This window comes from Drosophila subobscura, chromosome U (assembly GCF_008121235.1).
Source record: "Drosophila subobscura isolate 14011-0131.10 chromosome U, UCBerk_Dsub_1.0, whole genome shotgun sequence".
NCBI classification, from domain to species: domain Eukaryota; kingdom Metazoa; phylum Arthropoda; class Insecta; order Diptera; family Drosophilidae; genus Drosophila; species Drosophila subobscura.
Window position 1 is genome coordinate 16,328,331 of NC_048534.1, and position 223,348 is coordinate 16,551,678.

The 223,348-nt window shown below is 46.9% G+C and overlaps 12 protein-coding genes, 4 long non-coding RNA genes and 1 pseudogene across 33 annotated transcripts; 12 read left to right on the forward strand and 5 right to left on the reverse strand.

Moving 5' to 3' along the window:
- The first annotated feature begins 22,406 nt into the window (after window positions 1–22,406).
- Window positions 22,407–23,210, forward strand: LOC117900782. The gene has a single exon (XM_034811263.1). It carries the CDS (start codon window positions 22,443–22,445, stop codon window positions 23,109–23,111), a length of 669 nt encoding a protein of 222 aa, XP_034667154.1. The 5' UTR covers window positions 22,407–22,442; the 3' UTR covers window positions 23,112–23,210.
- Window positions 23,211–52,046: 28,836 nt separating this feature from the next.
- LOC117902504 lies at window positions 52,047–53,068 on the reverse strand. Its single transcript, XM_034813932.1, is given in 2 exon segments — window positions 52,047–52,457; window positions 52,460–53,068. Coding segments are annotated over 2 exon segments (990 nt in total). The 5' UTR covers window positions 53,054–53,068; the 3' UTR covers window positions 52,047–52,061.
- Window positions 53,069–55,887: 2,819 nt separating this feature from the next.
- LOC117902496 (zinc finger protein 239-like) lies at window positions 55,888–57,334 on the forward strand. 2 transcript variants are annotated; one of them, XM_034813921.1, is made up of 3 exons: window positions 55,889–56,037; window positions 56,094–56,527; window positions 57,179–57,334. In XM_034813921.1, the coding sequence occupies exons 2-3, from the start codon at window positions 56,098–56,100 to the stop codon at window positions 57,274–57,276; spliced, it is 528 nt and encodes a 175-aa protein (XP_034669812.1). In that variant the 5' UTR covers window positions 55,889–56,037; window positions 56,094–56,097; the 3' UTR covers window positions 57,277–57,334. The 2 variants fall into 2 exon arrangements, with proteins under 2 accessions (XP_034669811.1, XP_034669812.1); XM_034813920.1 differs by having other exon boundaries at window positions 55,888–56,037; window positions 56,094–57,334.
- Window positions 57,335–57,629: 295 nt separating this feature from the next.
- Window positions 57,630–60,499, forward strand: LOC117902494 (polyphosphoinositide phosphatase). The gene is made up of 3 exons (XM_034813918.1): window positions 57,630–57,787; window positions 57,845–59,468; window positions 59,524–60,499. The coding sequence occupies exons 1-3, from the start codon at window positions 57,707–57,709 to the stop codon at window positions 60,393–60,395; spliced, it is 2,577 nt and encodes an 858-aa protein (XP_034669809.1). The 5' UTR covers window positions 57,630–57,706; the 3' UTR covers window positions 60,396–60,499.
- A 1,069-nt stretch (window positions 60,500–61,568) lies between these two features.
- LOC117902495 (zinc finger protein 239-like) lies at window positions 61,569–65,195 on the forward strand. The gene is made up of 4 exons (XM_034813919.1): window positions 61,569–61,638; window positions 61,698–62,335; window positions 62,675–62,808; window positions 64,651–65,195. The coding sequence occupies exons 2-4, from the start codon at window positions 61,702–61,704 to the stop codon at window positions 64,930–64,932; spliced, it is 1,050 nt and encodes a 349-aa protein (XP_034669810.1). The 5' UTR covers window positions 61,569–61,638; window positions 61,698–61,701; the 3' UTR covers window positions 64,933–65,195.
- Window positions 63,756–66,996, reverse strand: LOC117902502 (ADP-ribose glycohydrolase OARD1-like). 2 transcript variants are annotated; one of them, XM_034813931.1, is made up of 3 exons: window positions 66,764–66,996; window positions 66,525–66,699; window positions 63,756–64,043 (listed from the first exon to the last, which is right to left on the reverse strand). In XM_034813931.1, the coding sequence occupies exons 1-3, from the start codon at window positions 66,883–66,885 to the stop codon at window positions 63,981–63,983; spliced, it is 360 nt and encodes a 119-aa protein (XP_034669822.1). In that variant the 5' UTR covers window positions 66,886–66,996; the 3' UTR covers window positions 63,756–63,980. The 2 variants fall into 2 exon arrangements, with proteins under 2 accessions (XP_034669822.1, XP_034669821.1); XM_034813930.1 differs by lacking the exon at window positions 63,756–64,043 and adding an exon at window positions 65,208–65,425 and having other exon boundaries at window positions 66,764–66,995.
- A 194-nt stretch (window positions 66,997–67,190) lies between these two features.
- Window positions 67,191–67,651, forward strand: LOC117902503 (annotated as a pseudogene).
- Window positions 67,652–68,844: 1,193 nt separating this feature from the next.
- LOC117902501 (ADP-ribose glycohydrolase OARD1-like) lies at window positions 68,845–69,627 on the reverse strand. The gene is made up of 3 exons (XM_034813929.1): window positions 69,409–69,627; window positions 69,170–69,344; window positions 68,845–69,104 (listed from the first exon to the last, which is right to left on the reverse strand). The coding sequence occupies exons 1-3, from the start codon at window positions 69,528–69,530 to the stop codon at window positions 68,949–68,951; spliced, it is 453 nt and encodes a 150-aa protein (XP_034669820.1). The 5' UTR covers window positions 69,531–69,627; the 3' UTR covers window positions 68,845–68,948.
- Window positions 69,628–69,734: 107 nt separating this feature from the next.
- On the forward strand, window positions 69,735–70,575 carry LOC117902505. Of its 2 annotated transcripts, none has more exons than XR_004649401.1 (2): window positions 69,735–70,266; window positions 70,346–70,575. It is a non-coding gene; the product is annotated as an uncharacterized LOC117902505 (long non-coding RNA). The 2 variants fall into 2 exon arrangements; XR_004649400.1 differs by having other exon boundaries at window positions 70,170–70,270.
- A 733-nt stretch (window positions 70,576–71,308) lies between these two features.
- On the forward strand, window positions 71,309–72,347 carry LOC117902508. Of its 3 annotated transcripts, XR_004649406.1 has the most exons (3): window positions 71,394–71,408; window positions 71,464–71,620; window positions 71,692–72,347. It is a non-coding gene; the product is annotated as an uncharacterized LOC117902508 (long non-coding RNA). The 3 variants fall into 3 exon arrangements; XR_004649404.1 differs by having other exon boundaries at window positions 71,309–71,620; XR_004649405.1 differs by having other exon boundaries at window positions 71,309–71,617.
- Window positions 72,348–72,751: 404 nt separating this feature from the next.
- LOC117902509 lies at window positions 72,752–73,594 on the forward strand. Of its 2 annotated transcripts, none has more exons than XR_004649407.1 (2): window positions 72,752–72,861; window positions 72,936–73,594. It is a non-coding gene; the product is annotated as an uncharacterized LOC117902509 (long non-coding RNA). The 2 variants fall into 2 exon arrangements; XR_004649408.1 differs by having other exon boundaries at window positions 72,753–72,864.
- Window positions 73,595–73,930: 336 nt separating this feature from the next.
- LOC117902506 lies at window positions 73,931–74,820 on the forward strand. 2 transcript variants are annotated; one of them, XR_004649402.1, is made up of 2 exons: window positions 73,931–74,088; window positions 74,163–74,820. It is a non-coding gene; the product is annotated as an uncharacterized LOC117902506 (long non-coding RNA). The 2 variants fall into 2 exon arrangements; XR_004649403.1 differs by having other exon boundaries at window positions 73,938–74,091.
- A 339-nt stretch (window positions 74,821–75,159) lies between these two features.
- LOC117902500 (zinc finger protein 675-like) lies at window positions 75,160–76,047 on the forward strand. Of its 2 annotated transcripts, none has more exons than XM_034813927.1 (2): window positions 75,160–75,314; window positions 75,389–76,047. In XM_034813927.1, the coding sequence occupies exons 1-2, from the start codon at window positions 75,235–75,237 to the stop codon at window positions 75,978–75,980; spliced, it is 672 nt and encodes a 223-aa protein (XP_034669818.1). In that variant the 5' UTR covers window positions 75,160–75,234; the 3' UTR covers window positions 75,981–76,047. The 2 variants fall into 2 exon arrangements, with proteins under 2 accessions (XP_034669818.1, XP_034669817.1); XM_034813926.1 differs by having other exon boundaries at window positions 75,169–75,317.
- A 341-nt stretch (window positions 76,048–76,388) lies between these two features.
- LOC117902497 (zinc finger protein 180-like) lies at window positions 76,389–79,881 on the forward strand. Of its 3 annotated transcripts, none has more exons than XM_034813924.1 (3): window positions 76,389–76,546; window positions 76,621–76,717; window positions 78,533–79,881. In XM_034813924.1, exons 1-3 carry the CDS (start codon window positions 76,467–76,469, stop codon window positions 79,517–79,519), a joined length of 1,164 nt encoding a protein of 387 aa, XP_034669815.1. In that variant the 5' UTR covers window positions 76,389–76,466; the 3' UTR covers window positions 79,520–79,881. The 3 variants fall into 3 exon arrangements, with proteins under 3 accessions (XP_034669815.1, XP_034669813.1, XP_034669816.1); XM_034813922.1 differs by having other exon boundaries at window positions 76,396–76,549; XM_034813925.1 differs by lacking the exons at window positions 76,389–76,546; window positions 76,621–76,717 and adding an exon at window positions 78,246–78,373 and having other exon boundaries at window positions 78,436–79,881.
- Window positions 79,882–80,488: 607 nt separating this feature from the next.
- Window positions 80,489–87,384, reverse strand: LOC117902349 (sodium- and chloride-dependent GABA transporter ine). 2 transcript variants are annotated; one of them, XM_034813659.1, is made up of 9 exons: window positions 86,460–87,384; window positions 85,783–86,074; window positions 84,324–84,502; window positions 83,585–83,719; window positions 82,389–82,518; window positions 82,240–82,332; window positions 81,225–82,176; window positions 80,977–81,153; window positions 80,489–80,908 (listed from the first exon to the last, which is right to left on the reverse strand). In XM_034813659.1, the coding sequence occupies exons 1-9, from the start codon at window positions 87,100–87,102 to the stop codon at window positions 80,621–80,623; spliced, it is 2,889 nt and encodes a 962-aa protein (XP_034669550.1). In that variant the 5' UTR covers window positions 87,103–87,384; the 3' UTR covers window positions 80,489–80,620. The 2 variants fall into 2 exon arrangements, with proteins under 2 accessions (XP_034669550.1, XP_034669551.1); XM_034813660.1 differs by lacking the exons at window positions 85,783–86,074; window positions 86,460–87,384 and adding an exon at window positions 85,091–85,352.
- A 2,728-nt stretch (window positions 87,385–90,112) lies between these two features.
- Window positions 90,113–206,850, reverse strand: LOC117902348. 7 transcript variants are annotated; one of them, XM_034813657.1, is made up of 72 exons: window positions 206,099–206,850; window positions 187,071–187,129; window positions 183,173–183,401; window positions 182,986–183,087; window positions 182,803–182,919; window positions 175,713–176,219; window positions 175,155–175,502; window positions 167,281–174,564; window positions 166,064–166,372; window positions 164,192–166,000; window positions 164,038–164,130; window positions 159,857–160,654; window positions 144,918–145,061; window positions 144,782–144,859; window positions 144,009–144,644; window positions 143,107–143,328; window positions 142,798–142,980; window positions 142,061–142,546; window positions 139,553–141,997; window positions 138,872–139,492; window positions 138,500–138,817; window positions 137,919–138,242; window positions 137,536–137,853; window positions 137,136–137,468; window positions 136,735–137,061; window positions 136,338–136,655; window positions 135,540–135,863; window positions 135,119–135,442; window positions 134,414–135,043; window positions 133,998–134,336; window positions 133,622–133,930; window positions 132,441–132,767; window positions 130,765–132,357; window positions 127,518–130,709; window positions 125,465–125,791; window positions 125,087–125,404; window positions 124,685–125,026; window positions 124,013–124,618; window positions 123,307–123,954; window positions 122,932–123,249; window positions 121,258–122,862; window positions 120,883–121,194; window positions 120,482–120,820; window positions 120,118–120,426; window positions 119,104–120,054; window positions 118,725–119,036; window positions 118,316–118,660; window positions 117,953–118,252; window positions 116,926–117,879; window positions 116,505–116,822; window positions 116,112–116,444; window positions 115,426–116,052; window positions 114,721–115,368; window positions 114,347–114,658; window positions 113,944–114,282; window positions 112,618–113,877; window positions 112,235–112,549; window positions 110,564–112,171; window positions 109,526–110,500; window positions 108,482–109,453; window positions 106,415–108,406; window positions 102,713–106,354; window positions 101,977–102,645; window positions 100,703–101,368; window positions 99,704–100,633; window positions 97,863–99,560; window positions 97,384–97,584; window positions 97,123–97,317; window positions 96,055–97,059; window positions 92,761–95,988; window positions 92,272–92,697; window positions 90,113–92,202 (listed from the first exon to the last, which is right to left on the reverse strand). In XM_034813657.1, exons 2-72 carry the CDS (start codon window positions 187,122–187,124, stop codon window positions 91,961–91,963), a joined length of 56,028 nt encoding a protein of 18,675 aa, XP_034669548.1. In that variant the 5' UTR covers window positions 187,125–187,129; window positions 206,099–206,850; the 3' UTR covers window positions 90,113–91,960. The 7 variants fall into 7 exon arrangements, with proteins under 7 accessions (XP_034669548.1, XP_034669542.1, XP_034669543.1 ...); XM_034813651.1 differs by lacking the exons at window positions 101,977–102,645; window positions 102,713–106,354; window positions 106,415–108,406 and having other exon boundaries at window positions 206,099–206,846; XM_034813652.1 differs by lacking the exons at window positions 101,977–102,645; window positions 102,713–106,354; window positions 106,415–108,406; ... (1 more) ...; window positions 144,009–144,644; window positions 159,857–160,654 and having other exon boundaries at window positions 206,099–206,845.
- On the forward strand, window positions 176,125–176,681 carry LOC117902350. The gene is made up of 2 exons (XM_034813661.1): window positions 176,125–176,287; window positions 176,359–176,681. The coding sequence occupies exons 1-2, from the start codon at window positions 176,281–176,283 to the stop codon at window positions 176,658–176,660; spliced, it is 309 nt and encodes a 102-aa protein (XP_034669552.1). The 5' UTR covers window positions 176,125–176,280; the 3' UTR covers window positions 176,661–176,681.
- Window positions 206,851–223,348: the final 16,498 nt, after the last annotated feature.

Genomic DNA, 223,348 nt, shown 5'->3' on the forward strand with positions numbered 1-223,348 from the left:
GGGGTGATGTGTGTCTGTGGTGTTTGAGTGTAAGTTTTTGCGGCCAGTGAGTCTTCGCCTTCATCTGGCCCCTAGGCAAGTGGAGCTGCCCCAAGTTAAACAGTTTGGCAAACAAACAGGCTGGCAAAATACACAGACACCCCAAACATACTCGCAGATTTCCCCGAGACAAGGCAAACGAACAACTCAAAGCAGAAGAAGAACAACACCAAAGCTAACACCAACACCAACAGCAACAGCAACACATACCGACAACATCAACAGCAGCAGCCATACTTAAGTAGCGGATACACTGTGCGCTTTTCACCGATGAGTCTTCCCTAACATTTGAAAGGAATAAACGACGCCAACAGTAGAATATCAAACGTACTTTTGCTGCTTAAAAACGCCACTAAAAACCCAAAGACGAACACTGGGTATCTGCACCAGTCCTACAATTGCCAAAGATAAACAGCCAAGAAGGGGAGAGGAAGAACTAGATCGTAAGCAGGAGAAGATGTGCGAAAAAGAAGGAGAGCACAGCTTAAAAGGGCCGCCGTGTGGAAATGGTAAAAGCCGCTGCTTTGAGGCTGCTAATCCTTTGAATCCAATCGGAGACAAGCCAAGCGAAGGTAGCTAAGAAAGTTGGGAGCTAATTGAAACTATTGCTGATAAGTAGAAGGGATAATCAAAATACATATAGTAGATGGAAGGCAAGATACATTTAGGCATGCAACGAATGATGTCCCTTACACTAGGATCTACGAAGCAAGGAAAATAAATTGTGTCACTTGTACCAATCAGCAAACCAAAAGCCACCCTCGCAGTCTCACGAACACTTCAACATTCAGACCCACACACACACAGCCACCCGTAGATTTAGGAACCTCATACACACCACATACACGCACCCATAAGGATCAGACAAGTTTGAACGACAGTAAGCTGATTGTTTTGTTTGGCTTAACATTGAAATGTTGATATAAATTAATTAGTCTCAAAAAGGGCATCCAACTGTGGGCCCAGCCACTGCCGAAATATTTGTGAAGAGCCAACACTTGGCCTTAACACACAGACACATTCCCAAAAAAGTTAAGGACACCCTGTCTAGTTTTTGAAATATTCAAAACTTAAGTTTCTGCTGGAGTGAATTTCTTGGTGACCCATTTCAAAATTAATAGAGCTGAAATTTTCAACAATTTTTGGCTCACTTTTTACTTTTCTCGTATTTAATTGTGTAAAAAGCGATAATAATTTATTTAAATTTATTTAGTGCTGCAATTTGTATTATCTGTATTATCAGATTTAGTTGGTTAGGCTTTGATGTGATGCATTTAGTTTTAAAATTGTTTTACATCACCTGCAAGGGGTGGATTTTTGCCAATTGATAAGAGTAACGAGAAGGGACGTGTGAGACGCTTCTTACGCGTCACAACTTTTATACCCGGCACTCAGTACTACATCTGCACTTTAGCGGTTATTTGTCCAATTTTACATTTTTTCTTCATCTGTCATCTACATCAACAACACTACTCACGCCAACACGCTCCTTTAGCTCGCCACCCTCCCCTAGAAACACACACTGCAGAGTCAGGGCAGAGGCAGCGGCAGTGACGTGTCAGGGGCCAGACCATAAACAGCGCGAAGCAGATTGTGAATGCTGCGGGACGGGGTGGGTTTTGCTACTGCAAATTAATTTCTTCATTGTGGCTATAATAATGATCCAATCGTATCCCAATTTGGTGATCTGATAGATATGGTCATTCCCTACGGAATGGCGTTTTTAGTTTTCTGCTATCTTCAAAATTGTAGATTTGGGAGGTTTTCGCCCTTTTGCGGAGGCGGAAGGGGGCGTGGCTCATTTTTGAAATACACTTGTAACAGTGTGAGCATACAGAAGTCTGGATGCAAAATTTTGTGGCTCTAGCTCTTATAGTCTCTGAGTACTAGGCGCTCATCAGGACGGACAGACGGACAGACGGACAGACGGACAGACAGACAGAGACTCGGCTATTGATGCTGATCAAGAATATATATACTTTATGGGGTCGGAAACGTTTCCTTCTGTGCGTTACATACAACCGTTATGTGCACAAATACAATATACCCTATTTACTCTTCGAGTACCGGGTATAAAAATATGTTAAAAATCAACGCCTTACCTACCAGCACATGAAATTTACTTTTTAAAAGCCATCTCAAACATCTGAAGCTAAATTAAGCGGCCATGCACGTTGACACTGCAACTTCTGTACACCCGAATGAATCAATTCAATCTCAAGCTCGTAAATAATTAAAGCGTAATTTTACTCGTATCCTGCCACAGAAATGTAACAATCGCTGGTAAGAAAACAAAAGGCTTCGCTGTCATCGCTGCCTCTGTCTCTGAACAGTCTGTGTTTGTGTGTCTCCGCGTACTAAATAAACATAATGTGACCCGACAAATGGACCTTAATATATGCAATTAAAATACAAAATTCGGACATGTCCACCCCATCAACACCGGGTCTCGTCTCTCACCGTTTCCGACATTGTGATTATACAATGCGACCCGCACTGCTGTTTGTCCAGTGTGGCCAAATCAATTAAAAATTACGCATACGCTGTGCAAATATTTGGCATTGTCTGCTGCTTATTTGCCAGCACACAGACACACACATGATGTGGACCAGAGCAAAGCGGACAAAATATTTGCCAATTTACCACGGAATACAGTAATAATTAAAGCTGGCCAGTGGATATGGATGGACCATGGGTCATATCAGAGATCCATGGGTGAAACAGTGCCGGGAAAGGCAGCACTTTGATGAGCCATAAATTGTGTCAAGACTGTGTTAATTAAAAGGGAAATTGTTTGCTTGTTTTTGGTTGTTTGCCCAGCTTCGGCTCTCCTCTTTTTTTTTTGGTTCTCCTGCAGGCAAATATTTTGCATTGGCATCAAGTGAAACGAATCTCTTGCTTTTTTGGCTACACAACTTTTCTGTGGCGCTCAAAAGTAAATGCCAGAAAAAATAGATATATGTATAAAACTTTTCGAAACAGCAACAACCGTGAAAGGTGTGCGGGTGTGTGAGTTTGTTTGTTTCCACGAATGTCACAACTTTCTCGTGTCTGACGACTCAAAGTGCAACTGCAACAGCGATTGCAGCACTGTCAGTGGCTCTATCTGCCTAGCTCTCTCTCCAATCTTGTGCCCCACTCTACTTGTCTCGCCTTCATTGCTGACACAAAAGTTTAAAGCAAATATGCAACGGCGCTTGCCAAGCCCGGCTTCGTGGCATGCAGCAAACATCAACAACATTTTGGCTCGTTCGTTTTGCATGCGAAACAAAAAACCCCCAAAAACCCAGCAAGGCTGTTTAGCTTATTAAAGTAGAAGGTTTTGACACCCTTTCAGATCGATAGTTTCCCTGGCAGCTATTCGCCCATAGATGCTCCTCCGCAACTAACTTTTTTATAGTGGCGCAACTCTGTGCGCAGCAAACAGCTTTGTAAAAACATTATCTCCATTGCAAGGGTATAAAATGGAAAAGAAAGAGAATAATCAAAGAAGCGAATGAAAATGGAAATTAGGCAGCGACTGTGGCACGACTGCAGATGCACTGTGGAGCACTCAGCCATACTTGATTGGGGCAAAGGAGTTTTTGGGCAGCGGAGCCGTGAGCTTTCCCCGATTGGATACTTTCGCCTGCTGCTCTTGTTTGTAATTAAATGAACTGTGTGTCTTCAAATGTACTGCACTGTATCAATCATCTATAAATGAATTTCATGCCTTGAAGTCAAATATCTGTATATAAAAGCACGAGCACTCGTATGTAGATCTGCCGCTGTACTTTTGCAGGGTATCTGAATAAAACTGAAAATGAACTTGTGCATTTATCTAGAGGCCAAGTTTGGTTGGACACGAATGTGTGTTTGGGAGGCACAGAAAATGGGTGTCCATGGAGCAGACTCCTACATTTCCAGCGAAAGAATGGCAAAGTCTTGCAATATTTTCCGTAACATTTATAACTCTTTTTTGGCACTTGAAAATGTATGCAATCAAGTTTAGCCCACATGTGTGTGGAAGAGCAGAACCGTTCCATGTTTGCTTTATTTAGATGAGATTTTTCATTAATTTTCAAGCCACAACTTTGGCGGAGTCCAAGCTGGCAGAGAGAAAAGACTTTGAATTCTTTAATTGTGCTGAGGCGATCTAGCAGGTGCTCTCCAGAGTGGATGACTGTCCATTTGGACTGCCAAATAAATCAGCCCAGCACTTGACAGACGCACTGAAGTTACTAATTTAATTTACATTTTTAATTTATTTTTGCGCATGGCTTTTCTTTTTTTTTTGCCGCTTGCTGCTGTCTTTTCTTTGCTGCTTTTTCCGCCGTCAAGTGAATAAGTAATGAATTTACAACTTCTCAAGAATTCTCAAATTAAAAACAATAACACAAATGGGTGTAAGGCAAACACTCTCTGCGAGCACGCAAATATATGTACCTACGTACGCGTACAAATGGCAGAGACTGTGTGGCGCGGGGGACCGAGAAATGAGAGAGAAAATGAAACTGAAATAGAAACAGGTGCTGGGATTTTTGCATATAGATTCAAAGCAAATGACTAATTAAAAATGGTTGTGGGCGTGGCACAGTTAGTCAGCATAAAACATAAAACGGGCGGGGGAAATTGTCAGAATGGCAAAGAGAAAAATGAGCTGGAGAAGAACAGAAAAGCGAAGGACAGCCATGGGGGAATGAGCAGTCTCCTCGCTGAAGGATAGTTTAAGAACAGCAAGCACTTTAAGCATTCACCCCCAAAGTATTTCTGCCGCTGGGGAATGGGGATTCCCACGAATCGAGGTGGCATGCAACCCTGCAAGAGACATCCATGCTCTCCTCTTTCTTCTTCTTGTTGCACAGTCATTGGAGCCTCACCTCCCGCTCTGGTCACTGTCATTTGCACCTCTTACACTTTACACTTGCAAAAATGTCGGCCACAGAGCCCCCTCATGCATATGCAAATTGCATTTGCTCGGTCCTCCTCGGACTCCAAATCTCTGCCTCTCTTTCCCTCGCTTTCCATTCGGTTACTCCACGCACACAGGTTGCACTCCGCACAGGCAGCAGCTGAGATTGAGCCAAAGGTGGTTGGTAGCCTGACTTGATCAATCCAAGTGCTAGGCAATGTGTGTGTCTGTCTGTTTTTTGCTTCTAGTCCTATCTACCTCTGCATCTAGGTGGATTCTCGCTTTCCCTTGCACAAATTGTCCTGATGTGTGTGGCCCAAACAGCCCCATTGAATACGTAAACTTGTCTGTGAGTCGGGTGTCAGCTTCTGTTAGCCGCGAAGATTGCAACTGGGAAGGGACTGAGTGGGATTGAATGGCCAACGTAGGGAATTAGGCCAAATATGTACAGAAGAGAGAGTGCCAAGAATTGGGCGGTGATTGTGGTTCTTTCGTGTGGGGAGCTACCAGACATAAACTTCATAATTGAAACATTATTGAACTTAATCAAACGTACCTTCATTTAGCTCTCCAACACTCACTTCTGCTGCTGCTCAACAAGTCAAAGAAAAGTTGGAACCGGTTTCATAATTGTGCATACGCCATGTTGTGCCATCCACATAACAATTAGTGTGACCAAACCACCCCACATAGCTCTTTCCCTCCCTGCACCACCCGCCCGCTAACAATTTCCTTCCGCCTCTCCAGTCAAATGGGTCACTTGACCTTGCCTTTGCCATTTCGGCGGGTAAAAAAAAAAACCCTTGATACTTGTTTAACAATTTCTGCTGTTTGATTGCAGCAAACTCTGCCAGAAAACAAAGAAATACGAAAGGGGAAAAGGCACAAGTAAAGCAGTGGAAAAAAATCAGAAAGCAGAGCATAAAAATTAACTTTGTTAAAAAAGTACGAGAATTTTCTGCTCAAATGTCCAGCAGGAAAAAGGTTTATGGTAAGAACTCTTAGGTGAGGGGCGTGGCAATGAGCAGGGAGGTGTGGGTTACAGCTCAGAAAAAAGTTACACAGAATGAAAATTAAACGATGCTTAAAATTGCTTTTTCGTCAAAAACTCTTTACTCGCTTGTGACTCGGGTTGGGAGTCCTGGGGGGCTGTATGCGTACTTGAATAGCCTTTCCGTACTTGGCTACCTTCATAACCCCTTCCATCACATTTCTCTCACCTCTCCGCCAGCCTTTTTGGACCAATTCTCAAATCTTAAACCTCAGAGCTTTTTGTTTACAAAATAGCCATTGACCCTTGGAGTTTAAAGCGAATTACATTTGGTTTTCTATTCCACTTTTTTGGTCCCCATTTTTATTTACTTTTGTTGAATTAAATTTTTTAATTAAGCGACAGCAGAAACGATTCACTTTGTGTGTGATATTTCATTGGGACTGGCGACATTAAAATGTTAATGAAGCCGCATTAACATATGACGGTCATAAAAAGGTATTAGCTCGGGCCAAACACATACCCAGATATACGAGTGTATATGTATGAGCTCATGCAGTAAGTGCAGGGAGAAAAGTGAGGGGAGAGAATGAGGGTAAACACACCTGAATTCAACAGGAACTACCCGCTGACCGCTTGATCCGGTCCCTATCCACGAATTGTACTGTCCTGGTCCCTGGTCCCTGGTCCCAACCTTCTTCCTGCTTTCACCTCATGTCGCATAATCCCACACAAACACACACAGAGAGAAGGGCAGAGACAGAGATACCAAACAGAGAAAAAGAGCCACAACGAGAAATGAGAGAGGGGGGAAGTGCGAGCTTAGGACCCGCACACATGCTGACAGGACCCCACTTACAAGGGACGTTCCAGAGTCCTTGCCAAAATGGCATAAAGTTGAAATAAAAGTTGACTGTCTGACTGCGGCTGCCCCTGATGTTTCTGATGCTCCTGATGGTGCTGCTCCTGTTCCGGATATCCCTACCTTGGCATTAGCATATCCATTGGCATTTTGTGTGATGTAGAACGAACCATTTTTGGCTACGCAAATGTCACCACAATAGTTTCCGTTTTGGGTTCTGTTATGCTGCTTTTTTTTTGGTATCTGCGTTGGCAAGGCAACGATCTCGTTCGAGGGAGAGAACAATTTTCCAATGACCAAAACATCTTCGTTAACAATCTCAGGATTATTCGGCAGCTGGACAAAGAAATGTGCTGGCGGTTGTTGAGTGCAATTTAAAACTCGTCTAATTATACGGAATAAACTAGATTTTGTGAGAATAATTACAGGACTCAGGGCAGCATCAAATTTTACAACAATTTAAAAGACCAAAAAGACAAAGCCATAGAAGTAAATTAAGTATTTTCGCAAAGAGAAAAGAAGTGGCAAGCCGAAAGGTGAACATTCTTTGATATTTCAAAACTAGAAATCTTCGTGAAAATCTCCCTCTTTTTCCAGGGTGAAATACTTTGAGTGAATCCCACTCCACTGCTGCCCCACCGCTCTCTGCTTATTTTTACGAGTATATTTCTAGCTGTTCTAGTTTAGCAAGTTAATTTGCGGTTTTTGTTAAGCCAAAAAATGCTTCGCATATTTGTAGCCCGACTCTGGCGGAGAATCAGCGGAGTAGATGGAAGCACCAGAACGGAGCAGAGGGCCGGCAGTAAGAGTAGTGCCAGTGGAAGAAATGCGGTAGTAAAAATTTAGTTTATTTCTCCCTGCCCGTGGCCCCCTTACTCTCCTCTCACATGTATATTTATACGCACATAAATTTGCAGAGCCTCGCTTCGGCGCGGCACTGGCAGAGCTTACATTTTTATGCATGGGAAAATGCCGGGGCCGAAACGTAACGTCGCTAATAAGTTGGCCCACAACGAGAACAAAGCTTTACCATATACCACACCATGCCGCACCAAAGCATTTGCTGGCCACCCCCCCAACCCAAGACCCACTTCCATTCGCATCATTCTTGCACACATTTCACGCATTTTGATATGCAAACAAAATGCACTGAATACAAAAGGCTGGCCAACAACAAAGCGAATGGAAAAGAGGAAAAACTAAAACAACCGAGAGGAAAAACAAAGTCTAAAAAACCGTCGAAATTTGCACGTGAACACAAAGAAGCAATTTAACAAAAAGCAAATGGCAAATAGCACAGCTGCGACCAAAGCGCCGCACCATCCCGAAAAAAGAAAATGGTGCAACAGGAAGGTTTCCATAATGCATATAATACACACGAGTCGGGGACTTTCGTCCTGCTCTACCTCTGCCTCTACCTCTATTTGTGTCCGTGTCTGTGTCTCTCAGTTGTTTATTAAAAGTACAAACAAAAGGCTTTCCCAGGCTACAACAAAAGGCGCTCTGCTTACTCCTCTATACTCGTGTGTTGTTACTTTTCGGTGCAAACTGCATAATTTATAAATGTGTTCCATAGCTGATGGATGGCTAAGTGTAGTTGTAAGACGACTTGCTAATCAGAATACCTGCATGTAGATGAGAACACAGTTGAAGATGCAGAGAGAGAGAGTATGCAAATATTTGGCAACTTGTTAGCAAATGTGACTAGGGAAATGTGATTGTTCTCTCGCAATTTTAGTTCACAAATTCGCGTAGACTTTTGCTCAAGTGTTTGCTTGTCGTCTGAAAGCGTTGATGATTTTTTGTCTTTAAGATGGTAAAGGTTAAGCACCGAGAAAATAAAGCATTCTCAGCGTTTGGCTTAAAAGTGCAAGCATATATGTAAAAATGTTTTGCAATAAACAAGTAAAATCAATTTTCGTTGCTAGAGCAGAAGGCAATCACCGCAACACTCATGCTCCACAAGTAATCCTTTACCCATTACCTCTTTCCCTCTTTCTATCCCATCTACCTTTTTCTGCTACTCCTGAACCATCGACCTTCTACTCCTCCAAAGAGCCCTTAGGGGGTACTTTCACGAACCGTTTGACGGGTCATCGGAGTCACGTTGTAAATGCTGTGGAGGGGTACCTGTGTACCTGTGTACATATGCGACGACGGCATTGGCTCCCTTCGATCAGCTGCTAGGCAGCGCCCAGCACCCATGCACACCTGTTGCCCCGCTTTCCTGCTCACAGAGGCCACTCACGTGCTGTAATCCTCTTCTTGTCATTAGCCCAGCGAGTTCATTGCTGTACAAAATATGTACAAAACCCAACAGCTGAAAGATTCAAATAATACTTGAAATAGAAAAAAAAGACAGCATGTGGCAGAAGCCAAGTGGCACAGAAGCGACGGCAACAAATTAAAAGCCATAAAAGGCATCAAATTATGTGACGCTGCGGAGGGTGGTGCAAGTTGGTGGCAGCCACAGAAAAAAAGGGGGAAGGAAGAGGGGGGCATGGACTGGTAGCAGCCTATTTGTTAACCCCAGCGTGCCGGCAAACAAAGTTTTTCAATTTCAGACGCATAATAAGGGACACAAAAGACACACAGTGAGAAAAAGGGGATAGGAGATAGACGCAGAAGCAGTTGCTCTCTGTGGTCGAGGCTTTTTGCTACCCATTGTAGTATGACATAATAATTAACAGTTAATTGTGGCATGTGGCACCCCGGCGTGGATCAGAAAGTATCGATGGTGTTCCTTTTTCTTCATGACCAACCTCTGATCAAACTTGGCATACCCTTTCAGTACATAGAAAAGGAGGAAGAGCCACCTAGAGACTGCCTGTCGTCTCTGAGGAAAATGAAATTATGAATGTGCGTTTGTTCCAGCAACCGCACCCCAGACACCCACGTAGGATCGACCTCACCTGGTCTGGGCTCCTGTAACCCTCTCTTCACCCACCACCCGTCCATGCGGCTATGCCACCCCCTCTGGTGTGGTGTGTGCTCATTTTTCTGTCAAGGTGTCATAAATGACGCGACGTTGGCGGCATCGCCATCGCATGCGTGTAAGTAAAATAAATGAGGCACGACACAATGCCAACGACAGCGCCAGTGGGGCAGGCAGACAGGTAGAGAAACAATGGGGCAGGTTGGAGGCGACTGCCAAGTGGAACAAAAGCCAAATGAATGACACAAACCACAGGAGCAACAGTGCCCAAAAAAAGGCAGAAAGACATGTACAAAAATAGACCTGAAGATACCCTAGATGAAAAGGAGAAAAGAAATTAAGGTTGAGGTGGAAAACTATAAAGTTTGTCACAGAACTCCAACTAGAACTATATTAATGATGTTTTAACGATGCTCTCCAAAAAAAACACTAGTCTAATTAAGGAAGTGATAGACATGTTGTTGTGGAAATTACCAATGATTGATTAGGGCAGGTGAACACATATTTATAGACACAGATACTCATTGAGCCTTTGATTAATGCGAAACTTTTTATGGAGTTCTTTGGGAATTACTTAGGCAATACACCTGCTATAAATCAGTTAAGGGAAGAGTAAACAGTTCTCCATATACCCACTGCCTTTTGCAGGGTATCAATACCAGGTATTCTGCCAAAAAGGTCATGGCGCACAGCCATTTTATTTATGACATTATTTGCATGCCCTCAAATGAACGGCAAACATTTTTCAAGTCGACAAAAAATAAAATAAGTAAATTTAATTAAAAAGATTTCTGCCTTCTTTTTTTTGGTCCTTGGCGTATTTAAAATGCGCGGATTCTGTGGGCGTGGCGAGGGTTCGTGGCTTCGCAGAGACTTCGAGTAACAATGGAAAATAATGATCTCGATGGCGGGAAAATGCTCAGATGATTTGGCAATGAATTATTACAGTGCGGAGGAGATGTAGCGAATTGTTTAAAAATAAAATTAACATTTTGCATTTTCATAAATTTGTAAAACTATCATCAATATAAAACCATTCCTAGCTTTGGCAAATTCTAAATTGGCATTTGGCATATAAAGCGAAAACTTTCATCCTACTCACAGTACAGTTGATCCCTTGGATTGGCAGCCAAAGATGCTCCAACTCCGATAACAACTTCGACTGTTCGCTTGTAAAACCTCCCCTTGACTCATGCTTCCAACGCTAATGGGCGATACTCGCAACTTTCTGGCAATCCTCAACTGACAATTTCAACTAATTTGCTCAACTGACGTCCAATAAATCTCTGCGCCCAAATCAACTGTACCACGCCTGGCCCCACACCCACTGCATTGGCTCAATCTCATTTGCACGGAGAGACTGTAAGACAGGGTGAGAGGGCAAAGAGCCAGAGGAGAGAGTCAACTACAATAGCACCGTCGACATCGTCACTCCAAAGAAATGTAATTTTATGTAATTGAAACCATTTTCGTGTTAATTAAACTCTTTTTCTTTCCCACTTTGCTTCACTTTGCACTGCTCTGGACTCTGCTCTGTCCTGCTTTGGTTTTGCTCCGGCCATGCTTTCTATCTTCAGGGCCTTGGGAGGCTGATGGAGGTCTTGGTCTTGGCTTACACCATTTTACACTTGCCATTAACGTGGCTGTGCGTCCAAAGTGACAGCCGCAATGAAAACAAAGACGAGTACCAGGGACAGGGACAGGGACTGCGACTAAGAGTGAGAGTGAGACTGCGGGGCCAGGCACAAGACATCGCCGAACGGTTGTCCAGCGGTTGAGTTGGGTCTTTGAAGGGTCCACGGGGACTGCTTCATAGTCATTAAATTGGATTTCCTTTTGAGCATCATTCGGTGGCTCCACCGTTTGAAGGGTTGGACCCACTCCAACGCTGGCTTGCGATGCGGGAGGACTAAATGAGTATTTTGAATAACAAATGTTCTGTGTGCATTACAGTTATTTCTGTTTGTGTTTGCTTTGGCCGGGTCCTCTTTCTATTGTTGGCCCAGCTCCTGGTCCTAGTCCTGTTGCTGTCCTGCTCCTGGGTCTAATGCTCGCTGCGGTTGTTTGGGTTAGTAAGCGTTGAAGCAGTTCTTCGATTGGTGACAAGAGCTTGATTCTAACAAGTGGAAAGTGTGTTTTGTAAAGGAAGACTTGCTAATAGATGGTATATTTTATAGAAGGATTACGCATATCTATTTGCTGTGGATGTGGGGCCTCTAAACTTTTTTTAAATTCATTTTTATACCTTCGATTGAATTCGAGAGAACAACTCAATTGGTATGGGAATCAGCAGTCTCGAAATCTACAATATTTATGGGTTTCCCTCTTAACTTTTTATTTATTAACCTACGATTTATTCCATCGGTGTTTAACGACCTTTTCTCTCATATTTTGCGACTTAAATTCGCAGAATTTTATCCTCCAAAGCTTTGGTCCGGCAATGCACTTTGTCTGACAGTCGAATGAAGCTCTTTTATTCTTTGGCCGAACGTTCCGGGTCGCGGTCCGTCTGCCATTATTGACACATTAATCAAACAATGGCAAGTACTTTCAATTTATTTTCCGCCATCGTTTTAAAGCGTCTCGCTCGATAGAGAGGCAAACAGAACACAGACTTTGCCCGCCATGGCATGGGGAATAGAACTGCAGAATGATTTTGCTGGTGACCCCGACCCGCGCTGACCCCAGCCTATGGCAATGCCCTCTACGGGAACCATAGCTGGTCCTTCATTGCCGATTAGCTATCATTGTAAATATTGACCAACTGACTGGCAGACACGAAACTCAGCATAGAACAAAACAGAACCGGACGCAGTGCATATGACAAATTAGGTTGATTGCTTGGGTCCTCCACTGTCCCCAGACCCTGTCCATGGCTCTATATCTATTCTTGGTGTCTACTCGTATTCCTGATCCAACCACTGCCTTTGGGTGTATTCATGGTTCCTGCCCCTGTCTCTGGCTTTTAATTAAGCCTCGCTCAATGTACTTTTAATTTAATTTGATTCATTTATTTTGATAAGAAAAGCTAGAAGGGGAAAGGAGAGAAGGAATCGCTGAAGCGGTGCCTCAGCATTTTTTGCGATTTGCTTTTGCATATTTTAGCGCTTTCGCATAACTTTAAGCGGCCGCACAGCTGTGAGTGCTAAAATAGCAACAAATGCCACATACTTTTGGCTTAATAGTCATAAATTTGCTTTGTGCCATTTCTTGTGCCTTTGCCCAGCCCAAGCCCCGGGAGCCACCCTCCCCTGCTCCTTCATCCCTCTCCTCCCCTTTGCTCTTTCGGCTGACCTCATTTTGCTGAAGCGTATGCAAAAAAAAACAAAAATATATATGCTGGAAAATTTTCCGCTTTGCTTTTGATTTTATACTTTTACCCCATGGGGTAGCATTATTCTGGTATGGAGCGTGTCCAAGGCTTATATTCTGTAGCTTAATTTGGGGGCAATCGTTTATGGGGGTTTTCACTCAGTTCTGCAATTTATAGACTTAGTTTTGGGAATAATGTAAGTAGCCTTTTCAATAAAAAAAGACAGTTTTAAATTAATAATTACTAAGTAGTAAATTTCAATTAACTTAAGGAATACTTTCTGATTCTGATACTTTCAGGAGCAGTGTAAAATATGTTATGCTGAAAATATTTATGTTTCTTTAGGGTATTCAAACGTTCTCATCTGTAATAATATATTTCCTTGACTTTGTTTACCCTCGGCAAAAATTTAACGCCACATATTTTACACTTGAACATTCATCACATTGCATTGCATTTCAATTTGCATTTTGCCTTGTGCCACAACTTGCTTTCACCCCTTTTCACCCCCACTCCATTCACACACGCCCAACACCCTACACACGGACATGCCTACGTGGAGAGCCTTTATTAGAGAGCAGGCCCAAAACGTAGGCACCTCTTTTTGCATTTATGACCTAATCAGCTATTAAACTACAATTATTTACTCCACGCATACAGAAGCACACACCCACACACACACTCGCAGACAATTGGATGTGGCAGCCATAAATTAAATCATTGCATCCTGACCTCGGGGGCGTGTGTAATTGTTTTTGAATGGACACGCCCACGCCTGAAGTTGTGGTGCTCTGTGCTCGTTCTGGTGTATAGGGGCATAGTTCAACAAGTTTTTTGAATGGAAATTCGTTCAAGTTATCACTTTAATATTGAACGGTTTTGCTGAAAACATTTGAAACAAGTTTGAAGTTGGATGCAATTTCGAAATGGGACAAGGAATTTGCTTTTAGCATTATTTATAAAAGGTAGTACTTCAAAATTTTTATTTTTGTGGTACTATTATGTTTCTCAGTTCATTTTATTTGATGATCAAGGACTTTACTTGTGTTTAACAATAACTCGTTGACAAGTCTATATAGCCAATTGCTAATTAAAGTCAATGAAATTTATATCAAAACTCATCTGTAGTTGGATTCTTATCATAATCTCCTTGTTTGGCTCTGTGTTTGGTCAGGAAATTACTGGTTTTTTTGAAGCTATTCATTTTTGTTGTCATTTAATATGAGTAAGTTTATCCTTGGATTAAAAGTGATTTAATTTCCATTGTTGAATATTTTTTCTCTTCACTTTGCTTTTCCATACTTTAAAATAAACTTTTGCGTTTCGTTGTGTTTTTTTCTCTGTGAAATATTTCTGTTAATTAGGTCACTTTTTGTGAGAAATGAGGAATGCGCTTTTTGCTTTGTTTTTCTGTTAGTCTTTCCATTTTTTCTGTTGCGAAAAATATGTTCATTTCATTAATTTACAATGCTAAAAAAAGTCACTTAATTATGAAAATTAACAATTAATTGGAGGCATATTAAATTGTTTTCACCCTAAGCTCTCTGTTGGAAATAATTGGCATAGCTCTGAAGATCAAGCGACCTGGACGGACACACCGCCCTTCGGAGGATGGCAGATATAAAAAACCATGACTTGAGTTGGGGTAAAATTCCTTAACGCTTTGTCTCCCCATTGGACACTCTCGTGGGCATTTAAATTTTTCGAACCAGCAATAAATTATGCGCTTTATCAGCGATAAAAAGTAAATACAGTTGTTGCTACAAACACGCCTACTGGGACGAGGGTGAGACCTTACGCAGAGCTCAGCCCCTGGTCACCCTATCCACCTAGCACCTCCTAGTGCCACACACACACACACACACCAGTTGGGCCTCTAGGCATCCCCTGTTGGGTCAACTGTCCCTTGGCTTGCGTCTATAAAACAAGTAAGAATGCCTTAGGAGAAGGGCACGACTATGAGGTACCTATTGCACATTATGGTGGTGTTTGTCATAGAAAAATCCAGCAAATAAATATTTAAATTATAAAATTAATTATCAAATATTCAAAGCTATTATTCATTCGATTGCTCTGTAAATTATCGTGTGCTCTTCTGTTAAAATCCGAACAAATTCTACTCTGTGCCTTAAATCCTATTCCATCCATTTTCAACCTACTTTTCCCCTATTTGATCACAGGGTACGAAAAGAAGCGCAACAAGAAACACAACAGTGTGTAAATGAATAATTCAAAGTGTCCTGCAACGGTGTCCTGCGTCGAGGTATGGCATGGGGTGCCATGGGGGGAAGGACAAAGGCATCCAGCGTAGGCTTTTGGGTAATGCGTAAAGCACGCAAAAGATTACACATACCAGCGTCCCGCTTTCTCTCTCTCTCTCTCTCCCTCTCTCTGTCTCTCTGTGGTGGTGGTCTGTGCCTCTCTCTGCGTAAGGATCTCTTTTGGTATGTTCAACTGTGCGTGTGTGTGTCCCTTCTCTTTCTGTGCGTATGCGTATCTGTGTGTGTAGTTAACGCTTTATCTGGGCGACACAAAACCAGGGGGCCACAGCGGCAGCATGCGACAAATATTTAACATTGGCATATTTTTCACACACACACAAACACACGCAGACGGGGAGTCGACACACAAAAGGCCTCCATCCACTCACACCCTCTGCTGTGGAACCTCCCCATTGCCAGCCACCACCCCAAACCCTGGCTTATGCATGTTTTATCTTGCCCACGTGGAATTTGCGTGCGTTTAAACGTTTTCGATAAGGTTTCGCTTTTAACCCGCAGACGAAGCCCCAGCCTCGAAATCACCCCACACACACACAAACCGAAGCCTTGACTTGTTTATGTCTCTGTGTGTGCGTGAGTGTACATGTGTGTGTGCCGTTGTATATGTTGTCTGGCATATTCGTATATGCGTGTTAAGACCTCGGCTGATAAAAATGCCTTTGGTTAAACATTCTCACCCTTTGACCCCTAGGGGGCACGCATACATCGTGCACTCACATTCATTCAACGAAATATTTCACTCGGTTTCGGTGTTGAGAATTAAAGATTTTTTGGCAGATTTCTTTGGCAGTTTATTGGTTTAATTGGCCAAATGGAATCACGGATTTTTCAACTCATTCCTTAGAGATGCTTTAAAATCCTTTGGAAAAGTTTTCTTTTTTTATTTCCATGTAAGAAATGCCCAATATTCCGATCACTCACAAAGGTATTCCACTTAATTATGCCTTTAATCCTTCTTTAACACTTTTAAGTACTCCCATTAATATGCAAAAAAATGCCTGAATTGTTTGCACTTATAAAACATGTATAGAAAAATGTTTCCACCAATTTGTAAGCCCCGAAGAAGCCCATAAAGTTGCTTAAAGCAATTGTTATCGACATGAAGCGTCTGCAGTGGAGGTTCCCAGACCACAATATCCCAACTCATATCGCACATCAGGACTGGGGCTGTGCAACTCTGGTTTCGTGTTATTAAACGCGGATTAAGTGGCAGACCCAAGCGAACCCCGGGCCAGAACCAGAGCCAGCGCAGACCTGATCCGAGCCGACACAGGCCGGCCCGACCAGACTCCGTGGCTTGCATGTGCATAAATTATAATGCGACGCTTCCTGCCAAATACGCCCCTCTTTTCTGAATGGGATTGCCGGCTGCCTCAGCTCCATCTCCATCGCCATCTCCGACTGCAGGCTCTGCTTACTTTTGCATACATACATAGTCCAATTTATCGTTACTTTGTTTGGCACACAATTTTATGCTTAATATGTGTCGGCGGCACTCGCATATGTGGCCCCCGAAGCGTGCTCCGTGCTCCGTGCTCCGAGCTCCGAGCTCCGTGCCTCATATCCGTGTCCGTTTTCTGGCGCTGGAACTCTCCTGGTCCTCGTGGTCACGGATTGTCCTATCGAAGCACATGCAATATTTAAATTGCAGTCATGGCCGCAGCTACTCCATACACATAACCGTATCTCGTACTGCGAGTATATGGTATCTGCCTTCCGTCCATATCGCTGCGCTCCGCTCGTTGGTTCGTTGACATGGCCCACGGCCCTGGCATTGATCGGAGAACAGGGAACAAGAGCTCTGACTGTGCAAAGTCACAGCTGCATAAATTTACCCACAAAACTTTGCATTTATCATAAATGTGTGTGAGTGTGTGACATGTGTGTGTGTGTGTGGAATAGGAAATGTCATCTGCATACAATACTTTCAAAACAAGACGTTGGCTTTTGGGGTTGAATTCCGTACACATGCAGATACTCGCACAGAGAGGGGCAGGGTCTCAGATGTGGTACGTGGATCTTCAAGTGCAAAGAATATTCGGATACTTTCACAGCTGTCTGCTGTCATATTTTTAAGCGGAAACTATTCTCGGTATTTCAGGTGTTTAAATTCGAAAATAGAATGTCCATTCGGTAGATTTTTGATTCTGTGAGAATGATTTTACCATCCAAAAATAGTGAGGAGCGATGCAGGAAAGAAATATAATTCTACTGGCATCTATTCCAAGTATTCTCTGACACCAATCAGAAATCAAATCACATATCGGTAGTAAATCGATCATCAATGACCCTAAGAGACTTTCTCTTAACGATGCTGCACTTAAGTTCAAACTCTTACTCCTTTGGGCCATTAAACGCAGCAGGATATTGCCGACGACTAGCTGGCCAGGCATGCAACTTTCTTCGAAGACTTAAACACAAAAACCATTGCCAAAACACCATAGCAACTATTTACAACTTCAAACCATATTCAACTTCATGTCAAGAGCTAATAGCCAGACACACTTACAATTTCCACTTGAGGCAAGCTCCACTTGAGCAAAAAAGGTAAAAACCAAACATAAATGTTGTAAGAAAAGAATTTAACGTTATATTGAGCTTGCTCGTTCCACTCTTTGGAGAATAAATAACAGTTTAAGCCACGTAATCAACAGTCAAATACACATCTAAGTTTGTCCGATTAGTTGGAAATTATTCACTTAACCGATTGCTGGACCGTTTTCACTCTTCACTTTGGCTGGGAGCCAGGGGGCTCTCGTGGCCTACCAAACACTTCAGTGGCTAAACAATGGATTACTGTTGTTGCAGTTGCATAAATTTCGGGCTAAAAACAACCCAATCCATACCCCAGACCCGACCCGAAACGACCCGAAGCGACCCAGCCCACCCACAGCAATTTCAATTCCTCATCCTCCGTTCGGTTGCATGTCACAAACGCTAAAACAACATGCACTTAAAAAAGCCAGAAACATCTCGTACTCTTCGTCGTACGTACGCGTGCACCCCGCCACCTTCTCCCACCAGCGCCAGCTCTAATGGTCGTTGTTGTTGAGAAAATAAACAAAATGCTTGTTGATATTTTGTGGCAGCCAATGAAGCAAACAACTTTCTGTCTGTCTGTCCGTTCGTTCGTTTGTCTTGTGTGTGTCCATAGCATCCGTTGGCCTGCAGCGGAATCGGACAAAATCAACAATACAGGACTCACAACCGACAAGAGATGGGTTGGAGACACACTCACACACACACACACACACACAGTGCAGAAAGAGACACAGCACGTGCATCGGAGTCTTCTCTCTCTCTGCACTGCTGGGAAACAAAAGCAGCTTCCAGCTGCCGCATAATTGCAAACAAAAACTGAACTGAAAATATGTATGACAATGCGAACCCGAATCCGAATCCGAACCTCTACTGCAACTCGAATTGGAACTGTGCAAAGTGTTATCACATTTCACTTGTAGCCCAGGTCCACCCCAGACAAGCGACCCAACAAGCCACCCATCATCATTGCCTCGCCTCATCAAACTTCGTCGCATGGAAAAGCGGTAGAGAGCGTGCCACTGGAATCCACGCCGAAGTAACAGTCCAATGAGAAATGTCAACCGAACAGGTCGGCGTTCAGGTTGCAATGCAGTGGAAAATCGTTTGGAAGGGACAAATTTTCCGAGGATGCGACCACCTGCACGGTCCACACAGAAAGCGAGCCACTGATTGGGAGTCTAGAGCGGGCTGAGCGCTAATTTGCTGGCGGGGAGAGAATTTATCGACTGTAGAGTCGACACTGATGGCAACGGGAAGCGATAAATCGACGCAAGAAGCAATTTGAAATCGCTTCTTAAAGCATACAAGAAGTGCACAGTTATACTATAGTAGACTGGAGATAGATAGATAACTACTGGTAGTGTTAAAGTTTCCACATCAAAGGTACTCCAACAAATCCATTCGGCAGAATAAGTTGATGGCTTACCCTGTGGTCGTGTGCTACTTTTTCCCCCGTGCTCTGGAACCAATTCCCACCATTGCTGGCGACAGATTTTGGCCGCTTGTTAGTGGCTAACAGTGGCTTCATAAATACACACTCTGTCGGAGCTGGGAGTTGGGTTGGTTTAGCTGGGGCTCAATGTATCGGGAGAGTTGTCACATGCTGCGCTACACCTTCGAACCGCACTGTCGATGGATATTTTTCTGCAGGTTTTCCTTCGGTGCGAGCACGAGTGTCTGGGTGTGTGTGTGTTCTGTCCGCAACAAAGCAACGTTTACAGAATCAACCGCAGGAAGGTACACATCCAGGGAAGGGAGCCGGAGAGAGAGAGAGAGGGGGAGATCCCAACCATATAAATAAACAAAGCTCTGGTGTAGCTCTTTCTGCGTCCCACGTCCTCCGCCTTACGCACTTTGTCGTGGAGTGAAACGAGAAGCAAACTGTCGAAACTGTCAGGATGTCAAATAAGCGACAGTGGGTAGGGAATACGACTACAGAGCCAGAAGAGCTGGGAGAGATCGGGAAACAGAACAACTACAACAACGACAGCAACATCAACCAATACCAGGAGCAGTGGCAGTAGCAGTAGCAGTAGCAGTGGACCACCCTAGGCATATTTATTGGAAATCTGAAACAGCTCGAATGTCCATGTTCAACTCCGCTACACTCCAATCCACAATCCACTTCAGGCCACCCACTTCCACTTCCATTTCCACATCCACAACCACTCCATCCGTGTGTATCCATGTCCGGCAGAAGGCACAAAGAATTTGTTACATGAAATTGTTAACGGGCTGAAGCTGAAGCCTCGACTCTGCGTTTGATGCCTTTTGCTGATATATGGCCAACCTTTGACATCCTTTAAACGAGCAACATGATGCTCTAGATTATGGTCCCCGGGCTCAGGCCAGGCCAGTCCAGGACAGGCCAGGAGATTGCCTGGGTGCCTGTCTCTGGCTCCCATTCCATCTCTCGCCCGCTGCGTGTGTCTCTGGTTGTCTCACTTGGGCGATACGTCAATGTGACAGTTTGATAATTTATTTTGTTCAAATTTTGTTTTTCCTTTCTGCGTGTGTGTGTGTGTGTGTGTGTGTTTGTGCGTGTATGTGGGAAAAGCGCTTAAATAAGTTATCAACGGGCTTTCGGCTTGGGCCATGTAAATGGCAGCACGTAAATGAATGAAATTATTTTGCAACAAATTAAGGCAAATTTATGCGTCAAGACGACAGGGCAGCACCAGGGCCATGGCCACCAGAGATGGGCCACATTTTTTTGGAAAATGGGTGGAAAATTGTTACAGGAAACACAATCCACAGGCAAACAAACAAAAGCGAAAACGGATCGGAACGAAGCGAAACGAAACGAAACGAAACGAAACCAACAACCAACAAACAAACAATGAAACGAAAACGGAACGAAGCGAATTTTCCTTCAGCGAAATCTGAGCGAGGCTTTGTCCCACAAAGTGCTGGCAGCGTGGAGGGAGCACGGGGGGGATCCCCAAGCCCAAGCCTCCTTCAAAATGAAGGCTAACTGGTGGTGGCACCACACACAGCTACAGATACAGCTACAGATATGTTTTTTTTTATTTCTTTGCCTCTCGCCGAATCAAATGTCAATAGAGAGTACATTTCATTCAGCCGGGTGATGCTTTTCCGCCTCCACCCCACTCTTCCTCGTGGCCCTTCCCGGCCAGAAACATCCTCGACCCACCTCCTGCTGGTGTCCCCGCCCCGCATTTCAGCTGTCACAGTGTTTGTTTGCGGATTTGAAGCTTTTTCCTCTTTGCCAACGCGCTTTTTTCCACTCTTCCCTTTCAAGGAGTAGTCCGCTGATCAGAAGTTGAAGGAGATTTAAGATTGCAGCTAAAAATCTACGAGTATCTCTTTCATCTGTAAGAATATCAATAAAAAGAGTTACATCATAAGACTGCATTGTCCCGAGATTTTCTATCTTTTCCTTTATGTTTTTGCATTTCATAAATAATTTCCTTAGATTTGTCAACCCCAGAGCATCTCAACTTCGTCGAGGTGTTCTCGAATCCCTAATCTGCTTTCTGGTTCTGATTCTGGTTTTATTTCCGGGGCATCTCCTTGATGCTCTCCTCTCTCCCGCATCTCTTTTGGTCGAGATGCTCGTGCTTTGGTTTTTATTTGCACGGAAATGTATAATTTTTCCGAGTCAAATGTAAATACTTTTAGCGTATTTTAGTATTTTTGTGGGTTTCATTGGGTGGCTCCTCTCGCTGCTCTCTCCCGCTGTCCATGAGCTCTCGACCAACAACTGGTTTGAGGAGACGGGGCGTGGCGCATGCAAATGACACGCCTGATGCTGCGTAAATAATTTTAGCGCTCTCCGTTGGCATGAAATGCAAAATAAACATTTTATTTCAATGCAGCCTTGCCTTTTCCTTCGACCACGCAGAGATGCCGATGCCGTCTTTGAATGTGGGTCAAATGGTGCCCAAAAAGCGAACTGTTATCCAAGCCAAATGCCAAAATACAGTTTAATTATACATGTACAATATGTAGTAGTTTATATGTACAAGTAAATATGTATGTATATTGGTGTAAAATGGCGCGATTTGGTTGCGGTTACCATTTTGTGGTTGCCACAATGTCACGTTTCAACAGCTCAATTTTGGGTTTTGAAGAAAACTTTCGAATCCAATTAAATGCCATTCCAGATATACATATCTGTAAGCCGAAATCTCGATTGTCGATTTGACAATTTATGCTGGCGCTATTGAAACGCCAGTCGCATATTTATTTGCATCGTTCCATCGGATCGGTGGCTAGACAATGATGCCTGCGGCCCAATAAATAACACTCCTCTGACACAATCGAAATTGGCTGGCAAACAAATTCCTTGGGCCCTCGCTCCTTCGTCGATGTCAACTCCGGGGCAAAGGTCAGACACTTAACCCGCGTTTCGGCGCAGAAATCATGTCCCAAAACGAAACTTGACATCAAATTATGGAATCCCAAATCGTATCCATAATCGAAAACAAAGTTGGCCCTGGGCCAATTCTTTTCAGTGGAAAAACAATCTCAGTCGTCGATCTGTAAACTGATTAACATACATAAAAATTACACTTAAAGTTATTATATTTTGAAAAATAAGAAAAAAACGATCCAATCGCTTACCATGAAGGCGCCGAAGCTTCGAGGCATCCTGAAGAACAACAGCGTTCTAAACCTTCGACCCGTAAAGTCAGCCTCATTTGACGAGATAAGTCTGATGCATACAACGCAGCGTCCGGAAGTTCAAGTCGCAAACCCTCCGAAGCCGGTTGGCACCTCTTTCAATATATCCGTGGCTAGTTTGACGCAAGAGCTGAAGAAGGTATCGGATCGCAATCAATATGATTTCAACATAGACACCGATGAGGATTCGTCTGATGACGAGCATATATTGTCGGAGACACTCCAGGAGCGGGTGCAGCGTCTGGAGTTTGAGCGTCGCCGCTCCATGCACTACACTGAGTTTCAATCGGTGCAGCTGGCACGTCGCCTCATAGCAGAGGAGTTCTCCACCTCAACGGAGTCCATCGAGAGCGAACATTTCTCCGATTTGCTGGTCTCGAGCTGCGAGGCCGAGGAGTGTCTACCCGCTGAAAGCAACTCTGAGGTGCAAAAGAGTATTGAACAAATTCTAGCTGAGAAACTGCACTCCGAAACATCTATGGACCTGGATATAGGGCCAGACGTCGATGTAGAGCCAAGACTCACGCCCTCTCATCCTTGCTATCACCAGCTGGCAGCCAAAAACCCATCACTTCTGGAGCAAGCGCAGCCCAATGTTGATCCAATTTAAAGTGGAATCGAATGTCACACTCGTTCCGAGGAGTTTCTTTGACCATTTGCTGTTCTTTTATCTTTAATTCATCTTTAATTTCTGTCATTTTCCGCGGCTTTTGCGTTATCTTTTCCACATTACCTGAAAATAAGTTGATTAACCAAATAAGAAAGGGGGAAAAATGCAAGAAGTTGCTCCTAAATTCTAATTTTTTATGACTGAAAGCTGGCAGAAATCTACATCAATATAGCAGCACAATGGAGTGTAAAACGTGTAATACTGTGTGTGTGAGTTAATGTATTTGTTGTATGTACACATGTACTTCTTCTTGTTGTTTTCATTTGAATAGACTTCCATATGTTGTTATTGTTGGGCACAACCTACATCCACAAGTTGATTGTTATTAATGTAGTTGTTTCCTCGGCCTAGTCTTAAGCACACAGCAATTGCTGTTGTTGCTATGAGAGAGAAAAACAAAAGCCCTTAGCAAAGGCAGGGAGATCCGTAAAGGCAAGGCAGGTCCATATGTGCATCGATTTTCGTATCAAGATTTAATTCATGTCACAAACATGCATCTATGAAAACTTATTTATAAATTGTAATACGAATTCCAAAAAAAGGGAGAGAATCAAGCCGCCAATTTCAAAGGATTCTTGACCGAAGAGTAATTAAATTTTGATTTTTATTTTCGTTTTATTTTATGGTTTTAACACAGTGTTTGAGCTGAACATGAGCACCTGTGACTGCTGTGCAACGAAAAAATATCGGCACTGAAATGGTCTCCAGTATTATATGACGCTTATTGGGAATTAATTTTTATACATACATATGTACATACATACATACGAGTAAATGACATTCAAGTTGTGTCTTCGTTTTTATTAAAAGTTAACATTCACTTTTGCGGGTACATCACTGCCCTCATTGACAATTATGCCATTTATTTCGCTCATTTTTTGCACACTCATATTATTTTACATGCAAGAGTTCATGCATAGCCAAACATAAATACCACATACATACATACATATTTACATATTTACATATGTATATACATATTTATGTACATAGTTTGCGGTTTATGTGCGGCAATCTTTTCTTTTCTTTTTGCTGCATTTTAATTACAAAAATGTATTTCCACTCACATTGCTTTCCCTTTTATTTGTTATTCGTTTAAATTCCCCTTTTTTATTTCAAACAAAAGACGTGGCTGCTGCTGTGTAATTTTCACCGAGTTCTGCCTGCTGTTCGATGTTTGCGTAAAGCTTAAAAAAACAGAAATAATTGGTTTGGATTCTCTTTCAACCCCATCAAGAATTCCCTACCCACCCATCACATGTGCTTGGGTAACTCCATTTTCACTCTCCACTGGCGTAAAAGTGTGGGGGGAGCAGCTGAGACGCCGACTTTCACTAATTTAGCATTTCTTTCTGCCATAAATGGAAATAAATATCACGTCATACGATCTGCACTGGCTAATGACGACGTTGTTGTCTGAGCAGGATAATGTTAGCCGAAAGAAAACAAATTGTCTAGACATTGCCATGGCGGTTGCTTGAACCCCGGCTGATGCAGTCTCAGCTGTGGTTGTCTCAAGTTCACCCAAAGACGCAATTTCAATCCCTACTTTAGTACATTGTGTGTACGTTTATGACATTTAAATGCCGTTTGCTTTTAGTCCCTACGCTGCTTAATCTTCACGTTTCGTTCTGAAAGTTTCAGCACTCGTTCAGTAAGTCAACGTGTGATGACCTCCCTCACAGATCTACTCCGTTTCATATATTAACCATAACATAACCATAATGATTAGTATTTACGGATCATCTTTTCTTTCTTGTGCTTATATTTTCTTGTATCTCAATAGGCCACTGGGTATCGAATTGTCTTTACCACGTCCACAGCATTCTTCTCTTCATATAAAGTGACTTGTCATGCTGATGAATCAAGTCGAGTGGCTCTCAAGGACCTCTTCCTAATCGTCATAAAAACATTGTGGCCAGTCATTGTGACTTATGTCAACCCGATCAAGTGTGTGTCCTTGTTTTGTGTGTGTTCTGTATGGCAACCAAGAGCGCAAACACAAATCTTCTGTTGTCCTGCAATTGACAACATTTTGGAGAGCCATACGAGTTAATGCATCAGCGTAGGATGATCCTAGTGGACAAAGGGGACTCCTGCAATGGACAATCGTGAAGGTAATTTTGGTAATCGAAATTTCCGGCGATTGATAGTCAAGTTGGTGTGATTTGGGGAGGAATACAAGTGAAGTGCCTTGATTTTGCTTTGTTATATTTGGATGATGCTGTTTGATGACATCCTCCTATGCTATACGATTTGCAAAGATTATCTTAATGCACAAAGGGCAGTGGTTCCTGCTTGATGGTTCTATGGAGTCCAAGCTGTCAAAGTGTTGACCACAGTAATTATCTCGTACTCCTATTCCTTTAAGGACTTACGTGTCGCCAAATTGGCCTGGAGTAAGCCAAAAATTATAGCTCAATGTCGCGCGCAGCCAAGTGCAAAGCCCGAAATTAGTTTACACTTGAACTTTGTCCTGCTCCGTGGCACCTTCACATAGGGAATGGCCAGGTGGCCTCTCCTCCTCCTCCGCTTGTGCGGGGGGTGGTGGTTGAATGTGACACCACGGCTCGGTCCTCCCTCCTTTTGATTTCTTTTTGCTGAAGTTGCAGTCGCATTCGTTTCGTGTTCATGCATAAACAAAATGGCTGCTGCAACAACCGGAAACTGACAGCAAACGACATTTGCGATATGCATCATATGTCTCCCCTCTTTACCCCCCACTCCCACTATCCTGCCACCAGTGCCAATTCCACCCACAGCCGCACCACAGCTCCCGCCTCTGCTCCTGTCACAGTCAACGAGGCAGCTACTTGGCATATTTCTGTCGTGTCATTGTTTCTTGTGCGTCTTTTTTCCAGCTTGCTGCAGCTGCTCCTGGTCCTGGTCCTGTTCCTGTTCCTCCTCCACTGAGTGCGCCATCCTCCTGTCTGTGACGGTTAGCCTTCCAGGTGCAATTATGACGGCGGGCATCGTTGTCTCTCTCTCTCTGTGTGGATGCACGAGGGAGTGGGATGGGGCATGTGGCAGTGTCAGCGACACATAAACATTACATCATCAGGCAACTTTTTGTAACTGTCATGAAATGCCAGCAACAGCAAACAGAGGAATGAGCCAGCAATTCATCAGTCGGAAGATTAAACACTCTCTCGTAGGAAATCTTTTTTCACAGAATAAAATATTTGTATCATTTTTTCTTAGGCAATGATGTTGAATCTTGCTATCCACGTTTGTTGTTGGGTGAATTCCTTTCAAGCTAAATAATCATTGTAAAAACATCTTAAGATAAAAATCGATTGGAGCTGCATCTGTTAGGGCATTTCGAAATGGGCATAGAAAAAGGAACCAAAAAAGCACCGAACAAGCTGAAAACAAATGAATGTTGAATGCTGCAACAAGATGGGAGCACACATACTGGTATCGCTTCTGAGCTACAACTACACAGAACAGAACTACACAGAACTATCAGTGGAATTAAATTAAATCATCAGTAACCTAAGTGTGGATACGATTCAGGTAATTCAATGCAGAATAGCAAAAGATTCTCTGTTTGTATCATCTTCTTATCTTTCGAAGAGCCACGAGGCATTGTTGGTTTTTTTCAGTGTACTACTGGCAAGAGCCACGTTACTGTTGATGCTGTTGCTGCATTTCCGGCTGCTGCTGCTGCTGCCTCTGCTAAGCCGGCGTACTAAATCCGCATGCCCTCTTCCACCTCCCGACCCACCCTGACAGAACTCTAATGAGCTGTGAGTGTGTGAGTGTGTGTGTGTGTGTTTGTGGCGCTGCATTGTTGTTGACGCTTCAGCTGGCATATGACGCTTGTTAGGGAGTTTTTCTCATCGCTGTTGTTCTGCTGCTGTTTCTTTCGCTGCATGTTTTATGTGCGATCCTCCTCGTGGCCGCCGTACTGGGGATGTGCACTGTGCCTGGATGAGATATTTTCATGAGTTTTGACAGTAATGTGTCGCAATGTTTGTCCCAAGCCTGCAGCAGCGCCGTCTAGCGACGGAATGTCAGGCCATTGTCGTCTGTCAAGCCGCCTTGATAGAGATGGAGATAGCACGAGCCAGTGGACATAGACATAGTAAGTGCGAGGCGCAAGACAGAGATGCAGATAGTACGAAGCCAGAGACATAGACAGAGCCAGAAGAGCGCGATGGAACAGAGAGCGGAGCGAGCAAAATAGAGGCACGGCAGCGACATGTTGGAGTCCCGTTGCACTGGCTGCGAGACGAGTGTTTAAGCGTTGATTACACTTTCGTGTTTTGGCGTCGCCTGTCACTTGTCTCTTGTCCCTTGTCCCCGCACAAGTTGTACTCTACTGTACTGTACTGTGCATCCCACCATTGTTCTTGCTGGGAAGTGTGTTGTTCATTTGCCACATCTGTCCGCATTTGCATGTTAGTTCTGCACAACGAGTCTGTTGTCGTACCCGCCATTCCTTGAGCTCCAAGTTATACATATGTATGTATGTACATATGTACATATGTATGTGTGCATCTCTCGTGTTGGATCTCGAATACTATGATTATTAGTTTACACATTCTTCGCTTTTTGTGGTGGCACTCTTAGCTTAGAGGCTCTCTTCTCTAGCCTGAGTTAGCGGTTGGCCAACCGGGCACTGCGATTTGACTGCCCGCCAACGAATTGCTCGACATAAAGTTTTATGGAACTGATAAGCTATAAGCTCTTGGCTTGGCTCGGTCTTAAAACATTTCTTGTCTTTAAATTTATTATTGATTCTTCTTATTATTTCCATAGAATTATTATGTACATATTGACATTTAATTAATATTAATTGCATTACTACCATGCTGTACATAGCTTTTGTTTCTCCAGAACGAAATTGAGTAGCATTAAGTTATAAATGTTTTTTGTGCTCCTTTTTCTGTGCCGAAAAGTTATCGTATTTTATTGTCATAATTCTATTATGAACGTTTATTTTGAACAACAATTTAAACACTTCAGAAGCGTCACAATACGATGCCACATTTTTTGCGATATAAATGTTCTGCATACATATTTATATATACAGCATATTGATTGCACTTGTGTGGGTGTGTATAATTGATATAAATAATTGCATTTTGCTATGTGCAAAATTAAAATGAAATGCCATCATCATTTTTGATGTCATGTCAAATGTTTGAGCATTGAGCATTCAACAGAATCCAGCTAGTACTGAACTGAACTGAACTGAACTCGACTCGACTGACTGACTGGTGGGCCACAAATCTTGCGTCAGCGTCTGGTGTTGATTGCCACAATGGGCATTCTGCACCATGGGGCAAACACTCGACGCACAGCCAGCCCACACGTGGTACGAAAGACAGAGAGTGGGAAACAGTCGTAACAAGCGATATTTCATGTACATGCCATATATCAATGTCACTTTACTTTGGCAAACAGTTTCAGTTAATACACAATCAATGTACCAATGTGTTATCAATAATAAATTGCTGGCGATTTATCAGTCAATGCAACAACAGCACCAGCACCAGCACCAGCTTCAGTGGGAGCAAAAGCAGTAAGAGCCGAAACAACAAATAGTCGCACACTAGCCAAAGTCTCAACTTACTCGGGGAAACGAGTGCGAAACCAATGGAGGAGATAACTGAGAAGATTGCTTGCAATAGCGACCTGAGCGATACCTGCAGTTCGAGCAGTCAGAAACTCAGTGGAGTAATACTAATATCTTGCAGTTATTAATGGATTTGAACAAATGAAATATTTTAAATATGTGCTTATTCTCCCACCACTTCTTTAATGGAAATTGCACCTCATGATCTGATCTACCCGAAATTGTTCATGCTTTAAGCGGTATGCACTGCCGATCCAGCCGAGACATTCGATTCTCGCGGGCGTCGGCCGAGGTGGGGATGTGGAAAGGTTGAGGGAAAGTTTTAAATCTGCCCACCACCGACCCACACACACATACACACAAACCGCTGGCCGTACACAAAAGTCAAACATAAATCGCTCTACCATTCCCGTTCCATTCCGATTCCTTATTCCTCTCTGACTCTCTCTCTCACTCTCTTTCACTATCTCCATCTCTCCCGCTCTGTGTAAAAAATTATAGCTCTCAGTGTGTGTGTGGTGTGTGTGTGTGTGTATTTCCGTCTGGCTGTGTGCGAGTTATGCGCAGCATGCAAAACTATGCACGTGCTCGGTTGAAGTGTATAAATGTGCTGGTCGCCAGGAGCCAGGAGAAAGCGGGGAAGTCCCCCCAATTCCCCTGAGTGCCTGCTCCGACTCCTCGATGCTCTTGCAGCCATGTTCTTTGCCACTGGCCCCGTGGCCCCTGCCTGCTTGCTCTTGGAGCGACAATGCGAGTCATGCGGTGGACTCATATCGGATGACAATTAGGCCCTGGTCATCAATTCCAAGTGCACAAGCGATAAATCTTTGGTAATTTGTATGTGTGTGTGCTCCTTTCCAAAGGGAAAAGGGAAACAGAGCGAACGTATTTATGTGCGTGTGTGTGAGTGAGGTTAAGTGCTGGAATTCTGCTAAATGTGGCCAAGCAAAAAATGGAAATATTCTCTGCAGTTGGCGGTCTAATAAAATGTTTGGAAATTAAAACAGCCGCCGCCCCGCTTAGGCATGAACCCCATTAAGCGTGGAAGTCTTGTCAGATCTGTAAAGAAAATAGATTGCATGCTGGAGGGGCACCATCAATATTACGTGAAGATCGTCTTGCCATTGCTCGTGCTCTTCCTTCTCTAGCCTTCTAAGTGTAAGATGAAAACAGAGAGATGGATTTATGGATATGCGAGTGTTTAGTTTATTTTGAATGCCACAACTCTCCACAGAATTGATGTCAATCTAATTTGGTTCCGTCCAACATTTTGAAAGCATTTTGGAATGCTGTGAATGTTTTATCTGTCTATTTACACACGACCAAGCACACAAGTGATCATTGTGCCGGGCTTTAATTTAAATAATTAATAAATTATAATGCTGGCTGACTGCCTGCTGGCTGGCGGATGTTGGGTTCGTTGCAACCCAAAAGTTTCTCATTAAACAAATATTTTCACAGCAGTTACAATTTACGAGTGTGCTGGCCGAGCTAGACGAAGCAAACACATTCAAAATATACGTACATATATGCAATTTATGTTTCGGGCAAGAAACAGGGGCGGGACGGTCACAAAGGAGAGGCCACGGAGGGTGCGAGGAGAAACTGCAGCAAGTAGTGCAGTGTAAACAGGATTCCGGGGGGCCGAGGACCAGGACGAGGACGAGGCAAGGACATGCCAAAGGACACACACAGAGACACATAATGCAAACATGTGACTTCCGCATGTGGTGCAAACACTTACGCACACTCCAGGAACCTCCACTGTCACCACCCATTCCGTGGGCCATCCTCTGCCTTCCGTAGGCCATCCTCTGCCTTCTGTCAGCTATCGCCCCTCTTTGCAGGCGAACACCCCCGTCTGTCCTTCATTCATAAAGTTTGTCCCATAGTTGTTAACAACTCGAGCAGCAGCCCCGCAGTCTGGGTATCCTTGTGGATGGGATCCCTCCAGCAGCCACTGCTTTTGGTGGGGCTTAACACAGGAAGACGCAGAGGAAGAGAAAGAGGAAGGTACTGGTCTGGGGGTTAAAACAACATAATGTGAAATAACTTATTGCCCTTAAAATGTCATTTATGTCAACGGTAAGATAAGTTACGCATACGCACTGTGGTCCCACACTTCCTGTTCTGGATGCTGTCCCACACCGCTTCTGTGTCCTGTGTCCTGTGTGCTGTGTGCTGTCTGCCTGCCTGGCAGCCTCTGACAACAATTAAAGTCCACAGGAAATGTGACACATTTACTTTTGGTAATATAATATTTTCAATTATTTAGCATAAATGCATTGCACATCGTATAACACACGCACACTCCATCCACACTTTAGTGGCGCCCATTTTGCATGTAATTTAACACATGTTTTGCGTTTTACCATTCGAAATATCCTGCGGCATTTTCCGAAAACTAATTAGCTGCCTTGTTACGCCAACCCCCCGTCCTACGTTTACGCACTCAACAATAACAAGACTTTCAATTTACCATCCCGAAAACGTTGACATTCGTTGCATTCTATGCTGTGGTTTCCATTTTCAATGCATTACGCACACACACCACCGTGTCCGTCCCTGTGTAAAGTGACTCCCCTTTGGTTAGGCATTGATGAGCACAATGAACAATTTCATTCGAGTGAAACTTTTCCACTTGTGCCATCGCATCCACTTTGTTGTGCACTTCACTTGTGCCTCACCTCACTTCACTGAATTCATTCATTTATTCATTCAGGCTGGCAAATTCAACAGTTCAGAACTTTGTTAGCTTCTGTAAATGTAATCATTTGTAAGTCTTTCTAATATTTGTGACAACACTATGAAAAAAAAGTTGCCAAGCTTTTAATGGCTTTAGTTTTCCATATATAAAATGAAAGAAAAGATTGAAACAGGAGTTCCTCTTCCCCGACCTAAGGTATTCCCAAAAGTAGATAATACAGAGAGAATACCTCAGACCAGAACAAATAATTTTTTAACTGCAAGCACTAATTGTACATGTAAATTCTCATCCTACATATGTAGATTACCATCCATTAAAAATGCATTCTCCCAATAAACAAAATGAATTCCAATACACGCCGTCGTAGCCACACCCGAAAGCCTGTCCATTTAGATACTTATCAAACATTTAACCCAAATTCCCAACCTCTGCACACGCACTGTCCCCCTCATTTGAATATTACCAACGCAGAAATTCAACAATTACAAACCCAAACAAAACGCAACCAAAATATACTGTATATGCAACCGAAAACCCAAAAACCCCACAAAAAATATTATAACCAGAACACATTACCAACAATTAGGTGGAAGAGCGGCAGAGGACCTGCCCAAAATGGTGCGGGGGTATGAGAACCGGTGTCTAAACACATGTAAAATACGCAGAGGAAGCGGCATTGATAGAGGCAATTAACAGCTCGACACGCCATATTTCCTATATATGAAAGGAATATTCATGCCACGCTTGAGAGCGGAAAACGATAGGAGCTGTGTAGGAGGATCCAAATACCAACTATGAAATACCCTCTGTGCTGAGGTTTTTGTTGAATAACAAACTGTAATTCTTCATATCTTTATGGCTATAAAACACAATTAAAATACGATTTTTCTTGCAAGTTTTTGCTGTAATAATTCTGTAAAAGGCACTCAGGGATGCCATATGAAATGCCCCTCAATAAAACGGTATCAAAAGAGGAATACAAAAGCAGGTTAAAGAACTGGAGGAGCAGTACAAATACCAACAATTTGGACACATAATTAAAAATACAAAAGCATAAAGAGAGAGGGCAAGTATGAAGGAGTGGGAGGAGCACCACTAATGGCTGTCGATGGCGATTAATTTATTGTTATTGCTTAGGTAAACAAAAGGCGGCAGCAGAATAGAAATTGGTGCCTTGTAAAGGCAGGAATACGAGTGTGTTGGCGAGGGGACGCATATTATTAGTAAACCAAATGCGTAGCCATAAATTACCACTCAGCGACCCTGAGAGAGATGCCCCAATGAATCCTGAGAGCAAAAACTTGGACCACAAAGCAGAAATGTAATGAAAATGCCTCATGTCTGACAGCTCCACCAAAGAGATGTTGCCAGGGGGGTGAGGGGCATAAGGATGAGCCAGGAAGTGGACCTTGAGGTGAAGCTAACCGAACGATGGTCAGACGTGCGTGGCCAAGGCCCAAGATATGCTCACAAATTTGCGCTCTGAATTGATCGTGAGCTCGCATATTTTATTTAAGGCCTTGCCCCACCGATTTCAATCAGCAGCGGAAAGGGCCCCATTCACTTTTCCTTTTGGATTTCTCCTCCTCAATCAGCAATGAAATTATTGCGAGATTGATGAAACCTTGAAGAAGCAACCAGAAGCCATGAGCCCAAGAAAACTTAAGGTAAAGTAAAGTCTGTATTGAGCTCAGAGGTTAAACAATTTGCTAATCTCAAGTTGATTAACAATCTGACAAAGAGTTTTAGTTCCGACAAAGTGAACAATGTTTTCCTGTATAGCATTGAGTCTTTGTTCCACCTCTTTTCCGTTCGGCAAACAATCGAACAATCGACTTAAGAGCTACACTCCGCGGAAGCCCTACACAAAAGTCATATATTTTCTTAGCTTATTTCGATTACTCAGACTAGGGGACAAGGAAAAACTTCGCCAAAGATGGCGGGAGTGTGTGTCCAAGGTGTTTTAATTAATTAGCTTTTTGTTTTTACGTTTCCACTCCAGGGTCTCTGAAGCTCTCAACTTCCCCCTCTGGGTCTTCTCCCTCATTTCGATGGCGTTCTTACGACAATGCGCGACTAATTTGTGTAAATTAAATTTATCGACCAGAAAATGCCACAGCAGCCAAAGCTGGCTCCAAGCTTCTCCATCCCACTACCAGGCACCTCTCACTTAAATTAATCATACCCAGTGGGGTACGGTACGCACTCAGCGAGAGAGAAAGACGGCAACCAACGCAATGCAGCGGAAATTTGGGTCAGTTTCGACGTTGGTTCCGATTTTTTTTTGGTGTTTTTTGGTGTACCCTTGTAGAGGGTACTACTATTTTGATCAGATGTTTAGAGGTCCGTATTTATCCACAGGTTTTGCAGACAAATGTAAGCAGATTGCTGTCAAGACTAGATCATTGTATCTTCTATTTTCATCTTCCATAGAAACGTTGGATCTGCATAAGGGTACACTCTACATAGACTCCAAGAAAACACGACTTTCCTTCTTGTTTTCTGTTGCTGTTCCCATTTCGGCTAGGGCTGCTTTCGATTTCGATTTTGTGTGCTTTAAGCCTACGCAACTGGGTCCAACTGAGGCAGAGATTGCATCTGAAGCTGGGGCTCATCCTCAGTGAGCACCGTGGGGGTATGGAGAAACGCTCTCTCTTCATTCTCCCTCCAACATGTTTGCAACACTTTTTGGCCTTTAATGGTTAGCCCGTAAACAGGCAACGGCCCGAATGTCCTGCCAATTGCCCACTAAAGCTGAGCCTTTTTTTATTCTTACTCGTACCTTATGTCCGCTTGGCCAGCTGCCAGGCAGTAGCCAGTGACCCTCTCCATTGAGAGCCCGCCGCTCGCCCCACAAGACACTCATGCACTTTCATTAAGTTTAATTAAATTCTCACTTTGTAAATGTCAATGCACAAACACATACAGTATGTACATACTACAACACAACACTACGAAAAAAAGGGCTCTCTACAGGGCCATGAAGGTGCGAGTTTTCGGTGAAGGATGCGAATGGTTGGTACTCTAAATGAGAGAGAGAGAGCTGTAAGGACGTTGGAAGTTGATCAAACTATCTGTGAAACTAGCAAAAGAAAATCAAGAGACTTTCAGATATTGGCAGACACTTTAAAACAATGAATTCAAAGAACCTGCAGAGGTATGCATAGTTTAAATATTCCTTGTGATGCCATCTACCATATATGCCCTTGATTCCCTGGAGTTTGCTGCCACAAGCCTGAGCGAATTTATAGCCCTCGAGCATGGCGACAAAAATCTTTCGGCTAGCTGAGGCACAAATAACAACACGTCGTGGATTGTTGCTCTGTTTTTTTTTTTGGAATCTGCTTCATTTTTTGTTCTGTTTTTGGTTCATTTTGCAGACATTGTTGGCTTTTAATTTGCCAACACGCAACGGTAACAAAAGGTAACTGCTTATTATGCAACAAACTTTTCTATTTCTCTGGCATTTTCATTTCTCTTCTTTTTGCTTGGGTCTGGCTTTATTAATTTTTGTGTATTTTTCATGGGAAATTTGTTGAGCGACGCCCAAAGCAGCAGAGTCAAAAATGTTGCCATAAACTTAACCATAAATAATTCAAAATAAACTCCACTTGTATGTGTGTGTGTGTGTGGGAATATTTTCGTGCCAGGATATTAACCCCAATTGCGCTTGGCACTTGTCGGCCTGCCCCAGGCTCTCCCTCTCTCCTTTCTCATTGTTATACACGGTACTTACAAAGTACAAGGGTATATTTACTATGTATTTACTCAGACAATATTTACAAAATGTACCAATCGAATATCCATGTTTGATATTTAATTGTTTATAAGAAACCTTTTCATTTAATAGAATATTAATTTTATTCCATAGATACATTTGTAGATTTATTATCTAACAATGTGCAAAAATTGATTAATAATTTCTCTCGCCTACAAAAGCCCCCAATCAGATAGTATCTAATAGTCGGTATGTTGCCCTTTTTCCTTGTTCCTTTTCTTTTTAAGTGTTTTCCTTAAGCGCCATAATCAGGCGCAACGAGAAAAACGAAAGAAAGAGATAGAAAGGCAGGGGGTGGGGGTTAGAAATAGCGGCATAGAAAACACGCAAATATGCAAATGTATGTGCCACATTCATATGTGTGTGTGTCTGTCAGGGTGTGTGTGTGAGTGGAGTATAAATTTAGAGGAATGTTTGTGCTCAGTCGCTGCTCCTGCTGCTCCTTAAGCCGCTTAGAGGCCGCCATGGGGCTAAGCAAACAACAAGCATCGACTGCTCAGTGCATACCCTTTAGATTCCACTCGATGAGGCAGATCAATTAGCTACAAAAGAAGCTTAAAAATAAACTAAGTTACATGTTGTCTTCTTCATTTCGAAATGGCATAGAAAAGGTAGTTTTAAAAGCATCTACAATAAATAATTGTATGAGATGATGATTTCTTTCTCTTGTTCGCTCCAAGCTCTACCATCGCAGGTATTTATTTTGCATATTGGTAGAGCATCTGCTATGCGACGTCAGTACGATACAATTTCTTATGCTTCTTCCTGCAATGTTGGTTGATGTGCTCTTTTTTCTTGAGAATACGAGTATGTATTGTATTCTGTGTTGTATTTTTGGCCTATGCATGTTTAAAATTTTATGTTTGCCAATGTGTTTGGCATAAATGCGCGCCTCTCTCTGGCTTTTCGAATCCGGCTGTGTGTACGACCGTACTGTTGTCTAGGCAAATGTTTGGCACCATGTGGCATGCGGCAACATGCGTCTTGCATATAAATTTGCAAACGCCTGACATTTTGAACGCAGATTTTTCTATTGGCTGCTGCCTTCTTCTTTTGCTGCATCTGACTCTTTTTCTCTGATGCTTATACTTCTCCGTTGCTTTGCTTCTCTTCTGATTCTTCATCTGCATTTTATTCATTATCGTTATCTTCTTTAATTATTCTACAGCTTCGTCTTCTGCATCGTCTACTTATTTTTTGATGGTTATTCTTTTCTTTCTTAATGTAGCTTCTCTTATTATAGCTATTCTTCTCCTTAATGCTTCTCTTGCTCGTAATTTTATGTTCCTCTTATCCGATTCTTTCCATTTTTCCCATATTTTTTGGCCTTGATTTGCCTTTAAGCGTTTTGTTATTAAAATTTTCTTAATTTATTTTATCGCCGTTTTGATTTCGCACGAATGACTCTGACATTTTACGCAGTACCGCTGCCCTCCAGTCAAACCTTTTCACCACATAATGCCTCAAAACTGTCAACGCATTTTGGCCAGCAAATGCCCGAATTATGATGTCAACTGTGGAGTCACCCACCGACACACGCGCGTGGACTCAGAGGGAGACACGCGTACAAATATCAACCCACTCAGTCGCGCAACCCACACTCATCCATCCTTCCACCCCACACTCAGTCACCCGCTCGCACATTCATTAATCATTACACAAAAGCTGAGAAATTCTCCTCGTGGCCTCAGAGCGAACAAATTTTGTTTCGTATAATTGTCATGCATGTGGCATAAGTATCCCAGAAAGAGACAACCCCAGCGACGGCAACAGCAACAAAAAAATTATATTTCATTTCGTGTTAAATTGCGCATAAATACTTTTATGATGTGTGTGTGTGGGTGCTTAGATTAGAACTAGAGTTCTTGATGAGGCCAGTGACCGACCCGGTTGTAAAGGATTTGGTTTGGGAAGTTCTATCCAAGATTATACATATTTTTCTTGGAAAAACGTAGTACGCATAATACAGCTAGAAAATGGAATTTCTTAGACAATTTGGGGGGTTATTTTATGTTTTTAGCTTTGAGTTTTTATTGCAATGATCAACCAAAATGAGCTTCAGCTCATTTAAGTCACCAATGCAGATTAATAGAGTTTTTATAGCCAACTGACCTCAAAGCTACATTTTTAAATAAAATAGATCTGAGGATATTATTTCCTGCTGCATAAATTGAGAGCAAAATATCTATATACGAATTGCATTGCTGACTATTTGCTTTGCTCAAACAGAGAGCCATAATTGCATGGCTTATTCAAAGTGTTTGCCCTGCCCACAAATCCCGTTGAACGAGAGCTCCAGCAATGAGTCCGCAATCGAGACTGAAATCGTCTGCAGCTCGAATAGCCCCACGAAGAAAAAGTCCCGTTGACGCGCAGCCGCAGCGCAAGCCGGCGCCGCTCCTCTCTCCTCTCTCACGGCTAAGTTGAGTTCTCTCTCGCAAATGCAAAGCTATACCAAAAGCTGAGCGGGACGAACGGCATTGAAACGGTACAGGTGAGAAATTTGCGCTCTTCGAGTTGCATATGCTGGGCGCCACTCTCTCTGACTCTCGTTCTATACGTTCTCTGAGTGATGGCATGGTCGGTTACCAGAGCGTTCCATCGGAATGCCTCAACTTGGATGAATAGACTTTATTTGCAGGCCGATTTCTTCTTTTCGCTCTGTTGCTCTTGCTCGCCGCCCTACTGTTGCTGTTGGCTGCTCCTGTTGTTGCTGCACTCTTCAATAGTCATGTTATCGTTCTTCCTCTGCAATGGTTCTGTTAGTCTTCTGCTACTGCTCTTGTCTCTGCTTTAGCAACTGTCCACTGCCACCGTTTTGGTTCTTCTTTACCTGCTCCCTCTGTACCTTTGCTTTTAGTTCTTCTGCTGGCGCTCTGCCGGTGACCAAGTTGTTGGTCTTTTTTTTTTTTGTGTGGCCTGAGAGGCCCAGAAATATATTCACTTAATGCATGCTCGTGTCCGTTTTGCTTGATGCGCTACGCTCTCAGTTGGCTGCCTGCCCACCTCCGTGGATGCCAGCCTCAACCCCTTTATTTTTTTTTCACCTCCGCCGCCACTGTGTATGTGTGTGTGTTCTCTCCCTGTACCGTTAACGCGTGACTTCGAGTGCCCTTAATGCTGTAAATGAATATTTAATGTTAAAAGCACTTGTCGAAAATGCAGCAGTAACGACGGCGCAATGGCAGAGCCATGCAGCAGCAGGCAGCGCAGCGGTAGTAACAACTGCAGCCAGCCTCGTTTGGTTACCGGAGAGGGATTGCGAAGGCGGCGTAGGGGGATGGTCCGAAAAGGTTTTGGAACAAGGTGGGGAGAGGGCGCAGTGTGCCGCTTCACTTAACGAGCAAGTTGATTTTAAATTGTTTTTGCAATTGGAGCATGCGATTAAATATAAATAGTTGCTGTTCGTTGGACAAACTCTAAAGACCCCCCGTCCATATACAAATTAGAATTAACTTAGACTGGCCGTCTCTGACTCCCTCTGTTTTGTATACCCTTTCAAAAGTGTCTAAGGTTCCGGAGTCCTGAAGATCTCTTTCTCCTCGGCCTCTGGCCAGCAGCTAGCATAAATAATGTTTAGGCTTTCAGTTTTAGACCCATCTTGGGCTGCTCTGTCTCCTACTTTGTCTGCTCCCACTTAACGTTGTCTGAGACAAATGTTTATAAACCGCTTAATTATTCACTTGCCCTTTTCCTCCCCCACCCAGCCTCAGCCCCAATCCATCCTTTCTTTTGTTTGGGGAGTGCGTGAGAGCCGGGTTCTGCTTGTCCCGGTTTGGTGGCACGCAAAACAAATTGACACAAAGGCTCAGATTTTGCGGTGTTAAGTCGAGGCAGCATAAATCACGGAACTCTCGGCCGGCTGGAACTCTTCTTGGTCTGCACAACTTTTGGGGCAACTGCTTAAGCAGTTCTGTGAAATATTTCATAATTTTTGTTGGCTAATGAAAAATTCGTTGAGCGCTGAAAGGGCACTCATTTGATGGGGGCTGATTTAAATGAAGGCAGACGACAATGACAGATCTGGGGATAAATTAGCAAGGGGAAGGTTTAGGAAAAGCGAAGAAAATAACGAGGGGTAAGCGAGTATCCCATTAAATTTATCAGTTAAGAATGGGCTGACGCAGTCCCCGATTTATGTACTGGATATATTCAACTGATTCTTCTCTACTTACATCTACAGTTACATCTTTCATCATTTATGTTTTCCTTATATTGTTGCAAGTTCCCTTCCCTTATTTCGCACCCCTATTCTTATTTTCTTATCCACTTTTTCTGACCACTCCGCCTACCCATGCATGGCATTCGTATCAACACTCCCAGCAGCCACATTATTAAGCCATTCCATTGCATACGTAACAGAGATATCCATTCCCCCGTTCAGACAGATCTCTTCCTTGCCCTACTCTGGCTGTGCATTCCCCCACACTTCCTTCATCTGGAGGTCCTTCACACTACAACGGGGACTCATGCTCGGCTGCAAATTGACCCGATTCGCAATTGTAAATGCAACACGCACGCGGCCAATTGGCAGCATGTCAAGCCAACTCAACTCCACTCGCTCCAACTCGACTCGACTCGGGCTACAATTTATTTGCTACGTACTGGGGATAGAAGGCGACTAAGGAGCCTGCCAGGAAATATTGCAAATAAGGTACGGCAGAGGGTGAGAGTGTCACCCAAATCTGTTTTATACTTCCTTCGGTGAGTGCTGGACCCCAAGACATCGACGCTGTCACTGCCTCACCTGTTGGCTAATGCACTTTGGAGTCATGCCACAGAGTGAGTGAGGATGGTAGGCATCATCCAGTCAGTCATTGTGTGGCAGACTAAATATAAACTGCACTTCAAATGATGGGGCAACTCTGGATCTCTATCCGAGTATGTGTCACTCCTATACATACATATACATATGTGTGTCTGTGCATGTGTCTGTTCGTTCCATTTTGCGCCGCTGTCAACGCAATTGCTGTCATTGCACTTAACGCACTTGCGCCCATTCCGAGGGGTTGGGTTTGGACAGGGAACAGGCGGCATGAGACAGAAAGGGGGACAGGGGGACAGTGGGACTGCACAGCTGAGCATCCCCGTGCAGCAACTGGCTGCAATTATGGTGTCTCAATGCATTTTGTGCGTGGCTTTGTCAGTTAGCCTGGAAGCCTGCCGCTGCATATTTGCAGCAGCGACTACGGCCAGCAAGCGGTAGGTGGCTGATGTGCCAGCTGCTGCCCCGCCTGCAGTCGGGCCGTCGGTTAACGGACGGAACAGTATGGCGGACCAGGAGGCGGCCGGCAGCGGGACAAAAGCGTTTTGCTAGACACAAAAGCTTTGAATGCCCACGGGGCAGCCATTAGCCTAATAACGCCATGCACTAACACATACGAACACACACACATTTATGTATACGGACAGGCAGGACACATCCCATTCACATAGATACCCTCTCCCGCAAACTATGCACAGTCGGATACTCATTAAGCACAGTGGAACAAACCACAAACCTCAGGAACTGAGAGCATCGCAGGGCAGGCAAAACAATGATCCGCTGAACACTCTCATTTTATGATTAAAACTGATTAGCCCAGTGCTTCAGATTAATCTTTATATATATATATGTATATGTATGTATGTATGTCCAAATGGTCGAACCACTGTGCATTAGGGAAGCCGAGTTGAGATGGCGCCAGACCAGCTCCCAACACGATGGCCTAGCCCCATTGTCTCGCACGGGGGTTTTGAGCTGCTGTCACGTGTGGCCCCAACCACAACAGCAGCCACAACACAATAGTTGCAACAAGCTGAGTGAGTGGGAGCGAGAGAGATGGAAAGCGACAGACAGAGAGACAACATGATGAACGTCGCCTCAGCTTCGTTACAATTAACATAAATAATAGCCAAGTGGTCGGTGGTCGCTTGTCGTTGTTCTTCTCTTCCTCCCGGCTTCAGTTGTTTTCGTTGTTTTTGCTGAAAAGTGGAAATATATTTTTCACTTTTCATTTCTAATTATGACGCCGGGGACATGCTCCAAATGCCACAAACAAAATGTTTTGTATTTTGCATATTGTCATGCGGTTCACATGAGTGAAAGGTGCGTTTGAATTTTGTGAAGTAAATACAGCTACAAATATTAATAGGACCCTCGATGGAGCCTATACTTGTGAAGCAGTTGAATGGAATAATTGGTGGGTGGCTCGGGGAAAAGCATACATAATTATTTCTCATTTGGAGAAATAATTCCGGAGGTGTAATAATAATAATAATACTAATTTGCTTTATCATCAATTTAAAGGTACACAAAGGAACTGAACGCATTCCTTAAAGTTCTCCTTTCCTAAAGCCCTTACATATTTTTGTATATTATTTATACCTTGGCAAACGTAGAATGAATTGTGAACACAGAACTGTAAATCAACGCTGAAACCAAACCCCGACAATTAATCACCAAGAGTGATCCCAATGTATCCCAATGCACATATATTATTTATTTACTCAACCAAATTTCGATTTAACTTTGACTTAAAGCCAAAATTGGTTGCCTCAGCCGAAAATTGTTCAACGAAAGTCGCCCAAACATTTCCGTTGCTGTCAAACTCCGTTTGAAGAGCCCCGCAGCAGTCGGGGCTTTACTGCTTTACTCCACCCTTAGTGCTGCTGCTGCTGCTTCCCAAACTCATTCCTCAAAATGTGGCAACGTATGGTGGAAGCATTTTGTGGCATTCCGTTGCTGATGCAGTAACAGCAGCTTACGTGTACGCAGCGTCTGAGGTTTGGCAATAAAATTGCACATTGTTGCCTTAACTTGTTGTTGGTGCTGTGGAAATACCAACCATTGCAAGATTTATATGTTTTAGCCCGCTTAAGTGGTAGTCAGACATTGGTTTTAGGGTCTCTCTCTCTCTCTCTCTCTGCTTCTCTGGTGTCTCTGTGTTTCTCTGGGATAAGACGACTTTATAAGTCTAGACGAGACGGAGTTTCAGTTGGATGTTTGTGTGTGCACCCCGAGAGAAGAGGGTCACTCAGTGCTTGGTGACATTCAAATGCCGAGTAAAATTTCCAGCCATCTGCTGAGATTTATGCGGATGATGTCTCCGTATCAGCCCAGTCCATGGAGTCCAGGGTCAAGCATTGCAGTGGGTGTGCATAGTTTTGGGGGGAGACCAAGCACAAAAAACTTTCTAGCAACATTTCCTACACACACAATTTTCGTGTCTATCTTTTGTTGTTGCTTCGTACTTATATATATTTCTTTTGGCCATATTATTGAGCAAGTTTCCTGGTATTTCGAGCACAACTTATGGTGCAAAAATTGAATTGAATTGGGCACTCAGGCAGCGAGGCCCAGAACCAGGAAGAACACCAAAAGAAGGACCAGGACCATGCTGGAGTTGCTCGTGCCGACTTCCTACGACCCAAAGCGAGAGACAGAGAGAGGAAGTCGCAGACCGTGCAAAACCAAAAGTTTTCTGCTTTTACAGTCAACTTCCTTTCCTCTCTCCCACACACACAGCAATACAACCCAAAATTTGTTTAATTAAAATTTTTGTGTAAAATCTGTAAATTGTTTTCGGTTCGTTTCGTTTCGTTTGGTTTTCTTTTCTTTTTTGCAAAATAGTTTTGACAACACACAAAATTATTGCCACAGAAACTATGAAAATTGTTTAATTATTGCAAAACGGCCATGGAAAAATCTTAACTCAAGGAAATAGTTTTAGAACTACCAACTTACTCAGCAGTGTCTCTGTGTCCACTACGATTTGGGTTCAGGGATAAGGACACCATGGAGAGACTCTCTTTAAAAGTTATTTGAACTTCAAGGGGAAGGCTCTTTCACCCTTGAATCAAACTCCAATTCATCTACCCTGTAATTTGGTTCCCCAACTGTCACATGGCTCAACGTCTGATTGTCTATGCAGCATACCTTAACCATCAATTATTTACTAATGCGCGCATAATATAGTTATATAATTGTGACACGCACTGACGACAGACAGTTTGTTGTTGTTCGCTTTTCCCCCTGCTCTAATGCCACACAAAATTCATCAATTTATCATGCGAAACGATAGGGAGAGGAGCCCGCGATGTGTGTGTGTGTGAGGAAACTATGCGCACAATTCCCCCCCGAAAAAGCGACAACCCACAAAATTATTCAAGTCAATGAACAATTTAATTTATCATTAATATAAAATCCGACAAGAGGGAGAGCCACAGAGAGGGGGTGAAGTGTCGCCCTGGCGTGCTGCCATCGAATGCCACTTGAGCTAATCTCATATATCATCATCCAGGGGATCTGCTAACGAATGACGGTGAAACGGAGCCAAAGCCAAAACCAAACAAGAATGGGATGAGTCCCAGCTTTTAATGCCCTTTAGGACCATTCCCTGTATGAATTCTCAGTTGTGTTTTTTCCCTGCATTGCAAACATCTCTTGAAAATGAGGGGACTCTCCTCTGTTATGGCATAGCCAGACCAAGACTGACTTCAACCTGACCCCGACACTGTGCTCGTCGAACAATTTTTCTAATATGTTTGATTTTACTTTCAAATGGGCGACCTCTGGTGTCCCTGTCGCCCCCGATATCGGTCTGCCGCTGCCTGCCATAATTCTGAACGGACGAAACTTGCTGGCATCAGCAGCAGAGGCATGAGGCAAGACGCAGTTGCAGACAGCAGGGCCAGCCAACAGTGGCAGTGGCACAAGCAGAAGCAGCAGCAGCAGCAGCAGTGTGACCATTAATACTCAATTGGCTGTGCTTCCCGTGTGGATTGTGGTCGTGGTCGTTGTATCCTCCCTCTCTATCTCCATCTATCTCTGTCACGCTCTCTCTCTCTCTCTCTTTCTTTCTTTCTCACACTATCTATTCCAGGGTTTTCTCTACTTGGTCGGCTGCCGTCATCTTTGTCGTCTTGTGCTGACACTTGAATTGAATCGAAATTGGTTATTAGCAATTCTTACGACCGACGACAGAGTGCGGCATGGAGTATACATACATATGTACATATATATATGGCATATATGTACATATGATGGCAGAGAAAGAGAGAGGGCCAGTGAAGGATGTTACTTGCATCACTTGAAAAGCGAATATGTTGAAAAAATCAAGTTGTCCGAGTCGTGTGTAGGTTGTAGTTCTGAAAATGGCAAAGACTCTTTGGTACCCAGTGACCTGTGTAACCTGTAAAATGTTTAATGATTCCGCATTAGATTAGGCATGGAGCAATTTATATCTTTTGTTGAAATATTTATCCTCCAATGGATGGGCACACTCTTTAAATCTGATACCATTTTCCAATTAGTTAACGCTCCTTTCGGTTCGACAATCAATAAATTCTATTGATCTCATTCCACTGATACAAAGTCTAGGTCATGGCATTGATTATCCTTAGCAGAAACCACAAATACCCGCCGGATAAATGTATAACATATATAAAGATTGGAAATATACGAGGACGAATAGATACGCCTGTGTGTGTGTGTGTGTGTGTGCGTGCGTATATCTGATGCGCAATATTTATTTGCCACCTCATTTTTTATGGCCACAAGTTGACAGGAAACGAACAAAGCCTGGGGGCAAGTCAACTTTTGCCAGTTTGATAGCCGGTCCGTGTCAATGCAAACAATGCAGAGCCAAAGCCGGGGAAGCATGAGTACGAGTGCGAGTACGAGTACTCGGATAAACTAGTACAGGAAGCAGGGAACAGAAAGCGGACATATCAATGGTTATTTGGAGGCAAAATGAAATCGTTTTTGTGTGTGCAAGTTGCGTTTCCGTGGAATGGCAGCACAGGCACCAGCACAGGCACCAGCACAGGCACAGTCATGTTTACGATTCGATCGCATTCGCACACGATTTTGAGTTTGATTTGTTTGCAGAAAACTCGGTCGCCACCGGTTCTGCCATGGTCTGGTCTGCTCCGGACTTTTTCGTGTGTGAGAGAGAGAGTGCATTCGCTTGGAATATCTAAGTTTTCCTTCACCCATCCCTTACTAGTTTGAGTATACTAAACTCGTACTCGCACTCGCACTCCCTTCTGGCTCAGTGGTTTCGTTTGCTGCTGATGCTCGCACAAAATCCAGCTCAAAATCGCATGCTTTATGCATAAATAAACAAATCACTGAAATCAAAAATATTGAAAATGACTTCAAAACTCAGCTCAATGTGCATCGATTCGCTGACTTGGACGAGTACGAGTACGAGGACTATGTGTTCACATTCACATTCGTATCCGCATCCGCATCCATATCCATATCCACCATCGACATGGCCATGGATCCGGACATGTGTGTTCTCCGTTTTCGGTTTATTCCACTCGTATTTGTTTCGAGGGTTTTCACTTGCCATTTTGATATTTTTTCGGCATTTTGGCTGGCATAAGATTGAATCGAAGGGAAACGAGAGGAAAGCGAGAAAACTTGTTTGATGGTTTTGCTTAAAGGAAAAAGATTTAACGGGAAAATATAGCTTTAAAAGTGTTTGGAAATTTAATTTAAATTCATTGTTGATGTGTCCTTTACTGCAGTCTTATGAGCACATGGAAGTGTCTCTAGCATGATATTTGATGTGATTGCCAAAGCCAAATGAAGGTTATTGCATCCAGGTCTTTGCCTTTACTGGCACCCTCATGCATATTTATGGGCAGGCCGCAAACGGCCTAAATGAAGTTGGGCCAATCATCATCCAATTATAACTGTAAAATTATACTAATTACAACTTTGAAATTAGAAATATGCAAATCTCAACCTTTGTCGGCTGTGTGTGTGTTTGTTGTGTCTGAGAGCAGAGTTTTGCCTGATTAAAAATGTCATATAACGTGTGTATGTGCCCCTGCCCCATCCCGTTGTGTGTCCATTCCATACGGATCCGTGAGAGAGGTGCATACATTTGCTTAAATTAAATATATTGACACGGACGCCGTGCAAGGCGATGTCTGCCCGACTGCAGATAAGTGAGCAAAGCAAAGTTTTGCCAGCGAAGGCCATCAAAAAGTCGGCGCTGAGAGAGTTCAGCCAAGCGTACAGATATGCGGACACTCCAGGAGGTAGCTGTGCACATATACATATAAATCCATACATAGAGTTAGAGAGAGAGTGTCAAAAAAGAGAGACACGCTCATGAAAGCAAAGCCAAGACCGTAATGCATAAATTATGACGGAGCAAAAGCTCACAAAATGCTAACTATACTCACACACACACACACACACAAATATACGCCCTCCTACGGGCATACGGCATAAAGTTAAAACAAAAACGAGAAGGGACGTGTGAGACGCTTCTTACGCGTCACAACTTTTATACCCGGCACTCAGTACTACATCTGCACTTTAGCGGTTATTTGTCAAATTTTACATTTTTTCTTCATCTGTCATCTACATCAACAACACTGCTCACGCCAACACGCTCCTTTAGCTCGCCACCCTCCCCTATAGGCACACACTGCAGAGTCGCGGCAGAGTCAGCGGCAGAGGCAGCGGCAGAGGCAGAGGCAGTGACGTGTCAGGGGCCAGGCCATAAACAGCGCGAAGCAGAGTGTGAATGCTGCGGGACGGGGTGGGTTTGGCTACTGCAAATTAATTTCTTCATTGTGGCTATAATAATTATCCAATCGGATCCCAATTTGGTGATCTGATAGATATGGTCATTCCCTACGGAATGGCGTTTTTAGTTTTCTGCTATCTTCAAAATTGTAGATTTGGGAGGTTTTCGCCCTTTTGCGGAGGCGGAAGGGGGCGGGGCTCATTTTTGAAATACACTGGTTTCAGTGTGAGCATACAGCAGTCTGGTGCCAAAATTTGGTGGCTCTAGCTCTTATAGTCTCTGAGAACTAGCCGACAAACAAGACGGACGGACGGACAGACGGACAGACGGACAGACGGACAGACAGACATGGCTCAATCGACTCGGCTATTGATGCTGATCAAGAATATATATACTTTATGGGGTCGGAGACGTTTCCTTCTGTGCGTTACATACATTCACTTTGTGCACAAATACAATATACCCTATTTACTCTTCGAGTACCGGGTATAACAAAACAGAAATGATCTCATAAAAATTAAAACAAAATATATGAAAGCAGAACTAAAACAAAAGTAAATAAAACTTGAGAGCAAACGGACAAGATTAAAAATATGCTTCAAAGAATGTTTAAAAGAACAAATTGAATTTTTCATAGTTAAAATATATTTGGTAGTTTTTCATAGCCCCCGTTTTTCCTGGCTCTGAACCAAAGATCCAACTTTAACCCATTGAATGTCAAATGAAGGTAGTAGAAGAATGCCTTGGCGACACTTTGTTGCCCAATTAGCGCACACAATTCTTTCTTTCATTTGATGCATCTCAGATATGCCAAACACGTGTCCTCTTACTGCTGGAAAGTAGTGGAGCGTGGGTCACGTTTCCGGCAAGTAAATTCAATCAATTTGGGACGACGCAAACTAGTGACAATTCTTGCAACCATTCGGACACTCGCCTCGCCTAATTGGTTGCTAATTGTAATGCATTTTGGCCAGCTGCACTCGAAGGTCACCTCTAAGCTGGAAGTGTCTTGGCAAATACTCGCAGTTCGGAACTTGTCAGCCTCAGGCTTGACTTGCCTTGGCTTGGCTTGGATAGTTATTTTCCCTTTCGGCCTGCCAATTTTCATCTACGCATTACTTGATCATTTTCCAATTGACAGCCCACAGCTGTTGCCCAAGGTTTTTCCTGCAGCTCGAGCCACTCCCCTGCTGTCTGTTTTCGAATTGTCAAATTAAAACGGAAAAATGTTGAATTTGATTAGCGAAGCGTTAAAGAAAAGACACGGCCCCACAGAAAAGGAAGAACAGGCAGGCGGGCGTTTGTGGAGAAAAAAGCAAAGGAACGAAACGAAACGGAACGAAACGAAGCAACGAAGAGTACGGGTGAGGCCAAAGATAATGAGTCTGTGTTGAGACATCGTTTAGGCGAAACTTTCCGCGATTCCTCTTTGCTGAACTAACGGTTCCTGCTGCTGGGCCAGGGTTGGATATGTTCAGAAATGGAAAAGAAGAGTTACAAATTTTGCCGCGAATTGGGTAGAGTGGTGTAGCTTGCCTTGCAAAAATATTTGTAAACACATTTTCATATAATGTCGGCTAGTACGCTGCATCCCTGGTCAAATAGTTAGTCAGTCAAGCAAGAGGCAGCTATCATTGGCAGTTACACACTGAGTACAAGGGGCAATGCTGCAGCTGCTATTCCGGCAACGCCCTACACACCAACGCCCACACCCTCTGTAGTCACTCCTTTGGTGGATAATTTCGTAATTATTTAACTTAATGGAAAACAAACTTAATTTTCGTGCAGGAGGAGCACAGCAAAAAAGAATAGCCAAAAACTACAAATATACCGTACAACATTTCAAGTCTACTCTGAGATGGAAAAAGTGTGGGCGAGGGGGTGACAGTGGTAAAGTGGTGCGAGGGAGGGCTGCTATTAAGTCTGCGTGTGTGTGTGGGTGTTTAGTCAAGCAACTGACAAATAGAGACTGGATTGGCGGGTTTATGCCTATCCCGTTTAAAATATTTATCCATTGTTCGGTTTGAAGGACTTGGCTAATTGACAGCACTGAGACGGGAGTGGAAAGCCCACCAAAAATGGTCAGGGCAAAATCCAAGGCAGCGAAAAGTGCATGCCTTGGCAGCGAACTTATTGCGGAAAGTTCAAAGGTTTCCATAATGAAAAGCGAACTGGAAATTGATAATCCCTCTCCAAGCGCCCCTAGCCCCGCGCCGCCACCATTCCACTGCTGCTTCATTCCACCAGGAGTTACTACAGCGGATAAAGTTTTTGTGTGCTGAGGTCGGTACTGTCTGGGATCTCGGTTATTAAGTGCCGCAAAAGTTCCCAGCCCCCAAAAATGATAATTGGGCATTGAGAAGAGAATTTTGCTCTGCCCTGCTCTGCCGCCCATTCCCCTTTACACTATTTCCGACCGTCGAAAGATGCATAATTAACACAAAATAATGATAAAGTTCATGGCGAGCAAGGCTTTTCTTATCTCCGCCCATTCAATTATGTAAGTGTTCCCACCTCCCCAACCGCCAAGCCAAATCCAATCCCAGCGAAACTAGCGCTCAACTTTCTCCAGGGATAGAGCGGGAGAGATTTACAGCAAAACTTGGAGAGATGCATTCTCAAGTGGAGCGATGCTGGGATTGGAGCAAGCTCGGCTCTTTTGGCAGCCACTCGCGGTCCGGCGGTATTGGTCTTCGCCTTGGGCTGCCATCGCGGGGTCATTGGCTAGACAGAGCCCACCAGCGGAAATTGTTTCATAATCAGCTTGGACCAGCTTATGCCGTTTGGAAAATGAGTTCGATGGAGCCAAATCGGATCGGGATGATGCGATACTTATAACCCATCGATCCTTTCGCGCTGCCACTCATCGATAGACTATCATTGTGATTCGATAGTGCGCTTTAATTATATTCCAAATTGCTCAGCGTTACATCTAGTCAAAGTCGCCGCACTCTGAGTCTCTCTCAGTCAAGGTCCTGCGGTGCGTAATGCTTATTAAGGAGTGCTGCCACACACCATGATGCCCCGAACCCACTTGCACTTGCCACTTGCACTATTTTTCATCCATGCACCCCATAACACTCCATCCCATCTCCCTTCCGCGCTCTCCCTCTCCCTGTCTCGCCCTCTCTTTGGGTTCTCCCACTGTTTTGCTATGACGCTTGAGTCAACATTAATTTAAATGAGTTGCCACTTAACTTTTAATTAAAAATTCACTTTTTATTTATTTAGTTGGAAACGGAATGGACTGGCCCCGACCCAAACCTGCCGCCCCACAACCCATTCCCAATCCTGCCTCCCCCTTGCACTTATTCTGCGTCCCTCTGCCACTAACTTTGATTTAAAAAAGTAGCGCCAACTAAAATAAAAAATGTCTAAAAATAAAGCAAAACTAAAAAACGCAAAACAAGCAGTAGGAAAGAGGGGGAGGTGCATTCAGTTTTGCATACGCGCAGTTTCATATAAATTAGAGTTTGTATTATTTTATTCTGCTTGAAATGAGCGCAAATGGTTTTCATTTAATTTAGCTCGCGACTTTAATTGCCATCGACTAAATAAATATTCGCGAAAGAGCAAACAAGTGCAACGATATGTGAAGTGTGGCTGAAGAAAATGCAGAGTTCACGAGGCTCTTGCCAAAGCCTTTTGTGTGTTCCCTTCTGGTATTTGCATTTATTTTCTTCAGAGGATGATAATATCCCCTTACTGGCAGCAATCGAATCTAAGCACAGCCCACAGCTGCTGAGTAATTAATTATGTAAACTCTCCTTTCAATTCTCAGTTAAAGTTAAAGCATTTTGAGCTCGCTCTTGTCATCGATTCAAGGACAACTCGAACTGTGAGCAGCATCTAGTATTCTGATATGGGAGTGTTGAATGCTTTATGCTGGTTCGTAGCCAGTTTATTTGAAGCCAATGTGTTAATTTTGACTGCAAGACATGGCCAATTAATTACAATAGAACTGCTCTCCCCGACACACCCACTTGTACACTCGCACCTGAATGTTCGAAGCATGCTCTGAATGCGTTGTCATGACTGTCAGTCCACACTGTCCACGAATATTAAATGTGTTTGCTGAGGTTTATTGAACTGTTTGCCAAAACTTGTCATGCTGGGAAGGGATAGCAGGCAGGCAGACAGGCATTTGAAGCACTCCAACTGGAATTGATGCATTTACATCCGTTTGTAATTTCCTACTTGTGCATGGAATATACGAGGATATCTCCTACCTGTGCCCACCTCCAACACTGTTCCACCAATGTTATGCAGTCAACCAATTCCAATTCGAATCCTCTGCCAGCTCAATCTGCCAGTTACCTCTCTGTCCATATTTGGGTAGAGCTCTCACTCTCCGCTCCCACCTCAATCCTTGCAGTTGTATTGCTTTAATTTCATCACCATCATCATCGCACTCACTCGTGACCCCGGCTGCATGCACATTTTCCCACCTCCGCCACATCACTTTCCGTGTGTGTGTGTGAATTTCCACAGCTCAGTCAATATTATTGATCAGGCGTCAAATTCTGGTAGGGAGGAAGCTCAGACTCAGACTCTGTTGCACACACAAATTGTGGCAAATTTTCATGGTTGGCCTTTCCCCACCATCCACAGCCCGTGGTTGTCGCAGCTGGAGGCGGATTTGCTTTGGGTTATGTGTGGATATAACCAAAGTATTCGTCCTTAATGGCAGACTTCACAGCAATTAGCTTTCATGCTAGCAGCGGAAATTTCAACGGCCATGGTTATTGATAGAGTTTTATTGGCAGACGGTACTGAGAATTAGCGGGAGAGGGTAATGGGGCAATCTATGTTGAACTTCCGAACAGATGTTATCTGATGAAGTAGTCTATCATTGGGGGGTTCGATACTTGTCTGTGATACAATAACTAACTTACATCCGACTACAATTTGATTTTGGAACTATTGTTTTTTATCCAGTTTTTATCGAATTCGAAATGGTTTCGTTCAGTTAAATTCGAATTTAGCCAAGGGTATTGCGAGCTCGAAATGTGTTCGTTCAGTTTTGGTAGAATTTAGCAAAGAATTAAACCACATTTAAAAATTGCTGGAATTGCGAGTTCGAAATTTGTTCGTTCAGTTTTAGTCCAATTAAGCAAAGAAATAAACCACATTTCGAAATAAGATTCGAACTTCATTTTGCTACAGTGGCGCCCTACTTTGAGAAATTAAAAAATACGGTGCTCCCAGATAAATCGCTGCAGTCGTTGAGTATTACTTATCGATAATATCGATAAGACAAAAAATAATTGCATTATGGACGAAGCGGTCAAATGGCATCTTGCAGGGCATCGACGACCAACACGTCTCCATGGGATGGCGGTCCGTCTCCCTCCCACTGCTCCTGCAAGGACTCGATGTACTCTACAAAGTCGTTGGCCTTGAAGTTGTAGGCCACGTCAGAAACTCCCAGCACGTACTTGTGGTACGGGCACTTGTGATGGTAGACGTATTTGCGTGGATAAGTCAGTGGCAAACGATGCACTTTCATGTGCTCCAAATAACTGTTATGGTCGCCCATGAAGGAATCAGCCGTGGCGACGTAGGACATGGCATCGGTAAGGAGAGTTTCTGTTTTAGGATCCGAGTTGAAGGCAAGCAGCATGGGATCTGCCGAGAAGAGGTGATCCTTGTCCGGGTGTGTAAAGCCATCGCGCAGGGTCCACAGGAAGGCAATTCTGAGTATGCCTTCGCCTGCCGAAACACCATAAAGGCGGCCTTTTCGCGCAGACCATCAGAGGATAGCACCGACAAGCATTTGGGTTCGAGTAGATCAATCTGCAGGTACCTGGCCACCTGGAGTGTGTCCACCGCGTCGGTAGTGCTGGGCAGCTTCTGGAAACGCAACCATTCGTAGGCGCACTCGAAGCCTTTGGCCGGCACCTCACTCTGCGAAAAGGTGAAGCTGGTGTCACGCCAGTCGCGGCTCGCGAACCACACCGAATAGCACTTGATCAGGTTGGGTATGCAGCAGAAACGACGCCCCTCGATATTCACCTGCAATGTGGCCCCTGCGTTGTCTCTCACCTGTTCGGCGAGTACTTCAGAAATCGGCTTTTTGTGCGGCAATGTTCCCACGTAAATCGGGTTGTCAGCCAGGGGCAAGAATTCGAAGAGAGAGCGCAATGGAACCGTCTGCTCTCCCGAGTCCGAGTACTCATCCGGAGAGATCAACCGGCAGTAAGGTCTCGTTTCCTCCTCACTCTTGGTGCCATCAGGAGGCTTCTGCTCCTCCCCCAAGACCGAACTGTTGAGAGTCATCTGCGAGTCGTTGTTCTTTTTGCTCCTATATGCTCCTAATTTAATATGGTTGACTTTTTGGTTTTGTTTTGGAGAGGACTTCCAAGTAGATGACTTATTTCGGCCTTATTTCGGTGTGGTGACTGTTTTAAAATTGTCCATATACATTTTTTGTTTGACTCCATCACTGGATCCAACGACCACCAAGAACAGATGGCTGGGTCGTGGCCATCTGCCCGTCCGCCCCTGAAGGCAAAATCAAGAAGATGCGTTTGGGTGCCTTGGTAGCTGAAAAACATTGTCCCAGCTCCAAGCTCTAGTTGAAAAAACTTGCCGGTCTAAGATAATGTCATTATTAATGTGGAAAACAGTTCGGGGCACAGGTTTTTAATATTAATAAATGAAAATAGACGGCATACAAAGCAACAAGTTGTCAAATACGTAGCATTCCATGACACACTCACGGAACGTTTTGTACTCTTTTTATAGCTTGACCTTTTTAGTTTTAAACTTAATTCGGAAACGTTTATAGTCATGAAACCTAGCCTATCTCGTGGAAAATTGATTGATAAGTCGGATAAAAATATAGTTTTAGGGCTGAAAATCCTAACTAGCTAGTAAAATTAAATAGAACATGAAAATCGTGAAAAATGATTTAAGATTTACGGCAATTTTGAAAATGAGAAGGTATATTTTGGTATATTTTTGAGGGTCGTCAGGTAAATTGTATCGATAAATTCGCAGGAAAGCTGCTCGCGCCTAACAGCTCGATTTATTATGTTTAGTGTCAAAACAAACTAAATCAGACCAAAGAACCATAAATTCTGCATATTTTACAAATTTAGAAAAGCCACACAAGGGTTCGTTGTATTCGTTGCATTCCCGCACTTTATTAAGCGTCCTATATTTCGTTTATTTAAGACTAATTTACTTGCAGGGCAATGAATGAAATATGCAGAGTTTGCATGGGAACGGCTGGAGCATTCACAAACATATTCGACGAGCCACAAAAATGGGACACTTCCATTGCTGACATGATATCGGAGTGTACAGGATACGTGGTGAGGCGAGGCGATTCACTACCAGAAAGCATATGTCCGCCTTGCCTTGAGGATGCAGTGAGTGCATTCATTCTTAAGACCACCTGCGAGCAGAGCCATGAATTAATGGAGGAGCTTAAAGAAGAAGAAATCTGTATCGAAGACGAGGACTGGGAACCTTCAGATTGTGATAGCGAGCAGTCAAACAATATTGAAGCCGATGCAAAGGCTCAAGTTGAGAAGGATGTCGATCTTCTGTTCAAATGTACTCTTTGTCCAAAGAGCTATCCGCTAAAGTCTAATCTAAACAGACACATGAAATTGCATACGGCTGAACGCCCATATCAATGCTCACACTGCTCCAAGTCCTTCTTATATAGGTGCGATCTTGAATTACATAACCGAACTCACACAGGTGTCCGGCCATACCACTGCTCTTTCTGCTCAAGGTCATTTCAACAAAAAGGCCAACTCAGCGATCACCTCCGTACTCACACAAGGGAGCGGTCTTTTAAGTGTTCCCACTGCCCGAAGTGTTATACTTGCTATGAATCTCTCCGTGTTCACTTCCGAACGCACACGGGTGAACGACCCTACCAATGTTCCCAGTGCCCGATGTCTTTTACCCAAAAATCCACTCTTGTTAGACACTTTCATTTGCACACGGATGATCGACCCTACCAATGCTCTCAATGCTCGAAGACTTTTATAACAAAATCGAATCTTGAAATGCACAGCCGTGTGCACACGGTTGAACGACTATATGAATGCTCAGACTGCTCCCAGTCATTTAACACAAAATCGAAGTTGAGCAAACACCTCTGTACGCACACTGTGTGTTGCCCACACTGTTCGAAGACATTTAGGCAAAATGACGAACTCAAAAAACACATCCGCACACATACTGAAGAGCGACCGTTTCAGTGTTCCTTCTGCTCGAAATCATTTAAACAAAAATGCCAAGTAAGCGAACACCTTCGAACTCACACGGGGGAGCGACCATTTAAGTGCGCCCACTGCTCGAAGTGTTTTTCGAACCGTGGATCTCTATGGGTTCACACCCGTAGGCACACGGGTGAACGACCCTATACATGTACCCTCTGCTTGATGTCTTTTGTAACAAAAAATACACTTGAAAGCCACACCCGTACGCATATGGGCGATGGACCCTAGAAGTGCTCCGTTTGCTCCAAGTCTTATCATAACAAATCCAATCTGAGTGAACACATCCGTAAACACACGGAGGAGCGACCCTTTACATGTACCCACTGCTCGAAGACATTTATACATAACCAATCTCTTCTAAAACACATTCGCAGTCACACACAGAATGATAGTTCCAAATAAAACAACATTCAATCACTTCATTGGATCATTTTCGTGTGTTAACTGAAGAAGGTTGGCTTCTGTTTGTTCTGTGCATGCACACAGCTTCAATGATCTTGCTCTCGGTATGGAAACAAGTGAGAAATATGCGCACCTGTTGATATGTTGCCTTATAAAAGGTGATGAGGCTCAGAACCAACATGACACTAGAGAAAGGAAAACGTCAAAGTGGACAACTTGTTGGCAGATCCACTAAAAGTAGTCCTTGTTCCCACCTGTTGCATTAGTACTAGGTTCCAGGCGTTGCTCTTAAGCATAGTCAAAAATCTTCCTTCCATCAGTCCTCGGGGGAATTGCAGTTTTGAAACTTAATTTATTATTTTTCTCCTTCGGTCTTCATGAAAGTAACATACAAGTTAAATAAATATTTATTAAAATATAGACAATATTCAAAACATTGCACCTATTTAATTCGATAACAACTGCCCAGCGATTCCACTCGCGCCTAACAGCACTTTTAGTTTGTTGCTCTTTTCGCGTCTAACAGCTATATTTCTTATGTTTTTGTATCGAAACAAACTAATTCGGGCCAAAAAACCATAAATTCTGCATATTTGGAATTCAGAAAAGCGTCAAAAGGTGGTTCGAGGTTTCTTTTATATATTATCGTTTATTTAATATTAATTTACTTGCAGGGCAATGGACGGAATATGCAGAGTTTGCATGAGAAAGTCTGGAGCATTCACAAGCATATTCGACGAGCCACAAAAATGGGACACTTCCATTGCTGACATGATATCGGAGTGTACAGGATACGTGGTGAGGCGAGGCGATTCACTGCCAGAAAGCATATGTCCGCCTTGCCTTGAGGATGCAGTGAGTGCATTCATTCTTAAGACCACCTGCGAGCAGAGCCATGAATTAATGGAGGAGCTTAAAGAAGAAGAAATCTGTATCGAAGACGAGGACTGGGAACCATCAGATTGTGATAGCGAGCAGTCAAACAATATTGAAGCCGATGCAAAGGCTCAAGTTGAGAAGGATGTCGATCTTCTGTTCAAATGTACTCTTTGTCCAAAGAGCTATCCGCAAAAGTCTAATCTAAACAGACACATGAAATTGCATACGGGTGAACGCCCCTATCAATGCTCACACTGCTCCAAGTCCTTCCAATCTACTTTCATTCTCAAATCACACATCCGTATTCACACAGGTGACCGGCCATATCACTGCTCTTACTGCTCAAAGTCATTTATTCGAAAAGTCCAACTAAGCGAACACCTCCGCTCTCACACGGGGGAGCGACCATACAAGTGTTCTAACTGTTCGAAAGGTTTTTCGAGCTTAAGATCTCTGCGGAATCACATCCGTAGTAATACGGAAGAACAATCGCGATCGAGCCAAGGAAGTCTCCAGCTACACATGCGTTGTCATACGGGTGAACGACCATCCCTATGCCCCATACCCCACTGTGCCATGTCCTTTTCCCAAAATTCCGAGCTCAAAAAACACATCCGCACTCACAGGGGGGAGCGACCATTTAAGTGTTCTTACTGTTCGAAAGGTTTTTCGAGCTCTACATTTCTCCGGAAGCACATTCTTAGTCATACGGAAGAACGATCGCACCAATGCTCCCACTGCTCGCAGAACTTTAAATCAAAAGATGGACTTACAAGACACATCCGTACTCACACGGGGGAGCGACCTTATCCGTGTTCCCAGTGCTCCATGTCCTTTAAGCAACTCGCACATCTTCAAACACACACACGCATCCACACAGGTGAACGACCGTACCAATGCTCTCACTGCTCAAAATCATTTAATCAGAGCATATCACTAAAAATACACATGCGCACTCACACGAAGAGCGATCGTTAAAGTGTCCAAAAATGGCAAAAACTAATATGTATTTCTATAATAAAGATGCATAAGATAATATATTATCGGTTGAACCAAAACAATTTTCCTTTCTCCCACCGTTTACATTGGTACAGACGTTGTCTTGCATGGTAGGAATTCTTTCCTCCGATCAGTACTCCAGTACTTGTGCAATTTAATGTGCAGTTGATCTCTTTCCGTATTCCTGCTCACAACATAAAAGTTAAATTAATATTATTATTAATACAAACTATTGCAATATAACATAAATTATGTCGATAACTAATCGGCATTTCTCGCGCCTAACAGCACGTTTTATTTCTATCATGTTGAGCCTAACAGCGTTTATCATATGTTTTGAGAACAAAACAAACAATTTCAGGGCAAAAAATAATACATTTGTTGAAAAGCGCATCGGATTGCATATAAAATGAACAATGGAAACCCAAATATAGTATTTAGTCCTCTGATCAGTTGCATACAGAAGGTAGTGCTATATGAGACTCGCACAGTAAGTAGTTGCCATATGAAACAAATAACTTTGTTTGTTTAACTCTTCTTGTTCCAGCGTTTGTATTTGGTGGGCAGTAACAACCGCGAGACGAGATTTCGGTTGCTCACAATCGATCGGCTGGCGCACAATCGTTTGAGTATTGAGGAAAATGCCAATGAGTTCAATAATTTGGAAATTAGACGCTTTGTGGCTTCCCTCACGGGCTCGCCCAAGGTGACATCAGCCTATGGAGTGCTGGGCTTTGTCAGATTCCTCGAGGGATACTATCTGATACTTGTGACCAAGAGAAAGTGTTGCGCCTTCATTGGAAACCATTTGGTCTACACCATTAAGGACACTGTTATGGTACGTGTGAACGAAGCGACATCCCAGCGGCCACCACATCCACACGAGGATCGCTACAAGAAAATGTTTCAGAACATCGACCTGCGTAGCAACTTTTATTTCTCATATTCATATGATCTGACACGAACGCTGCAGTATAATGAATCGGCGCCGCGCTTTGTGGGAGCCAAGGTGGACCTGGATCGGGACGAGCCACTACCCGACTGGAACACGCTGACTAACAACGTGGCGCAGATTAATGAGCGTGTGGACTATGCGTTTCGAAGCGATTCCCGCAAGCGTTTTGTATGGAATGCCTATCTGCTGCAACCAATGGAGGGTATAATGCTGAAGGACTGGCTGCTGGAGGTCATCCACGGATTTGTTAGTCAATCGTGCATCAGCATCTTTGGGCGGCATGTGAATGTCTGCCTCATAGCGCGTCGCAGTACGCGCTTTGCGGGAACGCGCTTCCTCAAGCGTGGTGCAAACTTTCAGGGCGATGTAGCCAATGAAGTGGAAACGGAGCAAATTGTAAGCGACGGTCAGCGTCTGTGTGCGTTCACGCAAATGCGTGGATCTATACCATCCCACTGGTCGCAGGACATCAGCAAAATGGTTCCCAAGCCACAGATACAGGTGGTGATCAGTGATCCCTATGCCCAGACTCCCTCGCGGCATTTTGAGCGGCTACTTTTCCACTATGGGGCACCATTAATAATGTTAAACCTGGTTAAGAAACGAGAGCGCCGGAAGCACGAGTCTATCATCTCCAAGGAACTTGAGTACAGCATTCGCTACCTAAATCAGTTTCTTCCGCCGCCACATCGTATGAAGCACATACACTTCGATATGGCCCGTCAGAGCCGACTGAGTGGTGGAAACGTCATGGAGCAGTTGGCCATATACGCGGAAAGTGTGATTCAATTAACGAATATGTTCTTTAAAGCTCGAGGCAGTGATCTCAGCCTGCAGACGGGCATTGTACGCACGAATTGCGTGGACTGCTTGGACCGAACTAACTCGGCTCAGTTTGCCATTGGCAAGTGTGCTCTGGGGCATCAACTGGAGAGATTGGGCTTTCTGAAGTCGGCCAAGCTGGAGTTCGACTCTGACTGTGTAACGATGCTGGAGCATTTGTACGAGGAGCATGGTGATACTCTAGCCTTGCAGTACGGGGGCTCTCAGCTGGTGCATAGGATAAAGACATATCGAAAGACGGCTGCCTGGGGCTCCCAAGGCAACGATGTGATGCAGACCCTCAGTCGCTACTACAGCAACACATTTAGCGACACTGAAAAGCAGCACAGCATCAATCTCTTTCTTGGCATTTACAAGCCTAGCCTCACCAAATGTGAGTACATCATTTAGTTCAGCGACAGATTGAATTGATTTTGTTTTTAATCTAGTGACTCAACCTATATGGGAGCTACAGACCGACTACGATATGCACAATGACTTTGTGCCCAGCACTGATAGCAAACAGATCACCGATTGGGTTCGTCATAAGGTACGGGAGTGCTTGCCATACTCGTGCGCCGATTCGAACAAGCTCGTTAAAGAGCTTTTCCGCGTGCACAGCAATGGCTTGGAGATGATCGATGGCTACTCAAATTACCATCAATCCTTCAAGTGGACTGACCTTAGCGAGCACATTGCCTTTGAGATCAGCCAGCTGGCAATGCGCTTTATGCCCACATTCCGCACCAACTACAGTCCGTTTCAGAGACAGATTCAGACGTCACGAAAAGCTCGTCAAAATCCCTCGATGACTGGTCAAAGTTCCACGGGTTCGACGAACAGCAACTCTTCAAGCTCTAGTGAAGGCGATGACAGCTCCAGCGATGAGGAGCTTAGTGCCAGTTTTGCCGAGAAAGAGTCGAAGCAAACAGAATCGGCTGAGCCGGCCGCTATTACGCTGGCTTCGGTGCTTCCTTCAATGGAACAGGTCTACGGCTGCAGCATTAATCCGCCCTCCAAGCAGAGCATGGCCATTTATAAGAAGTACGTGCAAATGGGAAAACTGTCGAGTGGAGGAACTCGGCCTGCTCAGACATCCGTTGCCCAACGCGACCAGGAACTCGCTAAGATCATGAGGGGCATCACACTGCGGTCGCTGAGCAACTATGGCACAGACTCGTACCTGAGTGTGCGTCCACCGACCGTTGCAACCAAGAGTCAGGATATCTATGGAGAGTATTGTAAAACACCGCGCAACTTCAATGCCGTGCCCAAGTTTGAAGAGTTCGATGTGCTCTATCGATATATACAGAAGCTCTAGAAGCTGCAAATTATTATTGTTTTATCTTCATACGTATGATGTGTATTCCGAAAAGTATTTGTTGATTGTCTACTGATTAAATACGTCAATCAATTCGGCGACATTGCATTGTGTGTGATACAACAAGCCGTCTTATTTGTCTTCGGTCTTCTTGCACACAACAGACAATTGAAAGGAATATTATATATTCTTTTTTTTTTTTTGTTATTTAATCGCTACAGCGAAATTGGTTGGTCGCGGAGATGAGTCCGCATTGACCAGATACTTCAGTTTTGTGTTGAATATTATAAAAAAGTTACTGAAAATTTTGAACTCAAAAAAAGAGTTGTTTGCCGAACGAACACTAGAAATAGAAAGAAAAAGAATCAGAAGAAATTCAAAACATTGCACCTATTTCATTCGATAACACGTTCCTGGCGATTCTCTCGCGCCTAACATCACTTTTCTTTTTTCTCATTTCGCGTCTAACAGCACAATTTGTTATGTTTGGATATCAAAACAAACTGATTCGGGCCAAAGTTAGGGCTGTCAAATATTTTAAAAATATATCAATGATATTTTTTATATTTTAAATATCAAAATGATATTAAATATATCACTGAAAAAATATTGATATATTCGATATTTTGATATTTTTTTGCTTGTATGTATTTGCTGAAATTCGATTCCGCGATGCAGAAATTCATAGTTGCCATATAGAAATCAGACCCTTGCATATTTTTATAGCATCTTTTATTCTTATTTCAGTCTGACAATTGTTTATAACATTACCATAGTTCGTCTTACATATACATATAATACTCTCCTAACTTTTGTTCTTTTTCCTTACCTATCAAAGAAGCATCCAAAACTCTTTTTTTGAGGATTTCAAAAACACCCTTTCTTTGATATGCTTATCAGTCATGCGACTGCGCGTGTCACATACACAAATAATAGCAGTTCTGGTACTTCAGTTTGTGTTGAATATTATAAAAAAGTTACTGACAATTTTGAACTCGAAATGAGTTGTTTGCCGAACGAACACTAGAATTAGAAATGTGTATTTGGTTTGAATAACCAAACGGAAAATATCAAAAAATATCAGCAAAAAACTATCAATATATTGATATTTCAGCAAAAAAAATATCACGATATAAATAAATTTTTTTTTTTGAAAAATATCGATATATTGATGATATATTTTTGACAACCCTAGCCAAAGTGTCGTCAATATTTTGCAAATTCAGTAAAGCGGCAAAAGGTGGTTCGTTGTTTGATTTATATTAGTTGCATTCCCGCACGGTAAGACTCCTTTACTTGCAGGGCAATGAATAAAATATGCAGAGTTTGCATGGGAACGGCTGGAGCATTCACAAACATATTCGACGAGCCACAAAAATGGGACACTTGCGTTGCTGACATGATATCGGAGTGTACAGGATACGTGGTGAGGCGAGGCGATTCACTACCAGAAAGCATATGTCCGCCTTGCCTTGAGGATGCAGTGAGTGCATTCATTCTTAAGACCACCTGCGAGCAGAGCCATGAATTAATGGAGGAGCTTAAAGAAGAAGAAATCTGTATCGAAGACGAGGACTGGGAACCATCAGATTGTGAAAGCGAGCAGTCAAACAATTTTGAAGCCGATGCAAAGGCTCAAGTTGAGAAGGATGTCGATCTTCTGTTTAAATGTACTCTTTGTCCAAAGAGCTTTTCGCAAAAGGGTAATCTAACCAGACACATGAAATTGCATACGGGTGAACGCCCCTATCAATGCTCACACTGCTCCAAGTCCTTCTTATATGGGAACGATCTTGAATCACATAACCGAACTCACACAGGTGACCGGCCATACCACTGCTCTTACTGCTCAAAGTCATTTAAACAAAAAGGCCAACTCAACGGTCACCTCCGTACTCACACGGGGGAGCGACCATTTAAGTGTTCCCACTGTTCGAAGTGTTATACTCGCTCTGAATCTCTCCGTGTTCACATCCGAACGCACACGGGTGAACGACCCTACCAATGTTCCCAGTGCCCGATGTCTTTTACCCAAAAACCTAATTTTGTTAGACACTTTCATTTGCACACGGATGATCGACCCTACCAATGCTCTCAATGCTCGAAGTATTTTATAACAAAATCGGATCTTGATATGCACAGCCATATGCACACGGTTGAACTACTATATGAATGCTCAGACTGCTCCCAGTCATTTAACACAAATTCGAAGTTGAGTAAACACCTCTGTACGCACACCGGTAGTCGTCGTCCGTTTAGTTGCCCACACTGTTCGAAGACATTTAGGCAAAATGACGAACTCAAAAAACACATCCGCACACATACTGGAGAGCGACCATTTAAGTGCGCCCACTGCTCGAAGTGTTTTTCGTTCTCTGGATCTCTATGGGTTCACACCCGTACGCACACGGGTGAACGACCCTATACATGTACCCTCTGCTCGAAGTCTTTTATAACAAAAAATACACTTGAAAGCCACACCCGTACGCATATGGGCGAAGGACCCTACAAGTGCTCCGTTTGCTCCAAGTCTTATTATAACAAATCCAATCTGAGTAACCACATCCGTAAACACACGGAGGAGCGACCCTTTACATGTACCCACTGCTCGAAGACATTTAAACATAGACAATCTCTTCTGAAACACATTCGCAGTCACACACAGAATGATAGTTCCAAATAAAACAACATTCAATCACTTCATTGGATCATTTTCGTGTGTTAACTAAAGAAGGTTGGCTTCTGTTTGTTCTGTGCATGCACACAGCTTCAATGATCTTGCTCTCGGTATGGAAACAAGTGAGAAATATGCGCACCTGTTGATATGTTGCCTTATAAAAGGTGATGAGGCTCAGAACCAACATGACACTAGAGAAAGGAAAACGTCAAAGTGGACAACTTGTTGGCAGATCCACTAAAAGTAGTCCTTGTTCCCACCTGTTGCATTAGTACTAGGTTCCAGGCGTTGCTCTTGAGCATAGTCAAAAACCTTCCTTCCATCAGTCCTCGGGGGAATTGCAGTTTTCAAACTTAATTTATTATTTTTCTCCTTCGGTCTTCATGAAAGTAACATACAAGTTAAATAAATATTTATTAAAATATAGACAATATTCAAAACATTGCACCTATTTAATTCGATAACAACTGCCCAGCGATTCCACTCGCGCCTAACAGCACTTTTAGTTTTTTGCCCTTTTCGCGTCTAACAGCTCTATTTCTTATGTTTTTGTATCGAAACAAACTAATTCGGGCCAAAAAACCATAAATTCTGCATATTTGGAATTCAGAAAAGCGTCAAAAGGTGGTTCGAGGTTTCTTTTATATATTATCGTTTATTTAATATTAATTTACTTGCAGGGCAATGGACGAAATATGCAGAGTTTGCATGGGAAATTCTGGAGCATTCACAAGCATATTCGACGAGCCACAAAAATGGGACACTTCCATTGCTGACATGATATCGGAGTGTACCGGGTACGACGTTAGCCGAGGCGATTTACTATCAGAAAATATATGTCCGCCTTGCCTTGAGGATGCCGTGAGTGCATTCAATCTTAAGACCACCTGCGAGCAGAGCCATAAACTCTATATCCCCGGAATGGAAGAGGGGATGGAAGAGGTCCTCTGTGAAAATCGTGACGACGAGAGCTGGAATGAAAAAGCAGTCGATCTTCTATTTAGTTGTCCCCATTGCTCGAAGCAGTACACGCATAGAAGCAACTTATACAGACACCTCAAATTTCATACCGGTGACCGACCCTACAAGTGCTGCGAGTGCTCAAAGTCGTTTATACAAAAAAGCGAACTGGAAGTACACATCCGTATTCACACGGGCGAGCGACCGTATGAGTGCACACATTGCTCGAAGACCTTTAAGCAGAACTCCCATCTACAAATACACATTCGTACTCACACGCGAGAGCGGCCCCACCAATGCGCCCAATGTTCAAAGTCATTTCAGGAACTGTCCCACTTAAAAGTACACAGCCGAACTCATACGGGAGAGCGACCATATATATGCTCTCACTGCCCCAAGTCTTTCTCCCATGCCGGAACACTCAGGGATCATATCCTTTTGCATACCGGCGAACGACCATTCCAATGTCCACACTGCTCTATGTCTTTCGCCCAGAAATCGGAGCTGCAAGTGCACATTCGATCTCACACGGGAGAGCGACCGTTTAAGTGTTCTCAATGCCCCAAGTCCTTTGCCCGAGCCGCATGTCTCCGGGCTCATATCCGTTTGCACACTGGCGAACGACCCTACCAATGTTCCCACTGCCCAAAGTCCTTTACACAAAAATCCAATCATGATACACACACACGTACTCACACGGTGGACCGAGCCTTCCAATGTTCCTACTGCTCAAAGTCCTTTATGAAAAGTTCCGATCTCCAAGCACACATTTGTACTCACACTGGGGAGCATCCGTACAAGTGCTCCTTCTGCTCAAAGGGATTTATTCACAACTCGTCTCTGAAAAGACACACCCTCACTCATACGGAAGAAGAGCGTTCAAGGGTACCCGATGCTTAAATTCGTTTCTGCATTCCGTCATTCGACGAGCTGACATCCCTAAGAGTCCTGAAGTAAAGTATGGCATGGCACTACGAGCTCTTACACTGCAGATCGAGATCTCTAGGATCTTTGAACTTGCCGACAGAGGTAAGAACGAGCGATGTGGGATCGATCACTACTTCAGGCACAGCACACTTTTCAGCCCAATACGAGTGAATAAGTGCAACTCTTCAAATGGGGGAACAATGCAAATTCACTGACGAAACAACTGAAATGTGTACATACATATGTACATAAAATATGTATTTTATTTAATTTACAACTTACGCAATGTTTTGTTCTTGAACTTTTGACCAAAGCATCAAACATTTTTAGATACATCGGAAGGTTTCGATCTGGGATAGCTCACGTTCGAGCTTCGAACAAGAGCGAATGACTGTAACTAACATATTATGTTATCCGAAAGCTGAACCATTAAAGAAATCCGGCACAGGATGGTATAAAAATGTAGCTAAAAGCAAATGCAAAATTGTATTAAATATAAATATCCAAAATAGTAATCTGATTTTTCGAATCGAAACCTATCTAAATACCATTCTCCCACATTTAGCATTATAACAAGGCCCCAGGAGTTGTTCTTGTGCATAGTTCAAGATCTTCCTACCATCAGTCCTATGGTGGACTGCAGGCGTTCAATTTAATTTGTGGTTTATCTCGTTCGGTGTTCTTGGACACAACATAAAACTTAAATGAATATTATATATTCTTTTTTTTTTTTTTTGATATTTAATCGCTACAGCGCATTGACCAGATACTTCAGTTTTGTGTTGAATATTATATAAAAGTTACTGAACATTTGGAACTCAAACGAGAAGGGACGTGTGAGACGCTTCTTACGCGTCACAACTTTTATACCCGGCACTCAGTACTACATCTGTACATTAGCGGTTATTTGTCAAATTTTAAATTTTTTCTTCATCTGTCATCTACATCTACAACACTTCTCACACCAACACGCTCCTTTAGCTCGCCCCCCTTCCCTAGACCCACACACTGCAGACTCACGGCAGAGGCAGAGCCAGCGGCAGACGGCCAGTGTGCGGCCACTGCGCGAAGCAGAGTGTGAATGAGAGAACTTTCAAAAAACAAATATAAGCTGCGGGACGGGGTGGGTTTAGCCACGTTTTTAGTTTTCTGTTATCTTCAAAATTGTAGATTTGGGAGGTTTTCGCCCTTTTGCGGGGGCGGAAGGGGGCGGGGCTCATTTTTGAAATACACTGGTTTCAGTGTGAGCAGCAGTCTGGTGCCAAAATTTGGTGGCTCTAGCTCTTATAGTCTCTGAGAACTAGCCGACAAACAAGACGGACGGACAGACAGACATGGCTCAATCGACTCGGCTATTGATGCTGATCAAGAATATATATACTTTATGGGGTCGGAAACGATTCCTTCTGTGCGTTACATACAACCGTTATCCGCACAAATACAATATACCCTATTTACTCTTCGAGTACCGGGTATAACAAGTTCAATAGCATCCGACTGGATGCATAGTTGACACAGGGAGGGTGAACAAATTGGGAAGGAAGTTATGCATACTTTTCACATACCATATGCTGCCGCATCGCGGTCAAGGTGCTGTGGAGTAGCTGATAGGTGGGCTTGCCCCAGCTCGTTTGCTTGGTAACGAGATTGTAGATAAAACGCTCCAGATCTTTTAGGATGGCAACGCCACCCGGCTGCACATTCTGCCTCTGCAATGTCAGTAGCTGGCCAAACTTAGTGCTGCGGAAATACATACATACAAATTATAAGTTTTGTGTTCTGCAAAGGAGAACGTAGGACATACCTAAATTTGACAGCGATCCCTTTGCCCATACGCAAGTCGGCGCCCACGCAATGGCACATGGAATAGTCGGCCTTCGCGCTGAACAAGTCCCCGTTCACCTCTTTATAAACAAAACCTGACATTTCTATCAGCTTAATCCAAATTTCTTTCAAGTCGACCTGTGGCTCTGTTTACAAAATTTTAGTTTCATTTGCGCGCAAAAATACGTGCTAACGCTTTGCGGTATATATAAAATGGAAAGGTATATTTCGGTATATTTCTTAGGGTCAGACTGTATATTTTATCGATAGCTCCGCGGTCATACTGTTATGATGTGAACTCTTTTGTTGTGCGCGCTATTTTTCAAATTTTTCAATGTTATCACTTAATAAACATGTCTCTCTTAATAATTTACATACATTTACATACTGTAGACAAAGTCTCGCACTCGCTGGCCCATTGCGTGGGCGCTGACTTGGCCATGGGCGCAGGCATAGCTGTGAAGTTCAAGGAGGTATACGGCAAGGTCGATGAGCTGCGTGCCCAGAAGGCGGCCAGCGGTGATGTGGCTGTGCTCAAGGATAATGATCGCTACATTTACTATCTGGTGACGAAGCCACAAAGCTGGGGAAAACCAACATACGAGTCGCTGCAGTCATCTCTGGAGCAGATGCGCGAACACATGGTGAGTGGCTTGGTGAGCTTGAACTTTTAGATCAATTCTTTGCTTATGCATTTCGAACCTTTTCGCAGCGCAAGAACATCGTTAAGCAGCTGGCCATACCGCGCATCGGTTGCGTATTGAGGGCTTGGAATGGGACAAAGTCAGCGGCGTTCTGGAGTACGTGTTCGGGCAGGAGCAGCTGGAGATTGTCGTCTACAACTTTGTGCCTCCACCAAGCAATTAAGAATCAATTCTAATAAAAGAAGTATACATATACATACATATACCTAACATCAATTGTATTTATTATGGGAATGGGAAATATGTGCAATTGAATCCTTAATCCTTGATGTCCTTGAAGCGAAAGAGATTGAAAAGGATCGGGGAAGTTGTCCTGATTACGAAAAGGTGTGGCACATTCTGATCGGCCCACAAATACAGGAGAAAAGAAATTTTGAAATTGGTCCACTGAAATGGCCGAAAACAGGAAAATTTTCATACAAAGTACCAGGCGAACAGAAGTCAGCAGAAGGTAACTGGTTTCCATGTTTTTTTACTGTGTCAAAATCTGGATGCTATGAAACCGCAATTCATTTTTCAGTCGCCAAGTAACTAAAATTAATTGCGGTTTAATAGCATCCAGCTTTTGACACAGTGAAAAAACATGGAAACTAGTTACCTTCTACTGACTTCTGTTCGCCTGGTACTTGGTCTGAAAATTTTCCAGTTTTCGGCCATTTCAGTGAAGCAATTTCAAAAGTTCACAGTGGCGTCCCAACACAGATCGGCCAATTCTCGAACTACGTTATTTTAGTTCCAGAAATGACCGTCTTCATCGCGTGGGCGCCACTGTGCAAAGAGGTGACTGTCAAAATTCGACAAAAATAACAGGAGAGATTTGTTTTGTTGTTTTCTCCTTTATTTGTAGTCCGTCCAGGATGTGCCACGCCCCTCGTGATCGTCACAATGTCCTGGATCCTTTGCGACCAGTTCGGGTGCAAGGACATTAAGGATAATGCCACTTGCACGTTGTTTTTTCTTTTTAATCTCTACAAGGCTATAGCTCAGCTGTTTCCTGTCGAAAAAGGACATGTCACGCCTCCTCGGGATCGGGAAAATGTCCCGGATCACTTTGGGTGCAAGGACATTAAGGATAATGCCATTTGAATATTGTTTTTCTATATAATCCCCTTCAATGCTATAACTCGGCTGTTTCCTGTCGGATCAGGACATGGCATGCCTCCTGGCGAAGGTACGAGTCTCCTGTATCGCTTGAGTCCATCAAGGACCACAAGGACTGCAGGATATGGCTGTCCTACGCTATTTTGTAATTGGGAACTTTTCAGCCTGAAAGTATGCCATACTTCTGAGAACAAAAGCTGCCCCCAAAAGATACTTCAAAAGTTGTATATAATACCAGACCAACCCAAAAGTATGCTACTCTTTTAATTTTTATTAAAAAATCTTTGCTCTTACATATGTTTACAAACTTACATGTTTAAGTTAACTTACTAGATATTAAACATTTACTATTTACGTTTATTATTTGGCTGCACGGGGAGCATAATTGTATACAACAAGTTCAATAGCATCCGACTGGAAAATCTCGCAGACCATTTCTTTCACTTTCATCCAGGAGAGTCCGTCCAGGCCGCATCCAATGCGAGGCATAGCCAGCTTGTGGACATTGTGGGCAATCTGAAATAGTGGACACAGCGAGGGTGAACAAATTGGGAAGGAAGTTATGCATAGTTTTCACATACCATATGCTGCCGCATCGCGGTCAAGGAGCTGTGGAGTAGCTGATAGGTGGGCTTGCCCCAGCTCGTTTGCTTGGTAACGAGATTGTAGATAAAACGCTCCTGATCCTTTAGGATGGCAACGCCACCCGGCTGGACATTCTGCCTCTGCAATGTCAGTAGCTGGCCAAACTTAGTGCTGCGGAAAGACATACATACAAATTATAAGTTTTGTGTTCTGCAAAGGAGAACGTAGGACATACCTAAATTTGACAGCGATCCCTTTGCCCATACGCAAGTCGGCGCCCACGCAATGGCACATGGAATAGTCGGCCTTCGCGCTGAACAAGTCCCCGTTCACCTCTTTATAAACAAAACCTGACATTTCTATCAGCTTAATCCAAATTTCTTTCAAGTCGACCTGTGGCTCTGTTTACAAAATTTTAGTTTCATTTGCGCGCAAAAATACGTGCTAACGCTTTGCGGTATATATAAAATGGAAAGGTATATTTCGGTATATTTCTTAGGGTCAGACTGTATATTTTATCGATAGCTCCGCGGTCATACTGTTATGATGTGAACTCTTTTGTTGTGCGCGCTATTTTTCAGATTTTTCAATGTTATCACTTAATAAACATGTCTCTCTTAATAATTTACATACATTTACATACTGTAGACAAAGTCTCGCACTCGCTGGCCCATTGCGTGGGCGCTGACTTGGCCATGGGCGCAGGCATAGCTGTGAAGTTCAAGGAGGTCTACGGCAAGGTCGATGAGCTGCGTGCCCAGAAGGCCAGTGGTGATGTGGCTGTGCTCAAGGATAATGATCGCTACATTTACTAACTTTTTCTTTAAATTTTTTTAATTTTTTCGAATGAGAAGCACTGTGGTGAATACGTTACCTATTAGTAATTCTACCATGGTCCTCTCCACAGCTGAATACGTTACCTATTAGTAATTCCACCATGATTGCACGCATAACAGCACTTTTTGTTTCTTTCTCTTTTCGCGCTTAACAGCTCAATTTATTTTGTTTTATGTCAAAACAAACTATTTCGGGCCAAAGAACCATACATTTTTCATATTTGCGAATTCAGAAAAGCGGCACAAGGTGGTTCGTTGTTGGTATTATATTCATTGCTTTCCTAAAATGTATTGCTCGTTCTATATTCCGTTTATTTAATATTCATTTACTTGCAGAGCAATGGACGAAATGTGCAGAGTTTGCAAGGGAACGTCTAAATCATTCACAAACATATTCGACGAGCCACAAAAACGGGACACTTGCATGATAGCTCAGTGCACCGGGTACGAGGTTAGCCGAGGAGATTTACTATCAGAAAATATATGTCCGCCCTGCCTTGAGGAGGCAGTGAGTGCATTCAATCTTAAGACAACCTGTGAGCAGAGCCATAAATTGATGGAGGAGTCTAAAGAAGCAGAAATCTTTTATATTGTGGAATACGAGGACTGGGAACCATCAGATTGCAGAAGCGAGCAGTCAAACAATATTGAGACCGACGGAAAGGCAAAAGGTGGCCCTAAATTCAAATGTCCTCTTTGTCCAAAGAGCTATGTGCATAAAGGTACTCTAAATCAACATATGAAAGTACACACGGGTGGACGACCCTATAAATGCTCCCAGTGCTCAAAGTCCTTCCACTTTAGTTTCCATCTGAGTGAACACATCCTTTCACACACACCCTTTAAATGTAAATACTGTCCACAGTTATTTGAACGAGCCACTTCTCTTAGAAAACACATAAAAATGTCTCACGCGTAGAATGATAGTTACAAAACAAAAACCTATAGACACACATATGTATAAGTAAATGTATTTTCCTATTCAATCTCTGGATGAGTTCACTTTCGTGCGCCAGCTGAAGAACGACTCTTCTAAGTGGCTCTACTTCTTTTCCTCCCAAGTTTACTCTAGCTATTTCTTATTTCTTTGGGTATAAAATATATAATCTAGCATCTAAGATAAAAAATAACCATAACTGCTAAAACAAAAATCCTGCGGTAGAAAAGGTAAATAAATAAGTGTTATTATTTATTATTTTTTTTCGGTATTTAATCCCTTCAGCGAAATTTGATGGTAGCACGACGATGAGTCCGTATTCACCAGGTACTTCAGTTCGATGATAGGGCTGTCGATATTTTATTGACTATCGATGTTTGTTGATGACGCCTTGCATGGTGTTGCATTGCAATCTTCTTATAATTTAAACAATATGATGCTTAGTTGAAAGAGTGGTCGTGTGTAAGAGCCTATATTATTTATTCAGAAAAATTCAAGAAAGTATTTAAATAGATAGCAAATCAATAAGTATCGCGGCTATCATCGCATCTTGCGGATTTTTCGTTTTGCGCCTAACATCTCTATTTCTAATGTTTTGTGTCAAAACAAGCTAATTCGGGCATAAGAACCATAACTTCTGCATGTTTGGAAATTCAGAAAAGCGGCACAAGGTGGTTCGTTGTTTATTTTATATTCATTGCTTTCCTAAACTGTATTACACGTCCTATATTCCGTTTACTTGCAGAGCAATGGACGAAATGTGCAGAGTTTGCAAGGGAACGTCTGAATCATTCACAAACATATTCGACGAGCCACAAAAATGGGACACTTGCATTGCTGACATGATAGCTCAGTGCACCGGGTACGAGGTTAGCCGAGGAGATTTACTATCAGAAAATATATGTCCGCCCTGCCTTGAGGAGGCAGTAAGTGCATTCAATCTTAAGACAACCTGCGAGCAGAGCTATAAATTGATGGAGGAGTCTAAAGGAGTAGAAATCTTTTATATTGTGGAATACGAGGACTGGGAACCTTCAGATTGCAGAAGCGAGCAGTCAAACAATATTGAGACCGACGGAAAGGCAAAAGGTGGCCCTAAATTCAAATGTCCTCTTTGTCCAAAGAGCTTTGCGAAACGGTATCTACCTCAACATGTGAAACTACACACGGGTGGACGACCCTATAAATGCTCCCAGTGCTCAAAGTCCTTCCACTTTAGTTTCCATCTGAGTGAACACATCCTTTCACACACACCCTTTAAATGTAAATACTGCTCACAGTCATATGAACGTGCCACTTCTCTTAGAAAACACATAAAAATGTCTCACGCGTAGAATGATAGTTACAAAACAAAAACCTATGTACACACATATGTTTAAGTAAATGTATTTTCCTATTCAATCTCTGGATGAGTTCACTTTCGTGCGCCAGCTGAAGAACGACTCTTCTAAGTGGCTCTACTTCTTTTCCTCTCAAGTTTACTCTAGCTATTCCTTATTTCTTTGGGTATAAAATATATAATCTAGCATCTAAGATCAAAAAAATAACCATAGCTGCTAAAATAAAAATCCTGCGGTAGAAAAGGTAAATAAATAAGTGTTATTATTTATTCTTTTTTTTCGGTATTTAATCCCTTCAGCGAAATGTGATAGTAGCACGACGATGAGTCCGCATTCACCAGGTACTTCAGTTCGATGATAGGGCTGTCGATATTTTCTTGACTATCGATGGTTGTTGATGACGCCTTGCATGGTGTTGCATCGGCAAGAAAGTATTTAAATAACATCGCATCTTGCGGATTTTTCATTTTTTTGCGCCTAACAGCCCTATTTCTTATGTTTTGTGTCAAAACAAACCATTCGGACCAAAGAACCATAAATTCTGCATATTTGGAAATTGAGGAAAGCGGCACAAGGTGGTTGGTTGTTTGTTTTATATTCATTGCTTTCCCAAACTTTATTGCACTTCCTATATTCCGTTTACTTGCAGGGCAATGGAAGAAACGTGCAGAGTTTGCAAGGGAACGTCTGAATCATTCACAAACATATTCGACGAGCCACAAAAATGGGACACTTGCATTGCTGACATGATAGCTCAGTGCACCGGGTACGAGGTTAGCCGAGGAGATTTACTATCAGAAAATATATGTCCGCCCTGCCTTGAGGAGGCAGTAAGTGCATTCAATCTTAAGACAACCTGCGAGCAGAGCTATAAATTGATGGAGGAGTCTAAAGGAGTAGAAATCTTTTATATTGTGGAATACGAGGACTGGGAACCATCAGATTGCAGAAGCGAGCAGTCAAACAATATTGAGACCGACGGAAAGGCAAAAGGTGGCCCTAAATTCAAATGTCCTCTTTGTCCAAAGAGCTTTGCGAAGAAACGGTATCTAACTCAACATGTGAAACTACACACGGGTGGACGACCCTATAAATGCTCCCAGTGCTCAAAGTCCTTCCACTTTAGTTTCCATCTGAGTGAACACATCCTTTCACACACACCCTTTAAATGTAAATACTGCTCACAGTCATATGAACGTGCCACTTCTCTTAGAAAACACATAAAAATGTCTCACGCGTAGAATGATAGTTACAAAACAAAAACCTATGTACACACATATGTTTAAGTAAATGTATTTTCCTATTCAATCTCTGGATGAGTTCACTTTCGTGCGCCAGCTGAAGAACGACTCTTCTAAGTGGCTCTACTTCTTTTCCTCTCAAGTTTACTCTAGCTATTCCTTATTTCTTTGGGTATAAAATATATAATCTAGCATCTAAGATCAAAAATAACCATAGCTGCTAAAATAAAAATCCTGCGGTAGAAAAGGTAAATAAATAAGTGTTATTATTTATTCTTTTTTTCGGTATTTAATCCCTTCAGCGAAATGTGATAGTAGCACGACGATGAGTCCGCATTCACCAGGTACTTCAGTTCGATGATAGGGCTGTCGATATTTTTCTTGACTATCGATGGTTGTTGATGACGCCTTGCATGGTGTTGCATCGGCTAACATCGCATCTTGCGGATTTTTCATTTTGCGCCTAACAGCCCTATTTCTTATGTTTTGTGTCAAAACAAACCATTCGGACCAAAGAACCATAAATTCTGCATATTTGGAAATTGAGGAAAGCGGCACAAGGTGGTTGGTTGTTTGTTTTATATTCATTGCTTTCCCAAACTTTATTGCACTTCCTATATTCCGTTTACTTGCAGGGCAATGGAAGAAACGTGCAGAGTTTGCAAGGGAACGTCTGAATCATTCACAAACATATTCGACGAGCCACAAAAATGGGACACTTGCATTGCTGACATGATAGCTCAGTGCACCGGGTACGAGGTTAGCCGAGGAGATTTACTATCAGAAAATATATGTCCGCCCTGCCTTGAGGAGGCAGTAAGTGCATTCAATCTTAAGACAACCTGCGAGCAGAGCTATAAATTGATGGAGGAGTCTAAAGGGTAGAAATCTTTTATATTGTGGAATACGAGGACTGGGAACCATCAGATTGCAGAAGCGAGCAGTCAAACAATATTGAGACCGACGGAAAGGCAAAAGGTGGCCCTAAATTCAAATGTCCTCTTTGTCCAAAGAGCTTTGCGAAGAAACGGTATCTAACTCAACATGTGAAACTACACACGGGTGGACGACCCTATAAATGCTCCCAGTGCTCAAAGTCCTTCCACTTTAGTTTCCATCTGAGTGAACACATCCTTTCACACACACCCTTTAAATGTAAATACTGCTCACAGTCATATGAACGTGCCACTTCTCTTAGAAAACACATAAAAATGTCTCACGCGTAGAATGATAGTTACAAAACAAAAACCTATGTACACACATATGTTTAAGTAAATGTATTTTCCTATTCAATCTCTGGATGAGTTCACTTTCGTGCGCCAGCTGAAGAACGACTCTTCTAAGTGGCTCTACTTCTTTTCCTCTCAAGTTTACTCTAGCTATTCCTTATTTCTTTGGGTATAAAATATATAATCTAGCATCTAAGATCAAAAATAACCATAGCTGCTAAAATAAAAATCCTGCGGTAGAAAAGGTAAATAAATAATTGTTATTATTTATTCTTTTTTTTCGGTATTTAATCCCTTCAGCGAAATGTGATAGTAGCACGACGATGAGTCCGCATTCACCAGGTACTTCAGTTCGATGATAGGGCTGTCGATATTTTCTTGACTATCGATGGTTGTTGATGACGCCTTGCATGGTGTTGCATCGGCTAACATCGCATCTTGCGGATTTTTCATTTTGCGCCTAACAGCCCTATTTCTTATGTTTTGTGTCAAAACAAACCATTCGGACCAAAGAACCATAAATTCTGCATATTTGGAAATTGAGGAAAGCGGCACAAGGTGGTTGGTTGTTTGTTTTATATTCATTGCTTTCCCAAACTTTATTGCACTTCCTATATTCCGTTTACTTGCAGGGCAATGGAAGAAACGTGCAGAGTTTGCAAGGGAACGTCTGAATCATTCACAAACATATTCGACGAGCCACAAAAATGGGACACTTGCATTGCTGACATGATAGCTCAGTGCACCGGGTACGAGGTTAGCCGAGGAGATTTACTATCAGAAAATATATGTCCGCCCTGCCTTGAGGAGGCAGTAAGTGCATTCAATCTTAAGACAACCTGCGAGCAGAGCTATAAATTGATGGAGGAGTCTAAAGGAGTAGAAATCTTTTATATTGTGGAATACGAGGACTGGGAACCATCAGATTGCAGAAGCGAGCAGTCAAACAATATTGAGACCGACGGAAAGGCAAAAGGTGGCCCTAAATTCAAATGTCCTCTTTGTCCAAAGAGCTTTGCGAAGAAACGGTATCTAACTCAACATGTGAAACTACACACGGGTGGACGACCCTATAAATGCTCCCAGTGCTCAAAGTCCTTCCACTTTAGTTTCCATCTGAGTGAACACATCCTTTCACACACACCCTTTAAATGTAAATACTGCTCACAGTCATATGAACGTGCCACTTCTCTTAGAAAACACATAAAAATGTCTCACGCGTAGAATGATAGTTACAAAACAAAAACCTATGTACACACATATGTTTAAGTAAATGTATTTTCCTATTCAATCTCTGGATGAGTTCATTTTCGTGCGCCAGCTGAAGAACGACTCTTCTAAGTGGCTCTACTTCTTTTCCTCTCAAGTTTACTCTAGCTATTCCTTATTTCTTTGGGTATAAAATATATAATCTAGCATCTAAGATCAAAAAAAATAACCATAGCTGCTAAAATAAAAATCCTGCGGTAGAAAAGGTAAATAAATAATTGTTATTGTTTTATTTATTTTTTTTCGGTATTTAATCCCTTCAGCGAAATTTGATGGTAGCACGACGATGAGTCCGCATTCACCAGGTACTTCAGTTCGATGATAGGGCTGTCGATATTTTCTTGACTATCGATGGTTGTTGATGACGCCTTGCATGGTGTTGCATCGGCTAACATCGCATCTTGCGGATTTTTCATTTTGCGCCTAACAGCCCTATTTCTTATGTTTTGTGTCAAAACAAACCATTCGGACCAAAGAACCATAAATTCTGCATATTTGGAAATTGAGGAAAGCGGCACAAGGTGGTTGGTTGTTTGTTTTATATTCATTGCTTTCCCAAACTTTATTGCACTTCCTATATTCCGTTTACTTGCAGGGCAATGGAAGAAACGTGCAGAGTTTGCAAGGGAACGTCTGAATCATTCACAAACATATTCGACGAGCCACAAAAATGGGACACTTGCATTGCTGACATGATAGATCAGTGCACCGGGTACGAGGTTAGCCGAGGAGATTTACTATCAGAAAATATATGTCCGCCCTGCCTTGAGGAGGCAGTAAGTGCATTCAAACTTAAGACAACCTGTGAGCAGAGCCATACATTGATGGAGGAGTCTAAAGAAGCAGAAATCTTTTATATTGTGGAATACGAGGACTGGGAACCATCAGATTGCAGGAGCGAGCAGTCAAACAATATTGAGACCGACGCAGATGCAAAAGGTGGCCGTCTGTTCAAATGTCCTCTTTGTCCAAGGAGCTTTGCGCAGAGAAGTCTAAAGAAACATATTGAACTACACACGGGTGGACGACCCTATAAATGCTCCAAGTGCTCACAGTCCTTCCACTTTAGTTTCCATCTGAGTGAACACATGCGTATACACTCGGTGGATCCACCCTTTAAATGTACATACTGCTCAAAGTCATATGAACATTCGAATTCTCTTAGAAAACACATAAAAAAGTCTCACGAGTAGAATGATAGTAGAAGTATAAGTAAATGTACTTTCCTATTCAATCTCTGCATGAGTTCATTTTCGTGCGCCAGCTGAAGAACGACTCTTATAAGTGGCTCTACTTCTTTTCCTCCCAAGTTTACTCTAGCTAGTCCATATTTCTTTGGGTATAAAATATATAATCTAGCATCTAAGAACAAAAATAACTATAGATGCTAAAATAAAAAACCTGCGGTATAAAAGGGTAATAAATAAGTATTATTATTTTTTCAGAACAATGCAAGAAAGTATTTAATTCGATAGCAAATCGATAAGTATCGCGTCTAACTCGCATATTGTGCATTTTTCATTTTGCACCTAACAGCTCTATTTCTTATTTTTTGTGTCAAATCAAACTATATCGGACTAAACCATCAATTCTGCATAATTGCCAATTAAGAAAAGCGGCACAAGGTGGTTCGTTGTTTTTTTTATATTCGTCGCATTCGAATCTAATATTGCTCTTCAAATCGTCGAGTACCGTGGTATATAAACCTCGATTCGGTGCCTTGCCCACTTTTATAATTTGTAATCTGCTAGATTAATTAATCTGATAGATGTCAAGCCGGTCAAGAATTTACTTCTCAAGGCCAAACGGCATTTCATGGAGCCATCGGGTTTGCACATCCGAGCTGTAGGGCCTTTGGGTGTTCTGAAAGAGCCCGCTTGAAGTCCTGCCGATTTAAGAGCTTCTGTAGCATCGACACTACATTTCGGTGATAGATCCTAATTCTTAAGCATCGTTTGGCAGCCTTTGATTGTCTGGCCAGCGTTTGAAACGGTTGCAGCATTTTCCCCATTCACCCCCAAGGGCACAGAACATTTTAAACTATATAAAATTAGTAATATGTTTTTTGTTTATTTTTTTTTTTTTTTGTGGTATTTAATCGCTGGCGCGATATTGGATGGTCGCACGACGATGAGTCCGCATTGACCAGGTACTTCAGTTTGTTTTTTGTTTACAGAGTGTAATGCAATTGGGGGAAACATTCGATAACACAACATATGTTTTTATTCGACCAGATTAGTTTGGCGCTTAACAGCCCATTTCGTGCAATGAAATGTTTCTCTAAAAGAAACAAACCACGCAAAGGAATCATTAAAAATTCAAATCAGAAACACTACATTTCGTTGGATGTGGGTTTGATTCTACTCATTTCACATGTAGATTCCATTCATTAATATTCATTTACTTGTAGGACTATGGAGGAAACATGCAGAGTTTGCATGGCAAGGTCCGTCGCATTCACAAACATTTTCGACGAGCCACAAAAACTGGACATTTGCATTGCAGACATGATATCGGAGTGCACAGGATATGCGGTTAGGCGAGGTGATTTACTATCAGAAAAAATATGTCTGCATTGCCTTGAGGATGCAGTGAGTGCATTCAATCTGAAGAAAACCTGCGAACAGAGCCATAAACACTACTTTACCCTGACTGTGGAGGATAATGTAAAAAACGTAGTCTGGGAACTGTCCGAAAGTGAAAATGCGCGATCGAAGTGTTTCGGAACCGCTGCAAAGATCCATATAAATTTTGCCGCTGAATCGCAGCGACAGCAAAGGCCTTTTCTAGGAGTCTCGACGGCTTCGCTCCACCCTCACATGAACGAACGTACTAACTCAGGACACGGACCACACCAGTCCGAACTCAACGAACACACCTGTATTCCCACTGTGGAGATGCCGCATAAGTGTCCTCACTGCTCAAAATCATTTGGTCGATCCGATAGTCTCCGGATTCATGTCCGGTCGCACACGGGTGAACGACCTTACCAATGTCCTCACTGCTACAGATCTTTTAATAAGGAAGAACCTCTACAAATTCACATTTCTACCCATAAGGGTGATCGACCGTTCAAATGCTCTCTCTGCTCCCAGTCGTTTCACCAAAAATCTCATCTCCGAGAACACAGCCGTCTTCACACTGGCGAACGAACTCACACGTGTTCATACTGCCCAAAGTCTTTTAAAAAAAAATCCAAACTTGATAGACACACTCTTACTCACACAGATGAACGACCTTTCCGATGTGCTCAGTGCTCGAAGTCATTTCAAGAAAAATCGAATCTCCGGGTACACATCCGTTCTCACACAGGAGAGCGTCCTTACCAGTGCATCCACTGCTCCAAGAAATTTAGATACAGAAACAATAGCTACCAGAGACACCTACTTAGTCACACAAGCAATGAAAAGTGGGCGATTCCGGGGCTCAAAATCACATCCGTAAGATCGCTGGAAAATGAAACGATTGCTTCTACTGCATCCCGAAATTCTTAAGATTGTTTTTATACCACTTAAAGTACTCAAAGAGTTGGGTTTATATTAAATTTGTGCTCGATGTAGATTTATGTAACGCACAGAAGAAAACGTTACACATATTCTTTATCAGAATCAATAGCCAAGTCGATATGGCCAAAAATCACGTTACTAAGTACCGGGTATAATAGGAGAAACGCTGATTTAAAAGCGTCTCACAACGTTCCTCCTCGTTGAACATAATATTTGTATAATCAATTATTTCTGATATCACAGTTACTGTGACTTTTACATATTTAACGTACTTTTGTGCGTAGAGTCGAAATATTTTTCGAAGTAAGTAACAAAATGTTGTGAAATGTATTAAGTGTGGCCTTTATACAACAGTTTCAAATGTAAATTCCAATAAAATATAATATATAAGGAAATGAATATTTCATTTGTAAGGTCAATATGAGATTTATTTTGACGACAAAAAATATACATATAAACACATTCAGAGCTGGGAATGGCCGATGTGGTCTGAATTCGTATCTAATTTTGCTGAGCAATGAATAAAATTCATTTTAGAAGCAAATCAAATCAAACTAAAAACTAATTAGATGAGTACCCATACTTGAACTTCCGATAGCACAACATATGTTTTCAATCGATTAGATGGGTTTTGCACTTAACAGCCCATTTCGTGCAACAATCTCAAAACAAAACAAGTCACGCAAAAGAATTATTAGAATTTAAACTCCGATTCTTCATGGGCGCCGCTCTGATTATTTATGTAAGAACCCCTCATTCATTTATTTGAATGTTCATTTAATCAATCTATTTGAACTCGCTTCTATACCCTGGGGGACCCATTTAAAATATGAGGAATATTTTAGTGGATATACATACATATATATGTACATACATACATAGATATAAATACATATACATATGTAGATAGCTAGTCCTCGACCGGTCTTCAGAACCACAGGGTAAACATAAACAGAATGATAGTTGTTCAAGACAATGTCGATAATTTAATTAGCTTTAGTTAATCCTGGAAAGTCGCGTAAATGATTCATTAAAAATAATTCGAAATTGCATTCATTTGAACAGGATACTCGTGCCAAGCGTGGTTTTCTATTTTCCATTCTTCTCATCTGTCGCATTTGGTGGTGGCTCTGAGTGAACCTTGGACTGATATTTGTACTCCGAGTGGGAACCGTGGGGGCCCGTGGTCGAGGCCTGCATAGCATTGTATCCGGACTTTTGTCCCAAATGATGCAGGTGGCTGGTTGTGGGCTTGTACACGGTGGCCAGCTCCTGGGCCAGCATATACTGCTCCTGTTCCGGATAGTCGTGTTCGCAGTGATGTTCGCCACAGATCTTGCACTCATAGATATTGGGTCGCAGCGTGTTCCGGATGCGCTATTGAATGGAATATGCACACTTTAAGTGACGGGCGCTAACAGATAAATGAGAATCAAATCACTTACATCCCAAAAGCTGTCCCCGCTGGTCCGCATGAAGTTGATTATCGCATACCCCGGAATGCAGACCAGTGAGAAAGATGCGAACATCCATCCAATGCCATAGGCCCAGTCCGGATACGTGTATCTGCCATTGTGATATGTTGGCTCGCGGTAGTTGATGAGACTCAGCACCCAAATTGCCTACGAAAAGAGACAAGGCATCAAGACATGAGACATTGTTCTGTTATTTCAATGACAAAAGAATGACATACAAAGAGCAGGCATGGTCCCAGCACAAGCCAACAGGATCTGAGATAGAAAGATGGAGCCTTGCCGGTCATCTGTTTAACATTCTTCGACAATCTTCCGGTGCCGTAGAACCAGGCAATGCCAATCATTTGGCAGAAGGCCAGAAACATAATTGTCACGGAGGCGGCATAGTGGTCCATCAGCTGGAAGTAGTAGATGCCGCCCTGTATGATGTTCGGCATACCGAAGAGGCACGATATAACGCAGACAAAGAGCACAACTATTTCGTGGTAGCCCAGGTGCCGTTTAATCCAACGCGGAAAGCCATCCTGTATCGAGGTGACCACCACTTCGACAATGGCAAACTGAGAGTTCAGGCCCAGGCAGAGCAGCATGAAGAAGAACATAACCGCCCACAGCTGGGCGTACGGCATCTTGGCCATGGCCTGTGGATAAACCACAAATATCATGCCCGGCCCATCGCCAATGACGTCCCGCACATTGGTGTTCTGCTCCAGCGCCAAATTGCCCAAAGTGGAGAAGGCGAATATGCCGACCAGCAGGCTGGTTATCATATTCACAGCACTCACTGCGATCGTGTCGCGGAGTATGTTGTTGTTGTACTTGTTGTAGCTGGCAAAGGAGATCATGGATCCGAAGGTAATGCCCAGCGAATTGAAGTTCTGGGAGGCGGCATTGATCCACACATTGGCATTCTTCAGCTCTGACCACTTTGGGCGGAAGAAGTAGCGCAGTCCCTCGGCCGCCCCATCGAGCGTCACGGCCCGTACCATGAGTATGATGATGAGCACAAACGGAAATGTGGCCGTGAAGTAGCGAACCTTGGCCGACGACTTGATTGACTTCCATGTGGCAAAGTACACCATCAGCCAGGCGCAAATAAGACAAGCGAACAGCTCCCAGCGCATCATTCCGGGATATTCCAGTCCACCGCTAATCTGCAGAACCTTATTTCTGCAGAAAGAGTTATAGAAGAATCTTAGTGGAATTGTCAATTGAGACAATGGATTCAATTACTCAAAGAACTCCTCAGAGGGTGTGCGTGATGTGTCCGGTGCGCTGGCATTGAGTTCCTTGCGTTGCGGCACCCAACAGTCCGGTGTATTCCATCTGAAATGTAAATTTGGTTCAATCTGCTATGGCATTGTCCTGCTTGGCTAACCCACCTGTTGTTGCAGTCAATCCAGGGCATCTCCGTCTTAAATGACGTAAAGAAGTAGTAAATGGAATAACCTATGATGACGCTATAGTATGTGGACATGAGAAACGAGACGACCACACTAGCGAGTCCAGCTCCTGCAATTGTTGAGAAATTGAAGAATAAATTATTAGGATACCTTACACAGACTTGGATGGTGGATAAAATAATTAGTTCTAAAGATAATTTCCACTAAAAGTCATCCATTTTCGGCAACACCTTTGTTTGGGTTGTAATGCCGATTGAATGAGCTGCCATTGTGCTGTGCGAAAAAAGAATTCCTTACTCGTACAGCAGCAAATCCGACCGGTTTCATTTGAAACCACATGTCTAGACTGTAAACCCTAGACCAGAGTGGAATTCATATGCATAATTTGCCGTTCGTTGTGTCCGCCACAGCTACAATTGGATGGATTCCCAGCCACTCGCGAATCTTTGTTAAGTAGTTTTACACATTATTAATATTTATTATCTTGTGACTGCCTTTGGGCCTGCGAGTGGGGGTGTCGGCAACCAACGCTGCTGCTTGTTTCAAAATATTGACAATAATTAAGCGTTTTGTAAAGTTGTTTTCCAGATTTATGACTCTACTGACAACCTCAGCCTTGGGCGCAGTCCGAGTGTGTAGGCGTTAGAACCGGCAGCAGGGAACAGGGAGCCGGGAGTCGGGAGCTTGCTTCCGCGACTCACATTTTCACGCCACTGCCACAATGACAACAATGAATCCGGCTAATTGGTTTCCGTCCGTATGCAAGTGGAGCACACCATGGGGTAACTCAAACATTCATGGGCATGCGAGTACACACATCTATTTTTTGTTACTTTAAACGACCTTGGCAATGGATCTGACCAAGGTAGCTACACTTTCCAGCTTGTCATGGTAGGATGGGTAGCCAGCCCTCACACTCGTTTTTCCATTGTTTTCCTGCCAAATTCATTGCGACGGAAGAACATTTGTGAAACTAGAAACTTTTCACAAATGACGCAATGAATTGTATACACTTTACTCTCTTTTATCTTTTCTTTCGAGTTTGCTCTAAAAATAACAAACATTTAAAGTATCTGCGGTCTAGTGATATCTAATCGGAACTATCAAAATGCATCACCCACGAATCTACACATAGCCTAGGTCTTAATTTCTCTTTCGTTTTATTAATAACTTACCTTTGAACAAAGGACACAGTTGACCCAGGGCCCCAATCGGTCCACGGCCAGTGTACTGGCCCACAGACAGCTCCATGAAAAGCAGCGGAATACTGCATATGAACAATATTATGCAATAGGGCACTAGAAAGACACCTGGAAATAGCAAAAATAGATATGGCTCTCAATGTGCGCACAAATGTGACAGCAGCTAAGTAAATAAATTAAATTAATTATAAATATTTGACACCAACAACTGCAAATTGCATAAGGCCACACGTATCTGTACAAATACCTAAATGTTTCTCCCTACTTTTCCATCATTATCAAGAGATCATCTTGTGCTCATTATACACGTAAATGGGGCAGCAGGTCCGAGTCCGAGTCTGGGTCCGAGACAGAATCCGAGTGACGAAAGTAAATGAAGATGGACGCGGGTCTCCAAGTGACTCGCGTGTTCATACGCCATGGACGGTGGGAGGAAGGAAAGACGTTGTCCAGATGATGACAGTGACCGCTATATTTTAAATTTTAATTTATGGCTTTTAAACGCTGGAGCGGAAATGCCGCTTAAAGCGCAAAATTGTCAAATGCTTTTAGAGCAACTAAAAGTTCTTCTTGTCGCACGAAATCAAAGTAACTATTTGCCTTATCACATGAGCGGCGGCGCTCTTGGAGTGAATTCTTTATGAGTTACGAACACAATCCTAATAGATATTGATCCAAATTGGAATTCTATGTGCAAGTTGATCCCACTTACCACCGCCACTTTTGTAGCACATGTAGGGAAAACGCCAAACATTGCCCAGGCCCACCGAATAACCGATGCAGGCCAAGACAAATTGCATCTTGTTGGCCCAGTGCTGCTGGCGCGGCTTCAGCTGCACAGCGTCGTCGGACATATCCATGTAGCTGTCATCGTCATCGATGCCGAGAGGACTGCAAGAGGCGAGAAGAGTTATTGTAAGTTTCGTGGTGTCATAGGTGCAGCCAGGCGCATCCAATTGATGTCAACCCCTCTCTGATTTAACGAGCACCCAAACAGCAGCCGCGATTAGTTGTTGCGTCAAATGGCTTAATTGCAGTAATCACATGCCCCATGCCACAACGGGGGCTGGCCCCGTGAGGTGTCGCTGGCTGATGTCGAGTGGGGAACTGAATGCCGACTGTGTGCCGCGGTGTCTGATGTGGGTGGCGATGCACCTCTTTTCCCCCTTTTTCAACTTTTTATCGACTGTATAAAGTATTCTGGCCACCACAAATCAGACCAGACATTTAATCTGAATCTAAACAGGGTACAAGTATTCATAAGGGATTGCATTGTATTCCATTGTTCAGATCAGCGCTAAAGAGACTTTAAACATGCCACTTATCCATTTAATATTCGTTCATATTTAATCAGCGCTTATTCGCTAACTCCCAAAGCTAACAAGACGTTTATATAGATCAACATCAAACAGTTTTTGGCATAAGATATGGCCTGATTCGATTCGGGCTTTACGTAATGATCGATCGATCGATTCTTACACTTTGGCCACACGCTGGAAGCGGAAGGTGGATTGCTCCGAGTGCTTCGATGACTGGGCATCGTAGTCCTGACGGTAGGGCATTCTACTACGGATTAACTACGGTACGAATATAAGAACTCTCTATATATTCTCGTATATGGGAGTGTAACTTGATGCTTGATGTCCTTAGTTCACGTTATCCATGCGGCCATCACTGTTGGATTTCACACTGCACACGCCAAAGAAGGACACGGATACGGACTACGGATTACAGACTTCGGATTACGGAACTGGGAGAACTGTGCCGTCTGTGGGCTGACACGTTACTGACTGCTGATCCGTGCACTTGGCCGCCAGATTCCAGCCAGCAATCGCTACAATATATTGGAGCACAATGGAGCATGGTAATTGCTCGAATCAATACAAATATCAATCTATCGATCGCGTTAAGGAACACTGCTTAAAAATAGCTGATGCCCGATGGGGAGGCTGCCTTCGACACGTTTCCAGCGCTATCACATGTCCCCCGATCAGAGATGCCACAATGGTGTTAAAATTCTCTGTTTGCTCCATGGGGCTGTGGCAACATTTGCTTTTTATGCTGAGGTGCCAAATGCTGCCCAAATTTGCCACAAATGTTAGTTCATTTTATCGGCTCCGCTTTGTAATGCTAATGGCCATCTGTATGTGTATTTCTGATAGACAACTTACGGCGGTGTCTGCGGATTGACCATGTCGAACAGCTCGTTGGCGGTGGTCGGCACTCGACGTATGACCAACTTCCGTCCATCTGTGGATCCAATGCCAATGGAGGCGAGGGAGCGCACTGACGTCACATCCGAGTAGATCTGATGGGCGGGCAAATCGTGAAATAGATAGGAACTGCCGCTCAGCGATGCTTGCGGTTGCATGTACAGCGGATTGGGTGCATGCAGCCCAGAATTGGCAACCGCAATGCCACCCACAAGATTACCACTGCTGTCATTCAGGGCAGGCATATAACCTAAAGGTAATTCATACAATTTATTAAATTATCATACAAATATGAGAATACATTTTTAATTATTTTTGCATATTTTTAAAGAGGATTTCCTTTGGGGAAATATTTATTTGTATTAATTCCCATACTTAATAATCGTTTCTAAAGCCTTTTTCAAGTACCTGAGATTAAGTAATTGAAAGGGGATTTAAAAAGTCTTTGCCGACAGCTGGCTGTGCCGAAGCGTGGAGCGCTTCGTCACCAGGTTGAGGGCGGTGGGTGAAGAGGCTGTTTTCGCCAGTCCACTCGCTGCCTCGTTGCTGTCCGCTGTCTTTGCCGTTGATTATTAATTATCAAATATAAGTACTTTGTACTTCAAGTATCGGAATTGAGAGTGTCTGAAACGTACCTGAGGCCACAGAGCGCATGCTGCTGCTGTGGCTGCCGATCCTCGAGCGCAAATCCATGCTTAGCGGCGACATGGCCACCGTGTCACCCGCCATGGTCGTGGTGGTGGTGCAGGTCAGGGTCGCTGGCGTGGGTGAGATGACCGCCGGGCTGTGTGTGTAGTTGGGCAGCTGCTGCTCAACAGCGCCGGGCTCTCCCTCGCAATCTTCCAGGGTGAAGGTCACCGTGGAGGTGGATGTTGCTGCCGCTGGCGGTGGCTGAGCCATCAGCTGCGGCTGCTGTATGACCTCCGAGCTGGGTCGCGATTTGATCGACGTCTGTCGTGGCGGCTGCCTGTGTATGGCCGCCGACATGGCAGCCAACGAGGTGGTTGAGCTGGTCTGACGAAATGGCAGTGGTCCCACGGGGCTTCCCGGCGTCGCAGTCGCTCCGGGCGTGGCCGGTATAATGATGTACTTATGGGCGCGCGAGGAGGGTGTGCGTAAGAGACGGGTCTGTTCGTCGCCTCCATCGCCACAACTCTCGGCGCCACTGTCCGACAGCTGGCTGTGCCGAAGCGTGGAGCGCTTCGTCACCAGGTTGAGGGCGGTGGGTGAGGAGGCTGTTTTCGCCAGTCCACTCGCTGCCTCGTTGCTGTCCGCCATGCTGTTGGTGTTTGGTACAGGGATCTGGTCTGGGATCTTCCCCTGCTGGCTGGTTTGTTGCTGCGCAAAATTCTAGTTTCTGTTCTTGCGTTTGGGGCTTTGTTGTGGGGCTATCATAAAACCATGTTGGACTGCTGCGTCTGCTGATGTTTGCACTGGCTTGCTGGTGCTACTGCTTTCGTATCTATCATTTTAATGCTCACAATGCCGTCGGTGCTGTCCAGCTCTAAATCACAGAGAAAACCCTGAATATAACAATCTTGTTATTGTGGTACTCTGTGGTGTGTTGGGATTAAGCGAATTAAAATAAATCAGTAGCAAACCAGAAAATCACATGGAAGAGTTTTGGATTCGCTTTTAAATTTCACTTATGATATGAGATAACTTTCTTGTAGAAAAACTTTTACTCTATTATTACCTAAAAAGCTTCAAAAACACAACACAAAATGCACATTTTTCGTTGATATTTATCATGACATAACGAAACTTTCTTAGGAATTCACTTGGACCCATATATGTGACTGCATTTGTTCACTTGTGCGGAGAATTTGTATGTACTTTTTATATTTATTTATTCTTATTTGTTTATATAAACAAACAAAAGCGAAAAGCTGAAGTTTTGGCCCATTTTTATTTAATTTTATCACCGTCAGAGATAAACCTTCACACGAGCTCTCCAAACAGCACTCACACAGACAGCTACTAGCACTTGACTTGACAGATACAAATTTGTATCTTATCGGTAGACTGCGCCCCACAGGTAAGAGTATCTACACCCCGCCCCCACACTCTTGGCAGCACCTTTTGTGGCAGCATTTCTTTGTCTGCTTTCATTTCTTGATAGCTTAACCATATCGAGATATTCTCTGCTTTCAGATTGTCGAATTCAAATATATTTTGAAAGTTTCCATGGATTCAAATGAACAGACGATGCGCGTCATAAGCATGCGATGATCTTTTTGATCTGTTGATTTGCTCTACTGACTTTTCGGTATTCAAGGGTCACTGGATTCGAAGAGAATGGCAAAGCTATGCGGCAATTAATAATTACGCATCTTACACGACAATACACTGTACTCGGACTCGTCTGTGTCGCATATCAAGTGTATGACACGCTATGGTGTTTCATTGTAATATCAATGAGCTGGACTGGTCTGGTCTGCTGCCCAAGTTGTATGTAAATTTTCTGACAGAGCACGAGGCACGAATATAAAATGTTTGAACTAAGCTTGGAATTTCAAATACTAAGTAGATTCGGTTTAGGTGGGGTTTCATTTGTACATAACTGCGAGGCGTAAGCCTCTTTAGATATCACTTTTGAAAGCATCTGCTGACTTTGTGGATTTATTTTCAGCATTTGTTTGGATCAATCAATCATTTATGTTACGAGTAGAATATAATGACTTTCTTTGTGGGGGATTCTCAGTGCCAAACTCATGAGAAAACCCCAATAGTGAGAAAAGTTTTGCTAAGAGTTGTTTCGTCTAACAATGGGATACAAATTGTCATCCAATACGTAAGGTTTAATTGGAAATCGTAAACTTTTTATGTATATGAATCTTGTGCATCGTAAAGCAAATGTTCTACGAGTATTCACACTGTCGCTTGTTGGTCTATAAAAAAAATTAGCACTTGGACTTGTTAATGAGAGCTTTGCCCATTCGCCAACTATCAATCGATAGGGCCACATAGCTGGCCATTATACAACTTTTGTTTGTCCAGTTGTCCAAACAGAGAGTGAACAAATGTTTTATTGATCGGTTTGTTGGCAACAAAATATTCAGCACAATCAAAAACACAAAACACCGAACCGAAAGATAATCACACACAATAATTATGATAATCAGAATGATTGCAATTGACAATAATAATGGTAATTTCATTCACTTTGTCAACTCAAATAGAATTCAACTTTGTAGGGATTCACTTTTCTGTAGTTTTATTTATTTATTTGGCCCGTTTGTTGCCTAATTTCCATCATAATACTCGTAATAACATAATCAACACACATTATATGGAATTGTATCAATTACCCGACGACGACGACGACAGTCGCCCGGAATCAAGTTGGCGGCGCGATGTACCCGTAATTTATACTCAATCCGAGTGCCAGTGCTATTGCAATTTTACGAGTACTTTGAAGCTACAAAAGATACCAAAAAATTTCGACGAATTTTGCGGGCCCGGCGTATACGCGCTGAATTGTGGATTTCCCTCCAGACAATGGCCCAGTAAACGTGCCACCACGCGCGCTGTCAAATGTCAACTGATCCCATCCACGTTCGCGAATATCGTTTACACTTTACACGGTGGACGCCGTGGCGGCACCACAATCACTACGATCAGCTCTCTCATTTCCATTCTCTCACCAAATGGTGCTCGTTCTCTTCATGTGTGTGTGGGGGTCTCTCCATTATCAAACAAAGATACTACAACCAGAACAACTGCCAGCCAGCTACCCATAATGGGCATAATGAACTGGGACTGGGACTGGGTCTGGCAGTGGATGTGGGGATTGGGGTAAGCGGGTTAAGCTTGTTCTGCGGCTGCCACTCCACTGTCCTCAAATGCTTATGCATATTAATTTTGATTACGGGTAAACGAGCAAACCAGAAGAAGCTACATAACACAAATTTAATCTCAGAGATACAATTTTTGACACAGATTTGATACTCGAGCAATATAAATGCAATGAAACATTTTGTGATTTATATTTATTTATTTATTTATTAGTTTACAATAAGCAATTACAATTAATTTCGTTTCATCTTTTTTGTCGTTTTAAATACAATTCTTTATAATTACAATTGAACTATTGTGTTCTTTTTACAATAAGGGTTTACTTTCTTTTGAATTTACGATATTTGCTGCCAGTGCAAAAAGTTTTGTCCATTTGGAGCTCATATTTGGAAGCTCTATTCGGATAAAAAGTTATATAGTTGTTCAATTGATTCAAGAAAAATAAAAGTGTTTGGTAATTGTGAACATTTTGGGTTATCATTTGAAATAATTTGTGCACTCGCTTAGGTACATCGAAGTGCGCCCATGTGGTTGTGGAATTAAGAAAATAATTTTATGCCTGGCATGGAACGGGTTTAGTTTTGGGATGGGATCAAAGTTTGGAAACCTATACACAATAATGCGCTACCTAAAATACCATAGAGTTTTGCTGCCTGCGTATTATTTACAATGTCTGTCTCTTTGTGTACGTGTGTCTGAGTGCGAGTTTTTATATATTTTTTTTATGGTATTTCACTATAAAGAAGTGCTCTTCTGTCTCTCAACGCTTCACGTTCGGCTTAAAGTAGTGACTATACATTTTGTTTACGTTTAATAATATTAATTTAAAACTTCATTTGAATAATTTAATTATCCAGGCTGTTCATTCCCCCCTTTATTTCCCTATATTCTAAATGAACTCCCAACAAGTACAGTCACGCTCTATGAACAGGCATCGGAAACTAAAATTCGCTGCATGGTTTCCGGCGCGTCGATAGCCGCGGACTCTACTTGACGGAAACTTTAGTAGTTGGAGGTGTTGAAGGGGCGGAAGGGCGCACTGGTTCGTTGTCTTTTAAAGTACTCTATATACTTGGCTCCCTATGTATTAGTAAGTTTAGTGGAAGTATCTCTTTTGCATTAAAAACAATCACAACAATTTAATATTAATTGACTAAGAAACTACAAAAATAATTGGTTAACCGTAGTAGAGGCTAGTGGTACAGTGAGTACAGTGGTAAGTAGTCGTGGGTGGACAGTGTTCAAAATCAAATCCTCCATTAGTCGTCGTCTTTGCAATTAAAATTAAAACAAACCTAGTATTTCCTATGCATTAAATGGACAGTATGTATCGTTTTTGTGCGCTGTTTGACGCCTCAGTGGCAGTTAAAGGTTATTCATCTCCTTCCTAGAACTCTTTCCGTGTGCCTCGAGCTTAGAGTTTGTGTATCTGAGTGCGTGTGTGTGTGTGTTCAACTCTTGAGCTCTTGTACAATCCATCAAAGACAATCGTTGCCATATTGTCAAGTGGTTATAGCTGGCACAAGCGAAAGGTTCGACGATTTCTTACATACTGCTGAAGAGAGAAAGAGTATTCTGTGGTGCATTGTTCGTCTGTGTTGGAAAATCAAGGCAGTTTTCAATTTTAAAAGGCGAGTTGAGTTCACGTTTAAAGTTACAGGAAGTGTGTGTGTGTGTGTTTGTTTCTGTGCTATAATACAAAGTGTCGTTGGTACTACCCACACCCTAAATATTTATAGGAAGTCTTTAGTCATACGTTAAATACGAGCATACTCGTACTTTTATAACAGAATATTAATATTGATAATCGACTAATGAAGAAGTTGTCGTTAGAGGACGAGAATTCGTTTGTAGCTGCACTCTGTGTACCCCCGCTTCTCCTATTTTGGCAGTTCCTGGATTCGATACTACATATTTATGCTGGAAGCTAAATACTCTGCTACACTACGCAAAATTCTCATATTAGTGGGGAAGTGAGAGAGAACACTAAATGTTAATACAAAATAATAAAATTATTCTCTTAAACTACTATAATTATCTGCATGCATTTTGTTTGCATACATTTCTCGCTTTTTACAATTTCATTTTTCATTTTTCATTCGTTTTACGGCTCACAAATATACTTTTGTTTTTCTTTGATTCACTCTTCACATTTTCATTGAAATATCGTTCGATTTTGTTTTCATTTTGCATAACTTTTTGCACGTGCCTTTCAAATATTCACATTAATTTATAATTCTGTGAAAATATTACCCTTTTTCTCTGGTAGTTTTCTTTTTTTCTTAGCGTCTAAGTTGTTATAGCTAGGTGTGTGTGTTTGTTTAATTCAGTGTAGTGTTTAGGAGATGTAGTCCGGCGTTGGCTCGGGCACAGCGTCGGGATTGGCAAAGAGCGGGTTGGGGAACTCTGGTGGATGTGGCAGTGGGGCAATGGTCTTGGGTCGCCTTCTGTAGGCCATTAGCCAGCAGGAGACGGCCACGGCGACGGCCACAAGAGCCAATAGAGCCGTAATGACCAAAGCAATGATGAGTCCCACCATCGATACGCAAATATCCTCCACTCGCTGTGCCGCCGGTTTGACTAGAGGATGGCAAGAGAAAGGTGAAAGGTTAGTGTTTGTAAATGAGAGTGAGGGGTGCTACTACTCACTGTTGGCATCATTCAGGCCTGGACCGCTGCGCTTCTCGAATGTGAGAATGGCATTCGATGAGATGGTGATCTCCTCGCGCAGCTGACCCTCAACTCCCGAGTTGGTGGCAATGGCAGTCGTGTCGGTCGAGTTGTCAGTTATGGAGCGACGACGACGCCCAAAGGCATTGTAGCCACCACAATTGACGGGCTGACAACGGCCGAAGCAGACGCGTATGTTGCACTGGAATCGTATGTTGTCGCTCGAGGGGAATTTGAAGGCATTGAAGCTGGCCAGCAGACTGTTGGTGTCCGGATTGTATTCCCAGTTGCCAAAGATGCTCGTGTCCGTGGCACAGCCGTTCTCATCTGTGACCAGATACTCGTTCTGGACATTGTCCTCCATGGTCTTTGCAATGCAGGATCGAGCAAAGCCACCATAAATAGCTGTGAAGAGAAGCAAAGGATTACGATACTGTTTAGATATGGTTTTGGTTTTAATTGTCTTACTGGCTGGCTCGACATCCACTTGCAGCTTGAGATTGTCGCCGATTTCGGCCGAATTGATCTCCTCGCCCTCGTTGGTGATGATGCGCATCTGGCAGATGGGCGGCGGTCCGGTGTTGGCAATGGTGCCAGCTGTCGTCAGCATAGAGACGTTGAAGCCCAAGGTGACGTTCTTCTCGCCCGTCTGGTAGACGCACTTGATGTTGTATGCCTGGGCCTTGTAGGTGACAAGTTTGGGATGCTTCTGGATGACCAGAACAAAGCTGGCCACATCCTTCACCGCCTGCATGCCACAGGTGCCGAAGTGCACGCGGAAGATTTCGGTGCGTGGCACCGTCTCTCCATTCAGATTGACGACACGTCGGCAGTCCTCATCCTTGCTGTGGCCCTTCACGTACAGGACGCCATTGAAGCCGGGCTCTGTGATGTGAATCTCCACTTGAACGCCGTCGGCCAGGCAGCTGACGACCATGTCGGGTCTGGGGAAGTCGGTGCGGAAGTTGGTGTGGTTGCAATGCAGCTCCGGATTGCCCGTGTAGCCCGTAATGCACTGGCACTGGGCACGATGGTTGACGGCATTGCAGAAGGCATTCACTCCGCACACCTTGGTCAGGCAGGGATCCTCACAGGTCTTGGTATCCAGATTGCAGTATCTATTATCCGCGCACTGGTCGTTGGTGGTGCACTCTGGTGGCTCCTCCGGCTGGCACTCTCCTCTGGGAGTCAGGCGGTAGCCCAGCTCAATGGGACAGGTGCAGCGTCCACGCTCATCGATGACCATGCCGCGCTCTAGAGCGCACACGCAATGGCCGCTCTCGTCGATGCGGAAGCCTTGCTCCACCTGGCAGGGGGTGCAGTACTCGTAAATGTCCAGAGCGGTGCCCGGTGGGCACACACACTGTCCGTCCACGTCGCGCACGAAGCCCTTTTCGATGACGCAGAGCGATCGCTTGTCGCACTGCACCGCCGCATTGCCGGTGTAGCCCTCGAGGCACTCACAGATCATCGTTCGTACTGGAAGGGTGTCGCGCACGCGGCACTCGGCATTGACGCCGCACGGCTGCGTGGCATTGCAGGGATTGACGCACTCTCCACGCAGACACGCCCTCTGGCTGGGGCAGTCGCCGTCGCTGATGCAGATGGGCGCATGGCGTTCTGTCTCGCAGCCATTGCGTCCGGGCACAGTGCCGGCAGGGCAGGCGCATTGTGGTCGGTGCTGGTACACCTTGCAGACTTCTTCGCGGCCACAGATGGCCGTTGTTGCACAGGGATCGTTGCATTTGCCGTTCACACACGCTCTGTCCGTGGGACACTCGTCGTCGGTGCGGCAGCCCAGTGGTGTGCAGCCCAGACGGGCATTGCCACCATGTCCTGGTGCGCACTCGCACACGGCCCGATGGTTGATGGCCAGACACTGAGCATTCGTGCCGCATTGCTCGCCCTGGCAGGCGGGCACGCAGAGTTGGTTGCGGCAGGCATGGGTGCCGGGGCAGTCCGCATTGATGTTGCACTCGATCTTGGCGCACTCGAACTCGGGATTGCCCTCGTAGCCCTGGCGACACGTGCACACTGGCTTGTGGTCCTTGATGCGACACTCGGCGTTCACGCCGCAGTTGCATGGATCGCGGCAGATGCCATTCAGGCAGGACTTGTCGGCGGCACAGTCTGAGTCCGAGACGCAGCCGCCCACCTTGACGATGCCGGTGGTGGGCTTGCAGCTGCCACTTCCGCTGCTGATGTAGCCATCGGGGCAGATGCAGATCATCGTGCGTACTGGGGACGTGGGCGTCACCTGGCACTGGGCCGGGCGTTGGCAAGGCTCCAGCACGAGGCACGGATCCACGCACTGTTCGTTGATGCAGGCCTGTCGCGAGGGGCAGTCCGTGTCCAGCACGCAGACGGGCTGTGGCTGTGGACGGCAGTCCACGTAGGGATTGCCGACGTGGTCGGACGGACAGCGACAGACGGCCAAGTGGTTCTGTGGGCGGCACTCGGCACGCGGGGCACAGGCATTGTGGTAGACGCAGGGATTGACGCATTGTTCGTTCTGACAGGTCTTGTCCGTGGGGCAATCGTTGTTGCTGCTGCAACCGATGATGCGGCAGCGTTCGTATGGGTTGCCGCGGTATCCGCTGAGGCAGCGGCACTGGGCGTGATTCGACTGGACGAAGCACTCGGCATTGGGTCCGCAGGGATCGTTGATGAGGCAGGGATTGATGCAGTCGCCGTTGATGCAGGCCTTGCCCGAATCGCATTCCCCATCCACGCGGCAGCCGATCGATCGGCAGGCGGCATAGGGATTGCCCTCGAAGCCATCCTGGCAGCTGCAAACGGCACGATGTTGGGTCACCTGGCAGATGGCATTGGTGCCACAGTTGCAGGGATTGCGGCACTGGCGATGGATGCACGCCTCCTGGTCGGGACAATCCTGGTCGCTCTCACAGCCCGGTGGACTGGCCAGCACCAGTTGACGGCACTCGCCACTGGCATCCGGCACCTGGGACTCGGGACACTCGCAGACCATCGTCCGCACCGGTACACTGTCGAGGACACTGCACTGAGCGGTGCGGGCGCAGGGAGAGAGTTCGGTACAAGGGTTCTGGCACTTGGCATCGATGCAGGCCAGACCGCTGGGGCAGTCGCCGTCATCGCGGCACACAGGCTCAACGGGTCGGCGTTCGCAGTAGGCATACGGATTGCCCAGAGGCATTTGCTCCGGACAGCGACAGACGGCACGATGTTGCAGCGCCTGGCAGATGGCATTCTGGGCGCAGGGATTCTGCAGGCCACACGGATCCACACATTGGTTGGAAACACAGGCGAGGTTCGAGGCACAGTCATAGTCCGAGTGGCATTCGAGGCGCAGGCAGCGCACGAACGGATCTCCCTCCAGGCCGGCGGGACAGCGACAATTGGCACGATGATTGCGTCCATAGCATTCGGCATTCAAGGCACACGGATCGACCACCAGGCAGGGATTGATGCACTCGCGATTCAAGCACTGCTTGTCGCCACTGCACTCGTCATCCGACTGGCAGCCAATGGCCACGCAACCAAACTGAGCATTGCCAGAGAATCCTGGCTTGCAGTAGCAGATGGGATGATGGTTCTTGACGGTGCACTCGGCATTCGGTCCGCAGTTGCACGGACTGATGCACTGGGCATTGATGCAGGCCTCTGTCACAGGACAATCGCTGCTGGACTTGCAGCCAACAGTTATCACATCGGAAGCTGTACGGAAGGAAAGATCAGACATTAGAATCGATTGGGTGGGAAATGTTAGAGCTGTGTACGTACGTGGCAGACAGCGTTCCTTGGGATTGCCCGTGTAGCCTGGTGGGCAGCGGCAGATGGCCTTTCTTTGCTGCACATGGCAGTAGGCACCAATGCCGCAGGCATCCGCAGCACATGGACTTACGCACAATTCGTTGCGACAGGTTCTGTCTCTGGGGCAGTCGTCGTCACGCGTACAGCCTGGCTCTGGGCTCTTTGGCAGGCCAATCTCCGTGGAGTAGCACTCGATGCGGGGATTGCCTTGATAACCAGCGGGACAGCTGCACTGAGCATAGTGATCCCGCGAGGTGCACTGGGCATTGGAGCCGCACTTCTCCAGACGGCAGGCGTCCACGCAGTTGCCATTCGAACACACCTCGGGATTGGCACACTCGGAGCTGTGCTGGCAGCCACCGCTGGGCGGAGCAATGGGTCGCCTGATGGCCACACAGTTGCCTGAAGTATCGGTGACCGTGTCGCTGGGACACTTGCAGATCATGGTGCGCAGTGGCAGGGTATCGAGCACGGCACAGGTCTGCTGTGGGCTGCACACATGCGGAGTGGCGCAGGGATCGGCACAGCGTTCGTTGATGCACGCCAGCTTCGAGGGACACTCGGCATCCTGGGTGCACTCCGGCGACTGTGGGGTACGTTGCGGCATATCGCACTGGACAAACGGATTGCCCAGGTATCCCGGACGGCACTCGCACTGCGGCTGATGGCGTCGTCCCACACAGATGGCATTCAGAGCACAAGTCTCCTGCTCGCAGACGGGTCGGCAAACGCGGTTAAGGCGATCGCAGGCCTCGTGATCGGCGCAGTCTTCGTTGTACTGACAGTGGCCGGTTATGCAGGCCACGAAGGGACTGCCCTGAGTGCCGGCCGGACAGCTGCAGACAGCTTGGTGATTCTGTGGCAAGCACTCAGCGCCACTGCCGCAGCGCACTTGTCCATGGGTGCAGGGATTCACGCAGTTCTCGTTCAGACAAGCCTTGTCGTAGGGACAATCAGCATTGATTTTGCACTCAGCTGTGGACAAAATAAAGATTTTATAGATTTTTGGGACTTGTCAAGGGTTGTCTTCCCACTTACGTTTGTAGCATTGGACTTGCGGATCACCGCCCCAACCAGCTGGGCAGTAGCATATGGGACGTGAGTTCTGCACACGACATTCGGCATTGCCGGCACAAGGATTGGCCTCGGCGCATGGGTCCTGGCAACGCTTATTGATGCACGCCGTGGTCGGTGTGCATTCCGAGTCGTGTGTGCAGCCAGCTGTGATTTGTGCTGCAAAAGTATGATAAAAACCATAAAGAGAATGCCATTTAGATGGAGACTTTAATGGCGACTTACGTGGCTGATAGCAGTTGGTAAACGGATCTCCTTGGGTGCCTTGTGGGCAGCTGCAGATGGCACGATGCTGCTGGGCCAGGCACTGGGCGGTACGGGCACATGGTGAGCCATCCAGGCAGGGATTGACACAGTTGCCAGCGCGACAGGCTTCCGTATCCTGGCACTGATCGTGCGATGTGCAGCCAAGGTCCTGAGCGGGTTCTAAAGGGAGGAGAAAATGCAGAAGATTACTTTGGGTTCGCTTTTGGGTAGCGGTTTTTGCCAAGTGCAAGAGTTAAGAGTTATAGAGTGCTCGAAATAATATTTGTACAACTGCAAAGGTGGTGCAATTATGCTCTAAGATTGTGTTTATATTCAGGATATGTTTTCAGCACTTTACACACAACTAAAACTCTGCTGCAATGAGATAAAAGCAAACTCGAAAGTAAAGCAAAAGTAATCAATGATCGATCCGAGTGGAACTGGGACCGATGGCTTACCTTTGCGACATCCAATGTCGGCATCACCCACGTAGCCAGGCTCACAGCGGCACGTCATGGTGCGCAGGGGCAGTGTGTCGACCACATCGCAGATGGCATTCGCTCCGCACGGATGGGTCACGGCGCAAGGGTTCTTGCACTCGCCGGAGAAGCAGGCCAGCTTGCTGGGGCACTCGGCATCCATGGTGCAGCCCTCGGGTTGCACGGGCACCAGGTCACAGCGTATGGCGGGATTGCCACTGAAGCCAGCCGGGCAGCGGCACTGGGCACGATGATTGTCCACACGGCACTGGGCACCGATGCCGCAGTTGCAAGGATCTTCGCACCTCTCGTTGCGGCAGGCCAAATGGAACGAGCACTCGTCGTCGCTGCGGCACTCGGGGCGCTCACAGCGCACCAGAGGATTTCCTCGATATCCATCCGGACAGTGGCAACGCGCGCGATGATTGAAGTCTGCGCGACAGGTGGCTCCTGTGCCGCACTGGGTGAAGCCGCAGGGATCCACACACTTCTCGTTGATGCAGGCCTCCGTGGGTGCGCATTCGGTGTCGGAGCGACAGCCGAGTAGGTAGCAATGCTGCAGAGCGTTGCCCGTGAAGCCCTCGTTGCAGACGCACAGCGGACGATGGAGCTGGACATGGCAGCGAGCTTGCTGAGCGCAGAGATTCGACTGCTCGCAGGGATTGCGACACACCTGATTGATGCAGGCCTTGTCGTTGGTGCACTCCGCATCGCTGACACACTCCGGCTTCGGCTGCTCCAGCTGTGGGGGTATTTGCCGCAGGCACTGGGCATAGGGCGAGCCGTAGAAGTCGGGGGGACAGCTGCAGACGGCCTTGTGATTGATGGCACGGCAGATGGCATTCAAGCCGCAAGCCTGCAGGCAGGGATCGCGGCACTTTTGGTTGACACAAGCGCGATCGCGGGAGCAGTCCTCGTTGATCACGCACTCGGGATAGCTGCAGGTGGCAGCGCCATTGTGGACACGGCAGATGCCATTGCTGCGGCACGGTGACGGGTTGCAAGGATCCACTGGCTCCGCTTGGCGAGGTGCCTCGCACTGGACGAACGGATTGCCCACCATGTTGGCGGGGCAACTGCAGACGGGGCTGTGGTTGATGGTCTGGCACACGGCTCCGTAGCCGCACTCGCCCACGCAGGCATCCACGCACTTGGCATTGATGCAGGCCTTATCCTTGGCACAGTCCGAGCTCAGCGTGCACTCCGGGCGACAGCCCTGGGCCAGCGGATTGCCAAAGAATCCTGGCAAGCACTCACACACAGCCTTCTCGCTCTGCACACGACACACGGAATTGGGTCCACATGGCGACGGGTAGCAGGGATCGGAGACTGGCGGTGGGGCCAGCATTCGCGTGCACTGCACAAAGGCATTGCCCGTGTAGCCAGCCGGGCAGGAGCAGATGGGTATGTGGTTGTTCATGTTGCACATGGCCTCCAGGCCGCAAACTCCCGGGCAGGGATCCACGCACTTGTTGCGCACACAGGCCCTGTTCGCGGGACACTCGGAGTTGCCCACGCACTCGGGGCGGCAGCCCTCGTAGGGATTACCAATGTACTCCTGTTGGCTGCACTCGCACACATAGCTCTGGCCGGACACGCGGCAGTTGGCATTGGTGCCGCAGGGCGATGGATAGCAAGGGTTCTTCGGTGTCGTTGGTGGCTCTTGCAATGGTGGTTCTGCAAAGGGTTGGAAATTGTGGAAAAATTATGATTAAATGGAGTCCTACAAGTGGAGTTCCCTGCCTGAATACAATATGCAAACTTGTTTCGGGGTCTAGGGGATTGGTGGGTAATGGGCAGTGGGAGAATCTTATTCTTACTTTGACACAGGCGGAAGGGGTCCCCGGTCATGCCGCTGGGGCACTGACAGTTGGGCGTATGCAGCCGGACCACGCATTGGGCGTTCTGGCCACAGCTGCCGGGACAGGGATCGGTGCAACGTTGATTGATGCACGCCAGGGTATTGGGACACTCGTCGTTGCTGACACACTCGGGTCGGCAGTTCGGGGGCGTGCCCTGGAACTCTGGCAGGCAGCGGCACTGCGCCTGACCCTTCTCATTGCTGCACTGGGAGTTGGGGCCGCAGGGCGATGGGTAGCAGGGATCGCGCACAGCATTGCTTTCGGGTTTGCGCACAATCAGCAGATGACACTGGGAGTAGGCATTGCCGGTGTATCCGGCACTGCACTCGCAGTGGGCTCTGTGCTGCACCGCCTGGCAGACGGCATTGAGGCCACACTTGCCAGGACAGGGATCCACGCACTTCTGGTTGATGCACTCGTGCACCTGGGAGCAGTCGGAGCTGGCGTAGCACTCTGGTCGGCAGTTGGGCGGCTGACCGAAGTAGCCCGCCAGGCAGGAGCAGATGGCCACGTCGTTTCTCTCCAGGCATTGGGCGTTGGCTCCGCACGGTGATGGCTGGCAGGGATTTGGCGGACGCGCTGGGGGTTCATCGCGCAGCGGGGAGCAGGAGACAAAGGCATTGCCCGTCATCCGCTCGGGACAGTGGCACATTGCAATGTGGTTGACGGCGTCGCAGAGGGCATTCGGTGCACAGTTTCCGGGACAGGGATCCACGCACTTTTGCCGCACACACGCCCGGTTCCTCGGGCAGTCCGAGTTCAGGACGCATTCGGGCCGGCAGCCGGTGTACGGATCACCCTGATATTCGGGCAGACACGAGCACTGGCCATCGCGGCACTGGGCATTGGCGCCGCAGGGTGACGGCTGGCAGGGATCGGAGATGGGAGCTGTAAGATAGGTTTGGCCGGGATTAGAAGAGGACACTTGGGGGGCTGTGTTCTGGTGGTCTGGCATACTCGTCGGAGGAGGGGTTGGTGGCACAATCCGGCAGCTGGTGAATGGATCTCCGGTATAGCCACTGGGACATGAGCAGCTCGGTGTATGATTGATCACGTTGCAGAGTGCATCGAAGCCACAGGAGCCGGGACAGGGATCGCGGCACTTCTCGTTGATGCACGCCTGGTTGCTGGGACACTCCGCATTGATGGTGCACTCGGGCCGGCAGTTGGGCGCAGCGCCCACATAATTGGGCAGGCAGCTGCAGCTGGCTCCTCCGTTCACCGCGCGACACTGGGCATAGGGTCCGCAGGGCGAGGGATAGCAGGGATCACGAGGAGTGTCCTCTGACTTTGCTGGATTCGGTGGTGGGGGATTAGGCAGACAGCGGGTCAAGGCATCGCCCGTGAATCCGGGCAGACACGAGCAGAGCGGGCTGTGATTCCTCACATGACACTGGGCATTCAGACCGCAGGCGCTGGGACAGGGATCCTGGCACTTCTGATTGATGCACGCCTTGTCCGCTGGGCACTCGGCACTGATCACACACTCGGGACGGCAGGCGGGCGGCGTGCCTACAAATTCGGGCAGACAGGAGCATATAGCCTGGCCCTGGGACTCGCGACACTGGGCATTGGCACCGCACGGCGATGGCTGGCAAGGATTCACGTATTCCGGTGGCGTGGCTATATAAGGATTTGAGAATATGAGGAGTGTTTAGCATTCGTACAAATCACATGGCCATGGCGAAGCGATTAGCGTTAAGCGATTAAAAAGGCAACCAAAAGCGTATAAAGTATCCGTATAAAAAGCTAGCATATTGTCACAATGTCAGCAAAGGGCAGGGGACAGTCCTTCAAGCAGAACAATTACTAAACAAATTGTCATGCACGGGACATGTTGTTGATTTTGATTACCCCTTGAAAGGGTAACTGAGTAAAGGGATAGCATTTTCGATGAGAGATTCGATGGATTTAGGGGTTTAACGATGATAAGGAAGTGACTGAATAGAGAGAAGACGGAGAAGGCGTAAGACTGAGGCTTGAGCACTGCGTTGTTGTTTAGAGCGAGAGAGTGGAAGTCGCAATAAGATCACGACTATATAGAGGTAGCTTATTCAATGAGAGACTGGGATGGATTTAGGGATTTAACGATGATGCTTAAGATTACAAGGAGTTGAGTACGAGGACAAGGTAGGCATAAGACGGAGCATTGAGTACTGCATTGTTGTTTAGAGCAAGAGGAAGGAGGCGCATTAGGATTAGGGCGGCGATTCTTAGAGTTCGTTTCTTACGTTCATGCTGTAGCCGATGACATGCGAGATAGGGATTGCCAATGTAACCCCCATGGCACTCGCAGACAGGGCTGTGGTTTATGGCCAGACAATGGGCATTGGGGCCGCAGGCACCGGGACAGGGATCGCGACACTTCTCGCCGAGGCACGCTCGGTCGCTACTGCAATCCGAGTTCACTGTGCACTCGGGGCGACAGATCTCATAGGGATTGCCGTAATAATCGGGCAGGCACTGGCACACACTAATGTCATGGTGGGGCCGACAAATGGCATTGATGCCGCAGGGACTGGGCTGGCAGGGCACAGGCTTAGGCACAGCCACATCCCTCACGGGAGGCTCGGGACGTGCACAAATGCTGTAGGCATTGCCCACATAGCCCTCGGGGCAGTAGCAGACGGGACTGTGAGCCACCACACGACAGAGTGCCAGTTGGCCGCAGCTGCCGGGGCAGGGATCGCTGCACTTGTAATTGCGGCACGCCTTGTCGGCGGGGCAGTCAGCGCTGCTCACGCACTCTGGCCGACAGTGGGGTGGTGTGCCCCTGGAGTACTCGGGCAGACACGAGCAGCGGGCAGAGCCGCCTGGCGTGGCCTGACATTCAGAGTGGGGACCACAAGGCGAGGGCAGACATGGGTTTACTTCATCGCGAGGAGGTGGTGGTGGCAAAACTGAAAGAGCAAGACGTGGGATCAGAATGGTGTTTGGGTTTTGGGCTTACAAGATTCTCCGGCATACCTATGGGCTGACACGAGAGCAAGGGGTTACCCGTGAGATGGGGCGGACACAGACAGCGGGGACTGTGGCTCTGCACGTGGCAGATGGCACGAATGCCGCATGCCCCTGGGCAGGGATCGCGACACTTGAGATTCAGGCAATATTTGTCCAGAGCACAATCGGAGTTCGAGGTGCACTCGGGACGACAAGCGGGTGGAGTGCCCATGTATCCCGGGAGACAGTAGCATATCGCCTGCTCATGATAGGCACGGCAATTGGCATTGGGTCCGCATGGCGAAGGTCTGCAGGGATCGATTGGTGTACGCTGTGGTATCACAGCGGGTAATGTCGTTGGTGGTGGCTCTATTGTGGCTGGAATGGGATCGCAGCGCACAAAGGCATCTCCTTGCATTCGCTCCGGGCATGAGCAGGTCGCCAAATGGTTGTAGACATGGCAGAGGGCGTTCAGGCCACATGTTCCTGGACAGGGATCCTGGCACTTCTGATTGATGCACGCCTTGTCTCGCGCACACTCCGTGTTCAGGACACACTCTGGTCGACAGCCAAAGTAGGGATCGCCGCGATACTCCGGTAGGCAGCTGCATTTGCCATCATGACACACCGCATTGGGTCCGCATATTGAAGGATAGCATGGATCCTTCTGTACGATGGGTTCACGCTGTATCGGTGGTGGTTGGCAGGAGACGAATGGATCTCCCGTGTATCCGGATCGACAGAAGCAATTGGGCACATGTTCATGCACTCGACACACTGCCTCGTAGCCGCATGATCCCGGGCAGGGATCCCGACACTTCTCATTGATGCACGCCAGCGCTGAGGGGCAGTCCGATTGGACCACACATTCCGGCCGGCAGTTGGGCGGAGTTCCACTGTAGTTGGGCAAACACACGCAGGCGGCCGCTCCGAAGCGATTGTGGCATTGCGAGTACGGTCCGCAGGGCGATGGATAGCATGGATTAAACTCAAAGACGGGTCTCGCCACGTCATAGTTGGGGCGACGCGTGGGTACTGGCTGTGCCACGGATGGTATATTGATTATTCCAGGTGTGGGTTGTGGTCGCTGAATCTCATAATTGATATCGTACACAGGCTGTTGAGGTGCCGTGGGAGAAGGTTGTGGCACTGACGGAATGTTTACCACTCCGGGAGTTGGTACATAAACCGGCGGTGATGGATGTGATGGAATATTGACCACACCAGGTGTTGGTGATGGCACTGGTTGTGGTACAGAAGGCACATTTATCACTCCTGGCACAGGATTTGGTTGAGGTACTGGATAGCTAACATCATGGGTTGGTGGATTCTGCGGTGGATACGTTGGCTGCGGTACCGAAGGAATGTTGACCACTCCTGGAGTTGGTACATAGCTGGGTGGAGTTGGCTGTGATGGAATATTGATCACTCCAGGCACAGGGTGTGGTGCGGGAGTTGGTTGTGGCACAGAAGGCACATTTATCACTCCTGGCACAGGATTTGGTTGAGGTACTGGATAGCTAACGTCATGGGTTGGTGGATTCTGTGGTGGATACGTTGGCTGTGGTACCGAAGGAATGTTGACCACTCCTGGAGTTGGTACATAGCTCGGTGATGACGGTTGTGTTGGAACATTGATCACTCCAGGCACAGGATGTGGTGCGGGAGTTGGTTGTGGCACAGATGGCACGTTTATAACTCCAGGTACAGGAATTGGCTGTGGTGTTGGATAGCTAACATCATGGATTAGTGGATTCTGTGGTGGATACGTGGGTTGTTGCACTGACGGAATGTTTACCACTCCGGGAGTTGGTACATAGCTCGGTGGTGTTGGTTGAGACGGAATATTGACCACTCCAGGCACAGGGTGCGGTGCGGGAGTTGGTTGTGGCACAGAAGGCACATTTATGACTCCTGGCACAGGATTTGGTTGAGGTACTGGATAGCTAACGTCATGGATTGGTGGATTCCGTGGTGGATACGTTGGCTGTGGTCCCGAAGGAATGTTTACTACGCCCGGTTGGGGTTGAGGTTGTGGCTGCGGAGTTGGAGCTGGAACATAGATTGGCTGCTGTGCCACCGGGTAAACTGGTCGAGGAGGTGAGGGTATATTGATGACACCTGGTATCGATGGAGGCGGTGGATAGTACACGTCGTATATGGCAGGACGCTGCACAATCGGCGGCTGAGGTGTGGGATACACTGGTTGGTGTACGGTTGGAATATTGATCACTCCCGGCTGAGGTGCAGGTGTTACTGGGTTCAGTGGTGTGGGTATAAACACTGGACGTTGCGAAACGGGTGGCAAAGGCTGCGGTACAGATGGGATATTAACAATTCCAGGACTCTGTGGCACCGGAGTGTGTGGCGTGGGATAGTTTACATCGTAAACTGGCGGCTGAGGTGTAGGGTACACTGGCTGCGGCACAGAAGGTATATTATACACTCCTGGCTGTGGTGCAGGTGATGGCTGAGGTACAGAGGGAATATTAATGATTCCTGGCTGTGGTACAGGTGTCGGTTGCGGCACGGAAGGAATGTTATACACTCCAGGATGTGGTGCAGGTGTCGGCTGAGGTACAGAAGGAATATTAACAACTCCTGGCTGTGGAGCAGGTGTCGGCTGAGATACTGAAGGAATATTAATAACTCCTGGCTGTGGTGCAGGTATCGGCTGCGGCACGGAAGGAATGTTCACTATTCCGGGTGCAGGAGGTTGATGTTGCGGCACTGAAGGAATATTTACAATTCCTGGTGCCTGATGAGTCGGTGTGTGTGGCGTTGGATAGTTCACATCGTAAACCGGTGGTTGTGGTGATGGATACACTGGATGTGGCACAGAGGGCACATTCACTATTCCAGGCTGAGGCGCAGGTGTTGGGTTTGTCGGTGATGGGATAAACACTGGACGTTGGGGAACTGCAGGCACAGGCTGTGGCACGGATGGAATATTAACTATTCCTCCCGGTTGTTGTGGAATCGTAGATGGATAGTTTACATCGTAGACCGGCGGTTGAGGTGAGGGATACGAAGGCCGCGGTACTGCAGGTATATTTACAACTCCAGGTTGCTGTTGGATTGGCGTTTGAGGTGAAGGATACGCCGGGACGTTGACAACTCCTGGTTGCTGAGGATATTGTGGGCTTGGTGGATGGTTGGGAATATTTACAATTCCAGGCTGCTGTTGTTGGATGTACACCAATCCTGGGATTGACACGGGATAGGGTGGCGATGGGGTGTCGTATATCTGTTGGGGTCTTTCCGCTGTCGGGGCTGTAGGGAAATGTGGAGTAGGAGTGGCCAGAGGAGTGGAATGGTTAGGCGTGGAACCGTTTGCACTGTCAGGGAGTATATTCTTACGTCTTGTGGGTATCTCGTAGCAGTGGCTGAAGGGATCACCGGTATATGAGGCGATGCAGTAGCAGATGGGACTGTGATAGTGAACCCGACACTGGGCATTCAAGCCGCAGATTCCTGGACAGGGATCAACACACTTGAGATGGACACACGCCCTATCAAGGGCACACTCTGAGTTCAAAGTACACTCGGGTCGACACTGGGGCGGAGTTCCATAGAAATCGGGCAGACAGGAGCAAACAGCTTGGTCATTCGATGGCTGACACCTGGCATTGGGTCCACAGGGCGAGGGATCACATGGGGTTAGGGGTGCTGAGGCGGACGAAAGGATTAGATTGGGATTCGATGGGGAGTTGCATAACGGATGCTTACATTCCTGGACAACTGGCAGTGGGGCACAGTGGGCCAGAGGATTACCCGTGTAGCCCCTGAAGCACTGGCAATGGGGTAAATGATCCAGCACGTGGCATTCGGCGTTGAGGCCGCATGTGCCGGGGCACGGGTCGCGACACTTTTGCTGCACGCACGCCCTGTCCGAAGCACAATCTGAATTGAGGATGCACTCCGGCCGGCAGGCGTCGTACGGATTGCCGTAGTAGTCCGGCAAACATACGCAGGAGGCAACGCCTCTCTGCTGACTGCATCGAGCATTGGCCCCGCAGGGATTCGGCTCGCACGGATTGCGTATGGGCTGATCATGTTGCAGTACTTCTATGGCCGTTGTGGGTATCACGGGGGATTCGTAGGACGGAAGACGTGCTGGAGGCAGACACGAGTTAAACGGATTGCCCACCAGCCCCGGGGCACAGACACAGTTCGGTTGGTGGTTGTACGTCCGGCAGATGGCATTGTAGCCGCAGAGGCCGGGACAGGGATCCTGGCACTTCCAATTGATGCACGCCCTGTCGCCGGGACACTCGCTGTTGGCAATGCACTCGGGACGGCAGTGGGGCGGCACTCCCAGATACTCGGGCAGGCAACGGCAGATGGCATTGAGGCCATCCTCATTGCTGCACTGCGAGTGGGGGCCACAGGGCGAGGGCTGGCAGGGATCGATGGGTTCCCGTTGAACAGGAGCTCTACGAATCACCTGGCACTGAGAGTACGGACTGCCCGTGTAGCCTGCCGGGCAAACGCATTGCGGACTGTGGTTGATCACATGGCACTCGGCCAGATAGCCACAGGCTCCGGGACAAGGATCGCGGCACTTTTGATTCACGCACGAGAGGCTCGGCGGACACTCGGAGTCGCTTACACACTCCGGCCGACAGACAGGTGGACTGCCGTAATAGCCGGGCAGGCAGGTGCATTCCGCCTGGGAGCCAATCTCGCGACACTGCCCATGGGCGCCACAAGGCGACGGCTGGCAGGGATGCAGCTGAATGGGTGTATCCAGCTGCCTAATGGGCTGGCAAAGCACGAAAGGATTTCCCTGCTGCCCATCCGGACAGTGACACAGGGCCACATGATTTTGGACACGGCAGTGGGCTCCAGAGCCACACGTTCCCGGACACGGATCCACGCAACGATTGCGAATGCAGGCCTTATCCCAGGCACATTCTGTGCTCAGCACGCACTCGGGACGACAGCCGGCATAGGGATCCCCTTGGTAGAGTGGCAGACAGCTGCAGATGCCATTCGAGCACTGAGCATTGGGACCACAGGGCGAGGGATGGCAGGGATCATCTTCAGCAATAATGGGAGCCACTGGAGACGGAGCTGGCGCTGGGTAGCAGCGGAAGAAGGGATCTCCAAGATATCCTTGTGGACAGGAGCAGCTGGGCACATGATTGAGCACCGCACACTGGGCGTACAGACCACAGGCACCGGGACAGGGATCGCGGCACTTCTGGTTGATGCACGCCCGATGGCTGGGACAGTCAGAGTTGAGGGTGCACTCGGGTCGGCAGTGGGGCGGAGTGCCGTAGTAGGAGTCCAGACAGGTGCAAACACCTTGTCCGTACTGCTCGCGGCACTGGGCATACTGTCCGCAGGGTGAGGGCACACAGGGATCTACAGGGGGAGGAGACGACTGGCGAATGGGTTGCTGGGGCGGAGGCAGCGGAAGGCAACGCATGAAGGCGTCGCCGGTGTAGCCAGGCGGACATGAGCACAGGGCTCGATGTTGATGCGCCTGACAAATGGCATTCTGGCCACAGGCACCGGGACATGGATCTGCGCAATGTCTGGCCACGCAGGCTCTATCATGGGCACACTCGGGATTGGTGGTGCATTCGGGTCGACAGGCAGGCGGAGAACCATAGTAATCGGGCAGGCAGCGACAGACAGCCTGTCCCTGGGCTACGCTGCACTCAGAGTTGGGGCCACACGGCGAGGGCTGACAGGGATCAACAGGTTCGATTGCTGGAGGGGTGCAGAAGGGTGCAAAAGTGTTGGTTGGTTGTGGGTTAGTTGGGCAAGTGTGGGGGGATTTCTTACGTTCTGCCTGTGTAGGCACCAACTGGCAATGGGTGTAGGGATCCCCTCTGTAGCCGGGATAGCAGCTACAGCTGGGTATGTGATTGACGACCTGGCATTGTGCGTTCGGGGCACAACTGCCGGGACAGGGATCGCGACAATGTTGATTCAAGCAGGCCAAATGGCCAGAACAGTCCGAATTGAGAACACACTCGGGTCGGCATCCCTCGTACGGATTTCCATAGGTCTCTGGCAGGCACTGGCATGACGCAGCTCCTCCTTGTTGTCTGCAAATGGCATTGTTGCCGCAGGGATTCTGTGCACATGGATTGATCTGATCTCTTTCGATCTGTGGTCGTGGACGGCAGGCCGTGTAGGGATCTCCAATGTAGTCGCCGATGCAGATGCACGATGGCACATGGCTGACGACCTGGCAGCTGGCTGCTTGGCCGCACAAACCAGGACATGGATCGCGGCACTTCTGTTGGATGCATGCCAATTGGTTGGCGCACTCTGAAGATGTTATACACTCGGGCCGACAGTTGGGCGGTGATCCTACGTAGCCTTCGAGGCACTTGCAAATGGCTTGATCGCCTTGTTCCGTGCACTGAGCATTCGATCCACATGGTGATGGATAACAGGGATTCACATGGACTGGTTCTCGCTGCACAATCACTGGTGGAATTCGCTGGCAGAGGGAGAAGGCATTGCCTGTATATCCTGCGGGACAACTGCAGTGTGGGACATGTCGGATGACCTGGCAGTTGGCAAATTGTCCGCAGGCACCGGGGCAGGGATCGCGACACTGTTGATTGAGGCACGCCAAGTGGGGGGCACAGTCCGAGTTGATGGTGCACTCGGGTCGACATTTGGGCGGTACTCCAAAGTATCCTGACAGACAGGAGCACACAGCCTGCTGGTTGGCCACGCGACACTGGGCATTCGATCCACAGGGCGATGGCTGGCAGGGATTCAGGGGCTCCACGGGTGCAGCTAAACAACATACGGGGAAGGATACATTAGCTGGAGGGGTTGCTTTACCGAGGAATTGACAGGGAAACCTACATTGAGTGGTTGTACACTGGGTGAAGGCGTTGCCAGATGTTCCGGCTGGACAGTGGCAGATGGGAATGTGGTTGCGCACCTCACAAACGGCGCCCACACCACAGGCACCCGGACAGGGATCCACGCATTTGTTGCGCTGACAGGCCCTGTCCCGGGCACACTCTGTATTCAGGACACACTCTGGGCGACAGCCCACATAGGGATTTCCATCGAACTCTGCCAGACAGCTGCACTGTCCCCCGGCACTGCAAACGGCATTGGAGCCGCAGGGCGAGGGATTGCAGGCGTCGCGGAGCACAGGAATCGGAGCTGGAGGAGGTTGGGGTCGGCAGCTGACAAAGGGATTGCCCTGATAGCCAGGTGGACAGCTACAGATGGGCGTGTGATTGATGACGTTGCATTGGGCCAGCAGGCCACAGGAGCCGGGACAGGGATCGCGGCACTTCTCGCTGATGCACGCCAAGTGCGAGGCGCAGTCGGGATTGATGACACACTCTGGCTGGCACTGGGGCGGCACACCAAAGTATCCTGGCAGACAGGAGCACACGGCCTGCTGGTTGCCCTGATCTCTGCACTGGCCAAAGGTGCCGCACGGAGAGGGGACACAGGGGTCGCGGTAGGTATCCTTGGGAGGAGGAGCATCATAGCTAATGGCGGGTCGAATCTTCTGACAGCCACTGAAGGCATCGCCAGTGTAGCCGGGCAGACAACTGCAGTGGGGACTGTGGTTGAGGACACGGCATTGGGCATTGCTGCCGCAGATTCCGGGGCAGGGATCCACGCAATGGTGCTGCACGCATGCCCTGGTCAGGTCGCACTCGCTGGAGATGGTACACTCGGGTCTACACGCGGGCGGAGATCCAATAAACTCTGGCAGGCACTTGCAAATGGCTTGACCATTCGCCTCACGACACTGGGCATTGGGTCCACATGGTGAGGGCTGGCAGGGACGGGAGGCAATGGGTTCGGGCAGGGCTGCAGAGAGGAGGAGGAAATCTTGGGGTAAGTATGCCAAAGAGACATTAAGAAGGGTCTTACGATCGCGCAGAAGACTGCAATAGGTGTAGGGATTTCCCTGGTAGCCCGCCAAGCACTGGCATTGCGGCAGATGATGTCGCACTTGGCACAGGGCATTGGAGCCGCATGTGCCGGGACAGGGATCGCGGCAATGCTGATTGACACACGCCAAATGGCTGGGACAGTCCGTATTGAGAACACACTCGGGACGACAGCCTTCGTACGGATTTCCATAGGTCTCGGGCAGGCACTGACATGCGCCAGCTCCGTTTCGTTCACTGCAAATGGCATTGGCGCCACAGGGACTCGGCACACACGGATTGAGTGGCGTCTCTGGCACATCCTGCACCACTTGACAGCCATCAAAGGGATTGCCATTATATCCACCGAGACACGTGCACATGGGCGTATGGTTGATCACATAACACTCGGCATTCAAGCCACAGACTCCGGGGCAGGGATCGCGGCACTTTTCGTTGCGGCATGCCAGATTGGTGGGACAATCGGAGTTGGAGACGCATTCCGGTCGGCAGTCGGGTGGTGTGCCCACAAATCCAGTGAGGCAGCTGCATTGGGCAGTGGTTCCTTGGGCGCGACACTCTGCGTTGGCGCCACACGGCGATGGTTGACAGGGATCCAGCAGAGGAGGATCCTGCCTGACAGGCGGCAGTTGGCGGTGGCATGCCACAAATGGATTGCCCGTAAACGATTGGATGCAGTGACAGTTGGGACTGTGATTGATCACACGACACTCGGCATTCAGGCCACAGGAGCCGGGACAGGGATCGCGACACTTCTGCTGCAGACACGCCAAATGCAGCGGACATTCCCCATTGCTGACGCACTCTGGACGGCACGATGGTGGTGTACCCACAAATTGCGGCAGGCACGAACACACGGCCTGTCCGTTGACACGTCGACATTGGGCATTGGGTCCGCAAGGTGAGGGCTGGCAGGGATCGACTATGATGGGAGGAGGATCCTGTGCTGGCGGCAGTGGTCGGCACTGGGAGAAGGCATTGCCCGTCATTCCCGGTGGACAGTGGCACATGGCCACGTGTCGGTGAACCTCACAGATGGCATTGGAACCGCAAGTGCCGGGACATGGATCGATGCACTTGTTCCGCACGCACGCCTTGTCCCAGTCGCATTCCGTACTCAGGATGCACTCGGGTCGACAGCCAATCAAGGGATTTCCAATGAATTCTGGCAGACAGCTGCAGCTTCCCTGCCGACAGATGGCATTGGCGCCACACGAGATCGAGGCGCAGGGATCGCTGGTGTCCTGTGGTGGTGGATCGCGTGGCCGAGCGTGACACGAGGTGAATGGATTTCCAATCATGCCTGGTGCACACTGACACGTGGGATTATGGCTGATCACCGTGCAGAGGGCATTGAAGCCACAGGCGCCCGGGCAGGGATCGCGACAATGCTGCTGTTGGCATGCCAGATGCGAGGGACAATCCTCGGCGATGGTGCACTCGGGCCGGCAGTTGGGCGGAGTGCCATAGTACGAGGGCAGGCAGGTGCAAGTGGCGCTGCCTTGGCTGTCCCTGCACTCGGCATACTGGCTGCAGGGCGACGGTACACAGGGATCGCGATAGACATCCAAAAGCGTGGGACTGGGTGCTAAAAAAGGGATTGGTGGGATAAAGTAACAGATTCTCTTCTGCTTTGGGATTCTTCTCTTACGTGGCAGGGGCAGGCATCGGGTGAAGGCATCGCCCGTGAAACCGGGACGACAGCTACAGATCGGGGCATGCTGGAAGACACGACACTCGGCATTGGAGCCGCAAACTCCGGGACAGGGATCGGCACACTTTTGATTGAGGCAGGCCTTGTCACGCGGACACTCGCCACTCGAGACGCATTCGGGTCGACAGTTCGGCGGCGCCCCCACATATTCCGGTAGACACGAGCAGATGGCCTGCTCGTTGTTCTCACGGCACTGGGAGTTGGGGCCACAGGGAGTGGGCTGGCAGGGATTCACATACTCCTTGAGGATAGCTAAGGGACGGCAGTGGGTTAAGGGTTGTCAGGGTTGGGACACACACACGTCAGAATCTTCAACTCACGTTTCTCTGGCAGACGACAGTAGCTGTAGGGATCGCCCAGGAATCCACTGAGACAATGACAGGTGGGCAGGTGATTGATGACGCGACAGGCGGCATTCAAAGCACAAACCCCGGGACATGGATCGCGGCACTTCAACTGATTGCAGGACTTATCCGCAGGACAGTCGCTGTCGGCTAGACACTCGGGACGACAGGCCTCGTAGGGATTGCCATAGTATTCGGGCAGGCATTGGCAGGAGCCGGCACTGCCCTCGTGGCGACACACAGCATTGGCTCCACAGGGATTCGGGGAGCATGGCTGGACATATTCGATCTGTTGAATGATTTGCGGCTGGTGGCAGGCGGTGAATGGATCACCCGTGTAGCCGGGCAGGCAATGGCACATGGCGGCATGGCTGATCACATGGCATTGGGCATTGGTGCCACAAACGCCGGGACACGGATCGCTGCAGTGCTGATTGATGCACGCCCTATCGAAGCTGCACTCTGAATTGGTCACACACTCGGGCCGGCAGTTGGGCGGCGTTCCAATGTAGCTGGAAAGACAGCTGCACTGTGCCTGATCTCCCACAGCACGGCACTGGGCATAGGGTCCGCAAGGAGAGGGTTGACATGGGTTCCTGGGCTCCTCATCGCGACGCACTGGCTCCGGGAAGCAGCCCGTGAAGGGATTGCCATTGTGCTGGGGCGGACAGCTGCAGATTGGTGCATGATTGACCACATGACAGAGGGCGTTGAAGCCGCAGGTTCCGGGACAGGGATCGATGCAGTGCTGCCGCTGGCAGGCCAGTCTCGGCAGACAATCCGAATTGTGGGTGCACTCGGGTCGGCAATTGGGTGGCGTACCCACATAATCCTCGATGCAGGAGCAAACGGCATTGTTGTTGAACACGCGGCAACGGCTGCTGGGTCCGCACGGTGATGGGGCACAAGGATCGGGAGGCGTTAGTGCCACTTGTGGAATCTCGCACTGAATGAAGGCATTGCCCGTCATCTGTTCAGGACAGCGGCACATGGCAATGTGATTGATTGTCTCGCATATGGCGTTGGGGGCACAGGTGCCCGGGCAGGGATCCACACACTTGTGGCGCACACAGGCTCGATCTCTGGAACAGTCGGCATTCAGGACACACTCTGGACGGCAGCCCCTGTATGGATCTCCCTGATAGTCGCCAATGCACGAACACTGACCATTCGAGCACAGAGCATTGGCTCCACAGGGCGAGGGCTGGCAGGGATCATCAAGGGCAATGGGTTTGGCTGCAGATAGGTTTGAGGTTGAGAGATTGAAAGGTTGAGAGACAGTAGGATTTTCGTTTCTCTTACGTGGTGGTGGTGGTTCGGGGTAACAATTGGTGAATGGATCTCCCACAAATCGAGGGGGACACTGACAGCTTGGCACATGGTTACGCGTGGTGCAGAGGGCGTTGTAGGCACAGGAGCCGGGACAGGGATCCACACAGCGTTGATTGATGCACGCCTGGCTGGACAGGCATTCGGAGCTCTGTGTACACTCGGGTCGACAGTTGGGCGGCTGACCAAAGTAGTTGGGGAAACAACTGCAAATGGCCTGACCCTGGGACTGTCTGCACTGGGCATTGGCACCGCAGGGCGATGGCTGGCAGGGATCTCTCACAATGTCGTAGAGGATTTGCGGTGTGGGAGCTAATCGAATGGGAATGGGATGTTAAAGATCTTCACGGGACACACTCTTTGGGAAGGGACTTACGAGGCACTGGATAGCAACGGGTGAATGGATCTCCCGTGTAGCCCGGCTGACAGGAACACAGAGGGGCATGGTTTATGCCACGACAAATGGCATTGCTGCCACATGCATTCGGACAGGGATCCACACACTTGTGGCTCACACATGCTCTGTCCAGACTGCACTCCGAAGAGACCGTACACTCGGGACGACAGCCAGGCGGAGTGCCCACATACTCGGGCAGACAGGAGCAGGTGGCGAGATCATTCAGCTCACGGCACTGGGAGTTGGGGCCACAGGGAGAGGGCTGGCAGGGATTTACATACTCCCGCAGGGCTGCAAGAAAACGGAAATGGGAGCTCTAGAGAGGGATACATGGACTCAAGATGTCTGCTTACGTTTGGGCTCAATGCTGCAATAGCTATAAGGATCTCCCACATAACCGTTCAGGCAGTTGCAGGTGGGCAAATGATTGCGGACATAGCACTCGGCATTCTGGCCACACACTCCAGGACAGGGATCGAGGCACTTCTGATTCACACAGGCACGGTTCGAGGCACAATCAGAGTCGAGGACACACTCGGGGCGGCAGGATTCGTAGGGATTGCCGTAGTATTCGGGCAAACACTGACAGGAGCCGACTCCATTCTGTTGCCGGCACTCGGCAAAGGTGCCACAGGGACTCGGGTTACAAGGCTGCAGCACCTCCACGGGGTCACGTACAATAATGGGTTCACAGCGGATAAATGGATCACCGCTGTAGCCCGTCTCGCAGTAGCACATGGCACTGTGGCTGATGACGCGACAGATGGCAGATGTGCCACAGAGCCCAGGACAGGGATCTCTGCAGCGATTGTTTACACAAACTTGGACGGAGCTGCACTCAGAGTTGGACACACATTCGGGCCGACAGTTGGGCGGAGTGCCAAAGAAGTTGGCCAGGCAGGAGCAGGATGGTGTCTCACCCACGGGTCGACACTCGCTGTTGGGTCCACAGGGGGATGGTTGGCAGGGATCACGAGGCGCAACATCCCTCAAAGGTTCAACTGTACATGGAATCATTAGGTGAGACTGGGGTAGACTGGGATTTGGGATAGACTTACAGATCATGTGACACTGAACAAAGGGATTGCCCGTGTAGCCAGGCCGGCAGCTGCAGAAGGGACTGTGGCTGACGGCGCGGCACTGGGCATTGGCGCCACAAGCTCCGGGACAGGGATCGACACAACGCTGGTTCTGGCAAGCCAAATGGGGGGCACAATCGTAGTTGCTGCTGCACTCGGGTCGGCACGAGGGTGGCACGCCAAAGTAGTTGGGCAGACAGCTGCAGATGGCCTGACCATTCCGTTCGCGACACTCGGCATAGCTGCCGCAGGGCGATGGGCTACAGGGATTGCGATAGACCTCAACGGCATCGCGTACTGGACTGCACAGGGAGAAGGCATTGCCCGTCATTCCCGGGGGACAATGGCACATGGCTATGTGGCTCTGAACTTCACAGATGGCATTGGCCCCGCATGTGCCCGGACAGGGATCCGTGCACTTTTGATGGATGCAGGCCAGATGCCTGGGACACTCGGAACTCAGCACACACTCGGGTCGGCAGGAGACATAGGGATCACCCAGATAATCGGCCACACAGTGGCACTGTCCCTCGCCCGAACAAATGGCATTGCTGCCGCAGGGACTGGGATTGCAGGGATCACGGGGCTCGTCGTAGGTTGGAGGGGCTGTGTAGGGTTCGGATTTACAGAGAGTTCTGAAAAGGTTAAGGTCAAGAAGGTCTTACGTGGAGCTGGGTGGCAGGCGAGGAAGGCGTCTCCTACATAGCCCTGCAGGCACAGGCAGCTGGGCACATGATTGGTCACCCGACACTCGGTCTGCTGGCCACAGGCGCCGGGACAAGGGTCACGACACCTTTGCTGGATGCACGCCAAATGGCTGGGACACTCTGCATTGATGGAGCACTCGGGTCGGCAGTGGGGGGGAGTGCCAAAGTAGTTCGGCAAACAGGAGCACACAGCCTGCTGCTGCTGGTTGCGGCAGGCAGAGTACAGGCCACAGGGTGAGGGAGCACAGGGATCGCGGTAGGGGGCCACATCTCTCAGGGGAGGTGGAGGAACTGTCAAGGGTCGTAGAGGATTAACACCACACTTCATCATATTTCTCGATGATTTCTTACGCTCTGGTCGGGGCAGGCAGCGCACGAAGGGATCGCCCATCAGCGCGGGGGGACACCTGCAGATGGGACTATGGTTGCGCACCTCACAGATCGCTTGATGGCCACACACACCAGGACAGGGATCAGCACACTTGTAGCTGATGCACGCCTTGGTGGCGGGACACTCAGAGCTGGAGGTACACTGGGGACGGCAGTTGGGCGGGGCTCCTTCGAACTCGGGGGCACAGGAGCAGACGGCCTGTTCGTTTACCACACGACAAATGGCATTGGAGCCACAGGGCGATGGCTGACAGGGATTCACATAGTCGTGGACAATAGCTAGTTGTTTGGGTTAGGATACAAAATACGCTTGGAATTAGTAACTAACCAACTACGGCCAACAATTTAGTACAACTACTAGTGATAATTGGAACTAGCTTACGTTCTGGCGGTTGATTGCAATAGCGATACGGATCTCCTATAAATCCGGGGAAGCAGCTGCAGAGGGGCGTATGATTCACGACATTACACTCGGCATTCTGGCCACAGCTGCCGGGGCAGGGATCGCGGCACTTTTGCTGCTGGCACGCTCTGTTCGCGGGACAATCTGAGTTGAGTACGCACTCTGGGCGACAGCCCTCGTAGGGATTTCCAAAGTATTCCGGCAGACACTGACAAGCGCCGGCTCCGTTGCGTTGTATGCACTCGGCGTTCGAGCCACAGGGCGAGGGATGGCACGGATTGATGATCTCCACATCGTGGACAATCGGTTGGCACTGGGTGAAGGGATCACCGGTGAGGCCCGCATCACAGATGCACATGGCAGTGTGGGATACAACGCGACAAATGGCACTGAGACCGCACAGACCGGGGCAGGGATCGCGACACTTTTGATTGATGCAAGCACGATTCGATGGACACTCGGAGTTGGTCACACATTCCGGCTTACAGTATGGCGGAGAGCCCACAAATTCTGGCAGACAGGAGCACGATGGTGTGTCCCCAACGGCGCGACATTCGGCATTTGGTCCGCAGGGAGATGGACGGCAGGGATCACGTGGAATTATTTCCTCTCTCTGTGGAGGTTCAACGATCTGCTGGCAGCCCACAAATGGATTGCCCGTATAGTGGGGCAGACACGTGCAGAAGGGATTGTGATTGACGACACTGCACTGGGCATTCCTGCCACAGGCACCAGGACACGGATCCACGCACTTTTGATTCACACACGCCTGGATTGACACACACTCGGCGTTCGAGGTGCACTCTGGGCGACAGATCGGAGGGGTTCCAATGTATCCTGGCACACAGGAGCATACCGCCTGACCATTCGCCTCACGGCACTGAGAATTGGGGCCACAGGGCGAGGGGTGACAAGGCTGGACAATGGCTGGTGCTGTGGAAAGGGCAGGGGGAAAATTGTTGGAATCGTTCGAAGAATTTGCAGGAATTCAATTCTGGGTTCTTACGTGGCACAGGTTGGCACTGGATAAACGCATTGCCAGCATAACCCTCAGGGCAGGTGCACATCGGGACATGATTGAGGACCGTACAAATGGCATTGGGGGCACAGGTGCCCGGGCAGGGATCGAAGCACTTGTGGCGCGCACAGGCCAGATCTCGGGAGCAGTCCAAACTGGTGATGCACTCGGGGCGACAGCCGCTGTAGGGATCACCATGGTATTCCGCTATGCACGTACAAACGCCAGCGTTGCACAGAGCATTCGCTCCGCAGGGTGATGGCTGGCAGGGATCCTCTAGCTCCACAACTAAAGACAAATCGATCTTTAAAGAATTTCTGAATGGTTGAACAGGGGACTTCAGAGTCTTACTTTGCGGCGGTGGTGGTTGGGGCTGACAGTGGGTAAATGGATCACCCGTGTATCCCGGTGGGCACGTGCAGCTGGGCGTATGATTGATCACATTGCAAGTGGCGCCAAGGCCACAGGAGCCGGGACAGGGATCGCGACACTTTTCATTGATGCAAGCCTCACGACTGAGGCACTCTGCATTGATGCGACACTCTGGACGGCAGTTGGGTGGGGCACCCAGGTAACCAAACGAACAGGAACAGGCAGGAGCATCGCCATTCGCACGACACTCGGCATATGGGCCACAGGGCGAGGGCACACAGGGATCGACAGGTGTCTTTTGCACTGGCGGAGCCACGGGCACAGCTTCGGTGAAATTATGAGATTAAAACACTGCTATTGTGGCACTCCTTTCCGTTCGTCTACTTACGAGGCTTGGGGACACAGCGATAGAAGGCATCGCCCGTGTAACCGGCGCGACATGTGCAAATGGGACTGTGATTCACCACACGACAGGTGGCCTGTTCTCCGCAGGTATTGGGGCAGGGATCGATACACTTCTGGCCCACGCAGGCCTTGTCCGACGAGCACTCTGATGAGATGGTGCACTCGGGTCGGCAGACGGGAGGAGCACCCACATATTCGGGCAGACAGGAGCACACGGCCTGTTCGTTGGATTCACGACACTGGGAATTGGGGCCACAGGGCGAGGGCTGGCAGGGATTCACATACTCCTTGATGGCTACAAAAGTTAGGACATGGATTGTAGAGATTCATTTCCAAGTGGGATTTTATGTCTGATGTCTTACGTTGACGTTCGGGTAGGCACTGGCGGTAGGGATCACCGGAGTAGCCCGTGATGCAGCTGCAGCTGGGCACGTGGTTGAGAACATTGCAGATGGCATTCTGGCCGCAGGTTCCCGGGCAGGGATCCTCGCACTTTTGCTGCTGACAAGCTCTGTTCGAGGGACAATCCGAGTTGAGGACACATTCCGGGCGGCAGCCCTCGTAGGGATTTCCAAAGTATTCCGGTAGACACTGACAAGAGCCAGCATCCTGGCGCGAAGTGCATCTGGCATTGACGCCACAAGGGCTAGGATTGCATGGGTCCAATCGATCCAATTGCTGGATTCTCTTCTCCGTGCACTGGGTGAACGGATCACCCTCCAAGCCCTCGGGACAGATGCAGCTGGGTGTGTGTGAGAGCACACGACACTCAGCCAAGAGGCCACACAGACCGGGACATGGATCGCGGCACTTCTGCTGGATGCACGCCTGATTTGTGGGACACTCGGAGCTGGTAACGCACTCGGGCCGACAATTGGGCGGCGTTCCAATGTACTCGGGTAGACAAGTGCACGATGGCGTCTCATTGATCTCCCGGCACTGGGCATATGCGCCGCAGGGCGAAGGCAGGCATGGCTGACGCGGTGGTGGCACTGGCGGCTCAATGATCGGCTGGCAACTGACAAACGGATTGCCCGTGTGGCGGTCCAGGCAGCGACAGAACGGACTGTGATTGGTCACATGGCACTGGGCACTGCGGCCGCAAACGCCCGGACAGGGATCGCTGCATTTCTGGTTCAAACAGGCCAGGTTCAGGGGACATTCCGCGTTGCTGGTGCACTCCGGACGACAGAAGGGTGGACTGCCAATGAAGGGCTCGATGCAGGAGCAAATGGCCTGCTGGTTGGCCACGCGACACTGAGAATTGGGTCCGCAGGGTGAGGGCTGGCAGGGATTCTCAGCGACATCGAGCTCTGTAATATCCAAGCACTTTATAGGGACTCCAAAGGGGCAGTTGGTTGATGGTTTGGGCTTACTTGGAACTGGGCTACACTGTATGAAGGCATTGCCCTGCATTTCCGCAGGACAACGACAATTGGGAATGTGATTCAGGACCTCGCATATCGCATTTGTTCCACAAATACCGGGACAGGGATCCACACACTTGTGACGGACACATGCCCGACTACGATCGCATTCTGTGTGCAGGACACACTCGGGACGACAGCCGGTGTAGGGATCGCCATGGTATTCCGGCAGACACGAGCAGACGCCATTGTTGCAGTGACTGTTGGAGCCACAGGGCGAGGGATAGCAGGGATCTTGAGGTGGCAGTGGATCTTGAACTGGGATTTTGAAAAGAATTAAGAAATGATTTCCAATTCGGGACACGGGGCTTACTTTTCTGCGGTGGCTCGGGATTACAAACGCTGAATGGATCACCGATATAACCCAAAAGACAGCTACAGATTGGAGTGTGATTAATCACATTGCACTGGGTGTTGAGGCCACAGGAGCCGGGACAGGGATCGCGACACTTTTCATTAATGCACGACTGATGGCTGGGACATTCTGCATTGATGGAGCACTCGGGTCGGCAGTTGGGTGGCGTTCCCAAGAACTGGGGCAGGCAAGAGCACGAGGGTGTGCCATAGACATCGCGACACTGGGAATTGGCACCACACGGCGAGGGAACACACGGATCAAGGGGTTCTCTCTCTACAGGCACCTCAGGGGGAGCTGAAAATGGTTGTTTGATAGGACATTTTTCCATGGTATTTGAAATTTTCTCTGTCTCTTACGGGGCTGACGGTAGCAGCGGGTGAACGGATCTCCGGTGAATCCAATCAGACAGCTACAGATGGGATTGTGATTGCGTACGCGACACTCGGCCTGCTGGCCGCACACTCCGGGACACGGATCTACGCATTTGCGATTCACACACGCCTTATCGGCGGCACATTCAGAGCTGCTGGTGCACTCCGGACGACAGGCCGGGGGACTGCCAATGAACTCGGGAAGACAGGAGCACACAGCTTGATCGTTGATCTCGCGGCAACGCGAATTGGGGCCACAGGGTGACGGCTGGCAGGGATTCACATAGATGGGTACAGCTAAAAGAAGTCACACGACGGTCAGAGAGGATCATTTGGGGACAGAGGACAGGATAATCTTACGTGGTTCGTTCTCTACGAGGCGACATTGAGTGTACGGGTCTCCAGTGTAACCAATCAGACAATTGCATGTGGCCAGATGATTGACCACCTGGCACTCGGCACTCTGGCCGCACACTCCGGGACAGGGATCGCGACACTTTTGATTCACGCACGCTCTGTTCGAGGGACAGTCTGAGTTGATAACACATTCGGGCCGACAGCCATCGTAGGGATTGCCAAAGTATTCCGGCAGACAGGTGCAGGAGCCAGCTCCACCGCGCTCCTCGCACTTGGCATTGACTCCGCAAGGACTGGGATTGCAGGGCTGCAGCACCTCCACGGGCGCATCTCGGACAGGGTTACACTGGCTGAATGGATCTCCAGTGAAGCCGCTCTCGCACAGGCACATGGCCGTGTGGCTGAACACCCGACAGTTGGCATTCTGTCCGCACAATCCAGGACAGGGATCAACGCATTTCTGGTTGATGCAGGCCCTGTTGGTGGGGCACTCGGAGCTGGATATGCACTCGGGCTTGCAGTTGGGCGGAGCTCCAACGAACTCTGGCAGGCAGGAGCAGGATGGAGAGTCTCCAGAGACGCGACACTCAGAGTTGGCGCCGCAGGGCGAGGGCTGACAAGGGTTCTGTGGTCGATCATCGCGTTGTGGCAGCTGCTGGCAGCTGACGAACGGATTGCCGGACATGCCCGTGGGGCAGCTGCAGAAGGGACTGTGGTTGACAACGTTGCACAAAGCATTGAAGCCGCAGGTGCCCGGACAGGGATCACGGCACTTCAAATTCTGACACGACTGATCCGCTGGACAGTCCGAGTTGGTGACACACTCCGGTCGGCACTGGGGCGGACTGCCCACATAATCTCTCAGGCAGGAGCAGACTGCAGTGTTCTGCACTACGCGACACTGACTGTTGGGTCCGCATGGCGTTGGCTGGCATGGATTCTGTTGAATGATTGGCGCAGCCTGCACGGGACGGCACTCGAAGAATGCATTGCCGGACATCCGATCGGGACAGCGACAGATGGGTATGTGATTGGTCACTTCGCAAAGGGCGTTCACGCCACAGGTGCCTGGACATGGATCTATGCACTTGTTGCGCACGCACGCCCGATCTCTGGGACAGTCCGTGTTCAGCACGCACTCGGGGCGACAGGAGACATAGGGATCTCCCTGATATTCGGGTATACACGAGCACTGGCCATTGCGGCACACGGCATTCGAGCCGCAGGGCGTGGGATTGCATGGATCGTCGCTGACTGGTGGCGGGGATGTGGGTTCTGGTGGCTTGGGGTTGCATCTGGTGAACGGATTTCCGATATAACCATCGATACAGGCGCAGAGCGGCGTATGATTAATGACACTGCAGACAGCATCCAGGCCGCAAGCCCCTGGACAGGGATCGCGACACTTTTGGTTGATGCACGCTCTATTGGCGGGACACTCGGCGTTGATGGTGCACTCGGGGCGGCAGTTGGGCGCTTGGCCCATGAAGCTTGGCAGACAGGAGCACGCAGGCACTCCATTGATGTTGCGGCACTCAGAATTAGGGCCACAGGGCGTGGGCAAGCAGGGATCTCGCAGTGGTTCTTGGATCCTTTCGGGCGGTGGCGCTGTTTGATCGGGACAGATTCTTCGTTCAGTTGACATTCTTCTACAGAATTGGGTGGGCATAAACTTACGTGGAATGGGGAAGCAACGCGTAAAGGCGTCGCCAGTGAAGCCGCTGAGGCAACTGCAGATGGGACTGTGGTTACGCACTCGACACACGGCATTGTTGCCGCAAGTGTCGCCGGTGCATGGATCCACGCACTTCTGGTTAACGCATGCCTGATGGCTGGGACACTCTGAGGAGATGGTGCACTCGGGCCGGCAGGCGGGTGGAGTTCCCACAAACAGTGGCAGACACGAGCAAACTGCCTGCTCATTGGCCACACGACACTGAGAGTTGGGGCCGCAGGGCGAGGGCTGGCAGGGATTCACGTATTCGTTTTGTATTGCTAAAAGTGGGAATGGATGAGTGGATGAGGGAAGTAGAGTGGACAGATGTGTCTTACGCTCTTGCATTCGCGTGCACTGGCGGTAGGGATCCCCCAGATATCCGGTGAGACAGTTGCAGGTCGGCAAATGGTTAACCACCTGGCACTGGGCATTCAGACCGCATGTTCCGGGACAGGGATCCTGGCATTTCAGCTGCTGGCACGCCCTGTTGGAGGGACAGTCCGAGTCGAGCATGCACTCTGGCCGACAGCCGGCATAGGGATCTCCAAAGTATTCGGGCAGACACTGGCAGGAGCCAGCGCCATTTCGATCGCGGCACACGGCATTCGGTCCACAGGGACTGGGGCTGCACGGAGTGCGTATCTCAATATCGCGAATGATCTCGGGACTGCACTGCACGAAGGGATCCCCGGTGAAGCCCTGCTGGCAGATGCACTGCACCGCATGGCTCACCACACGACACTCGGCATTGAGGCCACAGCGTCCGGGACAGGGATCGACGCACTTCTGGTTGACACACGCCAACTGGCTGGTGCAGTCCGAGCTCGTTACACACTCTGGCCGACAGTTCGGTGGCCGTCCAATGTAGTTCTCTAGACAGGAACAGGCAGGGGCTTCTTGGCCAACGGGGCGGCATTGGGAGTAGGGGCCGCAAGGCGATGGGCGACAGGGTTCGACTGGGACAAGATCACGTACGGGTTCAACTGGGAAGGAAAAATGTTAGGGGCAACAATCTTTTGGGGCTTTCTTCCTTTTGCTTACTTTGTGGCTGACAACGGATGAAGGGATTGCCCGTGAAGCGTTCGGGACAGGTACAGAAGGGACTGTGGCTGACCACAGCACAATTGGCACCCACTCCACAGGTTCCAGGGCATGGATCGCCGCAACGCTGGTTCAGACACGCCTGCGAGGGGGCACACTCGGAGTTTGAGGTGCATTCAGGACGACAGGATGGCGGTGCTCCTATATAGTTGGACAGACAGGAGCAGACCGCTTGCTGGTTGACTTCGCGGCACTGAGAGTTTGGTCCACACGGTGATGGACGACAGGGATTTATTTCCACAATTGCTTGCTGAACGGGCGAGCAACGTATAAAGGCACTGCCAGCGGTGCCATCCGGACAACGACACATCGGAATGTGATTTATGACATCGCAAATGGCATTCTCGCCACACGTTCCCGGACAGGGATTGTGGCATTTGCTGCGCAGACACGCCTTGTCCCTGGGACAGTCAGAGTTGAGAACACATTCTGGACGACAGCCGGAGTAGGGATCGCCATGGAATTCGGCCAAACAGCTGCAGACACCGTTGGAGCACTGTGCATTGGGACCACACGGCGAGGGGTTGCACGGATCCACATATTCACCTAGATATGAGGGGATTTACCAGTTAGGGAGGGGACTCGGCATCAGGAAACTACGAATTGGCTTACTTTGAACTGGTTCGGGTGGCGACAGACGACAACTGCTGAACGGATCACCAGTATAGCCGACGGGGCAGACGCAAATTGGTGTATGGTTCACCACATTGCATTCAGCATCGTAGCCACAGGAACCGGGACACGGATCAATACATTTTTCACGGATGCAAGCCAAATTCGAGGCACACTCGGCGCTGATGGTGCATTCCGGACGACAGTTGGGCGGTGCGCCCAGGAACTCGGGCAGACAGGAGCAGGAGGGCACACCCTGCACATTGCGACACTGACTGTTCAAGCCGCAAGGCGATGGCATGCAGGGATCACGATCAACACGTTGAATCACAGGCGGTGGGGCTAAAGGAGTTCTGTTAAATATCTCTGTTTTTGGGTAGGAGGGGTTTGTATTGGTCTTACGTGGCAGAGCATAACAACGGGTAAAGGAATCACCGGTGAAACCTTGACGACACTGACAGAGTGGACCATGATTGCGCACCCGGCACTCGGCATTGATGCCGCATGTTCCAGGGCAGGGATCCTGACAGCGCTGACTTATGCACGCCTTGTCCGTGGCACACTCGCTGCTGAGCACGCATTCGGGACGGCAGTTGGGCGGCAGACCGATGTACAGCTCGAGACAGGAGCAGACGGCCTGGCCGTTGAGTTCGCGGCACTGAGAGTTGGGGCCACACGGCGAGGGGCGACAGGGTTGTGTGGGTTCGGCCAGACGGATAGCTAGAAAGGGGACAGGTGGTGACAATCTCTGGATGGATCACAGTTGGGTGGGTATCTTACGTTGCGCTGGCTCCACATGGCAGTAGCGGTAGGGATCACCTATGTTTCCGATGCGGCATGTACAGGTGGGCAGATGATTCGTGACGCTGCAGTCAGCATTTGTGCCACAGGTACCGGGGCAGGGATCGCGACATTTCTGCTGCTGGCAGGCCTTGTTCGTGGGACAGTCAGAGTTTCGGATGCATTCGGGGCGGCAGGACTGGTAGGGATCGCCAAAGTAATCTGGCAGGCACTGGCACGAACCGATTCCATTGCGTTCGCGGCACACAGCATTCGAGCCGCAGGGATTGGGTTCGCAGGGCGTCACCTGTTCATTGACAATGCGCTCTGTTTTTGTTTTTGTGTGTGTGTGTAGGTGGGAAAAGTGATTGGGTGGTAGAGACGGAGAAACGGAGGTCAGAGAATTGAGATTAATTATTCTTCAGTGGATCTCGGGTTTAGTAGAGAACAAAACACACACACCTGGCGTTTGCTTTTGCGGCTCTGATTAATCCAATTGTGGTTATGACTATAGTACGAGTTAGGTGTCGGTTGGCATTATACTTTGCATCAGTTAACGAAATTTGCAATTTAAATTGCATTTCAAGTGCTCCGCTAATTTAGTTTTGTTATACGCTGTGCGCTGCATGTGCTCGGCGATATTTACCGCTTTACTTAGTGTGGTTAAACGCTGTGCGCTGCGTGGCTGTGTGCGGTGGCAGTTTAAGTGTTGTGTAAGTGCGGTGGTTGTGCCATTGCAATGGCTTTACATTATTTGTTTATTTTTTTGGCGTGTCGTAAGTAAAACAAGTGTCTATTGCAGGGGTTATATCCTTGGATTTATTGATTTCTTTGGTTAAACTACAGTTTTATGTTATACATTTTAATACTCAAATTTTCTAGACTAGAATTTGGTTTAGATCTTTGGCGTGGCGTAGATTTTGTTTTTTTTTTTTGTAGGAGGGGTCAACAACGCAGTACTCAATTTGGTGTAATTGTTGGGTTAGGTTTCAATTTGTGTTGTTTTTGGGGAAGTAAGCAAGTGGAGAGAGACATGGTCTATTGGTGGGCCAAATAACGAATTAGGTAAAAGCATTTCAACGGATTTGTTTCCCTCCCAAAAAAATATGCGGTGTCGACAACAATCATCAAGGGGTTAAAAGGCAAGATTCAAGGCGGGTGTTTTTTGGTGGGGGTGAGAGGAGGCATAAGAGTACTGTTTGGTTTCGGTTTTTGGGTAAGGAAGCAAAAGGCGTGACAAGTTTGCATATTGTATATTCAGGCGTTAGGGGCAAAAGCAAATAAATATAAAATCAATATTACAAATTTAAAAACTAATTAAAACCTTTGATTACCCCAGCATACAGACACTTTCAGCGTCACGTTCACTCCGACAGTTCGTACAGACTGCGTGCTCGTTGAAATTTGCATTTTGCGTATCGAAGTGAGAATGTGTAGACTCTTGTGTACAAAAAACTTCATTTTGCAATGCATTGTGCCAGTAAGTGCGGTAATCATAGATTTTAATGAATATATGTATGTAATTTGTGTGCTGCCTAAGTAGCGTATTAGAACAAGTAACGCGTGTAGTGTGGAGAGAGAACACGTAGAGGTCTGCATGAATGTGGATCAGTGTATTCATTTTTGTGTTCCAAGTTGGAGTTAACTCTTTGCAGACCCCAAGTGATATTAAGTGCAAACAAATAGTGCCTTTAAGTGTATGGAATTCGGCAATTGCATCGGTTGCCATTGCAGTTTTGTGTTTGTAAAAATACTTCATTTATTCTAATACGCCAAGATAGAATGTGAAACTAAAAGTTTAAGGGATTTTACGAGGGGCTCATGTCGGGGATTTTCTAAGAGTTTCACATTCAATGTGGGACCTTCCAGGGCGTAAACAAATGCTTGCAGTGTGCATATAAGCTCTAGATCTTCAATAGATCTCAATTTTAGAGCGCATGTTGTACTGGGCGCCCAGTAAGCAGCAAACCAAAACCACAAATATAAAAGCTGGTTTACGCCCCGGCCTAGCTACTAAATATTTGTAAAAGATAAATGAAAACGGGGGTCCTACCTTGTTCCTTTTGACAGCCGGTGAACGGATCTCCTGTGTAGCCCACATCGCATGTGCAGATGGGTTGATGATTCGCCACATTGCAGCGGGCATTGAAGCCGCAGGCATTCACGCAGGGATCGGCACACTTCTGGCGTATGCAAGCCTTCGTCGGTGGACATTCCGGATTGATGGAGCACTCCGGCCGGCAGCTGGGCGGCGTACCAATGAAGGTGGCTGCGCACGAGCAGGCCGCATTGCCATTGAGCACCTTGCACTCCGAATTAGGTCCGCAGGGTGATGGTTGGCATGGTTCTGTGGGCGTTGGTGGCTTGCGTTCTTCCTGGAAGCAGCGCGTGAATGGATCTCCGGTGTAGCCAGAGTTGCAGGAGCACGATGGATTGTGGTTGATCACTTGGCAGCGTGCGAACTGGCCGCAGGCGCCGGGACATGGATCGACACACTTCCTTTGCACACAGGCCGTTTGCAGGGAGCACTCGGAGCTGACGATGCACTCAGGTTTGCAGGCAGGTGGGGAGCCCAGCATTCCTTGTTGGCAGGCACACACCGGCCCTTGGGCCGACACATGACACAAGCTGTTGGGACCGCACGGGTTCGGCTGGCATGGGTCCTTGGCCACGGGCGTTTCCAGGCGGCAGTGCACGAACGGATCACCCGTGTAGCCCTGCAGGCAGCTGCAGATTGGAATGTGATTGGATACATCGCACTGCGAGTTCTGGCCACACACTCCGGGACATGGATCCACGCACTTCTTGTTCAAACAGGCCTTGACGGGGGCGCAGTCGGTGCTCAGTGTACACTCCGGACGACAGCCCGTGTAGGGATCGCCCTGGTAGTCTCTCAGGCAGGTGCATGTGCCCTGGTTGCATTCCGCATTGGCTCCACATGGTTGCAGGTCGCAGGGATCCTGTGGCTCGTTCAGTGGCGGCCTTGTGACCGTCTCAATGATCTCCACGCACTGGACAAACGGATCGCCGGTGAATCCACCGCGGCAGGTACATATAGCCAGATGGTTCTGGATGCGACACTCGGAGTTGATGCCGCAGGAGCCGTCGCAGGGATCGCGACACTTCTCGGCAATACAGGCACGATTCGACGAGCAGTCTGTGTTCACAATGCACTCGGGACGGCAGTTGGGTGGCGCTCCAATGTAGTTGGGCAGGCAGGAGCATGAGGCCTGCTCGTCACGCACGCGACACTCCGAGTAGAGGCCGCAGGGCGAGGGCTGGCAGGGTGTCTTTGAGACAGGAACATCCTTGGGTCCGGCAATAGCTGGCGCTGGATAACAGCGAGCGAATGGATCGCCCGTCAAATCAGAGGGGCAGCTACAGATGGGATTGTGGTTGATCACCTCGCACTTGGCATTGATGCCGCACGTCTTGGCACAGGGATTGGCGCAGCGGAATTTGTGGCAAGCCTTGTTCGGCTGACACTCGGCATTCACCGTGCACTCGGGCTTGCAGTTGGGTGGAGCTCCAATGAAGTTCTCCAGGCAGGAACAGACGGCCAGTCCGTTGGCAATGCGGCACTTGCTGTTCGCGCCACAGGGCGAGGGAATGCATGGATCGGCGACGGGTGGTGGCGTTGAAGGTTCCACTCGGCGACAGTTGGCGAACGGATCGCCCGTGTGGCCATCGAGGCACACACAATTTGGCACATGATTCACGGCATAGCATTGGGCATTCAGGCCACAGATGCCCGGGCAGGGATCCTGGCACTTGTTCCTTATGCACGCCTTGTCCGTCGTACAGTCGGAGCTGAGCACGCACTCGGGTCGGCAGCCCTCGTAGGGATTGCCTTGGTATTCGTCGATGCACTTGCATGCAGCAGCTCCGTTCCGTTCGATGCACTCGGCATTGGCGCCACAAGGCGAGGGTTGGCATGGCTTGATCGGCTCCTCCTGCTGCGGCACACACTGGACAAACGCGTTGCCAGCATATCCCACGGGGCAGGAGCACGAGACCGTGTGTCCGATGACGCGGCATTCGGCATTGGTGCCGCACGAGCCGGGGCAGGGATCACGGCACTTGTTGTTGATGCACGCCTGCGTCGAGGCACAATCAGGATTAATGATGCACTCGGGCCGGCAGTTGGGCGGCGAGCCGAAGAACTCTGGCTGGCACTGGCACACGGGTCCACGCTCGTCGGGCTTGCATATGGAGTTGGGTCCGCAAGGCGAGGGCACACAGGGATCTCTTGGCGCTTCCTTAACATCTGGCGGTGGTGCCACAGCAATCTCTGTGCACTGCTTGAAGGGATCACCAGTTCGGCCAGGCGGGCAGCCACAGATGGGGCTGTGATTAATGACCTCACAGCGTGCCTCCAGGCCACAAGCAGCGGCGCATGGATCCACGCACTTCTTGTTGACACACGCCTGTAGGGCGGAGCATTCGCTGGAGACAACGCACTCGGGACGGCATTGAGGCGGCGCCCCAATGTATCCTTCCAGGCAAGAGCAAACGGCATGGCCATTGACATCGCGGCACTGGCTGTTTGATCCGCACGGGGACGGAGCACAGGCCTGGGGCTTGGGTGTATCTTCGATGGGCTTCACGCGGCAATTGGTGAACGGATCGCCTTCGTAGCCTTGCAGACACGAGCACACGGGTATGTGGTTCATCACCTCGCAAACGGCATTGTTGCCACAGATACCGGGGCAGGGATCCACACACTTGTTCCGCATGCAGGCCTTGTCTCGCGAGCAGTCCGCCGATAGCGTACACTCGGGTCGACAGCCCTCGTAGGCGTTTCCTTGATAGTTATTCTGGCAACGGCACTCTCCGGCAAAGCAGTCGGCATTCGGGCCACAAGGACTCGGATTGCATGGATCGTTCTTGACAGGCGGCGGTGTCTTGCCTTCTGGTTTCTCTGTGCAACGCACAAACGGATCGCCCTCGTAGCCCTCGATGCAGTTACAAATTGGCAGATGGTTCAGAACATGGCACTTGGCCTCGAAGCCGCAGGAGCCAGAGCACGGATCGCCGCACTTTTGATTGATGCACGCCTCCGTGGGACCACATTCAGAGTTGAGGACACATTCCGGTCGGCACCGCGGTGGTGCGCCAATAAAGTTCGGCAGGCAGGAGCAGGCCGGACTATTGCCAACAATCTGGCACTTGGCATTGGGACCGCAAGGCGAGGGCACACAAGATGCCGCTGGTGGCTCTGGTGTCGTCACATCGTGTGTTATGGCTGTAGAACAAGAAACAGTTAGCATTTCTCTTTCACTTATTTGTCATATACTCACGTATCCTGGTGCACTGTACGAAGGGATCGCCGGTCATGCCGCGAGGGCATGTGCAGATGGGGCTGTGGTTCTTGGTGCTGCAAATGGCACGAATGCCGCAGGTGTGCAGACATGGATCCACACACTTCTTGTTCACACAAGCCCGCTCTGGGGCACACTCTGCACTGACTATGCACTCGGGGCGGCAGTTGGGTGGCTGATTGACGAAGCCTGACTGGCAGGAGCACACGGCCTGGTTGTTGATGCTGCGACAGTTGCTGTTGGGGCCGCAGGGCGAGGGATTGCACGGGTTGAGCGGTGGCCGTGGGGTAACTGGGACTGGCTTGCAGCTGAAGAACGGATCTCCACTGTAGCCTGGTGGGCAGTTGCAGGTGGGCACATGGTTATCGACCGTACAGAGAGCGTACTCTCCGCACATATTATCACATGGATCGATGCACTTGAAGCGTACACACGCCTGGGCGGCCGTGCACTCATCGTTGATCTCGCACTCGCGTCGGCAGCCACGCTGGGCATCGTAGGCATTGCCCTCGAAGCCCTCATGGCAGTAGCAGGCGCCGGCCCCGTTGCGTTCGCGGCACTCGGCATGGGGGCCGCATGGTGACGGTTCGCATGGCGATGTGGGCGCTTCTGTGGGCAGGAGCAGGGGTATCAGCTGGCAGCCAAAGAGCGGCTCACCCTCGTAGCCATCGGCACAGGAGCAGACGGCATTGTGTTGCACCACCTGACAGACGGCATTGCTGCCGCAAGAGCCAGGGCACGGGTCTACGCAGCGTTCCTGCTGGCAGGACAGATGATTCTGGCACTCGTCGTTGTTGGTACACTCTGGCCGGCAGTTGGGTGGACGTCCAATGTAATTGGCATTGCAGGAGCAGGCCGCTTGGTTTCCGATCTCACGGCAAATGGAGTTAGGGCCGCAGGGCGAGGGCACACATGGGTTATCCGTGCTCTTGCCATCTTCGCTGGGTGAACAGCCGCTGATGGGATCGCCGGTCATGCCGGGCACACAGCTGCAGATTGGATTGTGGTTCACCACCTGGCACTTGGCATTGTTGCCGCAGGATCCGCGACACGGATCGGCACACTTTTGGTTGATGCACGCGCGATTCTGGGGGCACTCCGAGCTGACGACACATTCCGGCTTGCAGCTGGGCGGCGCTCCAATGTAGCCTTCCAGGCATGAACACACCGCATGGCTGTTCGTGTCCAGGCACTGGCTGTAGGGTCCGCAGGGCGAGGGCTGGCATGGGTTCTCCGGTCGTCGTGTGACAACTTCAATCGGTTCGCACGAACGATGCGGATCTCCAGTGTACCCTTCGAAGCAGTTGCAGTTGGGACCATGATTTAGGACACGGCACTCGGCATTAATGCCGCACGCACCGGGACAAGGATCTTGACACTTGCTGTTGATGCAGGCACGGGAGCGATCGCAGTCATCGTTCTGTACACATTCCGGTCGGCAGCCACTGTACGGATCGCCAAAGTATTCTGGCAGACAGGTGCAGGAGCCAGCGCTGTTGCGCTCCCGACACACGGCATTAGCACCGCACGGACTGGGATTGCAGGGATTACGTGGCGCCTCCGTTGGGGTAACTATACAGGAAAGAAAATAATGGAAAAGTCGGGGAGTGAGTGGAGGAGAACAAGGTATACGTTGGCATGCAATTGATATATACTTTGCTGTACAACAGCACAGCCGGAGAACGGATCGCCGGTGTAACCAGGCACGCATTCGCATGTTGGACGATGCTTGATCACCTGGCACAGAGAGTTCTGGCCACAAGCTCCGACACACGGATCTGCGCAACGCTGATTGACACACGCGAGATTCGCCGGACAGTCGGCACTACTCATGCACTCGGGCCGACAGTTTGGCGGCCGTCCGAGGTAGTCCGGCAGACAGGAGCATGCAGGCGAACCGCGCACATCAATGCATTTCGAGTTGGCTCCGCACGGTGAGGGTACACAGGGATTACCGGTCTTTTCGGTTATTGTGGGCTCCACTACACATAGCCAATAGCCAATAGCCATAGTCAATATATCCATGCCATAAACACACAATTTACACATAACAATTACATAGGTAGTCGGATAGATCGGAGATAGATTGGAGTTGGAGTTTGAGTTGGATGGATAGTAGTTTACATAGTGTACATAAAATCACAAAAACATAAAATAGAGAAATAGAAAAAAATCAAACATTAAAGTAAAGAGTGTATAATACATGCAATAGGAAGGAAGGGAGTATCGGGGCACACGGTTGCCATGCACAAGAGAGAGGGGTATCCATTATAATACCATTTTAGGGGACATTAATATAAGTATGTATGTATATGTCGGAATATAATTATTGACAGGTTTACCGTCAGAGTTCACGCTTTCGTTGTTCTTCACTTTCTTTGTCGCATCGAGAACCCTCCCTCTCACTGTCTGCAGCTTGTAGCTCTCTCTCAACTAATCTCTCTCTCTACCCAAGCAGCTTGCTTGTCTCCTTAAATTCGTTAGCTCAAACACTAACACCATCACAGCAGAGCAATGAGACAAACAGTGGACAAGACGGTGCGTGCATGGCGATGCAGTAAACGGTAAACGATGCAAACGGTAAAGTGCAAAGAAGACAATGAAAGGGAACACTGCAGGCAATTTCGTAGTGAATCACTGCAAACAATATTAAGATCCGACATATGTACATATGTACATATGTACATACATATACTTAAAGATTATAGAACACAACAAGTGAGACAGCAAAATATAGATGGCAACCGTGATTAAGGCAGTGCAAGCCAATTGGTTGAATTTGATATCCTCCAATTGGCTTGCACCTCCTTCGAATGGGACTTCTAGACATGCTTACACAATATTTTCGTGCATCGATTGAAGGGATCGCCGGTGTAGCCTGGGGCACAGGAGCATGCAGGATAGTGGTTAATGACCTGGCAACGCGCCTCAATGCCGCATGTGCCCGGACACGGGTCCACACACTTTTGATTCTGACAGTTGAGATCTTGGGCACAATCGGAGCTTATGATACACTCGGGCCGACAATTGGGGGCAGAGCCAACGAGTCCGGGCTGGCAAGAGCACACGGCATGGTTATTGATCTCCCGACACTGGCTGTACGGACCGCAGGGCGAGGGTCTACAGGGATTCACATCGGCCAGGGCTGGGGGAATGGGTTTTAGTTGGGATTAAGTCTTTGTTTCATTTAGCATTTCTGCAGGTACACCTACGTGGTGGTGGGAGTTGGGGTATTTCACGGCATGCACTCGAGGGATTTCCAGTGTATCCGGCCAGACAGGAGCAGCTGGGCAAGTGATTGGACACACGACACTCGGCGTTCAGGCCACAAACACCTGGACAAGGGTCCACGCATTTCTGGTTGACGCACGACTTGTCGCGTGAGCAATCACTGTTCACCACGCACTCGGGTCGACAGCCACTGTACGGATCGCCAAAGTACTCTGGCAGACACGTACAGGAGCCGGCGCCATTGCGTTCACGGCATTCGGCATTGGGGCCGCAGGGCGAGGGTTGGCAGGGTGTCAGGCGCTCATCGGGTTCGGGCAAGGCTGCAGGTCACAGACGAAACGAGATTAGGTCGAATATCAAACGGGAGGGAAAGGAAGCTTCGAAGTGACGCGCTTACGTTGCGGATTGCAGCCAGCGAATGGATCGCCAGTGTAGCCATTGTCGCAGGAGCAGATGGGCGAGTGGCCAACGACACTGCAGTAGGCATTGAAGCCGCACGAGCCCGGACACGGGTCTATGCAGCGCTCATTGATGCACGCCAGATTGGCAGGACACTCGGAATTGAGAGTACACTCTGGACGGCAGTTGGGGGCACGGCCCACGAAGTTGGGCAGACAGGAACAGACGCCAGTCTCGCCCACCACGCGACATTGGGAGTTGCGACCGCAGGGACTGGGCACGCAGGGACTCTCATTGGACTTGGGCTGTTCCGGTTCTTGTTGCCGTGGGGCGCATCGCACAAACGGATCACCAGTGAAGCCACTGGGGCACGAGCAGATGGGATTGTGGTTCGTCACCTTGCAAATGGCCTCGTGGCCGCAGGTTCCGGGACAGGGGTCTACACAGCGCAGGTTCACGCAAGCTCTGTCTTGGGAGCACTCGGAACTGACCGAGCACTCTGGTCGACAAGCGGGCGGAGTGCCCACATAGTTGGTCGTGCACGAGCAGACCGCATGTCCGTTCACCTCGCGGCACTGGCTGTAAGGGCCGCATGGCGACGGGCGACATGGCTGGACAGGCGGGGCCACTAAAATTCAACGGGAAATAAAACGCATTGAACCGAGGTGTTTCAGGAGATCGTGAGACAAAAGATTGACCCTACATTTTGGTATTTCCCGGCAGTACTGTGATGGATTGCCCGTGTATCCGGAGGGGCAGCTGCAGCTGGGCGCGTGGTTAATCACATGGCACTCGGCGGAGACACCGCACACGCCGGGGCAGGGATCGCGGCACTTGTTGTTGAGGCAGGCGCGATTCTTCGAACAGTCGCTGTTCAGGACACACTCCGGCCGGCATTCGGTGTACGGATCGCCACTGTATTCGGGCAGGCAGGAACAGGAGCCAACGCCGTTGCGCTCGTTGCACACCGCATTGGCGCCGCAGGGACTGGGATTGCAGGGCTGTGCCACCTCGGGCGTTACGATAACTAAATGAATGAAGTGGGGAAAGGGTGGCGGTTTAGCAATGCAGGGCAATGACATTGGCGTTGCGTCAAACACTCTTTGACTTGTTTTGACCCTTACTTTGTGGACTACACTCGGAGAATGGATCGCCCGCATAGCCTTCGAGGCAGCGGCAGATCGGTCTATGATTATTTACAAGACATGTGGTCTGACTGCCGCAGGTACCCACGCAGGGATCCCGGCACCGCAGATTGATGCATGCCATGTTGCCGGCACACTCCGAGTCTGAGGTGCACTCAGGTCGGCAATTTGGCGCCCTACCCACATAATGTTGCAAGCATGAGCAGACGGCCTGCTCATTAGCCGCCGACACCCGACACTGAGAGTTTGGCCCACAGGGCGATGGAACGCATGGCTCGACACGATCATGGACGATGGGGCGTTCTAAATGTAACATCACACCACGACACCAGGACACCACAAATATGATAACAGCATGCACAAAGATAAGCCATACAAAATAGAGTACATATAAAAGAGATAATAAAGTAAAGATATTGTATAAATATAGGGAGGATGATGACAAGCATGGAATGAAATGGAGAAAGTACTAGGGGGGCACTTCCATTGATAAGCGATGATGAGAGATCATTTCGGTTTGTATACCCTTGCAGATGCATTTACGAAAATAATGTGCCCTATCAGAGGCAGTTGTGGAAGAAAAAATGACATAGAAATGCAAGTAGTTGTGAGCTAGATCGGATCCAAGCTGCAAACTGGATAGTTTCGGGACTGTCGGACCATCGGATAAACATACCATATAGTCTTCAAAAAGTACTCTCTCATTTCTCTCAATCTGCAAAGGTATTCGAACCTTCGGCTTGCCGAAACTAGTCGAGTTTTGCCTTCGATTCTTACTTTCTTGTGGGAAACAGCGCACGAATGGATCACCGCTGAAGCCGGGACTGCAGGAGCAGATGGGATTATGGTTAACGACACGGCAGAGCGCATTGTTGCCACAGGTGCCCGGGCAGGGATCTTTGCACCGTTCATTCAAACACGACTTGTCCTGTGCACACTCCGAGCTGCTCATGCACTCGGGTCGGCAGTTGGGCGGAGAGCCAATGTAGTTGGGTACACAGGAGCACACCGCATGGCCATTGACCGGGCGACAGTTGCTGTAGAGGCCGCAGGGCGAGGGTTGGCATGGATTTTCGGGTACTATGGGATCGGGATCTAGATCGGGCAGGAGGGCGGTAAATGGCGACAATTAATAGGGTTTCACGTGGGGGCCTAACTTTTGGGTGGGTCTTACAGCGTGGCGTCTCGGGCACCAGGTGACAGCCGACAATGGGGTTTCCCGTGTAGCCGGGCAGACATTCACAGTTGGGCGCATGATTGAAGACAGCACAGAGGGCGCTATGACCGCACATTCCGGGACAGGGATCGACGCATCTCTGATTGACGCAGGCACGCGACTTTGGACAGTCCGAATTGATGACGCACTCGGGGCGACACTCAGTGTACGGATCCCCAAAGTATTCGGGCAGACATTTGCAGGCAGCAGCGCGATTTCGCTCCTCGCACAAGGCATTCAAACCGCAAGGACTGGGACGACATGGTTGAGAGACCTCAACGGGCGCTATGTTGGCACAGAAATGAAGGGGTTTGAGTATTTTGGACAACTGCTGAGAGTATTTCCCTAGAAGGACCTACTTTCTAAGATCTTGTAGCAGCCGGAGAAGGGATCGCCGCTGAACCCAGGCTCGCACATGCACACGGGTGCATGCTGGCTGACGTGACAGAGGGCATTGTTGCCGCAGGAACCGATGCACGGGTCGGCACAACGCGCATTCATGCAGGCCATCCGGGCGGGGCACTCCGAATTGATGCTACACTCTGGCCGGCAGGCCGGCGGACGTCCAATGTAGTTGGCCACGCAGGAGCACACGGCTCCGGTGCTGGCCACCTGGCACTGAGAGTTGGGGCCGCAGGGCGATGGCACGCAGGGATTCAATGGCACAATGGGGTCTGGTATTGGTGCTGGTTCTACAAACATACGACATTTCAGTTGGAGACGCTATCCAGGGGAGTAATTGTTTGAGGGGAAACCTACTTCTTTCGGGCAGACACTGGTGGAACGGATCTCCAGTGTAGCCATCGATGCAGCTACAAATGGGAGAGTGATTCGTGCAGCGACAACGCGCATTGTAGCCACAGGTGCCGGGACAGGGATCGCGGCAACGTTGATTGATACACGCCCTATCCGAGGGACATTCCCCACTGGTGCGGCACTCTGGCTTGCAGTTGGGCGGAACACCAAGGTAGTCCGGCAGGCAAGCGCAGACGGGATGATCGCCAGCCACGTGGCAAGTGCTAAACAAGCCACAGGGCGATGGTCTACAAGGGTCTTTGGGCAAGGGCAGGTACATATCTAAGAAGAGGATGGGCATAAAATATTTAGAGATGACTCTTTGGGACATTCTTGGTCGGGCATACTTGAGGGACGTTCGACGCAGGCACGTTGTGGATTGCCCGTGAAACCGGGCTCACAGCTACAGACCGCCTGGTGATGGGCCACTCGACAGATGGCATTGAAGCCACAGGCATTTTCGCACGGATCGCGACACTTCATATTGAGGCAGGCCCGGCTCGCGGGGCAGTCACTGTTCTGCACGCACTCGGGGCGGCAATTAATGTATGGATCACCGAAATAATTCTGGATGCAGCTGCAGGAACCGGCACCGTTGCGTTCGCGACAAATGGCATTCGCACCACATGGGGATGGGTGACATGGATCGGTGGGTTGGTCCAGGACCACGACTATCATAGCAAGCAAGGATAGGAATGGATATAGATATAGATACAGGATATGGATACAAACACAATAGACTTAAAGCTAAAATGGATGCTACAAAATGTACACAATAAACAATACAAAGAACATGCATAAATAAATGAAAATGAAAACCAAAAGCCATTTACGTCTAGAGCACCACTGAAAGGAACATGTAACATTACGAGCAAACATCCTGCGCTCTTGGAAAGGATAGCAAATACTCTGGAAAATGTGTACTCACTCTCTCGCATATTGCAACCGGTGTACGGGTCGCCCTCGAAGCCCTCAATGCAACCGCACTTGGGCTGATGGTTCTGTGTGGAGCACTGGGCATTAAAGCCACAGATTCCAATGCAAGGATCCTCGCATCTTTGTCGAATGCAAGCGCGATTCGATGGACAATCTTCATTAATAACGCACTCGGGTCGGCAGCTCGGTGGAGCACCGAACATGCCCTGAGCACAGGAGCACTCAGCGCGATTATTCACATTCCGGCAATTGGCATTGGGTCCGCATGGACTGGGCAGGCAGGGATCCACATTGCGTGGAGGTTCAGATGCTACAAAATGCAAAATTAGACATGAAGCTTGACTCAGGCTTAGATTGGACTTACGCTTGGGCACACATTGCTCGAAGGGATCGCCTATGTAGTCGTTGGGACAGGAGCATATCGGATTGTGGTTTTTCACTTGACACTTGGCATTGAAGCCGCAGGTTTCGGCACAAGGATCGGCACACTTCTGGTTGATGCATGCCAAATGCTGCGAGCACTCCGAGCTGACGACGCACTCGGGTCGGCACTGGGGCGGGGCACCAAAGTACCCTACCTGGCAGCTGCATGTGGGATGGCCTTCCACCGTACGGCAGATGCTGTTGGGTCCACAGGGATTTGGCTCACAGACGCTCACAGGTCCCACGGGCATACGCTTGCAGCCCACGAACGGATCGCCCTCGTGGCCACGTGAACAGATGCAGGATGGCAAGTGGTTAACCACCGCACACTCGGCATTGGGTCCACACGCACCGGTGCAGGGATTGCGACAGTGCTGCTTGATGCACGCCAGCGATGAGGGGCATTCCGAGCTGTAGATACATTCGGGACGGCAGCCAGTGCTGTACGGATCGCCAAAGTACGGCTCTATGCAGCTACAGCGAGCTGCATTATTGTGTGGGGTGCACACAGCGTTCTCAGCACAAGGATTGGGATAGCAGGGTCCAAAGTCATCACCGGATTCTGTGTGGATAAGAATTATAAATACAGAATCCATCATAAACTGATTGTGCTACGACTTACTCTCTTCCTTTGTCTGGGAGCAGCCGATGAAGGCATCTCCCTCGTAGCCCTGGTCGCAGCTGCAGTGAGCAGAGTGCGCGATGACCGTGCAGCGGGCATTGTGTCCACAGACATTGGCGCACGGGTTCTGGCACTTCTCATGGATGCAGGCCTTGTCCGAGGGACACTCGCTGCTCAGGGTACACTCTGGACGGCAATAGGGCGGGCTGCCGATGTAGTTGGCCACACACGAGCACACGGGGCGGTTCTGTTTGATCTGGCAGATGGAGTTGGGTCCACAGGGCGAGGGCACGCACGGATTCTTTGGCAGATCAACCTCACGTCCCGGCTCGGGTATGGGCGAGCAGGCAACGAACGGATCTCCCTCGAACTTTTGCTCGCAAGAGCAAATTGGATTGTGATTGAGAACCTCGCAGCGCGCTCCGACACCGCAGATACCTGGACAGGGATCTGCGCATCTCTGATTCAGACAAGCCTGGTTGGGGGCACACTCGGAGCTGACGACGCACTCGGGCTGGCAGACGGGCGGTGCACCCTTGAAGTTGGGCAGGCAGGAGCAGGCGGCATATCCCTCGGAGGTGGCCAGACAGCGTGAATTGGGACCGCAGGGCGATGGTTCGCAAGGATGAGGCCGCACAATGGGCGTTGAATCGGGTGGCAGATAGTAGGGGTTGCAGGAAATGGATGCATCTCCACTGTAACCCTCGGAACAGATGCACACTGGGGCATGGTTTACCACACGGCATACGGCGTTGATGCCACACACGCCGGCACAGGCCTCTACACACTTGGAGTTCATGCAGGCCTTGTCCGCAGGGCAGTCGCTATTGAGTACGCACTCTGGGCGACAGCCGATATGTGGATCACCAAAGTATCCCTTACGGCAGACGCAGGCGAGGCCACCGGGGGCACGCTTGCACTCAGCATTGGCACCGCACTGCAGCTTCGCGCAGCTTGGCGCTGGTGTTGGCACAATTGCCGATTGAATGGTGCACTGTTCGTAGGGATTTCCATAGAGTCCTGCGGGACAGGAACACACCGGATTATGCTCATACACATTGCACGCGGCATTGCGACCGCAAGAACCGGGGCAGGGATCGAGGCAACGCTGACCCAAACAGGCACGATCGAAGGGGCAGTCTGAGTTGGCCACGCATTCCGGTCGGCAGCGGGGATTCTGCTGGGCATTGGGTCCAAAGCAGGGATCACACAATGCCACACCATCGCCATAGACCGAGCAAACGTCGCGTGGTCCACAGGGTGATGGCGCACACGGGTCACGGGAAACGTTCTTCAAAATGCCAATCGGCACGCACTGCAGGAAGGCATCGCCGGCGAATCCGTCCAAGCAATGGCACACTGGCGTATGCTGGCGGACATTGCAAATGGCATTGATACCGCAAATGGCACCCGCACAGGGATCCACGCACTTGTGGTTGATGCACGACAAGGTTTCGCCGCAGTCCGAGTTGATGTCACATTCCGGCTGGCAACCCGACTCTGGGTCTCCCAGGTAGCCGGGAATGCAGGAGCAAACGGCGCGATTGTTGAGCAACTTGCACTCGCTATTAACGCCACAGGGACTGGGCACACACGGATTGGTCTTCGGATGGTCCAGGGCATAGCAACGGACTCCTGGGTTGCCAGTCAAGCCAGCATTGCACGAGCACACGGGATGGTGCTCCTCAACGCGGCAGTTGGCTCCATGGCCGCAAGCTCCGGGGCAGGGATCGTAGCAACGGAAGCCCATGCAGGCCTTGCTGTGTGGACAATCGGCATCCACCTGACACTCATAGCCGTGACAGCCCACAAGAGATGTTGGGTCCCCTGAGAGACCTTCGGGGCACACGCAGGCGGTCTGTCCATCGCCGGCCACAACGCAATTGGCATTGGGGCCGCATGGATTAGGGTCGCAGACGGTACGACTTGGCTCGCGGCATCCTTGGTAGGCATCGCCGACATATCCAGAGCGACAGTAGCATTCCTCACGATTGCCGGCCACATAGCAGTCGGCATTCCGGCCACAAGGACCTGGCTGACATAGCTCAACCGACACCGCGGGCTTCTCGCACAGCCTGAAGGGATTTCCAATCTTGTTGTCTGGACAGTAGCACACTGGCTGACGCGACGAGTCGCAGATGGCACCAGTGCCACAGGGACTGGGATCGCATGGGTTGATCGGCTCCACACAGCCCCGAATGGTGTTGGGACTTTCCACGTAGCCCGGCAGGCAGGTGCACTTGGAGAAGCCGTTGCTCAGCACAGAGCACTGTGTGTTGGGGCCGCATGGCGACGGTTCGCATGGGTTCGATGGAAGCTCGCAGGCTATCGACGGTGGCTGACCCTCGTATTCGGGCAGGCAGAAGCAGATGGGTTGACCATCAACGCGACGACATCCAGAGTTGGGTCCGCATGGATTCGGTGTGCATTCATCGCCTTCCGGGACTGATTGAACAAGATTAATTAGTTTTTTGTAGATTTGTGGATAATACTTAAAGGAATACTTACTGCAATTCTTGAATGGATTTCCCGTGAGTCCCTTGGGACAATAACAAATTGGATTGCCGTTGTCCAGTTCGCACAGGGCACTGAGGCCACAGGGATTGGGATCACAGGGATTCTGCGGTGGACTGCAGCCCACCTGGGGATTTCCATTATATCCAGGCGGGCACTTGCACACCCCACGATGGTTGATCACATCGCAGAGGGCAAAAGCTCCGCACTGGCAGGGCGATGCACACTTTCCATTGATGCAGGCCTGACTAGAATCGCACTCGGTGTCGGCACGACATCCCTGCAGCGGCGAACACTGCACATAGGCATTGCCCAGGAAGCCGGGCAGGCAGCGACAATCGGTGCCGTGGTTGACGGGTACGCACTCGGCATTCTCGCCACAGGAATCCTCTTGGCAGGGATTGATGCAGCGACGATTGAGGCGATCGCAAAGCTTCGTCGGTGGACAGTCCTCGTTGTATTGGCAGACATGGGTGCGTGCTATTGTTTTGGGTTACGATTACGGGTGCGAGATTCAGGTTGTACGATTTGTGGGTGTATTTATAGTTGAGGTGTCGGGACGGTACAAGTTTTATACATGGTGTATACATGGTGTACGGGTATTTGTACAGTGTTTATGAAAGAGAGAGCATTTGGGAAACGAAACGATGTGTAAGATTAGCAAAGGACTCGTTGGAGGACAACAGAAATGTGCCATATACTGTGTGTTATAGCTCTTTAGCGATACTAACCTGGCTGACAGCCGACACGTCCATTGCCCTGGAAACCATCGCCACAACTGCAGTCCGCAGCATGGTTGGTGTTGATGCAAATGGCATTCGTGGCACAGGGATCATGGACATCGCATGGATGCTGGCATCTCTGATTAATGCAAGCCTCCGTGACACCGCAGTCGGTATTTTCTGTGCATTCAACTGGAAGGTGAATAAATTGTATTAAAATATGTCAAACATAAATATACTTGTATAGCATTTATCCCTCGTTTAGTTTTTCCCATTTTCTGAATTATTTTGTATTGATTAATTTGATTAGTGCCTTACTTGAGGTTTCGGTGGGCACACACTTGACCATTGGATTGCCCTCATGTCCCTGCGGACAGGTGCATATGGGTCGATGACTCTTAGCCGTACACTTGGCACTTGCGGCGCATATCTTGGCAAATTCGCACGGATCCTGGCACAGACCCATATAACAGGCCTCGCTCTCAATGCAATCGTTGTTCGATTGGCAGGGCTCTGGTGTTTTCGGTGAACCCGGTGGCTCTACTTGTTAGAAAGGATTTAGTGAGTTAACGTCGTTAAACATTTGATGATTGTTTTAAAAATGGTATTAAATGATGGCAATAATATGTACAGGGGCTATGGCTAAAGTATGTACAATTTTTACAAAATTATTTGGTAAAATTCCAGATCACAAAAACAAGCCCTATACATAAGTATTTATAAATGAAGATTTGTATGTACAATAGAGGCGCTCTTGCCACTTTGGGATCTTTTTTTGAACATTAATTGATTAGGAACAGTGTCGAAGAGTGATTTCTGTGTTAGAGATCTGCAAGAATACACTCAAAATCCGAAACGTTCTTCGAAATTATAAGATATAAATGAGTGTGTAAAGAGGAAGACATTCGCATTACTCGACAACCACAGTTCAAACGTCTTTTAATGACACAAACTGACATTTGAATTAGATATATCTCAAATAAAACGTATAAACGAAGTTCAATGGGTGCAAAAAATGGATTCAATTCATTTGAATGGTTGCTTATTTTTGGTATTTAAATATTATTTGTAAATTCATTCGAGCTGTAATTCCCTACTCATTAAACTTGAGCGTAAAAACTCCCGTTGGGTGAACTCTTGCAGACCTTTAGGGTGTGTGCTGGGAATAGAGATCCCAAAGTGGCTTGCATTTCACTTATAAAAATGGTAAATAAATATACCTTTCTTACGGCAATTGCCCAGCTTACAGTGCTCGTTAGAGGCACAGTTAGTATCTACTGTACATGGGTTAATTAATGAGATGTCAGTGGTGGTGGTGCCGTTGTTTCCCGCCAGAGGGACAATTATTGTGCTGTACATCTCCGTTGTGGTGCCATCAGTGGTTGGCAGCTCGATCGGCCAGTTCGTTGTCGTGTCGGGCACCTCATTGGATGTATCCAGACGCGTTGTCTTCATCTTTGGCGTTGTTGTGGTGCGCCGATCACTGTAGCTATCTTCACCACCCAACTTGGTCGTTGCCACCGATGGCCTTGCCGTCGGCGTATCGGTTATATTGTTCTCACCATCACGGTACCGCCTAGTGGCATCCGTATGGGAAGTTGTGCTTTCGGTGTCTGGTGTTTTACTCTTACTGGTTGTTTGGTTAGTAGCGCTTGTGGTTGCTGTGCTCGATTCAGTGCTAGTGGAGGTAGTGGTGGTGGTGGTCGGTGTTGGTTTTTTGACACCTGTGTTTGGGTTAGCAGTTGTAGTGGTTGTGGTTGTTGTTTTGGTTGTAGTTGTAGTTGTTCTTGGTGTTGGTGTTGGTCTCTTGGTTGTTCTTTGTTTCTTGGTAGTACTAGTAGTTATTGTTACATTAGCTAAGGAGAGAGACGGGTATTTACACGGGTAACCGGGAGGTTATTTTATATTAGACATGTATGTACACATTGTATTTACACGTTTAGTGTTAAGTATTTAGTATTAATTAACTAGGACTTTGGCGAAGAGGACTTACCCTTGATACAAGCACCAGTGGTGGGATCGCAATTGGCACCCGGCGGACAGTGCTCACAGCCAGGAGTGCGACCCATTTCTGCATTACGCATTCAAATTAAGAAATGTTTTGGTTTTGCTAAGAGAAAGACACGTACCTGCAGAGCAGAAAGGCTGATGGTTGAGAACACGACAATCTTCGGTACGGCTGCACGGATTACTGTAGGTACAGGGATCCACGCAGAGCGCATTGATGCACGCCTGCTGGGTGGGGCACTCATCACTTGATGCGCAACCGATTTCTGTTGGTGCCAGAGATTAATTCGATTAGTTGGGCTCGTCTAGAAACAACTTATAGTTCGGCACACACGTGCATTAATATATTGGTCGTTAAACTTTAAGTCATTCCTTTTTGGTCAAGAATCCTGTTCGGTAGGTAGTTTCTCTTTCAATTAATTCATTTCAATGCAGTTAGTATTAGAATTCTTCTATTTTCAATATTGGTTCTTTAGTCTCAATAATTGTTGCCACATTAAATACTAGCAGGCATTATCCATTAGTTAAATATTTTAGTTGTAAGCTGTTGCTTCAAACAACATATACACATGCAAAAGCATTAGGGGGTTAGTGCATTTTGTAAACTACTATTTAATACAATATCCATTTTAATACTACGGGTTTTTAGGGTTATAAATTAGTAATCCATCTACCACCACATGCAGCTAATACAGTCGGATACACTTACGGTACATGATAATGTTCAACTAAAACGAGTATATGTACTAAATACAACAGAAGTCAACACAGATATAAAAAACACACAACAAATTGAAGAGGTGTCGAAACGCCGAGAGAGAACATGCGAGTGGAAATCATAATTCCAAAACATAACGATAAACATTCAAGATGATGACAAAGGTATTTGGATTTGATTTGATGAGATTTGCAGCAGGTTGCAGCAGGCAGCAGGATGACAAGCAGGCAACTAAAACATGAACGAGCAAACATTGCAAACATTGAAAGGACATGCAAACGACTGAACGCTAAATGGTGAGAAGAACTCCAATGTATTGGCATTCAAAGGCCAGTTCGAACTATCTCAGGTGTTCTATTGTAGCTGTTGGTGAAGAAGATTGATTGGTTGGTGGGTGGGTTGGTGGATTGATTCGGTGCAAAAACGTTGATCGAAGGACAGCCAGAAGAGAAGCAGTACGAGCAATAATAAGAAGGGAGTGGAGACAAATGTGAAGAAAGAAGTAGCGCATGATAACCGCAAAAGGCACAAAGAACACAGGGGGGAATTGCGAGGAATAATAACACAAATGGTAGCATGCACGTGCCCCCACAAATCGGATGGCTGCTCATACATGAACATATATATAGGATTATATGCCACAAGTAGAGGGGGATAATGGCTGGAAATCCAAGAGAAGAGATAGATTGAAGTAGGCTACTACGATTTGCCAGTTATGTGTATTGGCGTTGAAAGTAGTCGGCGCCACAATACCGCAACCCTGTGGTTCCTTGCACTTCATTCAATTTATGATTCGATATCAAGACTTACAACTTATATACACAACTTTAGTTACCTGCTTTCATAGAGCAATCGGGTCTATTTACATCAGCGGCGGTATCACAAAAGCACATTGTGGTGTGGTTCAATGTACGACAGACAGCCAAATTTTGCACAGGGCAAACATTTTTATAGTACTCACAAGGTGTTATGCATATGCCAGCCACACAGGTCTCATCGTCGGAACAGTCATCGTCGGTCAAACAACTAATTGCCGGAGTAACAGTTCCAAATCTATCAGTGGCATTTGGCATACCATCCAACGAACTTGGCGTTACTACCGATATAGGAGCGGGCTCTGTTTCCTTTGATGCAGAGGGGATGGTGGAAGGTCTAACCGATGCTTCTGTGGTGTAATCGGTCATTTGGGTACTATCTTGAGGAAGGGACATGGTTGTTGCAGAAGCAGTGGTTGAAATGGTACTTTCCCTGGAAATCGGTATTACAGTTGGTACAGTCATTGAAGTTCCTTCTGTGGTATAATCGGTCGTTCCCGATCTGGTGGTGCCTTGAGGAATGCCTTTGGTAGTTTCAGAAGCCAGCGGACTAATAGTTGCTTCCCTAGAGATCGGAACCATAGTTGGTACAGTCCTAGAAGCTCCTTCAGTGGTATAATCGGTCATTCCCATTCGGGTGGTGTCTTGGGGAATAGCTGTGGTAGTTTCAGAAACCATTGAACTGATGGTTGTTTCCCTAGAGATCGGTACTACAGTTGGTACAGTCCTATGAGCTCCTTCAGTGGTATAATAGGTAATTCCCGTTCTGGTGGTGTCTTGGGGAATGCCTGTAGAAGATTCAGAAGCCAGAGGACTAATGGTTGTTTCCCTAGAGATAGGAACCATAGTTGGTACAGTCCTAGGAGCTCCTTCTGTGGTATAATCGGTCATTCCCGTTCTGGTGGTCTCTTGGGGAATGCCTGTAGAAGATTCAGAAGCCAGTGGACTAATGGTTGTTTCCCTAGTGATCGGAACCATAGTTGGTACAGTCCTAGGAGCTCCTTCAGTGGTATAATCGGTCATTCCCGTTGTGGTGGTGTCTTGGGGAATGGCTGTGGTAGTTTCAGAAAACATTGAACTGATGGTTGTTTCCCTAGAGATCGGTACTAAGGTTGGTACAGTCCTAGGAGCTCCTTCAGTGGTATAATCGGTCATTCCCATTCTAGTGGTGTCTTGAGGAATTCCTGTAGAAGATTCGGAAGCCAGTGGACTAATGGTTGTTTCCCTAGTGATCGGTACTACAGTTGGTACAGTCCTAGGTGCTCCTTCAGTGGTATAATCGGTTATTCCCGTTCTGGTGGTGTCTTGGGGAATAGCTGTGGTAGTTTCAGAAACCATTGAACTGATGGTTGTTTCCCTAGAGATCGGTACTAGAGTTGGTACAGTCCTGGGAGCTGCTTCAGTGGTATAATCGGTTATTCCCGTTCTGGTGGTGTCTTGGGGAATAGCTGTGGTAGTTTCAGAAGCCAGTGGACTAATGGTTGTTTCCCTAGAGATCGGAACCATAGTTGGTACAGTCCTAGGAGCTCCTTCAGTGGTATAATCGGTAATTCCCGATCTGGTGGTGTCTTGGGGAATGGCTGTGGTAGTTTCAGAAGCCAGTGGACTAATGGTTGTTTCCCTAGAGATCGGAACCATAGTTGGTACAGTCCTAGGAGCTCCTTCAGTGGTATAATCGGTCATTCCCATTCGGGTGGTGTCTTGGGGAATAGCTGTGGTAGTTTCAGAAGCCTGTGGACTAATAGTTGTTTCCCTAGAGATCGGAACCATAGTTGGTACAGTCCTAGGAGCTCCTTCAGTGGTATAATCGGTAATTCCCGTTCTGGTGGTGTCTTGGGGAATGGCTGTGGTAGTTTCAGAAGCCTGTGGACTAATGGTTGTTTCCCTAGAGATCGGAACCATAGTTGGTACAGTCCTAGGAGCTCCTTCAGTGGTATAATCGGTAATTCCCGTTCTGGTGGTGTCTTGGGAAATGGCTGTGGTAGTTTCAGAAGCCAGTGGACTAATGGTTGTTTCCCTAGAGATCGGAACCATAGTTGGTACAGTCCTAGGAGCTCCTTCAGTGGTATAATCGGTCATTCCCATTCGGGTGGTGTCTTGGGGAATAGCTGTGGTAGTTTCAGAAGCCTGTGGACTAATGGTTGTTTCCCTAGAGATCAGAACCATAGTTGGTACAGTCCTAGGAGCTCCTTCAGTGGTATAATCGGTAATTCCCGTTCTGGTGGTGTCTTGGGGAATGGCTGTGGTAGTTTCAGAAGCCTGTGGACTAATGGTTGTTTCCCTAGAAATCGGTACTACAGTTGGTACAGTCCTAGGAGCTCCTTCAGTGGTATAATCGGTCATTCCCATTCTAGTGGTGTCTTGAGGAATTCCTGTAGAAGATTCGGAAGCCAGTGGACTAATGGTTGTTTCCCTAGAGATAGGAACCATAGTTGGTACAGTCCTAGGAGCTCCTTCAGTGGTATAATCGGCTATTCCCGTTCTGGTGGTGTCTTGGGGAATAGCTGTGGTAGTTTCAGAAGCCAGTGGACTAATGGTTGTTTCCCTAGAAATCGGAACCATAGTTGGTACAGTCCTAGAAGCTCCTTCAGTGGTATAATCGGTAATTCCCGTTCTGGTGGTGTCTTGGGGAATGGCTGTGGTAGTTTCAGAAGCCAGAGGACTAATGGTTGTTTCAATAGAGATCGGAACCATAGTTGGTACAGTCCTAGGAGCTCCTTCAGTGGTAGAATCGGTCATTCCCGTTCTGGTGGTGTCTTGGGGAATAGCTGTGGTAGTTTCAGAAACCATTGAACTGATGGTTGTTTCCCTAGAGATCGGTACTAGAGTTGGTACAGTCCTAGGAGCTTTTTCAGTGGTATAATCGGTCATTCCCATTCGGGTGGTGTCTTGGGGAATAGCTGTGGTAGTTTCAGAAACCAGTGGACTAATGGTTGTTTCCCTAGAAATCGGAACCATAGTTGGTACAGTCCTAGGAGCTCCTTCAGTGGTATAATCGGTCATTCCCATTCGGGAGGTGTCTTGGGGAATAGCTGTGGTAGTTTCAGAAGCCAGAGGACTAATGGTTGTTTCCCTAGAGATCGGAACCATAGTTGGTACAGTTCTAGGAGCTCCTTCAGTGGTAGAATCGGTCATTCCCGTTCTGGTGGTGTCTTGGGGAATAGCTGTGGTAGTTTCAGAAACCATTGAACTGATGGTTGTTTCCCTAGAGATCGGTACTAGAGTTGGTACAGTCCTAGGAGCTTTTTCAGTGGTATAATCGGTCATTCCCATTCGGGTGGTGTCTTGGGGAATAGCTGTGGTAGTTTCGGAAACCATTGAACTAATGGTTGTTTCCCTAGATATCGGTACAACAGTTGGTACAGTCTTAAGAGCTCCTTCAGTGGTATAATCGGTCATTCCCATTCTAGTGGTGTCTTGGGGAATGCCTGCAGAAGATTCAGAAGCCAGTGGACTAATGGTTGTTTCCCTAGACATCGGTACTACAGTTGGTACAGTCCTAGGAGCTCCTTCAGTGGTAGAATCGGTCATTCCCGTTCTGGTGGTGTCTTGGGGAATAGCTGTGGTAGTTTCAGAAGCCAGTGGACTAATGGTTGTTTCCCCAGAGATCGGAACCATAGTTGGTACAGTCCTAGAAGCTCCTTCAGTGGTATAATCGGTAATTCCCGTTCTGGTGGTGTCTTGGGGAATGGCTGTGGTAGTTTCAGAAGCCTGTGGACTAATGGTTGTTTCCCTGGTATAATAATCGGTCATTCCCATTAGGGTGGTGTCTTGGGGAATAGCTGTGGTAGTTTCGGAAACCATTGAACTAATGGTTGTTTCCCTAGAGATCGGTACTACAGTTGGTACAGTCCTAGGAGCTCCTTCAGTGGTAGAATCGGTCATTCCCGTTCTGGTGGTGTCTTGGGGAATAGCTGTGGTAGTTTCAGAAACCATTGAACTGATGGTTGTTTCCCTAGAGATCGGTACTAGAGTTGGTACAGTCCTAGGAGCTTTTTCAGTGGTATAATCGGTCATTCCCATTCGGGTGGTGTCTTGGGGAATAGCTGTGGTAGTTTCGGAAACCATTGAACTAATGGTTGTTTCCCTAGATATCGGTACTACAGTTGGTACAGTCTTAAGAGCTCCTTCAGTGGTATAATCGGTCATTCCCATTCTAGTGGTGTCTTGGGGAATGCCTGTAGAAGATTCAGAAGCCAGTGGACTAATGGGTGTTTCCCTAGACATCGGTACTACAGTTGGTACAGTCCTAGGAGCTCCTTCAGTGGTAGAATCGGTCATTCCCGTTCTGGTGGTGTCTTGGGGAATAGCTGTGGTAGTTTCAGAAGCCAGTGGACTAATGGTTGTTTCCCCAGAGATCGGAACCATAGTTGGTACAGTCCTAGGAGCTTCTTCAGTGGTATAATCGGTAATTCCCGTTCTGGTGGTGTCTTGGGGAATGGCTGTGGTAGTTTCAGAAGCCAGAGGACTAATGGTTGTTCCCCTAGAGATAGGAACCATAGTTGGGACAGTCCTAGCAGCTCCTTCAGTGGTATAATCGGTCATTCCCATTCGGGTGGTGTCTTGGGGAATAGCTGTGGTAGTTACAGAAACCGTTGAACTGATGGTTGTTTCCCTAGAGATCGGAACCATAGTTGGTACAGTCCTAGGAGCTCCTTCAGTGGTATAATCGGTCATTCCCGGCCTGGTGGTGTCTTGGGGAATAGCTGTGGTAGTTTCAGACGCCAGTGGACTAATGGTTGTTTCCATAGAGATAGGAACCATAGTTGGTACCGTCCTAGGAGCTCCTTCAGTGGTATAATCGGTAATTCCCATTCGGGTGGTGTCTTGGGGAATAGCTGTGGTAGTTTCAGAAGCCAGTGGACTAATGGGTGTTTCCCTAGACATCGGTACTACAGTTGGTACAGTCCTAGGAGCTCCTTCAGTGGTATAATCGGTCATTCCCATTCTAGTGGTGTCTTGAGAAATTCCTGTAGAAGATTCAGAAGCCAGTGGACTAATGGTTGTTCCCCTAGAGATAGGAACCATAGTTGGTACAGTCCTAGCAGCTCCTTCAGTGGTATAATCGGTCATTCCCATTCGGGTGGTGTCTTGGGGAATAGCTGTGGTAGTTTCAGAAGCCAGTGGACTAATGGTTGTTTCCCTAGACATCGGTACTACAGTTGGTACAGTCCTAGGAGCTCCTTCAGTGGTATAATCGGTCATTCCCATTCTAGTGGTGTCTTGAGAAATTCCAGTAGAAGATTCAGAAGCCAGTGGACTAATGGTTGTTTCCCTAGACATAGGAACCATAGATGGTACAGTCCTAGGAGCTCCTTCAGTGGTATAATCGGTAATTCCCGTTCTGGTGGTCTCTTGGGGAATGGCTGTGGTAGTTTCAGAAACCATTGAACTGATGGTTGTTTCCCTAGAGATCGGTACTACAGTTGGTACAGTCCTAGGAGCTCCTTCAGTGGTATAATCGGTCATTCCCAATCTAGTGGTGTCTTGGGGAATGCCAGTAGAAGATTCAGAAACCATTGAACTGATGGTTGTTTCCCTAGAGATAGGAACCATAGTTGGTACAGTCCTAGGAGCTCCTTCAGTGGTATAATCGGTCATTCCCATTCGGGTGGTGTCTTGGGGAATAGCTGTGGAAGTTAAAGAAACCGTTGAAGTGATAGTTGTTTCCCTAGAGATCGGAACCATAGTTGGTACAGTCCTAGGAGCTCCTTCAGTGGTATAATCGGTCATTCCCGGCCTGGTGGTGTCTTGGGGAATAGCTGTGGTAGTTTCAGACGCCAGTGGACTAATGCTTGTTTCCCTAGAGATAGGAACCATAGTTGGTACAGTCCTAGGAGCTCCTTCAGTGGTAGAATCGGTAATTCCCGTTCTGGTGGTCTCTTGGGGAATGGCTGTGGTAGTTTCAGCAACCATTGAACTGATGGTTGTTTCCCTAGAGATCGGAACCATAGTTGGTACAGTCCTAGGAGCTCCTTCAGTGGTATAATCGGTCATTCCCAATTTAGTGGTGTCTTGGGGAATGCCTGTAGAAGATTCAGAAACCATTGAACTGATGGTTGTTTCCCTAGAGATAGGAACCATAGTTGGTACAGTCCTAGGAGCTCCTTCAGTGGTATAATCGGTCATTCCTATTCGGGTGGTAGCTTGGGGAATGGCTGTGGTAGTTTCAGAAGCCAGTGGACTAATGGGTGTTTCCCTAGAGATAGGAACCATAGTTGGTACTGTCCTAGGAGCTCCTTCAGTGGTATAATCGGTCATTCCCATTCGGGTAGTGTCTTGGGGAATGCCTGTAGAAGATTCAGAAGCCAGAGGACTAATGGTTGTTTCCCTAGAGATAGGAACCATAGTTGGTACAGTCCTAGGAGCTCCTTCAGTGGTATAATCGGTCATTCCCGGTCTGGTGGTGTCTTGGGGAATAGCTGTGGTAGTTTCAGAAGCCAGAGGACTAATGGTTGTTTCTCTAGAGATAGGAACCATAGTTGGAACAGTCCTAGGAGCTCCTTCAGTGGTATAATCGGTCATTCCCGTTCTGGTGGTCTCTTGGGGAATGGCTGTGGTAGTTTCAGAAACCATTGAACTGATGGTTGTTTCCCTAGAGATCGGAACCATAGTTGGTACAGTCCTAGGAGCTCCTTCAGTGGTATAATCGGTCATTCCCATTCTAGTGGTGTCTTGGGGAATGCCTGTAGAAGATTCAGAAACCATTGAACTGATGGTTGTTTCCCTAGAGATAGGAACCATAGTTGGTACAGTCCTAGGAGCTCCTTCCGTGGTATAATCGGTCATTCCTATTCGGGTGGTGGCTTGGGGAATGGCTGTGGTAGTTTCAGAAGGCAGTGGACTAATGGTTGATTCCCTAGAGATAGGAACCATAGATGGTACAGTCCTAGTAGCTCCTTCAGTGGTATAGTCGGTCATTCCCATTCGGGTAGTGTCTTGGGGAATGCCTGTAGAAGATTCAGAAGCCAGAGGACTAATGGTTGTTTCCCTAGAGATCGGTACTACAGTTGGTACAGTCCTAGGTGCTCCTTCAGTGGTATTATCGGTCATTCCCATTCGGGTGGTGTCTTGGGGAATAGCTGTGGTAGTTTCAGAAGCCAGTGGACTGATGGTTGTTTCCCTAGAGATAGGAACCATAGTTGGTACAGTCCTAGGAGCTCCTTCGGTGGTATAATCGGTCATTCCCATTCTAGTGGTGTCTTGAGGAATGCCTTTAGAAGATTCAGAAGCCAGTGGACTAATGGTTGTTTCCCTAGAGATCGGTACTACAGTTGGTACAGTCCTAGGTGCTCCTTCAGTGGTATTATCGGTCATTCCCATTCGGGTGGTGTCTTGGGGAATAGCTGTGGTAGTTTCAGAAGAAAGTGGACTGATGGTTGTTTCCCTAGAGATAGGAACCATAGTTGGTACAGTCCTAGGAGCTCCTTCAGTGGTATAATCGGTCATTCCCATTCGGGTGGTGTCTTGGAGAATAGCTGTGGTAGTTTCAGAAGCCAGTGGACTAATGGTTGTTTCCCTAGACATCGGTACTACAGTTGGTACAGTCCTAGGAGATCCTTCAGTGGTATAATCGGTCATTCCCATTCGGGTGGTGTCTTGGAGAATAGCTGTGGTAGTTTCAGAAGCCAGTGGACTAATGGTTGTTTCCCTAGAAATCGGTACTACAGTTGGTACAGTCCTAGGAGCTCCTTCAGTGGTATAATCGGTCATTCCCATTCTAGTGGTGTCTTGGGGAATGGCTGTGGTAGTTTCAAAAAGCCAGTGGACTAATCTTTGTTTCCCTAGAGATAGGAACCATAGTTGGTACAGTCCTAGGAGCTCCTTCAGTGGTATAATCGGTCATTCCCATTCGGGTGGTGTCTTGGAGAATAGCTGTGGTAGGTTCAGAAGCCAGTGGACTAATGGTTGTTTCCCTAGAAATCGGTACTACAGTTGGTACAGTCCTAGGAGCTCCTTCAGTGGTATAATCGGTCATTCCCATTCTAGTGGTGTCTTGGGGAATGGCTGTGGTAGTTTCAAAAGCCAGTGGACTAATCTTTGTTTCCCTAGAGATAGGAACCATAGTTGGTACAGTCCTAGGAGCTCCTTCAGTGGTATAATCGGTCATTCCCATTCGGGTGGTGTCTTGGAGAATAGCTGTGGTAGTTTCAGAAGCCAGTGGACTAATGGTTGTTTCCCTAGAAATCGGTACTACAGTCCTAGGAGCTCCTTCAGTGGTATAGTCGGTCATTCCCATTCGGGTGGTGTCTTGGGGAATAGCTGTGGTAGTTTCAGAAGCCAGTGGACTGATGGTTGTTTCCCTAGAGATAGGAACCATAGTTGGTACAGTCCTAGGAGCTCCTTCAGTGGTATAATCGGTCATTCCCATTCGGGTGGTGTCTTGGAGAATAGCTGTGGTAGTTTCAGAAGCCAGTGGACTAATGGTTGTTTCCCTAGAAATCGGTACTACAGTTGGTACAGTCCTAGGAGCTCCTTCAGTGGTATAATCGGTCATTCCCATTCTAGTGGTGTCTTGGGGAATGGCTGTGGTAGTTTCAGAAGCCAGTGGACTAATGTTTGTTTCCCTAGAGATAGGAACCATAGTTGGTACAGTCCTAGGAGCTCCTTCAGTGGTATAATCGGTCATTCCCATTCGGGTGGTGTCTTGGGGAATAGCTGTGGTAGTTTCAGAAGCCAGCGGACTAATGGTTGTTTCCCTAGAAATCGGTACTACAGTTGGTACAGTCCTAGGAGCTCCTTCAGTGGTATAATCGGTCATTCCCATTCTAGTGGTGTCTTGGGGAATGCCTGTAGAAGATTCAGATGCCATTGAACTGATGGTTGTTTCCCTAGAGATAGGAACCATAGTTGGTACAGTTCTAGGTGCTCCTTCAGTGGTATAATCGGTCATTCCCATTCGGGTAGTGTCTTGGGGAATGCCTGTAGAAGATTCAGAAGCCAGAGGACTAATGGTTGTTTCCCTAGAGATAGGAACCATAGTTGGTACAGTCCTAGGAGATCCTTCTGTGGTATAATCGGTAATTCCGTTATGGTGGTGTCTTGGGGAATAGCTGTGGTAGTTTCAGACGCCAGTGGACTAATGGTTGTTTCCCTAGACATCGGTACTACAGTTGGTACAGTCCTAGCAGCTCCTTCAGTGGTATAATCGGTCATTCCCATTCTAGTGGTGTCTTGGGGAATGCCTGTAGAAGATTCAGAAGCCAGAGGACTAATGGTTGTTTCCCTAGAGATAGGAACCATAGTTGGTACTGTCCTAGGAGCTCCTTCTGTGGTATAATCGGTAATTCCCGTTTTGGTGGTGTCTTGGGGAATAGCTGTGGTAGTTTCAGACGCCAGTGGACTAATGGTTGTTTCCCTAGACATCGGTACTACAGTTGGTACAGTCCTAGGAGCTCCTTCAGTGGTAGAATCGGTCATTCCCGTTCTGGTGGTGTCTTGGGGAATAGCTGTGGTAGTTTCAGAAGCCAGTGGATTAATGGTTGTTTCCCTAGAAATCGGTACTACAGTTGGTACAGTCCTAGGAGCCCCTTCAGTGGTATAATCGGTCATTCCCATTCGGGTGGTGTCTTGGGGAATAGCTGTGGTAGTTTCAGAAGCCAGCGGACTAATGGTTGTTTCCCTAGAAATCGGTACTACAGTTGGTACAGTCCTAGGAGCTCCTTCAGTGGTATAATCGGTCATTCCCATTCTAGTGGTGTCTTGGGGAATGCCTGTAGAAGATTCAGATGCCATTGAACTGATGGTTGTTTCCCTAGAGATAGGAACCATAGTTGGTACAGTTCTAGGTGCTCCTTCAGTGGTATAATCGGTCATTCCCATTCGGGTAGTGTCTTGGGGAATGCCTGTAGAAGATTCAGAAGCCAGAGGACTAATGGTTGTTTCCCTAGAGATAGGAACCATAGTTGGTACAGTCCTAGGAGATCCTTCTGTGGTATAATCGGTAATTCCCGTTATGGTGGTGTCTTGGGGAATAGCTGTGGTAGTTTCAGACGCCAGTGGACTAATGGTTGTTTCCCTAGACATCGGTACTACAGTTGGTACAGTCCTAGCAGCTCCTTCAGTGGTATAATCGGTCATTCCCATTCTAGTGGTGTCTTGGGGAATGCCTGTAGAAGATTCAGAAGCCAGAGGACTAATGGTTGTTTCCCTAGAGATAGGAACCATAGTTGGTACTGTCCTAGGAGCTCCTTCTGTGGTATAATCGGTAATTCCCGTTTTGGTGGTGTCTTGGGGAATAGCTGTGGTAGTTTCAGACGCCAGTGGACTAATTGTTGTTTCCCTAGACATCGGTACTACAGTTGGTACAGTCCTAGGAGCTCCTTCAGTGGTAGAATCGGTCATTCCCGTTCTGGTGGTGTCTTGGGGAATAGCTGTGGTAGTTTCAGAAGCCAGTGGACTAATGGTTGTTTCCCTAGAAATCGGTACTACAGTTGGTACAGTCCTAGGAGCTCCTTCAGTGGTAGAATCGGTCATTCCCGTTCTGGTGGTGTCTTGGGGAATAGCTGTGGTAGTTTCAGAAGCCAGTGGACTAATGGTTGTTTCCCTAGACATCGGTACTACAGTTGGTACAGTCCTAGCAGCTCCTTCAGTGGTATAATCGGTCATTCCCATTCTAGTGGTGTCTTGGGGAATGCCTGTAGAAGATTCAGAAGCCAGAGGACTAATGGTTGTTTCCCTAGAGATAGGAACCATAGTTGGTACAGTCCTAGGAGCTCCTTCAGTGGTATAATCGGTAATTCCCGTTATGGTGGTGTCTTGGGGAATAGCTGTGGTAGTTTCAGACGCCAGTGGACTAATGGTTGTTTCCCGAGACATCGGTACTACAGTTGGTACAGTCCTAGCAGCTCCTTCAGTGGTATAATCGGTCATTCCCATTCTAGTGGTGTCTTGGGGAATGCCTGTAGAAGATTCAGAAGCCAGAGGACTAATGGTTGTTTCCCTAGAAATCGGTACTACAGTTGGTACAGTCCTAGGAGCTCCTTCAGTGGTAGAATCGGTCATTCCCGTTCTGGTGGTGTCTTGGGGAATAGCTGTGGTAGTTTCAGAAGCCAGTGGACTAATGGTTGTTTCCCTAGAAATCGGTACTACAGTTGGTACAGTCTTAAGAGCTCCTTCAGTGGTATAATCGGTCATTCCCATTCTAGTGGTGTCTTGGGGAATGCCTGTAGAAGATTCAGAAGCCAGTGGACTAATGGTTGTTTCCCTAGAGATAGGAACCATAGTTGGTACAGTCCTAGGAGCTCCTTCAGTGGTATAATCGGTAATTCCCGTTATGGTGGTGTCTTGGGGAATAGCTGTGGTAGTTTCAGACGCCAGTGGACTAATGGTTGTTTCCCTAGACATCGGTACTACAGTTGGTACAGTCCTAGGAGCTCCTTCAGTGGTAGAATCGGTCATTCCCGTTCTGGTGGTGTCTTGGGGAATAGCTGTGGTAGTTTCAGAAGCCAGTGGACTAATGGTTGTTTCCCTAGAAATCGGTACTACAGTTGGTACAGTCCTAGGAGCCCCTTCAGTGGTATAATCGGTAATTCCCGTTCTGGTGGTGTCTTGGGGAATGCCTGTAGAAGATTCAGAAGCCAGTGGACTAATGGTTGTTTCCCTAGACATTGGTCCTACAGTTGGTACAGTCCTAGGAGCTCCTTCAGTGGTGTAGTCATTCATTTCCATTCGGGTAGTGTCTTGTGGAAGGAATGTTGTTGCTTCAGGAGCAGGAATTGGCATGTTAGTTTTCTTAGAAAGGGGTGTAAGTGTCGATCCATCGATTTGTACTACAGGAGGTACAGTTTGCATTCGTATATCTATGGGAATCGTTACTGATTCAGATTTCGTAGAGGTTTCAAAATAAATTGATTCCGTTACTGTTGGAGCTGTGCTAGTGGGTTGTTCAGTGAATAGTTGTCTCGTTGTATTTGTTTCTGGGACTTTGGTTGTCTGATCTTCAGCTATGGATGCACCGGGAGGGGTTGGTGTTGTGGCAAAATCGAGGTGCTTGGTAGTTTTGTAGGATTCCGTTGTGGTGTTATAAGACACTGTTGTTTCGTCCTCAGCTTCTATATCGGTATAACGAGTTCGCATTTCTGTTTGATTTGCCAGCTGCATAACAGTGTACTTTACACTGACTGGCTCCGTTGTTGTTTCGATAGGTTCGTCTGTCACTTTAGTCGGTATGCAGTTCGTGGTAGTAGTGGTGTTCGTCGAGGTCTTGGGGCATATGCATGTGGTAACCTTATGAGCTAGAGTGACGCACTTTATCGCGTCCACACAGAATGTGTGGCAGAGATCGAAACATTGACCAGACGATCCACATTGTTGCGCTTCACTGCAATCTTCGTGGGAGGTACAGTTGCCACCTGGCATATCTGTTTGGTTTTTGGTTTTTTTTTGTTTAGATAATTTTGGGTTTTTGAGTGGAGTATTTTGTACATAATTCAAAATAAAAGTATAAGATTTAAAAATAAAATACGTTAAAATATATACAAATTTTTACCATATTTATAAAAAGAGGAATAGAGGGTGTATAGCTACAACAATAAAGAAGTAGGTGCACTATATATATACAGACGGGTACGAGGGGTAAGGTACCTAGAAAAATACTCATTGAATTTTCAGTCTACTAAATTCTCTTGCATACAACTGCAAAACTGTGGGGAAATTCCGAAAGCTTTAACAACTATTATACGGTTAATCAAATTTCAAATTAGAAACAATCTTCTTTACTATTAGTTAGCTACATATTGGGTTGGTTTTTGTTTGTTTGTTTGGTTGTTTGTTTTTTATTTTCACCATTAGTAGTACATTTGTTACCGTTTATAATAGAATCATAGGTTAAGATTTTCATAGTATTCAAGAGGCATTTTGATTAAATTGATTAATTTCACGGTGAGCATGAGCGTGTGTGAATGTTCAGAAGAGTTTTGCTTGTATTTATTGTGTCTTCATGTTACTATTGTTTTGTATTTGGATAGATCAGATCTATGGATCTATACTTTGTTCAAGGTTTTTCTTGGATTATGGTGCATTAGCTTCGGCACAGGTGCTAGAGGCGCAAAGCGTTTAACTTGGGGGATGTTATAGTCGCTAGACACGAGAGTACTGGCCCACACTTTCGGCTTGTAACTAAGCTTTCTGTTTCTATGGGCCATATCGATAAGCATAAGCTTTATACGATTACAGGCGGTAGTTAGTTTCTCAGTCCTATGTACATTTACACACAAAAATCTCTCGAGAAACAGATTGACGAGTTGTGAAACTTTTAGATAGGAATATTAAGTCAATTTATTTCGTCGGATAAATCGGGTACATTTTTGTGTTTCTTGTGAGGGGACAGACAATAAGACAGAGAGAGCTAGGCAAAAACGTGAGAGCGTGTGTGAGAGACAGTGTGAGAGAAAGAGAGTGGTAGGTGGTAGAGAGAAGAAGGCGGGAAACAGAGATACAATATTCGAGAGACAGAAAGACATAAGGCACTCTCTTGCGGCATGGAGCCAAAGAGTGGTTGGTGAGAGAGAGTACGTTTGTGCTTTACCTTTTTGACATCCATATTTGGCATCGGCTATAAATCCAGGTGGGCAGAATTTACATATCGGCTTGTGATCCTCGACAATGCATGGCGAGTTGGGGGCGCATGTTGCAAACTTGCACGGATCGACGCACTGCAATTTGCGGCAAGCGAGGCCGGCCGGACAGCCGGCATCACGCAGGCAAATTGATATCGAGGGCTGACAGTCTCGCATGCAGATGCACACTGGCTTGTGGTTCTGTACCTCGCAGGACTTATTCTCGGCACAGATCGGTGCCCGGCCCAAAGGCACAATACATGGGTTCCGGCATTTGCCATCCGTGCAGGCCATATTCGAGGCACAGTCATCATCACGATAGCATTCCCGCTTATCCGGTGCACACGTCAGCTCTCCGTACTCGTTGACTATGAATCCCGATTTGCAAATGCAAACAGGTTGGTGGCGTCGTGTCTCGCACTTTTTGTTGCTCTCGCAAATGAAGAGGGGATTATTGCATGGATCTGTGCACTGGCCGTACTGGCCGCACTGCAATGTCTCCGGACATTCGTTGTCACTGGAGCATGGTATCTGCTCCTTGGTCTTGGCATCCATGTCATCGGTGAGACAATTGGGATCGGGCTTGCACTCGACCTCGGGCCGGCCGATGTGACAGCTTGGACAGGAGCAGCGCGGACGATGCAGAACAGTTTTGCATAGCGCATTCGAGCCGCACGCGCCACGCATTGTACAAGGATCGCTGCAGTGTCCTTGGAGGCATGATTTTTCACTGGGACAATCCGTATCTGAGTAGCATTGTTCGGTGTCTATAACATAACATACAGCAGGCGGGAAGAACGAGAGAGAGATAGACAGGAGTTGTTTTTTTTTGGTTGGTTTTTAAATGTTAATCGTTGGTGGTTTCGTGGGTGCATTCATCTTTTCGGTGGCATAAACGCGATACGCTACTAAATAGATATATCTAAATATATCTTCATTCCGAGGGAAACACACAGAAGTACGGAAGTGCGACATCGAAGGGGCATTGAGTCAAAGGTTTTTGGGGGGTAGACAGAGCCTGATAGAAGATTCAGGGCTTGCTTTTTGCATGGAACAAAAGTGTTTGGGTGGAGGGGTGCTGTAGGCTCTGGGAGGTAAAACTTATAGCTAAATGTTTCTAATAAACAAAAAGGGAAAAATCTTAAACGAGACAATATATAAACAGTATAATCAAGTTATATTTTTGTTGGTTTGTTTTGATTTTGACTTCTTTTTTTTTTTGCTGGAGTGTTTATTGTGTGCTTTTGTTTTGGTGGTGGTTGGGTGGTGTTGGGGTTTTGTGTTTTGGGTCGGTATTTGTGGTTTGGTTTGTGGTGTTCGATTAAGTGTCAGTGGGATTTGTTGTGGACTCATTTTGGGGTTTTTTGGTGGGTGGGGTTTTGTGCATGGGATTTAGTTAAAATAAAGTAAAATTTTAGAGTGGGGAGTTGGGAATTTGTCAACGAACTGTGTTCAGAAACGGTGTGCATAAAGAAATTATAAGGAAACGAAAACTAAAGAATGTTAAATAATGGATTTCCTTATCCAAAATTTAGTGCAGCAAAAAGTTTCTTTCAGATTTCATTTGGTTGTCTTATTCAAATTGTAGAACTGTGAAGGGAACATCTCACAATAACTCGGGTTTTATAGTATCTAGTATTTAGTATTGTATCTTAAAGCAAGCCAATTTCTGGGCTGCTTTCTGGGTTTCGTCGTATGAAATTGATAGTATTGGAGGCAGCGTACAAGTGAGCGAGTAGCAGGCGTAGGTAGCAGTGAGAACATGTGAGCAATAGTTACAATCCTTGATGATGATTTTAACGAGCTAGCATATAGAGCAGGAGATATACCCAATTTGATGCTGATCAATGATATATATATCTGAAGATTAATGCGAATTCGAGCTAATACATATTGATTTGTTGTATGTTGTTGTTGTTGTTTTGTTTTCTTTTTTGTTGGGACTTTGTTCAGTAATGGCAAAAATTACACGACATCCAACACATGCGCTCTGCCCTCACGAGAGACACGTTATTGGCGATTGGTTTTGGTGAGTGAGTGATTGATTGATTGATTCAGATTCAAAGAAAATAGAGAGCGAAAGATTAGCTTTATAGGAACAGAGGAAGGCTTTAGTAGGAGTACAGGAAATAGTAGTTGAAAAATCGATGGGTAAGAATAAATACAATTTGGAAAACGTACGTTAGGTATACTTTGGAAACTAGTTTTCAAACTCTCATTCCCCGTGTGTTATTCATTATTCACAGTATTTTGTTGTTGTTTAAATTTCGATTATATTTACAGATTGGATATTTCGGGTTTGATTTTTTTGTTTGGTTAGTTTTGGCCACTTAGATGCGGTCTATCAACAATATGTACATATGTACAAAGTTTTTCTGTATATACAACTTAATCGCTAGTCAAATGTACCAAAAAACAATATTGAAAGGTTAGTTAAATTTAGTTACATTTTAAATTTAATTCGGGCTGGGTTTTTATTTGTTTGTTGTTTATTGTAAAAGAATTTGCAACCAATAGAGTGTGTGGTAGGATAGTCAGCAGCAGGAGCTTTCTTAATATGTACTTTTGTAAGGAGTTTTGTGTTTTTTGTACAAAATAGTAGATCATTTCGGTTATATGTATTTTGTTGACTTGCTTTAGGGATGCATTGAAAATAGTAGTAGTTGTTTTATTGTATTGTTGTTGTAGTTGCTGTTGTTGTTGATGTTGCTTTATGGTTTGCTATGGATTCTATACAATCACTGAATTGTAATGGATCTTAAATTGATTTACTATTGTATGTTCCTCTCAATTGGTTTCAAATTTCAAGCATATGTTGTGTGAACTATGTGTGAGAATTGTCCCGTCCACAGTTCCCAATCTGAGACTTTATGTTCATTTAAGAAATGTACGAAAAGGGTCTTTCTTTTAAGCAAAATATAGGGACACGACAGAGCGGTGGATAGGGCAGGGTACAATAGGTGGGCGGTGGACAGAGCGGAATCGGTAGGAAGGAAGGATAGGATTATTTGGGATTATGGATTTCGATCATCATTTTATCAAGTATCAAGGATGTGTTGAGGATTGTTGTCTATTATGTGTTGTACTTTTTTTAAATTTTAGTTTCATTTTGATTCGTTTTAGATTTAATACTGGGCTACGTATCGCTATCGCGGCGTTTCTTATTTTGTTTTTATTTGGTTAAATAGGGCGTAGGATGAACCAACTTGTTGTCTACTGAATCTGTGCGAGAATATGGATGCCGCAGAGAGCTGATTTTGCCAATACAGATGGTTATTTAAAAGCCAATTTGTATGTGGTAACTAAACGAATTCCAATGAGAGTTGAGCAGCTCTATGAAAGCCGGAATGAAAAATGAGAACGAACGCAAGCTAGAAGCTTTTTTTTTTGTTTGTATGAGAGAAAGAGCCAACTCTTTTTCTTTGTTTTGTTTTCAGATTAGTATGATTTTAAATTTACTTAAAGGCTAGACTTAAAAAATGCTGCATATAGTATTATATTTTGTGTTTCAAAAATGAATTTAGGCACAGATTGGGTAACCGCGATAGCGACAGCAACAATCCACGAATTTCCATATGCTGTTTTGATGGATGGTTGTATTCTAAATTAAAGAATATGCACTTAATAAAACTATAACTACCTCTTTGGTCTTTGTTTTGGTGTTTTGCTATTTGGGGAATTGTAGGAATTGTTTCTTGTGTAGGTGGTGGTTGTGTGGTTCTGTTTTTGAGCGTGCTGGGGGTTGGAATTATACGTATGTATACCTGGCTTTTCGCACATGTGTATAGGTTGGTTGTTAAGAAATATAAATACTCTAGTAATTACGTTTTAGATTTTGGCACACACACACTACACTGAATTTATCTAGGCAGCCGGAGGAGGCTGTGTTTGAATTAGTGGAATTAGCTAATTAGCATTTGGGTTGTTTGTGTTTTGAGGTTGAAACAACTCGCATCTATGGCTAATAAAAACCAATAAAAATTATAACAACAAACTCAATTTCAATTGGTTACTAACAGACCTCCAGTTATTATGTTTTTGCTTGGTAAAAAAGAACGGCAACGGAACGCTGGTTAACATGATTAGGCACTATTCTGTACTCTAAGGACTATAAAACACACGAAAATTGTATAAATGGAGGGCCACTTACCCTGCTGGCACACATAGTCATAGCCATGGCGCACACAGTCTCCCACATCGCAGCCGAGAGTGCGGCAGTCCTGCTGCGGCGGTGTCAAATAACCTAACGCAACGAACATAATCATTAGCTATTATTTTGTAAAGAGTTTCGATTTCTGGTTTACATTGCACATAGGCATCGCCATTGGGGAAGTCCTCCGGGCAGTAGCACTCGGCTTGGTCGTTGCCAACTACATGGCAGGCAGCATTCAAGCCGCATGGATGATCATGGCAGGCATTCACTAGAGGTCCCTCGCAGAGGCATCCCTTGTTGGCATCCCCGATGCAGCCATCCATGCAGGCGCACTCATAGCCGCCGGGCACTTCGGTACACTTGGAGTTGACGCCACACGGGCTGTTGGAGCAGCCGCCATCCAGGGGCTGGCATTCACTGGCGGGATTGCCAAAGAAGTCGGGTGGGCAGGAGCATTGGGCCTGGCGATTAACCACACGGCATTGAGCATTGGTGCCACAGGCACCGTACTCCAGGCATGGATTGCGGCACTTGCCGCCATCGCATCGCTTGCTGCTGTCGCAGTCCGCGTCCTGGCGGCACTCAAACTGCACGCACTCCTTGCTGGGTTCTCCCTCGTAGCCATCGGGGCAGTAGCACAGCATTCTATGTTCGGAAACGGTGCACAGGGCATTGCGACCACAGGCCTTGTCGTCGGCACATGGGTCCGTGCACTTGCCGCGCACGCAGCTCTGGTCGGCGGCACAGTCACTGTTGGACTTGCAGCCGGCAATGCAGGCTCCTCGCTCGCACAACTGTCCCACGGTGCACTGTCGCTTGGGTCCGCACTTGTTGCGGCACTTGCCGCGCGCGCATTGCTGTCCGCAGGCACAGTCCTCTGTTCGGGAGCACTTGGTGGCGCAGTAGGCTCCGTTCTCGTCGCATTCGCATCCAGGATGGCAGCGTTCCGCTGGCAGTTGGCAGCCGGTGAGGCCGTCGCCAATGAAGGAGGCCGGACACTGGCACTGAACGCCATGATTCACCACCAGACAGTCGGCACACTGGCCGCACTGACCGGGGCTGCGGCATGGATTCTGGCACTTTTTGTTCACGCAGGCTTCGTCGGTGGCACAGCTCAGGTCGTTGCGGCAACCGGTTTGACAGACACGATTCTCACAGATCTGGCCCTGGGAACAGGCTTCGTCCGTGTTGCAGACGGTGCGGCAGGTTCCGCGCATACAGCGCTCGTCCGATAGACAGTTCTGATCGTTGCGGCACTTGCCCTGACAGCTTCCGGCGTAGCACAACTGGTTGTTCTGGCAGTCCTCGTTGCGTCCGCAGGCGATGCGCGGCACCTTGCAGGCCACGTTGGCCTTGCCGCTAAGTCCCTCCGGGCAAGTACACTGTTTGCGGTGGTCAATAGTCTGGCAGAGGGCATTCGTTCCACAGGCGGTGGGGTCCGCGCATGGATCCACGCACTGTTGGGCAATGCACGAGAGTTCGGATGGGCAGCCCTGGTCGGAGCGACAGCCGGGCACGCAGTTGAGTCCCAGACACAGTTCGCCGTGGGCGCACTCGTTGTCGTGGCGACAGAGTGGCTTGCAGACGCCCTGCTGGCACCGCTCGTTGGTCAGGCAGCCGGCATCGTCGGCGCACAAGGGGCGGCACACAGACTCGAAGCAGGCCAGTCCATTGCCGCAGTCACGATTCTCGCGGCACTCGAGCGGTGGGGCACGCACACAGCCCACCTGGGGCGTGGGATTGGGCACCATGCTCTCCAAGCAGCTGCATGTGGCCCGATGATTGGACACCGAGCAGGCGGCATTGGGCCCGCAGGGACTCTCCACACAGGGATTCACACACTTATCGTTGCGGCAGGACTCCGAGGCACTGCAGTCATCATCCACATGGCAGCCGTAGACGCACTTGTTGTGCAGGCACACATGCCCCAAGAAGCAATCGTTATCCACGCGGCAGGTCACTAAAATCGAACAACAGATACAAATTAAGGCATGAAAATCAGGTGAGATGGAAGGTAACTTACGCATGCAATTGCCCTTCAAGCATTTCTCATTGGAGGCACACTCTAGATCGTTGTTGCACGCAGGAAGGCACATGAAGTCGCGGCAGGTGTAGCCAGGCGAGCAGTCACCATCGCAGGCCACTGGCACCCGGACACATTCCTTCGACGAGTCTCCGGTGAAGCCCTCCGGGCAGTGGCACTGTTTCAGGTGATTCAACATCACGCATTCGGCATTCTGGCCACAAGCCTGGGGCTGGACACATGGATTGAAGCATTGGCCGCCCTGGCAAACCTCCGACGGCCCACACTCGGTGTCCAGCACGCAGGCAGCTATATTTATAGGGGAAATCAAAGATACAATTAATTGACTTGCATTCCATAAGAAGTTGAATTCCCGTCTCTTGCAACGTTCGTGTTCGGCTTGTGTTGTCGTTTGTGTGTAATTTGTAGTTAAGTTTTGTTTTCTTTTGCATCTAGTCTAAGAGTTAGAGTTAGCGTTTGATTTAATGCGTGGGCATCGAAGCCAGTCCAAGGTTTTTGTAGTAAGTATCTAGTAGTTATAGTAGTTTCTTGACTTGTTGTGACACACTTGAGGGTTTGCAAATTATTTAAAATCATATATTTGTTAGGGGAATTATTTAAGCTTTTGTAAGGTTAATGCTAACATGTTTGCTTCGAGAATCCCCTATTTCAATATGATTTTCAACTAAGAATCAAAACTATGGATTTTAAATTATTGTAAAACTTGAACATCATTTTTCCTAGACTTTTCTATTGGCTGTTTAGTCTAGAATTCATAGATTGTGGCACAGCCTAATGAAATTCTCCATTATCGAATTTACTTTAATTTCACATGAACTTTCGCAACATTCGCGATTGGCCCCAGATGTTATCGAGCTGGGGCAATTTGTGTGATCGATTTGTGTGTGGTACTTACAGATAGAAAACTTTACCTAATATTTATGTAAACTTTTCTCTAGACTGAACGTTCTACTCTATAAAAATTAGTAATGATAATAAACCTTCATTGAATGTCACAACAACTCTGGTATAGATTTCTGTGCTAGTTTTTTTGGTAAGTAAGTGAGTAAGTAAGTACTAAGAAGAGAGGTAAAAAGACTTTTCTCGTTCAGGTACACCAAATGCAATTGTATTTTTTGCAGTAGAGTTTTGCAGTCGGAAGGTGGTAGAGTCGGTGGTGGGGCTTTTGCAGGCAGAGGTGCGTGGGGAGTACTTACGTTTGCAGACGCTATCCGAGCAGTAGGTGTTTGTGGGACAGTCGCCGGTGACCTGACAGGGAACGGGCAATGGCTTACAGCCGGCCACCCGGTCAGCGGGTTGGCCGTCATAGCCCATACGGCATGCACAGTGTGCGATGTGGCCCTTCGGAACACATTCCGCGTTGGGGCCACACTGCAGCTGGGCGCACACATCGTGGCACTTGGCCACGCCGTTAGTTTTGGTACATGCAGCATGCGGGGGACAGTCCTCGTCGGTTTCGCACTCTACGGAGCTGCGACAGCCCTCGTTATAAGGGTCACCAACGAGGCCGGGGGGACAGCTACACTTATAGGAGCCGCGCGAGTTCCGGCAACGGGCACCGGGTCCGCACGGAGCATCCCGACAAAAGTCAATGACATCGCAACGCACGCGGGGGTCGCCACTGAAGCCGGGCTGGCAGTGGCACACCTGCTGATGGTGTTCCGTGGTGCAGAGAGCATTCTCCCCGCAGGGCTGGCCAATAAGGCAGGCGATCTTGCACATGTGATTATCGCAGCTCTTGTCGTTCGAGCAGTCCTCATCGCTGCTGCACTCGATCTTGCGGCAGCCCGACTTGGCATCCCCAAAGAATCCATCCTTGCAAATACAATCCGGAGAATGAGAGCGAGCCACACACTCAGCATTGCGGCCACAGGCGGCACGGCCCAGGCAAACAGGCTCACAGCGCGCTCGTCCGTAGGCATCCATAAGGCATGTCTCGTCCTCGCCACAATCCGTGTTGGCGCCGCACTCCAGCTCCTTGGTGCAAATGTTGTTCGAGCAGAACTGGAACTGGGGACAGGTCGTGTTGGATTTACAGGTGCCCTGGCAGACACCCTGAAGGCACAGCTGCTCCGAGATACAATCGCGATTGGTGCTGCAGAGGGGACTGCAGATGCCATGCGAGCAAATGCTTCCCTGTGCGCACTGTGCATCCTGCTGACAGTATTGCAGTGGCACACATCCCTGTTTGGCATCTCCGGTGCTGCCCGACTCGCAGGCGCAGACTCCAATGTGATTCTGGACCGAACAGAGCGCCTGGGCTCCGCAGGCATTGGGCAGGGAGCAGGGATCAATACATTTGGCATCTAGACAGGCCTTGTCGCCGGAACAGTCGTCGTTGTCTGAGCACTCGATGTGTACGCACTCGACGAGAGGATCGCCGCGTGAATTTGCTGAGCAGGTGCACACGGCTTGGTGGCTCTGGGCCTGACAATTGGCATTGATGCCGCACGCATTCTGTCGTTCGCAGGGACTGCGGCATCGAGAGTTCTGGCAACTGGCTGTGGCGGGACAATCGACATCGCTGAGGCATTCGCTGGGATCGCGGCAGCCGGCCTGCAGGGGATCTCCAATGAGTCCCTCGGGGCACTGGCAGCTGTAGCTTCCCGGCAGATTGTTGCAAAAGGCTGTGCTGTGGCATGGCTGGGATAAACATTCGTTGACATCCTCACAGACTCCACCGCTGACCAGCTGGTATCCCTCGTAGCAGACACAGACGGCCTTGTGATCGGACACCTCGCAGTTTCCTTTGCCGCAGCCGGTTAGGTCGCATGGTTTGATGCAGCGATTCGTCTCCGCATCACAGGCACGATCGCTGGCACAGTCCACATGATCGATGCACTCCACCTTGAAGCAGCCGACTCCTGTATCATTCGGATCACCCAAATATCCAGCGGGACAGCTGCACTGAGCCTCATGTCCCTCGGACTGGCAAAGGGCATTGGATCCGCACACGGTCTGAAGGCACGGATCTGTGCACTTGCCAGAGATGCAGGCCAAGTTGTTGGCACAATCGTCTGGTTGATGGCATTGGCGTCCCTGGGAGCAACCCTGCTTGGTGTAGCCATCGCCGACTGTGCCCTCGGGACACACACAGCGATAGGATCCAGGGACATTCTCGCACCGGGCACTGGCATGGCACGGCTGCTCCGTGCACTCATCGATGTCCGAGCAGCCGAAGGGCGTGCCAATAAATCCGACGGCGCACTTGCACTTTCCGGTGAGGCACAGCTCCGTGGGTGGGCAATCCGCATCAGAGTCGCATCCTGGCTGACAGGTGCGATCCGCATTACAAATCTCTCCGGCCAGACAGTTGTTGCTGGTGTAGCAGACCTTACGGCACACCTGCTGGTAGCAGCGCTCTCCAATCGCGCAGGAGGAGGTCTTGGTGCATGGCAGATTGCACTGGTTGCCGATGCACATGTGTCCGTTGGGGCATTGATTGCTCGCCAAACAGGGGGCGGGTACTCGTACGCAACCCTGTTCGGGCGTGGGATTTCCCTCGAAGCCCTCCGGGCAGCTGCACTGACTGCGATGCTGGGCAATGCTGCACAGGGCATTGGGGCCGCAGCTGTTGCCGGACTGGCAGGGATTGAGGCACTTGTTCTCGATGCAGGACTGGTCTTGTTTGCACTCCTTGTTGCTGCGGCAGCCGATGGTGCAGTGACCCTCAACGCAAGCCAGGCCTTGGCCGCACTGGCTGTGGTCCAGGCAGGCCACCACACAGACGTTGTTCAGGCAGCTCTCGCCGTCGGAGCAGTCCTGCGAGTTGCGGCACGCGATGCGGCACTGGCCATTAAAGCACAGCTCCCCGCCGCAGTCCACGTCGGTTAAGCACTTGGAGGCGCTACGGGCGCATCCGTCCTTGGCCGTGTCGGAGATCGGCTGGAAGCGCAGCGGACAGCTGCAGACAGGCTTTCGGTTAACCACCTTGCAATCGGCATTCGATCCGCAGGCATTATCGCACGGATTCTGGCACCTTCCGCCGGCGCAAATTGTGTTCGCTGGACAATCGGCATCACCATTGGGACACTGTCCATCTGGACGGCAGCCCTCGCTCTTGGGTCCACCCACAAAATGCGGTGGACACTTGCAGATGGGTCCTTCGGGTGTGACCTCACAAATGGCTGAGGAATGGCATGTTCCGGCGGCACAGCCGCTCTGTTTGGTGCATGCCACCTCAGGAAGTGGGTCGGCACGGAAGCCGGGCGGGCATTGGCACACGGCGCGATGATCCTCGGCCAAGCAGATGGCATTCTCGCCACACGACTCCTCGTCGCAGACATCGAAGCAGGTGTGGGTCATCCGATTGCACATTTGGGTGGTGGGACAGTCATGATTGTAGACGCACGGCACGCTCTGGCAGCCGTTGAATGGATCGTACGGATCACCGGCAAACGGTCCGGGCGGACACTGGCACTGTGCCTGATGGTTGTTCGTGATGCACACGGCACGGGGACCGCACTTGACCGATTCACAGGACGGGCGACAACTTAGCGTTTGGGTGGCCTCATCCTTGATGCAGGCCTCCGACTCCTGGCACTCGGCATGGCTGCGGCACTGATGCTTCTGCGCCGGCTGGCAGCCATTTCTATCGTTGGGATTGCCCACAAAACCATTCAGGCAATCGCAACGTCCCTGGTGCTGACGGGCCACACAAATGGCATTGGCCGGACAGGTGAAGGCATCACAGATGGCCACGCACTTCAGCACACCGAGGACATCGGGGCGACAGGCAGAGGCATCCGGACAGTTGGCATCGCTGGTGCAGTCGGGCAGCGATGGTTTCTCACACGAGGAGACCACCGGGTTCCACACGAAGCTCTCGGCACAATTGCAGTTGGCATGTCCGGCTGGATTAATCTTGCACAGCTCGTTCGGTCCGCAGACCACATTCGTGCAGAGATTGATGCACTCCCGAGTGCCATGGGCTGATGATGTCTGGCAGCCGAAGCCGCGCTCGCAGTCTTTGTCCGTCTTGCACTTGTCCTCCAGTTCGGGTATCGTACGTTCCGGCTGGCAGCCAACTTGAAGATTGCTTGGATTGCCAAAGAAACCGTCCGAGCAGATGCACGACGAGCGATGATCGTCGGCCACACAGAGGGCGTTCGGACCGCACTGGATCTTCGAGCAGGCATCCACGCACTTGCGCAGACCTCTGCCCAGCTGGAAGCAGATCTCCGTATGACGACAGTCGGCATCGTTGCCACACTGTCCACGCACGCTGCAACCCTCGCTGAGATCGTGCGGATCGCCGATGTAGCCCATCGGGCAGAGACACTTTCCAGCATCGCAGATGGCACGAGGTCCACACGCCGCCTTGGAGCAGAGATTCTTGCACTGTCCCTTCTGGCAGCTGTAGCCTTCGGGGCACTCCACTCGCTCGTTGCACTGGCACTTGTTGGCATCCTGGCAGAAACGGCTCTCGATCGGTTGGCAGCTGCTGTAGGGATTGCCGGCATGGCCGGACAGACAAAGGCATTCAAAGCCGCCGGCGGTGTTGAGGCAGGCGGCATTAAGGCCGCACGGTTTGTTGGTACATTCGTTCACGTCCTGGCAACCCACATGGGGATTGCCACTGAAGCCCTGCGGACAGAGGCACGTGATGTGATTGCCAACAGCGCGACATTCTGCATTGGGGCCACAGCTATTCGGCTGGCAGACATTCTTGCTCTGGGCACCACAGCCCTCGTAGGGATTGCCATAGGTTCCAGGATTGCAGGCACAACGGCTCTGTCCCAATCCATACTCGCAATGAGCATTGTCTCCACATCCCGGAGAGCACTTGGCCATCTCGATGGGTGGCATGCACAGGAGATCGGGATTGCCGACAAAGTTCGGTTCGCAGACGCACTTTCCATTGTTCTTGTCGCAGGTGGCTCCAATGCCGCAGACGACGCCATCGCAACGCTCCTTGCAGCGTCCATTGATGCAGATCTGACGTTCGTCGCAGGGTCGGGAGGCTGTGCACTGATCCGTGCTGCAGCTGCCGCCTGGGAAGGGATTACCCAGCTGTCCCTGCGGACACTTGCAGGTGGGTCCATCGCTGGTGGGTATGCACAGGGCTCCTTCGCCGCAAATCACATCCTGGCACTGGGAGACGCACTCGCCATCGGCATTCTTGACGAAACCAACGCGACAGCGACACCATCCCGCATGCTGTTCCGTCTCGCAGTAGGCATTCGAACCGCACAGTAGACTGGCGCAGGGACTCAAACAACTGCCATCCAGGCAGGCCAAATTACTCGCGCAATCCTCGTTGCTGAGGCACTTGCTCTTTGGCGTTCCATTCTCAAAGATGCAGCCGCTCTTGTATGGGTCTCCGGTGAAGCCCTTGGGGCAAACACACTGATATCCGCCCTTCTTGTTGACACAGTAGGCGCCATAGGCGCATGGCAGATGGGCGCACTCATCCTCGTCCGTGCAGCCGAGCAGTGGATCGCCCTTGAAGCCCGCCTCGCACATGCATTGCGGGGGATCCGAGGGCGTGCACTTGGCGTTGATGCCGCAGGGGAATCGCTCGCAGGGGCTCTTGCACTTGTTGTTGTCCTGAGGATCGAGGAAGTACGGCGGCGGGCAGACACACTCTCCCGGCTGGATGCACTTCTCGTTGCTGGCGCACTCCTTGTCCGCAGCGCACTTCCTTTGGGCCGGAGCACAGAGTCCGTTGTAGGCATCCCCCAGGTAGCCCTCGGGGCAGTGGCATGTGTAGCCTCCGGCCTGGTTCACGCACTGAGCACCAAAGGCACAGAGCTGGGTGCCGCGCTCCTCGCACTCGTTGACATCCGCACAGGTTCCGTCCGGCTGCGTCTGGTATCCCTTGGGGCAGGCACAGTAGCTCACGCCACCGGCAATGGAGATGCACTCCGCGCCACTGGGGCAGGCCTGGCCGCCACTGGAGCAGCCTGCGAGCACGCAGGCGTTGCCCAGCAGCTTGTACGGCGCTTGGCACTGGCACTCTGGGGTGCTGCAGATCTCGCACATGATGAAGGGGTTGCCGGTGTGGCCCTGCGGGCAGCGGCACTCGTAGCTTCCAGGCAGATTCTTGCACAGAGCATTCAGTCCACAAGCTGGCTTGCCGCGCAGCGCCGAGCACTCGTCTAGGTCCTGGCACTGGCCGTTCTCCGGATTACGCTCGTAGCCCTGTCGGCAGATGCAGACACTGTTTCCGGTGTACGAATCCTGCACGCAGCTCTCGCCAGCAGCACATGGATTAGCGTCGGAGCAGCCTGCACTCTTGGATGTGGCGCAGCCGTCGCGGTAAGCATCGCCAGATGATCCGCCAGGACACTGGCACAGATATCCACCAGCTGTGTTTGTGCAAATGGCCTTCTCCGCACATGGATTGGCCCGACACTCATCGATGTCGTTGCAGCCGCCGGGTAGCGCAGCATTTCCTGTGTATCCGGGTGCACAGAGGCACTGCGCCTGACCATTGGCCAGCATGCACTGGGCATGAGCTCCACAGTCCTGCGTTTCGCACGGATGCCGACAATCGTTTCCTATGTTCGGTTCCGGGCACAGACAACGCTTCGTTTCATCGCAGATGGCATTTCCGGGGCAATTCTCATTGGTCGTGCAGCTCACGATGGGTACGCACCGCACACTGGGATCGGGATCGGCAATGGTGTGCTCGGGGCAGCGACAGGTGTAGCCACCGCCGGGCATATTCACACACTCGGCACCCGAACCGCATTTACTGCCAGTCCGGCACTCGTCCACATCCACGCACTTGCTGTGCGGATCTCCAGAGTATCCAGGCGGACAGGCGCACGAGTAGCCGCCAGCGGTGTTGGAGCAGGTGGCATTCTGGCCACAGCTGCCAAAGGGCCCGTGCAGCACATCGCATTCGTCAATGTCCACACAACCGGCGGCCACATCACTGGGATTGTAGGTCCATCCCTCCTCGCAGACACAGTAGGCCTCGTTCTGGTCCGGTTTGCAGTAGGCATGCGGTCCACAGCGTACATCCTCGCAGGGCTGCTTGCAGGCCATTCTTGGGGGACTGCCCACATATCCAGCCTCACAGTCGCACCGATACGAACCGGGCGTGTTCAGGCACTGGGCATGCTGTCCGCAGGCCTCTGCATGGGTACGACACTCGTCGATGTCCACACAACTGGCGCCAATGGGCTCGAAGCCGTCCAAACAGAAGCACTGGTTCTCAATGCACTCCGCATTGTTGGTGCAATCAAAGTTGCTGCGGCACAGGATGTTCACATCCACCTGCTCGCAGGCCACCTTTGGGTCTGGCTTGCCATCGTAGCCCTGCGGACACTTGCAGTTGTATCCGGGGACAGTGTTTTCGCACTGTGCATGCTGCCCGCAGGGTTTGTCCAGGGCGGCACACTCGTCAATGTCCACACAGCCGCGGAAGGGATCGCCGGTGTAGTCCGGTTTGCAGGTGCACACGAAGCTTCCAATGGTGTCCGTGCAGATGGCATTCTCGCCGCACGGATTGTCCTGACACTCGTTGATGTCTGCATCGATCGCAAGGGGCAAGGTGTTTGGGGGCAAACGCGTGTTTGGTTCATTGGCGGGTTGTGGTGGTGGAGGTTTTGGGGGGATTGGGTTAAATATATTTATAAATTAATTAAATTAGTATTCAAAAACAATACAAAATTGGATGATAGATAGGCGAGGGAGCGTACAGCGTGAAGTGGGGGAGCGGGAGCAGGAACGGGATAAAGATATAGTAGGAAAGGTTTCAAGGAGGAAGCTGTCTGAAAAGCATTGCAACTGCTCGAAAAGCAAAAAAGCTAGGCTTTAAGCTTGCGTAAAAAAAACAGCTTTAAAGGCAAATAGCGGGTGTGGGAAGGGTAGGGAATTTTAGAAGGAAGCGTACCCACAAGGTCTGCAAGTCCATAAGAGTGTTTTATCTCCTCGGATATTTACAAATCACGTGGGTTTGCAATTAGGTCACGGCTTCAGTCTAAGTATTTTTGTTTGGTCTAAGCAGCTGTTGATTCAGTATTTTCTTTGCTATTTACTATTTTTTACCAAAAACTAAAAATACTGAAAGTGTTGCCTTGGGGTCAAAGCAAATCTAAAGCAGGCAATAAATACTAACTCTCGCAATGCAAGTAGCCCTGTCCTTGGAATCCACTCGGGCACAGACATCGATATGAGCCCGGAAAGTTAATGCATTTGGCGTTGGTGCCACACTTGGCCACACCATCCGGCTGGTTGCACTCATCGATGTCCAGGCAGGCTAAGCCCGCGCCCGATGTGACCACCGCCGTCTGTATATCGGCGTCCCCTTGGCCATAGCCCAGTGGCAGGACGTCAACAGGTGGCTCTGCGTTCTGATCGTGCTCGAGGACAAAGCCGAGGGGACAACGACATTGATAGCTACCGCCCATGTTCACGCATTCAGCACCCGAACCGCATGGATTGTTAGTGGCGCATTCATCGACATCTGGTATTATATTTTGGTGTTTTTTTTTTTGGTATTAATGTAGCGTTTTGCGGTGCATTAATGTTGGTATGTTTTGTGTGTGATGCGTTTGTGTGTATGTGTTGGTATTTGTAGGTGCCGCCATTTCAAAAACAAACAAAAGTGCAAAAAACAACCAAAATGGTAAATGTCAAATGATGATTAAGTTGCTAAACTATCTATTACACTCACCCTCGCAGCCATGCATGGGATCCCCGCTGTAGCCATCGGGGCACAGGCAGCGGAAGCTACCATCATTATTCAAACAATTGGCATTGCGGCCGCAGGGAGATCGAGCACACTCGTCCTGGTCCACGCATCCTTGGTCGGCGCGTCCATCGCCGTCGTATCCCACCGGGCAGTCGCAGCGATAACTGCCCGCGAGATTCGTACATATGGCACCGGGTCCGCAGACATTCGGATATGTGCACTCGTCCACGTCCTGACAGTCTTTGTAGGGATCGGTGCCCACAAAGCCTTCGGGACAGGCACAGGTGTAATTGCCTGGCGTATTGATGCACTGGGCATTGGGGGGGCAGGCCTGCGGATTGCGGCACTCGTCCACATCCGTGCAGAGCACTTCACCATCGCCCTCGTACCCATCGTTGCACTTGCACAGGAAGTGCGACGGCAGATTACAGCACTCGGCATTCTCCACGCATCGCGCTGCTATCGCGGGATCTTGGCATTCGTCAATGTCTGCAAGTAAGGGAACAAACGACCGTGCGGACCGTGATTAATCGAAGATGCTACACAATAAATGACAAGTAATTAAAATCCAAACGCAGTACATTATCTTCCACCTTCCAACTTATTTATTGCATGCCTCCCCACGCAGGCGGCGGCACAATCCAAGAGACGTGTTCTAGCTCTGGCTCTACCTCTGGCTCTGAATTCAGGTCTCCTCTACGCATTTTGCCGCTTGAATGCGCGCTTTGCTCGCATTCACAGTCGCCGGGAATCGGACATGGAGTAGCAGCTGTAGCAGTGTTGGCAATGGATGCCATCGAGATTTGCATATTACGCATGACATTTCAGTGTCATTCGCGCTGGTGGAAGCTTCACGATGACAATGTCAAAGCACAGGATGCACCAGTTGCATACATTTTCATATCAATTGGATACGAACACGAATACTAGTTGGAGTGTGTGGTCAATGCTAATAGGACAATGGAATATGAAGTACTCATTTCGAATTTGAAGTAAGTTAGATTATGATTACTACCAAAACTGAGGGCTCTTGCATCTCTTACAGCCTCTGATATCTACACCAAGAAATCATAGAAGTTAAGGCTTTCGGAGAAAGAACAAATCTCATGATTGTAATCTTAATCTATAACATTTCTCAATAAGAATCGATTTCTACATTCACCAGAATTCTCAAATTGCAAAAGGCTCAATCCAATCTAACCTTTCATGTCGGCTGTCTGATTCTTTGGCGGAAGAAGGAGGAGGAGGAGTAGAATGAGCTGTGGAGTAGAGCTTTCTGCTCCAATAGCGCGCAGCGCAGCGCGTCGTATCGAGAATTGAATATGGCCAGCGAGTGAGAGAGAGAGACACGGAGCCAATGAAGCGGCGAATACAGCTGGATTGAACCAGACCGACTACGCGACTGCAGCCGTTCACTGGGACCGCAATCTGGGCCCATTAATCATCAGAGGCCCTGCGATTAAGCAAAAGTTGTACATTTATAGCTAATATGACATAAGTACAAAAGTTGGCAAAAGGCAAAGACAAGGACGAGGACTGCAGATACATAGATAGCAGGGAATGGGTATGGGTACAGTGTGTTTGGGTGCCTTATAATTACAACAACGAGAACGAGTTGGTCGTTCAGTTATAATTACTAGTTTTTAGCTTATAAATTAAGAGGATCATCACTCCTCCGTGTGGCGGGGTACGACCCAAACTGGTCTTTGCTCTTAACAACCAACTGATATGACAGCATTCCATGTTTGTGGCAATTGCAAACTCTGATTACTCAATGTCATCATCCCCGTCGACTACCGAGTAGTCTCCACTGCCATCTGCCATCTACCAACTGCCATACCCATGCTGTGCAGGAGTCCAGAAGTTTTCCAGAAGCAGGAAGCATTCTATGTTCTTCTAAGTTTCAATGTCAGTTTAATTACTTTATGCAATGCGACTGCAAGTCGACAGCAGCAGGTCCCCACGCCATGCCGTTCCTCATCTCGAGACCAGACTCAAAGAGAAACCACGAGACGGGGTCCGAGACAGAGTTAGGCCATTGACCAAAGGCTGTCTAATGAACTTAGCAGCATGCCCCGTTGAGTCTCTACTGCCAGCTCTGATTTTTTTACAGCCTGTTGGTCTCTCTGTTGGACTCCGAGTGTAAATTTAATTTTTGCCTCCTCTCAGATCACACAAAGCTAAGAATGATGTTCACAAATTTGCTAGTTCTCTAGGTTTTCGGGCAGCATGCGTGGGTTCTGGCCACATTTGACCGCTTTAAAAGCAATCAAATAGATGCGTGACTCAATGTGATTAGACCTAACGATCGCCTGAGATGTTGCTGACATAATTCCCCAAGCCATGCTTCTTCTTAGATTTCCTGTCCAGTTCGACTCTCCAAATGCTAACCATAATCGTCAGAACAAGATTTCTTGCAAGTGGCATTTTAAAATGCGGTGATCGGGGTCATTAAATGTACACACAAACACGACAAGGGAAATGCTTAGATGATTATTTTATAAGTATTATATCATGTTCTATCTATACTTTCTATATACTCGCAGAGAATTGGTTAATCTGGTGGTACATTTCCTGTCTGCAAGGAAATCATAGATATATTATTGATTATTTAATTAATGATTTAATTTTAAATTTTATTGCAGATTTTGGCAAAACGGAAGTTATCTCAATAGTCGCCGAGCGTTTTCCCTAACCTTTGATACATTTTTTACCTTCCCCCATGGCGCTGCCGTAATTAAAACTAATTACCAATCAGACTATTGTAAAAATCTACTCTGCAACTAGATTTGAAGTGCAACAACTGATCTAATATGCACATGAGATAAACTGCTCTGTCTGGCTTCTATCTAATAAATTGTGTAATTGTGGACTTAATTAGCATCCAGTGCAATTTGAGTTATGACATTCGTGCCATGATTTTTCCAGTGCATCCGAAAACCACATGCGACTGACTACAGCTACACACATAGAAGAGAGATAAAATTTACGAGCGGACATGACTTTCATGCTCCACTGCCAGGCAATGATTAGCAGCTCGAATAAATCGTAATAAAGCGAATACAAAATAATAAAATTATACTCTGAACTTGAACTCGAGCAAAGCAAAAGGGGAAAAAAAAGAAGAAATCATAATAAAGAAAACCAAAATTAGTTAACAATTTGTTACGCAATTATGCGTCAAGTTTTTCCATAAACTAAGTATATGCTCTAAGATCAAGGTCGAGTGGCAAAGTGATGTCAGCCGGATCTGTGGCTGGGGCTACTACGAGCCAGAGCTAGAGCTGGAGCCATATCCATGGGTGGCTTTTTCTGTTTGGTGGAGACGCCCCTCATTTGTGCGTAAATGTGGCAAATACACGCTCGTATAATTAGGCGTGTCAATGCCGACGCTTAAAGCCATTTTCATGCCTTATCAGCGCGCCGGCTTCGACACGAGAATTAATTGCTGCCATTTTGATATGCAAAAAGTGTAAAGTACCTACAAAAAAAAGACTAAAAATAATAAGAAGCCACCGCCGACATTCGACGACTAGTATGTTCTGCACCAAAAAGAAAAGATATAGCACTCGTATGGTGTAAAAAAAGCCAGCGCTTATCATCTGACGTTGATCTCAAACTGCTGCGTTGCCCAGCCTTAAAGACGACGACGACGACGGATTGAAATCCGCCCTGGAGTTGAAGTTGAGGTTGGTGGCAATCGGGAGACCCGCACAATGAAGGTAGGGGGGGAGGACAGAGTCCCACATTGGAGGCAGTGCCGTTTGCGGCTTTTGAGGACAGGCGGCGGCATTAAGCGCCGACAATGCTACCGCCACAGACCTGGAGCCGTTGCTGGTGCTGCTGCTGCTGCTGGTGATCGCGACTGTGACGGCGTTGCTACGTGGGCACAATCTATTTTATCCGTTTTAATGATCTGCCCCAGTTAGCGAAACGAAAGGGAGCAGCCGCCTGCTTGCCAGTGAACGTGGCGGCCAGAGCAAACGATCGTTCGGCTCGAGCGGATAAATCCAATAGCATAAAGCCGCAGCTTTCGAGGGTTCGAAGCTTTGGATACCGTTTCGGAAAGACTAGAAATTCGAGCGATCTTTCGCATGGAAACTATATGAGACTGCACAGAAAATCCAGTTCCAATTGCATTTATAACTCCCCCGATCTAAGCATCAAAGCTAAATTTGTTTTATTTACGAGATACCATAAGCTATGTACCTTCTCTGCGTCACAAACATCCAGTGAAAATCAGACTACACTCTCCTCCAGGGTATTCTTCACTCTTATTGAATGTGTTTTTTCCTTGTTGTCTTTGGATATACATTTTAGCACTCCACTCGAGAGGCTCTTTCCATTTATTGCACACAGAGTGCTGCCGCGGCTGCAAGACAAATGCATTAGAAGGATCGATAGGCCAGATATAGGTCTCTATCTGTGGCGCGACTTTACGACTGTGTGCGTGTGGATATATCATTTTTCAACAGTCATTGCATAACTGGACTTTTGCGATGCGTTAACGAAGCCAGCGCCGTGCCATCGCCATCGGCATAGCCATTGCTGGGATCGAAGGCATTTGAGTTATGAACATGAAATAATGCGCCATCGAGTCTAAAAACAGGTGTTGCCACCAACTACCGTTAGAGGCATGAAAAAAAAAACCAAACAAATACTAAACAGGAAAACAGGTACATAAATATACTGGTGGCTGGTGACTGGTGACTCTGTGCCTGGTGCCTGCATTCGACGCAAAATGTGTCTCTAAGCCAAAGAGCGTAGAGTAGGTTTGTCAGGCCAAGACCAAGACGACGGCCATGTGATTTGTTGCAAAGTTTATTGGGTGAACTTGATGCAAAACTGGATTTACATAACATTGGGGGACACATTCGGTGCCGCCAGTAGGACACATTTGTGGATTGAATGGTGTCGCACGATAGAGGGGAGTACTACTTCCTTTAACACTTAGAGACGAGGGATCTGGGGTTTAGATTTTAATGGAAGAACTTGGGAGCAGAACAGAGGTGTGCTCAGGGGTGTTGTTTTTAACGGAAGTGTGTAGGAACAGAAGTTAATGACACATTTGTTCGTGGCACACTTTTGATGAATATTTGAGAGACAATTCAAGACCCAAATATCTTCAAGTAATAGTTGAAATGCTACTCAAGCTAAAGTGCGAAATAATAGGAATTAAATGAAGATTAAGGCTTCTTCAAAATTTGCAATTCCGTATTCCCACAGTCAGGAACTGTGATTCACAATTTGTGAGAAAAAAGACTGCTGTTTGACTGTCAAACTATTGTTAAAGTTTGTGAACTTTGGTTGGGCGACTCTTAGGGGAACCTGACTCCCATTTCTTATCGAAACGGGGCGTCACGAAGCTCAAAAGAAAAGAACTGCGCCCTATATTATGCCACTGGTAAAATATTCATAGGGGAAACGCTCAATCTCAATCGCAATCTCAATCTGATAGTCTTAAATAAATTAAACCTCAAATCTATAATTATAAAACCTGACTACTGGCACTACATCAACATTTAATTGTGTGTTTAGGAGCACTCGCTCAGACCCGCTGGGAACGCACTACGTGTGCGTGCCCCTGATGAAGGTGCATCTATTCCACGCACATGTGCAGACCGCTGAAAACTTTCCCAGCATATTTAAAACTAATTCAGATGATTACAGACAATTTGACGTGGTTCTGGATAAGTCCAGAGCTAGAGCAGGGCAAAGCCACAGCAAGAGACGGAGGCCAAGGCCCCTGTCCCCAATGCAACGTGCATCCCAATCATCATCATGATCGCCATGATCATGGGATCATGCATAATATGCGAAAAAGTTTCTATAGAAAAGAATTAGATAATGCCGACTGAAATGACTGAAATGCGATGCTGGCGTTACACATCGCTGGCTCAGAATTTATGCATGCCCACCCGCTTTTACTGAAGAGACGCAGAGTAGCAGCAGCAGCAGCAGCAGTCGTCACATGTAATCTAGAATCTTGGCAACGTCTTCATACTTAGTGGGGTACTGTCAGAGTGTTGGTGCACACATGGTGCTCCCACCTTTCATTCTCTTTCTCTCTCCAGAGTGTTGAAAGTTCTGGCGTGTCCATGTTTGGGGTCAGATTACATGACACTGATTCCTCCACTTCTAACAGACATCTTCTATGTGTAGTAGATGTTGCTTGGCGCGAAAGCATTGCTACAAATGTCTGTGGCTTTTTATTGTTTTGGATTTCTCTCCTTATTCTCTTCTCAACCACAACGATCATCATTATCATCATCATCATCTGAAGAAGCAGCAGCATCATCATTATTATTACTATCATCATCTATAGGAATCGTCTGAGAAGAGAAGAAAGACCCTCTGTACGCTCTTTACACTTTTTCTAGTTATTATTTCTGCTCTTCTTTCTGGCTGTTTTTTGATGGCTTTTTATTAGGTAACATTAGAGGCAGGTCCAATTACGGCAGCCGGTTCTTGCTTAGAGGGAACAGGTGGGCTTGGGCTTTTCGAAGGTTCTTTTTCGGGATCCTGCTGTGAGCATAACTAACAAATGAAATGACTCTACACAGGATCCAGATCAACGTAAACTGATGAAGATATTTCGTAACTCCGATTTTTTCCAGAGCTTAATCTGTACTATTTGCGACGGTGCATGTGCGATCGTTGAGATCGTGTAACCCTGAGTTTGCTGCAACTGCTGCTGCAACCATGTCTAGCGGGGTGGAGGCGGCACTCAAGTGTAATCGCTACACGGTCATTATTATTACCTCGCAGATAAGTATACTCTAATCTCAGAGAGCCCACAGTTCGTGGCGACTGAGAAAAGCTTTCATATTATTGTTTGGCGCGTCTTTTGTTACATTTTCTTTGCCTTTGGAGGCTGGCACTTGAGACTTGCTATTAACCGTTATCCCAAAGTGCTGCCTGGCCTAAAGTCTGGGCCAAGAAACGAGACGACGACGACGGCGACGTTGACGGAAGTACAAAACGGCAACAACAATCATTTGTTGGCTGGACCATCATTATGCCAACAAATACAAAGAAACTGTGGAGCTGTGGACTGGGGGCTGGCACTTACCTTCACAATGAATACCATTGCCACGATAGCCCGGAAAGCAGGTACACGTATAGCTGCCCAATGTGTTTGTGCAATGGGCAAACACATCGCATGGATGCTGTTTGCATTCGTTCTCATCTGAAAAGAGATTTGGTAACGGTTATGTAAAAGGAGAAGAAGCCCCAGACGCCAGAAGCCACTCACCTAGGTCAACGCAATTGCAGCCGCCATAGCCATCGTTGCAATGGCAGACGCCATTCAAACACGCGCCATGTGTGCACACTGTGCCGTCCTTATCACAGTCATCTAAACAGGAGACAGAGAGAGATTGAAACATTAAGTTAGACAATCCAAAACAAAAGATAAACATTTCTTTTTGTGGTTCACTTACTTGTGCATTTGAGCTCTTTGTTTTGCTCATCGGAACCAAGATAGCAGTCTTGATTGCCGTCGCATAGTTTCGATAGTTCGTATAATTGCAAATAGTCTGTCGACTCGTTGACCTGGCATCCAAAGTAGCCATCCTCGAGATTCAGGAAGAATACCTCGCCACGAAATCGACTGTTCTTTCTCAAATTTGTCTGGATACGTTGCGGTTGTTGTGAATATTGTGAATGTACCTGTGTGGGACAAATAAAAGAATTGTAGTATAAGTTTAATTACACGCACAAAAGTCAGAGGAAACCTGCAGCTTAACCCCAATTCCCCCTAATGGCAACCTTCGCTGCAAGCACCACAACTAGGGGGACAGGTGGCGGCAGGGGCACAATCAGGTTTAAACTAATTTAAATTCAAATTAGATACAGAAAACGTAGCAGGCGTAGCACCGGCAGCACCAAACAGAGCGAGCTTCTTCTTCCACGCAGACACAGACGAGAGAGGCGCGCGAGAGAGGGAGACAGCGATTTAGTAGATTTCTCAACCTCGCCACGATGTGGTCCATATGGGCACGATGCGATCGTACCAGGCTAAAGCCACATCATACAAACATTCACAGCGCCCAGTGTAGTGTGCCTCTGCCAGTGCCTGTCGCTGGCGTTGTTTTGCCGCCACTTAATTGTTACACTTGGCTGATTTTACTTTTAACAAAACAAAAGTTGTTTGCCGTTTGCCATATTTTCTTAGCCAAAACTCTCGGATGCCGACAGCGGCAGCGGCGTCTGTCTGTTTCTGCCCGCTCGAGTGTTACAAACATTAGATATAGGCTCTGGGAAACACGTTTGTCACTTAAGACCTTTTTGTGCTCCAGCAAAAATGAATTAAAACTAGTTTCTTCTATATTCACACATTTGCACATACACATTTGTCGCATTGCTGCTGCTTTATGTACAATTGTACATATGTGTGTAGGTACAAGTGGATACTTCTATTTATGTATTTTGTTTAATTTGATTTCCTACGACGTGGTTTTTTTATTTCCAATATAGTCATAAATGGCGGCTACTTCTTCCAGTATTCCAATAATTCCAATTTGCTTTCCACTTGTGCTGTGCCGTTCCGCTCAGAAGAAGTTCATATGAACGGTACATATGAACCACCAATTGGTTTATGTTATATGTAAATACGCCGTTGATTTCTTTGTGCATGGTTAAATGAATCTGAAAATTCCCTAAAGTTGTTCAACTTATTTTTAACTACTCCTCAAGTCAGAAATTGTATGCATTTACTTTACGACTAAACTCAAATTCATGAACTACTGGAGCAAGTTGAACCAGAACTGCCAGCTCTATTTTCCTACTACATTTTCTGCAATTATTCCATTATCGATTTGCATCTCGATCGGTTGGTTTACCAACACCATTATTAGTCGATACAATTATCCGATTACTTCAAATTTATTACTTGTTAAACCGTTTTTAATTTGTTGTTATGCAAAAGTGCTTTATTTTTAAACTACCATTGCAGGCGTTTCTTGTACAACACATTTGCATGTTCCGTTTGATTGCTACACTAACTTGAATTGAAGACTGAGCGATCAGCAGGCTTGAAAACATGCAGGAGAGCGAGAGGTATACATATACATATGTATGTATGTACACATGCAGGAGCATTTTGCAATATTATATATATTAAAAATAATATGCGATATATTTGTGCTTTCTTTTATATCGATACTTAAGTGAATTGAAATGCACCTTTACCAACACTGATATGAGCTACCACAACAACTATCGATCGCCTAGTATTGTTGACCGCTCGCGAAAAATAACCTTTGCCATTTTCTTAATTTCCTCATTTACGACCAATTTTCTATTTTGTTGTTGTGCCTGCTTAATGAGCCACACAATGGAGTCCGTGAAAAGCCACTCGAAGTGCTCTGTGACCCTGCAGGAAGGTGTGAACGCAAGGCAGACGGCTGTCAAGTTCAAGTTTGGCTGAGAATTGTTTTGGGCAGATACGTATCGGGCCGCCAGCCACCAGGCAGCAGCACCGCAGCCCCGCACTCCCGCATCTTCATCATCATCATCATCTGCTAGTTGTGGAGGTTCTATGTTGTTTTAAGTTTTCAATTGCTCGCTTCACGCCATGCAACGCTAACGGCCTTGCTAAACAATAGATTCAGCCGCCAGTCGCTGTCGTCGGTTGCTGCCTCCTCCGCCGCCTGTGCCTCCTCCTGCACTTTTGCCTACGCCTCTGCCTGCTACCTGTGTATCTCTGCCACTATGCGGCTGCTACTTTTATCAATTGACAGGCGTCGGCGGCGTCACAATAAGCAGCAGCACATGCACTCAACTGAGGGACGGAACGGAACAGCAGCTCCAGCGATGCAACAATTAAAGGCGTGCGAGTAAAGATGTGCGAAACCGATGTGGGGAGGCTGATGTAGATGATGATGATGCGACTGCTGCTGCTGCTGCTGCCGCTTCTGCTGAACGGCTCCCATGACATTGAGCGGCGCGCCGTGTGTGCCAGGCCCCGGGAACGACTACAATGAGCAATTTTTCGTAGCCAAGCGGTTGGATGGATGGCTGGATGGATGGCTTGCTCGCTCGCTCGCTCGGATGCTTGTTAACAGCCACAATGACAACGGCAGACAGATGACGACGTTGCACGTCAACGCTCAAGTGCATCCGTTATAACTGTCAATGGGCATTAACTCTTTTTGCGCACTGTGACGCCTCTCTCTGCTGTTATTTTTCGGCAAACAGGTAAGCCCAATAAACAAACCACAAAATTCGCAACTAATTATCATTATACCTACCTCTGGCCTGAGCGGACAAAGATCTAATCAAATAAGTTATGACTGCCTCCGTTGGCTACGAGATCAGACCATAAATCATATCCCAACGCACAAAAGAAAGCAAATCTATAAAACCAAACAACAAGAGAGGGCCCCTCCAACCCCATTGACAGACTTGTCGCAGAACCAAACCACAAAACGAGTATAAAGTCAATGAACTCCCGGCTCTCGGCTTACCACTCGGCTTAGAGAGCATTCTTTTGGCCAATTTCTCAAGGCCCCGACTTCCCCCCCACTCGGAGTGCATAAATCGATGACTATCAAAGCGTTTTTACAGCTAATGCGGCTATTTTTATTCATTACGTTTTCTTGGCTTTCTTCTATTGATTGGAGTCCCGGCCTCAGCTTTGGCTGCGTCCAGTCCAGTCGTTGACCGTTGTGGCGGCCCAGTCAGTGATTTTGCTCTTCCGCTTGGCCCTATCCTATCATTACTGCCACACTCTCTTCGTGCCCCTCTCTCTCTACCTGTAGTCGTTCGTTTTGCTTCTTTTTGTTTTGTTTTTTGTTGGCTTGCCCCGGAATTCTTGTGTCTGGCTGCCAAATTTGCTTTGCATCTTAGAGCATCTTACGAGTAGATTTTCCTCTCTGATTTCACAGTCAGATGTTAGTTTTAATAAATATGTTTTACCTATGGCCGGCCGTGGAGTCGAATCATTTGGCAGTAATTTCTTTTTATGGCTCATTTGCATGACAGGAGACCGGAGACCGGACCGACCACGTACCGTTAGGTCATCAAAGGTCTCTACCATCAACCATCGTTATATTATGCTGTACCCTTCCATTCTCTCTCTCTTCGTTCTGTTCTGTTTGGGGTTTCCATTTCCCCATTTGAGATATTTGTATAAGAATTTGTTTCATAATGAGGTGCCAGATCGTAAATTTAACCAATATCTTCTTTCTCTTCGGGCGTGAGCTTCTCTTTTGTTTGAACCTTTTTCGAAAGGCTTCTTGGGAACCCATAAATTTATTATGAACCATACGCTAACTGCTGGATGATCTAATCGCATTCTTAATTATAATTATTTTCGTTTAATGGTTTAATACTTACTGCACTCGAAAGTAGTAGCACTATCCACGTGACTAGTGGCAAAAATATTTTCATTTTTGCTGCAAAGAAACGAAAAGAAACATAAAGGAAATCGTACATTAAAAACCATTAAAATCAAGTTAAATAAATGAAACAAAAATACAATTAAGGCTAAGGCGATTTGTGGGTCTTGAGCTTGAGTCCCAAAACAAATACAAATAATTAACTTGAAAATTTTAAGCACGAAGGGGGACAGCAGCCAGAAATTGGCCTGGTCATCTTGAACAGGTGCCAAAAAATAACAGAAACAGAAACAGTGGGTAAAGAAAGACAAAAGACAAAAGACAAATGTGAGGACAGGTAAATGACACTTGAAATTTATGCGCAAACACGGCTCTGATGTACCCAGACTTATGTATCTTTACTTTTCCCCTGAAAACTTATACAACAACGGGACCGGCATAAATATTTTCAACCCAAGACACCTTTTGGCGAACGAACAGCAAATGTTTTTTCATTGTTTGTGGGCAATACAGTTTTCTCACGCATTCCATTTTCCACTTTCAGTTTCTCGACATCACTTGGCGGCGACTGATTTTCATTAGAGTTTGGGCTGTCCAGTCGCCTGGGACGACTGTTAATTGGATAGAATGACTGAAAATTGTGTGTTTTTACGTTCGAGGGAAAAATGTCATAATTTTGTGTGGAAAACAGATAGCATCTTTATATGGTATAATTATGATATAACCCGGCAGACAGCACAGGAAGTGGTGCCTGGATTAAAGTTTTGGGGCGTTGACGAAACAACTTTCTTAGTGGAGTGTGTAAAAGTATTTGCCCATTATCTATCTTTGGTGTACATGTTAGAAGTCTAGCCGTTGGCTGGCAATAAAACCTTCAACGGGCCAAAGGTACTACAACCAGAGAGTTTGGCAAAGGAGTTGCGTTTCCCTTACGATTTATCTATTTCGGTTTATCAGCTAATAAACGCTTAAATAAAATACACACTCTGAGCTAAATTACATGCGCTTTGGCTCTGTGCTCTCTGCTATGTGCTATGTGCTATGTGGATCCTCAGGATGTTAAAGTTCTGCGACTTGGGTTCCCAGTCTTGTTTGGTTTGTTTGGTCTGTTGCTGTTGAGCTGGTCTTGGCCATAAAAAGAATTGGCTGGGCCATAGATTTGCTCTGTTCTAACGACATTTGAAGTGCTCCAGCCATCGTCTAATCTTGTTTGGTCGTTTGTATAGCAGGGTACCATCTCCCTGTCCGGGTAGGGGTACCAGGTACCACCAAGCCTTTGGCGATTTGTGTTTGCCCATGTTCATGATCACTTAATTAAAGCTGCCTTTCCTCTGGTTTCCGCAAACTAGAGGGAGAGAGCGAGAGGTTCATTTTATGTTTATTGTGGTTGAGAATATTCTGAGATGCCTGATAAATTTATGTAGCTGCAAAATGAGCGTAATTTGGTTGGTTCTTTCCCTCTTATTCCGATTGACTCTGGCTCTGCGATTGGGTTTTAGTTGGGCTGCGCGTTCCCTTTTTCTTTTAAGGGGCCTCGTGGCTGACAAGCTGATATATGTGCGTGATAAATGTAGCAAATGCTGTTGTTCTACGGCCTGTTGGCCGGTTCACGCTGATTGGGAATCACGAATTGCCTAGTCGGGAGTACGAAATACAAAATGCAATGCGGCAGCCCAAGAGCCTAATCTCTGGCACGTATTTCAAATTTCCAAATTATCAACCGTCGCAACAAATCGAAAAGCCATTTATCTGTGATGCGCTCTTAATGGCTTTCCTTGTACTGTCACGCATTTAATTGTAATTGACTGGGTTTTTCCTATCTTGAGAGCAGCTTAAGAGTTAACAAAACTGATGGACACCAGACAAGGCCTTAAGACCGATATTGTCGATTCGCATCGATGAAAAGCGAATGGTTTGCAGCCTGCATGGCTTAATATAATTAATTTGAATATGTATTTAATTAATGCAAAACTTTTAGTTCATTCAGACAAATGCATGCAAAAATATATTGGATTTTTTTCATACGTTAAGCATTTTTACCATAAAAGAGAGGATTATTCGATCGTGAAATCGAAGTCTCCTTCGTTAGTTTCATCGTTTTGGTATCGTTATTACTTGCTTAATCGATCATTGATCGGTTGAACATTCGAAAGTTCTAGGCGATTATTGGCTGTACTTTCAAACCATTTAGATCATTGTAAATAAATAGACTCAAATCCATTCAAGCATTGACATTATTAAGCATATTCCCCGCCCTCAGCTAACGGCACACAATACAGCTCTCACGAGAAATCTCCACCTCTACCTCTATACCTCATGTGAGTGGTAGATCTTATCAAAATATTTGTACAATGTCAAATAATTTTGAATGAAGGCCAGTCGCCGCCAGCGGGGCTCTACTTTCAGTTGATGTCGTCGCAGCCCCTTGGCTTGAAGCCGAAATTCGTTGTATTTCTTGATCTCCCTCTCTCTGTCTCCCTCTCAATGAGAAACTGGCTCTTTGGCCTGCTATACCCCTTGGTTGCTGTCAACGCTATCGTCGCCGTCATCAACGTTTGCTGTCGCTGTGTCGGTGTCGCTGGGGGATGATCTCATCTGGTATTAACCTGTCTAGCCACTAAATCAAAGTCAAAGAAGCGAATGAATGACACATTTTCGCCCGATCGCCCGAACAAACATTCTATACAACGAGAAGGGACGTGTGAGACGCTTCTTACGCGTCACAACTTTTATACCCGGCACTCAGTACTACATCTGCACTTTAGCGGTTATTTGTCCAATTTTACATTTTTTCTTCATCTGTCATCTACATCAACAACACTACTCACGCCAACACGCTCCTTTAGCTCGCCACCCTCCCCTATAGACACACACTGCAGAGTCGCGGCAGAGTCAGCGGCAGAGGCAGCGGCAGAGGCAGCGGCAGAGGCAGAGGCAGTGACGTGTCAGGGGCCAGGCCATAAACAGCGCGAAGCAGAGTGTGAATGCTGCGGGACGGGGTGGGTTTGGCTACTGCAAATTAATTTCTTCATTGTGGCTATAATAATGATCCAATCGGATTCCAATTTGGTGATCTGATAGATAAGGTCATTCCCTACGGAATGGCGTTTTTAGTTTTCTGTTATCTTCAAAATTGTAGATTTGGGAGGTTTTGCCCTTTGCGGGGGCGGAAGGGGCGGGGCTCATTTTTGAAATACACTGGTTTCAGTGTGAGCATACAGCAGTCTGGTGCCAAAATTTGGTGGCTGTAGCTCTTATAGTCTCTGAGAACTAGCCGACAAACAAGACGGACGGACGGACAGACGGACAGACGGACAGACGGACAGACGGACAGACAGACATGGCTCAATCGACTCGGCTATTGATGCTGATCAAGAATATATATACTTTATGGGGTCGGAAACGTTTCCTTCTGTGCGTTACATACAACCGTTATGTGCACAAATACAATATACCCTATTTACTCTTCGAGTACCGGGTATAAAAACCCCAATCGAAGTCCAAATTAATGATGGCATCTTTATTAAAAATAAATGCTGATAGCTTGAAAAATGTCCACACACCCAAAAGTATGCGACCGGATGCGGCGCATCAGGCGCATCATCGAATGCAATGACTCGATTAACAGTAGTTTGGAAATTTTCTCGCATTTAAATGCGATTTATTCGTACTTGTTACGGACATAGCCTGCACTTTGGTAGTAGCATATTTTGTACGTGTAAAAGTCTGTAGCAGATGGAATAACCGAGCTCAACCGGCTGAGAGGCGCTGCCGCATAACGTGACACATATTTTTTGAGCTACTAAAAATTCCAGTAGCTCGTTTATACCCTACTAAATACTCGATATCCCATGGTCGAAACACTTGACCCTATGGTTTCGTCTCTCATCTTTCTCCTTTATCATTTTGCATGTCGCATTACGTGCAATCGTTTTTTGATTGATTTCCGAATTGCAGGCGGCGCCCCATTTATTTGTGTGACTGAATATTTTCATATCATAAATCTTGCCTTAATCGATTAAAGCTGTTGCTGGGCCAGGCCCTGGCTACGCCCACCTGCTGGTGGGCTAATCAATTAATTATACTTTTTCAATGTCAAACTGTCACAGCGACCAAAAGGGTGTGGTGCGTCGTCCGCCCTTTGGCTGGACGCATAAATCTTGTGGCACAGCGGCGCCAGTAACTTGCAACCTGAGCGTTTTATCCTGCGTCTTAGCATTTTGTCTAATTGCGGGCTTTCTGCCGCCTCACACTGAAGGTCACTGACAGCCACAATGACTTCGAGTCGATGTCGGAGTCCATAGCCTGCCCCAGACATATGCAAGCATTCGCGCCTGGCAGACAATGCCGCCGCCGGCCTGTCTCCAACAAGCTGCGGGCCGCGAGGAGTTAAGTTGCAGCCATACAATATGTTCACCTGCCCGCATGCCCCCAACTGCAACTCCACTCTGCAACCAGTTCGCATGAAAATGCATAATCAATCAAAAGACAACAGAAACAAAGAGAATTCCACACTTTTGTGGTGGTAAATGGGATGCTCTTTTGAAAGTTTTAGGTATTTATTAAGTGTGGAAGAACTTTCCTTACGTCACGCTACACCATAAACTACGGCTAGCAAAAACCACAAAAAAAAACCGAATGCATCCCCAATGACAAGGCAGCTTATGCAGAATGTTAGGGTATTTTATGCATTCCAACGCCCATTGACCGTATCACTGGTGCATCTTTATATCTGGGAAGTCGCTGGTAGTCCGACAATTCGCACGACTCGAACATGTCAAGGTGCGAGTGCGAGTGCGCATGGTTTACTGGCTGTCGCCTCGCACCATATTGCCAGCTCTCCAGCCTACAACTTGTTAACAATTCGTGTAAAGTTGCCGCTCATTAAAAACTCATAAATCAGAGCAGCAGAGTCCGGAGCAGAAGCCGAAGCCGAAGCAGAAGAGCCCGAAGTAATTGCCGTTGCTGCCCCAATGTCAAAATAAAGGAACTCGGACCGGTCGCCGGAAATGATCGACCACCGGGGTAACAGCTGTTTTACAGCCCGCTATGTTGGCATGGCATAGTACTAGTACTAGCACAATTTCCGCATTGACATCCAAGTGTATTGGAAGTCTCTGGATGGGTCTTTGATTAATGATAAATGCGCTCAGCGCATCCGCCGCTATGACATTTATCCAGCATCGGCCTGAGAACCCAAGCCACGAAGGCGACGATGATGGCGGCGACTACGACTACGACGATGATGATGATGATGAAGAAGCCAAAGCCAAAGCCATTAAGCCGCCTTGGAGGAGTTGCCGATGCAGCTCGTTGAAGTTGCTCAGGCGCACAATTTAAAGCAAAACTAACGCAGTTAGACAACAAAACCACTTTCAAGTGGTGCTGCTGTTGTTGCTGTTGCTTTTGGCCAACTGAATGCGGAGCTCCCCGGGTACCCGTTCCCCCGTTGCGCGTTCCTCGGTCCTCAGTCCCGGTCGAGGGAAACAGCTTTCTGGAAAACGGCTTTCAACTCGTTTTAGTTGCTGGCTGGCTGTGGTTGTTGCTGTGCCGTGGGTGCAGCCGTTGCATGTTGCATGCTGCAAGTACGTTCAACTTTTCCAGTTAACAGTTAGATTTTGAAATAGCCAACAGCAGCATCGGCAGCGTCGTCGGCTTCGGCTTCGGCATACCAGTTTCTGGCCACGGCCTGAGAACCCAACTCCACAACTCCAGCGATCAAGATGCGCACTCCGTCGGCGGAAGGAAATTGCAGTCCAAGTCGATTCGCCCCGTCGAAGTGCTCTTTGTGGCAATTGCATTGCGCACATTAAATAAATACTGGTGCTGGCCAATTTTTGTGTTAAAACAAAATTAAAGCAATGCAAACGGCTTTGGTGTAACATTAACCCAAATACATAATTCTTGGCGCACTCAAAGCCAGGATCTTAGCCCACATCTCGGGCACATTAATCATTTGGCTGTGGGACAGCTCCCATCGGATTTGGGTTTATGGGTGAGTGCCATTCTGATACTACCTAAAGCAGGAAGTCATTAATGGTCCAGATAATTCCTTGAATTTTTGTGTGTTGCCTGTTGATCAGTTTTTTTTGGATGGGGGAAGCTGCTTAGATGATTCAGGACAACTTTTGTTGTGGCAAACTTGGGAAGCGGCACGAATTTACTCCATGCCGTGGGATATCACATGCAATTTCTCAGGAAACCTTTGAGCCATTTGAAGGCATTCCTCAAGAGATCATAATCTTGAAATCTTTGCCGCTCAATCCTGAACAAAATGTTCCCTTCATTCAAGTGTTTAACCCCAAGCTGTCAAGATCCTTGTGTCATCAATAGCTGTGATGAAAAACGCAACCAAGTCTGAGGGTCACAGCACAAGGGATGTGGCGAAACAATGAGATATATTGTCAGCAGAGCTGGCTGGGATCGATTGACTTTTGCTGACTGTTGACAAGTTTTTGATAAGATTAATATGCCGCACGAGCTTAAAGGTTAAGCATGCAAAGCAGACGAATGCGAGGGAGCATTGCACGCGCAGAAGGACAGAGTCCTCTAGTCGTCGGAGGAGGAGCTGGCTGGCTGGCTGGCTGGCTGGCTGGCTGGCACCATGTTCGAGCTACTAAATCTCTTTATTGGATAGTCTCAGCGTTGAGGATGGGGAGGGTGATGGCGTAAACAAGCAACACAATGGGGGAACCTGGGAGACGACTAAAGCGAACTTATTTGTAGTAGCAGCCACTACGCACTGGCCCCTGCCTGATGTATTGTCTCCCCGGGCTGGGATGCTTGGCTGCTGGCTGCTGGCTGGTGTCTCCTTTGGTTTATGGTGTGTTGGCCCCTGTTTTGTTTATGCACCCAATGAGATCCACCAGCGATATGTATTCGATTTGTTAAGAAATGGCACTTGGTGTACCGTAACCGTAATCGAGTTAGGGCGAAGTGCGATGCTGGTGGAGCGCGATGGTGCGCGCGATTGTGACAATAGCCATGACATAATTGAGACATTATCGATGCAAAGCCACTGGAAAGACTCTGTTCTGGTTGCGAGCAGAGCAGAAGCCGAGTAGAGCCGAAGAGAAATGGCCATCGATGGTTCGCGCTTCGTTGGGTGGATGAAAATGTCAAGGTTAAATGTTTAACCTTTTGGCAAAGTAGCTGCACGAGCGGCAACAATTTAAATGCAATTTTTGCTTAAATAAGAAATAAAATCCGAAATGCAATGCAAGTCGACTGCGACTGCGAGTTCGAGTCGCGTCCCTGCCCAGTGTTTCTGTGGGCAACAAAGCCAACAAAACTGAACAACAAATATTTGCTAATTTATCCTGTACGTGTCCTCCAACTAAGTGCACAGGTTTAGGCCTTAAGCCGGCACGTTGGACATGTCTGTGGTGCTGCAGTGCTGTGGTGCTGCGCCCTACCCCTAGCCAGCGACTATGCTCTGCCTCTTTTGGCCGTGTTGATTGTTTGCGTTGGACGCGCGGTGGACGCGCTGGCTGTTAAAATGCCTTTGATCTTCTGATATTTCTTGGCCTGGCCCCCAGACCGAGCGGACATGCCAAAAAGCCACAGCGCAGACGCACGGCGGGCGTATTTAACTTGACTTTGACTGCCTCTCCCCGGTATCGGACCGGGTCCAGCATCAGCAACAGCTTCCAGGCCCTTTTCTGGTCTCTCTGGGCCCATCCTCCCGGTCTCTGCCCCAGCGGGCAACTTGTTAAAAAGAATGTTGACTGCAGGCGACGCATGTTTTTCTTCCTCTCTCTCTCTCTCCTATTCGGGTTTCGGGGATTGGGCTTAAGTTTCTTTCCCTTTTCGCTTTTCGCTTTTTGTTTCAGGAATGGCAATGGGAATGGTTCGCGGTGTCCGTCCGTACTGCAAAATTTCGCTTTCATTGCTGACCATGACGCTGTGATTTTCTACCCCGTACTTAACCCAGAAATTAGCTTCGATTTTTTGTTGTTTTTGTTTTTGTTCGTACAATAACCTACCAAAGTGATGGCAACCCTGGCGGAGCCCAGCCTTTAATGCATTTTCAATGATGACTTCGTATCTTTGCTTACCTGCAAAGAGAGAGAGAGAAAAAAAGGAAGGTGTTAATTAGGATTTTTATAGTGTGTCATGACTTAAACTACGCTCTGTGGCTGTGTTTGCCCTGTGCAACATTATTGGCCAGAGCCAGTGCCCATTTGTGCGGATACCCAACCGATGATCTGTCCTCCGGGGGCCCTACATCTTGCTAAACATAAATGTCAATATTTATTTACACCGCTGTGGTTGCAATTTATTTCAAGTTTTTAATTGAAAAGGCTGTCCCTGGACTGTGGCCTGGCTGCAACATGCAGCACAATGTGTCTAAGCTGCGACTCGTAAATGTCCAGAGAGTCGTAAATTCTGCTCTCGCACTCTGGGAAATATATGTATATGGATTTTCGTTAAATGTGCCAAGGGCATAACCTCTAAAAAAGGATTTATTCCACTTGTGAAGGCAGATACAAAGGTAAATAAGAAAAGAAGGAAGCTACACTGAAAGGAAGCTTCTAGTTTCCAGAGGAAATCTTGTCTAAGGTGTACAGAACGCCTTACCAGTGTTGAATCATTTCTGGGACTTTAGGTACTGCCTTGATTACTCCTTAAAAGTAGGAGCTTCCACAGCATTTCCTACAGGTTTCGAACATTTAAATCTTAAAAAAATATCTAATTTCAAATATAGAACAAATGTGCATTCAATTCCTTTCATTGCTTTACTTTAAGAGTCGGATCAGTGCCGAATAGTTCCTACAAAAAAACTCGCCTAAGCCATTGCCAGCTCTAATCAAAAGCAATCTGTAAACCTATTAACTCTCTTCAATGCCAAAGCTGACACACTTTCTTGGAGTGTAGCCGCCTCCCAAAACCCACATGTGCGGGACCTGACCTCCAATACGGCGAGAGCCTGTGGCGCCTTTCGATGGCCTGGCCTGGCCAGGCTTTCCAAACTTCACAATTTTCGCCTACGCTGACGCCGAGTGAAAAGAGACTAGAGCCTGGCCAATGGGCAAGGAGCGGGAGGAGGAGGCTGTGCATTCCGGCCTGCAGACTCGAACCATAAATGGACACACACGATCTGCGAGTACAGTCCAAGCTCGCCCATAAATGGAACTGGCCATTAGAAAGGTAAATTGCAGCCGATTTAATTCAATGCAGGCCGAGGGAAGTTCCACTCGAAGTCGCGTCGTAGTCTCGGCTCTAATTACAAGTGTCTGGGGCCAGTAGTTGGTGACCTTTTGGGACGCTTCGCTGGTTTGTTTAAGTGCAGCGCACGCACTTGACTTGGGACACCTATCCAGTCACAGTCCCACCCTTGAAGACGGCCCACTAATGATGATTAAGCGCTTGGGATCCGCTACAAAACGATCAATCATAAAAGGGCAGTAGCTAACGGAAATACGCAGATACTTGTGTATATTTTTGTTGTTCGTAAAGTCAAGAACCCAAAACGAGTATCAGACACTTCTGAGCACACCAAAACTCTCGACTTCTGTCTGTCTTTATTCGTTCTTTCCCCCAGCAGACACTGTGGTGCGTGTTTGGTTTGAATAGCAGGTTCCACGCCAAGTTTAGGCTCTTACAATTCTAATTTATATGATTTTTACGTATTTTATCCGGCGGAAGTAAACCTTCGCTGGTGTTGTGCCGTCGCCGTGGTCTCTTGCCACTTTTGCTCTTGCCTCTTTCTCCACTTCTTGGCCCATGTTTATTTGTGTTGTAAATTGCGAATGCGCCCCAAAGCGGTGCGCAGTCGCAACACTGCCAACAAAAGGAGGTAGACTGTGATGGGTATTGAGTGGCGAATAGATAGATACCCTTGAAATATTCATATATGTATATTGAACATGGTTGCAGGCTGGACCTAATCAGATCAGAAACGCTTCCCTCTTTTCTAGCCAAACATCACTTCAACATCGTAGTACCCACTTCAAGAGTACAAAGAGGAAAACATAACGCGTAGTCCCGCACTTCAATAAACAACACCAGCAACAACTATAGATGTACAGATGTATGTATATACATATGTACATATATATACCCACAGACTTGGGCATTAGTTGCCGCTGGCATTGCGTACGTGCCCGGACCCGGCGTCGCCATCGTCATGATGATGTTGATGGTTTCTTTGGGTTTACCACTGACAAAGACGACAACCACGCATCGTAAAAAGAGTTTTATGCAATTGCCTATTGTATAATAGCTCCATGTGCCATGTCAGTGTGTATTTATGTATCTGTAGTGAGGTGTGTGTGCGTGTGTGCGTGTGTGAGTGGGGTATGTGCTCTGCATAATTTTATGATTTCGCCTGCAAGTTCCTGCAACTCAAGCCAACTCCAAGACCCATGTCCATTGGCAATTCCAAGCCCAAAGTCGATGCCGAATCGATCGCCGACTTCTTTTCTTTCTTTTTTTTTGTCATGGAACGCGTGGGCGATGAACGATGAGCAGACAGACGGCCAGCCAGCGCTGGGGCGTGCGTGGATTTGATGCATTGATTGAATTTAACGTAATACAATTTGGTCGGTGCTCTTGACCAGAAGGGCCATGCCACGCCATGCCATGCCTCAAGGGCCGCCAGCATGAGTCAGGCTGTGATGTGGGCAGCAGCAAAGTATGATTATGTGACTAGAATTGGAATGCACGGCCAGAGGATGGACTTCGGTTGGGTGATGGTAATTGTAAATGGCCGGACAGGTCGGTAGCTGCAATTCAGTGTTGCCAATTTAGCCAAATTTAGGCATTCGACTGCGGTTTGAAGCTGGAATGTGCAGCTTTTTTGTGTGATATATAATCGTTCTAGTTAGCGTTGAAAACAATAATTAATCGCTTACAACAGAACAGCTATCGATGGGAAAGAAAAAAGCATATTGCAAAAAAAGAAACATACAAAAAAAAACCATTCAGAGATGAAAGAGGCCGAACTGGTAAGGAAAATGTCAACATTCTACTGCATTTATTGCTGTTTATTGTCATAAAGAAATGCAGGAACATTCTGAAGAAGAATAACCAAAGCTTAAACATGAGAAAGGCCTTTTGCACAGGAATCTTTTACTTGGAACTTCCTCCAGAGCAACCGTTGAAAATCATCACATCTCACATTTAAGAGCTAATAAAGTTTGAAATGCTTGAGCCATAAATCATCTCAGCGATGATCTTGAAGTCTATTCGAGGCTTATCTTGATTTATTTAGTTTCGTTTAATTTATGGCTTCCCCAGCGATATTTCTGGCTAATCCTCGGCGCAGCGCGCAATGCATTCCTGTTTAAAACATCATACAAGGAGTACTCGTACTCCCGATTCAGTGGCAAGTAGCAGACTGGACTCGAGTGGACCTTGAAATTCACCAACTACATGCAATTTAAATATACAAAAATAACTAAATCTAGACATAAAAAGCGACAACAGTGCCGCGAACAAGAAGTCTTGTAAAAATGCAAATCAATAAGCAAAGTTTCCAGTTTGCCAGCAATAAAATAAATGTAAGAAGCCAACCATAAAAACCATCGACATGAAGTTCGGCATCAGGAGTACGAGTTTTTCGCTGTTATACGAGAGAATGCGGGTCTCCTTTTTTCTGCTTTTGTGTGTGTGTTTGTGCTTTGTGTCGCATCTGGCAGCAGCAGTTGCAATTTGGTTTAGTACCTAGGTGTTAATTATCGCTAAAAGTCAATGGCGGACAATCGGTGAAATCTGTACAGGGGCATCTCGCATCGCGAATTGTCGCTGTCCACCATATCGGCATCGGGGGCTGTGCTTTGCATCTGTGGCCCCAAGAGAATACTTAGAGAGGAGTGGGGACTCGAGCTTGAGTGTGCAGCTAAGTGGATTGGAGCAGAGTGGAGTCCAGTGGCTGGCTGCGGACTCGCTGGCAGGTTGTAGACCACAACACATACACACACACATTTTGTTGCAGTCAGACAGCTGTACAAGTGGCCAAGAGAGTGGCCACGATAATTAATATGAAAATATGTGAGGATAGAGCAGGACAACTCCCCAGGAACAGAACAGAACCAAGCCGAACCGAACAGAACAGAACACAAATGTTTGCTGCTATTTTTAGCGGGCCATTTTTAATGAGCCCTGTCCAAAGTCGTGCCAATGCTGGCGGTTGCTGGATATCCTGGCCAGGCCTGGCTACTCCTCCTCTGGCCCACCCGGGTGTCCTAATTATGCGCTTATTTCTCTCTCTCTTTACATTTATGAATTATTAAAATAATCAAAATGGAGCGAGCCCGGGCATTAATTGCTTTATAATAGAGATGGAGCAAAACATATGTAGCGACGGGTCGGTCAGACGTTTCCCCGTTTTGAGTTTCAGTTTCATTTCAGTATTTTGCTGTGCTCATATTTCTATAATTTATTGTAATGCACTTGGGGCGTGTTTCATTTCTCGCTTTAAAATGGCATAAATTTTTAAGCCATGCCCAAGCACAGCCCTCACTCTGCTTCCCTCTGGATTGAGGCTGTGGTCTGTGGCTATTTAACAATTTATTGTCTACACATTTATGTATCTGTATATATATATGCATGTACTCCTTTATTTTCATTTTTTGTCTGAACTCGACAGCGGCCACGACCACCTTGATGTTCATGTCCCGAACCCGACAACAGCGACGGCGACGACTTGAGGCCAATTTACTTTACTTTTCATTCATGTTGTACTACGGCGGGTACTACGCCAGTGGGAACAAACAACAATAAAAAGGAGAAAAAAACAACAAAATAAGAAGAGAGAAAAGAATAAGAGAAAAAACTGTAAGCTGCGTTCATTACACGTTGTTATTTGTTGTCTGCGGTACATTATTGCTCTTGTTCGCTGTTTTGCTCACCAATTAGCTGCAGTTGCAGTTCTGCAGTTTTGCAGTTTGCGGCCAAGCGAAAGACCCTGGCAACGAACTTGCGGCAGTCACTGTTCAAGCTCAACGCAAATGGCAGAAGAGAGTCAGAATTTCTACAGAATTTTAAACTCAAACGAAACGCTCGCGGAACTTGGGGAAAAACCTTTTCCTGACAAAGTTCAGCTTTGGTTATTCCTTGGCTTTTGTCACCTAAGTTCCACTGTTCTATTCTTCACATTTTGCAGAATATTTCTTACTGGCACAGCCAAGAAGTCAAAGAACTACAACAGCATTTAAGTTGATGATGGGACTTGAAGAGCTTGTGAGTTTCTTGCTGACGCACCGGCATCATCATCCCCATCATCCTCACCATCAGCATGATCTCAGACGAAGAGGCACATCAATCAAATGCCTCATTGTACATTGTTTTTACACATTTTGACTACAAGGGCCGTCACTTGAACTTGACATTTGGTGTAAGTGACTATTAGGGGAAGTGCCATGAGAAGGTTCTTCTTCTCGGCCCAAGTCCAGGCCAAGCCTTTGGCAATTAGCCGTGAATATCAATCAACGCACCATTTGAGTGGAAAAACCGCTCAGCTTTTAATTACACAAAAAGCTCTTTGTGCTTTGCTTTGTGGCTGTGTGTGGGACTCAGAGTGGCTTGAAGGCCTCCCATGTCCCCGCCCACGGTCACCACATGGCAAACGCCTCTGCAGCACACACCCGACTCAATCTTGGATGTCGATGTTGCCGTGTCTGCGGCTGTCGATGTTTGTTACCAACTCGCTTGTTAGAATCGCATTTTCCCTCTCTTTCTCATATATGCAAAGCGGTCTGGTTGTTGGTCTCGGTCTTAGCCCCGGCTCCCCGGGTAATAAGCCAATTGGCGTTGGCCACACTACTCGTACATTTTAATCAAGCCAACAAAGTTGTAGAGCCCACGCACCATCAAAGCCAAATATGTTCCGAGGTGTCGCCAAAGCTGTGAGATGGCGGCAGCTGTCGACCTTCGCCAGCGTTGACTCATGGCCCGTCCGTGTCCATAACCGACAAACTTGCTGGAACCGGAGCTGATGAAATTGAAGATTCTTTTTGGGTAGACTTGGGGGCAAAGCCGAAAGCCAATGAGCAACGAAATGGCAGTGCAAAAGTAAGAATTTAGCTATACATTTTACTGCATCTTCGTGCTGTTAGAGGTTTTCCATCTCTTCCTGATAAGTTCTACAGTTCTTTAATGCTTCCGTTATCCACTGAAAATGAGCCATTCCAGGGGGCAAATCAAACACCGATATTTCCGCCTTCTTTGAGGAAACCAGAAATGACTTTCAAGCTTAATTAACAGAAGCGACTGCGACGTGTGGCTCTATGGCTACTGTTGACTATATCACTTACTGCGGTGGACTGGCTAGAGCCGAGGGGTGTCTAGCCACTGGGCACTGGCCACTGGCCACTGGTTGCCAGTTGCCGGTTGCCAATTCGATTAGGCCACGCAAATGTAATTTAATAAATGCGGTTGCCCATGTTGATTAGCATGTGCGGTTTTAGCAATTTGCGAGTACTGCCGCATCCACAGGATATGAGCTGGCACTCTGGCAATGACAGGATGCATCTGAAGTCAAGGCGAACTCCGAGATGAACTGCGCACCGAACTCTCCGCCAACTCTGGACGGTAGACAGGGGAAATGTTTATGGTTATGTGCTCGCCTGCGGTGGCAGCTTCAAACGCTTGGTAATTGAATTTTAAATTGTGGCTCTACGTGCCACATGCTCTCTCTCTCTCTCTCTCTGTTGTGGCAAGATTAATTTAAATGAAGTTATTAGCCAGCCCGATTGTGCTGTGACAGGGCGCAAACAAAAGACCTAGGCTCCAGCTTCAACGCCAGCCCCAGCCGCAGCCCCTGCTCCTACTCCAACTCCTACTCCAACTGCAGTTTAAAGTGCCCTGATATGGGGATATGGGATATATGCATGTCTACAACGGGTTTTTCGTCTGGCACTCGCAGTTGCAGTGGTTGCTCTGCATTTGAAAGTTAAATTACGGTAGCGATATCGGAGCAGACATTCCGTTAATTGGCCGCACAACAGGCGGAGATCAGGCTGCGGGTAGTAGTTGTCGTTGTTGTTGTTGGTGTTCTGAATACTCTTATTTTTGACAAGAGTTTATGGGATTTCCGTAAAGTTTTTGGCAGAGAGTTCTAGTGCGACCCGCTTAAGATATTCTGAGAAGTTCTTGATGGAAACGATTGTCTTCGGTATGTGCCCCCAAAAAGGAACAAGGGACACAGGGGCTCTATCTCAAAAAAATTTGTAGGAATTTTTTGCAGAGTCGAGGTTTGGTCAGAAAATATACTGGCCTGTTCTTTATTAAATAAAAAATTTGTAGGATCTTCATATGTAGAATATTTGTAGGTCCACTTTGACCTATACGAATATACATACATATTTCTTTTTGTCTATCTTTTGGTAAGAGCAACCATTCTTCGCTGTGCCGCGGCAGCATTTCCTTCTTGATGCTGGTTTTTTTTTTGTCTTATTTTGGCTAAGTCCGCTTTACAGTTGCTACGAAAATTGTTGCAAATTGCAGTTTAAAAAGTTTCCGTGTTGGTTTTTTTTTTGCCATGTTGTTGTTGTTGTTGCGCGGCACCAACGTTGTTGGCGGCGGCGTCAGTGTCTGCGACTCGGCGGCGACTGCAACTAATATGAGTCATAAATTTAAAGGCTTAACTCGAGATGGAGGCTGGGTCGGGCCTGTAGTTGAAGCTGTGCCGTTGACAGGGATTTTTAAAATGAAATAAATAAACGGCATTACAGCTAGTTATATGCAGCGAGATCAGGGTCTGGTGCGGCATAAACCACGACAGCAACTACGTACAGCGACATCTGTGCGACAGCGACAGCGACAGAGTGTTGTGTTGGTGGCACTCGAAAGTTGAACTGTATCTGAATCGGAACTGGGCTGGGCCAAAGTCGTCTGGCTACTTTTGCATTTGGTTGCATGCTGGCCCCGTCTCTGCATGAGACGAAGCCATTTTATTGATACAGATACTCGTAGAGGCCAAATTTTGGGGTCCACTAAAAGAGCCGCTTGATGTCTGCTGTTTTTGTCTGATTTTTGGCAATTCCTTTGCCACGGACCCGCAGCATGACATCATTTTGAGTTACTCCGAATCCCAATTCAAGTCGTTTTGTGGCTGCAGCAGCCCTACACAGCGAAACAAACTGGTCGCCGTTTTTACTTTCGCTTTTGTCTTGAGCTCTTTTTTTCTGACTTTGTTTCGGTTTCTGTGCTTTGCTCTTTTTTCGGCAGAGATGTTTCGATGGTCTCCATTTTTATGTTTTTGGGTCATCCCAAAGAAGTGCCCGCCGCGTATATGGCAATGAAAACGAAACCAAGTTCTGGTGAAAGTAGGTTGTCCCACCATCAGCATCACGAAATGGAAAACGCATAGCAAGTGCAAGTCAAAGGAAGACCACATGGTCGGTGCCATGAGCGCGCTGAGCGATTGTGTCATGGTTGGAGCCCACGCATCGCATCGCCCACAAAGCCACCAAAAGCCTCCACAGACTAATGGTGTTAGACAGGCACAGGTTGGCACTGACTTGGGACTTGTCTTTGACTTAACGTAGATTCGGTTTTGGGTTTCGTCTTCGAGTGATTTGCTCATCTGGTTCGGTGCCCACACAGTTTGGCTCTTTTTGGTTTTTGCGGCAGTCAGAAGAGATCAATGCGAAATGCCTATTTGTGCGAAAATTAATTAGAATTCTGCGGCTTTGGCTGGGAAAAGACCTTGAGTGGCAGCTCCAAACTGCTCCGATGCTGCGGTTCAAAAGACTGTGTGGGATGCACAAACTAGTTGCTGATCAGAGCAGCCAAATGAGTCAGTGTTTCGGCAAATGCTTCTTGGGTCAGTCGTCATAAATCTCTTCGGGGGCTGTCTTTGATGGAATGAGGGAGAGAGACATGACTGACGAATTACACAAAATCCCTTGCATTAATCTTCCGCCTGGTTGAAAGTAGCTACAAAAGTCTCTTTCCCACGAGTTTCACTCGTTTCACTCGGGCCATAAAACTTTAGTTTTATTTGCATTCAATAAAGGTTTCATCGACTAATGCCGCTTGTTGGCTAAATCTTTTGTTTCCTACTGCAATCAATCGCGAAAAGTCTTTAGACTGAAACAAGTTTTTTTGCTCGTGTCTTTTGATTTTGCAATTAAAATTTCTCCCTCTGATAGAGATCTCTGCACAGCGTGAAAGATGTGTCGCCTTATGGCGGAGTCTTCTGGGGAATGGAAATCACCAGCGAAGCATTCACTTGGGTCTTTTTGGGTCTCTTGGCTCATTTAATTGTGGCAATTTCTTTCGCCCACGCAGCGAGTGAGTCAAGACGCTTTGGCTCATAATTTATAGGCATTATTATTGTAATTTCTCCCAGATGCCGGCGACGGAGACGGAGACGGAGCAGATCGCACGCAAAACAATCATACACGTAAAGTGAAAGTTTTGCACCTTTTGCCTCACAGCAAACAACTAACAAACGCATCGGCATAAACAGTTTGAAGAAAACAAAAGTAGTCGACGAGGCTGGCAGTCAGTCAGTCAGTCGTTCAGTCAGTCACTCAGTCAGTTGGTTTGGAGAATCAGTTAGCGAGTCAGTCAGTCAGTGCGATCCCCCAAAGATGAGCCACGAACTCCAACCAAAGTACAACCCACGACCAGACCAAAGACAATGGCTTTCAAATGACTGGCAGCAACTTGTACTTCCAACCAAAACTGGCGCCGACTGACTGACAAATGAGAGCTGCAGTAGTCGCTTTTTTTCTGACCAAAAAAACAACAAATCAAAACAAGGCAGAGCTAGAGATCTCCTACTGGCATCATCAATAAACCGTAAGCAATTTGCGGCAAAAGCTGTGGGCAAAGATCTCGACAAATATTCGCATGCCAACTGTGCGTTTGCCTTGGCCACAAAAATCACTCCGAAGAGTCAAGCAAATCTGCAAGCAAAATCTAAACAATGCCAGAAACACGAACGAAAGACTAGCCTCGAAGTATTTGATACCCTTAAAGATAAAGATACATTTTATGATGTTATAGAAACATCTAAACGTCAAGCTACTTGAGCATCCTCAAATTATATTCAGAAAGAAAAAACTTGTTAACTCAAAGACGTGTTTCACGAGAGATTTAACCTATTGAATGTATACAAAATGAGCAATAAAATAGTTCTCGCAGCAATTCTCGAAAGGTCTCTGCTAGAAAAATTCGAAATTATAATAACTGCCGAATACCCTAGAGATTTTCTAAGACCTTAGCGTTGAGGCCCAGCTTCATTTTGGTCACATTTTGGGTTACTTGTAATGCCTTGAAAAACTCTTTCTTTGACCAAGTGAGCAAAGTGTGTCAAGCCAGCATTTGAAGCAATTATTTGTCATATTTTCTATTTGTGTTTGGGTTTCGTCTTCCACAAATGAGATGCAGAGAAAATAAACAGCATTAGTGGAGAGCTCATGACCAAAAATCCCAGTGACACGGCGTCTTCGGGCCCGCTTCCATCTGCGTATTCATCTTCACCAAACTCTCGACTCATCAAATCCCACAATGACTTTGGCTTGGGATTTTTGCACAAATGAAAGTGAACGTTTCTTTTTGTTGTTTCCACTTTTTATTTTTAACACTGCATTGGGTGCAAAAAACGGAAATTTGTCATGTAAATTGTTGTATGCCAGCGTTATTTGTGTCAGTGATCTCAGGTCTTTTTCAGCTGGAAAATGGTGTGGGAATATTTTTTACTACTTTGTAATGAGTGTGGGGGAGACTCACTCGATTTCTTGTAAAAGGTCTTTACACTTGTTTTATAAATATTGTTTATGGCTTTTTCAGCTTGTTTTTAAATTAATAAATTAACAGTTTTTTGGTACATAAAATGCATAAAAAATTAATGGATTATCTAAGACAACTGCATTTTTTTTTTTTTTTTTTTGAAATGTGTTGAACTAGTTTTTGGCGTCACAAAAACTTGTTAAATTACGTTTGGACTTGTCCTCGGCTAGCACTCATCTTGATCTTGCCCAAAACTCCCCCTAATTTAAATAATAATAAAAATGTTTTATATGCCACTTAAAGTTTGCACTTAGAAGTATCCAAAAAAGTTGTGCTCACCATTTTATTCATCAACTGGCGGCCAAAATCAGTTCATACTGCCAACAGCTGCCAAACGAAGATCGACGCCAGCAAAAAGCGTTGGCTTTTTCTCTTCTTTTGGCTTGGCTTTTGCTGCCGTAGCAGCTGCCAAAAGCGATTTGCCGTCAAAAGAAACACACAGATACACAGGCACACACACTGGATATATTTCTTGTTGCGGGAATCTAACGATATTTCACGCTTTTCTTGGAACACTTTTGATTGGTTTGCGCGCGTTTGGTTTTTTGGAATTTTCACAAGGTAAAATTGAAACAATTAACAGACGCCTGGCGTAAACTTTCACTGCAATTCAATAAATATTTGTTGCTTAGATTATGCGCTCAGGCAGCAGCAGCGTCTGCAGCTGGGTATCCGCCAACACACAGGTAACACTGTCTCTGTGCACACACACAGGCTGGTACTCTGGCACTCGGTACACACTGTATACACTTCGTAGGAGACCCGTTGGTAGAGAGAACCGCACCGCACGCGCGCTGAAAACGAACTGAAATGTGAAAGAGCTTAAAGCCACTGCCGATCTTCGTTGCGACTTCAAACTTGGCTCAAACTGCGCCTGTATGCGTGTGTGTGAGAGAGTGTTTCCTTTCACTGTGTTTGTGTGTGCTTATGTGTATTGGCTGTTAGGCAACTTTGCTGCCCACACTCGGCCCAGACGCTCTTTGCCCGCTCTGCTGGTCCATTTTTGGCCTGGACCGCTCGTCGGCAGCAAACCAGGCAATAATTTTTTTTTTTCTCTTTTATTTCGTTTTTGTTATAACCGAGACGCCTTTGCAGAAAAAAAACCTATACGATTTGTGGCTAGCTTTTGATATTTTGTTGCTTGTTGGCTACCAAGTTTTTCAGCTTGCTTTGACTTTTGATTGACGTAATTTTTGCGCTTGATATTCAGTTGAATTTCTTGTATTTCCACATTTAACCGTTTTGGTGTCAGGCGCACATTACACGCCCACAACACCCACACACATGCATATTTATATACACAATACACTGACTAATTGTGGGCGTGTGTCTGCCTCTTTCTTAATGTTTCTTTAACATTTTGTCTCAACAAGAGTTTTGTGAACTTTCGCTGTGGCGCGGCACGGAACTGCTCGGATCGTGTAGGTGTTTAACCCCATATGTAGGATGTACAGCCATTGACTCATTCGATTTGGATGGCTGGCTTGCTGTCTTATGCTAATTAAGCAGCTTAAACTTTGGTATTCAAGAGTTTTCCTCACCGAAAACCAAAGACTTAGGCAACGAACTGCCCAACAGCTGACCTTGCATTGGGGGGCCTGCGCTATGTATATCAGATCGGCGTAGAGTACCCCATTTAGAGGGTCCCTGGCCCCTATCGACACGGCAATCTTTATTGCAATGAAGTAATTTCCGCATGTAATGGGACAAGCGGCAGCAGGAGCAGCAGCAGCACCAGAATATCTCCCATCTTACGGTAACCCTTTTCTCTTTTTGAGAACGCCCCGTTTTGCACATTAATTTCTACGCCCCGCAATTATTTCATGCAGCAAATGAAGTATGAAGGAACATTAACGCAAAACGTGTGCCACATACCAAAAATGGGGCTAAAACAAAACAACCACTAAAGCGAACAAAAATTAACAAGAATAATTAAAAATGCAAGCTCTGGGAATGGCAATCGAACAACAAAAAACCAAGAAACCCAAGGAAAAGGATGAGGCATGACGACCGCCTGGTGGAGTGGTTTTTGCAACGGCAACAGTTGCGGGCGTATTCGTTTTGGCCAACATACCAGCCAAGAGAGAGCCGAATACCAAAGTGCAGTAAAACTTTTATTTTAACTAAAACAAAACCTGCTGTAATTGCCTAACAGTTAGGGGCTGGCCACGAAAGCCACTTACAAATTTTGTAATTGCCAATATTCCTTTTTTGAAAAGAAGAACAAGTCAATCACAGAACTTATACAAAAAATATGAGGGATAATTGAAAATCGAAATACAATTTTATGGCAGGCTCGTTTGAAAATTGTTTATTTCTTTTTAGATCAAGCCTCGAGTACTTATCCAACTCTCTCTTTATAAAAGAGTTTTCTCTGAAATACCAGCAAACTTCAAGCCATAGCTGTGTGACCCGCGCCGTGAGAGTGCATTCGCAGCCAAATCAAGCAAACTGCAACAGCTGCCACATGTGCCGCCACAGAGGCAACAAGTGCGGCTAATTTCATGCAAGTCTGATGTCTGATCGGGCCACAGGAGGGGCAAAGACTGAGAGAAAAACCCACACGCGTCGTCTACACTTGGCATATTTAACACATTTAATGAAAAATCAACAAAACATCAGTATTTATGATGGCACAGGCGATTCGACTGGGACTTGGCGTAGTTGGTCTAGGGACTGCCCTCATTGTTGCTTCAGCTTCGAGGCGCCACATTGCCATCCGCTGGACCGCTGCTACGTTGCTGCGCTGGTTGTGGCTTTATTAAGTTGCTGTTGTTGTGGCCGGTGCCCGGACCTGCCCAAAGTTGTCTGTTTTTATTAATAAGTCATATTTTTATATGGTTCAACCAAGAAGGTAGACCCAGAAGCGGTAGCAAAGGCCCGATAATTTATGTTGTTTGCTCGGGCTTCGAGGAGGATGACAAAAGTTGCAGCCGGACCAAGGGCAACCAGCGGCAACCATCCAGCCAGTCAGCGCCAGCTAGCTATGTGGGCTTATTCATAAGTCACTTACACGCTCATTCACTCACACACTCGGGGGCACTCATTCATTCATAAACAACCCAAGCAAAAGCTCAAAACTCGAAGCTCATTTTGTGATTAATTAAATGCAACTTTGCTTCGGTTTTTATACTCTTAAATAGAGTATTACGATTGCGACTAGGTGTTTGCAAAGCAAAGGAGATAGACCCATGCCTGTACTTGATCAGAACTAAGAGCAGCTAGTCCACATCTTTATTTATGATTCCATGCTAATTTGTGCTGAATTTTTTAAGTTATTTATCTCCAAGTGTAGCAAAGGCTTCGACTTTCAATCAGACTTCTTTTCTTGAATTTTCTCGTTGTTATTATGATTTTTGCTGTTGAAAAAGTGTGCCACTGCAGCAGAGAGACAGAGAGACGTGCAACAGGTTGCTGTGATGTAAGTGTTTATGGTTATTTACTACTTTTTTTATGACTTTATTAACATTTTATATCTTCTTTTTTTCGTAACTCTGTTAGTGGGCGAAAGTTTGTTGCCCAAGTCTTTTGCCATGTGACGGATGGCTGATGCACTTTGCACCTGGCGAGCCAGAAAGCAACTCAAACGTGGCCAATTGGCCTCCGGATAAACCCAAAAAATGCAAAAAACTGTGTCAAAGTCCTACTAATCTCGCGGGTTCATAGTCATTTTCCATTTTCGCGAAAAACATTTGCAAAAATATAATTGCAGAGTGGAAGCAAAAAAATTGGCGAAAAAGTCAGAAATAGTCCAAGCATTACGCAATCATTTAAACATCTAATTTCAGTTTCAGTTTTCAGCACGAACAAATTGCAGGGCGTCAACGAATTAAGCAAATAGCAATAGCCATAGAAATGTTTGCTAATTTTTTTGTATTTTATCATGTGTTTATTTTTTGTTGTTGCCGGCACAGTTTTCACTCTTTTCAACTCTTTTTCAGCTGTTCAAATGTTTGAACATTGCACAAATACATATAATAGTTCCGAGATCGGGGGAAACGTACACTTGAGAAGCGAGAATCGATTGTTCCGCTGGCGAAATTTCGAGCGAGGTGCACACAATGCCGTGCGCCGGCAGACTGACTCTCTGGATCGCTCTCTCCCTCCGTCTGTCTCTGTCTCGGTTGCAGTTACGATCGTGTTGGCCAAGTTAACAGGCCTGGCCAACAGCTGACACACACAGCTCTATGGCTCTCTATGGGGGCAAACCTTAGAAAAGGCAAAAAACTAGTTTCGTTTAAGTGCGGAATGGCATTTGAAAATCAGTTTGAGCGTATAACAGTTTCAGGTTGAGAGAGCGAGACTGGCTAGAGAGAGGGAGAATCATTGGGAGAAAAAGCCAGATGGAGAGAGGAGAGACACACAATCGGAGTGGCGGAGGCACCAAACACCGAACTGAGCGACTGACTAATTTGTTATAGCTATTGTATTTGTCAAGTCAACTGATAAATTGAGTTGATATTGAAAATAAATTAATTATATCTTCAAAAAATGGAACAACAACGAGCGGATTTTCATGGGGATTAGGCAAGCATTGAAGTTGGATCTGAAGCCGCAAGCGGATCTTGTACTTGTGGATTAAAAAATATGATTTCATTTTGATTACCTTTCAAAATGAGGTCAGAATTGTATATATATGCGTCATGGCAGATATTTTAAAATGAATTTATAAATAAATTGATACCCAGTTCAGCTTGCAACTTGTTTTAGCAACTTAATTCATAGGTATAAAATGGCTAATCAAAAACATATAAATTATAATCATACAATACGGGTAATGATTCTTCTAGATTCTTCGTACAAATCGTTTCCAGCTCAGCATATCATTAATTTTGTGTTCCTGTTTTCCGAAAGAACATCATCAATTAGGGAATGGCTTTATTAATCAAGTCAAGTGCTTATCAGAGCTGATATCAAGGCGATACGTTGCTGAAGAAGTAGGCCAGTTGGGGGAATCTGCCAGTCGTAGGAAATTAATGATGGGGTCTTCAACAGCAGGTGGGACTACATTCAAGTGTTTTCTTATTGGATTTGATTTCTCATTATGCCTTGAATGGGCTTTTCGTATCAATACATGGAAGTAGATAAATCTTCTGCTCATTAAACAAGCTTCATTGATGTTCATTTCCTAAAATTATACTCCTTAATGAAACTTGTTTTGGATGGGTGCTGGAAAATCAGTCAAGAGCACACACTTCGATGGTAAAAGGAAGATGTTTACCACTAAAAGAATGTATCTTTATCGCATAGCCAAATCATTTTCTTCTCTTCTTTTACTGTTAATATTTTAAATAAATATTAAAATGTTTATACTTGTCATTTCGGGTTTTTTGCTTTAACTTTAATGAGAAAAGGTTGTGCTTGACCCGTTCCGCCTGTCTTTCATTTAATTTTAGATTTTTACTTTTATTAACAATTCAAAAATGTATCGAATTTATCCGCTCAATTTGAGTCACGTTTTATATTTCTGCTCAGATCCTTTTGGCGATATAAAAGACTTGACTGGTGCTTTCGGTATTTGGGCTTTTGGCCAGCTCCAAAGTCACGTTTCCCCCATAGACGGCACGTACGCATAATGGAGGTGCAGTTGCAGTTGCAGAGCCAGTCCCAGTAAATGGTTTATGTTATTTGTTTGCTAATTTATTTATGTTTATGCTTTTTACTCCATTTGTGGAAAATAGGTAAATGTTTAAAGGGGGGCTGCGTGGGGAGGCTTGCACAAGTACTTTAAATAATTGCGCAGGCCAAGGCGCCCATATAGCATTTATATTCAACGAGTTACCCTCTCCCCCCCAGTCATTATGATTTATTTGACTTATACAAACCGCACTCACCCCCTCCGATTGCGTTGCATAAGCCTCACTGTTGACGGGGCTGCCAAAACGATGACGTTATGCGAGGCGCGTGCTAAGGCGGCTCTGACGCGGCTTTGAGGCGGCTCTGGGGCTCTGACCTAAAAACCTCCTCTACTACGGTAGTTCGACGCCAACGCTGCCAACGCAGCCGAGGCGGCATTTGGCCTAAACAGAAATGCAAAATGCAAAACACAAAATGCAACCAAATGGAAGCACCAATGGGGATAGAAGACTTTCCCTTACCCTGTACAAAAATATATCAAATATATTTATCCATTTATTTCTTTTTCAATATAAATTGATTATTTGCAAGCATTAATCTGTTAGGCTTCTCATTTGTTCACATGTCAAAAAACATCCCCTTTTCTCTGGGATTTCAAAACTCTTCCCACAGCAGACATCACCCGTTGGGATAGTGTACATTCTGACTGCCGAGAGCATTGAGCGTAAACAAGTTGGCCTGACAGTGCAGTTAGACATTAGATGGTTAAGTGATGAGCCTGTTGAGCGCGTTGCTTGCCAGCTTTTGCAAATTACCTGGGATCGGCTGTGGATCCATCCGACTGCGACTGCGACTGCAACTCTGGCTGGCTGGCTGGTTGGATGGCCGAAAAAAGCGCCGCCAGGCGAGTACCGTTGGTTGCCACACCAACCTACATAGCCGATGCAAAGCGGCAAATGCCGCACGACGCACGAGTGCGAGGAATGTCATAGAAGCTCTAAAGTTACCAGGGAGACTACACGGCTATCTCGTACTCCTAATTGAAAAATGCGTAGGTTAATCCCCCAGAGTCAGAGCTAGAGTCAGAGAGGAGTCGAGTGCTACGACTCGCAGAGAGAGGGTCAAGCTCCGGCCAATGCACGGATGCAGAACTCTTTGCATTTTCCACAACAGATTTTCCCTGGCACTGGCACTGGCACGCATCTTCTGGACAGGCCCAGCCGGATCGGGCTAGGGCAGCAGAAGAAAAACCTGTTTTCTCTGTTTGTTTGTCCATTTTCCTGCCACATTTCGCCCCCTTCCCCTGTCTATCCCCCCTGTGCATTTGTTGTTTGCGCTCATTTTCGTTACGTACGGAAAGGAAAAGGCATTGAAAGAACCAAACAAGAAGTATCTACGAGCTCGCAGTAGTTGTATCTTTTGGCCATTAGGAAGAGTCTAAGAAAACACACAGACCCACACACACACACACATACGCATGGAATGCTAGCGGTTATGGAAATTCCTTTGAAGAGACTTGCTTGCACGCACACACACACACACATACACACACAAACAAAGGATGTGAGGAAGCAAGAAATCAGGCAGTGCCAGTGCCAGTGGCAGTGGCAGGCAGACAGGGAGAGAAAACAAAGAACAACATGGACCAAGTGTTGTTGTTGCTTTTGGCACTTGGAAGGCAATGAAAATTGGCCGTTTTCCTGCCATAGATACAACACTTGCCCCATGAGGTATCATCAACCTCATCATCATCATCACCTCAATCCCGATCCCGATCGTAATGATGTTTGTCTGGTAGCAACTTAAGGCATGACACTGCCGGTTTTCTTTTCAGGGTATCACCACGGGACCCTCTTCTCTTCTCCTCTCCTGTGTTCTGTTCTGTGCATGCCAATAGAAATTCGGTTAGAATTTGTATCTTATTTCCTTTATTCTGTGGAAAAATGCCTAATCAGCATTTTATTGTTGTAGCTACTGGGGGGAGGACGGGACCCTCACCCCGATTGAGAGTGAGAAAAAGTAGCGTGACTCGAGATGGAAATGCCTACATAATTAGAATATAAATGGCCATTTTGTTGTGGTTTCTTGAGCGTGCACGCTTATGACTATGTAGATCATGTAATTGCTGGTTAAACTTGGCCTTACAGTAGCAATGCATTTCCTTATTGCCAAATCAGAATCCAAAGACTTGCGCAATAAACCTGCCAAATGTGGGAAGTGTTTTAATGAGGGATTTGCTGGAGAGATTAAGCCAAAGAAGATATTGTTTTGAGGGAACATTTGCATGAGAGAGTATTTCCTTGAAGCCGCTTACCTTTAATAACTGCATTGGCCACAGTCATCGTCGCTGCACAGCTCATAGAACAGTTAGAGAACAAAAGACTTGGGCAACAAACTTGAATAAATTTACAGCCGACTGCACAATAATCACAGAGAGAGAGAGAGAGAGAGAGAGACAAGGAAACAGATGGAGAGGGACTGAGACTGAAGGCCGAGTGCAGCATTCTTGGCTCTTTACCAATTAATCAAACGGCTAAAGAAACGGTAAACGAAATTATGTAACTAATGCAACAACTACGCCCTGTCCCTCCCTCCCAGCAACAAGCCTATCGTCAGCGAAGCGTTTGACGCCACTAAACTGTACAACATTTCCAACACTTGGCTCGAGGGCAGGCCCGGCTTTCGGGTTGGGTTTTTGGGATGGGGATGGCAAGAAAAAGAAACTGGTAGAGGGAAACTGGTAACTCGTAACTGATATGCATGCGCAGAGCGTGTAAATAATTAGACGAGAACTGGCCCAAAGACAAAGGCCGAAGCATGATTAAGAAGTTCTTCATGCAAAGCAGGTCCGAGCCCCGCGGCGTTCTATCGGGGGTATGCCTCGAAAATGAGGGAAGATGGCTTACCAGAGTAAGTACTAGAATATTTGAGATTACTTATCGCTGGGTTTCTTTTGCTGGGATTACGAGGGTATCCAGCATTCCACTTGCGATTAGAATGCCTTCAAAGTTCTTGCCTTTCATTCCTGGGGCAAAAACAACGAAGGAATTTAACTGAAGCATAACTTGAGCGTTGGCAAAAGTTAATTTTTATGGTTATAACATTCATTTGGCCGTAATTATGAGCACTGAATGAAGCAGAAGAACTGCCGCAGAGCCACAAGAAGTAGAAAAGGCGTAGAAAAGCTCATTTTGTAATTAGACAGAGACCAGGGGCAACAAGCAGCTGCGACGATTGCTGCTGCTAGTCTCTCTCGGTATATGGCTCTAGCATTGGTTCTGGCTGTGGGACGGGCCAATGAACTGCTCTGTCCAACGAACTTGATTTGGTCTACGGGTTCCGGGATTCCTTAGTCGCGGCTGTGTGTCTGAATGCGTATGCAAATGGACCCGCAAGAAAAGGTCAACTGTGGCACAGAGAGACAGTCTGGAAAACAGCGGCAACAATTACAAAATATGCGTTAAAAATGCAGAGGCCGCCTGAATCGAACACGACCCGCAACGAGCAAAAAGAAAGAAGGAACACAAAAAATACTGAAATAATATGGCCACAAATCGTGATAAGCAATGCCGGGGCAGAAACTTATTGGCAAACATTGGCCAACAACAAACACAGCAACAAGAGTACGGCCAGAAGGAAGGGTTTGCCTTTTGTTGACCGAAGATATGGATACTCTAAAAAATGCAGTGTTTGATTAACGTTTATGGCAATGCCTTTTCTTTTTTTGGTTTTAAAATTTGTAATATAGGAGTCCAGTCTTAGTGGCTCTCTTTTCCTTGCTGCTTTGCTTCTTATCAGCAGATGGACAGTTACACACTTTCTAGGAAGTTCTTCCTTATCTATAGTTGTACATTGCAAACAGCTGGTCGAATTCGTATCACTTGCTGCAAGGGTATCACGAAAAACAAAACAGGCTTGGCCTCCCCAGCAGCAACAGCAACAGCAACAACCACAACAATCAAATGGCCAGGACAGCGACTGCAAGAGCGGCAGCATTTTGTGAACCACTCTATTTATCAGATACAGAGGGGGAGTGGATTGGCAAGAGCGGGCTGGCGGGAGTGGGGAGTGCTGGCTGGCCAGGCCAACTAGTTGGCTCAATTGCTATGGCCAGTGTACATATTATTGAGCGATTTTTAGTGCCGCGGCCACGCCGCTCTCTGCTCTGCGCTCATATTTTTTTTGATGGCGCGCTGAAAGTCAACTCGAAATCTCCACTACATGTGTGTTAGTAGTAAAAGTTGTTGCAGCTCAGCTGGGGCAGCGACTGAGTCTGAGATACTGGGACTGGGACTGCGACTGCGACAGCGACTGAGATCGAGGAGTGAACGACCATCAAGGTAAGACTGCAGCAAACAATGGCCAAAGCCGCACGTCGTCATCGTCGGCGTCGTGCCCAGCTCCAGGTGAATGTGCGGCTGAACCCATTCCCCAAACCCACTCCCTGGTAGACCCCGCCCGGTCTTGGGGTGTAGCCCCAGTCTGCCCGCAGAATTGTAACGCGTTTTGGTTTTAGTTTTTGTTGTTGTTGTTGTTGTTGTTTTCGTTTCGTATTTGTTGAACCACGGCACACGGCACTCGCCACTCGGCACTACGGCACTCTTATTGTTTTTGCTTATTTGTTTCTACGTATTAATAACATGTTGGCCGCAATCGCTGCCTGTTTTAAAAATATGCATACCCACAGAGGCTGCATGGAGGATGGAAGATGGTGAACAGAGGACCGAGGACCGAGGGCACAGGGTCTAGGGTTTTGCTGGGGAATTATGAGAGGATTTCCACACAGAGATCTCAGAGGCACGGCGTGCGTGTAACCGCCCTGACTAGAGTCTGTCCGTCCGTGTCTACTAATAATAGTAATACACGGCCAATAATAAGTTTTAATCATCATGATAATGGTGTGCTTATGGTAAGTTCCTCTCCACTCAGAATTCACTCTCGGGAGACGAGAAGTGCGCTTTCATCTGATGTCTCCATAAAAATCTTTCTACCCGATTTTTATACATTTTTGCTTTTAAGCCACAGCTAGAACCACAGCCAAAGCCACAGCCTCAAAGCTGAAGCTGTTGACGTGGGCGTCATATTTGGACTTGACGTTGGTTAACCATGTTGCCAGAGAATTGCATTGGCATCTGCTAGAAAAATCTATAAACTCTCGAACATATTTTTATGGGTATAAGCATCTTGATATTAATAAACAGGAAATTCCCATTAAGATGCCAGAATGTTCGTTTTCTTCCAAGAATCGCTTTCGATTAGGATTTTTATTGAACTCATTAGGAAATTCCTTCAGCAAAATTAACTGAATCCGAGATGGTATCAGGCTTAAGCCATAAGATCTCCTTTTGAACAGCGCTCTTTCAGTTCTTAATAGTTTTCTGCTCTTAATACCCTTCTGGATGGTTTGCCTCTTCTCCTTTTCTGGCTTTCTAGAAAGTTGTTTGCCAGAGACACTGCAAGAATATATTAAAGTCTTCCCTTTCCTTATGAACTTATGAAATTTCCATAAGTTTCCAATTCGCTGTATGAATCACGAATCTTTGTGGTGAATGTCTTTTAATATGCATATTCCTTTGGGTTGAGAGCTTTTATTTAATATACTTGAGAGTATGTGTCGTTTATATTTAAAATTTGCATACCCATACTTTAATTTTAGTCAAGGAAATAAAGACAATTAAATTGTTAATGAATTAAAGATGGAATACATCTCACAGAAACTTTTATTCCATAAACTCGGCAATGTCTATATGAATCATCTATCTTTGCTTGTGTTTTTTCTATACTTTTATTCAGCCAAAATGGTAAGCTTTTTATTTGGATTATAATAGAACTTATTTGGTGGTTCAAACATAAATCATTAATTTCATTTCACAATTAACTCTTGACAGCCAACAAGGCAACCTATTGAATCTTATATGGAATCTAGCAAATATCTAACCACTTAATGCATTATTTGTAAGTGTTAGGAAATAAAACATAAAATAAAGTTAGGATCTATAACTATCGTTTGCCCTGGAAGTTACCAGATCTTTATCCATTTTTATAAATTTCCTACAGCTAACAGTATAAAAACACAATTTGTGCACACAATCCGCTTTATACAATACTCCGTAATAAATTTCTTTTACAGTTAAAATTAAGCATTTCAAGTGGGTGGATATAATCAATTTTATATAATATATATAGACCAGTATTGCGACAAATGTTCGCAATTAAAACGGTGCCAATGAAGGCTTTGTTCCGTTCGAAATTGAATATCAAATGTCAGAACAGAGCGTAAACTTGCCAAATGCCAAACTGGTTTTTTCTGCCCAAAAAAGACACACATTTGCATGCAAGAAATAAATAAAATCAATGCATATACACATACACACAAACACACACACATACACACACACTACTAGCTACGCGAGAGAGATACCAGAGACAGACCCCCAAAGTGGTTTGCCTTGGTTTGATATATGACTCGAGAGTGCACAGAGTTCGCTTGGACATTAGAAACCCGTACAGAAAGACAGCTGATCAGGCTGCTGACGCATCTGCTTGGGCAATTTCATTAAAGCGAACAGGTTGGGACTGGGTTTTTTTCTGCTGCATTGTGATGAAGTTCAAGTGGGTTCTATAACTACATTAATAACTATTGGTGACCTTAATTACGGCCACATGGCCCTCCTCTGGAACGAAGTTCGAGGCTGAGATAAGCAAAAAAAAAAACTCAAAGGCAACAAACTTGCTGAAATACATTTTCTCTGTCTAGCACGGAGGCAGCATTAAAGTTTATGACAATTTAATTAGTTTAATCGATGCGATGAGATGAGGAGCTAGTGCTGGTGGTAGTCGGTGTTCGGCTACCTGCTTGGATATTTATGGAAAGCATAAAACTTAAGTGTTGCATAAGTTGGGAGCCAACGATGGGATCGGATAGGATCGGTTGGCCGGGCCGGGGCTGGTACTGGGGGTCTTTAAGCTGCTTTAATAGTTTGCTTTGGCTGGCCGATGATTAATGCTTATTGCCCATTGCCCTTTCAGCATTCTTGGACATCTCCCATACACTCGCACACATAACTGTAAATCGTTAAAGTTATTAAACGCAATTACTGTCAATAGTATTGGGTATTTTTGTTCGGTCCGTAATGAATTGCACGAATTTCGCTGTTTGGGGCCAAGAACCAGACAAATGCGAAAGTTCAAAGACACCCAGAAAGAAGAAAAAAACTGTATGTGGACCCATACAGAGGGAGGGAGATGTGTATCATTCATTTGCCATTAACAAAATATATTTATTTTACGCCTTTCGTTTTGTTTCGATCGAGATCTTGGAAAGCTCTTAATAGGATTTTGTATTTTACATATGTTTCGTTGCCGCCCCAAACCTACGTGCCTCGAAAACGTGAATGGGTTCGATCTGCCCCGATGATGTGTGCGGAATAAATTTTGATGATCTCATGTCGAATGTCGACTCCAGGGCGAAACACTTAAGGTGACATAAAAATGCTTGTGGGAAAACTGACCAAGATCTGGGCAGCACAACTCAATGGGAGAAGAGCCGGGACCCAAAGATCTTTGCTCTGGAAAAAAGGGAATCGCATCGTAAAATGTATATGGGCTGCGACAAAGTTTTAATGTTAGGGTAGTCCCGAACAATAGTTAAAGTCTATAGACATTAAATTTTTACTACAAACTGAAGTAGGTCGTAGGCATTTTTATGGCCTGGGGATTTTGTTCTAGGCTGGCAGTAAGAGCATTTAAACTTTATTCGGAAATGAGAGATGGTAGTCTGAGTATGCTATTTTAACGACTTTCTTTATTGCTTACAAAATTGTCTGAAATACATAAATTAATTGCATTATGGGATTGGGCACTTGGCCAAATGATTGCATCACTTGTTCGTTTTTTACACCACCAAAAACCATTTCACAAATTCATGAAATACTCGCGTCAGACAGTCTTTGGCTTGGGCTTCCTTTGAGATATTTTTACAAGCGCCGAGTTACCAAAAATAGTCAATTAGCAAATGATTCAGTTCGGGTTTATTTTGATTATTTATTGACAGTCGACTGTTATGTGCTCAAGAAAACAGAAATCTCGAAAGAGAGAGAGAAGTTGAAGAGTAGAGGCAGTTTCGTAAAGAGCCCAGCCCAAGCCCAGTTGAGTGTAGTGCAAGTCGGGCCCGGTCCGGGCCATAAATTCCAACAGCTTTCACTTGACTTGTCGCCATGTAAAGATACACGATCTTTTTTTGCTTGTATTATTTTGTGATATTTTTTTTTCATTGCTCTAAAGTATTTATTTATTTATTTAGTTATATCTGCGGTGAGGCAGTAAGTGCATCATGTATTTTCGTGCTGTAAGTTGGTTTAAGCCAGCTGATTTGCCACACTTTGGGTTTGAGCACGTCAAGTTCGTGCCTTAAGTCTTTCGTTTCGCTTGCCTGGTGGCCCGTTGCCACGGATCTGTATGCCTATAGCCCTGCGGCCACTGCTGCCCCGTTGCCACACATCTGGATACCTTTATATTCGTATACCCAACGGTTGGTGGCTGCTGCTGGTGGGGCGTATGGTAATAATCATTTTGCACGGGGCAAACCGCTCCTCTGTAGCACTGTTGGCGGCATGCAACTTTGTAGGTAAATTGCGCTTAATGATTATGTTCAACGGACTCTCCAATACATATGTATGTGTGTATTTATACAATGTATGGTATGGAGGTGTTGGAATTGATGTCTCTTTCTGTCCTTCTTCGATTCTGAGTGGTCTCTGAGGAGGCGAACGCGAACCTCATCAGGAGTATGGTTTTAATTCAATTAGTTAGCCTACCGCTGCAATTTATTTTTATAAATAATAAAATTACTTAATATTAGGTCGAACCTGCCGTCTGCTGCCCCTGCTGCTGTGTCGTGCCCAGCCCCGATAAATATTGAGTGTTTTTTATTTAAACTTATTTTTATACTGATTTAAATTCAAGGCTGTGGCCATTCAGGCGTTACGGCAAACATTTGTTTGCAATTCTCTACGACGCTGTTTGCGATTACTCTTTTTAAAAGATCTGCCAAAACTAGAAAGAAACGTGTCCGCATAGTTGAAAGACCGGATAAATCTCTGCGAAATAATTATGCAAAAAGAAAATCAACAACAGATTTGAATGCTGTCAAATAAAGTTTCGCAAAACAACAACACGCCTTGGAATTTTTTAAATAATAAACAAAAGCCCAGGTATAAAGGAAATAAATTAAAATATAAGCATACATATTGATATAGGGAAACAAACTTGACCCAGGGATTATTATTCCTCCACTCAACACTAAATATAATTGTCTAGACAAAAAGTGGATAATTAATACTGGTGAAAAAATCAAATAACTAGACATTTTTTCCCATTTGCCGCCCTCAAGTATTTTGCAGTTACTGTTTGACCTTCGAGGGGCGGTAGACATTACCGTCGCACATCAATGAGCAGCAAAAGCTATACGAAAAAGCTGTGTATGAAAAATATTGTAGATATATCTTTGAGAAACATTAGAAAATGTCTAACAATTGATTGACTTTGGCTCTGCTGATGGGCAGATAAATACATATTTATACTCGTTAAGAACACACGTAAATAAATCTTGATTGAAATAAAACGCTTCACTAATTATACATAAATGTGTTTAGCAATCAATGAGATCAGATTCTTTAGGAAACTGCTTGCGTGGAATGAGAGGAGTGGCTACATTTTTAGCCATTCATTTGTTTTAGTGCACGAAGAAGTCTTTCAGACTACTTAACTATCGAAGAACTCTCATGCTAATAAGCCTCAAAGGAGCCGAAACTAAATAATTATTGGGCAAGTCATATTCTGAAAACCACATTAGACACCAAAAAAGACCTACAAATTAATTTACTTAAGTAAAAATAATTAATGGATAATTCAAGTATAGAATGCTTTGTCAAAAGAAAAGGTTAAAGAATAATATCTGTACTTCTCTCATTCTAGAATACATAATTCTCATTGAATTTTCAGCTAAATCATAGGCGCCACCTTATAGCCTATTTTACCAAAATGTTTACTCGTAATCATGTTTTAGAAACCACAAAAATAAAAACAAATCAACCACAAAACTCATAAAAAATAAATTAAGTGAAATGAAAAGCAATAAATAAATTGCCAATCGGCGTACATTTGAAACTTGTTTTGTGGTTTTCGGCTAATGATTAGGCCAAATTTTACATTCAATTAGTGGCGGATTACTTACCAATAATTTGTTGTTACTCATTTCTCCGCAAAACAAAATTTGTTGCCCGGTTTGAGATGGAGATTTTCTGGTTTTCTTTATAATTCTCTAGTTTTATTTTATGTTTCTTTTACTCACTGCTCTGTAATTGATTATATTTGTGGAGCTTCAGAGACTCACTTCACTTGATAAACACACACTTAAATCACAAGTAGGAGTACTCTTTATGGGTTTCTTCTCTCTCTGGTTTAGAGATCTGCAAAAGGATGGATGGATGGTCAGTGGCTGGATGGGAGTTGAGTGGGATGCACTTGTGCAACGCCAACGCATTCAAAAATCAATTGCTCTCAATTGGAGTGGCCATAAATAAGCAACGGAGAGAACATATATCATGCAGATACAACTGCAACTCAGATGCAGACACTCGTACAAATTGCAATGGCCCATTGCCGATCATTTGTTGTGTTGGCGTTTAATTTGCCAATTGTGATGAGTTATAGCGAAGAAGATCCCGAGCTGAACTGCACTGCACCGACCCGACCTGACTTGATCTGTTTGTATAGACAATTCGATTCAGCAACATTCAGCTACATCCAGCAGCGGCAGCAGCCTCAGCAGCAGCTTCATTAAGCGCTAAATTTAGACAGCCCCCAGAGTCCATAGAGCCCTCGAACCGGATATGGCTTAATGCAAAGAGAACCGATATCCAAGACCCTAGATCTGGCAGCAGCAGCAGCAGAGGCAGCGTTCCACCAGCATTCAAACAGCGTTCAACTTTATTTAAACACAATTATTTGCTGGGGCCAGGCCCAGAGCTGGGAGTCGTCTCCCTGGCTGCTGTTCACTTACACATAAATTTGCATGTGCAACAAATTTGCTGCAGCTTCGCTTTTGGATGTTGCTGCCACCGCTGATGCTGATGCTGCTGCTGCTGTTGTTGCTGCTGCTGTTGATGCTGCCGTTGCCGTTGCCGTTGATGTTGTAATTTAGTTAATTTTGCCTATTCCAAGGTGGCAGGGAGCCCGAAGAACAACCCATGTCAGAGACCCAGTCCCCCAGACCTCAGACAGACACAGACTCACAGCCTGGGCTCGTGCCCGGCCTTTCTGGCTCGCGTTTTGTTCTCTTTTCTTTTGGCCTGTATAGAGTTGTTGGCTTTTGATTGCGTTGGCGTTGTCCCTGGATATTGTTCGTTTTGCATGTTCTCGTGCTGTTTCACTTTTTGTTTTATTGCCGACAATTTGGCTAATTGTATATAGGTAGCGACAAAATATTGTTGTTCATGGATTCACTTATGTTTATTGTATTATGCCATTTGTCAATATGGAAATAGCTAAACTATGCGTTTTGAAAAATATTTTATGGGCAACTTTAGCTATTTTATTTTATTTATTTTGTAGTGTTTTATTGTTTTCTGAAATAATTCACAAAATAGTTCATCCAAAACATAAATTTGTTTTAAGTACTTTGAACTCATCCAAAATAATTCACAAATAGAATTGTAGGCTAATTTGTAAATGTTTCAATAATTCGTTAAAGAATCTTAAAAAGGAACCATTTTAAATCATTTAATGAATCAAATTTGAAAAAGTCTCTTTGTTGCACAAGTTAAGAAAAACTTCTTCAAAGCATTTCCGGTTTTCAAAATGGTTTAACATTTTTGAAATATTTTTGAACTTGTTCTTAAATTTCAATATTGTATTTGTTAAAAAATATTTATTTTGATTTTATTTGACACA

Excerpts from the sequence above, each read along its gene's own strand:
- LOC117902502 (XM_034813930.1), bottom strand. The coding sequence starts at position 66,885 with ATGTCAGGTTTTGTTTATAAAGAGGTGAACGGGGACTTGTTCAGCGCG. Across the intron at positions 66,700-66,763 it reads GGGATCGCTGTCAAATTTAG|CACTAAGTTTGGCCAGCTAC; the intron begins GTATGTCCTACG and ends GTATTTCCGCAG. Across the intron at positions 65,426-66,524 it reads CCGCGATGCGGCAGCATATG|CTACATTTTTATACCATCCT; the intron begins GTATGTGAAAAG and ends ATTTGCTTTTAG.
- LOC117902496 (XM_034813920.1), top strand. The coding sequence starts at position 56,098 with ATGGACGGAATATGCAGAGTTTGCATGAGAAAGTCTGGAGCATTCACA.
- LOC117902497 (XM_034813922.1), top strand. The coding sequence starts at position 76,467 with ATGTTTTGTGTCAAAACAAACCATTCGGACCAAAGAACCATAAATTCT. Across the intron at positions 76,550-76,620 it reads GAGGAAAGCGGCACAAGGTG|GGCAATGGAAGAAACGTGCA; the intron begins GTTGGTTGTTTG and ends GTTTACTTGCAG. Across the intron at positions 76,718-78,532 it reads GGGACACTTGCATTGCTGAC|ATGATATCGGAGTGCACAGG; the intron begins ATGATAGATCAG and ends TGCATTGCAGAC.
- LOC117902494 (XM_034813918.1), top strand. The coding sequence starts at position 57,707 with ATGAACAATGGAAACCCAAATATAGTATTTAGTCCTCTGATCAGTTGC. Across the intron at positions 57,788-57,844 it reads TGCTATATGAGACTCGCACA|CGTTTGTATTTGGTGGGCAG; the intron begins GTAAGTAGTTGC and ends TTCTTGTTCCAG. Across the intron at positions 59,469-59,523 it reads CAAGCCTAGCCTCACCAAAT|TGACTCAACCTATATGGGAG; the intron begins GTGAGTACATCA and ends TTTTTAATCTAG.
- LOC117902495 (XM_034813919.1), top strand. The coding sequence starts at position 61,702 with ATGAATAAAATATGCAGAGTTTGCATGGGAACGGCTGGAGCATTCACA. Across the intron at positions 62,336-62,674 it reads GTGTTCCCACTGTTCGAAGT|CATTTAGGCAAAATGACGAA; the intron begins GTTATACTCGCT and ends ACTGTTCGAAGA. Across the intron at positions 62,809-64,650 it reads ACACCCGTACGCACACGGGT|GAACGACCCTACCAATGTTC; the intron begins GAACGACCCTAT and ends TTGCACACTGGC.
- LOC117902349 (XM_034813659.1), bottom strand. The coding sequence starts at position 87,102 with ATGGCGGACAGCAACGAGGCAGCGAGTGGACTGGCGAAAACAGCCTCC. Across the intron at positions 86,075-86,459 it reads CATGCGCTCTGTGGCCTCAG|GTTATATGCCTGCCCTGAAT; the intron begins GTACGTTTCAGA and ends AATTACCTTTAG. Across the intron at positions 82,177-82,239 it reads CCCTCTGAGGAGTTCTTTGA|AAATAAGGTTCTGCAGATTA; the intron begins GTAATTGAATCC and ends CTCTTTCTGCAG.
- LOC117902501 (XM_034813929.1), bottom strand. The coding sequence starts at position 69,530 with ATGTCAGGTTTTGTTTATAAAGAGGTGAACGGGGACTTGTTCAGCGCG. Across the intron at positions 69,345-69,408 it reads GGGATCGCTGTCAAATTTAG|CACTAAGTTTGGCCAGCTAC; the intron begins GTATGTCCTACG and ends GTCTTTCCGCAG. Across the intron at positions 69,105-69,169 it reads CCGCGATGCGGCAGCATATG|ATTGCCCACAATGTCCACAA; the intron begins GTATGTGAAAAC and ends CCACTATTTCAG.
- LOC117900782 (XM_034811263.1), top strand. The coding sequence starts at position 22,443 with ATGAAGGCGCCGAAGCTTCGAGGCATCCTGAAGAACAACAGCGTTCTA.
- LOC117902348 (XM_034813657.1), bottom strand. The coding sequence starts at position 187,124 with ATGAAAATATTTTTGCCACTAGTCACGTGGATAGTGCTACTACTTTCG. Across the intron at positions 132,768-133,621 it reads TCGATGCACGAAAATATTGT|TGGAGCCCACAATAACCGAA; the intron begins GTAAGCATGTCT and ends GGCTATGTGTAG. Across the intron at positions 116,445-116,504 it reads CTGCCTGCCCCGACCAGAGC|TTCCTCCACCTCCCCTGAGA; the intron begins GTAAGAAATCAT and ends GACCCTTGACAG.
- LOC117902500 (XM_034813926.1), top strand. The coding sequence starts at position 75,235 with ATGTTTTGTGTCAAAACAAACCATTCGGACCAAAGAACCATAAATTCT. Across the intron at positions 75,318-75,388 it reads GAGGAAAGCGGCACAAGGTG|GGCAATGGAAGAAACGTGCA; the intron begins GTTGGTTGTTTG and ends GTTTACTTGCAG.